Here is a 288,358-nt window from a genome sequence, read left to right as displayed (position 1 = left end):
GAACTGTTGTCCAGAATGCTGCCTTTTGGTGTGTTCTTGGCTTAAAGTACAGGCTCCCTTGGAGTTGAGCAACAGCCTACTTCCATCAGATCTTCCTTCACCGCATTGTGTATACAGAACCCCAAGCATTAGCACTACCTTGAAAATGTAAGCATTGCAGGCAGATTCTTTCCTCAGATAGTCTGCAAGTCTAGTGTACCTTTTTTACCATTTTTTGTGTCAAGACTAAAAATTAGAAGATTAAAGATAACATTATAAGTTTCCTGTAGTATTTCAAATCTCTCTCCAAAGACTGCCATTTCTATAGCATCCTAGACAGCTTTCCATTTCCAGTTAGAAACAGTTCTTTTACTTGACATTATTTGGCAGCTTGAATGTACACAAGGTTAAAAATGTTTCTTCTCTAATGGGGAGCTGGATTCCTGATGTTCAGAATATGCCGAGTGTTGAAAAGATAAATAGCACTGTTCTATTAACATCTTAATGAACTTACTGAAAAGACCATCTCATGTCTTAAATTCCCATTTCACATGTGCTGAACAGTTTTGTGTTTCTTTTATGTTCCTTTGAAGTCCTTACATGCAAAAAATCATCACAGAATTTTTTTTCTCTCAAATATTAAGAGCAGTTGCATGTCTGACTCAAGGCATGTTACTGACTGCTGATACATGGCATACCAGAAAGAAAACAAAGTACCAGGCCTTTATCATAAACACCACCTGTTTCAGAAACTGTCAGTCACCAGCTTTTTGAACTTCTCATTTCATTACAGATATGACATTGAGAAGAGGAAAGGGAGCTGGGGAAGGACAAAAGATTTCAAGGCAAAAGCTCCAAACACAAACTGCAGTTTCATTCCAGCCCAGTGAGTACACCAGAAACGTCCCTGCCTGAAACAAAGCAGAGAGTAGAAGGGTGAGGTTGAATTTTGTGTTTTAAAGTCTACCTCAATTCCACATGAATGTTTATTATAGAACAGGCCTGAAACATAGTTATTTCTGCATCAGCACAGATGAGACCAACTTGTTTCAGCATTTGCTTCATAAACTAGTTTCGCAGTTTCATAGGTACACCCTTAAATGGACCATTTCCACAGCCCATTTAATCTGTGAGACTTATGACAATTATGAAGGAACCCAATTTTCAGTCTAAGCCCCTTTGACAGGGATATTGGTAATACCTTAAAAGACTGAGTGGGAACTGAGTATTTAACTCAAATTTTTGAAAAGTCTGTCCTTACATTGTAATTTCAGGAACTGAATTCCAAACTCCGTAACTCCATCAGACTCACTGTTTAATAAAGTGAGATGAAGGCGTTTAATTTTTCATGGTCATTATTCAGAAGGGGTAATTATCTGTAAGATGATGTTAAAGAAATAGCTCCTCTGCGATGTCAGTGTTTACATCATGGTGTAGAAGGCTAAGAACATTTTATGGAAATTTTCTCATAACACCAAGTTATGGATCATGGAAATCTGTGGATTAATACTGTGGATTGACATTTTTGTTCCCAGAACCTCCCATGGGTCAAGCTTGAGAGTCATAAGCAATATTATTACTTACTCTTGATTTTTCCTGGAGCAACTTAAGTAGTGTATGTGGGTTGGAATACTTCTCAGATTTTTTTTTCCCTCCCATTCTGGTTATATGGATGGAGAGGCATTTACTGAACAGTTTTTTTAAAAACGGTCCTTATAAACTGAGAGCAATCTATGCACCTTCAGAAAGCTCAATGAACTGGGGTGCGAGGATTCTGGGACAAGAAATAGGATTGATTTAATTGCTTGCATTGCTGTTGTCAATGGGCAAACAAGCTTTCTGACTTGTCATATCAGTAAGCTGTTTAATAAAATAAGAAATAGTATCTTAAGGACACTTGTGCTGCTTAAGGGAAAGTAAGTGTTGTAGGGCACATTGGAGACCTTAAAAAGCAGCATTGGCTTGTTATGATTGTAATTCATATTTACATCACGTCAGTTGTTACAGACTCTGAAACCCAGACAAACTGAGTCATTCTGGATAATATCCAAAACCTCCCACATACAACCTGGAAAAAACTGTCCTTTATAAATATATATCTATATCTTAAATATCCTACCCATTTTCTGGAGTTACTGTTTGATATCCTGTTGTCTTCATGTCACAAGAGCCTGATTATGCATAGCAAATAATATACCATTTTCTACTGTTTTTCTAGTAAGAACTTAAAATCCTTAGAACAGGTGGGAGGCACCATCCTAATACCATATACATTACTAAGAAAACTAAGATATTCGTAGGAAATCACTGCTATTCTGGTACATGGTGCATTACTCACATGTTTCTGTAGATTGGAATTCAACTTCTGATATAAGCCCTAAGTGAATATGAATGAAATACTCTCAAAGCACTTAATACATCCCAGAACTGCCACTGAGCTACAACTGGACCTGCTTGGCAATTTCGCATCACTAACACCCCATGAAAAGTGGGGACAGTTACACAGAATCAAGCCGAACTCTGAGAATCTTACAGACATTCAGGGTTAAACCACGACAGCTCTGCTACATATTTACTGTGCTTGGGAAAGTTGCTTTAGCCGATTTTTGTAGAATCAGGAATAGATGCTTTATTTGTGTGTTTCCCTGTGCATACCATGGAAGATAAACCTTAACTTGAAATCATATGAGAGCTAGCTGATCTGTTGAGTGCCTAAGAGGGCAAGCTTTATAACCATACCACTTATTGCTCCCTCATTGGGTACTACTGACTGCCAGTCTAGCTTGTCACTAAGGGAATTTGAGTTGTTTAAATGTCACGATGTTTGGATTTGTTTTGTTGATAATCAGAGGGTATCGTGTGTTTAAATGAAATATTGGGCCTTGGTAAAATTGTCACATCTAACCTTATCACCACTGTACCAATTTTCACGTGTTGTTTCTGGTTCTGAAATCTGAATAAAATGTGCTTTTATGGCATCTAACAGACAATAGAGCCTCACAGCAGCTTATGAACTGCTAGATTCTTTTAAAAATTATGCTGGCAAATATTTAAGTGTGGAAAGTGCTCTTTTTAGAAACTTGTTTGCCCGCCTACTAGATTCTCATAAACTCTCTTTTAATTGCTGTATATTTATTGGATTCTGACAGAAAGTTGCAAAACATGCCTTTGATGATTGCATACATTCACACACATTTAGATAGCACTTGCCTTAAGCAATCAGTGCTGTGAAAGCAATCCTTATGTAAAAGAGGCAAAAACCTCCTGTAAATGAAGAAAGAGACAATGTTCTGTCATCTTCAGAAACACACAGTCAGTCAAACACTAATGCCAAGCATGCTAAAACAGTGGAAAAACCCCAAGCATTATACGTCAGCATTCCAGTGTCTTTCACAAATGGTTCTTGCAGCTTTGGACTCGTGCGACAAGAAGACACAAGACATCAATCTGCTCCGTAACTAACAATAAAATCATATGCCACTTGCAACATGTAATTTATTTTCTCTGTTTTATATGCAGGATAAATGCTTCCTTGTGCATTAAAATGCTCTGAAATATATGTGGAGCAGTGCTGTGTCAGTAAAAAACATTATTGGAATAGTATCATAATCATACTGGTCTAAAGATAAGTGAGAAGTAAGGTATGTAAGGGTAGGTTTCTCTTTTATATTTTATTTAGCCAGCTGGAAAAAAAGATTTGCACAAAATGTTCTATGATCTAAACAGTTGACTTGATTGGCTTAACAGGTCATTATTTCCTTTTTTCTAGAAGACAATCATCAGCATTCACATATCACCTTGCCATAACTATTAACATTGGCACCTGGTTCCTTCTTACTCTAACAGTAGAAGGCATGAAAGAGGTGACAGTTATGCCAAGAGGAAAAAAAAGAGAGGAAGGAGTGTAACACAAAGGACAACTTTAGGGAAAAGTCTGTCACTAATATGATTAAAAGGAGGAATTCCTTAACAAAAGAAAGTTCAGTGACCTATTTCTATCGTAAGTATTAATTATGACACTGGTGTGTCTCAAATGGAGCACTTCCAGTGCACGGCAGGTTCTGCTTGCAAAATCCGTAGGAGAAAGTGTGTGACTGGCTACCCAGTAATTCGAACATGTGTGCCTTCTCTCCACATGCTGGCACTGCCTCTTGGTAGGATTTAGTAATGCAGAACATTAAAGCTGTCAGTTACATATAAGGGTTAAGAACTCCAAAAGGATTTATGATCTCTGCGCAGTCTCCAGGGAGAATAAGCAGACTGTTCCCTGCCAAAACACTCCTAAGCTGCCCTGCAGTGAGGAGCATTATAGGAAAAGTACAAGAGTTAGACAGGGTGAGGGGGAATAGGGAAGGAATAGGGGAATGCAGCTGTCAGCACCTTACCTGCTATGTCTATTCTCCATTCTTACTTCCGTGTACTTCCTCTTTTCTTTCAAGAAATGTATTGTAAAATTGACTTAAATTTAATGTAAAGTTGACTTAATTAAGTTAGAGAGTATCACTATATCTTCTACTGCATATAGAAACTTACTTAGAATAATGAACTTGAAGAGCTTAGAAATAATGAACTACTAAGAATAGTGAACTACTAATGAAGATTGCTCCTCTCTCAATTTGCACGTTCATTGCCAGGAATCTAGCCTGAGCTAATACCCATAGCTTACAAGACCACTGATGGCTAAGACAATTTTTTGTCACTCTAGTGCTCTCCTGAGAAATAGTGCTTTTCAGACTGTAATTAAAGATTACAGTCTTTCAGTGTCTAAAAATCTAGGAATACGATCTGGTTTCAACTTCTATCATTTAGGTACTAAGTAAAGGAAAATCTGCAATTATCACAGTCCAGACTCTTGTCAAAATATAATTATACCATCTGCCTACCCCCTTTACCCCAGTAACTTTTGCACAAGTTTACCAGTTAGCAAAGGTCTTTCAGTCACTAATTTCTCAAAGGCTTTGCAAACGGGTTGTTGAGAGGACAGAAACCCCAGCTGAGGAAAAAACCTGTGATTTGACTACAGATCTGCAGTTGAGACAAACTGCTTATGTGTCCCAGCTGTGTGAAGCCTCCAGCTGGAAGAATAAGTATCTTTTTAAACATCAAAATCAAGCATCCACTGTAGTTCATTTATCCTATTGTTTGCTGAGCAGTCTGCTTTTCTACAGCTGCATTTAGATTGTGGCAAAGGTGAGGGTGATGATAAAGGTTTACAAGAGCTTAAGCTAACCCATATGCTTATTCACGTAATTCACATCATTTGGGTTATCTCTTTAAAAACTGTCCAGTCGGCATCAAATCTGCTGCATAATAGTACGTTCAGTAGGGGTCAACCCAACCTTGAACGTGAAGGGGGCATTGTTTTTCATTGCACAGCTCTTCCCCATTAGTGATGAAGAAGCAGTGTTTTGTCAGTCCCAGAAGGAGAGGAAAACAAGGGAAGGGCCATGACGACTTCACCTGAATAGCCTTTTCAAGCATAACGTTGCGTGTCCTCACTTGTGCAGCAATTTATATCTTGTTTGCATAAGGTGTGTGAATGAGATGCATCTTTCCTGTGAAATGGGAGCATTTCTGAACAGTTATGTAATAAAGGTATTAGTGCGCTTGTCTGCATGCATAATGCCGAAGGAAAAGGAGAATAGTGTCTGAAACTAAAAGAAACATGAGAAATCTTAAAACTCGTCTATAACTCCAAATAAAATCTCTGTGCGTCTTTGGTCAATGCCATTCCACACTATAAAGCACTGGCATCAGGAAATGCAGTCTGGTGCAACTTATGCACAAACTGTGACTTTGAATATACCATGTAGCCCCGAGTACTGCTAAAAGTGGGTAGCAGGGAAAGAATTTGGTACCTCTGTATATTAGCTTGGCTCCAAAACACACCTTAGTACATCTGTGAAGTAATTTTCTTATAATTTAATTGGGTGTTTAAGCAAATGAGCATCCATGTGTAACAATTCATAAACAAGGGGGAAAAAAACCAACCACAGATTTCCTAGAGATTCAGTTCTACCTGAACTCTGTAATTTGGCACAGTTTGGGTTAAAGTAGCTGTCCAAATGACTCGTTGAACCTGGATCATTACACTGGAAAAGAACAGTTCTGGAAGGAAATTAATGAGTTGAAGGTACAATCTAGCAACACCCAGGATGCTGATACCAGTTCCAAGCAAATAGGTGGTTTCTTTATGGAACACATGTATTTTTGGATAGCACTAAGACAGTGCCATAAGGAACTGTAGGAGGACAGCAGATTACAAGCCAGGATCTCAGAGAAAGTCAGAAGCAGGAAAAAAGGAGAAGAAGTCATGGGGAGTCTGTCTAGATCCAAAGGCCTCTTTGGAATGCCTCTGAAGTTAGATACAGAAGAAGAGAGACAAGCTAATATATTTTCAAATTATATGATGCTTTTATTGTTATCCGCATCCCTTCCGTGCCAGAGGTAACAGCTTCATAAATTTTACGACTGGTTTTGTCAGGAAATGAACTGAAGCAGTACTGCAGCATCCCCTTTTTCTTTTAGTTCTAGTGCTGAGGCTCGGTGTCAGTCCTATTGCCCTTCGACACCTGCCTTGGCTACTCTTCCAGCAATGCAGGAATTTTTAGCCTTGTCTGAATCCCTTTCCAGCATGGTGACTCCTCCATGTGGGCCAGAAGTCCAAGGCAGATGGCTGACAGCAGTTGACTGCATTGTGTCTCTAGACACTGACTGTATATGCATAAAATTCAAACTAAGAATAAATACATGAAATACAGTAAAGCAATCACAAAATTATAATGAATACAGTTCCTTCCAGCACTTCACTGTTAGACACTGAAATCAGGGTATTTATTAAAGAAAGCTGGAAAAGATTCTTAATATTTCTTCTTTCCTCAAGGATAGTCTCAGGATTTGTTTTTTAATTTATTACTTTAGTTTTGTAGTCTCATAATCAGGTGACAGTAATTTCCCTGTCTTCCTTGCCAAATTCTTCTACGGTTTTCCTGTTCTGGAGTATGTTGTTTCTTGGGATTTCTTTCAACTAATTTTACCTGTTTGAAAGTTAGATGTCTTGTATAAATTCATTGTCTAGGTGACTTCTCTAATGGAAAGACAGGCACTTCCCATCTACCTTAGATTTCTATCTTAAAGTGGCATGAATCATCCACTGCAGGTGCTTATCTCTCTCCATTAGTACAGTGTGAGAATAGACAAGCAATTTAAACTTGATGTTTAAATTTAGCTGGCTAAAGTTAGGGGTGATAAGTCCCACCCTTAAAGACTTTAACAGCAACTTAAAGTCACACTTCTCTCTCTCTTATTTCCAAATGAGGACAGTTTAGGAGTGTTTCCAATTGCTGATGCCATACACTTCTTGCAGATGATCCCAAAGCAATCAGATGTGAAACTAGTTTATAAATACTCCTTGAGAATAGAAAAAGCAAGCCAATTTTTTTTTGTTCCCTGGAAGATTTTAATGGCATTCATGGACAGAAGGGAAATTTGTTACTGATGTGGGGCAATTTCTTGTAACAGAGGAAGATATGTAAACTTCATTAGCATTGTTCTGCAGATTGAATCTCTTAACAAAATTTAGCACACCTGATTGCTGTGTTACAGAAGAGGCCATGGTCTCAAGCTGCAGATACTAATTGAATAGTAGCTTAGTGTTGAAGAAATATGTGGTTAGAGCTTTAGTTAGAACTCAGTTTTGCTGAAGTTAATTATGGGAGGGTGAGCCTAATTTATGAACATATTGTAATATTGTATTACCAGCAGTTCAAATAAATCAGTCTGTAAGTGAATAGCTTTTGTGATGTCTCAAAAAAACATTGTGGCCAAACACTGTTTCTTAAAGATATTTACCATTAATTACATTAATGTCCAGAAGATGTTCTGAACACACTAACTGACTTGACAATTTTTTTTCTGGACATTATTAGGACCATTCTGCCTATATTGGCAAGAGTTAGAAAGGGGAATACAACAATTTTTAATCAAAGCTCTGTTTAATGGTAGTGCTCAATTTTAGATACATGCCATTTAATTTTCCTATGTTGAGTTCTGATACTCCTATTGAAGTGCACAGGAGCCTTGATTATCACAGGAAAATCTGTTCCTAGATATCTATAATTGACTTTGCAGGATCAGGAGATGCTTTTGAAAGTTCTGATATGAATGATTATTCGAGGTTACCCTCAAAGACAGCAGCAAATCTAGAAACAAAGCTTACTTATTCTCAATCTGCTGTTTCAAATATTTTTTTTCTGGTTTCTAGGATTAGCTTTCTACCACTAAATTGGAGCGATTATAATTACAAAATACCAACATCTTATCCCTTAAATGCAGTGTGTATTCAAGGGAGTCCTGGATGCATAGATGAAATTCCCAGAGACATCCACAAATCAGTGTAATACTTGGTTTTGTTTACCTCCATAGTTCACACATTTTCTTTTTTTGTAAATCATTAACTGAAAGAATTAATTTCTTACCAATACTGAAAAAAAGCAAATATTATTTGATCATGACTTTGACTCATGACCTTGCTCAGGCAACAAAGCAAAAGCTGACAGCTATGTAACTAAAACATGTACATAGACTCAAAGAAAAGAAAGCCTCACAGAGCTATCATGTCTCTTTAGAAAGTGGCTGGCAGATAAATGAGTAAGGAAGAGCCTCAGCAGTGAGTTCTGCAGTATGGCCTTTCAGTCCATCAAAAAGCATGTGCTTTGACACAGGTTTCCCCACTTTCTATAAGGCAAGAGCAAGAGAAAGACTGATTCCTTGAGCTTAGATGCAGAGAGTACAGCAATGTTTTTCTTCTTGCAGTTGAGAGAATGCTACCATCAGTTGATCCCTAAAAGTGCACTAAGTGAGAAGCACTGTAACATTTAGGAAATGTCTTTTTTTACAAGTTTTTATTGTTTGTATTACTTTGGAGCTATCTGTCATCTTGCTCAAAAGTGACTTCATCTGAGAAATTTGCAACAAGTTACAGCCAACTGTCAAAGAATGCAAACAATAAGACAGAGAGTGTAGAAGTTTAATATTTACTTAGTGTTTTAAAACAGAACATCTATTCCAACTTACATAGGGTTTAGATGCCATGGAAAAGGCAAAGCACTTGTCTGAGAATCAGTGCACTACAGAGTTATTCTTACCTGGTAGCTCTCCCCCTTCTGCTTTCCAGCTTTCATGATGTTTCACAAGCAATTGTGTTTCCAGTTAATTTACACATTGCCTTACACTTGTCAGAGTAATTTTTTTGTCTGGAATGTTATTGAAAGGAGACATAAGTGGAGAATGTGTGTAACATCAAACACTTGAAGATTTGTTTAAAGTTAAATAGTTTCTTGTTTATGTTTCCCATGACTTACTTACAGAAGTTGGAAATGGGCCCAAATCAATACAGTTAAATATATGCATTGTGTAAATATGGCCACTACCCAAAGAGAAGCATTAAGTGGGAGGGCATTGGACACTAGACAGGTTTTTGCTGATGTTTTGTACATCAGTACCTCCTGTAAAAGGCAAAGATAATTATATATGTGGGCATTTTTATGGCCTGTTTTTCAGAAATTAGAACACTAACAGCTAGTAGGTTTCTAGTTAATCTGCTTGAGTACAGGTTTAGACCTTTGCTTTAGCCTTTTATTATTCAAAATCTTGGCCACAGATATTCAGATGCTGTTTTCGAAATTCATGCCTTTATGTTCCAGGCTGCAGTTCAGAGAAAGGATAGCTGAAACGTGCACCACAAACTCCAGGTGGTCCCACAGGCACAGGCGTTTCCATGTTCTGCTGAGGGCTGAGGTTCCTACATACTACTTGGGAGAGCTGGTTCTCAAAGGAATGGCCTTTCAGAAGATAAAGTGAGCACAGAGCTTGAAAGAAAAGCTTAGGAAGGGAGTTTATGACTAATCTGATTCAGCCAGCTGATAGGCATGTCTCTTTCCAAAGATAATCAGCCTTCAATCTTTTCCTGGTGGTAGTAATCATTCAAGAAGCTTAGTTTGGACCTGCTAAACCCCAGTACCTATCATTCACTCACGCTGGCTTCCTCCCATTTATTCCCTAAGTTCGAAGTGTTTTCAGTATGAATCCTCTACTATCTCTCACCTACTAGGGACCTGTCTTCTCTCATGATACGGTTAAGTAAAAGTTATGAGGCACTCATAGGACAGTCCTTGTAGGACTGTCAATGATAAGGAAAGGCTGCCTGAGGCTCACGTTGTGAATAGTTCAACTGTGGCACCCATAACAACCTATCTCACATGGACGTATATGCTAGACTAAAAGCTCCTGGATAGTCTTAATCCTCAACTGTGCCAGGAACTAGGTTACCGTGAGACCCAGCTGCACAGTCAGACATATCCAGTCCAGCCAACATCCAAATCCATTGGAAGTTCCTGTCATCTGCCTTTAAACTCCCAGAGCTCTTTCCTTTTGGCCCCTCCATGCGTTTTCTGAGGTCCAACTTTTGTGAACATTTTGATGGGTGGTTCATAACATCAGGAAGATCGGCTTAAGGAATTGTACATTTTCAGTCTAATGAAATAATCCACTTCAGGGGCCTTGGGACTTTCTGAGGTTGGGTTCTGCATAATGTTTTAGCCCTTGGGAGGCACACAGTGGTTTCTAAATATGAAAAGGTAGAAAAACAAATGGTAGCAGACAGTCATCTGAGTAATTCTGAGGTTTTGTGCTGGATCAAGATGGGAACAAAACCTAAAATTGCTATCATAACTTGCATGTCAGCCTCTCTTAACCTTTTTATTAATTGTGTTTGTTCCAGTAATGACTAAAGAGTAAACATGAACAAGGCCTCACTTATCATGGTACAAAGTTAAATATGCAGAAAGGTATATTGTTGCTTTTTTAGTGCTTTATATCTAAAGTACATTTGGAGGCTCTCTGAGGTATATGTTGTCCTGCTTGCAGCCAGTCAGTAAGACGAACAAGCATTCTGTGCTATGCAAAACTGCTATTCTGGTAACATTGCACCTTCTAAACATTAGGCTGAAAGCAATTTACTAGTGCACAAACACGCATATCCTCAAATATGAAAGATCTTGTTCATGTGGAAGCAAAATGGTATGAAGACTGGGACAAAATCTAAATGACTAGAATCATTCTACTCAACACAGGTCAGGGTAAATGAAGTTTAAAAATGCTCAGCAATACCTTGTGTGATGTGATTCTCCAGATCCACCTTGTTCATATGAACACTTAATTGATCCTCCTGGGAAGGGTCCCTGCAACAGGAAAAAAAAACCTGCTTAACTTCTGCTCAGGCAAATTTTCAGAGTATTTGCTCCTACTGCTGCTTCACCTATTAGTTTGTAGAGTTGTGGTAAGCATTTGAATGGCCCTGTCTGTGTGCACATGGTGGGAATGGACTCATGGTGCTTGACAAGCAAAAACAGTTGCACAGCTACAGAAATGTTGGTACTGGCAACCGGCTGCAAGGGAACCATCTGTCCAGGGGTGCAAGGCTCTAAGACCACTTTATTGTCAATATCACTATCAAAACATGAGTGTTGTTTCCAGCTACTCCACTATGGACATCTTCTGAATAGTTTAGTACTCTTGATATTACTACATATACAACTTCAAAAGATCTCAGCCTAAGGTACATTCTTTTGTCTCCCTCTGTAAATGTTTAATTACTGGTTCACAGCATAACATCCAGTTGACACAAGTATGCACACATCCTGGTGTCTACATTTCCATTACCTTATAGTCACACAATATTTAATGAATTCTGTTTTAGAAGACTTTTAAACATTTTGTATCACAGGAAAATCACTGTGCAGCATATTGGATATTTTCACAAAGGTATGCAAAAATCCACACAATTATCACAATCTTTTACTGTCTGATAATTAAAATGCAATGTATTGATACTATAAATACATTGATATACATAAGAAAAAATATATTAAAAAAATTAAACTCTCAAAATTCAGCGATCCACTTTACAGAAATTGGGCATACAGAAAAGATATTCCTGCATTATAAAAATAGAACAATGCATGGAAATATTTATACTGCATTTACCTTAGACAATGTAACTTTAAGATCTGCTGAAGTATATAAAATTCTATCAAGACATGTCAAGTAAATTGTTCATATTTGGATCACAGCAATACAGCAAATCTAACACAATATTCAGAACACAGCAGAATCCATATAAAATCTTAACAATTCTGCCTGACAGGTATTTTTAAGTGGTTTGTTTGGATGTGTGATAGCTTGTTCCATTTTTAACATTTTTAGTAGAAAACATGTAAACTCAGCACTCCAGAGGTGAAAAGAAATGTGAAAGTGCTTATCAGTTCATGAACATGTGGAAAAGATGGCACTGCCTCTGGCTTTGTTATTATTAAAATCAGTGTTTCAGTACAGAGCCACTTAGCCTCCTGTGCCACAAAGTGCTTTAGCATATGCCAACATTTTAGCACCAACTTATTCTATTCTTGCTCACAAAAATATCTAGTCAGTTTTAACAGAAATTAAATACACATGAAAATTATAAGTCTAAATGTTTTGCTCAAAACAAACGTGGAATTTTACGTCACCTGAATGGAAATGCCATAAATTAAACAGAAGCAGATTTCTTCTTTCACTCTGGGGATTTTTTTGATAGATCACTTTCAAATTAACTTTACTCGTACAGCACTTAGTTTGATGCTGCTCTACTGAAATGAATCAGTTTTGCTATCAATTACTCATAAGGGTTAGATTTATATTTTAAATTAAAAAAAGAATAAAAATCATATTTCAGTCCACAATGAGGGCTACATTAAAAAAAACAGGTTTTGTCTGATGCAGATTTCTAACTTTTAACAATGGAGATGATAACATTTTAATCTAATTTCCACCAAAACTTAATAAGCAGCACATTTCAAACTCCAAGGAAAATCTTGTATTCCCCAAAGTGCAAGTTGCTGAAGTATTTCATAGCCCTAACAATAGTCTCTGGCATTAACAACCTAAAACAGAAATGACATCCGCTGGCTATTTGTTAATTATGTTTTTGAATTGCTTATGCCTACACTAGAGGATATATTCCAGGCTCTGATTTCTATTAATAGATGCCTGCTTTGGAAAGCAAAAAAACCCCTCTGTCCTATCCAGCCTCTTTATACCTAAGACAGCAAGTCCCCTTCTTTTAGATCATCTACTTTCAATAAAATACAACAAACTGCTGCTCTCCCATAATATATATGGAATATCCATGTGAATGCACAATGCGTAGTCCTCTACGTTTTGTGAAACCATTTGTGAGCACTCAAGTAACCTGGAAAACTAATTAATTTGAGCAGCAGTTGTTTCTAATGCTTTTATAGACTTCAATGTTCTGTAATCCTTCAGGAAGAGGTTAGGTTCAGTTCAAAGGGATGTTTATCACAGCTATCTAAATGTCTTGAGATTAGACTAGACTGTAAATAACATAAAGTGAGCTTTCTTACTAGGCATCTATTAATTTCTCTTTTGATCACTCGGAAACAATTCAAGTGCAATCAGAGTCTGAGCCAAAACCTGGAACTGTGGAGCTATAATGTTTACACAATGTTTTGATAACGACTATTGAATTTCAGAAAGTTCTGACAAAAGCTCAGGTCTGTTTTTGTTTTATCTCTTCAGCTTTACTGAACTGGCTAAATCAAAAGGTATGCAAGTTTTCTCCTCAGTTTTAGGACCACTAAGAATGTAACAACTAGTCCATATTACAGGAGCTCAAATACTCTGTCCCACCATCACTGTTAAGTCCCCATCTACTCCTACACCCAGAAGGAGGAAAAAGACGATGAAGTACCTACTTCCCTATGATTGTTTCCAATAGAAAATGTAAGATATATTTTGAAAAGTAAGAAGACGTAAATGAAAGCAACAATGATTTAATCCTGAAAATGCTACAGAATGATCTCTTGAGGAGATGTAACATTGCTATGATAAACCCATATATTTTTAAAATTACAGTACTTATTCATAAACTATTACAATTATGGTGTAAGTAATACTATTAAATTAATTTCTCTTTCTGCGTAACCAGGAGATAGCCTCTTAAGAAGTCTTACCCTGTTTTTCCGAAAATGTCCTTGAAAAGTATATACTCACTGCAGGCACAAACATTTACATGTTGCAACTCGTGGTACCGATAAAAAAAATTCCACAAAAACATATTACGTATGTATTGACAAGTTGGATAAGAATGTAAAAACCGATCCAGGAACATGTATCTGCTACTTTTGGCACAGAATAAGCCTGACATTACACCTGCCCTGGCTAGGTGAAAGATTGTCTAGATATGAAAAGGCAGAACAAACACTAACAAAGAAGCTTTCATGTGAGGAGCTGGAGAACTATGTGGTGTGAGGGTAGGGCAGACAGAAATGTCTGCTCAGATGAGCTCTCCAAGGGCACAACATCAAAGCTAGTTAAACACCAGAAGAGAGAGAGCTGGTGGGAAGTCTACCATTGCAGGTTTTATTAGCAGGTTAGACAAATATGTATCATGAATGTAACGGATGCAGTTGATTTGTCTTACTCCAAAGCAACACTTACACACCTGCTCAAAATCTATCTTCTTTCCTCCCCACCCTGTCCGTTATTGTTCTCATGATCTTAGCCCAATGTGTTTTTTTCTTGGTCAAATTTGCCTCACTGGAACTCAGGGCTGTAATAGCTCTACTGCTTCCTTCCAAGAGAGGAAAAGAATCAAGAAGAAACTTGGACACACTGAATCCAGAGGCAAAGGTTTTATTTTCCAGTGGTAGCATCCTGTGTAAAACAGCTCTTTTCCCACAAACCGGGTGACAAAACTTGCCCTCTCCTATCCTTGCCTGACAGTCTGTGCAATCCCAGGTCTTGATGCAAGCACCAACACACCTCTTGGGTTTGTGTGCCAGCTACCTAATTTTACAAACTTTAAGAACTTAGCTGGCTTATCTGCTCTCCATAGCTAATAGAAGAAGTTATGACCCTCCAGGGGGTGGTTAGACCTTGGCTAGGACACTTGCCTTCCAGAAGTGCTCTCCCCACCAATTTCATGCTGACTCTAGGAAGACAAGGTGCCCCAGCTGAATGGATTCATTCATTTCATGTGAATTGAGGCTTCTGTGCAGTAAAATAAACAAATTTCCTCAGAGAACGGGATTGCAAAACTAAAGGACTCTTGGAGTTAACCCTTAACTTGAATGGCTAAACCAGTGTTTTGTATACCAAGGATAGGCAAGTTCCCAGTGCTCCTGTAAGAAGTGGAGGAGAAGGTGCTTTGGCACAGTCAGGGTGTTGGATGTTGGCACTGGGAGGCAGTTCGAATGGAAGCTCTGGAAGAGGCTGTTCTGCTGCTGTCTTTGGGCAATTCCCACTTGGACTAGTCCTGCAATGCACACTACCCACAAGGAGAAATGAATAAAAGCACTAAATTTATATACAGAGAATGGCTCTTTGCCTGCTAAAAGTTATGTTTATGCTGATATCTTTGTAAGCCCGGCAGTGGGGAGCAAAAGAAAGACCTGGCTCTAACTGACTGTGGGGAGGGAGAGAGAGGAAGCAATGGAAGAAAGGGAACAGCCTTATCCTAGCAAGAAAAGACTGGGGAGAGGAATGGGAAAGAGTTTTCCCTGCAGAAATACCACTGAGGAAGCGTCTATTTGATTTAGTTCTCTGAAGGTCGCTTGCACCCTAGAATCTTTGGCAATAATTTGACATACAAGGTAGTATGACCTCTATTTACCAGGCATGAAAAACCAAAGTACAGCATTTCTTCCATGAAATTAAGAAGATAACAAGTGACTGAGACCCAGTTAATCACATGGCTTATAATGTTTTGGGCAAATATATATGTGTACATATGTAATTTTCTAATACTGTACTGCCCAAATCAGAGTAACTGGTATAATTTATTCATATTTAACTGAAGAATCCCTACTTTCCTGCATAATAAATAAATAACAGGTTTTTTCAGTTTGCATTTCGAGCAAAGTTTTAATGCAGAAGTGCTGATATTTTATTTTCCTTACTTATCCATAGTGCCTGTGAGCTACTGGCATATGTTTCAGTTAGTGTATTGTTGTGATGAACCTCTACAGCTATCTCCGAAAAATCACTATTTTGAAGAAATGGCTGTTCATATTGAGAAAATAAATCTTAGGAAAATAAACCCTGGCATAAAGATATCAACTTACAGGCCCACTAACCAGATTCAGAACAAGGCAAAAGGGTATCTACTACCAAACCAGGCTCCAAACCTGACGAGAATTTGAAAAGAGGTGATAATATTTCACAGACAGGGCAGGACTGAAATAAACAGATCGATAATAAATTTTGACCTTGGGTTTTGTGTTGTTTTTTTTTTTAAATAATAAATTAGCCAAGGATTTCAGCATTATTCAATTTTTATCAATTAGGTTAAAAAAAGCAGCACAACGTAAATGTAAGTTAGAACTGAAACAATCTCACTACAGAATAATGGAAAAATCAGCCAGCAGAATCTATGTTTTATCTCAGTACTGTGTTTTTCACAGTATCTGCAGAATGACGGCACTCGTAAAAAATAGTTCTGAAATTTGACCTATGTCCAAGTCAGAATACAGGTGAAGAAATCAAGAGTGCCTTCAGTTGTGTGTCTGAAATGTTTAATGTTCAATATGACATTAGCCTGATTAAAACCATGAATTTTGGTACATCTGGATAGTACAGAAAGAGGAATGGAAACAGCTGCAAAAATTTAAAACATATTATGTACCGTAACTTTTCGTCCTGGATTTCTAAACTCTCTGCCTTTGGCCCTGACCTTTCCTTCCTGTGCATATTGGATAAACAAAGAACAAAATTTGTACTGCAGAACTCTCAGCGAATCATATTTGTATTTATAAGTCAGTTATCTTAAAGGAATTTTCATTCATCCACCAAAAGAATATTATTTATCAAAAGAGTATTTTTTTTCCAGAAAAGTAAAGACTACATTATGCAAAGTATTCACAGCTAACAACAGTCTTAATTAAAGTTGTTTTCTAATTTCATTGTCCTCAGTGGTAAAATCATTACAATATATGATGTTTTAAAGTCACCCTGGTTCCTTTGAGAAAAGTCATCCCTTTTCTTTGGGAATAAATTGATATATTGTGGTTTTTTTAATTGAAAAAGATTTAATGAAATAGCCTAAGAAATCTGGTTGAAGAGAAGATGTGAATGCATGCAAGATGATTCGACTATGAAATCAAAGTTGCAGTTTTCACAGAGCACTGCTAAGTATAAGTTTTCAGACAGTCTTATTAGGGAAGGCCTTTCTAGTGTCTTCTATATATTTAATAATGCCTACACTTTAGTACCAAAATACCATGGTAATCTTTCATAAATTGACAAGGCCATTTATTTGTATATAGTTGCCAGATGCCTGAGATGTCTACACTTGATCAACCTATTGACAGGGAATCAAGGAATGAGTGGAGTGACAAGCACTGCCTTCCAAAATGCCATATTCAGCATCTACCTATTTGATTTGCTAAAACAAGAAAACACCTGCTCTCCTGTTGGAACATGAAATTGGTACATTAATAGTCTAACTAAATAGATACAATTGTCAAATTAGCAAAGTAATGGTGGCATCCATGTTCTAAGAGAAGTAGGAATTTTGAAAAAAAAAAATATATTTTTTTGCCTAATATTATATTTATGAAGCTTATATTCCCCTTCACACAAAATATGCTGTGTTATTTCCCGCAATATCTGTAATTAGAATTTAAAATTTACCAAGATTTCCTCCCAAATAATATGCAGAATATTTCCTTATATTTAATACATGAACAAGCTACAATGCCTATGGATGGACAGTTCTGTTGCACATGACAGTGTATGTTCATCTGAGGAGGAGCTGTAGTGTCAAATAGAAAAACTTGTATGAATCTTAAAAGAATCTTTTACGGCCTTCACTGTCTGTGGCTCACAACTAGGCTCAGTTGCTAGAAAAATAAATCCAGGGAAATTCAATGTAGGTGTCATTACTTAATGCTATTTCCAGTTTCTATTAAATACACTTCCATACAAAAAAGAGCAACTAAATAAATAACCTCAGTGAAAATATTTAAACATGGCTGGTGAGAGGTAAAATATTTCAATCTGGAACTCTAAACCTCCTCGTTAGCTTCCTTTTTTTTTTTTTTTTTAACCATTTTTTTCTGTGTACCAAACTGCAAAATAATTTTTAATGAGGGATTTCTTTTAGCAATCTACCTCTGTTTGGCATGGCTTAAACAAACTGCTTGACCTTAGTGGATGTGGACAAGTTTAATGCTAAACACACTCTTCAGTGCCTTGCTGAATAGCAAAGGACATAAACACAGACTTACATAATTTGCTAAATTGGGTGTCTAGCTATGTATAAAATATAGCTATTCAATTAAAAAGCTATATTATATATCCATTTATTTCAATACCTTACAGGTCATTAAGCTGTTTTTAAAATTCAGTGGTCTAGAGGAATACTGACAACTATAATCTGGGATCTTCTACCTTTCAGCCTGCTAAGACCCAAGCTGTATTACTGGACAAAGACTAAGAAGAAAGACAGAAGCAAAACAAGGTAAGAAATATAAAACAGAATACTAGCAATAGCTTTAGGAGAAATAATCAGATAGGTATTCAAAATTTCACTTGTCAATGAGACAAGACAACAACAGAATGGAGGCAAATTCTCCTCTAAGGTGTGTCTTTGCTATGGGAGGTAGCTGGTTACACAAAGAACAGCCTTGTGAGGTTTGTCATTTTGGGGCCAACCAAGAGGACAAAAGTAATGAAGAATCAGTTTCTTTTCCATTACAAAACAAAAATAGTCTTTTAAGAGACCATACCATACAGGGATAGGAGGAAAAACTACTGCTTACTGCCAGACTAAAGAGATAACAAGAAATATTGAGGAATGAAAAGAGACAAATTTAGCTATTTTTGCATTTTGATATTCTAGTTGAGAAGGATAACCAGATCTCACAATTAGAGCATGTGCAGAGACAGCTGCAGGGAAGTATTTCTACTGCATTTCCTTCCAGCTCATTCTGAAAGATTAAGGAGTGCCTGTGATATTAATTCCCTTTGACATAAATGCGTGATGACAATAGACTGCAATGTGTAAGGGTGATGCTTGCCATATGTTTTCTGACAGGGTTGAAGTAGCTATTTTTGAAACTGGATAAAACAAATGTTACAATATGACAAGTGGGATAGAAATGAGCTATAGTTACAGTAGAAGTTCTCCTTCTTAGTCTAAATGAACTGTTTACAGGATGTTTTGAAAATATGAACTGGTTAACCAGTCAAGGCAGGAGCAAGTTGGTATCTCTTTTGCTGGAGTTTTATCTACCTTTCATCAAGGGGGAAGAAAATCAAAAGAGTAGATTCTGTTTTGAACATTGCTACCAGAATTGCATCAGGTTTTGCACCGCCAGTTTAGTTTTCCAGAATTTAGAAAGGTAGCTGATGACCACTTTTGCCACCAGCTGCCTTTGAATAGGGGTGTTTTCCCAGGAGCAAAAGCACTGTATAAATTGAGATAATGCAAACATCATCTGCAAACGTAGTCCCTAACAGTGACCAGTGCCAGGAGTGACATGAGGAAATTCAGAGCAGCAGTTAATACACTGATGTGCAGAGAAATTCTTTCTAATTCTTGTTAGAGTTCACTTATACTTTCACAGAAACAGATGAAGATCTTCAAAATTTTCTTCTACCTGAAAACTGCTGATGGTTTGTATTGGTCATTTGAATTGGTAATCTTTTCTTCCCACCTACCTGTCTATGACATCAGCATCAACGAGTTCATTATGCTGTGTGTCATTACTTTTTAACTTAATTGGTTGTCCAATTCTAGCAGAAAGGTAGACTGTAGCTCCCTATTTTCTCTCTTCCATTGCCTCCCAGCATTTTGCACACACATACTAAGACCTTTTCTATTTGACCTCTCTGAAGAACCACAGCCTTTTCAGTCTCCCATTTCCCCACTTCTGAGTACTTTTATTCCTCTAAAACTGGAAACCTTTGTCTATTGCTGTATTTTTGTATGCAGACTAATCAATCAGAACTGTGTGATTTCAAATGGAGATAAGTGACCGATTGACTATTATTATAACAATTTACTGTGGGTTTATTCCTTTTTTAACTTTTTTAACTGCTACTGCACCATGATAGGGTTTTTCATTAAGCTATGTTAACATAATTTAGATTTTTTTTCTTTTATTTATTCATGTTTACTTTGAAGTACCATGTACATGCTATCTTTTCCAGTGAATTTTCATCAGCATTAAATTTCCTTAGGTCTCCCAGGGACCATTTGTTCAGGCCACCCTGAACTTATCCCAGGAAAAAAGTTCAAAAATATTTTTAAGGATAAGAAGAAAAATGATTGGATTCTACCCAATATAAAGACATAGGGCTACATTTTTTTTTAGAACTTTGGTGTAATGATTTTCAGAGCTTAGTGACAAACTCTTTGAAAGGATGCAGGTGAGTCACTATCTAAGCATTTAAAGACTTCAAAAGCACATACAAAAATACCCCAAGAAAAAAGAACACTTGACCACAATATTTAGCATTGTTCAGGAATACAACAAATTATACAGCAATTTATCCTGTCAACATAACTTAAAAAGCTACACAAAGGACCTAAAACTAATATCTATAATGCAATCTGTAGTTCTAAGTTCTAAGACTGAAAGCAAGAGAAAAACAAGTGCATTACTACAAAGCTGCGTTTTCAGCTCCCACTACTTAGAAGATTATAATGGATTTGACTGCCTTTGGTATTAGTAATTTCCCCAATGAATCTGTGGGTGGAACAAAATGTGGAAATGAAAACTGAGAGGGTATTGTATGTTCAAAATAACCACCTCCACTCACACAGAGTAGATTTGATTCAAGCTGTCATCTTTCCATGCCTCAGTTTTCCCATTTATAAAATGGTTCAAGTCAGAATATGCTCTCTTACCACTATTAAACCACCTTAATCCCCTTGTGTTCCCACATTTATTTCCTCTTCTGAAGATGAAAGGAGAGAAATCATTATTAAAACTGCTTATGAGCAAGCTTACTTGATTCCCTCCCAGTGACTGCGCTCTTAGTTGCTATCACTCCAAAGGCTGTACACATGCTGGAACATGAGACCCCTATACAGCCATCCTCACAGATGCCATACAGGTCTATCATCCTTGAGCAGTCACCCAGCATCTTATCCTCTGATGCCTACCAAAAATCATAAGCATCACAATTATATACCATACCTCTTCAAGTATTTGAATATGAATAATGTTAAATGAGTAAGAGAGGATATTGGTGACATACAATAGAAGTAGTGTAATCTTCCTTTCCCATAACCTTAACTTCCTGAACAGGTGAACTCTTTAAACTCATAAAACATGAAAAAATGTATAATGAGAAGGTAAACCATATTTTATGCTGCTGGCATATGGGAGATGTTTCGTTTGTCATATCAGAGGAGGGTATAAAGAATTCCATTCAAACAATTAGACTTTTTCCTTCAGTCTGAACTACTCAGTTTTAAGCAGTTATTTTACTCTACTTTGTCAAATACCTTTATAGCACCTATCAGTGAGAGCCTGGAGCAAAATTCTGCTTAGATTTCTAACCATCTTGAATAGCATCCTAGAATTAATTAGTAACCATCTTCCTGGCATAAATTCGGTAGTAGAAACGAATGAAATAATCTTGCATTGCAGGAACATGTAGCACACATGAATCTCTTTGGCAGTGCCTACTCAGGTTCTCACTGTTGTTAAAATGCATGTTAGAACTTCTATTGATGAGTGGTAGATCTCAGATCTAACTCAATTTGACTTAACTTCTATAAGGACAGCATACAGGACTTGGCAAGTTTAAGCTGCTGGGGTGCTACATATAGAGTCTACTGATTCCACATGAATATAATGCAAAGCAAGTATTGAGATATGACTGGAATGAAGTAACAGCAAGCAGTAACAGTGAAAAACTCCTTAAGAAACACTCAAGCTAGTAGTGACACTTTACAAGCAAATCATGACAGTTTGGAACATGAGAGGTAGTAAAATTGTTAGAACAGCCATGGTCAAAAACCAGTAAAGTAAATCTACACAAACCTGTCAACATCACTCGGAGTACAGAGGCCGTGAATGCAAAATGTCCTGTTGATTTCTGTACTTTCCATTAGTTCTGGACTATTGTTTACTAGTATAACCTTACTTTGGAATACTAGGATTTTCTTGTTTTCCTTTTTTGGAGAAAACTGTCTTGTAATCATCCATATGTAAAACAGTTTATCAATGTTTAAATCATGTATTTCACTCATTTTTGATCTGACAAAATAAAAATCAAATCATTTTGGACTAAGGGGGGTTCCTGCCCAGGGCTGGGGGGCACGTTGTGGGTGCAGGGGAAGAGCAGCTTGGGTTCCCGCGGGATTTACTACGGGATGTTTGGGGGAGGAACCAAAGGTAGGAAAAGGGCGTTGAGGTGATCTGGGGAGGAACAGGAGTGGCAAAATGCGGGACAAGGGGGCAAAAAGGGCCCGTGGCAGCTAAGTAGTTGGCGGGTGGGTACGCTTGTCAGCCATGCCCTGCGCCCGGCCAGCGCAGCCTCTCCCGGCTGCTCACCACAGTCCTTCCTCACTCTGTCCTGGGTGATGGCTCCGTGTGTGTGCACGCTGTGGGTGCACGTGTGTGTGTGCGCACATACGGTGTCTAGGGCTCAGAGGATGGGTGGGAGCCCCGTGTCCGTGGTGCAGTGGCCACAGCAGGTGTGGGTGTGCGAGTGAGTGTGCAAGCACCAGTGAGGGTTGCGCTGAACAGGGCACTGGGCCAGTGAAGTGGCTGGGAGCCAGTGGGTGTGGGGGTCTCTGAGGGTGAGAGCACAAGGAGTTTGGCTATGGGGACAGGGCAGTCCCAGCCAGCTCTCCGTGCATGCATGTGTGCTTGTGTTTGCATGCTTGTGTGTGTGTGTGTGTGTGTGTGTGTGTGAGCACAATGGTCTGTCTCAGCAGCTGGCATGGGGTTGCAGTCTTGGGGGCTGTATGTCCCAGTGCCAGCAACTGGGGAGACCGTGATTCAGGGACAGCTGCTGGTCAGGCTGAGGGTCTGAGCCAGCCGCCCACCTCGTTCTCTCATGGACTTCCATCCTACTCCGCTGGAGAGGGGAGCAGGATGAGGCCCTTGGTGCTGACTGTGTCTGTGCGAGTGCTCCAGGTGCCTGTCTGCTCCGTGTGTCCGGACACGTGTATAGGTACGTATGTGGTATGTAACGTGTGCTCTGCGTGCGTCTGCCTGCTGGGAACGCACCTCCAGCCTCGCTGCTGGTTGGACCCGGGGACGTGGAGCTGAGCAGCCTCGCCTCTCCCAGGCTCTTGGAACTGGCAGGATATATTTGCTCTGGTTTCCAATACTCAGGACAAAAAAATTCTAAAATAATATATTATAAAAAGGCACAACAAAAACTAAGCGTTTTCCAAATGCTAAATGAAGTAGGCAAGGTGAAAAAAAACAAAAGGATGACTACAGCATAAATTATTGCTAACTTCCACTCAATTTTGATAATGAGGGTTTATAGAACATTAAAGAAAAAAAAACCCTAAAAATAATTTAATAGACTGACTGTCATAATACAAGGACAATGAAAAGAAAAGGACTGAAAATTAATTGTATGAGTAGAATGTGGTTAGCTGGCTTGAGCTTCTGGAAATATACACATCTTGTCTGTTGGCACTGGTGGGCTGCTGGCCAACCTACTTCATTAAGCTTCTTTCTATAGTGGATGTCTACTCCAAAGGACATCCACTTCAGAAGCTACTGAATGGGATACAAAGATGTGGAAGTTATTTCTTCTTCAAGAAACACGATTAAGTAACCAAACAAAAAAACAGCACTTTGAAAAGGAAAAAACGAGGAACAGAAATCACTTGGATACACCCCTGAAGTGTAAAGTGGTTCCTCATCCCTGTAATCTGGCTATCTCATGTCTGTGTATGGAGAATGATCTCCAGAAGTTTAATGTTTGAAATGACTTCTTGCACGTAGTTCTACAGAGCAAAGAGATGAACTAAGAAGGAATTGAATCATGCAAAATGGACTCAGTTAATGCAGAGAAGTCAGGAAGGAAGTATCAGAACAAGTTCCTAGCTCACAGAGAAATTAGGAGGATCTTGGGTGAGAGAGACACTGTGAGCTCTGTCCCGAGCTACTTGGCTGCAATCTGCATGCAAGGTTTGGAATCAGAATTAGTAGTCTGTGGTCTGGACTGAACAGTTACTGAGCATTCAGGCTGTCCACTTTACATTTGAGCAGCAACCTCAGTGCTACCCTGCAGCTTTGTCTCCTATAAAATTTCTCAGAGATTCAGACACATTTAGAAGTGACTAAAACTAGAAACATAACAAAATGAATTAATGAAGAGTATCATTTTCCTTTGAAGATACACTGGACTGCACAAAAGGCTGTTTGTTTGTTTGTTTGCTTATTTACATTTTCAGAATTGTTGCAATATGTTCATCTATATTCTCAAATTTTTCTTGATGTAACTGCCTATAACCACAGCAGTTTAAGATAACAAACTCCATCTCCCCTTTGAATGATTTCTTCTTCCTAATGCATGTACATACACACTGCAATTTTCAAATGCTGGGTAAAAAAAGGGATGAGTCAGACATTAAGTGCTTTGGTTGATATGTGATAATTAAAGTCCATAATTATAAGGTCTTCACATTTAATTTCGCTTTGTCACATGTAGACCTTGGCAATGGTTTCTAGAGCCTGTGGGGCTTCGCTGGTCTCAACTGGACTGATACGGGCACAGGATGAAAGGCAGTCTCTTTGATACTAAGACAACCAGAACTTTAAAGATAAACCAGCATCCTAAAACTAGACATGGAAACTCACAAACTCAGGGCAGGGAGCAGGTGCTGAATGTTCTTCCTCCATCTACCAAAAGAGCACAGCATCTTGTAAAAACTTTGATTTCTGGATGGACATGAGATATACCTTGACCTCCCTCCTAAGTAAATACATTGCTAAGAGAGTATTGAAAATTGAAGTCCTTTGAAGAAGCTATCAAAAACTTATCTTGCATGTCAGTCTTCAAATTGAGAATGTTAGAAATACTCAAATATTAGAAATAACTAGAGTCATTATGGAGGTACTCTCGTTACCACCAGGTCAGTAAAAACAAGACAGTGTTGTGTTAGGGCAGAGGAATATTGAAGACACACATGGACACATTAAAAGCATGGCTGGAACAAGAAAGGCCCCTGAAACAGATTGTTCCACCACGACATCCAGCTGCCAGCAAATGGGTTTCATTTCTAAGTGTCTTAATCATAGGATTTATCTGGCAGCCTTTCAGAAGTGTTGCTGCAATTACCTTTTTTTCTTGTAAGCTAGGATTAGTATAATACAAATACAGGTAAGTTGCCACATGACAATACAGCATTTGTTAGGACTTTATCCAGATTTCTGGGAAAAGGACAGTATTACTTAAACACTGATTTGGATTAACACCTGTAATAATTATAAAGGACGCAATAAACAGCACAATAGTAGAATACCAATATTAACTATGCCTCTATTTGTTATGGAACAAGAAGGAAAAAAGAAGCAAGAAAAGAATATAAAAGAAGAAACAAAGGAAGGAAAAGAAGGAAAGAAGAATCAGGCCGTGTGCTGACTGGGAAAATGTGACATGGGATGATGATGCAGAAACAACATTTTTAGACGCTAACAATGATTGTATCAAGGAGCAGCTAGGTAGGTGGTATACAGCAGCGGAAATAACCCTCATGGTTCAAGCAGTGCACACAGAGTACCTGTTCCAAAATTTTAGCACCAAAGAACCACATTGCAACAGTGATTATATCTTGCCTAGCAGAAACTAAAAGTATGTAAAACCCCCAAATCCACCAGATGTATGATCAACAGAAAAAAAAATACAAAATGAGGAAGTTGGTCAAAGACAAAGCTGGAGAGGAGACCAAGAAGAGTTAGGTTCTTACAGGTGCTGATCGCTGAAAAATACAATTTTGGAAAGACAGAGCGAATTTACTCCACCAATCAAGAATGACTTCAGAAAAGTTGAGAGGAAGCAGGTACAAATAAACAGCAGGAATAAGGCAAGGTACTAGAAGAAAGAAGTACTCCTTTGAAAAGCTGAAGTTGTGTCCAAATATGTTAAAACCAAACCAGAACAGATCATAAGCATGAGATGACTGCCCGAATAGAATATGCAGAAAAATTTGAAAAATGAATAAGAAATCATCCTTTACATGTATCTGGAATAGCAAATACGTCAAGAGTCTAAGGCCAATGGATGCCAAAGATAAAAAAAGAGCACTCAGAGAAGATAAGGCCCTATCAGGCAGGCAAAATGAGTTCTTGTCATCTGCCTGCACTGTGGAAGAGGCAGGAGATGTTCCTCTGCTGGAGCCCTTCTTTGCAAGGCATAAATAGGAGGGGTCTGCCCGAACAGTAACAAGGCAACAGGTCCAAATGGCACTCAGCCCTGAGCTGTAGAGGAACTCAAGGATGAAACTGCTGCATTATTAACTCTGATGCACAGCATCTTAAAGCCAGCTTTGTGCCTGAGGACATGAGCTTTGGAAATGAGATACCTATTTTTAATGATTTGAGGGGAGATCTGTCAATCTACAGGCTTGTAAATCTGGTGCCTGTCATCAGACAAATCATGAACAACTATAACAAAGCATAGAATCAGTGGACACATGGGCAAATATGATTTTGGGAGTGTCAGCACAGCTCTTGTACATTGGGAGTGCACCAGAGTTTTCTGAAGGCATTCACAACCAAGTAGGTAAGATTTAGTTGAAAATATTTACATGGTTTTCTGAAACACTTTTGACAAGATCTCTTGCCAAAGGCTCTTAAGGAAACTAAGGATCAATGAAATAAGAGGGAAGGTCCATGTTTTCATAAATAGCTGATTTAAACACATGAAAGAGAATAGGACTAAGGGGTCTGTTTACACACTGAAAGGAGATGCACAGAGCACTCACAAGCTGAACACTGTGTGAGCATCTCATAAAGGATCTGGTAGAACCAGAACCAGAGAGGAGCAAGGATGTGTGAAACGGTGTCCGCAGGAGCAAGGACTTAACTAGAGTTCTTCTGCTTGGAAAAGAGGCAAATGGGGGAGAGGCCTAGTCAAATGGTCTAAATGGCCACGATAGTCACAATTCATAAAGTGGCTGCATTTTTCAATATTTCATGTTACATATCAAATGAGCACTATGGAGCATCTGGTGAAGCTGGCGAACAGCAAGTTCACAACAGAAAAAGGAGGCAGCTCCTCACACCACATTTACCAGGAAGTTTTACCAGGAACCAGGAAGTCCCTGCCACAGGACGTTAGGGAAGTTGCATAATGTCAGGGGGAAAACAGACAAGTTCCTGAAAGAGAAAGCCCCTCTGGCTTGCTTAGCCATGCCCTAGCTGCAAAATGTTGGAGGCTGGGAAAGTACCTGTAAGACCTGTACTTGCCCCGCTCTTAGCCAGTCTTTAGCTTGGTGGCCACTGCTGCAGGCTGGTTACTGGACTAAACAAACTCCTTGTCTGACCCCAAACAGCTCTTCTAATCTTCTCATGTGGACGTTCGTACAAATGTTAAACTCCTCTTACCAATGCTGACAGCCATTCTTACAGACCCTTCTGATGCCCACAGTGCCAGGAGGGTATGTCTGGTGATGAAAGGTACCTCTGATAATGGTAAGTAAGCCATTGAGCCATCTGATATTTTCTCCAGTAAGTGTACATATTATACATGTATAAATAAATGCAGATCCAATGTTCCTAAGTTTTTAAACTACCAAAACCAAATCTGGGATTTTCAGTAGTGCTTTTGTGTCTTTGACAGGACGCCGAAACCACCCACAGCTCCTCCTGCCACACTTTGTAATGAAAAAAAAAATTTGTTGACATTCTGTGGTAAATAATCTTAGCTAGAATTGGAGTAATTTACCACTTACTTTCATTTAATGTGTTACGTTTTTGTACACCCAGACTCCACAGTGTTAATATTTTAAGTAGCAGTATGTCAGAAATCATGAAATTAACAGCTTAAAGTGAATATTATTCTGCCCCCCCCCCGTCTTCAAACTGTATTTTTTAGTATCAATGACATTTTACTTGGCAGTTATTCTTTTATTCTCCTTTACTGTTACAGATTCTCTCACCCTTCTCACAGGCCATGTGAAGTCCCAGGACCTTTATGAAGACTTGGTCCATTTTCCTCTTACTCTTGTCAGTTTCCGATACAGTGGTATTTCTTAACCTCCTTGAACTTTTTGGTTCTGAGGCCTGCATTTTCCTCATCCATCTTCTTATTCTTGGGGCCCCTATTTCCTTGTCTTTCATGGGGACTGTGGTAGTATCCGCAATTCTTTGCTTTCTTCAAAGCCAGTATTTAGCATTATCTCATGTTACATTAGATGGATGCACACCACAAAATTTATTTGCTATGAATGCAACAGCTTGTCTTTTTCTTTCATTTCTGTAAGGTTCTCCCTCGTGCAGAATCACCTGCCCCTGCCATCTTTCCACTAGGATAATGTACTCTTCTCCCTTCGGGCTTTTCTGTGCCCCATATTCTTCCTATTAGTATACTCTTCCCACCCAGTTCCCTCTTCCTTCTTCTAAGAAGGAACCTCTTCTTGAAGCCTGAAGTGCAAGGGCTCCATCTGGCACCTCTTTCGCTCAAAACAGTGCTTTGGCCTCCCTCAGTATGAGCGCAGCCAGGCTGATCACCGATTCTGGGGATGCAGAATTGCGGGACAGGTTGAATGTTTGAGCATTGCATTGCAATAATACAAACAAAGACGAAAGAGGAACTGACATCAGGCAGGCTGTGGGCCTTGCAGATGTAGCCAATACATGTCTAGCCGTACATACAGAATGCTCTTTGATTTAAAATAGCTAAACATCATAACACAATCCCAGCATCAACTGTATCATGAGTATGGGATTTCACAAACTGCTTCCCTCCTCCTTCCCATTATTACTTATTTATACAGGAAACTGACAGAAATAACCATTTCCAAATCTAAATTGCTTCCAAACACCTTACCATATGACATTCTATGCAGGTGTTGACCATGCAGTGTCTGCTTATGCAAAACGTACACTGGAAGATTTTATTTGTACATCATCTGCTGTTCTAGTGCTGTTTGCTTTCAATTCTGAACCAAAATCCTTTATTCTGACTTGTTCTCTTTACCATCCGCTGTTTTTCAAGTCCTTGCTCCCTGACAAAAGTAAAAATTTCACCATGGTTTAATCTTTTATTTTCCAGTTCACTCACAGATTTTTGTTTATTCTTTATACTCTGAAAATTTGCTGAAACCTGTCTTTTTTAATCTGTTACTCTTGGCAGTTTTGGAGTCCATCAAGGAATTTCCCAAACAATTTTGAAGTATGTGACTTTTGTTCTTTTTCTAGAACAGTGTTTGAACAGGAAATCATGATCAGCATACCCATCTTTTCAATCTACTGAAATATCCTCAGCTCTTTTATGCATGTACACATCCCCAAAATTGAAATACTTCTTCCTCTAAGTAACTGTTAAGAAAAAGCAAGCTTTGTTTTATAACTTCAGTCCTTTTCTGTTGGATTATGTTGCCAAGTTTGCTGTTAATTTAAATAAAACAGTCGAGATGTGTTGAGCTAGAAACTGGATGTTTTGGCACTCAGACATTGGTAGACAGAGGGGAAAAATATACAAAACTGCACATCATTAGGAAAAAAGATGTGGAACCCAGAAATACCAACAAAAATGTTTTGAAATAAAGAAATGCCATTGCTTGAGAGGACTAACTGAAGTGAACACTTGATGATTTTTAGCAACTAAGTAAGGTAAAATTGTTTTGGCAACTGTTGCCCACCTCTCCTGCTATTCTGTGAGCTACTACCTTCAAGTATAAAGACAATAAAAAAGCATGATGAAAAACTGTTGGTGGATCCCTTTCTAATTTCTCGCTATGGGAGCCGAAGGATTTTACCTGCATCTGAGGTTTCTTTTCTACAGCGTCAGGGCAAACCTCCCATGCTTTAATGCACTATCTAGGCATATTAGGCTCCACTAAGAGAGGGGAGGCAGAACGACTGCCTTTTTAAAAGAACTAACCACGTATACTTTTGGAGAAAGAGCACAATTTAAGAGAACAGGGGCGACGAGTTGCAACAGAGACACAGAAAAAGGCGCATGGCAGACATTAGATCTATTATGCGAGGAGACAATGATCTTTACAGCACACTCGGGAGAGATCTGGAGGCTTGAAGGTGAAACAGCGCTCAACCGACCACCTACTTCTGCTCTCCTCGTTTATTCCTCCTTCAAGGTATCGGTGGGCAGGCATTCCAGTGCATCCCCGGCATTTACTGGTCCACGCTTTCCCGCAGGCAGACATCTCATCTTTGCACTTGCTCATCCGAGCCGCGCATCCGGACCGTTTACACCCGGACACCGTCAAGGAGCAGCTAGGTGGCGTACGACAAAGACCAAGATGAGGCGGCTCACAGCGGGACTGGGGGTTTTGCAGGGTTGAGAGCAGGCCGAGGGGCCGGCGGGCGGCACGGAGCCAGCACCACCGGCCGTGGCCCCTGGCGGGCCCCAGAGCTACCCGGGCCTCGGAGCCCCGCGGCCGCCTACCCTCCATCCCGCGGACCGCCACCCCCGCCCCTGAAGCGCTTCGGGCAGCGACCGAGGGCGAGGAGGAGAGCGGGCAGCCGCCTCGCCCGCCACGTGCGGCGGGACGCTCCTCCTGCCGCGACGGCCCGAGCGGCCGGGGGGGGTGCTGGTGGCGGTGGCGGGGAGGGGGGGGGTCTGCTCGGCTGCTGCCGCGGCGGCGGCGCGGGGCGGGGGTGACCGGGAGCAGGGCGGGGGGCAGCGCAAGCGTACCCGCAGCCCGCGGAGCCGGCGCTCCTCTCGCGAGATGTGGCGGCGGCCGGCGGGCTAACAGGCTTTGACAGGCGGTCGAGCGCCGGAGCGCCGCGGCCCCCCGCCCCTCCCCGGGCCGCCGCGGGGCGGATGCGGCGGCGGCGGCCATAATCTGGGCCGGGAGGAGCCGCCGCCGCCGCCCTCCCCGCGAGCGCCGCCGGCGGGCCGGGGAGCCGCGAGCGTCGCCGCCGCCACCGCCGGGAGCGGGCGGAGCCTGGGGAGCGGGCGGCGCCGCCGGCCCCCCCCCCCCTGCATCTCGCCTCAGCCCGAGCGGGGGAAGCGAGCGGGCGCTGCGAGGCGACGCCGGCCGGTTCGCGTCCGAGTTCCTGCCTCCGCCGAGCGGGGATCAGGTGGAGCGGCCGGAGGGCGGGGGCGGGGAGGCGGGAGGCACCGGAGGCCCCTTCCTGCTCGGATCTGCCACCCCACGCCGGCCGCCGGCCCCGCGCCGCTCCCTCCTGCTGAAGCCCCGGTGGGCTCGCCCGGCGCGGCCGCTCCTCCTCGCGTGTCGCTGTCAGAGCGGCGGGCGGCGCCTTGGCGTAGCGGGCGCGCTCGGGGGAAGGCGAGCGGGGGCAGGAAGGCGGCGGGGGCGGCGGGAGCCAGCGGCCGTTGCGGGGCGAGAGGGCGGCGGCGGCGGCGGGGCCGGGTCCCCCCCCGAGGGGGCGCGCGGCGGGGCGGGGGCCCTGGTCAGGGGGCGGCGGCCGCACCGGAGGCATCATCACCTGGCGCTGCGGCGGGGGGGCGGGGCGGGGCGCGCGCGGCGCCTGGCGTTGTCTGCGGCGCGCTGCAGCCCCGGGCGCTGGTTGGCGGTTTAAAGCAGCGGAGCCGCCGCCGCGAGGCGCGTTCAGAGCAGCGGGGGCCGCCGCCGCGCGCAGTGCTCGTCCGGCGAGGAGCAGGCATGGAGGGCAAGCAGCAGCAGCTGCCGCCGCCTCCCGCCTCCGGCGCGCCGGGAGCCGCTGGCGAGGAGCGGCGCCCGGAGGAGGGCAAGGATGCGGCGGGCGGCGGTGCGCTGGGCAGACCGCTGGGTCCCACGCCGAGCCAGAGCCGCTTCCAGGTGGACCTGGTGGCCGAGGGCGCCGGCCGCCCGGCCGAGGAGCCCCGCAAGGCGAGCGGGGAAGGCGGTGCGGCGGGGAAGGGCAGCGAGGAAGCCAAGGGCAGGTTTCGGGTGAACTTCGTGGACCCGGCGGCCGGCGACGAGAGCCCCGGCGAGCCGGGGGGCGGCAGCTCGGAGGGCGGCAATGTCAGCTTCCAGAACGGCGGCGACACGGTGCTGAGCGAGGGCAGCCTCCACTCCGGCGGGCACCACCACTACTACTACGACACCCACACCAACACCTACTACCTGCGCACCTTCGGCCACAACACCATGGACGCCGTGCCCCGCATCGACCACTACCGCCACACGGCCGCCGACCTGGGCGAGAAGCTCCTCCGGCCCAGCCTGGCCGAGCTGCACGATGAACTGGACAAGGTGAGCGGCTGCCGCCTATCCCCCCCGTCCCCGTTCTCCCCCCACCCCGCCACCTCCCCGGCGGTCCCCGGGCCGGGCTGGGACCGGCCCCGGCTCTGGCCTTGCGCCCTCCCCCCGCCGCCTCCCTGGGGCTGCGTTCGGCGCTTGTGCGCCCCGGGGCGTGCGGGTGCTCGGTGCAGGTCGGCAGCGGCGGGAGGAAAAAAACCTGAAAGCTCGCGGAGCCTCGAGGAGGCGCAAACAGCGCGGATGCATCGCGTCGCTTGCGTCTTTTTGTTTTCATGACGCAGTGAGGTGTCGTGTCCATCCCCCCCCGCGCCCCACATGGTTTTGGGAGATGGTCCCCATGGTGAGAGGCAGTTACAGCTGGAGATCTGCGAGGCAAACATTTTGCTGTAACCGAGAGAAACAGATGCAGCGGTTTTCCGCTTCTGATCCGCACTGCCTTCAACAGATAGGGAATTCGGGGTCTGCAAGAAGTGCTAGTTTGGGAAAGGGAATGAAAATGTTTGGAAGGGGCGGGGGGGGGTAAAGAAGGATGCGCTCACTTTTGGTAGTGACAAGAGCTGGAAACGCATGCCTCTTCCCTGTGCACGCAGTGCCGAACCAAACCGCCTTCTGGCGATGCAGAAGGCTGCACAGATAAAGCCGAGGCTCCTTCTTCTTAAGGAGTCTTTTCAGTCGTGCTGAGTAGCCCTGCGTGTGAGGGCGTCATGGTCAAGGCTTCAAAAATTCTGAAGCTGTGCATGTCAAGCTTTTTCTATTTTGGACTATTCAGTATGTTACTGGAGACACGTTGCAGTGAAAGCTTATTTGCATTGCAGGCAGCCTTTATTAAAGGCAAGCTTTAGCTGAACTTGGAATTGATTTGATGTATATTTTAGATCATGATTAAGCTATTAAATTATCATGACTAAACTAAAGCCAGATCAAACCATTGCAATGCTGTTTTCTTGCAGTCTGAAAACTGCCTGTTGGTATTCAGCTGCGCTCTAAGAAGTCCATGTTCAATATAGATTTTTCTGCTGGGTTTAGGGAAAATAAAGGAACAGGTGGGCCACATCCTAATGAAGCGAAGAATATTCTGTTTCCAGAACTTTTTTCATCCCACCTTTTACTCCTTATAGGTGGAGTTCCATGAGAAAATATATGTTCTTTTAAGACTGTCTTGTTTTCACACCATTATTAGGCAGCTCAGTGCATCTGCACTGGTCTGTGGGGTTTCTTGGGCGATTCTTGAAGTGTGTTTTTTGAAACCGATTTTTCATCTGTTCTGGTAGAAATAACTGCTTGGTGCACTATAGAGATACTTCCTTGCAACATCTAAGATTAGATATCTAAATAATTACTAACTGTAACAGCAAATTACTTTTGCCTTTCAGGTCCACTCTGGATGGAGTTAAATGATGTTCTATACTCTGATTCTAAGTTAGTATGGAATGGAAGTTGGCAATTACTGTCTTGTGCATGGAGTTAGATATGCTATAAATAAGCCACATAACATATGTGAAAACATACTTGTTTTTTTCTTTTTTTGACACAACCACCCCCACCCCCAATTTCTGAGTACTGATCCATGATGGGATGACCGGGTCGTTAGATACTCTGTTCTGTAAGCAGAACATTACTTGAATTGCCAAGCTTAGCAGATAGTTTTTTGGTGTGTTTATATTGCAGCAGTCTAGAAGGCTCTTTATGACACCATTAAGACATTGCAGTGCAGAATCTAACTTATTCTGGAACTATAGTTTCTAAAAGTGTTAATTTCTTCATAAAGGATAAATGCATGGTAAGCAATTTTCTTGGTAGGTTGTGGCATAGAGGAGCTGTAGATGACCTAATTACAGTATCATTATCAGAACAGTTTCATTGTGAGCATTAATTTCTCAAATGTCATGAATTTGTTCTGCAGTGTAGATAGGTGTCTAATTGAAGATTTTTTTTTTTAGCCATGTCCTGTCTGCTGTGCCCCCCGCCACCCCCCCCACTCAACATTGGGGACGGAATATGCAATTTCAATTACATTTGATATTATACTTAAGTATTAATTTAAAAAACTGTCATAGTATAAACTTCAGAAGTTAAGTTGAAGTTCTGCATAGTAACTCAGCTGTTCTGTAGGAGGATGTTTCATTTCCGAAACAATTAGTGTGTTAGCATTTAGGCTTACATGAAGAAGGGAAGCAATTGTTTTCACTTCAGACCTTAGCAAAATAGTTTGCAAGATAAAGTCGAGAACACAAAAGCTTTTAATGAGGGTGTGTCCTGCATTCTAATAGCATCGGATACTTATATTTTTCCCAGTTTCTGGAGTATAAAATATACCACATCTGTGATTATGTACTTGATTTCTGGCCACAGAGTGCTGATAACTTTTAAATCATGATGGTGCCATACTTTTATATGAAAGATATTCACAAAGCGATTGTGCTTTTTCCATTGTGTTTCAGGGGGCTTACTGTCTCCATTCCCAAAATGACTTCAGTATCTGCTGACTAACAGTAATGGTCTCTAGTGTTGAATAATACTGTGCATTAAGGAGGATATTTCACTGACTTCTGAGAACTTGAAAAATTAACCTCCTCTTTAGCTGTGGTTTATGTACTAAATTATCTTGTACAGCATGTATGTCAAAGACTTATTAGGGCAGCTGGTATAAACAACCTACCCAGTACCTTTATATAAAATTTGCACTCTGTAAAGACCTATTGTTATGCCCCTGCTTCTTGGCCCAGTGCATCAAGGTTGGCAGTTATTTTGTGTTAAGACTGATCCAAAAATGTGTTCACCAGCCATGTGGTTCACTGCTTTGAATGTGGTAATTTCATCTTGCAGTTAGTTTGTGCTATTCTTTTTTCCTTTTAAAAGGTAAATAAATAGTGAGGCAGTGTTGTAGTAATGTTGATGCTAGTGCCAATTACAGAACAGATTCTTTTTTTCCTTAGTTTTATTTACAGGTTTCATCTGTCTTAACTCTTCTACTGATTCTGTTCACACAGAAAAGAAAACACTGTTGGAAGAAGATGCAGTGTTTGAGGAAGATGCGCATTCGCTTATAGACGGGGTGCCTTTTGATAAGGGTTTTTCTTGCTGTCCTGGTAGGATAGGTGTCTAACCACTTCAGGTTTCATGTGGCTGTTTCCAACAGTGGCTTTCCCAGTAGAAAAGAAAGGGATTGTTCTTGAAGCTGGTTGTGGAAACACAGCTGGGTAATGCTGCAGTACTCTGAAGTGGATGAATTGCATACTACTGATCTTGGTCTATCATGGTAAATTTCAAGTGAGAGGTCTTGTCTTAATATATCTTTGTAGATAGCCAAGGTGATCACTCTGTTGCTTACCCAGTGCTGTGCATTAGTTTTACTCTTCTTCAGAGAGATGTCAGAAGGAATTCGGTGATGCTGTTACAGTTGCCAATCTCATAGATAAAAGTGATGCTTTGCAGGAACATTAGTCTCCAGAGATGCAGAGGTGAGAGGATGGTTAGCAACAAAGAAGTGGGAGGGAAACAGCATACCACCATATGTAGGTTTTTGTTGCAGTTGCAGTGGTGTCCCCTGCCCTCTTGAGGGGATCTGCCTTCAGACAGTAGCAAGATCAAAAGTGTCCTAGCTTTTCTTATCTTTTTTTCTATCTCACAGTTTAGTAATATCTCTTTTGCCTAGGTCAGCTACCTCTGAGTAAAGCTATAGCCTGTAGAAGACATTCTGTCTGCCTTTGTCTTCTTCAATGTAAAAATTACCATGCTGTAATGTCATAGACCTTACGGTTCTGGAGGGCTAATACTTCTGAAGTATTCAGAATTGGACTGTGTTTTAGTAATCCACTGCTATGCATTAATTTATAATTTTTGTGTATAGCATTGCCTTAATTGGAAAGCTTATATTTTTTGAAGAATAATATTCACAGTACGTGAGTGATCCTGATTTGGTATGTCTCTTATGCAGTCATTTAAGCTGTGGTAAGCGGATATTATGTCAACTAAGCCCCCTGCTGGTAGCCTTGTTCTGTTGTTTGTTAAAACACTCACTGAAAGTACTAGTCGATTCCCTTGTCAGGCTAGATGGTAGTGATCTCAGAGGAAGATTTTTACACCACCCCCAGCCTGCCAGCCCAAATTAAAAAAACAAACAAACAAAGCCCCAAAGGCATTTAAAAACACAAGTGTGCTTTTCTTCCTCCCACACAGAAATTCATGCACCTGTCCTCTGAATTTGGAGACAGAAATAAGAAAGAACACATTACTGATAGTCTTGATGCAGAATTGAGGTTTTTTGTTTGTTTTTACTCAAGTTGGATGGCTATAATTCTTTTAAACTATCTTTCTGGCTTTGATTTGTATTTTCCTGAGCATTGCAGTTTTGTGATAACTTAAAATGTTTAACTTAATCACAGTGAAAAGGCTGTATATGGCACTCCTTTTTAACAAAGAATGTGTTCTCTCTTGAAAATGTTGAATGACTGCTGCACCTCTAACTTTTTTTTCCAGTTCTTGGTTTGTGTCTGCTTAGGCTGTAAAGAAAACAGAGCTCAGCTAAAGATGCATAAAAGGCTAAAAGATGATTCCAGATGATTCTGGGTTATCAAGTTAGCTGACCATGTTATATAAGGTCTATCTTTTAAAAACTACTTCCTCTCCTCTCCCTCTGCTGAAGACTGAGACCCTCTTGCAGATAGTTTTTATTGTACTACTTTGCTGAATCTTGCTTACAATCAGTAGGTCTCCTAGTTCTTGAGTCAGTGATTTAATTTGGATAGCTTCTTTTCCTTCTTGCTGTCCTTTATATTTGTAAGCAGAATTTAAAATTTTCTTTCTGAACTTCATTGTACTAAAATAAACAAAGAGAAACTCTTTTAGTCTCTGTGCTCTTGGATGTCATAGAAGCCTCTAATTTGTAACTGCTCTTGTTCATTGCTTTTGAAAAACAGTGAGCTCAATGCACCTGTGCTCAGATGAGGCTTTACTAGCATCATGCAAAGTGGTGTTTTTATGCTTTTTCAATCTGTGTGGAGAATTCTCACTTTGTTTATCATGATACTGTGCTTAATTACCACCATCTTCATCAAGGGAAAAAATTACTGTACGGCTCTGTTTGCAGCAGTAAATTGTTCATTAGTCCTTCAGGGTTTGTATTTTATAAGGACCATGTGTATTTTGTAATTTTACATCCTTTGATGCTTGAATCTCTTATCTGATCTTTGTGATAAGTCTTTAGTGCAAAACACCTATGGAATACTGAAACCCTTGAACTGTGTTCAGCAGACTGCTAGTATTGCTTTTACTGCTTTGTTTTTATCTTGTTCCAGAGAAGCTGGAAATAACTGTTAATGGGTTATAGTTTGACAGCAAAAGTGTGGGCTCCTGTTGAAAGGGGTAAGCTCTTGTGCTCTTTCTTTGTATTTTTGAGTTGGATCTGGGAACTGATGTGCTTTACAGAAAGCAAACACCCCCCTCAAACTGCAAAATCTTGCACTGGATGTGGTGAGTCAGTTCACTGATCCAGTACACCAGTGGCCTCCACGATCTTTTTGGCTGCACACTTGTATCTAAAAAAATTTTTCAGGATGCACACCTAATATACGTATATTTATTTACTTATCAATTATATATGTGTACTACTGTACTGATATTGTGTATGGTACAAAATAAAAACTAAAGGATGAGATAAAGATGAAATAAACATTTTCAGGAATCTTTTTGTACTTTAACATTACAAAAAATATTTTCTTCCCACACTCCCAGTGGACTGTCTTGTGCACCCCTTGGAGAGCACTGCAGTGTACTACAAACGCCTTGAGTGCTCATGTCAGAAGAAAAGGCTTTGTAATTTGCCAGAAGAGTACAACTAGGGAAGGAAGGAGGAAGTGCCTGTTTGGAGGTTTGGTTTTTTTTAATAAACTATTTTTGCTGACATGTTGTTAGTATCAATGACTAGTTCAAGACCAGAACCTGAAAGAAAGCAATAACTTCTCTCTAGCTGGGCAGCTTTTCTTTCAGCGTAAGCTATTTGAGAACTGGTTAAAGAGGACGGTGCTACAGAATTAATCTTCTTCTTAACTTTTTCCCTTTTGGTACTGCATTTGATTAGACCTTGGATGATTTTCATTCTTGAAGAACATTCTTGCAAAGGAGGAGGTTGGCAAGATCAATATCTTGGAGTAATTCAAACTAGTGTACTACATCTTCTCTTGTGTCCTTTAGATTTTTTCTTAAAGCTGCATATAATATTTGTACATGAACAACCACACAAACATTTTCCCCCTCTTTGTGGTATAGGTGTTGTGGTTTAAGCCCAGCCGGTAACAAAGCACCATGAAGCCATTCACTCCGTCCTCCCCCTGCCACCCCCTGGACCCAGTAGGATGAGGAGGAGAAGATATGAAGAAAAGCTTGTGGGTTGAGACAAGGACAGGGAGGGATCACTTGCCACTTATGGTCATGGGCAAGAGACAGGTTCAACTTGGGGAAGAAACAAAATCAATTTAATTTACTACCAATGAAATAAAAACAAGGGTAATGGGAAGTAAAACCAAATCTTAAAACACCTTCCCCCCACCCCTCCCTTCTTCCTGGGCTTAACTTTACTCCCGATTTTCTCTATCTCCTCCCCCCCCAGCAGCGCAGGGGGAAGGGGAATGGGGGTTGGGATCAGTTCATCACACATTATCTCTGCTGCTCCTTCCTCCTCAGGGGCAGGACTCCTCACTCTTCCCCTGCTCCAGCGTGGGGTCCTTCCCACTGGAGACAGTCCTCCATGAACTGCTGCAGCATGAGTCCTTCAGGCACAGGCTGCTCCGGTGTGGGCTTTCCCATGGTGTCATGGCCATCTTTGGGGACATCCATCTGGTCTGGCATGGGGTCCTCCCTAGGCTGCAGGTGGGCATCTGCTCCCCCGCTCCCCTCCATGGGCTGGGGGGGACAGCCTGCCGTCTCACCATGGGCTGCAGGGGCATCCCCTCCTCCAGAGCACCTCCTCCCCCTCCTTCTTCACTGACCTAGGTATCTGCAGAGATGTTCCTCTCGCATTCCAATCCCACTACTCACTGCATGTTCCCCTTCTTAAATCTGTTCTCCCAGAGGTGCTACCACTGTTGCTGATTGGGTTGGCTTGGGCCAGTGGTGGGTCTGTCTTGGAGCAGGGGAAGCTTCTAGCAGCTTCTCACAGGAGCCACCCCTGCAGCCCCTCCCCCGCTACTAAAACCCCGCCACACAAACCAAAACCAAAAGGTAATAGCAATCACAATATGGTCATTTTGTTCACTTCTGAGAATTTTTTTTTTAATAGTTGACTTAGAACTGTTTGCCTTTCAGTATTTTGGGAGCTATCCAGTTCTTGCAGCTTGAGTGTATGGAATGTCTCTGATTTATTTCTACACTTCAGCATGCTGATTAGGCCTGATCAACTTAATAAAATTTCTTTTTATGCATTAAAAACTAAGATGCGTTATCTGTGCCTGGTAAACTTAACTGACTTAAGGATGAGGTGTTTAAAAAAAAAAGTAAAAGATTCCTAAAATTCCATTTTGACAAGGAAGCTTATCTCTTGCATCTTCATTTTGCTGGTTAACTTTCCTTCAAATGAATTGCTTCTATTTCACATTATTCAGGGTTTTTTTAAGTCAAAGAAAACAGCAATGTCAGTTTCAGCTGTAAAGAAACTGTCATGCTAGGTTAGTGTTTCAACTTACCCTGAGGGTGTAGTGGTAGAGAGACTCCGAAGACTATTCCAAGTAACATTGCTCTTGAGCTGTAAGCAATTTGGCAGCTTTGGCTTGAACGTAGTGCTGTGCCAGTACAAGTAAGTGCTGTGCTACATGGATGTACCAGCCCTGCTCAGTGCTGGCTCTCGGGCTGTGCCTGTAGCTGTATCTATCACTTCGTGGCATGACATTAAAAATTCAATCAGTACTTAATTGTTATTTTTAAGATTATTTCAATGGGCTGTTTAGTCTATTGTAAGAAAATAGGTTAAATGTAATTTTTCATGAACTTACTACACTTAGAACTAGACTTCTAATTAAAATGGAAAGTTTTATTAAGGTTACTGATGCATAGTGTGGTACACTTGCTCCCCATCCTCCACCCCTTGACTGGAAATTCCATCATTCTCTTTTGCAGAAGTGGATGAAAACTGAAAGGTGTTACGAGCAAGAATGCTTCAAATTAACCTCTTTGGGGGGATGGAGTATAGAAGAGTTGGGAATTTGCTGTGCTGAAAACAAGTTCTTGAGAAAGACTGAAATGGATTCTCTTTTGTACTTATTTACAGAACATTGTATTTTTCGGACTATACTTGAATATGTAAACTGCTATGCAAGAGCCTTGCTAATAGGACTTGATTCAGCTCTTACGCAATCAAATGCTGCATCTGCTTCATTCTGGAGAACAAGAAAATTACATGAAACGCTTAAAAGGTCTCTAACCATTAGAGGTGTATCAGAGTTATGTTTTTAATATAATCAAGTGAAAACTACCTGTGTTCAGAGCCTTGGATCTGTTTTCCTGAGAAGTGTCGTTCCTCTTTTCACGCCAATGGATCTCAAAAGGAATATGATGGTCATTGCACAGTAATAAATAATTGCTTTGATAAGTATTACCTTGAGAATACTTTATAGTACAATGGTTCTTCTGGAAAGGACTGAATACATTGATGCAGTAGGGAAACTAATATCTTTGTTCTGGAGAGGGCAAGACAGGAGTGATCCATCAAAACCAGAACTGAGGTGTATTCTTGAGGTATGAAATAGATTACATGTATTTCTTCCTCTTAAGCTGGCTGGATTGGTTGCCCCTACACTTTTGCAGGAAGTCATGCCTCCTTTTTTGTGACTAGATGTTAATGGTGCAATTTCCTGCTAACTAGAAGAATTAGAGAGACTGGCAAAGGAAGTTTGTTCTTTTTTTTTTTTTTATGGTGGCAGACCATGTTGACTATTCCTTGACAGGAAGGCCTCACTTTGCCTACAGCGTTTCTGGGGGTGCAGAACATAAGCATTGTGGGCCTACCATGGGGTAGCTACACTGCATAGCTGCTGAACAGAGCTCTTTTCTCATTGGTCTCTAATTCTCATAATCAGCTTGCTGAGAGTATTCATATCATCCTGTACTTATGGAGGGATGTATAAATCAAGTTGTGAAGATGTAGAGAGTTTTCTTTATCTTGATGCTTTTGCAAAATGCTCTTGAAGTGCTGGTTTTGGTATGGAGGAAGAAAAATACTATTTCTATTTCAGATAGGATACTGCTCTTGCAGACTTGCATATGTCAACAAAATTTTGCTGCCATGTCATATGTAAAAGCCACTCGAAAGGATTCCATCTGGTCACACCATACTGGCTGCCGGCTTTCAAATCTCAGCCTTTGCATGGCTATCTAGACTTCAGTGCTTTCCTCTGGAACTTTTCTTCTGTAAATACAGTTAGTCCTTCTCTGTTAGGAATGCAAAGATTTGAATCTGAACTTCCTATGCTAATATTGTGACAACTAGATCAAATGGTGTTGACACTGTCACTGTTTCCAGAGGCACTGATTAGTAATCTACGTTGAGAGAGGCTTTATTTTGATGTGATGCTTAGGAAAGCATTACAACTTTTTTTTCCTTGTAAAGGGCTGATAACTCAAAATTCCTGGTGATGCAGTAGAGAAAGCAGGTAGAGGAGGGGATGAGATCACTGTTAGAATATTACACAATGTTCTAATGCCTGGATTACTTAAGTGACATGATAGAGTTAGTGGCTGTGGGATACTGCTGTGACAATCAAGTTCTTCAAGATCAGTCAAGGACCAGATTCTGTCTATTTTCACCAAAGTACTCCTGAGTGTGGGCAGATTTGCTGTTGCTTCATTTCTGAATTTGTTCCAGGCCTTTCCCTTCAAGCAAAAGTCTACCAGATTGCAGTTTGTACCCATCCTGTATTAGGAGGGGAGGTTCATAATCACCTCCTTAAAGAGAAAAGTCCATAGCCTTTGTGTGGTTAGTAAGCTGAGAGATCAGTCAAAAAAAATTGTATGCATGTAAGATGTTAAGTGGTGGTGAGCTTTATAAACAAGGTTCCTCTATCTGTCCTTTGTAAGTATACCACGTTGAAAAAAGATGATTTGCTCCAAAGCTGAAATCAAATACCTGAGTAAGTCTCTTGATTAACGGTCTTGCTAACCTGGTTAGTATATCATACTGCTTGTAAGATTTGAGAGGAAGTATGGATGATTCTCTATCCCTTTAAAAGAAGTAAAGTAAAAATAGCTTTTAAAATCAGAAAATACGCACACACAAATTGCTTAATGTTTCTCTCTTAAAAGCAGTGTTGAGTTGCAAGACACTGAAATACAAGCTGGTGGCAGAGACATGTACGTGGCTAATTCTTCAGTTGACATGCTCATTGTAACTATAAATTTCTTCTGTTTAAAATGGTTCTGCTGTAATCAAAGTACAACAGACTTTAATTTCAGCTTAAGATAACATTAATGTTTTGTGTTTGATGCAGTCTCTTTTAAAATCTCTGCAAGTGGATGCCAAAAGGATTTGCTGCTGTATTTTAAATTTGTAACTGTAGATAAGGTAATATAGTCAAAGCACTTAAGTTTTGGTCTCTTGATTGCAAACCTGAAAAGGATTTCCTTTGAGGTGAGTAACCAATGGTTGAAGCTGTTCATGTTTGATTCCAAGGTATCCTGAGTTTTAAGAACATATAATGTATTATCTGGGTAATTTGTCTCCTGTTGCTGTAGGTAACTGCTGGGTGACATTTAACGGGTTAGTAGGCTTTTTTTAGGTTATTACTGTAAAGATACTGGAGCCACAGTACAGTAGCAGCATTTTACATGTGCTTCAAACAAGGAGTGCGAATTATAAATTCTATTAGCAAATCTGCTATAATTCATTCCTGATTTAAAACCAAGCAGTGAAGTACCTAATATAACTGCTGACTTTTCTGAACTGCCATCAACAGCTAGTCATTGCACAATGACTAGCAATGTTCCCTGAAAGTGTGTCATTTTTGAGTTTGTTTTTTAAAGAAAATGCTAAGAAGGTGTTTAGGCAGACTGAGATGTCTTGAACATGTCCTCTGCCATGTTTTCTTTTGCATGTGCTACTTGACTGGGTTTTTCCTACTGGTAGCAATACTAATCACTCAGGCTTCCCATCTAACTCCTGAAAAACCTGAACACCTGAATCTGTTTTGCTAACTTGGCAAGTTTATTTTTAACTAACGAATTACTAGTGAATTGTAAACAGCTCTAGGTGTCCGTGGAAGCTACTCTTTTAATGAGTAGCAATCTTTAAGTGAAAGGCAACTGTGTTCACTTGGATTATCACCCTGTTTGAAGGACCAAAGATTCAGATTATTAAATCTGTTAGTAAGATGTATGTTAGTGATGTAATTAAGATGTAGAAAGTGAAAAACTACTTTCAGTTTTAGAATTTGCACTTTCACTGCTCTTTCATCAGAATGAGGGCTATTATGAAGAATTAATCAAGAGTTGGGCATGCTAGTTCTTAGTTTCCTACTAACTCATGATAACCCTATCGCCATCCTTATCCCAGCAGAGGACAGGTGATGAAGAACTAGAACTGCATGCAATATTTAAAATTACAGAATTGTTTTTCTGGTTTTATGATCATTTCTCTTAAATTGTTACTGTGTAACAAGGTGATAGTGTTCTGAAGATGTAGGGTAGGCCAGAAAAAGAGTTCTTTCAAGGGTAGTGAGAGATGTAGACAGCATACGGGTTTTTTCCTTATTTTGCTTTCATAGGGATTGAGTTTCCAGTTCCTAGGTCTAACAAGATTCTTCTGCATTGTTTGATAGGTCTAAGTAGCCAACTGTCTTTTTTAAGAAATAGCTGTTTCAGTCAGGTTTGGCTATGATACTTGCTGTCTGCTTCTGGGGTTTTAATGGAAGGGAGGCTTAGGTATATTCATTGTGGCATAAATGAAAGCAATGAGGCTATCTAACAAAAGTTTAAAGTTAGCACTTCTGAAACAGATCAGTATAGAGATGAAAATAGCTGTTTGTCAACAACAGTATTACTAGTGTTACTAGTTTACAAAATAGACTGTCCATGCCAATACTGACCGTCTTTAAGAGAGTGTCTCGTAGAGTAAGATGTTTTGAAAGTAATTACCTACAGTACTTATTCCCTCTTAGAGATGTTTGTTTCCCTTACAAAAAACACTTGAAAACTGTCAGATCTGGCAGAGATGTTTTTCAAACTTAGCTTTAAAAACTTGCTGTGATTTGTTGTTAGTCTACAGGGCAAAGTTAAGAAGAGTATCTCAGCCATTTTGAACAGCGGTTCATTGAAAAAAATGGTTACAAACAGTAGTCAGTGTCACCAGATCAAGTCAAAGACTGGTGAGAACTTAATTTTCCTCTCACATAGTTAAATACTGAAATACTTTGTATTCTCAGACAATCAAGTTTGAGACTTTTCTTGATAGAGTATTAATCACAGGACTCAATCTTGGGTCCCTGGACAACAATATGCTTAAAACCATTCCATAGAGATTTAGACATTTTGGAAAGGAAACTCAGTGCTCTTGGTTTCTTTCACCACTGGTTAGATAAAAGCATGAAAACATAAAAACAGCTTATCAAAGACTCTTAGGCACAAACTGGGAATTTTATGACTGCAAACATTAGCATGCTGCAAAACCAGTGTTTAAAGAACAGATATGTTTGATACAGTTTAGTGTTCTACAGACAACATTTAATAGCTTGCTTGTTCTTTGGTAGTACAGTATCACACTTAAATATATTTGTACCAGCACAGACTGTTTGCAGAAGTTGTCACTGTTGCATGAGAGGTAAACACCTATGTCAGCAGGATTATTCTATGCATACAGTACATATAGCACTTTCTAAACCTTTTATTCAGATCATTACAAGTCTCATAGGTGAGGTGGGAGGAAGAATCCAAAAGTTCATTCCAGAAGGCAAAGTGGAATGCTTGCTTATCCAAAAAAAGATTTGTAGTCTTTAAAAATCGTGGGAAGTGTTAGCATCTTCTGGGCAGAATGTTTAGTAATTCTGCTGCTGTTGATAACTTCCTTCAATCTGTCATTTTTATTTTATCTACACTCTGGGTAAAGTATGTTTGAATTAGAAAAGCAAAAACAAATGTTAATAAGCTTTTCTTCCATGTATGTTTTGAGCTGTGTTAACTCTGAAAATCTTCTGTACTGTCAAGTTTTGTACTTGAGTAGCCATAGTCTTGACTGTGTGCAGCTATGGAGTTGGGCTATTTAAGAGTATCATCTCTACAAGTAGTGATTTTTCCACTGTTGAGACAGCTGGCATGCTACATCTGGATCAATACATTTTACTGGTTGGTTCCTTCCACGAAAAGAAGTTCTTAAAAATGGTGATGCCTGTGGAGATAACCTTTGGGAGAAACAAGAAATTGTTATGGTAAGGTGTAGTGAACAGCTTGGTAGTAATGCTGGAAGCCGCAGTGAAGGAGTGCTGAAGATGTGTGCAGGTATTTTGTTCTTGTGAAGAACGGTTTCACTGTCCGTGATGATTGCTGCAAACATCCCTAACCACAGAGCTCCTAGCAGGTAAAAGCATGATCCTGTTGTTGAGGCTTCGACTGTAGCTGGTGAAGACATAGACCCATTGCTGAACAGAATTGTTCTGTTGGTACCTCTGTTGGTAAAATACGGTTTTCAGGCAGCTTCCCTTATTTCCTGTCCTCCGTAAGCGTGTTAAATGATGAGAGCACCATGCTCAGTGTCAGAATATGTAAGTACAAAGCAGTTTTAAATATAAGCAGCTGTTCTGTTGATAAGATATAGTGGAATGCCATTTTTATATTTCCTTGCAGCAACTAGAGCTTGAAAAGACTAGGTTCTTGATTTTCTTTAAGATTTTGATAGTATTAGCAATTTAAATCAGCTTCAGTACTATAGCCTACTAAGATAAGAAAAAGCTACTGTTTTGAAGCCTTTCTAAGGAATTTGTATGAGGAGAAGCCCATACTATATGCCTTGTGCTAAACCTGTAACTGATCACATTTGAGAGATGGAAAAAGAGCAGTTAAATAAATGCTCTACTCCTAGGTGCTTCTTTGGTCTCCCTTTGCACAAGAGTAATGGCAATAGGAAGGATTAGTTAAAGAAGTTACTACTTGGGACTTGCCAAATCAGGCAGACGGCAAAGTAAGCGGTCTGTCTGGAGAACCACATAGTCTTAGATACAAACTTGCTGACTGTCCTGTCCTTTACTTGCGGCTTCCATGTTGTGATACTTGAAAATAAGCAAGAGCAGAAGACTTCATGTGCATCTATCTATTCTGGTGTCATCTCATACCATTCAAGATAGCCTAACGATGTTGCCTTTAAGATGGGATCTAGATAAATTCACCACAGATAAACGTGCTGCATGACACAGACCACTATCAAGAACTCTCAGTAAAACTAAATAGCAGTTTTTACTGATGAGCAACTTTTCCATGCACCACTGTATTTTAAGCTGTGTGTGAAAAATCTTAGATGTCTTCTAGCTAACAAGTCTTTTCTCATTACTAATCCACTTCTAATAAATGTGGAGGCTATTCACAATTGGCACAAATAACTTATTGTTACGATCCAGTACTGGAGATGAAATAGTAGATTATCTGTACTTTTCAGTGCACTGTGATACAGCAATAGAAATATCTGTGTAGGAACAGAATTTAACTGTCTCTTGGCTGAATTCCTATCAGTGTATGATAGAATTGTCAACATGTAAATGTATCTTATTTTTCCTTTTAACAGTGCATTTGAACACCATAACTCAGTGTTCTTTGGACTGATTAAATAAAATACACTATTTTGATTAAAAAGTTGTGTTAGTAACAGCATTTTTGATCTGAAATGCTAAAACCTTCTCTTTTCTTTCCCCTTTTGTTACACCCCCTCCAAATCCACAGTGTGTTAGTGTTTTTTACTGTTGATGAAGATCTTATCGTACATGCATTGCTGTTCTAAAATAGTGCTAGTGCATTTTTTTCCATTCAGTATGTGACTTGAGAAGAAGCATTGTTTCCTCATGAGCACAAGCATGAAAAATACTACGCCTGCTTTATTTACAGCTGAGACCACAGTGGTGCTCTCTTAATCTCACATTAAAGCGCTGAACTTGGAGCCTTGTGTAGTGGAATTCTTTTGTGCCCACACTCTAATGTCTGTTCTGACTGGTGCTTTATTGGGCACCCACTAGCACTAATAACCAGCAATAACCTTTCAGTTATTACATTTTGCGTGTGCTTCAAAATACTTTCCTAAGAAATATTGCATAGTGTGGAGAGACAAGACACACAGAACAAAACTTTCTTGTTTTCATAGTGTGCGTATCTTGGAGCTGATCTGGTAACTGATAACTCAAGATATCAGTTGCGAGCCATTGTCTCCTTCCCAGAATACAACAGGCTGAGCTATGGGCTTGTTTGAGCACTATAGAAAATGTGTAGCTATCACATGGTGGTTGAGGTTGGAAGTGACCTCTGGAGGTCATCTTGTTGATGCATGCAGGTTTTACCAATACCTGGCCAGCCATGGTCATATGCTGAAGTATATAATTGTCTCTTACACTAGATATTAGGATATTCACCACCTTCTCTTAAAACCTAAACGTGCAGTAAATGAAAACTTTCAGCTTGTTTAAAAAAAAAAAGTGTCGTGACTCAGAATTACAGCATGACTGCTTTAGTAGCATATAATGTTTCAGTATTTTAGGACATTAAGATACAGGTTTCTACCAGCCCTTCCGTGATCCTCCCTGACCAGTCTTTTCAAAGAACAATTTTATTGTTTCTTAATAGAGACATGACGTGCCTTTTTATAATACCAGAAGATGTTATCAGATGTTGGCCGTTTTGTTGGCCAGAGCATAAAATCTGCTTGGATAATATAAATGTGACTCCCTTTATGCAACGCTTTAAAATTGTTGCAAGTACAATGTGATGCTTTTCTATGAGAAATAAGAATGGATTTTGTATGAAGGAATAATATATAGTTAGACCATTGCATGCTTGATTGGAGGTTTTGTTGCCATGGTTGTGAACATGTTTATTAATCTGTCCTTTGTTTTAATGTATCTTTTTTTTCTTTTTTCCTCCCCACTTCTGAAGGTGGGTGGGGGAGAAGCAGGGAGAAACTTCTAGTAAGTGCTGCTGGAAACAGCGGAATCTGATGAGGGAGACATTAATACCTAGAAATTTTTGAGATTTATTCCTGCCTTTCTAGAAAAGTCATCTGAAGGATGGATACTCAAGGGTATCAGAGCAGGGCAGTATGTAGGCTCATTCTTTTCTGTCATGAGCTTCAGATGTGTCTGAGTTGGGTGAGGAGCCTTGTTAGAGGGCTCTCTGTTTCCTCAATTCTGACTTAGGCAGGTCAGCATAGGCTCAGCAAATGAGTGGTAGCTGTATGTATTAAATTAAAACTAGTTAGTTACTATTCTACTGCTTGACATAGAGATGCTAGAGTTAATTCTGTGTAAAATCTTAAATGTAGCAGCATGGCAATTCTCTTTTTTGGTCCTCACCGTTCTTCTTACCACTCTAAATGGATCACGTACCACTTCTTGCTTGATTTGGTTTGAGTACCTGAATACAAATAATCAGCAAATCAATAGATTCTTATATATGTATATAACACATAGATGTCTATCTTCTTTTTTTTTATCCCTTCTGGAGACAAGAAAACCTACTATTTAAGAAAGCTGTCTGTTAAAGGTAATGATCTGCAAACTGATCATGATTCTGCTTACTGGTTGAAAGCTTATGCCATACAGGTTCTCCAGATGTGTTGCAGGTACAGCTGTTTTTATGAGAATTTCATAATGCAGAGTCAGTGAGAGAAGCACTGATATGAATCAGTGCTAATGACCTTCAGATAAGGCTGACATAATCTGTTTGGGTTTTTTTATTTGTTTGAATGTGTACTGCAATTGTAAGGGGATATGGATGACACCCTTCATAAGTGATAGTTCTATAAATATTTCCTCTGGACTCTGTGCTGATGGTGTATTTGGTATTAATGTATCAAGAGAAGGTATTTAATACAGTATCTCACAATAAACTTTTTTACTGTGTATCTTCACCATGGAACATACTTCTTGAAAGCATAATGTGGCTCCAGTCTATTTTGTGTCTTATTTAGCAAATGGGAGTTTTGCCCTTTACCTCGTTGGGACTGAACCTCTAATTGCTTAAATGTTTTCTAAGCCCCCTGGGATGCAGGCTGCTTCACAAATACTGCTTGAGCTGGTTTGCTGAATAGTATTCTCTGAATGGTATTCAGAGTCTTTCTGGTATATTCACTCTTTATACTTGTTGCCTTGGATAACTAACATGCTTTGCTTAGAGTGCTTTCTGCAGATTTCTTGCAGCAAGTGTAGGAAATATTTGAGTTTAAATGTTTAGGTGTTTTCCTGGTTTGGCAAAACAAAACTGCCTTTTGAAAAGCAAGCATGCAACAAGTATGTGTATATACACATATATTTTTAATATATAGCAAACAATTAAGATTTCTGCATTGTAAGGCTGAGAGTTGTAAAGAAAAGCCACAAGCTGGTCTTTGTTCGTGGGACTGATGTTTTTTGCATCTGTCATCCTTCCCTTCTTTTAAACAGGGAAGAGTGTTTGGGAAGAGACTTCTCTCCTTCTCTCTGAAATGCCACTCTCCCACCCTCCTTTCTAGCAGCATCGCCTTACAATGAATAGTAGAATAGTTTGCAGGGAAGTGAATAATTTATTTCCTGAAAAATTGATCAAATGACAGCTAAGTCTGAACTACAGGAAATGCTATAGCTGAGACCAGTAACTTGTGGTAGAACTATATAAACTTTCAGATTAAGAAGCAAAACTTGCTGTGCTGTAGAAGTAGCTGAATTTGAAATCTTGTAGCTCTTTTTCTAAAAGACCAGATGTTTATTTCTTAGGGGTGTAGAAGTGGTTCCTAAAAATATTTATTACTCTGACTGCTAACAGTTTGCTCTAACTGAAGCAGAATACCCAAGTCATCAGTGTAAGTTTGTTTTATATTCCTTGAAATCTGTGAGATGTGCCTCATGCAAGGAACATAAAGGAAAAGTTTAAACCTTGTGCTGTGTCATTCTTTAATTTTTCTGTTTGCACGAGCAGATGGATTTTTTAACAACATGAATATGAAATGCCCTCTCTACTCTGTTAATCACATAAAACATAAACTTTATTTCCCCCCCCAAGGAACCCTTTGAAGATGGCTATGCAAATGGTGAGGAAGGCACACCAGCTGGGGAAGCAGCTGCCACTTACACACCTGATAGCAAAGGGGTGGTCAAGTTTGGCTGGATAAAAGGTGTATTGGTAAGTTTGATGTATTGTGCCTCAGTTTCTTAGAGATACGATCTTTCTAATAACCTTTTTTGAGAGGGATTGTGATAGCGCTGTATAAAGAAAATATGTATGAGAGATGTGAAAAATGCCATAATTTTAGGAAGACTTGCTCTTACTTGTACTGAATTTTAAAGAAGTAGATACTTCAGGTTTTGAAGGGATCATGGTTTCTTAGCACAGGTTTTAAAGTTTTGAAGTTGCATGATTTCCAAGAAGGAAAAAGGTTATTTAAGTATTCATATGTAGTAGAAAAACTACGTATTAATCTTAAGTGACAAAGACAAATGCAAATGGAGAGAATACACTTAATGTGTGCTCACTTTGGATCTGTAAAGTTTTGGGCTGAAGTATTAGAAAAACATATATTTATTTATAGAGAAGCAAAAAAAAAAAAAAGTGTTGAGGAGAGTACCTACCTGTATATGGCAAAACTTGACCAGGATTAAGTATTTAAATTTTGTTGAACCTGTTACAAAAAGTCATCTTCTTCTAAGTTGTGGAAGTCTTAACGCTAAATATAATACAGTAATGGTGGAAAAAACTGAGTCTGTCCCCATTTGGAGTAGTGAAAAATTAAAGGTGACATGGGGGATTTTATTACAAGTACATTCTAATTTAATATTTTGGAAATGAGGTACCAGGATTAATATGTACTCTCCAAAGCTATAAGAATTTATAGTGGTGGCTGGAAATGCAATAATTGATTAAAACATGCTGAACTTGAGCATTCAAAATACCTAACTTTAGTTCAGCAAGCTTCCACTGTGTATTAGCAACTTACTTAGAAGTCTTGAAGTAGCCATATTCTCTACCTTGGGAGAAGGAGAGTGCCTGTGGTAGCTGTGAAGCAGCTGTTACAGACTTCTATTGATGTACCCCAACCAAGGACAGAGTTGTTAATTTTAAAGCAGGTATGAAGCTGACTTTGAATTTCTCCGAACTCAAATGCTGTATTGGACTATTTTTGTAAGCAACAATTCTAAGTATTAAAGAGTTACGGGGTAAATGTTGCTGACCATTTTCTTCAAGGAGGATGATCTCCTTTTCATTGGTTTGAAAGTTGCAGTTAGTAGTTCCTAGTTAGGCTGTCATGGTTTAACCCCAGCCAGCAATTAAGCCCCACACAGCCGCTCACTCAATCCTCCCCGGTGCGATGGGGGAGAGAATTGCAAGAGTAAAAGTGGGAAAAATCCTGAGTTGTGAGATGGTGACAGTTTAATAGGCAAAGCAAAAGCCGCGTGCTCAAGCAAAGCAAAACAAGGAATTCATTCACCACTTCCCATCAGCAGGCAGATGTTCAGCCATCTCCAGGAAAGCAGGGCTCCATCACAAGTAGCGGTTACTTGGGAAGACAAATGTCATCATTCTGAATGTCCTCCCCTCGCCCTCCCCTTCTTCTTCCCCCAGCTTTGTATGCTGAGCAATGACGTCATATGGTCTGGAATATCCCTGTGGTCCGTTGGGGTCAGCTGTCCCAGCTGTGTCCCCTCCCAAATTCTTGGTGCACCCCCAGCCCACTCACTGGTGGGGTGGGGTGAGAAGCAGAAAAGACCTTGACTGTGTGTATGCACTGCTCAGCAATAATGAAAACATCCCTGAATTATCAACACTGTTTGAGCACAAATCCAAACCATAGCCCCATACTAGCTACTATGAAGAAAATTAACTCCACCCTAGCCAACACCAGCACATAGACATAAGCTCCCTGGGTGAGTATTTCCAGCTCAGGTAATTTACATTTTTCAAAAGACTTTTTGAATCTCTGCCAGCTTCTTACTTTTGTGGTTTGGAGAAGGCCTTGTCTCCCTTCTAGTTCTAATGGCCAGCTGAACTTTTTGTAGGATTGATACCGTAGTCTTTAGGTAAGAGAGAAACCTAAGACCTACTGTTAGTCTTCTGTCTGAATTCTGTACAGTGCAAACTCTATTTTATTGAGGACTAAGAGTTTAAAATAGGATAAAAAACCAACCCAGCCACCCCCTGTCCTGTTAGTGCGCAGCTGTGTTGTAAGATGGAAAAGTTCTAGGATGGGAAGTTGTGGAGGTTGTTTGGTTTTTGAAAAAGAATAAATTATTTAGTAGGGTATTGCTTTAATGCATTTTTTGGGAGAAGATTTTTGGGAGATCTGAACTGGGCTTGTAGACCTCACAATCTTATTTTTAGTCATGTATTCTTTAGTATGAATTTTGGGTCCTAAAGGTTGGGGTCTAAATTATTTTTACTGTTTGGTCAAGACATACTGCAAGTGTCAGATACTGAAGTACTGTAACGTTATCTGTGTTCAAGGTAGTAACTTTTTAATCATATTTAGGTTCCCTTGATTATTTTTTTAATCAAACCTAAACTTGTCTAATTAAAAAATCTATTCTTGTGAAATAATTTGAAAAGTGGTGAAGAAAGATGGCAAGATAATTTTGCCAACATTAAAAACTGAAATGAAGAATTAGTGGAAATGACTGCACATGTAAGACCTAACCTGTGTAAAATTTCTGTTTTATCTTAGGTACGATGTATGTTAAATATTTGGGGTGTGATGCTCTTCATCAGACTATCATGGATTGTAGGACAAGCTGGGATAGGTATGTGTACTAATGCTATAATTATGTTTCAGTGACTTTTAAATGTGATCCAGAACCAGTGTGGTGATCCGGTGATACTGAGCTTACAGTTTAAACAGGGGCTTAAGATGACCGTAGTATTGCCAGTTTGATAAGGTTAAATTACCTTAAAAAACTTTAAGCCCTATGAAGTTACTTAGACCTTCTTCATTTAGCTATAAGGTATGTAATTTAAAATTGACATTTGTAAGTCTTCAGTGAATTGTAGAGATAAGCTTTTGATGTCTAGTTATTAAAATCTGCATAAAGAATCTGTAGTATATAAACAATTTCCTTCAAAGGCTTAACTAAGTATTGGACTGCAGAAGATCTGTCATCTACAAAAGGCATGTGTTTCCTTGAAGCTCTAGGATACAGCTTTTACCCTGCTGATTAAAGAGAACATTTATCTAGTTTTGTTTGTATCCTGGAAACTACTCTGTACAAAAAGGGAGTGAAGAAGCCTTTTGCTTGAATGTGCGGGACCACACACAGTAAATTTGTGTTTATTTGCAAGACTAATTCTTTAAACCAAGTTAAGTTGAAGATTTGTACATTTTAATACTGCTGGACCTTACATCTTTTTCCCCCCTCTTTTTCCAAAAGGTCTGTCTGTCTTGGTTATTGGAATGGCCACTGTTGTGACAACTATTACAGGACTGTCTACTTCAGCAATAGCCACAAATGGGTTTGTAAGAGGAGGTAAACATACTTCCATAAAACTTTTAAAGCTTTCATCACTCTGAAGCGTACACCTTAAGGATGAGACCTCTAATTTATTTTATATTTTCTTAGCATCAGGGAAAACAGCCTGGATAAAATACAGAGAAGAGTTAGTTTTCTGAGGAGCAGAGCCTACCCTGTGATCTCTATTTGACTAAGCAGTCATGTAATTAATGAAAAGTCAATAATTAGCCTGCTAATTTGATTTGACTAGTGGCTTGGTTTTCCACTGTGGTCGAAACTTCTATTCTTAATTTTTGAAATACAGATGTTTTTAGAGACACATATCCAGGAATGAATAGCGTCTTAATATTCTCCGGCATCTGGTTGGTTAAGGGTGTGCATGTGTGCTTGTATGTGTTCATGTCCTGAAATAAAACTTAGTAATGAAAAAATACATCCTATAAAAGGATAAGCTTTATGTATATGAGAGCATACAAAAGGACATGTTCTTGTTCTATCACGATTTTTTTTTGAAGACAAAAGAAATTCTCCAAACTCTTGATTATCTCCAGCTTCCTTGAGGGTGATGGTTTTCATTCTCTTTCACGGTTTGTGTGCTGTTGTCAGCAATTCGTATGAAGTAGTTTTGTAAGTGGCTGGTGCCTTTGACATGCTGAAACTGCTTCGTGACATTACAAGACTGCTACTAGTAGAAAATGTGGTGGAATTAAAATAGGAGCTTATAAAATTCTCTTGGTTAAGAATGAAGAGAAAAACCTCACTATCACAAAGTAAACAGACCCAATGGGAAGGATCACCTATGAATCTTAGCATTATGTCAAGCTTAGTTTCTAAATGCCCTTTCTGTTTTTAAATTGCACTATACATATCGGATTTTCCTGTTCGTATAAGAGCCTTTCTTTTTTTTTTTTTTTATTTTAAAGCCACTCTTGCAAAATAAGACTTCATTAGAAAATTTGATGTGCAGAATGGGAAGAACTGTAGCATAAAATGACAGTTGTTCCTATGAAAATCTTATATTACAGTAATGTTTTTCATATGTTAACGTTCTTATTTACAAATTATGTTAAAGCTGGATACCTACATATATTTTGCACAAGAACTGTAAAGCAGTGAAATTAAGGATTTCCTGTTGCAACTTTTTAATATGCACTCCATTACTTCAGTCTGGAGCTGGAGGATTTTGTTGCTTCTAGAAAGCTTAGCCTTAAATTGGAGGAATGTGCCTTTGCCACATTTTTAAAATTTTACTCTTCTCTAATGCTGTAGATACTCAGTTTTCTATTTGTCACATGTGGAGTTTGAGATGTTGTATTTGTCAAGCTCAAAAATACAAATAATAGGTTCTGAAAAATAGAGCAGCCTTGTGATTGTTTTGAGTCCTATTGGAGGGCAGAAAATTCCTTTAACAGAGCTTTAAGAAACAGGTCATGGAGGTTTGGAAATTGAGTGGGTTTATTAGTCTAATTTGCCAGTTTCTTGAGCTATAGCTAATGAAAATGTGTAATAGTAGAACTATGCACAAATACTTTAAGTAGTTTGAAATAAAAAGCCCAGGAACACCGCTGCTTGTGTTTCACAGTTTGTTTTTTAACCACAGAATTGGTTGCGTAGCTGAATAATATGGTGTGGTGCATGAGTCAGGTGATTATTTCCAAATGGTGTCTTTTAAAAACTTGAAATGTATTCCTGAAAATTCATCATGCCTGTTCCTAAAATACTGAGTTTTGGGTTATTTTCTAATACATCGGGGAAGATGAAAGAATAAATAGCATCTTGTTCGTGTAAACTTTAAATTGCTGGTGACTGTCTATTCTTGGGCTCTTTCACATAGTGTTTTTCTTGTCTTTTCCGTTTTTTCTTTCAGGAGGAGCATATTACTTAATTTCCAGAAGTCTGGGACCAGAGTTTGGTGGTGCCATAGGTCTGATTTTTGCATTTGCCAATGCTGTTGCAGTAGCAATGTATGTTGTTGGCTTTGCAGAGACAGTTGTGGAGCTGCTCAAGGTAAATGGATGATAGTAGTTCTATTGATTAGACTGTCCTTTATGCAAGTTTGAGCTGTCATCTAATCATAGAATCATAGAATGGTTTGGGTTGGAAGGGACCTTTAAAGGTCATCTAGTCCAACCCCCCTGCAAGAGACATCTTCAACTAAATGAGGTTGCTCAAAGCCCCGTCCAACCTGACCTTGAATGTTTCCAGGGATGGGGCATCTACAACCTCCCTGGCCAACCTGTTCCAGTGTTTCACCACCCTCGTCGTAAAAAAATTTCTTATATCTAGTCTGAATCTACCCTCTTTTATTTTAAAACCATTGCCTGTTGTCCTGTTGCTACAAGCCCTATTAAAAAGTCTGTACCCATCTTTCTTGTAAGTCCCCTTAAGTATTGAAAGGCTGCAACAAGATCTCCCTGGAGCCTTCTCTTCTCCAGGCTAAACAACCCCAATTCTCTCAGCGTTTCCTCATAGGAGAGGTGTTCCATCCCTGTGATCATTTTTGTGACCCTCCTCTGGACCCACTCAAACAGGTCCATGTCTTTCTTGTACTGAGGACTCCAGAGCTGAACACAGACTCCAGGTGGGGTCTCACGGGAGCAGAGTAGAGGGACAGAATCACCTCCGTTGACCTGCTGGTCACGTTTCTTTTCACGCAGCCCAGGATACGGTTGGCTTTGTGGGCTGTGAGTGCACATTGCCAGCTCATGTGCAGCTTTTCATCCACCAGTACCCCCAAGTCCTTCTGGGCAGGGCTGCTCTCAATCCCTTCATCCCCCAGCCTGTATTGATACCAGGGCTTGCCTTGACCAGCTCAAAGACATGGAATGAGGTACAAGGTTACTACTGATCTATCAGTAAAATACTACTGTAATTCAGTAGCTTTTTGGTAAAAAACAAATTACCGTTGGTGTCAAATGGAAACTTCCCATACTGTTTACCTCCCTGAAAAAATAAAATGTATAATTTGTGTTAAAGTCCAAGGTGGCTGTTGAGGAGAAGAGTGGCACTACAGGTACATGATGCAGAATCATCAAGTTTTTAATGCTGACTTTCTTACTAGTGAACTGTTCCTTGTAAATGATAGTCATTTATATTAAGCTCATTTTCAAAGGAGTTCTGCTTATTAAAAACAATTCCTTAAGTTAAACACAACCAAGTATTATTTTTCTGTTGGATTTTTTTATTAAGTGTAATATTTTGATTAAATGTAATACTGAGAAGAATTCAACCATACGTTTTGTAGATGGGAAGAAGTTTGGAATACCTTAAAAGAATTAATAGTGAACAACAGGTAAAATACATGTATTTTGGTGCAAGATGGTAGCATTTGCCTTGCTGATAAATCTGATTCCCTGGCAGTTGAAGACAAGCTGTTCTCTCTGGGTGTAGGCTATGAATAGGAACGATCATTTCCATTTGGAAGATTGAGTAATTTAAATCAAGGCAAAAACCAAATTACTTGTGTCCATACAGGGAATGTAAAATGGGTAAATTTGTGGTATAGAGGTTAACTCCATTAATAAATTACAGTCAATAAAATGCTGTTCTGTAGTGGGGAAGATAAGTACTTGATAAAGTATATGACTGTGTATTGTTTTGTTTGTTTTGTTAGGAAAATGGAACGTTGATGATTGATGAAATGAATGATATCAGAATCATAGGGGCTATCACAGTGGTTATATTGCTGGGTATTTCTGTTGCTGGAATGGAATGGGAAGCAAAAGTAAGGAACTATCACCTTTCCTTTTATTCTCTGCTTCATAATTTTGATTCCGTTTTCCACCTCAGCTGTTTGATTTATTTTTAAGATTTTTAGTGCACTCAGTATTGCATGCATGGTATGTTAAAAATCAGTCAGTGGGCAGTTTTTATGTAATAGCTCTGTCTAGCTGCATTTCAGACGTTATACCGCTTTGCTCTACTGGATGCTTAAGCATCTGTGAGAAACTAAAAACCAGCATAATCTACTCTTAACGACACTGTCAAGTAGGTTAGCGGTATTACCCTCTTCTGGCCAACTACAGCACAACAGGAGAACGTAAGAGCATTAGCATAGAAATTTTCCCTAACTGGGAACTTCACATGAGCTCTGTGGATAAAAAATACAGGGCTGGACCTGAAGCCAATCTAAAGTTATGTAGTTTCTGCTAACTCAAAACCAGTATTCTTATCTTCCCTTCCACTCTTTTCTGGTTTTGTTTTCACTTGGAAACAGCCAGACAGTGTGACGCAGTCACTAGGCCCAGCATTGAGGAGGGTTGTGAACATTGGTGGTAATGAACATGTAGAAGGGGGAACCTACTTTCCTCATCTTGCTGTGGCTGCAGTCTTAGGTCAACTGTGGTTGTGGAAACAAACATGTACAGATCATAGGATACCTTAATACAGAGGTTGCAGCATTAGTTTTCTGCTCTGCATCACTAGCAGTGTAGCTTGCTCACTGTTTTTCCTGTACCTGGTAGGCTTTTTCTGAATATGTGTCCATAGTATGCTCAAAAATAATTGAGAAGAGCCTCACTTGGTCTCCCTTCCCATTTGATATTTGGTTCACAGTAGCTCCTATTTTCTGCAGCGAGAGGCAGCTGAAGGAGCTTCTTCATGTAAGTGTTATAACAGTTTCTTAAGCTCCTGCATCAAGATGATGATGATATTCATAATCAAAACGAGAGAGGGTTTTTTCTCATTGTTGCTTCCAGCCCTAGAAATATAGTTTGTAGAAAAAGGAAGTGAAGATCAGTTGCATTACTTGGATCTACCACAGGGAGAAAAGAATCTACAGAAACTAATGTTGGCATGTACTTCTAAATCGAACAGCACACTTCTGTAAAAATTGTTTTACCTTTCTCAGGTAGTCGTTCACTGTCTGTAACTTCAATTTGTAGTGATAGCTTTATGCATCTGACTTTGAACAATACTGTCCTCAATCTCAACCGTTTAGTTTTTCCTTTGAATAAACTGTTACTAACCCTTTGGCCACTGTCACTTAAAGTCACAAGAAATACTTTGGTTTTGCTCTGTAGCGTGAGCAATTCTGTAACAATAGCTTGCATAGAAATATCCCTGTTGTTTAAAGTTTCTATATCAAACCTGAACTGTGGTATCACTGCAGCATTGTCCTTACTAGGAAATAGGTAGCTTTCAAAAATCCTGTGCTCAATGCAAAAATCAAGGCTTGTTGACTTGCTTTTTGCATCATGGAAGAAGGCAGGTAGGAGTGATAGTAAGCAACTGAACCTGTCAGACAAGCACTTCATGTGGGTTAACAGCTTAGCATAGCAAAACACTAATACTTCCCTCCTGATTAAAGTATCTACAATGTTCTCCTATTCCTTCCCCATGACTTAGAGAATGCCTTGGAAAATGGGACAAGGGGAATCTATAATAATGCCTCTGAAGTAGATCTAAAAGCTAAGAGAGACTGGGATACCTGGGAAGCCTGCTTAAAAAATGGGTTTTCAGAGTTTATGATCTCTTACGACTCAGCTCCTTGTGTTGAAGTCTTAGGAGCCCTTTCTTTGTCTGAGACTTTTGAATGTAAGGAAGATAGTAAGAAAATGCTCTTAGCTTCAGGGAGAAGCCTAGGTTTGTTACTGGATAAATCTGCTTGTGGCAATTGCTCTGTGGTAACTTCATGTTGAATTCTCTGGGCTTATTGAAGACTTTTGTAAGTACCCAGCTGCATCCTTACACCTCTTACCTATTCTCTAGGCTTGGCAAAGGGGAGATCTAAATATGATGCACAAACTGGTTTCTTCAGGTAGTCTTCTAACTCTGCTCTTGGCTGTCATGCTCTGTTTATTACTGTACTACCCTGTTTTCTTGCGAGGCTGTGTGAGCTGAAAACTGTTCTGTAACAATCAGCAATGCCACAGTGCTATTGCATATTAAGTTCTGATCCCAGGTCTGAAAAAAAGTCAAACTACTAACAGCTTTCCCTGAGCCACTGGCATATGCCTTTATAAGGAATCAAATAACACAAAAGATAACAGGACAGTGTCGTTGCTTATTTAAATGTGAAACCTGAACCATCTCTTCAATGCTTAGATTTATCTTTGCTCACACTTCTGAGGCATTGGATGGTTTAAAGTACTTCTTGTTCCAAGTGTAGGGCTTATAATAGTTCTATTGAACAGTGGCTAAAAATTTAGGTTGTAATGAAAGAAGTCTCCAGAAAACTGGAAATTAACAAGTAATTGTGGTAGTCTGCAATTTAATTTCATAAATAAGGGTTGAGAATGTAGTCTGTTGCATAAAATAGCAAACAAAAGCTCTTTGATTCCTGATGTAAACAAATTCTTAGTGAAGTAAATACCACATACTAAAGTATAAGGCAAAGTATTATGATCATGGTTAAGAAGGCAATACTCCTAGCATTTGTGTGCATTTAGCTTTTTTCTTGTGAATTTCTTCAATCTACTCAAATCCATTCCTCCTGGAAGGCTTGTAAAGAAGATAGTTCTTTTAAGTATTTTGTCTTTAGAAGTATAATTTTGAGAGTTACAGTAATAAATTCTCTTTTGAATGGAGGTTAAACTTACAAATTATTCTTATTTCTTTGTAAAATCCTGGTACATGTTCTCTCCAGCTTGCCTTATTTATTTGTGGAAAACAGAGAAGGCTAAACTGAATTTGGAATCAAGTAAATACTGACTTTTTAGAAAACAACTTTGAAGCTTGAAACTGAAAAAGAGCAAGTTCTTCTGTCTGACTGGAATCATTATGTTTCAGGCACAGATAGTCTTACTGGTGATCCTTATACTTGCTATTGGAGACTTTGTCATAGGAACATTTATTCCTTTGGACAGCAAGAAGCCTAAAGGTTTCTTTGGTTATAAAGGTATGTTGGAACAGTTAGAATTGTAAATAATATCTTCACAAAGAGGAGACATGCTGTCATAATTAAGTTAAACATCTAAAATAGCTCATAGTCCTATTTAACTATAGAGATTTTTTTCCTGATTCTTTCAAACTTCTGCAGTACTGTTTCTTAAAGCTATTGGGCCAAAACTTGGTCCTACCTGCTTAGTATCAATTATATTAAATTTTAAGAAAGCTGGATAATACTCTTAAGTACTTTTTCTGGTTTTAAAGGCTATTTATGTTTACTATGTTGACTTTTATTTTGAGTCGAAGTGATGAATTAGGACTTAAATGTTCTACGCCTAATTTTTAGAAGGTCATACAGCTGTGCCTTTGGCTTTTTCATGGAGCTAATAATGGCTAGAATGGGCTAATACTGTAGTTTCTATATGCGTATTGATAGACTTAAATCTTCTTCTACAGCTGAAATATTTATGGAGAATTTTGGACCGGATTTCCGACACGAGGAAACTTTCTTTTCTGTATTTGCTATTTTCTTCCCTGCTGCAACTGGCATACTTGCTGGTGCAAATATCTCAGGTGATCTTGCGGTGAGTAGTGAATTAGCAAATACTGTTCACAAACACTTGAGTGTACATTTATCACTGTCATCAATGTCTACTGCCATTTTTCTTTCAGGATCCTCAGTCAGCCATACCTAAAGGAACGCTGTTGGCCATCTTAATTACTACACTGGTTTACATAGGAATTGCAGTATCTGTAGGTAAATAGAGCATGTTTTTAACTTTATCCTTTCACACTCATTCTGAGGGTGTGTTTTGATACAGTTTGTGTAATTCATTATGTAAAGTCATTATGTAATTGACTTTCACGCATGGGAAAATAATAGCCAGAGGTTTCTAATTTTTATTGCTGGAGGTTCAATTTCAAGCTCATTTTATAATTTCCTAAAATGAGTGATATTTTTCCGAAGACTAGTGGCTGCTTCAGACTAAAGATGACAAAAGACTTAACATGGATGTTTCCTCATTTGTTGCAGTTATTTATACTGAAAGATTTACAATTTAGCAGTGGGATAATCCATGGATTAGAAAAGTGTGTTTTCAGAAAATACTCACTGAACAAACACCTGATGGTAGTCAGCTACTTATCTGAAGTGAACTGTGGGATGATCAAACAGCTCTTTGGTGAGGGTGCATAAGCAGTAATTCCCCAGTAGAGGGAGGAGAATGAGTGGTACCTTCATCTGGCCAGCCCACTTTCAGAAGTGTTACTGTGTTCAGAAACGTCGTCTGTAGTTTTATTTTCATGTGAAAAGAGGAAAAACAATCATAGACTGGTCTGAGTCTTGTATAAGCTCTTTTTCTGGTCTTCCTCACCGCACAGTGGCTTGAAATTCTCTAGAAGTTGCCTTGGGGTTTGTCGCTCTATCAATTTTGCTCTAGAGCACTAATCATCAACCAGATTTTTCCCTCCCATAACATAATTCTATTCTAGGAACCTTAAGAACATAAGATGTAATCATATCTTGCATATTTCTTGCCCATGATTGGAAATGTTTTTATTCATGTCACATAAATTAGTTTCTGGCAGCAGTAATCAGTTTTCTTGTTGGAAAAACCTTGCCTTATCTTAGCTGTGCTGCATTTTGAATGAAATTCTCATTTATAGGAGTACCAATGATCTTGCCACTAATGATACTTCCTTTCCAAAGATACAAATCTTGCTAGTCTGCCTCTGTTGGCTTACATTGTACTGTAGCTCTGCCAAATAGTTGCTCTGTAGTGATTGTGCTTTATGCAGCGTAATGACCTACACTTATTTCCTAATTAGATTGACCTCATAGACCTCTGCTACCAAATTTGAATACTTTAGAACTTGAACCTACATGAGAGCAAAATGCTCATTAATATTAATTTGTTAATGGAATACTTTGATCATCTTTCAAACATGAAAAACCTCATTTTTCATATTGCAAAAGGAACAGTTTGCAAAACCAACTGAACATGAAATTGTTTGATGCATCAGAAATGTCCTGCCTTAGTTGCCTCCTATAACTTACACTTAGAATTCTGCTAGTTAGAAAAGGCCGGTGCTATTGCAGAAGTCAGAAATTATGGCATGAGTGAAATTCAGCTTTTTTTGAGGCATTGGGTCAGGAATCAGACAAATACAAATACTTTTATTCTTTTCCCCACACACTATTCCCCACTGTAAGTCTTCAGACTAGTGATAAGGAAGTCATTAAAACTTTGAAGGGGCTGGTAAATGTCACTGAGTAATCATGTCTCAAGTGGGAGATGACATTCTGAATTTAGCTCAGTATTTGCATGCTCTGCAGTAAGTAAGAGGGTTAAGAAACTGAGTAGAGAAGGCTTAGAAGAGGAGAATAACTAGTCCTACTGCTAGAGCTAGGCAGCCTATTTCAAAAAGAAACAGCTGTGAGGAGAAAGTGTGCAGTTTCATATTTTAGCAAGGGACTAATGCAGATGTGCAGGTGGCAGGATGATGATTGCATAAGCAACTTTTATATCAAAATTCTTGAAAGATATTTCAAAGAATAACATTTATTGCTTTAAAACCAAGGGAAGCTTTAATAAAAACCCCAAACTTCAGAGTAGGGTTCAGGTGTGCTTTCTATACACCGGGAAGTAAAACAATTAATGAGAACCTAACTGTAGCTGCTTGTAGCACTGGACAAGTTAAGCACTCCCAACTGCAGTCTGAAGCACTCAGGGTAGTATCTCTAGAATTCTTGCTGGTTGTATGTAGCTAGGAGATAACTTGGTATAGATGGTCCGTTAACCTTCTCAGGCTTATAGCATGGCAAAACCTTATTTTACTTTGGCAGGAACATGCTTATAAATGCCTATGAAAAGGTGAAATCCTGTTTTTACAGGAAAGAAGACCTAAAGGTTCTTGGGGAAAATATTGCCAGAATCTTAGAAATAAATAAAACTTTTCTGAATGAGGGTTAAATAAAATGTCTGGACTTATATCTAAGTATCTTCTGCTGAGAATGGAGCTTGCCCAGCTCACTTCTGTTCTGCATTCTGTCATAGTAAGGCTCACATTAAGTTTGTTCATGGTGCCATTGTCCCTTTCTGTCATACTTTGATTCCATGTGTGAAAGACCTGCCAGCCAGTTGGATCTAAACTGTGAAAAAGGGAATGAGGAAGAGGAGGGATGTGATAGTGCACTGTAGCTATTTAATGGGTTGCTCAGCTTAATGGGTCTGCCACTGCCATCTATTACCAACAAAATGTTATCTACAAATAGTTCAACTAGTAAGTATATTGTCACATCCATTACATACTGCTTGAATGGCTGGGCTGAATACTTGTGTAGTGGAAGAGAAGAAACTTTTCCTCATACAGAACTTTTAATCCCATTTAAAACAAAACAACAGCAACAAAAAACCTCAGCCCTTCCATGCACCCGCAAGAAAAGCATAAGTCGGGTGATCAATATAGGAAGCTTTTACTGAAATTTAACCAATTGGGCCTAATAAGTAACTGAAAAATAAATCTGAAAAATGGAAGGATTAAATAATGTCTACCTACCAGGACCAGGTGTTATTGTGGATTGTTAATCAAGTTCTAGTGGCTTGGAAGCAATCTAAATATGGTATAGGTATTTAGGAATTCATTTCCCCAATGAGAAACAAATTACATAGGTAACAGGGACTGTTATTGGAGAAACTTAAGCTTGCAGCATATCTGTGCCCTCCTCCTTAGTTTGCAAGGAAGTTATTTAAATCCTCAGTAGTTACATGGTTCTGCTCCCAGGACCTCCGTGTCATTCAAGTTCGTAAAAGACCAAATTAAGGGAATTCTATTGGCTACCACTCTGTAGACTTCCCTTTCCTCTTCTCCACTCATTATTTAATTCCTGTTCCTGGAAATATTTGCTGGTGTCCAAACAATTTGACTACCTCAACTATTAAACCATAGAATGTTAAATAATATTTAGTGTGCTCTGGTTTGTTTTGTCCTTTATGAGACAAAAACCCTTGAAGTAGAAGATTTGCAGGCTTTTTCGTACTTTTCAGTTTTTCTTAGTACGTAAGGGCTGAAATGCTGTGTCTTCAGCATTTTCTTGACCAGTGAAATTACAAACAATCATAGATGAATTGAAGACAGCAGTTTAAGAGATAAACCTAATTATAAAAAAATGTGGTAGGAATGGGACTGTGTGGCTTTGTTTTTCACCAAGAAACCAACTTGAAATACCACAGTAGCATAGGAGGTGGCCTGTTTAAGCATTGGAAAATGGCTTGCAGCAGGCTTTCATGACAAACTACTTAGTTTTTTTGAATGCCTGGGTTGTATTGACTGGAAAACAAACAACTGCAACACTGTGCACATCTGTCTACATACATCTGTACATACACTACAAAAATGCACTCCTCTAAGAAAGCTGACAAAAAGAGAAACTATAAAGTCAAGTGATGGTGCATAATACTAACTTCAATTAAAGAGCTATGCGGAAACTCATGATTCAGAGAAATGATATGTTGAGCTAAAACTGTGCTGTTAAACTTCTGCAAGTCTGTTGACATTGTTTTCCTCTGTGCTAAAACTTTCCTTTTCTTATTAGACTCTTGATTTATTCAAAAACTGAAGGTCATCTCAGGCAAGAGAACAATTAGTTTACTTGTTTGTATTTGTTCTTCATAGTGAAGATGTGCTTAATACTGAAATTTGTTAAAAATGTAAATGCCATATTTTAATGTTGCTCTGTGAGAATATGCTTACATAAAAAGGGAATTGAGCTTGACATGTGTCCTTAAGTTCAGGTTCAATCTGTTAATGCCTGTTTTTTTGTGACTATGTCCATTCTAGGTTCCTGTGTTGTTCGAGATGCCACAGGGAACCTTAATAACACGATTGTTACTGAGCTGACAAATTGCACTACTGCAGCTTGCAAATTAAACTATGATTTCTCATCCTGTCAGACAGGGTGTCAGTATGGGCTGATGAACAATTTCCAGGTATAAAACTTTCTCCTAAAACTGTTTATTGGCTTTTGTGTTTGTTCTTTGTTTGAATTGCGTATTAAGAAAAATCATAGGCTAAAAATGCCCATCTCCATAAGTACAAGGTTTATCTGGAATAGTGAAGTGGTACACTCTAGCTAGTATGTAGAAGAATAAGGTAACTATGTTAAAAACTTTTGGGTGTTTATATACAGGTGGTATAAATATTTACTCTTCTTCTGAGTAAACTGCTTAGGTTTGGTGGTAGGACTGCTACTTTCTTTAGATGTCTGAATGTCATCATTCAGTGATGTGGATAGAAGTACTCATTGTTCAATAGTGATGCATAGTAATCATAGGTAGCCTCTGTCAATAACTCGTTCCTTAATTTCTTAAGTTGCTTAAAAAATATGCTGACTTTTAAAAAAATGTTTTACCTATTTGTCACAGTATCCTCTTTAATGTTAAGAATGTTGTGAATTTTCATAAAACCTGATGTTACTGTATTTAAAAATTCTCTAGAAGTCATGGGGTAATTCATAGTCTTAACTTACACTTCACAGGTAATTGAGATATCCATGAACCATTGGTAAGGGTTTGAAAGAAGTCAAGGGAAACATACTTATTGCCGATTGAATTTTTCTAATAGGCCTACAGAAAGTTGACTAGAGATTAAGCTGAAATCCACTAATGAAAAAGGTGTCTGGTTTGTGGGTTTTGATCAGAATTACATGTAGTACGTGTACTCCTTATATGTACTACTTACATGTTAGGCTGAGAGCCTTACCTGCAAAGCTGGGTGGAAAACCGATTTTGTACGTGCTGAAATAATGTTGCAGTGCAGACCATTCTATTAGAGTAAAATAGATTTTCATAGTGGAACAATTTGAGTATCTATGTGGTGTTTCTTTGTTCTGGTTTAGAAAAAGCCTGTATTTAGAAACATCAGAGTTGCTCTTGTGCAAATAATTATTCTGCAAAATTTGAAGACTTTCCTTATTTGTTCAAGCTCGAAAGAGCCCAGTGTATCATCAAATGTACAGCCGAGAATGGTGTAGTACTGGTTTCCTCTGATTATATCTTTTTCTTTAAGTCATAACTTTGGTAAGGTTGCTTAGCCATAGATGTTGATTGTACTTCTAGTAAGTTAGTCATTAATGTTCTAGTTTCTTAGCATTTGGTTGAAAGAGTACTTCAATTTCCCAAATTATTCTTGCTTCTCTCTGTAGAAAAACCAGTGGGTTCTGAATAGCAAAAGTCACTTTCAAGGCCAGGGGCTGCACAGAGAAAGCAGTGTCCCTTACGCCCCCCTTTTTGTTGGGGTTTTGAAACTTCATCATGGAGACTGCACAGCATCTCTGGGCAACCTGCTTCAGTGCTTAGCCACCTTCTCTGTGGAATTTTGTTCTTCTAATACCCAGTTGGACTTTCCCTTGCTGTTTGTTTTTTCTCTCATCCTCACAGCTTTTGCTGTGCATCTCTGGGAAGAGTCTGATTCTCAGAAGATGTCAGTAGGAAATCGTTTGCATGAGAGGCTGTCTGCCTGTAGGGAAACCGTTGTCCATTTTGTAACTGAACTGCCCTCAACTTAGTAGCTCTGAATAGTAGCTATAAGGAGATTTTTATTTTTTTTTACATATGCAAGTCACAGTGTGTTGGGGGGGCTGGGGGCGGCTCCAGGCTTATATACCTCAAGCTCTTCATACAAACATAACTTCTTTCTGTAGGTTGAATAACTGAGAATAAATACTTCACAAACATAAATTAATCCCTAAAGTGAGCAAAGATTGTTGTATTTGTCTTACAGCTTGTTAGCATGCAGGTTCTGAGGTTGAAAGTGCCAGCTTACTTGTGTGCACAGCCTGATGACTTCACCACTTTGGTACACTTTGTGCTGCATTCAGTTCTTACAGCAAAGAATTGATTTGAAGTTAGTGCTTAGGCAGCTCAGGTTTTGAATGTGTTTGGGCAGCAAATGAATGACTTGTAGTATGATTTACCTATGGAAAGCTTAGATGATGCTAAGTGAGAACATCAGTTAAAATGAGAACAGTTAGTGAGACAGGCTTAGTTAGACTTGCATGGAAAGACCATCTTTAGTTTCTGTTGTAGTCAATGCAAATGAATTACAGGTCCTCACAGGCTTCAGGCATTTCTCTGCTCAGTGTCAGTGACATTTCTGTGCTGTCACCTGGTGGAAGAGTAACTTCAGAAACTTGGTTTGGGCTCTGTAGCCTCAGCCTGGAACTTCCCTAGAATAAGTTACAGCTTTGGGTAATTTAAATGCAGTATTTGGTCAACTTTGGATGAAAGTTGAAAGTAGCATGAAACTCCATTCCAGAAACAGTGTAAAAGTTCTGCTGAAACATTCCTCTTACAAAGGAAGGCAGCTATAAAACATTTGAAAAAAGTTAGGGGAAGGGGGAGTTGAACAATGCTTTGTCCGTATTCATTATAAAAATCTAACTTTAAAGAAGCTGCTGCTTGGTTTCATGTGGCATTTTTTTCTGTTCCACAATGTCTGGACCAAAGAGCTGTGACTGTAGTCAAAATTTGATGTTTCATTATCCCAGGTGTTTGAAATTTAAGCAACTGTCTAAACAGTAAATGCCAAGCAAACATGAGTCCCTTATCAGCAGTAAATATTTATCTGTCTCACCACACCAGTGGTAACAGGGCAATTCTTACTAGATATCTGTCCTTCCAATTCTGCCTGTTCTTTCAGGGATGAAAATTTCAGTGCTATAGCTAACTGCATGTCTGGGCTCCTTGGTTTTGTGGTCAAGAGGTTTGGATTATGGTGTATATGTTGGGGGAGGGCGGCAGAGGGTTGTTTAACATCATGGTATACTGGTTCTGCTGGAACTGGTTCTCCTTTTGTTCCCCTAGCTTAGAAGAAGCTTCCTGATGTATCTGACATTAGTAACCTAACTTACTAGCTTTTAAAATGGACAGACATTATCTGCATGCATCTTACTCAGATTTCTCTCAAATTTATAAAATAGATGTAATATTCAAAAATAGTGTAAATAAATAGAGGCAATGAACAGAACCTAGAAAGAGAATGTAAAATCTGAGTAGATTTTAAGAACTAAATTGCAAGAAGTTGATGTGAGTGTAGTAAAGTGAAGGCCTTGAAGTAACAATGTTTTAAATTGTATGGGAAGAAAAGTGATGGAGGCCTGTACATAGATTTTGTCCATAAGAAGTCCTTCCAGGGAAGATTGATCAAGCCATCCTTGCAGGGAAGAAAATTTTCATACTGCTTCTACAAGGATTATTCTATACTTGTTTATTACCTTTCTATAGCAAAGGTTTCTTTCTAAAATATTTGTCAGTAAAGCATTTACACCCCTAACTTCTCTTCTAGAGATATAGTGTCGGGTTATTGCAAACTGGCATTTACAACTGTAACTTTTTCTGTTGATTATAAAACTGACTCAAACCTGGGCATAGGAGGGATAGCCTGATGTATGTGTCATTAGTTTTACTCATCTTTGAATAAAGAAAGGCCTGTCCTGCCTTTTTTTCTTGTCAAGTACAAATATGCTTTAGGAGATTCTCTCCTTCATTCGTTACACTACTATGACAGCTACTTCACTCTCATCTTACACACCTGCAATTATTTAATTTCTCTCTTTAGGCAAGGCATGCCTTGAACTGACGAATGAAACATGATGTAGCATAGAGATTCAGTTGACTGAGAGACCCAGCAGTCTTTGTCAGTCTGATCTGGAGAAAACCACTAAATTTTATCATTTGTTTAGCCCTAGAAATATGACTAAAACTTCATCAGTCTGTATATTGTTTCTGAGAGCGTGTCCTACCTAGTAGGATTGCTTTAGACATCTAAATTTTACAACTTCACGTGACAGTAACTTAAAAACTGGACACTTCTGCATGATCTTTCTTGCCTTTGTTCAGTCCCTTTCCTGATACTCTCAGTGAGGTTGCCAGGATGAAAGAGGCGAGTAGTAATCAGTGCAAATGATGGAGAATGTCATTCTGACACATGGTGCTTGAAAGACACTGTGCTGGGTTTGGTCCATTGACTAAAAACATCAGCTTTTTCAAGACTGTATCAAATTCTTAAACACTGGCTGTCTTCAAGGAGCTAGGCTTTTGTTTCTTAAAGAAAAGTACTCTATTAAACCATGATTGTTCTTAAAATACACAGTTCTGTATCTTAATTCACTTGACACATGAAAAGCTGGATGCAGCTATGGGTGGAAATAATTGGTAGAATGGTAGAAGAGGGTCTTTAGGCTGTATGGCAATTAGACAGAAACTGCTTTCATTCTAATTTGGGATTTATTTTTTTTTTAAATGTCTATCAACATTGTGCTTTTACACTTAGGTTACTGAGCATTTATCGTTTTGTTAGTCATCCAGTCTACCAGGAATTGCATATTGTATTTCACTCACTGGGGTTACAAAGATGTCCTAGGATGTGATCTTGGGGAGACAGAAAGCAAGTTTGTCCTATCATCGTGGTTTTGAATGGGAAACAAACCTAACTTAAAGTGATGGAGAAGTTGAGAAAGACAATCAGCTTTCCTAAGATGTTCCCCAATTTCAGTTGTTTTGTCACTTGGGCTTTCTGAGACCATATTACTCAGTGGTAGACTAGTCAAAATATGTAACAAATTCCAATGTATTTTTCTTCCATTGACATATTTCTAATCCTTTTATGAGCCCATGGAGACTTTTGCTGTTGATTGTTTTGACCTGAGAATTACATGGTTGGACTATATGTTGTGTGAAAAGCCATTTTCTGTTCTGAAATTAGGATCCATTTATATCCCCTGAGTTATGCCTAGTTCATTCATTAATATGAATGCATGATATTCAACCAGCTCTTAAGTGGAGGGTACATAGTATTTTATTTTTCTGTTTGTGTAGTTAATGTTGCCATCCATTTGTATAGTATACTTTTTCATATTCTTTTAAAAAAATAACTGTTTTGTTTTCAGGTGATGAGCATGGTATCGGGATTTGCACCACTGATTTCTGCAGGTATTTTTTCAGCCACTCTGTCTTCTGCATTAGCATCTCTTGTGAGTGCCCCTAAGATCTTCCAGGTAAGTATGGAAGGAAACCCATAATCTTTTAAAGAATAATTTCAATGAGTTTTTGAATCAGAATTTTTGGAAGGGTACTCTTGACTTACTGCCGTCATGATTCATACCAGTTGACAAGATCTAATATTTACCTATTGCTTAGAATGAGAAAACAGTTGTGTTACTGTTACTAAACGTAGCTAGACTATAACTTGTTCCGGATCTCTTGTGTTTCTGATTAGTTTAGAAACTAGTTGTGGTGTAACTAACATTATAGGAATCTACAAACTCCTCCTAGATATTTTTTGTTGTAAGTGACCATGGAGCATGTACAAAGAGAACAGATCAGTTCATTTTTCAAAGTAATCACAGAAGGAAACAGCATGAAGTAGAACCTGTAGCTGTGGAATCTTAATCCTCAGGGAATATATTACCAAAATTACCAAATCTTGCATAAATTATTTATATTGATTTTGTTGGTGTTCCTGAATGCATATTGCTTTACCTTCTTTTTAACCATTTAATCTCATTCTTTGTCTTACAAGTTCTCTTTAATTGGTTAAAACTTTAGTGTCTTCTAATGACCTTCTTTCCTAAAAGTTCAGTAGGGAGTCAAATGTAGAAGGGATTTTATTGCAGAATGCAAGCACAAGTATTGATTCAGAGAACTAGTGCATACATTGGGCAAACTCCACTTTCTGAGAAAACATGGTTTCTAAAGGAAGACTCTTTGTGATTCTAAGACACCAGTTAAGTAAAATAGTCAATTACTTACAGAAGAGCAAAGCTTGCTCTTATAGATGGAAATTACTGAAGGATATAATATGGGAAAAGCAAAATGTCAAGATGCAAAGACAATTGAAAATAGAATTAGTACATGGTGGCTATAAACCTTCTTTCAGGAAGATAATATGCAGTGGAAGACAGTATTAGTAAGCATTTGTAATGATACATTTTGAACAAGATGCATGCTGACTCTTGAATTTTATTTTTTCTTAGGCTTTGTGCAAGGACAATATTTATCCAGGATTTCAGATGTTTGCTAAAGGCTATGGGAAGAACAATGAACCACTGAGAGGATATCTTCTAACATTTTTAATTGCTCTTGGGTTCATACTAATTGGTTAGTTTAAAATTACAATAACTCTCAATATCCTTTTGTCATTTACGTCTATCCTATATCACGACCAATGACAGTGTCCTAGAGGTCTAATGTGCAGCTTAATTCTTAATTCTAAATTTGCATTGAACTGTAGCAATACTGCACTTTTCTTAATAACTGCAAGTATCTGCCTTTAGATAGATACTGTCAATCGATAAAAATACATATTTTGCTTGAGGTAGAGGTATGTTATATGTTGTAAATATGAAAGTTTATTTCAGGTTTTTAATAATTACACAGCTTCAGTAAATGGCAAACTTGCATGAACAATACTTTTTAAAGTATGTTTTTTTGTTAAGTTACAAACAGTAGAGATGAGTGCTGTAGAGATGAGTGCTGATGCTGTTGCTAAAGATAGTCTAGGTAGAATTGCATGTGTTCTGTGTATATGCCAAACTAATTGTGCTGCGTCCATCCATGAGTCTTGTACCAGTGCTTTTAAACTTTTTTCCCAGTTTGCTTTTTCATCCATCCCCCAAGACTGCTTAAGGCACAAGTGTACCCATGATGTCCCTACCACAGCATGCTGACTGGAAGCTTGAATACAAGTAGAAACTTGCAGGCTAACATTGTACATTCTGCATTTTGATCCCTTTTTTTTTTGACAGTGAAAGTACACATATAAATGATTTTTACCATGCTGCTGCAAGGAAAGCAGAGCATCAGGTTGTTCCATCTCTTTCACTAAAGAGGGTGTACTCATCACTGTTGTGATGGTATTGGTCTGTAATAATGCACTATACTAGTACCATTGTTGCAACTTTTCATTTAAAATGCAGGCAGATGAACATGTTTGTCACATTGCTCACACTAACTTTGTCTGCTATTGCTATTCACCATAGTTGATTGTGTATTAAACTTATTATCATCTTGTTCTTTGCTGTTTGAGAATTGAGCTAGAGACGTACTGCAGATTAATTAATGCTCTGTCTACTGTATCTGACATTCTTCAGAACCCAGTGTGTTGGTGCCCTGTTTTATCATGTCATGGTGAGAAAGAAATTTTCTCAATGAATTATTCTGAAAAAGTATGTAGTGCTTCAAAAGTGGCAGTCCTGGAACACCTGGTAGTATGGAAAAATGTTTATATTTTTAAAACTGAAAGTTACACTTCCTGACTATTAGGAGATAACTTAGTAAGTAAGACACCATTAAGATAATAGCTCTGTCTGTTGAACAGAAAGGACAAACTGCTTCTCCCTAGAGTACATGAGAAAATAAGGTTGTCTGTAGCAGATTTTTTTACTCTGGAATCTACAAAGCCATTGGATATCTTTCATAACAGTATCCTTTGTTTTTCGTTTTACAGCTGAACTGAACGTCATTGCTCCAATTATTTCTAACTTCTTCTTGGCCTCATATGCCTTGATTAACTTCTCTGTATTCCATGCTTCTCTTGCAAAATCTCCAGGTAGGAACTACATTTTGGGGGTGAGAGTTCAGCCTGAAATTTCTTTATGCATAAATACAGTTTAAAAGATATTAATATAATGAATGTTTAGTTTATTTTAGTTAATAAGTATCTATTTGAATCTCTTGGTGCATCTGAATTACAAGCATTATATGGTGTGTACTTGGGTCTTTTGAAATTTTGAGGACTGAGTGATCCAGTAGAGCTTGGGAGCTACTAATTTTTTCATCTTTGCTGAGGGAACATTAGATGATTCAGTGTTTATTCAGAAACTCTTGAAGAAAGCCTTCCTGCTAATTCAGTATCTGGCATTCAAGAACCACCCTTTTGTCTTCGTTGGATTTCTCTGTTGATATGTTTCATCTTCCAGTCCAGAGGAAACTGGAATTGCAAGTGGTATTGCCACATTTTTATAGCCTTTGGTGTGGGAGGCTAGTTAGATTGTAGGAATAAGCCAAAACCCAATACTTGCAGAACAGATGTGTATCATAGCCAGTCCACTGTGCATTTGTACTGAAATAATGCCCTTAAAAGCTTCTTAAGTTGCTGAACAGGTAGCTACCATTATTTTGCCAGAGCATTTGCATAACTCTGTTTACGCAACAGTGCTAGCTCGCATACACTTGTTAATCTTGGGTGTGTTAGTGGGGTTATGCATGTGTATTTACCTGATTTTGGATAAACTTGTGACAAATAAGGATGTAAAACAGTGACAGTCCAGTATTTTGACATGTTCAAGTTCTACTTGGGTATACCTGCCCTCTTCATGTGGTGGAAATTTCTGGCCATGTGAAAATAGTAAAAATACACAACTAGAAACAGTTAGTAGTATGTGAGATAGCAAGTCACGAGCTGATGATTCATGTTGCACTACCTTTAAAAGCAAAACCCAATTTTCAGGCAAGCTATTGCCAAAGGTTCCTGTAGCCTGATTCAATAGACATACTGGCACGAGCATCTTCAAACTTTCCTTTTGAGATAACACTTATAAAGGGCAAAATTAGGAATGTTTATATATCTGTGTAGGAAAGATGCAAACTAATTTGAAAGGTGTTAGAAAATTGAAATCATAAATGTGCCAAAGTCTTTATTTTGTACATTACTGAAACTGTCACACATTCACATGAAATGTAATGCAGAACACTAGGGAAGGAAAAGAGGAATAGCACCTTCCTTCTCTTGGAGTAGTGATTAAATTAATTCCCTCCTCTTTTCTATCCTCCAAATTATATTTTGACTAGGTTGGCGCCCTGCTTTCAAATACTACAATATGTGGATTTCTCTTGTTGGAGCTATTCTATGCTGCATTGTGATGTTTGTCATTAATTGGTGGGCAGCACTTTTAACATATGTCATAGTCCTTGGACTCTACATTTATGTCACTTACAAGAAACCAGGTATGTATACTGGCTTCTTTTCGTTGCGGTTTGGGGAAGAGGGATGTAGAAGAAGGGAACAAGTGATGGCCTTTAGGGAAAAAAAAGAGAACTTATTTCCATTTGGCCAACTAGTTCAAACTTCTGTTTCAGGCTTTTTAGTTGTATTGAAATGTAATTATGCCTGTATAGTCACTACTGTTTTTCGTTCTCCTCCCAAATTATGAAGGTGCATGCCTTGCCCTTAGACATGAATATTTGAATGAAAATTGGAGGAAAAGGTGCATATGGAAAGAGTTTGGGTTGCAACAACAAAGGCACTAGGAAAGCATGTTATGTCTTGATAGGAAGTGAAAGAGGATCCTCCCTTACCTTTCCAAATTGAAAAGGGATTTGAGTGGTGGGTTTTTTTTTCAATAAACCATTCTGATAGTTATAAACAACAATTTATACACATTCTTTCTTCTTCTAAGAGCACTGTATGATCATGTATGCAAGATGGAGCAGAACTGAACCAAAAAATGTTCCTGAAGTTGAAAATAAGGAAAGCCCTACATCCTGGGCTATGAAGATTATGAAGTACTAAATTTGTTGTAGCTATCAAAAGGTGTATATATGGGAACAAATAGAGAGGATACTGGGATCTTTCCTTTCACTTCCTTATAAAAATAATAATCTAAAAGGAATTGCTTAATCTAGCAGTTTTTCACAGAAAGTATTTAACTTTGTTTAGCCAATGTTTTGAGATTACTTTTTCCTTTGTTGTGATATAAAATAACTAAGCATGACATTTTTTCCTGAAGCGTTATTTTTTTGACTCTGAAGTTGTCACAATCTTTGAAATGTTGGGAAAAATACTCAATTCTTTCTTCCTATAATTGTAAAATATTGAAATCTAACTTGTTTGCTAAAACTTATACAGAAATGTTATCTTTAAATAGAATTGCCTGTTTAGCTCTAGGGCTTGTTGACTAGCATTGTGTAGAATGTAGCTTAAATATTCTATGTTTTCAGTTGGTATTCAACATTGATTTTGTGATCACGTAGTTTTACAATGAACAGCTTTAAATAAAATACTGGAACTCCAAATCTTCCAACAGATGTGAACTGGGGATCCTCAACGCAAGCTTTGACTTACTTGAATGCACTGCAGCATTCTATTCGGCTCTCAGGAGTGGAAGATCATGTGAAAAACTTCAGGTAACAGTTAATATTAAAGACATAGGAAATTACTTCTATGTATTCAGTAGGGTACTGTCATGATGTTTGCTATCACCGTTTCCATAAATGCCTCTTCATCTCCTGTGGGTTATAACAACTTTGAATTGCACCACCATGGAAATCCTCTGGACATACTTATATTAGCATTTTATTTCTGATTGAGTGCACTTTAGAAGCAAGTCTATTGATGATGCCTCCTTATTGTTATATGCCTCATGGTTTGCATCATGAACTGTGAATTGCGTTCCTCTGATGAAACTGAATTGGAAGGTATGCCTCAAACTGCAAACAGGCTACATGAGTGTTTTTCACACAACTGAAGAAGAGAACTGATTTGTTGTCTGCCATCATGGCTACCCAGGAAGGTCCTACTCAAGGAGGCAGTTATCTATCCTGTAGTATTTATGCTGCTTTTCTGGAATAAGCTATTGTAGAAGAAGGATGCTTCAAAATATTTTACCAAAAAGTAATGACTTAAACTAATTCCTCCAAATAACAGAATCATAGATTGAACATGACTTCACTATGTGGTCTTGACCAATCCCTGACTCAACGGACTCACCACAAATCTGGCTGCAAAGTTATATCCAACTTTGACATTACATCAGATTGCTCAGGACCATATCCAGTCAAGTTTTGAGTATTTCCAAGGATGGAGGTTCTGTTGACCTGTCTCTTTTCAGATAGAGCAGTTACCTCCTACATGCTGCCTATGCCCAGCACAGCAACTATAGTGTTGACACTTAGTCTAGCAAATCTCTATCATCCCTTGCAGCTGTAAGAAGAGTATTATTCTGTTGTGCTCAGTGTATTAGCAAGAAAATCTAGCTACTAGAATCTTCTGTTGTGTACGAAGGGAGACTTTGAGTGCTTAGCACAGAATTTAATACGGAGTGAGTTCAGGGAGAGATTCTTGATACAGATGCCATTCTCTGAGGTTAAGTCCGGAATGTAGAACCTGGCAGCAACACAATTTTTCAAAGAAAAGATCTATGGTATTTCCTGTCAGTTGGGAAAATACTCCAATTCTGACCCCTAGCCTCTCTTGGAGGTGACTAAATTTTCTTGAATAAGTACAGGAAAGGTACTTAAAATGTCTGTGTTGCATACATGCAGACAGTTGAAATTATGTGTGCCAACCAGTCGTTATAGGTACCAGCACAACCTCAAAAAATGTGACAGTAAAACTAAATCACAAATGTATTAATATGAGTATTAATGGGCTTTCGACTTTGAAACTGAAAAGAGTTGGCTGTTGTAGGTATAAACCAGAAAACTTGAAGTTTAATTATGAAACAGCTCTTCTTTCTGAAGTCGTAAGTCCTAAAGTGACATTAAAAATCCCTGATTTATTTACAAACTTTGTATTACCTATTACATCAAGCTGTGTTGTAAACAGCAAAAAACAGCCTACATTCAGAAACTTGCTTGTTGCTTAAGTATCAAGAGCAGCAATTTTCAAACTTTCCTTAATGCAAATCTAAAGGCTGGCATTAAATAATTTGCAATACCTAACTGTGATTAGTGTTGCAACCTCCCTTGCGTCTGCGGTGAGTCTATTTTGGGTTGCAAACTCCAATGTAGAAACAAGCTTTATAGGAAAATTCTTATCAAGTGAATGTAACTTTCTGCTTGTGCTGATATGGTAAATAAATGCTGTGCTGATTAGAATGTATGTATATAGCTTTCTGAGTTTTAAACTTTAATTGTTAACCTAAGGAGATACAGATCTTAATGTAAGCCATTTTTAAGCACAGTGGCTTTTGGAGAACTATTTTTGGCCTGATACTGGTTTCTAACCTATGGCAAAAAATGTTTTGATTTCTAGAGATACATTCTAAAGCACAGCAATTTAATATTTATTTATTTATAATATAAGTTTGCAGATGACACTAAGTTGGGTGGGAGTGTTGATCTGCTCGAGGGTAGGAAGGCTCCACAGAGGGACCTGGACAGGCTGGATCGATGGACCGAGGCCAACTGTATGAGGTTCAACAAGGCCAAGTGGCGGGTCTTGCACTTGGGTCACATCAGCCCCATGAAACGCTGCAGGCTTGGGGAAGAGTGGCTGGAAAGCTGCCTGGCAGAGAAAGACCTGGGGGTGCTGGTTGACAGCCGGCTGAATATGAGCCAGCAGTGTGCCCAGGTGGCCAAGAAGGCCAACGGCATCGTGGCCTGTATCAGAAATAGTGTGGCCAGCAGGAGCAGGGAGGTGGTTGTTCCCCTGTACTGAGCACTGGTGAGGCTGCACCTCGAGTACTGTGTTCAGTTTTGGGCCCCTCACTTACAGGAAAGACATTGAGGTGCTGGAGCGTGTCCAGAGAAGGACAACCAAGTTGGTGAGGGGCCTGGAGCACAAGTCTTATGAGGAATGGCTGAGTGAACTGGGGCTGTTCAGTTTGGAGAAAAGGAGGCTGAGTGGAGACCTTATCACTCTCTACAACTGCCTGAAAGGGGGGTGTAGCAAGGTGGGTGCTGGTCTCTTCTTGAGAGAAGAGACTGGAGATAGGAAGAGAGGAAATAGCCTCAAGTTGCACTAGGGGGTGTTTAGATTAGATATTAGGAAAAACTTCTTTAATGAAAGGGTTGTCAGGCATGGTAACAGGCTGCCCAGGGAAGTGGTTGAGTCACAGTCCCTGGAGGTATTTAAAAGACATGTAGATGTGGCCCCTGGGGACATTGTTTAGTGGTGGACTTGGCAGTGATAGGTTTACAGTTGGGCTTGATGATCTTAAAGGTCTTTTCCAACCTAAATGATTCTATGATTTTATTATATGATTCTAGTATGGAAAGTGAACTGGAGCTGCTCTAGAGACAGATGACTTTAGGTGACCCTTATGATATGAAAAATTATCTCCTGAAATGAATACTGAAGTCTCGATGCTTCATCTTTTAAAATTGCATAGAAAGTTGTCTGGAATAAGTTATTTGCAGTTTGGCTCTGCCTTCTGAATGATAGTAATTTTTAAAAAAGTGTATGATTCCAGTTTTTCGGTTGGGCACAGAAGAATCTAAGGTACAAAATGCAAAGGCAAGTGACTTACAAATGGGTGAAGAAATTCATCCCTCTGACCTAGCCATGTCTAAAATCTATTTCTAATCTTTTTAAATGTGTAAATTTTTAGGACAAGTGGGATTACTAAATTTGGAACCAATTAATCCTTGGTCTGCTGACAGTTGTGGAAAAATTGATCTTTACTTAATTTAACATAGTCTTGTAAAAGTAAATGGGGTTACTACCTCTCCAGTGAGGATTATGTTCTTATGGCCAATATTTGGAAGAAACTTCTCTCTGTTAATAAAAAAAATCCTCAACTCCAGATGAAATGAATTCCAACCTTCTCATCTATTCACTATTCTAGACCTCAGTGCTTAATTATGACAGGTGCTCCAAATGCACGTCCAGCTTTGCTTCACCTTGTCCATGCTTTCACTAAGAATGTGGGCTTGATGATCTGTGGCCATGTACATATGGTAAGTGTGCTTTACTTTAAAGTTACCTTGTTTGTTTGTTTGTTTTTTTAACCTGTTCTTGTTTGGGGGGTGGGGTGGTGGTGGTGGTGTTTGTTTGGTTTTATTTTTTTAAATGAAAGCATCATTAGACATTGAGAAGTGCAAAAAGACATTTACTGGTAGGATCCATTCCTGTATGGGTCATCAATATTCCAGCTTGGTATGCTACAGGGGAAACTTTGAAAAATTAGTACCTTTGATCATTTGATGCTTAAATGCTGAGGAATCTTTGTAGGAGTAAAGTGAACTTTGGATTACAGCCTGGGTCTCTTTCTGTCCTTGTGTCATGCAGTTTTGTGTACTCTCATGCTTTGGACAGAGCAGTCGATCAAAATGAGGCACAGTACACAGCTAGATTTCCTCTCAATGTTACTGTTTCAGGGAGATGTGTTACTGTTTCAGGGAGATGTATTCCTGTGTGTATTTCTTACAAAGCCTGGTCTAAAATAAGCCTTATTGAGCAGTAAATTCAGTATCAATTTAGCCAATAGTTAAAAATTGCTCTTAGATCTTTCAGGCAGTTTTTTATTCCTTCAGTTATCAGATTCTTTTCAGTGGTAGCTGAAACAGTAATGTGAGCAGGTATTTCCTTTCCTGTTCCCTTTCTACCCAGCCCCTAGTATTTCACTAACTTTCCCAGTTTTTTGTCGGGGTATGAGGTGTTGGGGGTGTATGAGGGTTATTCTGCAAGGACATAGTTTCAGCAGTTCTTACTACTTTAAAAAAAATAAAAAAATACTGTCCTCTGTGGCAGACCTGTAGAGGTTTTGGGGTGGGCAGAAGGAAGCAAGCTTGAAGCAACTGTTCTTCAAAATCACGCTTTTCAACTGTGATACAAGGTGGCTGTCATACTATGATGTTTACCAGAACTTGCGCATCTCTGATAAACTTTGGTAAATATGTTTTAGCATATTGGGATTGTGTACTTTAGCTTCATATCCTAAGGCCAAACTTTTTCTGTCACATCACTAAGAACATTTAAGCAAGTGTAACTTTAAATACAAAGATGGATTACTGTTAAATATGTTTCAATTTACCACACTTATTAAATAAGACTTGCTTCTGATCTAATGAACAGATAAGAGCGAATCAAGTTAATGCAATCCACAGAACATACGTTCTGCTAAGCAAATAGTAGCCAGTTTTGTTTTCAGAAAATTTAATTCTTTTAATTCCTATCTATGCAAACTTAAAATTGCAGTGAGTGCGAAGGACAGAAACTGAGTAATACTAGAGGTAAGATATCACAGATGGAATTACTGTCTTTCAGAAGTAGGGGTGTACTTTAAAGAATAACGTAGTGTCATCCTTCTTGTAGAAAAAGCAATTCTGAAGAGAGATTTTCTGGGAGCATGTCCTATCTATTTAAAATTGCTTTCCTGCAAGATGGATGACACTACTTTATTCTTCACTAACTGACCATTTGGTCAGAGTCTGTATCCTTTTGCAAACTGTATCCTTTTGCGAAAACTGGGCTACTGTGTTTTTGATTATACCTCATCCTGTATTCTGCATTTTGATGTCTAGGAGGAACACAATGATTCGTCCTGGTGGAAGTAATAAAAAAGAAAGTGTTTAAAGAGGAGATGACTTTGACTGCAACATAAAACTGCAGAAGTGATGCTACTGTGACAAAGGCTTTCTGATTAGGATTATGTACACAGAGAGACACACTTGTACAGCTTGAAACAAATATTCCCATAAAACCTAATATTAAGTCTTTCTATATCTGTGTATGTTTCATTACAAAGCCGTTTCAAAACTACTTTATGATTTGGAGGACGAGCTTGTGCCACCTGCCGGGGAAGTGGGTTGTGCTCTGCAGGAGCAAGATTGCTAAAGCTTGAAGCAACCTTCTTCCTAAAAATGAGAATCCGGTCCACTCTTTGCTTCTGAAAATGCCTGGTATTTTGGTGTTTTGGGTTTTTTTTTACAGTGTGGAAGCATGTTTTGAGGTTCTTCAAGTATGAGTTGGATTCTAGCAGTGAAATAAAAAAAAAGGGGGGGGGTATTGTATTGCTACTCCTAATTCTTGTTCCCTCTCTTTTTATTTTCTTATTTTGAAAGGGTCCTCGGAGGCAAGCCATGAAGGAACTGTCAACTGATTTGGCTAAATATCAGCGATGGCTAATTAAAAACAAGATGAAGGCTTTCTATGCGCCAGTGCATGCAGAGGACTTGAGGGATGGAGGACAATACTTAATGCAGGTACACTTCTCTCAAACTTTTTTTTTTAATGGAAGTGGTGAAGGTGAACATCAAAATTGGAAGTGGTTTTATACTTTGAAGTTTCATTTTGCAAAGTTATCTTAAAACTTTGATTAAAAATACTTTGTTTTCTGCTTAAGAAAATAATAGAACCCTTAGTTGTTTCAATAACATGGTTTTTAAAAAATACTTTTTGTTCTTCTTAGGCTGCTGGTCTGGGTAGAATGAGACCTAACACTCTTGTTGTTGGATTTAAGAAAAACTGGAGACAAGGTGACATGAGAGATGTTGAAACCTATATCAATTTATTCCAGTAAGTAGAAAATGTGGAGGTGTAGCTCTTGTGTTCCATTTCAATATGTCTGGTAATAAGTCAAGACGATATTAGCTGCCTGAAGTCTCTTTCAGGTAGACTCAGATTTTCCATATTACTGATCCAGCTGTCTTCAATACCTTTTTTTTTTTTCTGATATGGAAATTAATAAGCAAATCTTTATAGTTCAAGCAGATTAGATTTCAACATAATAACTCTTTCTGCATCTAGAAAGGGGTTTGGCAGTGGTCTGAGGTTTAAGTTACTTCTTTAGAGATGGAACTAGGGTCTTATGTGCCACTGCTTAATTCTTTAAAGCATAGTTTCTGTTGAAGGCAGGGTTTTTCCTACACTACTTCTGTACAGATAAGAGTGTAATAGAGAATGAATCAAATATTATGCTGAAGTTCTATCTTCATTAAACCTTGCTATCATATACAAGAAATATTTTACTTACAAGATACACAGCACTGACACACGAAGTAATAAAGTAGCCAAAAAGGAGATGGGAAAGGAAATCCCAGTGTAATTTGACAGTACTGAAAGGCAGACTAGTTCTGGCTGAAAAATTTTATAGTAACTTGTGCTACAAACACTTAAGAATACCAAAACTTGGTTCTTGCGCTTATACAGAGGGGTTTTTGTTTTCCTTATGTGCTGCTTAAGCTGCTTCATTTGTGCTTTACACTTCTCATTTACTGTGCATTTAAAAGAAAGAGAGGATGGGGGATTACAGGCAGAGATCAGAAAAGAAAAAATTCATACCCCCTCACTCTGCAAGTTCCTTAAGAGAAAAGCAGGAGCACCAAATGCAGTGAAAAATAAGGAAACATGTTGATTAGTTCTTGGTTTTTTCTTTTTTTCCTATTTTATTTTATTTTGGAATGGCTTGTGCTGGAAGATCTGTCAAGGCCAACAAGTCATGTGGTTCTCCACATCCCAAAAGAGAAACCTCAGGAGGTAATAACTCTAGGGCAAGTGTATCTCTGGAAAATCTCTGGAAAATTCAAAGTTTCTGAAGCACGCAATAGAAACACATCTAATCTGTACAGATTTAACAAATTAAATTATGGATTAAAAAAGTTCAGGAATGGACAAACCATTTTCTTCTTAAATTGACCTCAACTTTTCTTGCATTTATTATAGAATGTGTTGATACTTTGAACATTTCTAATCAAGTCTTACTACTTCTAAAGAGAAGTGTTTAATAGAGTGAAATCATGAGAAATTTCTGTCTGTGGAAATGACATGGGAGGGAGTTCTCTGATATATGGTTGTTTGTAATGAGGTATTTATATTTAAAGGACTGATGATTAATGGCTAATGCAAACTGTATGATATGGTTAAGTTCATATTTTTCTGTCTTATATCTTGGGGGTTTTTTTGTCCTTCATTTTATTCCACTTCTACTCAGCCATTTATTCAGGCTTTTTGCTTGTTTCTACAATAATGAAGTTTTCCCTCTTACTTTATTTTTTAAAGGATTGAGTTCCTTCCCCACCAGATATAATGGGAATAGGCACATTATAGCTAACATATAGCTAATTTGATTATAAATTACAACTTCATAGGTATTTTTAATACTCAAATGTTTGGGAAACACATCAGGATTTTTTAGTTCTCAGATTAAGGAGATTACTCAAATCCCCTCATTGATGGGGGGAGATAAAAATTTAGATTTCTCAGTGTATCTTATCTGTGCAGAACTTGACTGACCTGTTCATGTTGCTTTTATTTAATTGCTGTTTACATAGAGGAGAGAGGGAGAAGAGGGAATAGATCTCCTTTGTATGTGTTGCTTTTCAGGATACGGTGTTCAGTTCACTGATGCCGTTGATCATTTGGATTTCAAACTGAAATTGTAACAAATTTATGATTTGGGAGTTTCAATGGCAGTGTTTAATCACTGGAATTTGTTCAAAGACAGTGCGTAAAGTAGGTCCTTTGGGAAAGAAGAAGTTGTAGAATATTTTATTTTTGTTCCTTTTGTTTAGTGATGCCTTTGATATTCAGTATGGTGTAGTTGTCATCCGCCTGAAGGAGGGCCTGGACATTTCTCACCTTCAGGGCCAAGGTAAGATCTATTTTGTTTCATCCGGTGAATAGCTGTTCTAATTCCCTTTTCATATTGCTTTCTGAAAATAATAAATGAAGACAAGTTATTTAAAAAAACAACAAACCAAACCACCACTCTTCTTATAGAATAAAAATCGCTGAAATTAGCAAGTCTGAAATGTAAAATAAGAATAACTCATGTTCAGCAACAGAACTTGGCTTTCTGTGTGTTTCAACTTTCTATATTTGTAAGCTGTATACAGTTGGTTCCCAAGGATTTAATATTTTACTGAAACAAATGAAAAAGGCTGCCAAATTGGTATCAAGTAATTGGGACCTGAGTCTAGAAATCATGAAAATCACAACAAATATTGCATGATGCAGGAATGCTGTGGGTCTGGTGTGGGTTGCCAACCCCTACACACACTAGTTTAGAGACCTCAGCAGTAGTCTGTCTCAAGTTTGGAAAGGTTTTCTATTTTCCATGTAGAAGACTTGGTTATGCATTGTAGGTAGTAGTCTTAAGCCCAATGGTATAATTTTAGTTAAATTTCAAGAAGAATATTGAAGGAAGCCTGTGAGCTTTGGCGGCAACTGTCTACTGGATTGAAAATGTCGAATAATTTGTTTGTAGCCTGCTCCATACAACGTTGCTACAATGAGGAAGAATGCTTGTGACACAAAGCTCTCTAGGGGGGCATCCTCCTGCAAGAGGGGAGGGTTGTTCCTTCACTGGAAACATATGACTGTCTTAGGATTTGGAGAGAGGCAGAGAGCCTGTTAACTGTGTGCAAGAGGGCAGAGGAGTATGAGAAATGGCAAGGAGTGAACCTGCAGCGTGAAAACAAACATGGCTGAGAAGACTGGGAAATATAACACCAAGGTGTCAGAAGAGTCTTAGTATCCACAGGGGACTGTGAGTTTCTTTAACTCTGACAGCTACCAAGTAGCTCCACTGAAGCCAAACCTGAAAAAACACTTGCCTATGAGACATACTTGGTCTGGGCCTTGTCTAAGGCTCATCTTCTTCTTGGAGTTAGAGTGGAAATGAAAAATGTTTCACCAAGTAATTTTTTTTCCTCCTGGTTATACTTCCTCAGTATGAATGAGCTCTGTTTTATGTGTAGCCTGTGGTAATGCAATCAACACCCAAATTTGGGAAGGAAGTAGCAGGAAATTACAGCTTTGCTCAGAGGAGGAGCCTCTTTGTACTCTGAAGCAGTTCATATAAGATTTCGTTGTTGTCATTTTCTGCTTTTTTTCCCCTCTCTTTGCCATAGCGTAACAGTTGCACTAGAGTTTAACCAATTGTGAACCATCTCTGTATAGTCACATACCTTTCTTGATACCATTTGGAACAATTAAGTGATTTATAATATGTTTCTTTGCTTTCTCAAAGAAGAGTTACTGTCATCCCAAGAAAAATCTCCATGTACCAAGGATGTCATAGTAAAAGTGGATTATAGCAAGAAGGCCGAGACAGACACTTCCATAGCTTTTGCTCCATCATCTAGTGAAAGAACTCACGCTCTACATAAAGGTAACTTGCTAGTTAGCAATGAAATTTGGGTTCTCACTCTTTGTCTCTCTCATTCCCTCTTCAGTTCCCCTCTCCCCTCATCAAGTAATTATTTAAGGGATATTTGTGTCTGTGGAACACAAGCGTGTCATACTTTCCTATCCATTGATGTCCAGTCATTTAATACTTGGGTTTTAGAGCTTACCAGTATGTAAAATAAATCTTTCATGTGTAGTCCCCTAAATAAAAGAGGTGGTAGACAATGACCTACAATGGATTTTCTTTGTTAATGAGTTTGACAGGCATTAAAAATTGCTTGAGAATCCTGCCACACATCCATACATTAAGTGTGATTTGAAGGCTCCTAAATTTATGAAGTTTTTTCCACCCCAGACTAGAATATTATATGCATGTTAACAGGCACAAATCATTCAGGATTCTTTGACATGACAATAACTAATTTTCCTCTTCTTTTTAAAGTAAAAGCTTGGAGTGACTTAATAGTTAAGTAAGCAATGTGATTCCTTTTTATTTTTTTAAAGTACAAATAAATCTCAGGATCTGGTAGGCTGCATCTGTATGCTTTTCTTTCTATGAAAATCCATTTCATTCTACATCTTTATTTTCTAATTTGTTTTATATACACTAGTAGTGTTTTCATTAACATCACAAAGGAAATTAATCTTTTTATTTTGTATCTTTAAAAATCTTCCAGAGGAGGACGAGGATGGAAAGACTCCAACACAACCACTGTTGAAAAAAGGCAGGCATTTTCCACCTTTTTGTGTTAAATCATTCTTTCGCATTATTAATTTCAGTTTTCCTTTTGTACTTCTTTCTACACATATATATGAGAGAGAGGGAAATATCAACCATGCAATGTTAATTTGTTTCTTCATATCTGCTTTGGAATGTGCTTCACATTTAGGGATTAGGTTATGGAAAAATGCAACTTTGTGGAAATTCCCAGAACAAGTTGCTACTGAGAAGGGATTGTGTATGTGTCTAAGATATGAATGTTGGATATATTTTTGTTTTTGTTTTTTAAACTTTTGTTCTTAAGTAACATTTGAGATGTGTTCAGGAGCTTGCTTAGTTCTCTGTGTCTCAGGTATCTGTCTGGTTCTTACTTGATTTAGGAGTGAGGGGAAATATTATCTAATGGTGTAGTGGAAATGCTCCATCAGTCTATTCTGTAGATCTTTGAAAACCATAGTTGTTGCTCTGTTATTTGGAGTTGTCGAATAGCTTGCAAATTAAGGTATAATATAGCCACTCCATAAGATTAATACCTGAAATAATGTGAACTAGTCATTCAAATAAACAACATTTTGAGAGATTAATTGAGCAGTTGTCACTTCCTTGTTTGTTTCAGACTTCGAGTTAAGCAAGTACTTTTTCCTTAACTAAGATTCATCTAACTTTTTTGACATTTTCTTCTTAATTTCAACAGCTCGAAGCTGTTGTGTTTTAATAATGGAATGTGAGATTACATCTTGAAGCACAAGATGGCAGTTTGGAAGAAGTCCCAGTATGGAGTAAAGTAGTATATTAATGTAAATCAGTCACAGATATACTCTAAATTTAAAAATTCTTAATAAAATAAGAACTGAGATGAGTATCAAACTCTTGGCTCTTGTTTAAACTGAGGTTTTAGTTAAGGGAAAGGGGTTAGTTTTTTCTGTAGCTTTAAAAAAATATCTATTTTCCTATATTGATTTAATTGAAAGTGCCATTCTTGTTTTGTTCTCAGCAAATCCAGTAACTTTGTTACATAAAATAGTCTATTTTGTGCTTCAGAGCCTTGCACGTGCAAAACTACTTGTTGCAAAAGATAGAATTCTAATACGCAGAACTAGCTTTTATTTTCACCACATGCTTAAAGAAAAATGGATTTAAGGAAAGAAGGAAAGAGCTTAGGACGTGGTATTTACTTGTAAATTACTACCTACGTGTTTTTAGGGAAGTTTTGTCACTTGCAGGAGGTAGCAACAGTGCATGACCTAATGCTCTGAAGTATGTATGCATGGTTAGTTAAATTGCCCAGGCAAATGTCTGTATAAAGATCTTACAGATCCTTTATGTGTCAAATGTCTGCTAAATGACTTTTGAGATTTAAATCTTTAACTGCTGAAGTTAGGAGTTTGCAGACTCCCTAAATGTAGCTCAGTTTATATCCACTCAATCAAAATTTGGAGTTGGATTGGGGGGGGTAGAAACAATTTTTATTTAAACCTAGGGATATCAGAAAATACGAAGAAGTTGCATTTGATGAATTTCAGGTTGATTAAGCAAAACACTTCAAAAGTGAAATTTCATCTTACTTTTTTCCAGATTCAAAGAGCCCATCTTCTCCTTTAAACTTGGCTGACCAAAGGCTTCTTGATGCTAGTACTCAGTTTCAGAAGAAACAAGGCAAAAGCAATATTGATGTCTGGTGGCTCTTTGATGATGGAGGTAATGTGCTTTATACTTTAAAAACAAATGTTGAAAAAAACATTATTGAAGTGATTTTGACTTAATTGTTAATAGAAATCTTTCAGTCAGTTCATATATAGATTATAAATTTATACTATTAAACTTTAACATGATGCTGTGTTTTCTGAATCATTCCCAAATTCTGGTCAAAATGCAGGTTTGACACTGTTGATTCCGTATCTTCTTACAACCAAGAAGAAGTGGAAAGACTGTAAGATCAGAGTATTCATTGGTGGAAAAATAAACAGGATTGATCATGATAGAAGAGCGTAAGTTGAACTTCAAAAATTTCATTTCAAATGCTAATAGAGCATGTTACACAGTAGATTACTTTCTCTTCCTGGTAGCCTTCTTTCAGTTGTTCTTTGATTGAGGTGTATTCATATTCTATTCCTTTTCACCCCAGATTGTTTTGGATGAGATACCTCAGGTTTAACTTTTCTGCAGCATTGTCTAACACTACCATTTTCTTTTTCAAATATTTTCTGAGGTTTTCTTTAAGGGATAGCTCTTCTCTTAGTTTTACGGTTTTAAATTTTTTTTTTTTTTTCAAAGCATGTTGTTGACTTATAGTCATATGCCAGGTCAATTTGATTTTTTTTTTCCCCGTCACATTTAAGTTTCTTTTTTTTTTCCTTAAGCTAGTGTTTTTATTACCCAACACCGTTCTGTTTACCCTGTTTATCTGTGAAATAATTAAAAATCTGATCATGCATAAAGGCTTGTTTTTCTGACACAGGATGGCTACTTTGCTCAGCAAATTTCGGATAGACTTCTCGGACATTATGGTTCTTGGGGATATTAATACTAAGCCAAAGAAAGAAAAGTAAGTCTCAGAAAACCCCAACTTGTTTGTTAGTTGAATTCTTGATGTCTTTCATGAATGTGGAATACTTCATTCTTTCCTACATAACAGTTTTGATAGAGTAGTTCCTATGACATCCAGTGTTTCATGAAAATGCAGGAAATAAATTAAGCAATAACTCCCACATCCAAGAACATAGAATTTTGTATTTTTTAAATCTCTGGCCCTTAGACTGTAATATTAAATTTAGAAAAATACAGTTTTAAAAAATCCATTTGTCTGGATCAATCTTCTTTAAAAAGAGAAATGCTTAGAAAAACTTAAATGGTCTTTATCTTACTTGGAGTCTTAGTTTAGTGTAACAAAGCTTGGTCTTCAAATAGCCCAATCTAGTTTTTCTTTTTTTAAATTGCTTGGACTTTTAATTTACACAGGAATGAACATGCATCTGATATTTCTGATTTTCAAGTTTAAAAAAATATTAATTTTAGATGGCTTTCAGTACAAATTTATAACAGAATGTGCAAGATCTAAAAAAAACTACCCTCCTTTCCCTTCAAGTCTTCTTTAATATGTTAAGGTTGTAAAAATATCTTTTACATGGATATCCATGTATCTGAATAAATTGACCTGTCATGCAAATTAGAAAATACTGTTCTACCACTTATGTAAATGGTAAATGCTAATATGCATTCTTTTATGCCCTGCTTTTTAATCACTTTTTCTTAAATGTATAAACTATATCAAGCAACTAAAACAGTAGAGTACTTCTGGCACTGTGATGCTTTTGGACGTCTTTGCTCCTAGGAGCTTGCTACTGTAAATGTATAAACTTAGGGGTAGCATGCATTTATGCATAAAAAGTTGAGATTGTAGAATTACATGGAATGATTTTTATTTCATAGAAGTGATCCATGAGTTATTTCTTCTGAGAGCATTTTTTCTGTCTTTGTGGATACATTCCCCACAATATATCCAAAACCTTTGTAAGATACCAGTTGGCACTAAAAATAGCTGTAAACTAAGTGGAGGAAGATGATTTATTTTTAACAGTTTGTGCTGTATAACAGAATATTGTTAATACTTCTACTTTTTGTTCAGCGAAAAAAATAGCAGATCACATTTGAGTTTTCCCTTTTGGGTTTTCCCAAGTAACACCTCATATTTGAACAAGTGCAATAGGAAGACTAAACAAGATGGCTGTGGTTATTTGCATTTGAATGTGACTCTTGGTCTGTATTGGAAAGATCAAAAAGAAGCAAAATAAAAATACCAGAGCCAAAATCCCAAGGGGACTAGCATGAGACTTGATAGGTATTTTTTTTTAGTATGACATATTAACTCCTTCTCTTTCAAATTTAATTCTCAAGAAGCTACTGTTAGTTACTGTACATTTTCTAAGTTAGTACTCTTCAATTTTCAAACAACTGTAGTAAAACTCTAGCAAAAGTTGTTTGTTTGTTTGTTTTAAACGGGCAGAAACTTTATTTAGGTGTATGATGAACAGTGAAAGCTCCTACAAATGTCCCTAATTGTTTGTTGAATTATAATATCTCCGTATACAAATAGTTGATTTGATGTTCTAACCGCAATTGGCAGTGAAAAAATTTCAGTTCACTGTATTTTTACATGGTAATACTTTCTGATACCATGAAAGTCATTGCTGACATATAGACTCATATCTGTTCTAATATGGCTGTTCACTTAATCATTGCAGTATTGCAGCTTTTGAAGAAATGATAGAGCCCTTCCGACTTCATGAAGATGATAAAGAACAAGAAGTTGCAGATAAAATGAAGGAGGATGAACCATGGAGGATAACAGATAATGAACTTGAGCTTTACAAAACAAAGGTTCTGTATTCTTTATAGTGTTACGTTAAAAGTTGTTAAACTTTTTTCTTCTACTGCATTTGTGGATGTGTAATCAATGAGCTCATTCTTGTTACTCTGTCTCTTCCATAGCTGTTTTTGTGAAGAGCTGATGGAAAGCAGCATCTAAAACAATTTAGATGGTTCACCAAAAAAAAAAAAAAAAAGTTTCTGCATTCTTTGGGGGGGGCTAAACTGCTTTCCTACAATATTTCAGAAGTTAATTTAGAATAATATAGTCTATATTCAGGTGTTTGACTACTTTTTTGACCAAAGTAACATTTTTTGCTTCGTTATTAAAAACCCCCACACCTCATCTAATTGTGGTGTTAAGGAGCAATTAAAGGTTTCACACTTTTCCCAAGCAGTTCTGCACTGTAGAGACATCAGAGGTATTCCTTCTCAAGTGCTTGTATGGAAAAGACTCAGGTAGCATCCTATTAACAGGATGCAGATACAGACAAGTATCTAAAGAAAGACTGGGTAAAGTTTCTGTGATCTGAAGTTCTTCAGGATGGTCCTAAGTATATTCCACCCTTATCTTCTTTCTCCTGTCTGGGTTTTTACAACTTCTGTGAGGATTTGCAGTAGAGAAGAAATGGGAATGGTAGGTCATTCTGCATTGTAAGTGTTAAAAAAAAAAACAAAACAAAAACCAGGAATCTCTTTAACAGGTAGGTGCAGATTGACTGGCAGCTGCTGCTGAGATCTCTTAACTGCATATGACAAAGGGGCCAGAGGGGAGGTTTTTGTAAAGTACAGTTACTTTATAGTTAGTGAACTGCTTGATGCCTTGCTGTTCCTCATGCCTACAAACACTGCCAAAACTCATTTCAGTGAGATAATGGAAGCGATTTATTCTTTTGTCTGCTGATAGCCTGATTGTTTCTGCAGACACTAGCCCGCAGGCTAACTGGACTTCAACTCATCTGAGAACAACAGAACTGTAAGAAATGGTTAACTTAGAATGTTTACTGGAAAGTTAGTTGACATAAAAGAGAAATGACAATTACTGAGGAAGCTACTTCAGACTTTAAGACAGGTTAGGGTAATAAAAAAAGGGGGGGCCATTACGGAGACAGGCTTACCAAATGAAGATGGGGCTTCACTTCTGGAAGACCTGCTCACTGTGAGTTTATATAAGTTAAAAGAACCTTGAAGAGAGCATAAGGGGCTCTTGCTTCCAGGAGCTATGGTGGATGGTATCATTATTAGAGGAACTATCTTAAATTTAGCTTTCATAGTACTTCATAGTACTGCTTATTTGCACACTTTAAGCTTACTGCTTTCTTCTCTCCCAGCCTTGCACCCATAGGTATTTCAGAAAAAGTGAACAAGTTGCCAAACTGAGGTGGAACTACATGCTTTCTGTAGATGACTCATACCAATTGATCATAAATGTTTTTAATTTTTCTTGAATAATTGAACTTTTTGTAGTTTTATATAAAAGATCTTCCTAACAAGTTTCATTTTAATTGCAGACTTATCGCCAGATTAGGCTAAATGAGTTGCTGAAAGAACATTCAAGTACAGCTAACATAATTGTCATGTAAGTAAATGATTTGTACTGTTATCCTAATTGATATAGAACTGTAATTTGAAATATAAATATATGTAAATACAGGTTAGGAAAAAGCCTGTGCCTTGGCATTAAAGTGTAGAAATTATCAAGGAGGTTTCAGTGCTGAAAGTATTTCTGAGAAGTATGGAGCTACTATCCCGGTGACGAAAAATGGCCCATGTAGTTTTGTGCTTCTGATACGCTGCTTTAGGTGATTACCTCTATATTTGTAGTGCAGCTCAGGATTCTCACATTCCTTCCACTCCCGCATGCCAACTATTCCCCTCTCTTTCAGATCCTTCCTTTCAGTTCTTTTTCTAGGAAATCTCTCTAGATAAAGTTAGATCATCATCCTTTTGATGGATTTCCATGGAATTACATTTGGTGTCAACAAGCAGAATGTAGGTTTCTTCGCTGTGTTTTTCTTTAGGAGCCTGCTTCAGAGCTCCGTGAAGTAGTACTACAAGTGAAGTTTGAGTAGAGCAAATAGACTTACAGTAGTTTTTTCAAAAGAAGAGTATGGCATGTTTTGGAAGGATTGTGAGAAGGAATATTAGACTACACCAACCTGGCATCATAAGAAAAAGCTGTATTATAAAATCTTGAAGAGTCTTTCAAGAGACTCTCTTCAACTGAGAGCTCTCCATGAAACTACCTGAATACAAAATGGTGGTAAGAGGCCAAAAGTGCAGGGTAAATAGATGTAAAGTCCTGTGGTGCTCAAGATATGAACTTTCAACTCATTAACTGAATTCTGAGGAAAAAAAAAAACAAAACTAAAAAGGTTAGGAAATTTGACTTAATTTCTACCTCTTTGCAAAATCATACTTTTATATTTATATAATATGACTTGTACTCCACTGGGTTATTCTAATTGTTGAATGCTTTTTTTCCCTTGTGAATTGTAGGAGTTTGCCAGTTGCACGAAAAGGTGCGGTTTCTAGTGCACTATACATGTCCTGGTTAGAAGCTCTTTCTAAAGATCTGCCACCAATTCTCCTTGTTCGTGGGAATCATCAGAGTGTTCTTACCTTCTATTCCTAAGAGTACTGCACATGGGACAGCTATGATGAAATGGTACTTCAGTCCCCAGGGGAGAGTGGCTGACATGGTCTATAGTTTATTAACATCACAAAGGCAAAAAGTGACTCTTTCACTATTTCACTGACTCGAAAGCACACAAGGAAAGTCACTGTATTTCTAAAGTTGTGACATCTTCAGTTTTATTCTATATTTTCTGTAATTTAATCTTGCTTAATGGGGGAGGATTCCTTGTTAGACTGAAGAACAAGACAAGCTTTTTGTTTGCTATTTGAATAGCAGCAATAAAATTTTTATTTTTGATCAATGAAAGGATTATAGATTTATAAAAGCCTTTTAGCCTTGAGGTGCCTTCTGAAATTAACCAAATCTCATCCGTACATCCTATTTTGTAAATTTATATAGAATGTCAAAATCCGCCTTCAACTAAGAATTTAGATTAGACTTCCTTTAGTTTCTAGTCTCTTCCATATTACAATAAAAATGAATGCTGCTTTTCAGTCTTCCATTGAGCTATTAGTTCTTAGTACTGTATGTTTTCTATTGTCAGAAACTTTTTGGTTTTTTATTATTATATCTGTTAGATTTAAAGGTGAGAATTGGGGCAGGTCAGTTGAACTAAAACAAATTCCTGATGTTGTCAAGACTTCATGCTACTAAATTTTGTAACAGTTAAAAACTAATTCTGCTAGCAGAGAGGATTGTTTTCTCAAATTTGACAATGTGTACTATTTTGGCACTAATCTGAGATACACAGCTTACATTAGCTACCTTGGTGAAGGATACTGGTCAATCTTTGCTCTGTAGCTCTGATATGAAACTAAATTCATCTTACTGGCTAAGGCTTTCTATCTTACTAAAAATTAGAAGAAAAGAAAAAGACCTGTCCTAGTTCTTGACCTGTTGTGTTTTGGTGTCACTTTCAAATTATTTTTAGACAAAACTCAACTTAAGGCTTGAATGGGGATAATATAAGCAATGTGATGCTATCTAACAGAAAATAGTAAACACTATGTGGAATCTTGCTATCCAATATGAAATGTAAAAGCTACAGTTCTCTCGCATTTTTCAACAAATGGTTAAAAGGACCACTAGTTACTAGGGGAGATGTTTTTAGGTCAATTCATTGAGTTGTCAGAAAATACGTTTAGTCTTATTAAATAATACTCAGGTTTGATCGTCTAGCAATTTAGATCTATTCCATACATCCTACTTTATACATTTTCTATGTTCAATAAAGAAACTGCCAATCTTGTGTGCCCTTTCATTGTATATTTTGAAAACTTCATAATTTAGTCTACTATGAACACCTACACAAGCAATTTCACTTGAGCCTTTGTATAAAGGTTAGTAATGTGAACTGTTTTTTAAATTCCTAATATATTTTGGATAGGAAGGATTGCCTAAAAACATTTCACAAGCTTTTGATATTAGCATTGAACATGCTACTGGATTGGTTTACCAGTGGTTGAGTGACTTTCATTTAAGGATGCACAGAAAAGGTGTATTTTTATGCTAAATAGAAGATCAAATTGAAATGTAACTGTTCACTTTGAAGGACAAAGCATAATCATTGTGTGGCAAGGTAGAGCTTCAAGTTGTTGTGATTAAAGATAAAAATATTCTACACAGTGCAGTATACACTGTTGTCTAGTTCTTGGTAAACTGCAAAAAGTCTTTTTTTGCTGTTTCTGTCAATTGGATTTGAGACTATTGAATCATTTAAATTTAAAAAAAAAAAAAAAAAAAACAAAAAAACAAACATGCATGTTTTGCTGCTAAGTGTGAGATAACTGATGCCAGCATGAACCCAGCTTGTTATGATAAACATTATAAGACAAGACAGTTTGCAGTAAAAGTGCTGTTTCCTTCCAGGTAGAGGGGGTGGGGATCAAACTTACCAACATATCTATAACAGATTTTACAGTGTTTTTTAGGGTTAAGGATGTCACATTGTGAATATGGAATCATTGCCATGTTTCTTCTTGTTTTGTGGGTTACATTCTTTTGAACAGATGAACAGTAAGGCATGGACTTAGTGCTGCTATCTTAAAAAAAAAAAAAAAATGTGCACAGGTACACTTATTTAAAAGGTTTTTTGCCCATTCAGGAAACCATTGCTTGTGATCTGTAACACAGAAACCAAATGAAGTGTGTGTATACATGCATATATGTGTATAAAATTATATAAAATATATCTAAATATGCATATGGGGATAGTTAAGATAATGTCTGTGAAATAACGTAGGATGCTTTTCACATGCACTCTCAGAGGTCCACTAATGCTAGGCACAAGGTCAAGTTTCAAGATTATTTGCTACACTAAAATTTCAACAGTTAATGGTAATTGTTTGCGACAGATGCCAGTTAGTGGCAGTCACTCCAACTTCTGCTTTGATTTTGACGCCAAATTTAGTTATGTTCCAATCATTATTAATTACTTGAAAAATGAAATCACTTACACATGGCAATTCATACCTTCTGTAGATTAGGTTTCTCTTTGTATGGGTTTAGAAAGACAGTAGTAGCTGGAGAAAATCAGTTATTTATTTGTTCACTTATATTTGTATTAGGTTTCCTTTTACATACATTCTTTTTATATGCTTTTTCTGACATGACATATTTTAAAATAACTGAAGATAATTTAAAGATTTGAGCGTTCGTGGGTAATGGCCCACTTGGTTTGAAGATGTAAGATTTGATACTGTACTGTAACTGTCACACACAAATGCTTTTCTAATGTTTTAACGTAATTATTGCAGTTAATACTTTGTACCAGGGGGATGTCACTGCAATAAAAGGAAGTGAATTCAATACAACTGTCCTGCCTAGCAAAGCCTTTTTTTTATTGGGGGGGATAGGGAATAATGTTCATATTTTAACAGATTAATGCTGAAAATAGTTCCTGATACGCGAATATGTTTATTGCACGCATCTGATACTTACCTTTATTGTGAAATTTGCGCAGGACCATGAGTAGAACTTAAAGCCATTCAGGTGTCTGATATAAGGGGACAAGTGTTTCATTCTCAGGGTGAATGTTTGCTGCTACTGAGTTAGGAACAGCAGTGGTTGCATAAGAGAAATAAAACTTGTTTCACTCTAAAATTTGTCATGACTTGCCAGACAATGCTGACCAGTCTGCAATATGTGGTATGTTTTAAGCTGAAACATGAGTATCTGAAAATTTGTTCCTATTACAAATGCAATTTGTTTTGCCTCTGAATACAGTGAAGGACTGTTCAACTCCTCTTTCTTCCTCAGAATAGTAGTCCACTGGGATATGAGGAAGTATGTTGGAAAAATAACTTGCAAGACTCAGTTGCAAAGCCGCTTGTAAGCAAGACACATTTGGCCTTAACTCCAGTAATGTACATTCAACTAGAAACTAGTTGAAAAATCTAAGTTTGAAAGCATAAGAAGAAATAGCAACTTCTTTTCTCATATCAAGTGATACTTAGAACCACTGAAGAACTTTTTAACCTCATCAGTTTTGGTGTTTCCCAGTGTAGCTGGATGACTGAGAATTTTTATTTGAAAATTAATGTCTAATAAATTCAGACCTCTACTATATATATCTTTAATTTACTAAGTACTTGTTGATTAATTTTTCCATGCATTTAAATCTAGGTCTTATGAGTGAGGTTTGGAGGCCAGTGGAAAGGGAATGCTTGTTAAAAGTACGCTGTCATTTTCTACGGTTTTGGCTCTAACCTGTTTCAGTATGTAATGAGGTAGAGGGGAAGGTATGTAGCAGTTTTTCTTGATCCTCCTACTTGCTGCAGAAGTGGTTGATCTAAATAATTGACAGTACCATTAGCTGAGTTCCCAGATAAGTGACTTTACGTATGCTTTTGAAGCTAAAAATTGAAAATTGGATCACGGTTGATCGCATCACTTGGCTACGCAATCAAACAGTGAAGGTTCACGCTGCTTACTAACCTGTTATGGTTTTGTTTTGAAACAGGAAAGCAGGACTGCATTCACCTTGGTGAATGTTCTTCATTAGTCTAGTTACACTTCTTGTACAGCCTCTGTGGAATCCTGTAAATCTTGCCTCTACACCTAAAACCTGGTTTATGTTCAGCTGGAGTGGGAGCTAGGATTCCGGTCTGTGAGACTACAGAGGCATTGAATGGCGTTCTGTGTCAGTACCACTGCCTTGCTTCCCTTCGGTGCAGGCTGGAAACGTCTGGGCCCTTTACCAGTGCATCATCAATCTTGCTACTCTGCCTCTCAACAACATGGTGTGGAATAGGTGTTAAGAGTCTGGATTAGGTTGATGGAAGCCGATGCCTGCATCAAGCTGGTGGAAATCATCATTTCGTTAATTTTTTAACTAGAAGAGTAAAAGTTGAAGCAGTGGCATGCAGCTTCTCTGAACAGAAGCAGGGAAGACCTTTCTCTTGAAACGCTGAGGCGCCTCATGTGCCCAGAGGTCCATGTCACAATGACAAACTGTACTTTGTCCTTTGGGCTGTATACCTCAAACTTGATGACAAGGTGCACAACCAGGAAGTTATCTGTGTGACCAGGCGTAAGCCGAGCCCATGCTGACTGCTTACATTTCTGTTCTTACTGGCGTCCGTAGGCACAGAACTGCGAGTGGAAGAAGGAACCCGAGAACAGTTTCTTTGCTGGTCTCGCCCTCGGATCTGCTTGCTCTCCCCTCCAGGACAGGTTGGCTTTGTAGCTCCAGGAATCTGCTTGCCACCCCTGCCACTGTGCAGCCATGGTTCGCCTGCATGTCAGAGCATAACGGGGAGAGGAAAAATGGGATCGTTCAGGGTGTAAAATGCCAGGCAATGCCAAATTTAACTTTTTAACCACCCTCTCTCCGAAGGGCCCCCGTTCACGCCGCTGGCTGTGCGGGGCGCCGTGCATCCTCCGCGAGCGGTTGCCCTTGCTGGCTTGCCCTAAGCCTGCCCTTCTGTGAAGTGGTCTGATGTTTGCTGACGCGTGGCGGTGCCTGCGGCAAATGTGGTTTTATTACGCTTCAGTGAAATCTTGCAAAACCGGCTGTTAGCAGGAATCTCGCGGCAGTAGCACGTGGACGGGAGAGAAGGGCCTCACAGCCCTGCTGCCGCCCGGGGGGGATCTGGGCAAAACTGACCCTGACGAGCTGTGGCCGAGACGACTTCCAGTGCGAGGCGCCGGGTCTGGGTGCCTCGTCTTCCTAGTCCCTCAGTTCCCGCCCACAGCAATAATTACAAAACCCTGCTAATAAAACACGATTTTGAGCGAAAGAGCGCGGAAGCACTGCTGTCCGCGCGGTTTTCTAGGAATCCGAGCTGGAACAGTGACGCCAGGTGGCACTGCCGCCTTTCAACAGCTCGGGTTGCGCCCGGCACGGCACGGCACGGCCTGGCCCGGCCCGGTACGGCACGGCCGGCACGGCACGGTACGGCCCGGCCCGGTACGGCCCGGCACGGCGCGGCACGGCGCGGCCGGGGACGCTCCTCTCGCACCGCGCCCTCCGTTTCGTGGGCTACACGGCTTCGTGCTTCGACTAAACTTAACGCGTATCAGCACAACAGTACTCTTTTGCATTGAATGTTTCATCATTTTGACTGTGGATTGAAGAAAAGTTTAATGTTACACCCCAGCCCCCACCCCCCGCCGCGGGAAAAATACTCCGGTTTTGTTCTGAGGGATGCAGGAATCTCTATGTAGGTGTTGCCTCTTGAGTTCGAACAGCCTTTTTACCACCAAGTAACCGCCATTTCATAAAGCACTGGGTGTTGCTCGCTTTTCTCAGCGGCTATTTCCGGCTGTGTTAACCTTAGAGAGCTGAAGGAAAAATGCTGCCGGCAGAGAGAGAGAAGAGACGTTAGAAAACAAAACAGACCAACAGGTCCCATCCGTTTCAGAGCGATCCGTAACATTTCAACAAGGTATTTTTGCTTCATAAGTAACAAACAAGACAAGGTCCACCACCTTCTGCACGTACGGAGGTATGAGCAAGATGCTAAAAGCTTTATGTCATCCCAAAATATTCAGGTACTGGCTATTTAAAGTATTGCAGGACACAGAATAGTGTAGCACGAGGCACTTCCAAGCTTATTAAGCTTGAGAATAACTTTATCACTCTGTTGAAGTGTTTTACAACTAATAACTAAATCTTGGAACATGTCTGCAATTAAATTTGTCTCTGCAAAACAGATGGTAAAATAGAGTCATAAGCAAAGGATTTCCAAAGGCTCCGGCTGAAAGTTAGAGAGCTGAGATTAGCCTTGAAACATCCTCACTCCCAGCCCTGTATGGTCCTTCATTCTTTCAGACCAAGCTGCCTGGCTGGATGGTTTAACCACAGTGTTGCAAATTATAGGGACTCTTGAACAATTCCGTTGTACTACTGTTACCAATTACATAGATTAACATTTAGAACAGTATTAAAAAAAAATGATACACGAAGCAGGGGATGGAATACCTGTACAAAAGGATATGCCAGATAATCCCAATGTTAGCCTATGTGGTTTAGAAATATTTTCATCAATTTAGTGCAGCTCATCTCTGATGAGCAGTGGGGTAAAGAAAAAAAAAAGCAAGACATGTAAAGTGCACAAATGTAACCATAAAAGATAGGCATTGTTGCTTGTGGTAAAACATAGTACTTTAAGCACTGGTAACCTAGAAATCATAGCAGGTCAAAGCACAGTGCCTGCCAAGAGGAGCTTGCACCTCAAAGGAAATGACATTTTATGGAGTCAACCAACAACAGACATTCACAGTATTAACATATGAAATCAAGGCTAACCACAGAATAGTGTGGGCTTTCACATGGGATTTTGGCTAACTTCATATGGAATTTCATTTTACTTTTGATTGCACAGTTGAGTGTTGTTAATTTTAAGAGTCTTTATTCTCATTAAAATCTTTCTGTATCCTTCAACGAGCAACAGTAGTATTTCAGACATGGTAGGATTTATTGGGAAAACTCAAGCTTTGGCAAATACATGCCAAACCTTACTAAGCACTCTTTATCCATGATATTTTTATTTTAATTGTAGGGTTTGGGGGTGCTGTCTTGTTCTTGCCATGTTTGTAAGCTCCTAGAAGAACGAGGCTTAATTCTCAGCTGGGACCTTTGCATCTCACCATGATGCAAATAATTCCAACAGGTAAAAAAAAAAAGGGGGTTATGATTATTTGTCAACTCTAGGAAGTCATCATCGTCTCTAGCCAGAAAACAGATCTGACTTTTTCCATCCTGTGCTATTGGCCAACCCTGAAACTCTTAGGTAATTCTAGAAAACTTGTTCTGTCCCAGCTACAAAACATTTATGATTTGGAGTCTATCTTTGCAAATGTATCTGTGCACCATCACTCCAAATGCATCATAATCTAGAAATTTTCACGTTCCCACAATTAGGCAAGGTTAGTAATAAAAAGCACCTTCTCCGACAGTAGCTTTGACTCTAGGCAGTCAGCCTTTAAATATAAAGGGCAATAGGTTCTGAGTTTGTAGAAGTGCCCTTGTTCTGGCAGTAATTAACCATATTCTGTGGCAGCTTTTACACCAGGAAGTGACTTAGTGGCAGATTTGGAATTCAGATCAAATCCTGATTTCTAGCTTTTGCTGTGAATACTAGGAATATTCTCTCTTCCCTTAAATGGGAAACACCTTTAAGTTAATTCTTTGTAATTACTTCCAACTTTAAAACATTCCTGTGCTGTGGGATAATTAATTGTAAGTGGTAAAGAAAAATCAAATACATAACAGAACTTGTTCCTTCGGTCCATAAACATAAGGTAAGATCCAAGCTATCTACTTCCCAAATCTAACCAAAAGCATCAAAAGATGTCATGTAGTTTCACTGGCTTCACTACAGTATGTGGATGGATCTTTCAAATTAGTCTGTGGTATATGGAACTTGAAGGAATGATGAGGTTCTTCCTGAGACAAGATTTTCATGATGGCAGAAGTAATGGTAGGGCTGGTCAGGTTATGTTGTCTAACAGATTTTTGAAGTTTGTATCATTTGTCTCCCAGGTGAGCCACTAGTGAGCAGTTACTTATGGACAGGGTACAATTTCTTTTTCTTAACTTTAAAAAGCATTAGAGAAATTGTTTTACCTTTCCACCCACCCTCCTTGCCCTGCTTTAGTAAGAAAGCTGTCATTTTAAGAAATGGTATGTGCATTGTTTGTTCTTGCTGTTTTTTTAACAACAGTTTATAAAACAAAGCTCCAAGTCCTTTTCCATGACCAAGTAACACACAGAAGGTTTTAAGATATTGGGCTCTATTTTGGGGGAGTTTTCATACTTGTAAAATAAATCATTTTGGGAGAGATCTGTGGATGTTGTCTAGCCCAACCCCCTTCTCAAAGGATCTCCAGGTGTATCAGATCGCTCAGGGCCTTGTCAGGTTGAGTTTTTAGTACCTCCAAGCCTCTCTGGGTAACTATTCTAGTGTTTGAACAACAAGTTTTCATCATAAGGATGGTCAAATCAGACTTGCCCATGTTGCAACTTGCCTGTTGCCTCTCATCCTATTGTGCACCAGGAAGAATCTATTCTCATTAGGTTATTGAAGACATGAAAAAGATCTTCCTGCTGCCTTCTCAAGCTGAAAAAAATCAGTTTTCTGAGTCTCCTCTTACGTGTTGCATGCTCCAGCCCAGTCACCACTCATCTGGGTGACCATGCTGCACTTGCTTATTCCCTTAGTATTTTGCTGCAAGTGAACTGAAGCCCATTTTATTGTTCTTCGCATCTCTCACTAGTTTCAATTTCAACCGAGCTTTGGATTTCCGGACTTCATCCCTGTACACTTGGTCAATGTACTGGTATTCTTCACAGGTAGCCAGTCTGTGCATCTACCTTCTGGGTGCTTGTGTTTGATTGCATGTGGAAGTTGTTTTACCTGCACTCACCTTCTACCATGCTTGCTTAACTTCCTGCACATCTGATTGGAAGGTTCTTGTGCTTTTAAGAAGTTGTTGATGATGATCAGCTGGCTTTTCTGGGCCTCTTGGCCCTGCAGAGCACTCTCCTGTGGGAATCTGCTACAGAGATCTTCAAAGAAGGCAAAGTCTGCTCTCCTGAAGTCCAGGGCTGTAATTCTACCTTTTGTCTTGCTCACTTCTCTCAGGATTTTAAACTCCACTCTTTGTCATAGTCGCTGCAGCCGAGACTGATCTTGGCCTTCACTCCCCAGCCAATTCTTTCTTGTGAGAAAGCAGAAAGACAGAACTGCAGAGCTCGTCCTAGGTGACTTTTTGAGCAACTGCATCAAGAAATTATCACCAAGACACCTAAGAAATCTCCTGAATAGCTTTCCCAGCTGTATTGCCCCTCCAACAGATATTGCTGTGTTTAAAATACCCTGTAAGTACCAGAGCCTGTGATCAGGTGGCTTCTTCCAGTTGTCTATTTCAAGTATGTTCTGAGATGTTTATATAAATGCTCTTAGGAAAACAGAAAGGAATATAAAGTAACCTGCAAAAATGTTAGAGGCATCCCATGTCTTGACTTAGGAGCTGAGAGTCAAGAAAATTTAGATCAGTCTGCCACTACAGTAGCTGTGAAATAATGCTGAAGCCAACTGGCAGAAGATGAATGCCTGGGAATGAGATTGTATGATTCTGAGTTCTGTTTTGGAGAGGACATCGTAAGTGTTGTAAGGGAATTTTAAGATGGGAATTTAAATGGAAACCATTAACTGGCACATTCAATTCACCTGAGGGTGAAAGAAAGATAGAACATGGATTAGAGAGATTAGTGGAGTGCATGGTTTTGGTGTGAGGAGAAAATTGGGATGTCAAAAGATAAGGTCACAAGGGATAGACTGAGAAGATGCGTGAACCATGGAATAGAATTGGGGGTAAATAGATGAGTGCCGAGAAGAGGAGAAAGGCCACATCTTTGTCACCTGTTTTGCTCTCACTCTTCTGGAAAGAAATTAAGGTCCTGTGTGGAAAGGTAAGGTGACATAAAAAGGCATTGGAGAAGTGTTATAGGATACCTGGAAGTGCAGATGTGGGCTCTTACTCAAATGAGGGTGCATTTGAAGGAAAAACTTTGTAGTGGATGTAATCAGCTTAACATTTTGAATTATTCTTGTTATTTCCATTTTCTGTCAGAGCTTGTGTGGGGAGAGTATGAATGCCCTCTGTGCATACTAATTTTTTTTAAAAAAAGCACAGTGTACTATGGAAGTTCTTAAAGCATTTTACTATTTTTTTCTCAGTGTTTTTTATCTTTTTTTCTTCATAATTAACCATTTAATTATAGAATACTTGGTATTACTTGCATCATTGAAAATTTGGGGTTTTGACAGCTTATGTGGACCATATTCTGGACACTGCTTCCTCCTGCTTTTTAAAAAATCTTGCTTTTTGTCTTGGTCACTTCAGAATATTTATTCTTTGTTCCTTTCATAACTAGCTTTCATCCTTCTGTGCTTGTTTGATGTAGACTGTATTCTACATCTGAATGCATAGTTCTTTGATATGCTACTACAGTAGCATGACAGAGTCTCTGTGTATTTATGATTCATGATGGATGTACTGCTTTTGAAGATGAGACTTCTGAATGTTACAGAGAAAAATAAGGGAGAAATTGTGACACTAGGAAATTAAGAGGCAATTTTTTGTAAAAATTGGTGGCTGAAAGTGAAAAATTAAGACAATCAGAGTGGTTAATTAGGTAGCAACACTAAACAAAAGCAAAACTGAGCAGCTTTCCTAACTAGCTGATGGTTATTTCACAAAAAAATTATATAGTATTAACTGATGCTGTTGTTAGTCTGAAGAGAGATAAAAGACTGAGAGAATTAAGAGTGGTTCCTTCTCACGTCTAGAAAACATTTCTATTATATTCATTTTGGAAAGTATTGTCTGAGCAATAGAGAAGGTAAATCTGGCACTGTTACTGTAACATTTTTGCATGTGGATAAATAGGTATGACCCAATTTTCTGTGAATGTCAGTCTTTAAACTTCAGAAACATTAACAAAAAATACTTCTTTCCACAAAGGATTTTATTTTTATTTTTATTAACCGTACCAATTTAAATACATATTTGAGGCCCATTTCATGTTCTCTTTTACCGGCTTTTTGTCTCGCAAGCAGCGATGTTTTGGTGGGTTTTTAATGTAACTTTATGGGAACAAGAGCTTTTCAATTATTTGCTTTGCTGGTGCTCAATTCAAGTGTTGGTTACTGTAGTTTGTTTTTCTTGGCTATTTCCTCTGGCCTGTGCTTTCCTTAAGAACACATGTCCTGATGAAGGGTAGCTTAGTTTTCCTTTCACTGAAACAAGTTGGGAAACATATAGGAGTAGACAGGACATTAAATACAAACACAAATACACAAGACCCAGTTCAGTCCATTTAAAAAGGAGAGGACAGAGTGGGAAGAGACTGACGTGTATTACGGCATGTTGGAATCACATCAATAATGTGACTGAGTAATGCTATCATGTTCTGTTCAGTGTTGCGTGAAGAAAGTGTTGCTCCTCTTCTCAGGAGAGAAGGCTAGACTGAGGAAGTGGTGGATGTAACTCACTCCATTCAGAAGGAAACAAGAGTTATCTGTGGTTAGCTCCATATTCCACAAACTCTTGTATTTTGAAGTGGGTACATTTATAAAATTTACATCTGTGTTCTCAGCAGCTGAAAAATGACTTATAACTATCAAATTTCCTTTCAGTCGTCTTCTACTTTCATCTTGGCTTTAAAACTGGATTCCAGGACAGCTACCGTTTAGCCAAAAAACAGCTGTTTTGAGACTGAATGGATCATATTCTTCTGTGGGATATTTAGAAACAGTGTTTCTAAGCATCATATGGTAAGCAGGCAGAGGAATTTCAGTCCATTTAGTTAACAGCATGTCTGGTATACTCGGTATTTGCCATAGAATAATATTAATATGTGGGCTACATTAGGACCTATCCCAATGAAACTCAGCTCTGATTCAAGACCAGCTATTTAAGACCATCTCTGTATGCTTATCATTGTAACAACAATACAATACAAATTGTAAGGATTTCACTGAGTTTTAGGCATACTGAAAGCAAAGGCTTAAAAACTTGTGCATTATGTGTCCAAGAATTCAATGGATAATTCAGAAAAGTGCTTTCCTACAAAGTTCAGAGGCCTGTTGAGAAACACATCGCAGTTTCCAGAGATGGGGCTACTGTTGACTAAACTGTCTGGTGATGTTAATCTTACTGATCAGGAGCGAGAGACATAGAGCTGAGCTATCTCAGTAGTGAGTTTGGCCTTAAAAATACTGTAGTTGTTTTTGTGTTTTTAATTTGTCTTTTCTAAGCTCTGTGCACCAATTGATAAATTTAGTGACAGGCATTTCAAGCTGAATCTTGATGCTTAACTATGAGTTTTCAGTCTCTCAGCTAACAAATGTCAGGTCTTCTCAGGTTTTTATATTTAATTTGTGGTTTATGACTTAAAACTCCTGGAAGAGAAAAAGAACCCACCCTTGTTTTACATCTAATTGAATTCAGTTCTTTTAGATAAGTCCCTTAGTAGTATCATATGTTATTAACTTTACACATGTCTGGAAGATAATTTGGTAAAATGTTTGTTGATCCAGAAATAAACAATTTGTGGCCATTTAAAAATACTTTTTCTAAAACCTGTTTTAAAAAGAAGTTGAATCAACTGTGTTATCCATTTTGGGTTCTTTTAAATTGATTCATGTCTAAGTGCATTATTTGTAAGTAAACTAGTTTACTTTTGTTCATAAACACCAGACATTTGATGCAATTGTATAACTTTGGGAGTAAAAAAGGGACGAAGCACATACATTTCCACATCAAACTTACACCCTCACTTTGGAGCATTATTACAGCTGTGCAACAAGACTGAATATAGGATTTTACTTGGGAAATGCCAACAGGGGCTTCAATAATTGTGGTAGCAATGGCGCCGTCATGACCTGTTCTCATCAACACTTGTATAAAGATATGAAGGCAATAAAAGTTGATGCCAGGAATGATGCATATGAGCTGATAAATTCTAAAGTAATACCTTTTCTAACCCTCCCCTCCAAAGTGGGAATGACTGCATGAGTTTATGTAAGCATAGGTGATTGTGAGAGACCAAAGGAGTTAATGTCTCAAATATTGTGGTGGGGCAAGTGCTTAATGGTGCGCTCTGGGTAACAACAAACCCCACACAGCATAGAACCACAGGCCAGCGAGAAGATGGTCAGCAGCAGGGCTCGGAGGCTGTGCCGGAGGGTGCGCAGCTCCGTGTTCTGATCGGCTGAGCGGGGCAGCTCCCCGGGGATGGCCAAAGAGCACGGAACGGTCCTATCTGCAGGGAGGGAGAAGTGACTCCCCAAATGACCCTCAAGCCCACCGACCCGTTTCCCGAAGGTTCTGGAAGCACAAACAGTGCATGACACTTAAATAGCCCAATGAGTTCGAGTGCTCACCCAAAGGAGGGGCAAGGAGATGATACAAGGACACAAGCTGAAGCCCCATGTGCATGCACCCTCCGGAACTGGACCCTTCAGCCAACTGGACCAACGCTGGACCCAGGACTGGTGAGATCTTTCTCTTCTCTCTCTCTCTCTTCCGTAATCCCTACACCTCGTCCCTTTAAGACACAAAACCGCTGATCAAGCCTGGGGCTAGGAGCGGATCCAGCCGCCCCCAGGCTCCTCTCTGAGAGGGAGTCTAGAAAGTGGGGGGGTCCGCTCTGAACCTCGTGAGGCAACGGGAGGGATCTCCTTATTTTCCTCCCTGAACTGGTGTATGTGGTTACCACGGGTCACACAGTTTGACTGAGGTAGTTCCGTGGCAGTTCCCGTTGTGAGAAACCCCGCCACCTACTGTTACATCTCCCAAGTTCAGGCTGCTTCTGCCATGAGTAAAATGTTTAACTGGTCGTTTGGTGTCGTTTCACCTTAATTTAGCCCGAGGGAATTCCGAATTCAACACGACTCCCTGGTCTGTCCAGCCCGGGTCGTGACAATGATATAAACCCTAAGTATTATTTTCATTGTAAAGAAAACAGTAAGGGACAGGGACATGCATGGAAATTATACAGGGAACCAATTCAAAGCAGATGCCAGAAAGAGTGGTTCGTACAAAAAAAATAAATGTTGGGCAATTCAGCACACAAGGTTGATGATACTAATGTACCTAAAGTTATAGTAGAAACAATTAGCTGAAACACCTAGTATGGTGGGAGATGTGACCACCTGCTAAAATGCAAGTTCTGAGGGGAGGTGTTTTGTTTTGTTTTATTGATAACTTTCCCTTTCCTTTCTTCCACTCCTTGTGGGGAACTTCATAAAAGGTTTTTAGAATAGATGATAGGAATTGTGGGCCATAGGGTAGATTGTTTTGTTCAGATAATGTTGCAAAATGGACAAAAACGTGATTACAGTGGAAGGTGTTTAAATCCTGTTATTGGCTAGATCTTAGGTTCACCTTTTGAGCTGTTGAGAATTCTTCCTTTGAGTTGAAGATACAAAGCCCAACACTGAAACGGGACACATGGTGCTTGTCATACTGCAAGTTCGATGGAAGCTGAGACTTTGCCTCGCTTGTGTGCCTGCATGTTTTCTGAAGAAATGGAAATTTTATGGCTCTTGTAGGCTTACTGAAAAATGAGAAAAGTTTAACTGAAAGAAACTGAAAATTTAACTGAAGATATGTGAACATGTTTTTTTTTTTCATAAAAATGTCAGCATGATGCTATTAGTAGAGCTGGAATTTTCCTGCAGATTTCTTAGTCGATTTGCTATCATAGTTTGACTATCCAGGTGAACAAATTTTAATTTAGAGAAGTCTTTCTTGAAAGAAGTAATCTTAATATATGCAGTGACCTAGCTTATTGGAGGCCTTATCCAGAAGTTAGAAAGAGATTCAAGAAGGCTTACTGAGGGAAAATAAAGACTGCAGCAAACTCATGAATGAATATAGTAGGTTCTTCAGCTGTGTATTTGAATCAATGCCATGAAAAGAAGGCATGCAGCAACACTGTGCCAAATAATAGCAGTCATTTTAGAGTATAATGGCCTTCAAAAATGTGACACAGAAATTGTTAAGTTAGTGTTTGCATAATTTATGAGTAATTTAGATAGATGGAAAAATAAAGGAACTCTGTGACTGCCAGATGGTGTGGGACTGCAGAGTTTGCTCCAGTACTGAAGCTGAAGATTGTGGTTGCCCATAAAATGGGAAACAAGTGCATCTTGGATGTTGAGGATGCAGGCACAAGCTAGGGATATGTATTAGGTAGTGCTGAGTCAGTAACATTGAGAGGGACATTGGTGCTGGCAATTTAATCTTAGTTTTGAGAGCTTAAGCATATAATATGAAGGTTATATGATACTAAAAGCCAGTTTGGAAGAGAAAGGAATTGTTGGGTTTTGGCACAGTTCATCTCAAAATGCCCAAGTCTGATCACTTCATCACAGGTTAATTGTGCATACACCCAGATAAAAATGTGTGCACAAAATGGTGATGTAAACTTCCTACCTCATTATAGCATACCAGATGTGTTATATTTGTACTAAACAACTTTTCCTCATTGATGTTAAATGTTTATGGATGACTCAGTCCATATCTCATTCATGTCTGTCATTGAGCCGTACTGCTGAAATATCTTCATTGTTTCCTATCTCAGATGCTCATAATCACTTTTATTTCTGATTTTTAAGAATTTCTGGCTTTCAGAAATGTTATATGAATGGGGGAGAACAGTGCAATTACCTTTTAAGCTTTGGTGTGAACTAGTTTACAGGCTTTCTATTGCATTGGTAACTTTTTAATCAGTTATTTCTTGCCTACTTTCAGTGTTCTGCTAGATGATATTTCTGGAACAGGCAAACCAGCAATGAAACTTGTGCCTTTTGGTGATATGGTTGATTTGTGTGTTGATTTTTATCTTAAAACTGATGTTTTTCAAAAAATTTAAATGTGCATTTGAAGGTTATGGCCTGGGTGTTATTCAACACCCCTCTCCCCACCCCACCCCCTTTTTTTTTTCTTTCTCAGTGATGAATACAGGTCTGAAAGTGTAAGGTAGAGAGAAGAACAATGAACTTCCATAAACTACCTCCCCATGAAGAGCAGTAAGACCTAGAGATATGCCAATTATTTTACAGAATTCAGAGATCGAGTTTTAGGACCTTGTATTTGCATCACTTAGATATATAATGCTTATTTTTGCTACATCAATATACTGGGCCTGGGGTCCTGTCTTCTTGAATGCATATATTCTTTGGCATCAAAGCACAAAAGTCAGGCCTTGAGAACTCAGCTGTCAGTTTGGCGATCTGGCCTAAAATTAAAAAATCTTTCCAAATCTCTGGCGTAGCAGAGATAGTAACTAATCAGTTCTCTTCATTGCAGTGAAGAGGGAGTGTCTGTGTAGCTATGTGCATATGTATGGTCTTCGGGGTTCTTTGGGATTTTTTTTTTTTTTTGGCAGCTTTGCCCCAGGGCAAGTTTTAGTGCCAACTGACAGGATTCTGTTGAGTCTACATAGGGAAAGAAATGCTATAGGATGAAGTATAGAAATATCAGATATCTGCAATATAAGTATATATGCAACATAGAAATACCAGAATTGGTTAAAACTACAGTAATGTAATACTCCCAGCAGTAAAAAGATAGACAACATGTTATTGTTAATGGAAACTTAATAAAAGTATTTCAGACCTACTTTATGTAAGAACATCTTTAGACATAGGATTTTAAAATGTACTGTGCACCAAAAAAAAATGCTACAGTGCTGTTTGTTTGTTTTGTTTTGTTTTGTTCTGTTTTGTTTCTGGTTCAGATACAGTAGGAACCTAGTGGTCCAATCTAGCAATTTTCTTGTCTGGACTTTGACAGTCTTAGCTCTCCCTGTGCTTTAATATGCCTGCTGGTAAAACAGTGAGAATGGTTGTATTTTTAAATAAGTGGGTATTGTTTCCTTAAGTTACTATAGATCTACGTATGCTTCCCAGTTTTAGTGCCACCGCATATTCAATTACTATTCATATGACTGACTGGAATTCAGACTCTTGAGGAAGAGTCCTGTGTTTCTCATTCATTTCGGATAATGTCCACTCTGTCACTTTTTCAGAATTTCTTCATGGTGTCACTTGTAGCAGTGGTTTCTAAGGTTAGTTAGATTCGAGCTAGCTGTGGGTGCTTCTGTTTAGAATATACTGTAGTACAATGTAGACACACTTTGATGCATGAAGTACTGCTGAGCTCATGCTTTGGCCTTGGAGTTCAGAATTTTAAACCTCAAAATCCCTGTTTGGGTAACATCTACTTTTTGAGGGGTCAAAGTGAAGGCACACCACCAGCTGTTTTTGCTGGCGTTCCTCGTATCTCAAGATCTGGTTTTGGCCATGGGTAGAAATCCCTCATTCTTGACAAGCCCAAGCAGCGAGGAGGCCTCGCTTGTACTAAAATCATGTCCAAATAAATACACAGATTAAACATTGCTGTGACCACACATGCTGACATATGGTTGGCATTCTTGGAACAAGCTTCACAGGTCATGTGAGAAACCACCTCCTTCACCACTTCTGTAAGGCTATGGGAGCAAAGAACGTATTTCCTATCTCTGCTATAGCAATTTGGTGTCAAATACATAAGCAGTCACACTGGGCATTAGGATTTTATTTTAGATGTAAAATGTTGTACTTCTGCCCTCTCGTGTTTTCCTTCTCTCCTGCTTTAAGAAGTGTGAATGTATAGCTGCGAATCTTCATCTCCTCAGAGTAAAGTTCATAAATCCAGCCCTTTCCTTGGATTTAAGACACGTCTGGTTTGCAGCACTGATTAATTTAGGTGCTGAGGCTTCATTTATAACACATGGGAAGAATTCAGAGGCACACTTAGGGCAGTGAGATTTTTGCTGTATTTAGTTTTGCAGTGCATTGCCACTCCTGAATTCTTCTGCGGGTTTTGCACAAAGGCAGGTTCTCCAGCTGGTGATCTGCAGACCACATCCATTACACCAAAGTTTAACTGGTGATTCCAAGTCAGTCTAATAAAACCCCATAGAAAAACAGTCCTTTCTAGAATGCTGACTGAAGAGCCTGGCCTATGAAAAATTGTTACAGGCCCATCCTGTCTGAGAGGTAACTTGCAATAACAGGGTGTTTGAATTGCTGTAGCATTACTGCTGGCTAGGTTAAGAGGTCTGGCTATGAAGAAAGGACATGTTGTGCTCAGAAATACTGGGTTAGACTCAGCAATGCTCCCTTGTCTCTTGCATTGGAGCCATGCTTGAGGAAGAAGGATGAGCCCTAAAAAGCCTGTACACACTTATTAGACACTTTGACACATACATTGAAGTCAAACAGTCCAGAGCATTTGAGGATAGAAAAGGAGACATGCATTCTTTGATGGGCCTGCTAACATTGTGGGGTTATAGTAAATGATGCTGAACCTTCATGCTGGCATGCTGGGAAAGCAAATGTTTAGATTGAGGGCTGAGTCCTTGCAGTAGAGCTGGGAAGAACCAAAAGACTATCCTCAAAAAGAAATTTTAGGTTATCAATTATTTATACACATGTATTTTTAAATGGTTATAATGAGGAAGTATCATAGACTTGCTAGAATAGCTAGAGTGTACTGCTCAAGTCCCCACTGCCTAGGCCTAGCTTAGATGTTACCTTTACTCACTACAGTCTTGCTTCACGTTGCCAAGAGATTTATACTGCACCCTCTCTTAAATAGCAAGACAATTTTCACTTTACTGTTAGAAACAGATTTTGGGGTTTTGTAGCTTTCTAGAATGCTAGTCTTTCTATGCATGTGTAGCCAGCTTTCTCATTAAGTGTTTAGAAATTAAAAGGCCGGAGGCTATTAGTTTGGAGAACTGGTATATTTTAAGATGGTAGGGGATAATGCTGCCTTTCTAGTAAAGACATAAGGTTTTTTTTGTACTTTGTACTTACTGTATTATTAGTTAGCACAGGTGTTATCTGATGATAATTTCTTGTTTAGAAAAAAGGCTTTAAACCTATTCCATGTGCATAGCACATGCAAATAAACCCTGTCTACAGAAAAAAATCCTCCAGAATTTGTAGCCTCAGAGGAGTCATTAGTAAGAGTGTTACTACTATTTTCTCTCATTTTTTTTGAGAGTTGGCAACAAAGGATAATGCTCTACTGGGTTCAGTCTGTTGGCTTTTCTTGCAGTAAGTGTTTCCTGGAAAGCTTCCATTTTGGACAGAGAGTAGACTTGGAAACTAGCTGTTAGAGTTGTTAAGTCTTGAGTCAGTGCTGTACTGGATCTATTTATCAGACCTCTAGAGGTCTTTTTATTTCTGTAGACAGTCATTTTACCCAGAAGCAGCTCTGAATCATAATGAAAACTTGTGCAACCATATCTGAAGGTAATGTCAAATAAGTCTGGTTCCAGGCAATTTCATATTGTTTAAATTGATGCACTATTAAATGTCAGATAAATCTGAATATGTATGTAGGTCTCAAGGAATATCCAAGGCAAGTAACTCCCATCAAATAAATCAGTAATTATGAAAACAATTACAATGGCATAATTCCTGATTATTTTCTTTCTTGAGTGAAATTTAAGTGTATGATTCCTTTAAAAACTTCTATTTCTTTTATTACTTTACGAATATTTTAGAGAAGAGGAGAGGGACAGCAGGGTATCAGGAGAAATATGTTAGCCTAGATCTTTGAAAGCATGGGGAAGGCAATTTTATGTCAAAAAAAAGTTCTCAAACACTAAGGAAACTCATTGTTACTGCATCTAGTAATTAGAACCTTAGACCTGCAGCTTGGCTTTTAATACAATTAACTTGTGAAGTGCCACGCCTCCAGAAGAACAGCAATAGAATATGTAGGGCTAATTTCTGCTGGTGCAGACTATCTAAGTCTTATATTCAGAAACTAAAGAGTACATCTAAACCAAGCTCTTTGCATCTTAATTCAGTGCTTAACCCAATGCATCCAATTTCCCTTTCTCTGGCTATTACCGCTGTGACAAAAAACATACAGTCAGTATTGGCTATTACTTAAAAACAATCACCAGTTTAACTCTAAATGGAATAAAAAGACAGTGTAGTTTATGTAATGAGGTCTTTGTAGAAACCTTGCATACTTTTAAGAAAAAACTTTTTTTGCACTGCTGGGTTTGACAGTGTACCTCATGAAGGGCATTCAAGGAAAGGACTGCCAGCAAGCAAAAGTACCTTCATTGATGGTCTTATCAGATTTTTATTATTCAGGTAGATTGGAGGGTTTACATTCCTACTCTTAAATGTATGGGGAATTTTTTTTTAGAGCTGAATTACCAAACTTAAATTGTGATGGTCCTTCAGCCCTCATTACACAGATAAGCAAAACCTTCTGCAAGGGCAGAGTTTTAACTTTGTAAGGACAGTTTAATTCCCATGTTTCAGCTCTGTCATGATTGAGAAACTAAGTCAGCAAATGCTGTATAACCTTAAATGTGAGTGGAGAAGAGTTTGCACCACACCAGCTCCTTTTTCTGTTCTGAAATCCTTCAGATTTACAATTAGATGCTTATTTTGTGTAAAGAACACACACATTTCAAAGAAAAAAAATACCTCAAAATAAGCTTTATTGCAAGAAGTGTTGTCTTACAGATACAGACCTTCAAACAAAACTTTTTTTTCTTACAAACATTTGATTAAAAATGTACAAAGTTTCTTTTTCTTTTCAAAATCCCCAAAATCAACAAAAGAAAAGAAAAGAAAAATCACTGAGTATAACTTGATATAATCTTTGGTCAGCACTGATACGCAACTGAAACAATCCTGGAGTCAGCATGTGCTTTGGCTATTTTCACATATGAGATCCTGTTACATGATTAGTTACAGGCACCAGCTGTCAAAAAAAGCACCATTGAGACATACACTTAACACATAATGGTACAACATTTTAAAAAAATTACTAAAGTAAACTAAATGTCAACTGATTGTACAAACATCTTTCTTATAAAATAAGCTATGATAAAATGAGGCATACGGTGTATAACTACAGTATTAATGAAACTTCTAACAAATGGATTTCAAATACACATTTTCCTTGTCTGCGCTGCATAATTAGTTTGCACATATGGCAGTCCTGATACAGCTCTCAGTTTTTATTTAGTAAATGCACCATTATTTCAAGCCAGCACCAAACAGTATGAAACATCATGTATTCTCTTCAGAGAGACATTTTCTTCAGCTGCCTACAGTAATGCAAGTTTGTAGAGCACCCTTTCTGAGAATGAGGTGTAGTTGCATGTGTGGTTCCTTGAGGTTATTGGAAGGAAGTACAGTACAGTTTGGTTCTGCAATTCTAATGGTATTAAAAGCAGTCAAGGTATTTTGCTACAGTGGTTGTGCCTCTTCTTCCATTATTTGATGTGGCTGATTCAGAATACAGTCCTATTGAGCTGCTGTGAAATATGATCTCTGCAGAGACTGATATTGTAATTCTTGTCCTTTAAGACTTTTTTTTTTCTTTTTTTTGAATACTCAAGAGTTTTGCAGGAGCACGTTAGAATATCCAGAGATGTACTACAGTGCTCTTTCAGCTCTGATACATTTTAAAATTACTTATATACTATTTGGATGACTGGCCCAAATACAAAAGGAAACATCTTTCAAATCTATTTTTTTTTAATTAAGAAAGTACCTCTAAAATGTTATAGCTCAAATTTATAAATCTAAGGAAAAACAAGCAGGTTTCCCTTTTTGTTTACATAATTTGTTAATTTCTCCATATATTACTGCATTAAAAATAAATAAATTTCTATATTTTTTTTTAATTAGGAACTATAGCAAAATACCCAAAGTGTTACAGACTGCTAACAGGAAAAAAACAGCTCACATTTTTGTGCCATTTAGTGCCATATGATGACTTCTTGAACTTTAGCTTTTTAATATACTTTAAATTGAGGTTATATAAAAGATACAGTAACCATGATCGCCATTGTAATCAAAGTTTTGGCAGTGGCCAAAAGTTTAAGTTACCCTCCTGCAAGGGTGGTTCTGCAGTCTCGGCAGGATGGAAGGAAAGAGGTCTTCCCCTCTCTCTTCCTCCCCCCAAAGTCAGTGACTGTTTTAAAGCCTTGGAAAAGCAGATATGCTCAGGTGGGTAGACAGGTGAACAGAAGTGACTGAAGAACTGGACTCAGTCTGGAAGATGGCTAGTAGAGGTCTATCCACAGCCTCATTCTGAGAGCTTCCCCGAGCTCTCCTAAGAGGTAGTTGTCCTCATTGCTGTCTTCCAGTTTCTTCAGCTCCTTTTTCCTATATAGAGGAATGCTAGTGATTTCCAGTGTGTGAGTTCCAGGCACTGACTTTTTCTTAACTGTGTGCAAATAACTCAGTCCATCCCTCTCATGGATTTGAAAGATGCCATCATCATTGCCACGTGAGATGATGTAGCGGACGTGGTTGGTAAGGGGCTCAATGGCTGGCATGAGTTCTAGGATGTGCTCCTTGTTGTCAAGCCTGGAAATGTTGACTCTCATCTTCAAAGGACTATCCATGTCTAGACTTTCCAAGCTAATCTGCTCGATCTGAAGTAAAGGAGGAAAGATTGTTTAGACCAGGAGAGAAGCAGATATTTGCTTCCACTGGAAGAAGAATAATATGTGATTATTAACAGTTTCTGCATTTGTCAAAATCTAGCTGTGAAAGAAGCAATTGTAAATCATTTCCACCTGGGAGAACCGCTTGATTCCATATAACACACCCTGTAAATCTTGAAGGCTTCTCACACAGGCTTAACAGGATAATTTAAGTTACAGCATCAGGTCTACAGAGGGGGCTCAGGTTTCAGGTTCTTTTCACAATCTGTTTAACTTCATGCTTGCAAAATGTCCGTGTAAAGAAGAGACCTATGTTTACTACTGCAATAAGGACACTAATGTGAGGCACAGTCTTGTTCTTAGGATCAACTTCAGTGAGGAACATTACAGAAATACATACCACAACGCTGTATGGGAATTCCCTGAAATTTCTGGTGAAACTGTTTTAATGAAACCTGGCTTCTAAAAACAAGCAGTCTCAGCATTTGGTGAGGAGGAAGTACAGTGATTATAAAGGAAATTGAAGTAAGGAGAGAACTGCTGTATTGTTAGCCTTCCACAGAAAGGGGTAGTATGTCATGTTGTCCAATTACATCCTATCTGGACCACTGAAAGGAGTGTGGAAAAAAGTCCTAGCATTGTTTTTCTGACAAATCAGTTGTGTTCTTTTTTAATTTAAGCTTCAATATAGTTACACTGCAGGTGTGAATCTGTCCAGAGGTGTTAGTTGTGAACACACTCGGGAGTGGAGGGGGGGGGGGGGAATGAGTGCATTCCTAGGAAAACCACCTAGCTTTTGAAAACAACAGCTTTTGAAAGTGCTTCTACAAAAATATATAGGCTGTAGCCTTCTTTAGGAAACCTAAGTGAGGTACCTAGCCTACATGTCAAGATCCTTTCATGCTTGTAAATATAGCAAAGGATTTCTCTCTCTGAGGGAATTTCAATCATATGTGAGAACATATGTGTACTAATACGTAATGTAATTAAAAACATGTGGTGAAAACATGGAAAATTTGTGGACAGGAGCAAGTACTGTAGTGTTTTAAATATCGCACTCCATAGGTGTCATTAGTGATGAGATTGTTTCTTTTTTCACGTAGTTTTATGGGTATGAAACCCTTCACTTTTACTACTCAGGTAGTTCTAGTACTAGAAACTTAAAAGGTTAATGCTATTAAACGTAATAACAAGATTCAACAATTATTAACTAGATATGAAATTAACTGTGCAACAGAAAAAAAAGCTTCTCAAAACATCCATGTATTTCTGTGGTAGACTGACCACAGAATTCAGACTGAAACAGGTCCAATGGGAGTGGCGGTGGGAAGGGAAAATGGATGTTTGTGGGAAGTGTGGATGTGCGTGAGGAAATCAAACTTTTAGATTTTAAGTGCCAACACTATATTCTTCTAGCAGAAATTACAGGATTACTGGCTTCTTTAGAAACTTTGCCAATACAAGAACTGGCTCTGATGGCATCATGCAAAGTACTGTGTACTAAGGCTGGAGCTTCTGGGTTGTTTTATGTTCTTACCCTTTTAGAAAGGACACTTGTTGCCCTATTCTTTCAATGTAACTTGTGTGGCTAGCACACCTCATCATTTTAGTTGAGGGTTTGCATTTTGCCTGTTTGCATTACACAGCTCTTGTACTACTGAAGGAAAATCTGTGTGTGTTCCCACCTCTAAATTGAGTCAGTTTCCCATTACTGCAGATTTCAAGACCAGAGCTAATGCTAGAAGACAAAATCCTATCATACAGATAATGCAGATAACAGATATACAGGTATACTCTTCTAACTTTTCAAAAAAAGCACCTAAAAAGTGTAAACAGTAGGGCTATCCTTTCATGAGTATCCCATAACTTATTTTTATAAGCCCACAAAATGCAGCAAGAAAAAAATTAAGTCTGAAGTGTAATTCTCTAATACCCTCAGCAATTCTGCAAATACTGGACTTAAGTGTATCAGCTAGGTCATGGACTCCAGTCTCCCACAGTTATAAGCAACCATGGAATAGACATTTGGACTAAAATGATCTGCGAGAAGACCTACTTAGCTGTCCCAGACCATAAAATGCTGTCCAATTGCCTCCTGACAGCAGAACAGATTGCAGACATGACCAGTTTCCTAGCTCTCTGTAATTACAGCAAAATTGCAGACAGGACCAGTTTCCTAGCTCTCTGTAATTATAGCAAAATTATTTCCCTGAATATATTTTCAGGAACTAGACCACACCTTGCACTACAAAGGATTCTTTACAAGCTTTAAAAACTTCAGCCATTCATAGTTGTTCATACCTTTCTGATTGCCACATCATTCCTGCCAATAGGCAGGTGTAAAAAGCACTGGGGCAAGGCAAAAAAGATTTTCACCATTGAATGTGGCCTGTTAAAAAATTCCCTCCATTTACTGATACTGTTGAGTATCGTGCCTCTGAAAATACCTTGAAGTACACTATAGTGCTTATTTATCCTGGTACATACAGTGTCATTAGCGCTTCTCTTCTTCCTGTTGTCTTTTTTGGAATAGCCATTGATTTTGCACTCATAACATGCTTCAGGGGACAAAGCATTCTCTTCATCAGCATCTCCATCCAGTGGCAGGTACTGGCCTTTGTTAAATCCCATCCCTGAGACACAGTGGCTGTTGAAGAAAAACATCTGTTTTAGTTACTTCTTGCAGTTTCATGAACTGCCCTGTTAAATGGAAACTGAGTGTATGTAATCTGTACCACAGTGTCTGTATCCCCCTCCTTTCCCTTCCCTCAGCAGGAGGTCTGTGCATTAATTTTCTTCACACTAGTGTGGCATACTGAATGAAATACAACCATTGGCTGAAGGCCTGTAGGCTTTTCTAATTTTCATTTATAAGTTTTACAAAGAAACAGAACAAAACTAGCCTGCCCTGAACTTTGGAACTAGAGAATTTAGCCATTGTCATGTACCAGAACAATGTTATTAGAGTTTAATGTTCTGGGTTGATCAGCTTAAAACCCTTAATTAACTCAGTACAGAGGATACCTATCCTTATGCAGTAGCAGTCCTCATTGAGTGGGTTTGTGAAGTAGTTCTTGTGCAGATACTGGGGGAGAAAACAGAACTAATGGTTTAATGTTGCTTATATATTAGATTTAAAATGAGTATCATGCTGCATGCCTTTTTTTTTTTTTCCCTAGCTTATGGATGTTGTGTGCAAAGGTAGTAGAAAGGACGACTTAGTAGACTGTCCTTCATTTGCACCTCTGGTCTTCAGTCTGACTAAGGTTCAGCCTTTTTATAGCCTCCTGAATGTGTCTTTGATGAATGACTGTGTGGAGATACTCACCCTTGTCCAACTCTGTAATACCCAGGTGGACAACCACAAAGATAACCACCTTCAGTGTTGGAACAACCATAATTGCAGGGGTTCTTGGTAGAAGAGCACTCATTCACATCATGGCATGCACTGGAGAATTGGTCATAAGAAAATCCAGATGGGCAGGCACACTTGTAACTTCCAAGTGTGTTGTAGCAAGAAGCAGAGCCACATGTGTTAGGATTGGAGCATTCATTTTCATCTAGTAAGCAAACAAAAGTATATTGGTATCTTCTAATCTGAAAGACATCAGGCAAGCATGATGTAGCTAACAAATCAGAGTATCTGCAAGTCCTAGGGCTCTGCTACATCCTTGACCCATAGAGATTCGGTCTCTGAGAAAAAAGTACATTTGCAAAAGTCCCAAACACATATAGCTGGGCTCTAAAGGTATTTTAGGATACTGTTACTGTTAACCTTATATTGACTCAACACTCCCCCTTCCTTCAAGGTATGTCTTTCCTCTGTTTTGCTTCATGGTCGTCTCTCCCCTGGCCAGGTACACTCCTACCATATAAGGTCCACAGAGGAGAAATGAGCTGGAACTCCAGTCATACTCCAACCATGATAGTGTTCCTGGGCACCTAGTGATGGGGCAAAGTTATTCCATACTTGGTAGTGGAAACCTGCAGGCTCTGTGAGAGGAAAGACAATCTAAATAGCCAACCAAAATTAAAGAGAAAAGGAACTATTGTCTTCACCTGTGCGTGCTGAATTAAGATACAGAGAAGATGACTCTTCCAGTCAGTGTGACTGATTTGGTTCCAGGCTATATTGTGAAAAATGAGTAAGGAAAGTAGCTTGTTGTATAGAAAATCATGCTTTTGATAGTTGGCATGTGTTGCTTTTTTTATTTACCTTACCAAGGTACTGTTTCCCTGTAGGTGTTTTCCTCTCCCATACCATTAGCACATGCTTTACCATTCTTGTCTGCAGTTATTAGGAGACACATTCTTTTGAGGACTATCTCCAATATTCAGAGACTGTAGCTGGTTTGGAGTTTTGCGAGAGTTGTTTGTTGTGTGATCCTGTCAATCCCACCCCAGTCCTTTGCCTTCTTTGCTGTAGAGCAGTACTAAGTAAGGGGTGATGATGGTGGTTGGGACTTCAGAAAAACTGCCTGGTGTACTACTTAATGTAAAATGGGTATACTAATCTGATTTATATGTCTAGGATCAGGACAGCAAGATTAGCCTATAAGAAACGTATGGCAGTGCTCACAGATGTCCTCTAATTACGACACCATTGACAGAGAACCATGAAAGCAAACCTGAAAAGGTAAATAAGTTGTTATGGTGCCTTGTGAACAGTACAGGATGGGGTTGTTCGGGTGTGTGTTGGTTCTTATTTAAAAAAAAAATTCCCACATTTCATTTGGTGTGGCAGTTAGCTTAGTTCATGAAACACAGAAAAGAAATGATGGATTGAATGAGCTAAACCTACCATAAAACTGCTGAGCTGATTAATTTGTCCCTGATACCTGCCCAAAGAAGTAATGTACGCCTTAAGACTGTATTTTGGAAGTAGGAAACCCTTAATCGTTATGTTGATATTTTTTCTCCCCATCGACTATAGATGCTATTCTGTAGTATTCTCAAATTGCTAATAATGGTGAGTGATTCTTCCTGATGAAAGGTGGGATTTGTTTGTTTGTTTGTTTTTCCCCAGCAGAGGTATTTACATTGATGCTTTCAGGAATTCAATGAACATCTTCCCACCTTTCTAAGATGCGGATTTTTCCGAGGAGAAGGGATTCAGAATTTAGGCCTTACTAGGAAAACTCCTTGTCACACAGAGTTTCAACAGGATGAGTGTGTTTTCTTGTTACCTTATGTATTGATTTATGCTGGGAGTAATAAGTGTATGGAAGGAGGGGGAGAGAGGAAGAAAAGATTTGTGTCTGCATACTCTTTGTACTGCCCATTCTTGTCCTCGCCTGGCAGTTGTCACTATAAACATTATGACACCTTTGCTGTTTAAATATATCCTGTGCTGTTTGCTTCCTTACCAACACATTGATTCCACTGGTAATGCTGAATATATCCTTGTGGGCACCCACATCTGTATCCACCCAGGATGTTTTGACAGCCATGCTGGCACCTATGGTTTCCATCACATTCATCCACATCTTTGCAATCAGTAGAGAAGTAGAACATGAAAGAATACATGATTATACACGTTGCCAAATACATTACCCACTTTGATCATTTGAAATGATCACTGAAATTGAATGATCATTGAAACACCAGTACTTATGACAGAGGAGTACTGCTGTACTACAGAAGCACCATTCAGGTTGGTCTTTTGGAAAGTCTGAAAGTCAGTTAATGTAGTGTTCTTTCTATTATCAATAATCCTATTGGAGCATTTGAGCCTTTGTATTACTCTGATTTGGAGAAGAAACATTTTTCCTAGTAATCCTACATGATATTGCTTTAATGTAATGTTTAGAATCTGTATGTTTTTTTATTTCAGTTTTCAAACCAACTATGTAGGACTAAACTTTCAGTTTTCTGGAACATATCAAAGTGTTTGAATATGAGGAATAGACAGCAAATTTGGATGTAAGTGCTTACCTTTGCAATTAAAAAGAAAAAGCCATCTAAAGAGTCTCTGAGGTATGTGTAAATACAGAAGAAAGCAACAAAGAAAAAACAAAATGTAAAAACTCAGTCATCTGAAATAGTGTCTGCTATAAGAAGTAAGTAGATTATACACAGCCTGATGTGTCAGGTACAGTATGCAGTTGTAATAGAAAATAAAAAAATCATGTATGATATCACAGTTCTAAGTTACACTCTAGTTGTCCACAGTTTGAAACAAATTTAATGGAATTGTGATGTCACAAAGCCTGAGGTGCAGAAAACCATCATGCCAGGAACTGAAAGCTGTCATTTCATCAGTAATAGCTTATAGAGCAGTTCTGATGTGCTATTTATGTATGCATCTTGTGAATGCTTTGATATGTATAATATAGTGTTTTGTTTCGTAGGTGTTGAATGAAGTACACAACAAGATGTATCTACTTTATGAGAACAAAGTAATCTGACAGAAGATAATGCTTTCTAGAACTTCTGGCTGCATATATTCTGCACTGTTCCTCTAGAAATAGGCTCTAAATGTCAATTTCTGTTTTAAATGCTGTATCAAGGTAGCTGACATTTTGAGATGTCATAAATCTATGCATATATACCTCTGCATTTCTAATTCTCAGCAGCCAGATGGCCTAGTACTGCCTTTTATTTCTTCTTTGCTCAATATCTGAGGCCCAGTGGAGAATCTGGAGCTCTCAAATAGAGATTTCCTGACTGGGGCTCCCTTTTGGGCCAACAGAGAGAGATGAAGCTCAATGATATAATTTGTATTTTAACTGTAGTGAATTACCCTTCTGAATGTGTATCTCTCCAGTAGATGACTGAAAGTATGGAATTTAGAATCTAATCTTGGATACCCTCAGGTGGATTATTACAATTAGCTGAAACAAAAATTGTAGAGAGAATCTGTTTACGTTGTATGAAAATGAAAATTAAAAAGAAGAGAAAACTAGACTTTTAGATGCCTAAAGCTATGTGAAGTTGAAATGGCAGCCTGGAAACAGTAGTTCAAGAGTTCAGCTAAAAAGTCACTTTTTATTCTAATTTGTATTAAAATTACTCAGGCAGTATGTTGTTACATACAATTATGCTTAATATTACTCAAATACTTTCCTATTTCTTTTTGGTATTTACTTTTACTATGGCTGGTGCTCTGTTTTATGTGTCTTTGACATCACAAGATTCACTAGACACAGAAGTAAGGATTTGCACCGTTGAAAAAATTGACCTTCACTAGTTACCTTCGCAGTTTAATCCAGTAGAATCTAGAGAAAATCCCCTTTGACATTCACAGGTAAAACTACCAGGGGTGTTTTGGCAAATTCCTTTTGATCCACAAAGCGATGGCTGAGAACCACATTCATTGTTATCTTAAAAATGCAGAGGAGAGAGAAGAAGGTTGGTATACCTTGTGGCATGATTTTAAACATGTTCATGTAATATTTCTTAGGAGGCTGAAATCCACAGAAGGGCAACAATTTATTTTGAAAATGTAGCTTTTCATATTTAAATGTCAGATGACCTGACAACTCATGCAGAGCTATGGGTAATTAATAAATCAGAAGTGCAAGTTGTAATTCAGTTATGAGTGCGAAACACAAAGGTATGTAATTGCTGACAGTGAAAAAATGCTGCACTTCCGTATTAGCTGAACTAAAATAGTTTCAGTTGGCAAGATTCATACATATGCTTAAGATCTAAAGACATCTGTATCTATTAAAAAAGAAAATGCAGCCTGTTTTTGTTTAACGACATTTTAAATCAGATTTTAATACTTTACTCCTTTGTCTCCATGTGTTTATACTTAGAATATAATAACATGTATTAAATATGTACAACTGTTTACTAAGCAAAAAAATAACCAATGGTGGATAGACTGATTTTTCTTTAGCTATAATTGCTGCTTTTCAAAATCTGTTTTCTGGACTCCTGACATTATTGCTTTGTATTATTACTGTTTATACAGAGCAAAAGAAATGAATAAGAATTGAGAATGTTGTTCTTATAGAAAAACTGATGCAAGAAAATGAATGCTTTTCTTACCAATACAAGCTGTGTGATGTTGCGTAAAACCAGGTGGACATTTGCATGTGAAGCCTCCAAGGGTGTTGACACAGAGAAACTGACAATTGTGTTGTTTGCTTTGACATTCATCAAGATCTGAAAGTGAGAGATGTTGTTGTCTTAAGAAAAGTCACCAGAAAAAAGTCTTAACTTGATAAAAGTACCACACTTCAAAACTATTTCCTTTTAAGTCAAGGTGCAATAAAATTAAAAGTTGCTGTGTGTAACTTTCTTTACCTCTACATGTCTTTCCATCTTCCTGAAGGATGTAGCCCCGAGGACATGAGCACTGATAGCTCCCTTCTGAGTTCTTGCAGATAAAATTGCATGGTTTAGGAGACTGAGAGCACTCATCAAGATCTAAGGAGAGAAAATGTTAAGTACCTGTTGTACTGATTTCTTTATCTGTCTTTGAAGGGTGTTTTCTAAACAGCACTATATTTAAGAGAAAAATGTTTGTAGGAAAAGTTCCCAATTCACTTTGGTTCAGAGTTCCTGTTTCTTTCTCTATGGATGTGTTGTGGTGGAGTTGCCACTACAGGGACAAAGTGAGTGTCTCAGAAGAGTAATATACTAGAGTGACAGTGGCATTAATATTTTCATCTAAGACTAAGTATTTATTTTTGAGCATACTATGGTATACTTATATTTGTTAACCAACAGGAAAGTGGGAAAATGTAGACCACAAAATGATGACCTCATTTGTCAGTCAAAATGGTTATATAGCTGAAACATATTTCAGTGCTCATGCTACTGCAGGAATATTGCCAATACAGCTTGTTTCTTCATTTCCCCAAATGAAATACAAAAATAGAAGTGTGTATTAGGAAAAGAAAGATAGAAAGAAATAAAAGAGATTAAGAGGAAAACCTGCTTTGATACAAAGGCTTACAGAGGTTGATACATCATTATGTACCAATTAAAAAATAACTGATGATTAAAATGCTGAATCTTACCAATACAAGATGTGCCACTTATGTCAGTGGTATAGCCAACTTTGCAAAAGCATCGGAAGGAGCCCATAGTGTTAATACACTGTCCATTTCTACACAGCTTTGGCATGACCTTACATTCATCAATATCTGTACAGAAAATATTAAGTATGTCATCTTTCACTTTTAAATTTGACTTTTTTCTTTTCTTGCATTTTTCTTTCTATCATGTTTCTGATAGGAACTTTGCCCTTTCTCTCTCTTTAAAAATGGATTTGAATTCGAAGTCAAACATCCTTCAAACTTTCATGATTGTTTTTTATATCAAAACCTTCCTGCTATTTCATTGGGTACTCAGGTTCCAGTTTTGCTAACTCAAAATACAAAACCCATAGTAGTGGATTTTATTATGACCAGTCAGATGATACAAAAAATTTTTCACCACAATTTGAAAATGTATGTTAGCTTCTTCTTCCTGTGTGGAAAGAGTAACTGCAAAGCATTCAGTGAGACTGCTGTTAGAACCACTGTTGTTGCCTTTGCCATGTATGCAACTTTTCAGCATATGAAAGCTTTGGGATAATTTCTAGCTTTTAGTTACTGGTTGGTACCTCCTGTTTTAGATCCCAACCCTGAAAATTCTGCACAGCTGTGAGTATTCTGGTTGCAGCTACTGTTTAAAGGTGTTTTTAATTTCTGGTCTTTCAGCAGCATTTGAAAAATCAAACTCTGTTGCTTTGCAGAAAATTCTTTGAAGGATCTTCAAAGAGAATTCTGCATTTTCTTAAATATATGAGCATATTCTTTCCCCCTTTTCTGTCTCTTTTTATCCCTGCAAATACCTCTTCCATCTGTAGTATAGCCTGGTCCGTGTGGACAGAGTTTCTTATATTGGGTGGTTCCAGGAAGCGGACAGAGCTCACACTGGTTACCCCAGCCCCGGCCTCCATCACAGCAGCACTCAGATTTAGTGACAAGATTCCGGCTGCTTGAAGCCATCTGACACATTGTCTGTAAAACTTCAGCAAAGCAAAACCCTTGGCGATTATCTGTAAGGAAGAAGTAGAGGGATCAAAAAAGAGCACGAGATAAACATCTGATCCATTAAGCATATAATCTATTATTCTGGTTCTCTGTCAACACATGCAAGCACTAGAAGATTATTAGCAGCCAGTCTGTGAAGCCTCTTTTGACTTAGCCTTTCAGATTTGTTGTGTTTTCTGATAATCTGCTGCCATTTCAGGTGTATTCCAGATATCTCTAAAGTTCAGTACCTGCATGAGCTGGATACGAGTTTTACTTCTAGGAAAGTTGCACCCTGGGGCATATCTGGTGAGCTTGCTTGATAGTAAACCAGGCTGCGGGCCAAACTGAGCTTCCACTTAAGCTGCCTGTGTTTGGCTTGCATTTGAATGATTTACTTGGAGTGAGGTTAGAAGTTTGTTTTGTTTGTTTGTTTCACTGGCCAAAATAGCATGTCTATGATTTAGAATTATCCTGATGTGGTTTAAACGACTAAGTCCTTAGCATTTAAAATAGTCTATGCAACTCAGCACTTTTTCAGTAGCACTCCTAATTTTTGTTGGGGGGGTGTGTGGGGGGAGATTTATATGGCCATACTGTTGATTTGTCCCTTTCTAATTCTATTTTCCTTAATTTTTAAACCTTTTGGTTAATACCTGTCAATCATGAAAGAGGAGTGAAACTTCAGTCATTAAGCTCCTACAAGTTTCCTTCAAACAGGCAGCTGAGGAGAGCAGAGACCCCAGCTTCCAGTGCTAATGGAAACTCTAATTTTTGCAGAGATGATATCTTCCAAATAGGCTGTCACCTGTCTTATTTGTTAATTAAAATGGAGACATTGTCAACCATGGTCTGACAGACACTCATGTTCTTAAATAAAAGATTTTATTTTCTTTTCTTAAAGCTAAAAGTTAAAATCCTTCAGATCCCTCAGAATGTGTATATGTATCAACACCCAGCTGACCTTCTCTTGTACAACTATTAGGAGTAGAATGTATACATTTCTTACATGAATTCGGTAAAATGCGAACTTTGGCTATAGCTAAACTTAATTTGGGTGCCTGGTAACTTAACTGTTTACATCAAATAAAGCTGTCCTCCCTGAAAGTGTCAGTTGTGTGAGACAGCATGTTTGATGTAGTAATTTGCAAGACTTAGCAGATTTCTGTTCTCCTAGATAGACATATTGCACAAGTCTTTATGCACATCATGACTTGAAGAACATATAAGTGCTTTATCCCCAATTTGAGATGTGGGATAAATTTTAATGTGAACACAATATGAAGGTTTACACAATATATTTAAAATAATGTAAACTAAGACTTAATGTTTGTGTTTTAATTCCAAAGAAATACTTTGTTTCTGCCAGACTAATTTTTCATTTTAATTTCTGAACCAGAAAACCGTAAAGGAAAAGCAGCAATGAGCAAACTAACCCAAAGCATAGCTTTCAGAAAATAATAAGAAAATCATATATTAAATATTAGAAAGCAATAATGACCTCCAAGCAGGGTATTTCCTTGGCATTAATGATTGGCTGGGTTTAACAGACTGCAGCATCCTCTCCCCATCTGGTCTTAATCCTTTGGAAATACCCTGCACTTCCAGTGCTATTGCTTTGCCATGAAGTCAGCACACTACTGGTGACAATTTACAGGCAGCTGGTTTTATAGCACTTACAGAAGATAGTACACAAGTATTTTTGATGCAATAATACTAATAAATACTCATACAGTTTCAGTATTGTAAAATACTTTGCAGTATCTACACTTGAACACTGATCATGAAAAAGTAAGGTTTTGCAGTTCTGTTTGATTTCTAAAAAGGGAACACTTAATTTTATAGTGCAAATGACAAGTCTGAACATACTGAAAAGGAAATACAGGTTGATGAATGTAAAACCCTTCATCAGAATTTAATGTGCAGGCCTGCCTCAAAACAATTTAATATATCTTGCAAATTTGTGGTGAAATCCTAGTATTTTGTGTTCATAATCATTGTCTGAATTAAAGGTGCAGAAAATTCAGATACCTAGTTGCAGTACTGTGGCGCTTAAGATGTTGTTCTGAATATGGAAACAATTTTGCTCTGCATCCCAGGTATTGATCTATCTAAGGTAACTAATTCTGCTTCTTCTTTAAAAATACCTGTATTTTGTCCTGATAGTGTTGCTCAGCACCATATTTATGTCCTTTCGAATTTAGACACTTCTATGTGAGGCCCCTGATTGCTAGACTCAGCTGACATTCTCAAGGTGCTCCTCATACCTATCATTATTTAATATAATATTGTTTAATTAATAAGGGTGATTATTTAATTTTTGTATATACGAGAACTATTAGGTACTCAGAAGCCTAATTTACACTCTGCATCCCTTACACTTTAATGTAAGATGAAATGTATATGAAAGAGGCATTTACCAAGACACTCAATGCGTGATGGACTTGACAGGAATCCTTCATTACATTCACATCGGTAGCTCCCAATAACGTTCACGCAACGACCATTTTCACAGATACCTGGCTTGGTGCGGCATTCATTTTCATCTTTACAAAAATATAATAAAAAACATTAAATAAATTGTTACAAGAAAATATATTAGACTTCTAGAATGCATTAATTATTCTGCGTAATATTTACAAAATATTTGCAAGTGGAAAATCAACAACTGATTAAGCCTGGAAAGGACTTTCCTAATAATACTATCCTACTCCATTTCTTATGTATTGCATCCTAGGATGAAAGTTTTGATCCTTGTATGTTCTTTGCAACTTATAAGAAAAAAGCAGAAAACACACGCAGCAGAGCAAGTTCTAGTCATAACTTTTACCTGGCAAGTAACATCTAAGTAAAATTGGAATATGTGCATGATTTGAGTAAAAAATTTTCACTTTGTAATCGTCAAGAGTCTCTGAATATGTCTGACCTCTCCTGTAATCAGTCACATTTCAGTCCACACACCATTTCCCTGAAACAGTTTACAATCTTAGTGTGTTTTCTTCCATAGCTAATGGCACAGATACTGTAAGCAATTACACACCCTTATAGATTCTTAAAATAAAACCTCAGAAAAACCTCAGGGCAAAAATGGCAAAATTGTTGTTAATACATATTATTTCCCCTGAAAAATATCATAAAGATCTGTAAAGGAGAGTAGTCATTCTCCTGCTTTTCACTTAAAGCATTCACTGAGATGGATGTTTAATTTTTTTTTTTTTCTTCTGAGCCAATGACAACCTTAGCCACCTTTGTCCACAGAGAACTTTGGAATGCTCTCGGATTTTTTTATGTACCAGAAGAAAGTATCATTTGCCAAAATGTAGCTATTGTTTCCCCCTCAACTAACTGAGAAAATGATGGAGGAAAGCTGTTCACTTACCTGCAGGATGGAGAATTATTTTGAACTATGGAAGTTTCCACTTCTTATGCCCTTCATGGCTTTTATATGTTTTTTCAGAATCTTACAGTTTTAATTCTTTACGGAACTGCCACATTATTCATAAACAGTATTAATGCTAAAGGAAATGTAACTTTTTATTTATGACAATTCTGCTTCCTACTCATCAAATGAGGTCTCTTTTGTTTGGCAACTTAATTTTTTAAAACTAACAAGTGTCTGAAAAACTTTCTGATTTTTTGGTACAACAAAAGAAACAAAACCAGAGTTTTTCTTTTGAAATACTTATTAGTCATTTAGAACTCCTTTCAGATAAGGCTCAAACCTTGAAACAAAAAAGAAAGTTTAAAGTGTTGGGCATCATTAGCTATGTTAAGTGTCCTTTATGAACTGCTATTTTCTAGTTTACTATATACATATACAGAGAATTTTTCATTTGTTTGCTTGTTTGTATTTCAGTAGATGTCTTCTTCCCTTTCTAAGCTTCACCTGTGCAGCCTTCTCCATCGGGTCTCCGGGTCATTCCAGGAGGACAAATGCACATGAAAGTACCAATCAAATTTTTGCACATCATGCCTCTTGATTCGCAGTCATGGAGACCTTCTGCACACTCATCTAGATCTGGAAAAAAATAAGTATTTTGTGTTTGAACTTCCTTCCAGTAGCCTCAGTTGCTGAAGACAAGTAGCACTTTCTCAAGAAAAAGATCATACAGACTTCCCTAATTAACAAGCACTGAAGAAAAATCTGAGAGCTATGCTTAATTGTAGTTGTCTTAATGTTTGTGAACTGTAACAACCTGTCAAGTTAAAGATGAACTTCACCATTGTGACCTTCTTGGCTTTACAATCCCCATCAAGGGGTACACTTGATAACAAAACCCTAGATACTGGTCTTATATGAGTTCTGAAAGAGTAAATCATCATCTGCTGGGCTGTTGCTACATTCCACTGACAGGATGAATGCAAGATGCACAGAAACATTTGGATTATGCTTTGGCCAGTACAGGGTGATGGAAGTCAGTCAAAGTTTATATGTCAGTCATTACCTTTGCACATCTTTTGGTCTTCTCTTAGTTCATAGCCGACTGGACATGTGCATTCATAGAAACCGTAAGTGTTGATACAACGAAAAGCACACAGCAAGGGATTCTGAGCACACTCATTTATATCTGAACAGAAAGGAACAAAATAATCATTCTCCACTAAGTTTTAAAACAATCACCAAGAAGGTTTTCTTATACCTGTGCTTTTCTTGTCCACTAAAAACTATCAGAAATGTAGTAATTCAAACCAGAAAGTTGTGGATGTTTGGTTTTGAGTAGCCATCAAACAAAGCTCTACTTAAAAATAATGGCACAATAAATATGGAACTACTTGAGCTTAGAACAAGTTGGCACAGGCCTATTTCAGTTTTTTATTATATGATCTTTTTTAATGTATTTTTGTATAATGAGAGATGTCAGCTTTTTATCCAACTCTAAAAAAAAAAGTAATTCTTGCTTCAGAAAGCAAACTAATTGTGATTCATAAAATGCAAAACTTGTAAGAAGCATCCTGATCAGGATACAATGAGAGCTGAATGGTTGTACACAATTCCCACACTATGAAAAATAAGAGGTACTTAATGAAACTAATAGGGGATTAGTTCAAAACAGCTGAAAGAAAATACTTCTCTAAGTAGTGACAGTAGTGACATTCTGGATCTTGCTGCCAGAAGAGGCTGTGGAGGCAGATGGTATCAGCAGATTCAAGACTGTACTAGACATATTCTTGGACAACAGATCTGTAAGTGGATACTAAACCCACTGTGCGGGATGCTTCCCCCATTTTACATGCTATTTTTCCTATATCCTCAGCTCTTGTATTAGAGGAGTGAACTGCAGAGAGCTGTTAGTCATGCTGGTATGCTGAATTAGCATTTCAGCTGTGAGGGATGAAATAATGGACTAGATGGACCAGTGGTCTGACTTCAGTTATTACGTGCAGTATAACTCGTTACTGTAACTGTGATGAGTGGGTCCATTCATAACTGCTCTGCCTCAGTTATGAAAAATGCTCTGCAAATTCAGGCATTTTTGCCATGGTTAGCTATACAGTTTATAAGGATCTTCTGGGGGTTTAACAGCCACTTCCTGCCCCCCACCCCTTTCCAACAAACAGCTGAATAATGTAACATAACACAACATGCAGTCTGGGAAATCCTGTGATAAACTAAAAATACTGCTTAGATCAATTCAAGACTTGTTTTTCAAGGACATATTTCAAGCAGAGAAACTTTTTTTTCCTCCTAGTTATTATAGCACCAAATGCCTAGTTAATAAAGTAATTTGAATACTGAGGACTGGACAAAAACTAAAGAAAAAAAAAGGGTATAAGTTACCTTCACAATTCATCATTGGGCCTGGCTCAAATCCTTCATGACAGTTGCACTCAAAACTGCCAATCATGTTAGTGCACGTACCGTTTCCACATGGATTGCCAATTGAACATTCATCAGTATCTGTATGTAATGAATAAATGCAAACTGAAGAGAACTGGGAGACATTTCAAATTGTGTTTTAAATTCAATTGTTACAATTCTTTTCATTTATGAAATATGGACACACCGATGCAATGTACTCCAGTGTAATCTAAGTTGTATCCCATGGGGCACTCACAGCGGAACGATCCATCAGTATTGATGCAGTGACCGTTTGAGCAAATTCCTGGGCTTTCAAGGCATTCATTGACATCTAAAAAGCAGGAAGATATTAGCAACCACTTAGATGATGCATTTCTGTGTCAAGTCTTAAAACAGCATTTTAAAGAAACTAAGCGCCCTATTCTGTTTGTCTCTAGCCATGCAATTTCAGTGGTAATCTTTTAACTACCATTTCATAATGGTCCACATTTATTAAAGGTCAGCCTCTTGTCACCTGGGGCTGTGGGGAGTAAGCCATCACATACTACAATATCCAAGTCTAGTTTTAAGTATAAATAATTTTTTTTTAATTATCAGGAAAAAGAATACCTACCTTCACGTGTATCATCAATTCCAGGAATAGTTCCATGACCATATGGACACAGGTCCTGAAAAGCAACTGTAGAGGTATGGTTTTTAAAAAAAAAAAAGTGAGTGAGAAAAAGAACTATGACAGATAGTTAAAGCCATCCAAAAATCTTCTGTATCACATTTTTCAGAACTGTCAAATGTTTAAATCATGGTCATTACGCTGTCTTGCCAGATGCAAAAGTAACACTGTCTCTAGGTTGGGGAAGCAGCACTAGGACTCGTTGAGCTTGCATGTGTATGTGCTTGGTGCCTTCCCCTTTCTGTACTTGGAGAAAACCAAGAACTGTCAATTACTTCAGGGATTCTTGGCACTGTCCCATTTTGCTCTTCTCTTTTGCCTAAAGCAGGCTAGATCTACAGATGGAGGCTACAAGTTCATTTCTCTACAGAGCAAAAACAACAATTCAGTATTTCTCCTTTTCTGTGGTTTCTTCTATTTAATTTTATTCCTTCTGTTGACCTGAAAATGGTTCTAGAAAAGGCAGTTAAGAGTCAATGCCAAGAGATCTCTCCTTCTAATGATCAAAAAGGTACAACACAAGCGTGATTTTCCTTTTCTCCCACCTAAAAAGGCTTTATTTTAAATCTTGATGTGTACCTTCTTCTTCCTTTGGACAGAGCTCACAAGGATCACCCCATCCTTCTCCTGGCATTTTACTGCAGCAACACTTTGCCTTTGTGGTGTTGAAAGCCTTTGGCACTGAGCACTTCCCATTCTCAAAGTTAGTGAAACAGAAGCTCTGGCGAGTATCTAAAAAAGAAAACACAGTTACATTACCTGGTTAGATGATGACTGTCTAGCCCTGAAATGAATAATGTTAGGCCTATATTTTTCATACTGTTTTGAAAGCACTGTCCAATCCTCATAAGGGCATAGATTGGAAGGGACCTGCAGAGGTCCCTTCTTACTCATTCTACAGAGTATCTGTTATCTGTTAGAATAAGTTATTACATTCCTTAATCATTAACTTACCAAAACATCTCCGTCCATTATCAGACAGCACAAAACCTGTAGGACAGATGCACTGGAAACTTCCTGCAGTGTTTGTACAAGAGCCAAAGAGACAGATGTTGGGATCCTCGTTACATTCATTAATATCTATAAATTAAAGGAAAAAAGGTTCACCGTAACCCCATTGGCTGTGAATTCCTTGGTTAAGAAAGATTATTTATTTATTTATTTAACTTCAGCAGGAGATGCTCCTCCAGTAAAGCACCCAAGAGATAAAGCAGCCTGAAGGTTCCACTAACTTTTTCAAATTAGAGTGTTTCACTGGCATGCACTTTCCTCTCCAAATACCATTCTCTGTTCTTTCTCATATTTATAATATAAATATTAAATAAATGCTTTCAGACTGAAAGAGAGAAGAAATATTTCTAATAAGAAAAATATTCTTCTGTAAATGTAAAACATCCAAAGATGAATTTTTAGAAATCTGTATTTTGGGGGTTCTTTGTAATTAAAGGTGGGCTTTTTTTCATGCTGATTGACTGATTCTTGAACTGAAACTATAGCTAGCTATTAGTAGAGGGAAACCTATGATTATATTTACATATTCAAATATATAATAACCAGTCTTCCACAGCCACTCTTGATATGTTATTTAAATTTTTTTCCTGTTCAGTTGCATAATTTAGAATATATTGCTCTGACAATTTAAATGTAAGATCTATATTTTTTTAAAATAGAGATATTTTTATAATTATTAAAACCAAACCAAAATAAAAGAGCACTTAATATAAAAACCAAGTGCCTGTAAAATTGTGCAGCTTAAATGGTATCAGGCTGCATATCCTGCAGCTATATAGACAACAGGCAGAGTAAGAAAAATAATACCTTAATAGTTCTTTAATTTTTCATACCTATTATTTAAAACTGTATTTGAATTTATTCTGTTCTGCAAATACTGACAGAAGATATAAGCCTCCTTGCTAAAGTAACTGGTAAAGGTAATTATAATTTAATAAATTCTTAACTGTATTTTAATAATCTTCAAAGCTATACCTGCAGTTCAACCCCCCCGAATCTTTCAGTAAGGGATATTAAAAGAACCATCACAGAAACCTATGGCTGTAAAAGTGTTCTACATTAATATCCATGTTGATCTTAATCATACTGTATCAGGAATAGGTGTTCTCCATGAAAATAAGCTTCATGGATGTTAAGTCATGAATTTGTAGTGCTGTTTTTCCTGATATTTGTTGGACTCTCTACTATACTGAATCTTAGCATAATTTGGCATATGACCAAACTCTCCAGTAGCTTCCCATGGACAGGCTCTTATCATATGAAGCATTTTAAGTCAGCTTATTTCAGTGGGAAAAAAAGGTAATTAATTTCCCAGTTAGTGCGGCAGTTGCTAGTATACAGAGCTAAGCAATTTGGCTTCATTAATGGGATGGAAAAACTGCTCTTTTGAAGTATTGATTATTACTGTAATGAATGGTTTGGGACTAGTGGAAGAAACTCTTTTTGTGGCCATGATGAATAGGTGACTAGCCAGACTGTGGCAGTAAATGAGTCCTCTCCTCTTCATTCCCACAAAATGAAAGGAAATATATTAAATGGATAGGTGAAAACTAAGAATTTTTCTGTGGCTCCCATCCGTTTTGGTTTCTCCTGCATATAATCACCCTGACCTCAAAAAGTAATCTAGCCATTGCCAACCTTCACATTACAGACAGAAAAAATGAATTCTTATAAAGCTGTCTGCATATAAGATCAATAGAAAGTAATGGGGAATGTATGTTGCAAGACCTGTCATAATATTTATCAAAGTATTAGTACAATCACATGTGATTACCTAGGCATTTTCTAGAAACTTCAGCTGCAAATTTTCTGGACACATGGCAGAATGAAGAAAAAGAATGCAATTAAGTCCCTTTTAGTCAGTTCGGGCAAAAATCTCTTTGGCAGTCACTGATGCTGTCAAAAACATCGAGAGATTCTGTGAGGATACTAAAGTGGCTGTAAACAGTGATATTCCCAGAAAACCAAAAGTTTTCATTTTAAATTCATGATTTTGCAGCTGTAGGTGATTTGAATTCATCTCAAACATAATTGGTAATATGGAAACAGCAGCTGCCAAAAGAAGCCATGAAGTTGGCAGCAAACTGAATATGGTGCCATGATATAAAAGGATGAGAGCGCTCTGGGGCTTAGAAAATACATGCTATTGTTCAAGACAAAAATTCATAGAGGTTCCTGTGATCCAGTTCCTGAACCCATACAGATTAGGTGGCTATAGGCCAAATCTTTATGTCCTAGCCAGTGTTTTCTTCAGTCCATACAAGGACAAGCTGCTCATTTATTATTGGGAGTTATTTGGATGAAATTGTGTCTGGCGTGTCACACCAGCTATCTTCAGTCATTTAAGCTGAAAACCAGGTTTCTTAATATAGTCACAGTGGAGAGACACGTGCTTACTCTGTCCTCTGACCATGCAGAAACCTAAGGCTTCTAGGTTAGCTACCTCAACCTAGTTGTGTGCACCTTACTTGCCAGGTGCCCCACATAGTTAATTTAAATGCCCAATAAATTCACAGTAGTCCTGTGCTTTGTTCTGCTGAAAAAGGGAGTTGTAACTTAGATTTATTTCTCATTCTCTGCCACACCAAATCTTAATTCATTGTGTGACACTCAGCTCCTGAATAACATTCACAGCTTTAAATGAGACTTATATGAACAAACAAGAACATGTAAACTGGTGAAAGGTCTGCTGTACCCTTTTCTCCTCCTGTGAATCTCAGCACTTGAGAGATATACAAAACACAAAATCAGGAAATAGTTGTTAGAAGAAACCAATTTAACAATTGTTCCCATGAGCTCCATAATTTTCTCAAGAATTTTAAATTTCTGAAACCAGAAGCTTAGTTCATGCATTGAAATAATTAATTTTCTGTAAACATTATATAAATCTAGTACACAGGTTGGTTTGTTTTATGAATGATATTTAAAAAAAGTGAATGAAAGATAAAATACCATTTTTAAAAAAAGTAAATATTTTTGTTTGCATTAATGAAGAAGTTAATGTACAAACTATAGTACAATACAGTACAAAATATCTTGTTTTCCATTTTTGAAACCTCTTCCTGAAGACTCTTCCTACTTACTTATTCCCTGTCACCGTGATTTTGTCAGGCAAGGCAACATGCACAAACATTAAGGTGTACAACTACTTTCCACCAAATTAGAACCATATACTTTTTCTAATTTTTAAATTGTTCGGAAGCAACAATTAGAACTTGCCTTACCAATACAACTTTCACTTTTTACTTCATATCCTGGTGGACAGATGCATCTGAATGATCCTTCCAAATTTTGACAGGTACCAGGAGAGCATGAACCAGGTAGTGCCACACACTCATTAGTATCTTTGGAGAGTAGATGGAATTAAGAAAGGTTTAGAATCATGTAATTCTTATGGTAACAAAACAGGCTTTTCATGAAAAAGACTGTAGGATTCTTTTCTAATTTCTTTTTCTAAGGCATTTAAATGCTTGAAGATCAACAACTACTCCAAAACCCAGTTACTTCTACTGTGTTTTCACTAAAGTCATTGTCTTTTTTTTTTATACTTAGATATTCAGACTGTGGTGCTTTCATCTACCTGGGAGCTAATAGTTTGATTATTTCAGTTCATCAGTACTTTCACATCTCCATGTGGTATCATACATACCAATGCAATTCTTGCCATCTAGGGTAAGTTCATATCCTTCATTACATAAACATTTGAAGGAACCAATTTCATTGAAACACCGCCCGTTTCTGCACACCTGACCAAAGAAGGAACTGCACTCATCAATATCTGTAAAAAAACCAAAATAAATCCCCAGAAATGAGAGTTGAGTCCCAGCACAGTATATACAGTATATTATAAGCACAGTCAAGTTGCAATATATACTTCTGTGGAGAAGGCAAATCTTGTAGCAACAAGGGAACAGCTGACAACTAGTGGAAAGTAACTCTCACTCAAGTGCATTAGGGTATATGTTCTATTTAAACAACACTCTTTTTTTACAGGGTATTATAATTTTCAAACTTGCAGCATTACCTCAGCTACTGCATCTGGAGACATTCAGTTACTGCCAAGTGATTGTATGATGCTAACTCCAGACACAGAAAAGAAAATGTTACACTGAGTGTTCTGTATTTTATCGGGATTTATATGTGCTCGAGTTTCCTCCTAAAAACTGCCTTGTCATTTTCAAATTTGGGAATATGTAATTTGCTTTCCGCAAGATGATTTCCTCCTTGATAACAGTTCTGAAAATGAGGTTTGAAAATGCTTATTAGTTTGTAGAGTTACTTTAGTAATGCAGACTTAACAGAGAACTACATAAGGAAAAATACAGATGAGAAAGTGTCAGAATAAATGAAAAGGAATTTGGATAAGGACAATGATGTAAGAACAACTTACACTTCACTGTTTTACAATACTTTAATGTGAATGATGAAGACTAACGTCAGTTTTACTGAAGAGGTTGTAGTCTTCTTCAGAATCATTAAGTACAAGCTCCTGAAAAAGATGGACCTTTCTGCTTCAGCCAATACAGCTGTGCCTGTGTTACTGGTTTATTCCATAGTGCATTTATTCTGTGTTACAGTTCTGCAAGCAGAAATACCTGCAAAGTATTATATTGGGATGGGCTAAATTGCCTTTGAATGACTGGGACAGTTTGGAAGAAAGCCCTGAGGCTCTTCAAGGTGTCAAGAGGAGTGCTAACAAAAGGTCAAGTCTCTGAGTCAGCCTGGGCTCCCTGGCCTCCTTGAAGGCAAAGCCTGGAGTAGAGGTGCTGGATGGTCCTGGCAGTAGATTGGCAGCTATACTGCCAAGGGAAAGAACCGCCTTGGCAAACAGTGCCATTTTTTGGCAGCGGACTCTTCTTACTTGACCAAGTTTTTAAACTTCTCTTTCCTGGATAAGGAGAGGATTTAAAATACTTATTTAAGATGTTTTAGTTCTCTCCTGAACCAGAAAGGAACCAGTAGACTTCATTCTGTCTTCCTTCCGTAGCAGGAAGGAATGTAAAGCCTTCCTTCCTTTTGGCTTATGCTCTGCACAAGGGAGAGGATCTCCACAGACTTATGAGCCTGTTCTTCAGCCCATGCTGAAGCCCATGCTTTATCACAAGTATCCAGGAATTTAAATTGTCCAAAACCATCAGATATTCTGGTGTCCTGTGCTTTAGGGAATAGGAAATAGCAATGCCTGTATAAACTCTGTATAAGCAGAGTTCATCTTAGGAGACTAGATTTGGTAGATTAATTATACTGGCTTTCTTACTGCTTGTCTGCTTCCTCTTCCACACTGTGTGCAAATGCCCAGTAATATGGTGAAATAAAGAAATTATTTTAAAATCATGAGGCAACACTGGCACTGTGATATAATACTTGCTTATTGCAAGTGGTGCCTATGGACTGTGTCAGTAGTCAAGGATGTGTGCTGTAATTACCCAGGAAATCTAATGGAGGTGAGGGCTGCATTAAAATGTCAGTGAGCTGTAAGGTTGCCCCAGTGGTCCAGGGATTTAGGGTTTACATTTTCTCAAGCTGGCCAGTAAAAAATATTTTTAATTAGTTTAAAAAATAATAAAAATGATTAACCTCTAGGGCTGGTAACAGTATCAGTTACTGCACTCAATTAACTTTCTTAGCACCCTGACCTGTCTTCTCTTTGAGTTTTAACTATATACCATCCTCCTCAGCATACCAAGCCAGGGGCAATGAAAATAAAGTTTGGATTACATTACCTACCCATACAATCATTATTATGAGTTAACTCAAATCCTGGATAACACAGGCAGTTATATGATCCAACCGTGTTTTTACAAGTTCCGTTTCCACATGGATGGCGTTCACATTCATCAACATCTACAAAGAGAAACAAAACTGTATGTGGTAACTTATTTTCCCAGGTTATGTGTTAATGTGTTTTCTGTGCACAGTGACAATATTCTAAACCTCAGTCTCTCATCTGTCATGCTTTCTATTTATACTACTGATTTTTACATCTTCTGGGTACACATAGGAAAATGTTACTTGACGCATTTTTTATATATATTTTAAAATAAAAGATACTTTTACATGCAAAGATAAATGTTAAGTGCATGGGCAGTATCTCAAAGCATTCTGTCTTTTATTTTCCATACTAACACTTCTTAATGTATGCTAGTGATCAGAACTTAGTACAAAGGATTGAGCATCACAGCCCTGCAACTATCTCAAATTTTGTGTACCTATTTTAGTCTTAAGCGCATGAAAACCTGTTGAAAATGCTCTATAAAGGAGTCTTGCGTCATTGTTCACAAGTCAATTTACATGTGTTAACATTTTATGTCAAGACTAGATCCAGAATTGCAAAGACTCCTTACAAACTCTTGGAAACACCCATTTTTAAAAGGCACTAAAATTCGATGTTTCCTGCTGTGTGCTTCAGTAATTTCTGGAATTTCATGGGGATCTGGAAGGTATTTGGATCTTGTTCTCCTAGTTCATGTGGACTTTCTGAAACATTTTATTGACTTACATAAGGTAAACATTTTGTTGTATGGATCATTTCCATAACCTGTCATTGTCTAGATCTGTATTTCATCCTATGAAAATTTTAGAATTATTTTTAGAATTAAGTTACTGTTTTGAGTAACCAGGCTCTCAAAACTTTGTGTTGTTAACATAAGTCACTTTCCCAAATATCCTCCTCAGATAGTTTCACAAATGTGATTTAGTCCAAATATGAGAAGATTCAAGGTGTATAGGAATATGTAATACAATGTGAACAGGTTTTAGATGTCTGTTTAAAGTTGAAATTGGAACAAACCTATGTTATAGGAGACACTGAACTTCTGTATAGCTTAGAACTGACATTTAGATCATTATTTCAAAAATCAAAATAATTTTTTGGCTCTTTTTCTTGAAGAGAACTGAATTCACATAGGCATCACCTTTTCTTTTTAAAACACTGTAGAACTGATTATGAAACACTAAAAGAACAAGAAAAAACCTCTTATTTTGCAATTTTATTTTTTATATAATCTCTATCATGTAATCATTTTAATACAAAATGAGTACAGATTTAAGTTACATTAAACATGGGATTCTGTTTTTTAAATGAAACATGAACTCAATAAATTTCTAAATAATTGAAAAATCTGCCTTTTTTTAATCTCCAAATTCTACCACTCTGTGATATCTCCTAAACTTCTCTGTCAAATAGAATCATAGAATCATAGAATCATTTAGGTTGGAAAAGACTTTCAAGATCATCGAGTCCAACCACTAACCATGCCCACTAAACCATGTCCTGAAGTACCCTGTCCACTCACTTTTGTAATATCTCCAGGGATGGTGACTCAACCACTTCCCTGGGCAGCACATTCCAATGTTTGACAATCCTCTCAGTAAAATAAGCCACTATGATGTATTTTTGTGAAAATGGGGTTAATAAGTTCTTCGGTAACATGGACTTCTCTCTGATAATACTGTGATTTTTTTTCTCAAACCAATAGATCCACTCCAAGGACAACCTCACAGTCTTTTAATGTCACTATAATCTCCTAAAAAATTTAGACTCATCTCCTCTCGCTTTAAAAAAACCAAAAAACCCCAAACAAACCACATACAGAAGCATTTACTTTCCATACCCATGCACATAGTCTGGTCTTGGGATGCCTTAAAACCATTGTGACATATGCACTGGTAACTTCCTTGTATGTCCACACATAAACCATGACTGCAAACATTAGGAATTTCCAGACATTCATTGCGATCTATAACAAAAATATAAAACAGATGGTACACATTATTGACTTTTATTATTCATGCATTTTACACAAACATGTTTTTACAATCTGTTATTATTACTAAAACCAGACTCAAAATTATCCATACCTAAACCTGAATCATAGCAAAACTTCAGTTTATAGTAACTTGCCTATACACCTCGAGGTCAAAACTACTGTCAGGATTTGGTTGATACATCAAGAATGTTCTTTAAAAATTTTGCCCTGTCTTTTCTTCCCTTCTACAGAGAAATAGGGCTATAAAAAGTAAAAACTGTCGCATAAAACAGCAGAATATACAAGGTGACGGAAAATAAATGATACTTTTACCCTTCAAGAGAATCATGCATATACCATTGATTAGGTACAAACAGATTCAAACAGACGAGAAAAGTCAACTGATTTCTTACCGACACAGGCACCATTGGGTGAAAGTTTAAAACCAGCAGCACATTCACAGCGGTAACTACCAGGACTATTGATACAGTCTGCATTTCTCTGACAGAGATTGTCTCCATTGCTGCACTCATCAATATCTGAAATACCAAGAGTCATGGTTCAGACATCAGAAACCACGATATAGTTTCTTCTGCCTAGAATGTAGACTGTATTGTCCTCCTCATGAATATAAATCTTTTGTCTTCAACAAAGCATGAATATTCTGACCTTCAGCCTCCTGTGCCGTCAATGCAAATGAAAAGCAAAATCAATACAATTTCATCCATAACACACTTTTTGGATGAAGGAGGATCCTATGAATCCAACTTACTACACACTGAAGTGGCTTTGCAATTTTAAACGTCTGCCTAAAGAAATTAGTTTTTCTATTAAAAAATGTCGTTCTCTGCTTTGAACTGAAACAGAAAGTGGCACAGTGTTAGCTTTTTAAGGTGCACATGACAGCACAAGACCCGTGAATACCAATGACAAAACTCCTATTCACTTTAGGATACACAAAATTTCACTATTAACTTCTATGAATTTCTCTACCTATAAAACTGTAGAACAACAGACACAAGACAGAAAAAAGCAAGGAAACTTTTCTTTGAGAAGTTTTAAGAACAAGAATTAAATTTCATCCCTAAAATAAAATAAAATAAAAGCATTTCATTTACTTCCTATTTAGAAGTCAGTGAACTGCTTGACACAAAACTGTTACAAATCTCATTAAGTGCATGTGCATATGTATTGAAGACAAACATGTCACACACTGATTTATAGACTTGAGCCCTACAAAAAAGCTCACCATCTGTCTCTTAGATTTTGGAAAACATGAATTAAATGTTCCCCTTCCCTTTAAGATAAGCATGCTTATGAGGGCTAAGTAGAAAATAATGTCATTTCAAATCACCTTCACAGACCAAGAGCAGGTCATTGTAGCTGAATCCAGTGGGGCATTCACAGCGGAAGCTGCCAATCTGATTGATGCAAACACCATTTGCACAGATTCCTGGGATTTCCTTACATTCATCAATGTCTGAAAGTGAGATGAGCTAGTCAAACTACAGTACTTTATGGCTTTACACACTGCTTGCATTCTCAATTTCACTGTGCTTAAAACTGAGCTGAGAAGTTCCTTTTAATCTACAGAAATTGTATACAGGCTATAAAAGTAAACATATTCCCATTATGACAGAAAATAAACTATGTGAAATTCAGGAAGTGATCAAAACAGAGTAATGCTAAATATTAGACAAGGTGCAGAACTGTTACAAAAGTGCAGAGAAGTCCCACAACATCTTTGAAGCCAAAACCTTTTATCTTACCAATTAAAACTCAAACCCATGAACTAGGATGGAAAGTGAGCAAAAGATTATAACAAAATGTAGACATAAAAAAATATAAATCAGAAATATTTTACACAAAAATTGGTCTCAGAATTTTTATCACCATTGTAACTCCACAATGAAATTATGATTTTATTACATGGAACGTTCATTTTGGTACCATTATGCAGCTGCAACAACCTCATGCAAAACAATTTTTGGTTAAAATAAGTTTAGTGAAACTTACCAACAGCTTTTCCAGTATGAATGTCGAAAGTGAAGCCAGGAATATTTCCGCATATGTTCTTAAATTCAGCTACAGCAAAACAGAGAACAATGCATTTTTAGTGAATATTTATAAATCTCCCAAGAATTACTTGTAGTCTTCTCATCTTTTCAAGAGCTGATAAAAGCCAAATCTACCCAGAAGAGCCACTGCCTCCTGTAAAAAATGTATTGAAACTTCAGATTGCCAATAAATGAATGCAAAGAGAAACACTAATTCATATTTCTCTTTTCTCAGATCTTTGCAGACTTTCATACATGAGTAAATGTCTAATTTGAGAAGGCAGCACTTGAGTGTTTGTTTCAAATAGAACTCCTTAACTTACCTTTTAAGGTTTATTCCTGCTTTCTAGACATCTGTAGAGAGAATCTGCAGCAATAGTTTCATATAGGTGAAATAAATGTAACTTACCAGTACCTAGACTTCTTTGATGGTACTATCTCTGTTCTCTTCTGCAGAGATTACTGCAGCTTAGTTCCACTAAACTGTAGAGCAGAATGGACACTCTGCTCCAAAAAAAGGGCACTGTTTCAGTAAGCTTATTTTATATCCTCTTTTCCAGAGCATCTTGAGGATGGGAAATGCACAGTATAAAGTATAAAATCAATGAACCCATGGTTTTCCAGGTAAGGTATATGAAGTTGAGTGGATTTGCAACATATAGAGAAAAATTTCTAGCATGGAATCAATTAATTATTGCAAGATGTAAGAAATAATTACTTCTTTTAAAGAAGTATTTCTTATAAAGCATCTATACTGGCATGAGATTATACTGGTAAAACAGTGCTTTCCAGAAAAAAAAAGTATTACACATTTACAGTACATTGATAAATTTTCATCTATGTAGATATATGAAACACAGGCCTACAACTACAACTGTGTCAAATTTGTAAAATACTGACTACCAGTAGAATTGTGTACTGAAAGCCCACCTGTTTGAGGGGAGCAAAATGATTCCAATGTGAGGACATAACCAGTTTGAATGAACAGTTTTGTTTAAGTGTGTGTTTCCAAACAATAACCATGCAGCTGGTATTCAGCATCTTTTTAGATCATATCAGCATTCAAATTCTCCAGAAAAATAGTATCTTTCAATATTGAGTTTCCAAAGTATTGTTAAGGAAGAACTCCAAAGCATGCGGTAGATATTTGCACATTAATGGCATTAAGCTAACGTAAAATATCTTTCTAAAGAATGTAGGTAAAAGTTACAAAAATGTCACATTGACTTAAAACTCAAAGGGGTTCTGGAAGTGTAGTATCTGGAGACTTCCATGAGTGCTTGCTCCACTGTTTGTGCTGCTGAGGACCTACAGGAAGCCTATTTATCCAACGAGAGTAAGCGTATGGAGTGTACCTTTAACTCACCTCTAAACCTGAAATGCAGACAAATTAATAGGCATCTCTTCTAGCACCAGAAGAAGAGAAAAGAGACTCTTCTGTTTTCCTGTGAGTAATGATCTTTAATCTACAGCTGTGATAGTTTATTTCTCTACTGGCTGTAGTCTGAGCTTCTTGATCATCTACATATTAATGGCAGCTCTTCAGTAGCTTTTAATTTTGTAAAGTTTAACCACTGGGGTTTTAAATGGAATAATTCTTGTCTTCCTTACATCAAACATTCTTATTTATTAAAATTTCAGCAAATGTAGTTGATCATTGCTCAGAATAAGATTGGCAAAATATTTTTCTCACATTCAAATATTCTTTGTTATTCCATGTACAAGCCAAGTAGGATCCAGTATACCTGAACTTCAGCATTTTCTTCTTTCTTCTATCCTATTGTTTAATGACTGCTTAATGCCTACTGAGGTTATTCTTGCAGTACAGGATACTGGGCCACAGAGGTCCTCGCCACAGTGTTTTACCATCCAGAAATTTTGTGCTCTTTCATATTAACATGAATAACACTTGAGAGTTAGAAAACAGTTCTTTTCTGCAAGGAGCTTTATGTCATTTACTGCTGTCAGTAAACCTGTGAAACACACATATTAGATAAAAAGAGGGCCTTGTGTTCACTACCCTGTCTCCATGGGTGATGGTAACCTACTCCTGTGATAATGCCTAACACATCAGGTCTGGGAGGATGAAGAAGATGCTCTGAGGGTTGCAGGCCTTCCTTCATTCTGTGTTATGCTACCTACATGTTCCACGCATTCCGTTTAATTGAGTTTTTCCATTTTTTTTTCAGTTTGTACTGTGTAGAAAAAGAGCATATAATGAGGTAAGGACTGTATGATAATGCGTTTATACAGTAACAAATTATCCATACACAAACACATCAGACATTTACTTTCTGAAAGACTGACTTTGCATCAATGACTTAAAAAATATTTCAAAACCCCATATACCTATCACCGTATTATTTTTAGGACAAAACAATCTAACACATAACAGGAAAAAAACTCTCTGAGGTCAAGCACTCCCGAAATGGTAAAGCACTCCTGAAATGATCAAACCATGAAAGAGTTCTGTAAATACTTGGTTACCTCTTAGCAATAAAGCAGCTTTTTACACTTCTTTGGGTGAAAAAACAAACAAACAAGAGCGATTATTTCTGATTAAAGTCTGTACAGTAGTGGTTATGATCTGTATAGTGTGTAAAACCAAGCAATACAGTCTTTACTACCTAAAGCAATCAAACAGAGATTAATTGTTAAGCATAAATATATGAAAAAGAAGAAAGAGTTCTGTTCACAAAGGAAAAAAAATGCAAATGCATTGGCATGTGAAGTTCATTTAGAGGAACAATATAATTCTCACGGGAGCAGAATAATGCTCTTAATGAGCTATTGGGCTCAGTCTAGCAAACTGGTTAAGGTCAGCGTATCACAACCCCTGTCTGTGATGTGTAGCACCCACCCAGATTTCACAACAACTGATTATACCACATAAGTGCAGCTATTCGACCTTGGAATTTGTGTTTGATCCCTCACGCAATCTCTTTTCATGGTGAAAAAAGTTCAGTCATGTCTCCAAATACAGTAAAGGCATTTAGAAGAGCTAACAAGGCAATATTGAAATATTTCAGGAAATATTTTAACCCCATAACTGCTTGCAAACTAAGTGGAGTTGTCTTAACAAATCTTTAAAAACTGCAGAAGTTTCCGAGAACTTCAGTCTTACCAATTTAAAAGTACAATTCTTTCTTCCATCAAAGAATATTAATTGCATGAATCCCTGCTAGTACTTTGCTGTATTTTTCTCATCATGTTGTCACCATGGTGACAATTTTATGGCACTGAGATAAATGACTATGGGAAAGAATTTTATGAGCTCTCTGTGATAGCAAACACGTATTTCCTCTCTCAAGCTTATTTCCATCTCCCATTCCTGACTGCTAGGAACACTTCCTTCATTTTCCCGCCTCCTACTTAGGAAAGAAAAGGAAGAGGCTGTTTTTTTCTGTTCAGTCCCATTTTCCTCCTCTTTACTGCTTGTGGGGGAAAGTCTTTCCTAAATTATCTGCTCTTTCCCTTATGTCACCAGGATAAGCCACTTGGTGGCATTCTTCACACTAACATCACAAATGATGCAGCACCAGAGGTATGGGTTTAGTGGCAGTAAACTTGGGGCAAAGTCAATGAAACAATAAAACGTGTTTGTACTAAACAGGCACCTGAGTCTTTTAGTTTTATCTAGGCACCTTTGCTCTTTTTACAAATGTAAGAATCTTTTAACGAAGGCCAGGTGCTACTGTCAGGTTTCCAGTTGATGATTCTCCCACCAATGATTTTTCTGAGTTGAGCTTTCAAGGGTGTTTTGTTCCAGGCAAGGAACTCCATAAAGACTAACTGAAAAAGAACTGTACCTTATTATTTTCACCTCCCTTTATAGACAGCAATTTTTACTTCCCTTTACAATGCCCTCCTTATTAATCTTTTGCAAGTTTATCACCTTAAACAGAGAAAATGTAAAAGCAACTGAAAGGATCAGCTCAGATGTGAGACACAAGTGAAAAATCTAGAAAGGCAATAATCTAGAAACCCAGTCTTTTTGTTCTGACAGATTAGGACTACCAGAATAAATGTATCCCCAACTATGCAGTAATGAAATTATACTATCCTAAATCAATTATCCTGGAAGACAGACCAGGCAGTAGGCACCTCCTGTCAGCCAGTATCTTAAACCCCAGTATTATTGCCCGATGACTGCTTTTCCAGAAATCTCAAAGTGACAGATTTGGAGATGGGAGTTCTCTAATCACACATTCAGAAAACTTGCTTATACCTACTGCACCACCCTGGTGGGTCTTACCTACACAAACATAGATTTTTGATGTATATCTAAATAACTGAAAGTAATTCTATGTCCCTACAAGACCTCTGAAAGCCTTGGTATTTTTTAGAAAGAAAGAATATAACAACTATTCATTTTATAGATCCCCATCACCAAAAAAAGGTCTAAATAATTGTATCTACCTACAGATACCTGTCTTACAAACATCCTTTTAGCTACAGGGCTGACATACTTCTGCTGCTGATGGGCAAGTCAGTCTGTACTTTCCAGGCCTTTTTATTCATCTCAGCAACACCTGACAGTAGTTTGTTCCCTTGCCCTTGCCTTCAGAGGCAGCTAAGAGGGAATTTTTTTCATCCAGGGGGAATGATTGGGCCTTCAAAATATTCAAGCTCTGTCTTTCCACTCAATATGGAGTGATACTTCTTCCACTTAAAAAATATGGAAGAAATACCTATTCTTGTTTAGCACACCAAGACTTAATCCAGCCAGTGACAGGATGGCAAGGTGTTGTCACTCTTTGGGAGTACAGCAAAGGTTTTTTTGGGGTAAAATGTTAACTTTAGCTAATAGGTTAAAGGAGCATGTAAGCAAAGAAAGTAACAAAACGGGATGATTATAGTAGGCTTTACCTGTTCCTGGAGTTGGACATGGTTCACAAGGTTTGTTCCAGGCTTTCCCAACATTGTATGTGCAGCAACACATCCTTTTGGTCACATTGAAGGGCAGTTCATTCTCACAGGATGTTCCATTATAGCTTCTATAGCAAAAGCTCTTCCTCATGTCTAGATGTGAGAAAAAGAATCACTTATGAAGTAACCAACAAACTAACTGAATTAAATATCAACTCCCTACCAACCTAGACAGTGGTTCATTAACTCTGGCTTCAGAATGCAACCCAAGCATATGCATGGATGCATTTAAAAATCATTTAAGGACTGAAGTAATCTACAGCCTTTGTTTTCGACTTACCTGAAATTTGACATATTTTCAGTTTTCATTCAAAGACATAAAGGGGAAAAAGGAAAATTCCCAAGAAATAAAAAACACATCAGATCCCTTTGTATAGTAAACCCTACCATTTGGAAATGACTACTGAAAATGAAAAAAAGATTTCTGGGTTCTGTTAAGGGAGTAAGAGCACTTGAACACTGCACATCAGTCATTGCGATCTCTTTCCTGGCTACATGATGTAACTGTCTGGGAGTTAAAAGGCAGGAAAAAGCAATACAAGGCTTTAGAACTAGCCTCATCTAAAAGGAAATTTTAAGCAGAGAGGCTGGCCCTGAAACAGTCCGATATTCAGACAGTTCTAGTAAAGGTGACATTTTGCATACCCATGCAGTTATGTCCTCCGTTCACCTGCATATATTCAGGTGGGCAGATGCACGTGTAGTTCCCCAAGGTGTTGTAGCAGGTGCCAGGACCACAGACACCAGGATGTGCAACACACTCATCAATATCTAGAGACCAAGCGAAAACAACTACAATTAACAAGAGAAAAGAGGACCAAGTCGTAGCAAATGTTTCTGACCTCAAACTCACTTTGGTCAGTTTTCTTCACCCGAGCTTAGCAAAGCCTTAGGATTCACAGGCTCTGTTCTGAAAGGAATTGTTGTTTTCTCACAAAGTGAATGGAGAAGGGGAAGCTGACTTACAGTGCTCCAAACTAGGAGAAACCATTAAAGATTCTTTACATTTTTGGGTCTATTTACAATTTTTTGTTCTAACTTACAATTGGGTTTGAGTCCAGCCAGTGAAGTGCAAGAGAACACCCTAAATATATTCAAAGTTGTTGAATTTACCACTGAAACTGGAGCACCTTGTGCCCCATCAGCTCCACAAAAGACATTCACACCCTCTTCTCACAGGAATGTTACTGTCACTTTTCAGTTATGTTGATGTGTTCACTACTCCACTGAGAAATGACCTTTTAAGTACTCTATTTAGAAACAGGCAAGCTGAATATTCACATAGTCTTGCTGCTCTAACCTTGGATCTTCTTATTCAAGGTATTTGGGGTGTAAGCTTTTTTTGTCCATACAATTTTAATTTCACACCCAGTTTGATCAGTTTCCTTCACCCAAGCTTATTAGCAAAGCCTCAGGATTCACAGGCTCTGTTTTGAAAGAAGACAATTTTTTTTTTCTCACAAAGTGAATGAAGAAGGGGAAGCTGACTCACAACACTCCTAACTAGGAGAAACCACGAAGGATTCTTTACACTTTTGGGTCTATTTACAATTTTTGGTTCTAACACTTATGACAAATCTCAAACACAAAAGGAAAACCAATATTAACTTTACTTCACGTTGCATAAATTAAATCACTACTCTTAAATACTGTGAAGAGGACACCTTTTCTCACTTAACATACAGGGACCCTAGTGAAACTAGCAGGAGATACAAGGTGTTGAAGTGAGAAGCCAGAAATCATGAATAACCTCCTTAGTTTACTGAATACACATAGCTGAGATCTATCATGTAAAATAAGCATTAGTATATTCAAGTGTCACATTTCAAGTTTTACATTAATCATATCACTGGTGCCAAAGATAATGATTTTAGAGAAGATTTTAGGTAAGGGTGTGGGTAACCTATCCACTTATGCATTTAAGGCTAAAAATGACAGTGGTTTTCATAATAACTGCACTGTGATAGAGAAGAAGGTTTCAAGGGACTCAACCTTCACAGATTCTTGTCTCTTCACTGAGGTAGTAGCCTTTTGGACATTCACACTGGAAGCTGCCAAATGTATTGATGCAATTTCCACCTTGGCAGAGACCTGGCAGTTCCTGACATTCATCAATGTCTGAAAACAGAGAAAAAACCCCACCATATTTTCATTCCAGAATTAAAAGAAACAAGAGACTTTAAGTACTCCCCTGAAATTTTACCAACTAGTAGCTTTTAACTGTCACATGGATTTTTTTTTTTCCTTCTAAATTGCACTTCATGAAAGCATGGATGAGATGCTCATTCTCTTCCATTTAAATAGCTCTTCAGGAGCACGTTTCAGCTTGATGAGCCCATGGAGTTCAACTTCCATTACTGATTAAAGGAATCTGGCATCTAATTCCTCATTCCTGCACACTCATTGGAACCAGAGTTTCTTTGTCCAATGAAAATTTCCTGAAACTTATACCTTCCACTGATAAGCTGTAATTTTCATAAATGACTTATCCTTCAGGGGCCAATTTCAAAGGCCAATTCAAGTAAGGAGGCACACAAAAAGTATGCACCAGCTTATTTTCCTACTGAAATATTGCTGGACTTCTTCAATATTCTTTTACAGCATGCATTTTCATCACATTGTTGTCTAATTCATAATAGCAGAGGGGTTTGGTTTGCACTAAATGTAATGATTTTTGTAAAATATAGTTCCTGTATACATCTCTCCAAAGATGACCCCCTTTTTTGTATTATCAGCCATCAGCCATTTACAATAAACGCACCTTCTAAAATAATAGTGATGGGATTTGGTCTGAATCCTTCTCCCCCTGGACAGAGAGTATTATATTCCGCTAAAGTAAAGTACAACAAGAGAAAGCATGTCAGTCATGTGAAGAACAAAATGCTAACAACAGAAACATAAAATTTCACTTGTCTTTTTAATGAGCCTTCTTCCCTACAGTCATTGGTTTTCTACTCTTCTTGACCTATTCACAGTAAATAAAGCTAGTGCATTAGATTAGTAGAAAATCAAGGTAAGATTAAGAGTTCTGCTTAAAATATTACAATAACCATCGTTACTTAAGGCAGTATTAAGGCAGGCAAAGTTATTTTCTCTGTAGTGTCCCTTTACAAAGGCATGTATTTTCCATTTTGACTAGTTCTTTAATATGAAATGTCAGTATACCATCGATAAAGGTACATGTTAAAATTGGAATTCATACTATTGTGAGACTATTAAGAACAACATGCTTGACATTTCTGCTGCATTATTCATTCAAAGAACTTCAAAGCTCTACGAAATTGGTAAGTATCATCAGGTAACAATTTTGCAAGTACTCAAGAGTGACTTAGAAATAGTTACCCAACAATTACCAACACTCCTTTCAGAACTCCTGCAGCTCTCCAAATTAAAGGCATGATTTGAGTCCTAAGCATTATTAATTTCTTTATTTCCCTATCAACATGGAGTTGCTGAGTAAAAATTCCTAGTAGATGCATGCAATCCCTTCCATTAAGGCACATAAGCATATCTGCAACTACCTTGATTTTTTTTTAATGGGAGAAAAGTAAAAGCAAAATAAAAGAAAGTGCCCAAAACTACCCAAAGTACATGGGCCTGGTCCAGTGGGAAGTACCTTCTAAATTTCCACTGATTTATTACTGTGAGAATAGGCACCAAGTCAGTCACAGAATACTAAAGGTCAGGTCTTCTGATACTCAGGTCCATACCACTGCAGCACCCCTCTGACAGCACCAGGGAGATTTTCTTTTATAACTGTGCCAGAACACTGCCTCATGAAGAAAATCAGATTCTTAAAAGACAAATGTATAATAATACAGTAAAAGATTTCAAATACTTTCTTCATCCCTTGTTAGCAACTTCTATAATAAGAGAGCATGGGGAGAATAAGAGAACATTTCCTTACTGCTGTTTACAGGGGGACAAGTCTCACAGGGGTTTCCCCAAGCCTTTCCCAGAGAGCAGCAGCACGAGGAACGACTGACTCCAACCCCAATTTCAGTGTTGCAGGATAGGCTCCCATCCCCTCGTGGTCCATACTTCAGGTAGCAATTGCCAACACGGTTATCTACATATAAAACACATATGACTACAGCTGCACACAATGATCTGGACAAAGGACCAGCAGGCATTAATATTAACGTTCTGTATCTAGAAGCAGGAATTCAGATAACATTGTGGTTTTGAAGTCATTGGCAAGCTCAAAACACTTATGAACACTGATGGTTACTGATGTTGAAAGAGACAGCAGGGAAAATGTGTAGCTTCAGCTTCCTAAGTACCCAGACACGAGTTTAAAATGTCTGCATGTCTTCCAAAGTCACACCATAATCTAATGTAGCACGTACACTACTCCCAGTTTTTCACTCTAGAAAGCATTGGAAGCCTTGCTGCAGTTTGCTGTTAGTACTTCTCCATATTCTGATTGTGACTAGGCTATGACTCTTATGGAATTGGAAGAATTTATGTATTTTTCTATGGAATCACAGGACAAAGTCATGTCACTGGAAGAATTCTTCCACTGGCACAGAAATTCTCCAAAAATCATTAACACTGAAACAAATAATCTAAATGTGCAGTAGGTTTGAGGAGAATTAGTTTATCAGTTCACTCAAACTGTAACTTAATGATTTAGACAAGTGCTGGCCTCAGTGGAATGAGCAAGGAATCTAAGAGAAGTAAAGCTGTGAGTTTTCTTACTACTGCACATATTGTCTCCTTGTTCTTTATAAATGGGAAGTAACTAGCAGTGAGTCAAGGAATAAGAGCATATTAAATTATTATTTATTACAGTCAAATAAGATGAACATTAATTTCTTCCAGAGCAGTGTTGTAATTCTGAAGATCATTTCTATGAATTAACTTGTTATCAAAGGTTGCCTCTAAAGAAGCACAGGAACCCACTCAAAATTTTTTTGATAAATTCATTGTATAAAGGACCCATTATCTTTTCTGCATTTTTACTATTTCTGTTAATGGTATGACTAAGAAACTTATAAATGAATTTTTGAATAATTCCCCAAATGCATATTTTACTAAGAAATATCACATTTTTAATTTACTGCTTGCAGCAAGTGCCAGATGCTACAGCCTTTAGCAATTTACATGGAGTAAAATGAAAACAGTATGATAAATGTGGGTAGTTCATACTTTCAAAATTTCCAGAGTTTAACAAATGTCTTGACATGGGTTTTTAAATTATCCTGAGGTTTGGGATGTATCTATGAAAAAAACCTTGAAGGCAACTTTCTGAATTTTTAGGAGCTACTTGTTCTTAAGATCCTCAAGTTAGGTAAGTATGTATAATACAAAAACACAACTTCACATTAATTTTCAGACTGAGTATTTTTTTTAAAGGGTCTTAACATCAATCAAGAGAAAACCTTCAATCTTTCCAAACAATTTAAATTTATTCGAATTTAAGCATTAATAGATAAGTTTGGGTGAATCTTTCTGCACAGTATTAAGAGCATACCGTAGCAGAGATTGTAAAAAAGGAGGGGCCTGGGCCCCACATATTCTACAACAAATTTCAGTATCTCACCATAAATGCACACTGTCGTAAAGCTAAAATACTCAGCTAAGAATTGAGTGGCAGAGGCATATGTATTCTGTACCTCTACGCCTCTGATGGAAAGGGAAGAAACTTCAAGCAGGATATCTTTATCTCCCTGGAGGCAGGATTTACCTGAGATCACTGATCAGATATGTCAGAGTGGAAGTCCTTTTTTTTTTTTTAAGACAACGTTAGAAGTGAGTAAAGTGAACTGCCTTTTTAAAAGGGCATATCCTGAGGTTCTTGTAGTGGACTAGAGCTGAAACAACGCAAACATGGTTATTCTGAGAATACCTATCCCCTCATGTTCTCAGAGGAACTGCATGCTTCTCTCCATTTGTGATAGCACAAGACATCTGCCTTTTTAAGAAAGGCCAAGAGATTTGGCTTCATTCTTCTTGGGAAAAGTGAAAAACAATGACCATTTTGGAAGACAGCTTCAGCCCAAGACCTCAGGCCCATTAAGAACAATAGGAGATGATAGACCTTGGAAGAAAGGCAGAGCCTGGAATTCTCTAGCAGAATATTGATACCGAGTCCATCAAGAGTTTTAGGTTTCAGTTTACTCCTTACATGAACCGTCTTCACACAGCACTATGTTCTTCTTTGCCAAGGATAATATTTCTGTTTCTTCTGAAAGGAACTGGAATTTAAATTCCTCTGCCTTTTTTGCTCAAGCGTGCAAGAGAAAGTGCTGTTGAAGAGAACCAGAAGCTGCTGTCCTTTTGACAAGAAGTTTCTGGAACACTTTTCAGCACAACTTGTCCATTCCAGAAGCAATTCTTTTTCTTGGTGAGGTCCACTAGTCTCTGTGGTTTTTTTTTCCCAAATGACTACAAGCTTAGAGTGAAAACTGGATAATGTTTTACCATGTGCCAGTGACACAAACATCATTGCAAGTCAAGTTGCAGTTTGGAATTGCAGTCCTGAGACTACAAAGGATCACAAGCAAACTGAACTTCAATTCTTCCCTCTTTGGGCTGCATAAGTCACTAAAGTAGACATACCCAAAGTATACCAAATCTAGAACTAGAACTAGCATAGCTGCATTGGAATGGCAACTCTCTCTGTTTCCACTTCCCATGAAAAATCATTTAACCCTCCAGAAATATTACAAATGAGAACTGCTGGTGAAAGAAAAAAGTTCAAAACCTAACATGCCTATAATCACATAAAATAGTATAACTAATATGTTTTTGGTTGCACATGGTGCCCCATCTCTTCAAGGGCTTCTAAAAAATTGGGCACTAAAGTATCATTTCATTCATGGATTAGGGCTTTATTTCTATTATCTTACTTTGATGATATTTCATGGAAAGCAAAGGTTTTTCTTGCCCCTGTCAAAGGCAGAAGCTGAATGTTCACTGAATGTTTTTTGCACTTTGTCATAGAATCAGGCTGTAGAGAGATGGAAAGCGTACACCCAAGGCTTGCAGCTCCTCCCACAGACAGAGAAGTGGATTCCAGTTCTGCCACTGTCTGTACTTGAAAAAAACCCAAAACCCAACCAAAACCCCCTTGTTTGCTTAGGGGGCTAAGTCTTAGGAGTCTCTTTTCTGTGCAATCAGTCATTCAGAAACAAAAAATGCTTCTTACAAATGGGAAAGTAGAAGAGTCTTTGTACCAGAGAGAGGGACAGCCCTAGTAGTATTTCCTCAGCACAGAAATAAGGAACGGTCAAACAGTTTTCCTACCACTTTCTTATTCAACATTTTTTCTTCAGAAAGGGAGGGCTTGCTCTCTCATTTGGGACTCTAGCGCTGCTAGATTGACCCTTGAGTAGGTTCCCTTCCACTGTGGAGGCTTCCTTGAGGAAACATGGCACCTCTGCCAAAAATGTCATCGGGACAACTGGTCCCAAAGTAGAGTGCCAACTCAAACTCCCATTTTTTAGTGAAACACAAGTCAGCTAGCAGTAGGATAATTCATTCTTATAAGCTTCTTCAGACATCACTTAAATTCTTTGGTCATAATTCAGGGCTTGCAGGGCTAATCATACACAGCATCTGGTTGTAGGGAAGAATGAGGATCTTAGCAGTTATATGCTGCAGAAGGGTAGCCAAAAAGGCAGGATTTCATTGCTTCAACTGAATCTTCAGGTGAGACAAAGTTAAAAGCTTAGGTCAGACTGCAACTGCAGAAGAAAAGTATTAAGGCAGGAATTGTCAGTAGAGTCTATGGGAGACAGAAACACAGATAGAATAGATTACATAAATTCACTTTGTCTTTAAAAATCTCAGCTTAAAGTTTTATAATAAATTGGTCAAACCGTGGACATCTAAAGGTCTCAAACAGGACTTGTTTTGAGCATCCAGAGAAGCAAGAGAGAATATTCATAGGCAGAAAATGGAGAAACATGGAAAAGATGAGCAATAAAATTTGTTCTGAAGGAAATCTGTATTTCTTTAGAAATTATTTGTTTAGAATATATTTATTTGCCACTACACTGTAGTATTATTGTAAACATTTAGAAAATGGATAGAGTTCTAACTAGCCATTCAGGAGAATTTGAGTCTTCCCAAAGTAATAAAATAAAAAGGCTGTTTTTCAATTAAAATTTAGAAGGTTTTCCCAGGATCACAAACAAATCATTATGGATGAACCTTAGCCCCTCTCTCAACCCCCCTCTTCCCCAAAACTTCCCGAGACTGCTAGTATATACTCTAATCACACGACAGCCCTACATCATGTAGCAAGGGGGAAAAGTAATGAAAACTCACTTTAAGTCTGTGTAAGCCAGAGAGAATTATGTAGATTTACACAGATTACACAGTTTAGACTTAAGATAAACACATAAATCAGTCCCAAGACACATCTAGGATTAAAAATTTTTTTTTTAAATGAGAATTGTTGACTGTTAGGAGAATGGAAATGCAGATAATATACTTTTCGACAAATTTTAAAAAGATGTATTTTAAAGAAACTATAAACATCATTAATCAGTTAAAATAATTAACTCCATCTCTAGAAAACTGTACAACAGGATATGCAGCACGTTTAAGTATAATTTTTCTGTCTTGCTACCCTCATTTGCATCAGAACAGTCACCTTGGCTGTGATTTCTAAAGTAATACTTCAGATAGCTTTTACTTACCCACACAACCCACTCCAGTAGGATTCAGCTGGAAGTCTGGAGGGCAATTACACTCATACCTTCCAGGAGTATTTACACAAAGACCATTAACACAATTAATGGGATCGGCGCATTCATCGATATCTAAAATAGAAAGGTTACTTTATAAACCTGCTCACTGGACAGAACAGAAGAATAATTTTAGTTTTTAAGACAAAATGCACAAGAAAATTTCAAATACAAGTGAATTTTAGCTGTAATTGGAACAAAAGAACTACTAATAATTCATCAAACATTTAGAAATAACCTTTGTAGAGCTGCATATTTAAGAAGCCATTCTTTCTGTTCCATTCTTAAACCAACTCCAAAGCATATAATTCTACACATTGCTTATTTAGTGGGGAAAAAATGTACTCCTGTTGTAAAAGAATACAATGAACGTTTTGTGAACTCATCTTTAAATTAGCTTGGTGCAATCAAAAAAAATAATTAAGTCTTGACCTATTTCTGAACAGAAGAGATATACCTGTACAGTTTCCCCCGGTTCGATCTAGTTCATAGCCATCATCACAGATACAATGAAACATTCCTGGTAGATTGTTACAGGTACCAAATACACATATGTTCTGGAAGGAGCACTCATCAATATCTGAAAGAATATATTAAGAATAGAAAGTTACGTATCATTACCATATTAATATTACAATAGTGTGTTGTACTACTAAAAGCAAATGAAGACTTAACATATTTAACTTAACATATTTAAAAAAGCAAAACTGAGTAATCACTTTTGATTTTGTATAGAACGCTATAGCTAGGGATTTGTGAGGCATTCGCCATTAAGCTGCTTGTTACTTACTCCTGTCTTAGCTAGTGTGAAGTAAAAATAGCAAAACTGACTTCTCAGGACCCAAAAGGAAAGCTAAGTCAAAAAGCCAGTAAGTTCTTTTCAAAATGTGCATTAAACAGAATGAAGCATAACACCACACAAAGGTGTCAGTCATTTCCTAGCTCATAGTCTGCAACATTTCTTACTAATGGCAAGTAAGATTTTCAGAATACCATTCTCAGGGAAAAAAGTAGACTAAGAAGAAAGAGAGAGTCGGCATCAACAGTTACTTTTATCTCGGAGAAAGAATACAGGGAAAAGGAATATAGGAAGTAAGAATTCTCTATGATTTTCTCAAACCCACATTAAACCAGTTATATAGTAACTATGTAATAAGTGAGCTAAGATGCATGTAAGGGACTGCCTGTGTGCTCATGTAAACTGAAGATGAAATAAGGTTGAAAGACACTGACAGAAAATCAGACTACATTGTGGACTACAGTGCTAGAAAAGAAGTTAAATGTTAACAGCATAGAGTGCAAAGTAACAGTTTTAGAAACAAACTATAAAGGACTTCTGAGTTGAAGGTAACTAAGATAACAGGGGAAAAACCCCCTGCATATACTGTATGATAGCAAGACTTTTAAGTTGCCAAAATAAAACAGCTGTGCAAAAGGCTAATGCAACTCTAGCATGTACCAGTGAGCTATTTTTGGCAGAGACAGTAAGTGGAAAGCATTAATACCTTTTTACAATGCACAGCTAAATCTTCATTAGAAATTCTGTGTACAGTGATCTGTTGAAGAGTGCTGAACAAAAACTGGATGAGGTGTGAAAAAGGGATATTAAAATTACTAAAGTAATGAAATATCTGTTTTGAACTTGGCTTGCTTGCCTTAGCCAAAGCTTGCGAAGTGATATAATGCCTCTTTATAGGAACATATGACAAGGGGATACTTTTGAGGGGGAGAGAGATATAAATTTTTAAGGGAAAATGAAATCTAAGATAAATGCCTAATATCCAACAGTTCTCAGTAAACTAAACTGGAAATTAAAGGAAGGTTTCTAAGTAGCTTGGAGTACAGTCATGGAATAACCTCCAAATCAGGTCACGAACACAACTTGTGTTCAGATGAAGCTTTATAAAGTTATGGAAAAGACTGTATCATTAAGAAACTAATGTACTGACATCTCAGGATTTCTGAAGAAATTGGATGAATTATTTGTATGAAAATAATTGTACTAAATCCAGGCTTTGGATTTTGTCCTTTGAGTGCAGTAATCAGCCAGGAAGTCACCTTATCATAGGACAAATTAATATATCAACTTAAAAAAAAAAAAAGAAGATAACTTCTTTCAAATATTCAGCACCCAGATCTTTTAGTTCTCCAACAGCACAATTTAATCTATGGAATGCTTTCAGATCTCTGTTGGAATCACAGTAATATACCAATATACCAAGGATTTTTCCAAAATTCTACTATTTATCTTTCAGAGCATCCTTGTGGACCAATTAAAAAGCCAAATGTTGGTGACCCGCTGTCCCAAGAATGAGAATCGTACTGCTTTTCAAAACATTGATTGGCTGATATCTATTTGGGGATTTTTACTAGAACATTGGCATGTCTGTAATATGACTAACTAACTGAGCTGCACTGAGAAATTCAGTAAAGGTGATCGACAATACTTGGTGACTATTAACAGATCTGACCAAAACAGTTGCATAGCTAATTTTTCAGAAACATCTGCAATTTTTCTACAGCTGGAAATTTGATTCATACATGTACACCTGAATGTTTGAACATGCCAAGTTATGGATTGAATTTTAGAGACTACATTTTGGAATCTGTTTTTAAAGTCTCATCAAGAATTTTAATTTCCTAAGATGTTACGAGGTTTCCATAATTAAATATAGAATAAGCTAAAAAGCTTTGGAGCACCTGCTAAAAAGACTTTATCTAATATACAGTTCGCTTACATTAGACAAAAAAAAGACATAAGAACACAACAGGGAATAGAAGCTAAACTGGACTAGAAAGATAATAATCCCTTTTGCACTTCAGATGATCTGGTACAATATTGAGAGAGAAAGGGTGATGATAAAAAATCTCCAGTATGCATTTTAAGGAGTGTTAAAAACTTGTTAAATACAGCAGTGATTCAATTTTCCTGAAAACATTTATTTTAAAATGAGGTCACTTAATGCAGTTTGTGTCTCCCGTGTAAACATACTAAATAAAATAGTGATGAACACAGGGTTTTCCACACACTATTCACTAGTGACAAAAGGAAGAGAAATAATTAAAAAAATAAAATTACTGAACCAAACATCTACTCTGGAATTTCTGGACCAAGGCCAGGAAAACTTAATAAGATGAAAGCTAGCTTCAACATAATTCACACTGCAAAATAATCCTTGCTTGAAAAAATTACTTATACGTGAAGCACGTGCTGAATGTTCTGCTTCCAGGTTGAGGTCCTTCCAGCACTTCTTGTTTTTTATTTTATAGCAGTCAATCCAAACTCGGAAAACAAACCTGAAGTACCAGTGGCTTACCTTGGCACGACTTGCTGTCCGAGGCGGGAGTGAATCCCATCTCACATTCACAACGGTAGGCACCAGGGACATTCAGACACTGTCCATTTTCACACAGATTAACATTTTCTGCACATTCATCAACATCTGCAGGAGACAGAAAATTTCTTCAAAACCATGTTTTACTACCAAAATATAAATAATATCCTGACATTCAAAATAATAATGCTGTTGAGTATTGTTGATATAAACCAAAACATTTACACCTGAAGATGAAGTAAATTGAAAGAATGCAGAAAATCAAACATAACGCCACTCCAAAATTATTTTTTTTACCCTGCCATGATTCCTTACTCCTTGTTTTTTATTAACAGATTAAATTTTTTATTAATAATGCAGGATTTTCAGATTCAGTACTATTAGCTTTGACAAATAAGCTGAATATTTTGCTTACAAAGTCAAAACTTAAGTCTCCTGGTACATATTGCTATGTTACTTTGACATAAAACACATTCAGAAGGCAAACTTTCTTAAGTGAATCATACATAGAAAATTATTTTCATATGCATTTTAGAAAATATTCTTTGAGGATTATGAATTTTACAACTACCATTTGCACACTACTGGGGATTCTCCTACTATGTCCCAAAAGTGATTTTTTTTTTTAAGAGCTATAGAAGAGCAGAATGACAAAGGAAGGCATTCACCATTGCAGTCATCATAGGGACTCATAATTTTGTCAGATATGCTTATGATTGTCTGAAAAAATTTCCAATATAATGTCTTCATTTTATTAGTCAATCCCTAGTATTGCATCTGATTTTTAAAAAACAGAAAATCTGAAACATGGTGTGTTAGTAAAAGGGATGGACATTCTTGTTCATTAACCACAAACTTGAAACACATAAACAAATAGTATTTGAAGATCCTTATTCTGAAATAAAGAAACCTTACAATTCTAATCAAAAGACTGTCTTGTTAAGGTATAAATTAATTTTGATTTTAAATGAGCTAGTTAGCTAATAATGAATGCATTCACATTAGTTTCTAGGTATTTTACTATCATTAGTATGCATTCTTTCAATACTTCAAACTTTTTGACCACATAAAGGTCATGTTAGAATTCAAGACCAAAGATATTGTTGCATCTCCACTCTGTCAGTGATAAAAACCACAGTAACTCAATACTCGGCCATTAATGCTTAATATAAAATCTTTACACCTTATATAATCTTTTACATGTCATTTATTTTGAATCACTTGCTGTGTGTTAAACATTGTTCATTCTTAAAAGTGAACATTTACCAACAAATTTAAATGCAGAGATAATGGGCAATATTTTTCAACTGTAATTTGTTTTTCTTTTCAAAAAGTCCCGTGTTCATGATTAAATCCTGTTCAACTAACATAGTGAGGGAAAAACAGATGATGCCTTCCCTGCCAGAGACAGACATGGCCTACAAGACAGGAACCATAACAGAGAGCTGGTGTTTTGTATTCTTAACTAGAAAGACTGCTGCTGCAAGCAGCACATGCACATTCAAAAAAATTGGCATGAGGAGGAGGAGGAAAAAGAAGGAGCAGACAGGAACTTCACCCAACAAATGGGTCCAGTGGGTCCAATTTGGCACACAAATCAAAGGAACAAACAGTTGCCTTTGTTAGCACTTCTTCAGCAGATGGGAAGAATCCTGATCTTAAGACACTTTTACATTTGTTATCTTGCACTTTGCGCTTAGATCTAGTTTGCAAATCTTCCATACAAGAGAAACAACCAGGGACAAGTCAGCTTTCACAGAAACTTCGTACCAGAACAAGTAAATCCATCCCCAGTAAATCCTTCTGCACAGGCACAGCGGTATGACCCTGGGGTGTTCACACACTGAGCGTTCACGCTGCACTGGTGGGTCCCATTGGAGCACTCATCAAGATCTGCACATCATGGGCAAAAGAGTGCAAGCGGTAAATAAGCAGTTAGTATACCTGGCTTACAATTAACTGTCAAGCTAACAAGTGCAAAGATTATTTATGTCTCCATAAATACACAAAGTTGTCATTAGAAGATGCAGGGTTAATCTGCTGTGATTTCATTTTAATATTTCTTCCTTTAAATTAAAATGTCTGGGATTGGGCAAAATGTTTCCAAGCAACAGATGGAATTCAGCTGACTTGTTACTTGAACATTAATATCATGTTAAAGAACTTGAATTAAAAATTAGTTAAAAAAACAATAAACCAAAGAAATATAGTGAGGTGAAAATCTGCCGTACATTTAGAGAGACTTCTCAAGTAACAGAAGAATGTGAAAACAATGTAACCCCATGAAAGTTAATGCAAGCTTTCTTATTTACTTGGATGTCAACTTGGACTAAAAAAAAAAAAAAAAACAAACAAAAAAAAACACATAGAAAAAGAAAGAAGAAACTTCCCTTCCCCTCAAGGGCCCATTTGATGGGAACGGCCATATGGGTCCATGACAAATCAGTCACACTAGCTAGTGCTATGGGGTAGCCGACATTCCCTTCTCACCCATCTGCAGAGCGGTCTCCTGGAAGAATGCTATATCCAGGAGCTATTCTAACTATGAGGACGCTGCTGGAAAAACTTTTTAAAGTTTTCTCCTTCAAATGAAACTTTTTATTTACTTAGTAGAACCTCACATATTTTTAATTAAATGATAATAATAAAGACCAGGGGACCTTCCCCTTTTTGTCAGATATGGCTTAGAAAGCTTAGAAGATCTGGCCTGCAGTAAAATCTCGTAATATGGTATTTTTCTTTCACATTTTACACCAATAAAGCCTAATTCTTAAATGAAGCTCGCATTCCATACATCCCTAAATGTTCTGAAAAAAATCTTTTTTTACAATCTTTACATATCAACCTAAAAAATGAAGGCAAGGGGACACAATGCTACTCTAGCAGCCCAGCAAAAGCAGAATCAAGTTTCCCATACCTCAAGTCCAATCTGCTTCACATTAGGGGCTATAAACTAGATATACTACAGTACATTTACAAAAAATGATATTAAGTAACAGAAATAGTATCTTACTGGCAGGAAATCACAAAACAATTGCATTTTATTTTAGACCTTTTTTTTATTTTGCACATTCTAGCAGTTGTATGTAAACTTTCTAAAATACATTGTTAATTCCGTAAGACGTTACACAGACAGGCTTCTGAGACAAAACCTTTTTTTTTTCTCAGAAAACCAAACCCCTGAAACATAAGAAGCTTGCATACCCATCTATCCACAGAGTACAGCAGATAGAAGAGTAACACTTCATTTCTAATGGAGTAATCACACAGTCATATTACCTGCTTTCATTAAAAAAAGAAAAGAAAAAAAATGAAAAAAGGGAAAAGCGTTATTTTCTGTATACTTACCAATACATTTAATACCATTTCCAACCCATCCTTCTCTGCAACTACATTTAAAACTTCCTGGTACATTGACACATGAGGCATGCATGTCACAGTTATGAGCGCCAATTTCACACTCATCCACATCTACAAGCACAAAATAAACTATCAGTATTTACATCAAGAGCACCGGACTACTACAAATTATGTTCCTTTTACATGTTGCTTATTTCCACTGTGCAGGTTTGCAGTCCTTTAAAAAAACAAATGTTCAAGACTACAGAATAACTCAAGCAAGTTGCTTTGTATTATAAATTAATAAAAAATAGTGACAATTGTCTTTTCATTTTGTTCATTGTTTGTAAACACGACAGAATTAGTCTGCTTTCTTACAACTGCTTTTCAGTTTGAAATTAAAGCTGTTTTCCATACATTTTAAATATGCTGACCTTTATATGTCTAAAAATGGGATGAGACCTTTGGGTGCACAGGCACATTTCAGTTGCAAGAATGGTTAGTCCAAGATCTTAGTAATTACAGAACACATTGTTAAAGACCAAATTATAGGTGAAATTCTGTCAACTTTCCCAGGAGAATAATTTTGGATGAACTTAGCTTCCTGAATGCTGTGGACCCAGCTTGCACAAGAGAAGTTACTGCTTAACTATCACAGGAACTCATAGAGTTTGAAACTGACTGACTATGATTCTTTAAAACTTGTTAGCATGGGTTGAAGGACGGCATATACTTTTCCTCTTACATCATCACTGTTTTTTATTCTTTTCTTTTACTTTTTTTCCTTCTGTCTTGTTCTTAGACTACAGGGTCATTTCCTGCAGCTTCAGTTGACAGATGAGTTCATACTTTAAGTATGTATGACAAATGAGTACTGCTAAAAAACTTCTAATACAAATGCAGCTGTGCCCACCCAAGCTATGTTTCCCCAAACCTATACTGAAAAAAGCTTTGTCTTTACAATTACAGTTATGTAAGGGGTCTCTCGTATTATAACGATACTGGTAAAGGAAGGTACTTTTTCAAACTCTGGATACATGCTGACAAATGTAAAATATGTAGTCTCAAATTTACTGTTATGTATAAATACCAATCTCTCACTTGTGTGTGAACACTTGTGCATGTATTTTACCTGAAAGCCAATCAAGATATGTGCATACCATGACGTATATGCTGGAAATTTGCTTTACCTGTGCATCCTGTGGTTCCTTTCTTGACTGAATATCCTAGCTGACAGTGACAAATGAAGGAACCTTTAGTGTTTTCACACTCCCCAAACATGCAGATGTTGGAATTCAAATCACATTCATTCACATCTGTAAGTGCACATAAATTCAATATTAGTTGAACATTACTGCCATTTAACTGCATACTTTGTCTTTTGGAATACTTCCATTCAGGTGAAAATATCAGAAGCATGGTCCACTCCTGCAACATGTGGCATTTATTAATCTTCATCATAATATATTTCAGCTGTTCCATTCTGTATTCTTTTAAATCCCTAAAAACAAGTAAGGATGAATGTGTAGTCCAAATACCATAGTACAGAATGCTAATTATTGGGCTATGAAGTCAATTACTTCTTACAAGAACGGCTTTAAAGGATTTTAAAAAAACATATTCTTGATCGTAATATAGCTATAATTTTCTTCCAAAGAAGAATTTATACATTAAATTGGTTACTTTTCCTGGACTGACATTACCTACAGGTTTCAATTTGCACATTTTCATCACTACTTAAAATTAAATAATGATATATACAAGTGTGTCGATACCTCTGAATAGCATTTTTCAAAATTATAAAAAATAATAAAGTGAACTCAATTGTAGGGTTCGGCGTTCGGAAGATCTCACGATGTCACGGAAAGACGAAGGGTTAGTCGCAGCCTTATGACGTATCGGTAATCCTGCCTACCCTTGTTAGTATAAAAGGAATTAACTGCGCAATAAAAGGGGGAAGTTGGCGCTCACACTGTGTGTGTTATCTGTCTCTTTCCCTGGTCTGGGCCAACCAGTGATCTAATCGCGGCACCTTGATATGTGGCGAACGCTACACTCAATCAGTTTTTTTAATAAGAATTCAACTTAGGAAAGACGATGAATCTTATGAAACAATGAAACAGGTATAAGAACAAACTAGAATTGGGCACCTGTCAAGCAGATAACTGAGGAGTTTCATATGAGTGTTCTGAGTCATACTGTAGTGGGGCCATACTGCCCAAAAGCTTTTCAAATACCTTGTCCAGTATTTCCATTCGTCCCTTGAAATGATATTAACTAACAGTATTATACTATGACATTAAAGAAAGTTACTGCATTGTGGACAAAAAGGCATTTCTGGTACTTGCAATTGTCCTTTTGAGAAAAGTAAGATGTCATGTAATGCAGCCAAAGCAGACGCCCACATCACATATAAATTAAAAGTGTATTAATTGGCATATAATTAATATTAGCTTGCCTTAACCCCCAATATAAGCATGTTAAAACAGTGTAACTAGCAATAGCATGTAAGTATTGTGTAATACTGTGATGGCATAGCCACAGTTTTGCATAAGGATGTGAGCAGGGAGACTGCCAAAAGGACAAAGAAAAATGGGCATAGCTGCATGTAGGACACATCAAAGTCATAGAAATTGCCAGACAAAAGACAATATCGGCAGAAGGGACTTCAGATAGGCAGGAAAACCTCACAGGTACACCAGAAGAATGACTGGCAAGACAAGAAAACAAGATAAGCCATAAAAGGAGTAGAAGGGATCCTCCTTTTTGTGAGGGGGGCAATAGCATAAAAACATAAACATGGAAAATTGGAGAAGAAAGAAGACAGACCCACTTCAGTTCCAGCTTTTCTTGTAGACAAGTGCTCAAGCCTGATCACCTTGACCTTTGTGCCTAAGCAACACCAAGGTCTGGAAGCCAGTCAATGCAAACTACCCATAACAGCTCTGTGGTATTGTATACCTGCATATAATTTAGAATGTGATGGTTAAAAACTAAGTTTTGTATGTGCAATAGTAATAATCAATATTGTGTAAGAACTGACCATTGGCAAATGTGTTGTTATTAAATGAATTTAGTAAAATTTAGTTTTGTATTTTAAAACAGGGCTGATTTTCTCAGTCTTCTAAACACTCCCACTACAGCAACCTTTATTTCCCTAGTATATTCAGCTGTCACACTATGAGGCAAAGGAAAGCTGCCATGCTCTTAAGTCTCCCCAGTTGCAAAAGGTGCAGACTTACCTTTGTAGTTCTGCTTGCAGAGACACCCCTGGAACATAAGGATTGACCTATTTCTTCCAAAATCTCACTGGAAATGCCTGAACTATGAAGCATATTAAATAGGGAACTCTTAACACCTCAAGGGAACTTCAAACTCCTTTTCTTAGTAGCTTATGGCTATAAGTAGCTCTGGCACAGCCTTCTATTTAGGTTTCGGAGAATTCCTATGGATCACTGGCAGCTTTTAGTACAGACCTATATTTATTACTCTGCTATGCTATTAGAAAATGGGTAGCTAGGAAATAATTTTTAGTCAACGATCCCAAGTGTGTATGTTGTGTGTGGTGGGGCGAATTCCTTGCTGACAAGAAACAAAGTCCCTCTGATTGTGAAAGAAGCTGAAAGAAACTTCAAGACATTTCAAGAGAGGAAGAAAAATCAAAATGTCTATCAAAGCTGAGGTTAAGTAGGAATGAAAGAAGAGCTCAATAACCATTGTCCTAATGGTGTTGCTGAAAGGCATTTTGGGAAAGGATAAAGAGCAGAGACATTGAGATCATGCCCTCGAGAAGAAATGCTTCCAAAAGTTAGAGCTATCTTTGGCACATACAAAGACACAAAGCCACCAGAAAAGCAACATTCAACGAGAAGTCAGGCTGCAGGTGAACTGGGGAAAGACCCTTGCAGAAAGAACAAGTGATAAACCACAACTAGAAAAGTCTTCCCACAACCTCATATTAAAAAAAAATAGTCACAAGGTAAAACAGGGCATCAGGACTGTAGATGTGCTCTTGTGCCAGACTCCCTTCCCAGACACCTCAACAATGTGACTGCTCAGCACTTGCTGCCTTGATGTGACTGAAGTTTCAAGAGTGAGGTATGTTTGCTATTGATATCTCCCTGTTCTTTGCAATTTTACTGAGTGTTGCATATATGATGAAAACTTTCCATTAGGAACAAAACCTCTCCTAAAGAATAATGTAGTTTGTACCTGAACTGTGTTTTAGATTCTTATGCTGCATGCTAAATCTTCAGTATAGGCTTTCAGCTATAATACAAGGCTTTAACATTATTCCAGAATTTACCTCATTTGAAAGCTAAATAGCTTACAATTAAAGATCTGATTAAAAACTTGTAGTTAAAACATAGTCATCTTATTAGTTACACCTTTATCAACTTTTTGACTTTATTCAAATAGCTCCAATTTTACACTAGTTAAATGGCAAAGATCACCTAATTTCACACACTGTCAAACAAATACAAGATACTGCAAATATTTCTGCTGAAAAAAAATCAAGTACTTTGTTGAAAGTAGTGTTAGGTTCAGTAAGAAACTGTAGTTATCTCAAAGGCTTTTTGACAAACTGGATGATGCTGTTAGCAAGGAAAGCAATTACATATGTGGCAGAAATTCACATTTTCTCACTGTGGGTTTCTAACCATAATATCGGATACTGTTTTCCTAGAGAAGAACATTTAAGAGGAGTTGTGTATAAAATGAAAAAAAAGTATTCTGATTTTACAGCTACTAACATGGCTAATATGAAAGAATTATTGAAGAGATAAGTTCTAAACATTCAAGTTGGTTGCGTAAACATGGAGTATGTGTGCAAAATTGAAAACAAATACATGGAATAACATAAAAGTGAAGGTGAAAAGAAAATCTTAAAATTCAACTCTATGGAAAAAAGAACCAGCTCAGGACAGCTTTGCTCAGCACTACATATAACTGGTTTCTCCTCCGTATGTGTGTGCACACACCCTCCTGATATCTATAGTGACATGCAAGAAAGATTTACAGGTTATTTTTTTGTATAATATAGTTTCAATATCCACTTTCAAGGATTCAGCAGAACATCCTAAAACATTAGCTACAGAATTTTTAGACTTGCATTAAATTTGGTGCATACAGCAACTTACCAATACAAGTTTTCATGTCCATAGAAGCCATAAATCCATCAAAACAGAGACAGCGATATTCCCCTGGAATATTAGTACATTGTCCACCATCACAGATATCTGGACTGTTTTCACATTCATCAATATCTGAATTAAAAGAAAAAAAAGGAGATAATAATTCTGTCACCCTGGTACGGCTCAGCTAAAAGAACACTATGTTCATATTGGCTGAAAGATATGATGCTGGAACTTTTAAGGTACTCAAACCTACCTGCACATGTCCTGACATCGGGCATTAGAGCATAGCCATCACTGCAGCTACATTCATAGCTGCCTTCTGAGTTAGTGCAGTGGGTGTCACAGCCTCCATTCATTATCATACATTCATCAATATCTGGGGAAGCAACATAAGTAGTAGTAAGTCTACTTCTGTAAGTGTTGTGGTTTAACCCCCGTCAGCAACTAAGCACCATGCAGCCGCTCGCTCACTCCCTGCCCACCCAGTGGGATGGGGTAGAGAATCAGAAGGAAAAAGGTAAAACTTGTGGGCTGAGATAAGAACAGTTTAACAGAACAGAAAGGAAGAAACTAATAATGGTATTAATAACAATAATAAAATGACAATAATAATAAAAGGATTGGAATGTACAAGTGATGCACAATGCAATTGCTCACCACTTGCCGACCAATGCCCAGTTAGTTCCCAAACAGCAATACCCACCCCCAGCCAGCTCGCTCCAGTTTATATACTGGACATGATGTCACATGGTATGGAATACCCCTTTGGCCAGTTTAGGTCAGCTGTCCTGGCTGTGTCCCCTCCCAACTCCTTGTGCCCCTCCAGCCTTCTTGCTGGCTGGGCATGAGAAGCTAAAAAATCCTTGACTTACTATAAACACTACTTAGCAACGACTGAAAACATCAGCGTGTTACCAACATTATTCTCACACTAAATCCAAAACATAACACTATACCAGCTACTAGAAAGAAAATTAACTCAATTCCAGCCGAAACCAGGACAATAAGGAAAAGTCATCTTCTCTGCCATTTTACTTAGCAGATGAAACAGTTTATCAGTGACATGATTATGAATTTTTGTTCTCACTCTACTGTCTCTGATTTATATTTTGTTCAGCTTTCTCTCTTTCAACTGCATTTTCATCTGTGGGAGCAAGTGGCTACTTTTTGTTGTTGCTTTTGTTTATATGTATCACTACAGATGTAAAAAAAAAAGTGCAAAACACAACATGTGGGAAGTAATGAAGTAACTTACGTTTCATTAAAGCTTGAAAAGTAGCACAAATTTATGTTTTTGCAAAAAAATAAACAAAATCAACAAATAAAAAAATCTCAATACCTCTGTTCTCCTTACCAGTGTGATGACAACTACATAATTCAGTATTACTCCAGTTAAGGATTTAAGAGATGCATAAAATAAAGAGAAAAAGTGAAAGAGAAGCTATCAATGCATGGGGCTGTTCTTGCTTGATCAAAAAATTAAGCAGTATTTTCTGGTTGTTAGCTCAAGCCTTTGATTTTAATGGAATAGTACCATAAGAATATTTTTTCTCAACGTATTCTGCAGAGCTCAGTACAGCAACAACCTTTTTATACCTTCTCTATAATTCTAAGGTAAAAGAAGGGTCCATGACAGCTCATGACGTGCCTAACAGCAGATGAGATGGCCCTGCTCAGTTTCAAAAGCAAGGTATGAAATTATATAAAAACAAAGACAGATGAAACAATACATGCTGAAGCACAAATACACAGGAGAAGGTGTACGACACTTGCCTATGCAGCCTTGTCTGTCAGGAGTGGCCTGGTACCCAGAGTTACAGGAACACTGGTATGTTCCAAGCATGTTCACACACTTGCCATTTCTGCAGAGACTGTCACTTAATGAGCACTCATTTACATCTGGAAAAGAATCAGCCATATCAATTACTTGTTATTCAGAATGCAAACTCTAACTGCTCAAATGCCAGAGAAAGAGAGTGAGAGGTATTATTTTAAACTGGTGGCTTTCAGGCTTTTTCCATTTCTTTCTTGTTCTTAGGATGTTCCAGTTCAAGGTAAGGAGCTCTGAACATTATGTTTAAGCCAGTGTCCAAAGGTTTATCTCTTTTTGTTTCTGGTCTGTGAGCATTAACTGCACAGTGTGCTGATTTAAACCAACTCTTGAAGCAACTATGCATCAAACGAAAGAGATAATATGCATTATGTTTTTTGCATTTTTTTCACCATTTTGGTAAAATATGTGCAAAAAGGAGAGCTGCATTTCAATAAGAGACAATACTTTTTTGTGACTGTAGTAGGAACAAATTTCACTTTGTGCTTGTATGTATTTGACTTGAAAGTTGCCAGCATGACTGGTACAGTCCTTTGAGTTACTAAATAATCCCTAAGAGGCCTGGTAAAATAACCCCCTCTGAAGTCAATAGCATTAAGGGCACTAGGGGTTTTACAGGATCTGTTATAATGTTTTAATTTGAAGATACTCGTATAAAGGAGGAGCATGAATTTGTATAAAATATTCCTGAGACCCCATCCTTGCCAGAGACAGGAAGTTTTCATAGCACAAATGACCACTCTTCTCAGAAAGCTGAAGACTACTATTCTGAGTTGAAACTCACCTATGCATTCCTCACGTGATGGTGACAGCTCATGTCCCGAAGGACAGTCACACTGAAAACTCCCTTCGGTGTTCACACATGTGCCACCTCTACACAGCAGAGGGTTGCGCTCACATTCATCAATATCTGCAAAGAAACCATGACAAATATAAAATCATTACTAAGAAGCAACAAAGAGAAAAGCAATTCTCGGTGTCTGTAAGTAACAAAATCTGGAGGTCAGAAAATAAAAGGATTGTGTCATTGAAGCAGTGCTGCTCCTGTCCTCATACTGCATAACAGGGCAAACAAAAACCTATACATTATTAACTCTAAAGATGGCTGTTTTTCCCCTCAAGAAAACCAGAAATTCATAATTTAAAATTAAGTACTCTAGGAGACACAGGACACAAGAGAAGACAGCAACTGTGTGGATGGTTGGCATTTAGAACAATGTATTAATATGATGACATTTTCAAAAAAGTGATTCTTAATGCAACCAGACACCCATTTACGTATGCATTGAAATTGTTGTCTATGGATGCCATTAATGCGGATGTGTGTGTTAACTTTTAACTAAATGGCTATTCAGTTTGATAGGTCCTGCCTTATGTCACTGTGTGGCTGAGAAATATGCTTGCTACAGCTCGTAATGGCAAACTGAATATTTGACTCACAAACCTGATAAAAACAGCTAACACTGTAGATGTGGATGAAGAGAAAAATGACCGAAAGATGCTCAAGCTGCAGAATGCACTCACACTTTTGGACCGCCAGGAAGCATTATGGCTACCTATCCTTGAAACTAGGGAATTTTATTCAGAGAGGCAGACTAGTTTTATCTTTCATTAGCCTAAGTATTTAGCCAAGATTTCATTGGGGTTTGCAGGTTATTCCTATGAGGGGAGAAACTGCCTGATGATAGAATTCAACACTTCTTTTGCAATACTCCTACTTGGATAGTCCTCACAACTCCAAAATGTTTTCATTGAACATTACGCCCTCCTTTTCTTACTTCCTGCAAAAGGCCCTCAAAAAGTCACTTCTCTTCTTATCCCCTCACCCTCTGCTTATTTATGTGACATCTTGCTTCCCTGCCTTTGCCTTACAGATAACAAATCTCCACCATACAGAATTGATTCTCTGCATTTGCTCTCTCTCATGAAAGCTATTCAGCTTCCACAGTTTTGATTCTTTGTTATGTTCATCCGTGATTCAGGAAATGATTTTTTGCTGACTTTTGAAGTCTAAAAGCATCAGAATTTGCAGGAAATCAAGTAAAGGTGACAGGAGGCCTGCATGGCCTCCTGGTACACAGGAGCATAGGACCACTTGAGTTCAATTATGAGCACAAAAGTTCCTGGCAAAACTCAAACACAAAAAGGAAGCATAAAATAGGCAAAAGCAGGGACAGGTGATGCAGGAGAAATACAGAGGCACTGTCTGAGTCTGCAGGGATGGGGTTAGGAAAGCCAAAGCCACCAGGAGTTGACCCTGGCAAGGGGTGTGAGGGGTATACCAGCAGTAGCAAAAAGATGAGGGGAAATGAGGGAAAGGAACTGCTGACAAAGGACATGTAAAAGACCCATGAGTGCTGAGAGGGAGCTGGCCAATGTCATTTTGAAGCCACTCCTGACCATCCTTAAAGGTCATGGAAATTAGGCAAGGATATCCAGGGTGGGAGGAGAGGAGATGTCAATCCAATCTTCAAGAAGAGGAATAAGGAGGACCCATTCAGCCTCATCAAGATGAAAATCTCAGACTTTTCATTTCATTATATACTTCATGATGTACTTCATGAAGTACTCCACAATACTAACTCAAGATTTTTTAAGGTGGCTCGTAACTTTTGGTGTCTCCATATCTATTCTTACAACTTCAGACAGATTAAAGAGATCTGATTTTTCAGGAAACGCTCTCAGAATTTCTTGAGTCCTAGAATAATCAAGGAAAAGTGAATCACACTGCTTTTGAAACTCCAGCCTTCTACTCCTAACTTTACCAAATGTTTGGATACCTCATTAGTCACTTTTAAACTACATGAATGAACAGTTGCTGCCATTCTAAAATATCTATACAGAAGTGTGTAAAAGAACAAGCAAAGCTATAGGCATAGTTCAGTTACCTGTCCTAATTACTGTATATCTGTCTCATTTGTTCAAGTCACAATAATTATACTTATGAAGTGTTCAGTGGAGCAGACCTAGTATAGTAAAGAGTACAGTCAGTCAGGCTTTCTACATTAAATGGACAGACTCCAGGTCATACTGGCAACACTTACCCATACAGTTCTTCATCATCATAAATCCACTTTCATAACCATCAAAGCACTCACACTCAAAGCTTCCAGGAGTGTTGACACAAGTACCACTTCCACATAAGTCTGGGGAGATCCGGCACTCATCAATGTCTATTTTATAGTAATGGAGAGGTAGAAAAACCAAACAAGAGTTTAAGGTTATCCCACTTTTCACAGAAGAGCACACTTGGCCATTATAAATTAACTCTACTGAAATCATATATAGTGTATAGATCAACAGAGAAAAATGAAATTAATTTACTATTTACAGGAATATTGGATTATATGGAAGTTTGTGAAAGATTCATAATGCAATGTGTTCAGAGCTCTCAACTATAGACTATATTATGTAACAAGTAGGATTCCATTAAGTGTAATTTAAGATTACATTTCTAAGGAAATTACTAACTGTAACAAATTATGAGTTGGTATTATTACAGAGGGACCAACTGACTCGATGACTACAGTGCCACTGATATTAAATTGCTTATTATGAAGACATTTATCCAATAATAGCATTATAAGCTTACAGATACCCCTTCCATTAGGAACTAAAGTAGCTCCTTTGAAAGCTAGATTTACAGTTCACTGGTTGTCTTACTAGTTAAGTTTGAATGAAACTTACTGTGGAAAACTATAGCAGGTTTGTAGAAGGTAAAAAGAGAAGAGAAGCAAGACCTCTTTGTAAGACACACCAGTAGTGAGGCAGGAAGCTAGAGAGGAATTTGTAATATGGGTATGATCCAGTGAAACAGGTCAGTGTTGAAGGGGAGGACTGGAAAGAAGAACTGGATAGCCTGTTATTTACTATCTCCTCACATCTTTCCAGACTTCTCTCTTCCTTACTGTACTGCTCATCCAGTGTTTTGGGGGTGAACTAGGGTTCAATGCCTTTGTTTCATTTCTCCACTCTACCCTCTGCCTTCAGCTTCATTTACTACTGTGTCATTAATTTTTACATATTAAGAAATCATGAACTCTTTACAGGGAGTAAAAATAACAGAATATTTGAAACAATGAAGACATTAGTCCAGTACAGGGCAGAGGATTGGTTCTGTCATCCAAGAAATCCAGGGAGCAAGGAATCAAAGAAGAGCATCAACATGTTTGCAGTAAGTTGGTGGGCTGGGCTGGACAGTAGACTCATTTGTGTAAGTGGTTGAGGAAAACTAGGCAAGAATAAGCTTAGCTAAAGAAACTGCTAAAGATTTAAACCAGTTCTTTTTTCAACACATGCAAGAGTCTCTTTTGCCTCAGTGTCACTCCTCATGGCCAGGTTTCTGCCGGATGAAGATAGTTCAGTCCTCGCACACAGATGTGAGGAGGTGTTCGATGGTAACCCATGTGGTGGGCCTGGGATGTTAAGAGAGTATCTGGCCTCCTAGAGGCTTTATAAAACATTTTGTTGCTAATTTAAAAAAAAAAAAAGTCTTCCATTTAATAAAATGTGGTTCTCTACAGCTGCTCAGTGGAACATTTTCATCAGAAGAAACTTTCAATGAAAAACAGAACAAAAAATAGCTTTTGTAAGGTGACGTTTTCTGACCTATTCTTGTTCGTTTAGAAAGAAAGTTTGTTAAATGCATTTCTCATCAATGCAATCACTATAAAACCAAGGAAATCACCAGTTAGGGCAACATTAACATCCAGACCAACCTCAGTTAACATGCCTTACCGCCCACACTTCATATTACTCAGACTCACTCATAGACGCCTGTGTGGTATTAAAAAACCTCCTTCATTTTCAGCACAGAGCCACCCACAACGCAGGCATCCAGGTTCTCATAACCAGAAAACTATCAAGCTTATTTTCTGTTTCAGTTTTTCCAGGCAGTAAATAACAAAATATTAAACTTTTAAATTAAATGCACATCTGTTCTAGAGTTAATGTTGCACTGAAGTCAGAACTGCAAAGGTGCCTTTGTGTGTGCTTGGCTATCAAATCTAAATGAAAATTTGCAGTGGAGTCTCTGTTTGGTAATACAATGACCAGAGAGTAAGGAACATAAATTAAGTTAATCCGTATGTTAGAACATTGAACTTGGCTTCGCTGGTGATCCTTATTGATTTTTCAGGTTGTACTGATACAGCATGACCTGAGCATCTTTAACACTAATTTAAAAAAATTCCTAATTTACATGTACAAGAAGAATGTTACATTTATTAAAGAATCACTTTTTGAAAGGGAAACTGAAGACAGTTGGCCATTCTGTCTGAAGATTAAGCTCTTAGAAACTGAAGGAAATGAACCATGTTAAGTTTCCAGATCACCAAGTTATGCAACAAGGACAAACTCCTTTAAAATGCCCCAGGGAAGTGGTAAAGTCCCCATCACAGGATGTTTTCAAGATGGATAGAGTGCTGGATAATCTCACCCAGCCTCCCTTTCCCAGCAAAAGGTTGGAGCAGATGATCTTCTGAGGTCCCTTTCAACCTGGACTATTTTATGATGCTAGGAAAAACTGGGGAATATGCCAGACTTACCTGTGCAGTTTCTTTCCTCCATATCTAAAGTAAACCCACTGTTACATCTACATTTGAAACTTCCAATTGTGTTTCTGCATTTACCATTCATGCACATACCAGGGAACACTTTACATTCATTGATATCTGTGAAATAAAAACAAAAGAGCATTCTTAAGCACAAATATATATATATAATTAATGGCAATTTCCTGTTACTTCTTGCCAGCTGCAATGGTCGTAAGGCAGGGTTTGGGTTGCAGGGGACTGGAGGGATGACCTCCTCCTGCACAGGTTAGGAGAATGAAAACATGAAACCGAGGAGGCAAGCAGGAGGGGACATTGCTGGAGGCACGACTGGAGCTGCACTCTTGGAAGGCAGAATTCCATTACCTAGAAGGAACCCCTGGAGGACCTATGTCAGGGCAGAGACACCCCTGAGGCACCACAGCCTGTCAAAGACCCACACCAGGGCAGGGACACCCCTGAGGGACTGCAGCTGTGGGTGATTCATGCCAGGGCATGTGGCCCATAGGTGACACAAGCAGGGGCAGGAACACCCTGTGGGATGCTAGCCCATGGAGGACGCATACTGGGGCAGAGACACCTCTGAGGGACTGCACCACATGCAACCCCGGCTGGGGTAGGGAGATCCCTGAGGGACCATGACCTGTGGGTGATCCATGCAGGGGCAGCGACACTCCCCAGGGACTACAGTACATGAGCGACCCACACTGGGGCTGGGACATCCTGAAGGAGCATGGGCTGTGGACAACCCATAGTGGAGCAGAAACACCCCTGAGGGCCTCTGTCCCATGGAGAAGCCGCATGCCAGGGCACAGGAAATGAGTAAGAAGGAAGGAGCAGCGAAAGAAAAGACTAAGCCACAGGGGGTGACAAAGAGAAACCGTTGCAGTGTCCCCTGTGCTGCCAACTGCCTCATCCACGGGACTATGGGGGCCGGACACCTGGAAGGGTGGAGAAGAGGTGCTGGGCTGCAGACAGGTCTGCGGATAGGGGAAAAGAGATGTTTCCCTACTTGTTGAATTGCTTATGCTTGCTTTGCTTCTCCATACCCAAACCAGTAATTAAAAGTTGATGTTAATCAGCAGTCAACCAAATTCAGTGGAATACCTTGACTTGAGACTCTTTTGCCCATGATGCCAATATGTGAATTGTGTTCTATTTTGCCTTCTAACACAGTGAATATTCATGGTGTTCCTGAGCCAGCTTGTAAAAGATGTAACTATTAGCTGGTTGATTGTTTTTTTTTTAAATGGAGATTGCCAGAGTGATATCTGGAGATCAGTTCAGAAAAGCGTTTTTTTTGTTTTGTAGAATATCAAATGAAATGTTTCACCTCTTTTAAATGTGTTCTGCTGGACAGCTGGATAACACAGGCTGTTAAAGGCTCTTACACAGGACAAATGAAGGTTTTTTGTGTGTCAGCCTCTCTCGTATGCAACCCCCCAACAGCATTTACAAACTTGAATGAGCTTTTCTTACACTCTATGATTTGCTGGATGAATGTCCTTACCCAAGAATCATCTCTGATGAAACAAACTTCTCTTACGTATTGGCGTGAATGGAAGAAAAAGTGTGATCCAAATACAAAAGCAGAAACAAGAAGCAAAACCTTGCAAAAATCTTGGAGTGGACAAGATTTTATTATTATTAAATAATTAAGAATTTATTATTGCTAATTGAATAAATTTTAATAAAAATAATAAATTATGTCATTATTAAAATTCTTATTTGTTTAGTAAATCACCACTGAACATTGAGAGCTTTGCCTGAGAATAGTAACTACTGAAAATCAGAGCTTATTTATGGTGAAGCAGAGCTCCAATTTGTTAAACTTTTCTCAAGCAACTCAACATATTTCAAGACAAATGCTTCAGAATACATCCTTTTAAAAATAAATAAAATACCAAAACATTTCTGGAGTACTCCAGCTTCTGCACGCAGAAATTTACAGTTTTTCTTCTCAGACCTCAGTCACCTAAAACATCTCAGATCTGTTTTCTTAATAGTTTCCAGCCTCTTCAGTTTTGTTTTTGCTCTACAGGAGGTGAAGTAAAAACTGGACAAATGGCTTTTATTTACTTCTTTATCACTGCAGCTCCTTGTTATCATTGGCCTTGTAATTTTAATGCAACAGACACCTTTCCCTTTTAATCACTTATTAATTCTGCAAACCATAGAAAGAACCCATCCTTCTTCAGGCTCTCTTTCAGAGAACCTTGGCCAAATTTTAGTAATATTTAATGTTTACATCTTAACTCCCTGACTTTATATAACCTCTTCTGACCCTCAGTTTACTCTTTGCAAAGCACTACATTACAAAAGGTGCACATTTTCTGTTATTCTCATTGTTTAGAGCTCCCCTCCCTTCAGTCCTGTCATATTAATTTCCTTTTTCGCCTTACCAAATTGAAACTTTGCACCATTTCCTTCTAGGCTCCTGTAACACTCTTGAGCACCATGCAAGCATAGAGTTTCCCAGCTGTAAGGTCAGCTCTTTCAGGCAAACATCTTTATAACATCTCTTATCTCAAGTACATAACAAACATAGACACAAATCCTGGCATTTTCTTAGAATATTCACTCAGATGTGCCTATAATTCACTTTTAGATCCAAGAATGAACCCTTACCTTTATAAAATGGCCTGCCAGTTAGAATATCTCCTCTGTTGGAAAAGCCAGGACCTCTGGGGCAGAGAACCTCATATTCCTTGGTGCCAGGCTTAGGACACTCCTCACAGTCGGAGCCCCAGGCAGCCCCCACAGCACAGCAGCAAGCATCCATACGAAACTTGCCAGGCACAGGCTGAATGCACTCATCTTCATCCCATCTCAAGTAGCATTGTTCCATGCGAATATCTGCTCATTTTACAACAACATATAGGCATTTTACCTTTTGCTGAAGTTTTGTGTTTTTTCAGAAGCACCTATTTCTGAGGCATGAATACATGTGAGGCTCAGTTTCTGGGAGACAGATTTCTGCTCAAGACTCTACACCTCTGCACAATGTTCAAACATCTTAAGTCGCTAATACTGCACCATAGTTAAGTTTCTGGATCTCTGTTGTACCACATAAAAGTACAAGAATTTCTTCTGTTGTCTCTGAATACCAAGATATAGCAATACTCTGACATGATTGTACTTTTTAGGTTTCTATGTGTATTGGATTGATCAGAGACATGTATTTCTCTACTGTAACAGGTATTCTCATTTACAAATTGACCTGCATTCATGGTAAAAAACCCAAACTTTCCTATCTATGTTTATATTATTAAATTAATTTAATAATACAAGAAATACAGAAAAAAAATTTGCTGACCATTGTTAGGCTTATTTTAACTCCAGTTAGCAGGAGCAAACAATATGGTTTCCAGAAAAATTAATTATGGTTATACTCAAGGGTCCCATCTGCAGAAAAGCAGGTCAACCAAAAGATAGATCAACCAAGTATGCAGGCAAAACTTGCATACCCACCTGTCAGGAAAAGTACTACACGCTGGTCCATACACAGAAAAAAATCAGCTTTGCTCTATCTCACATACAGAAAAAATAACAATTATAACCCATTTGAAAGCATCAGTACATTCCACACTTTTCACCTATCTGTATTTCAGCGAACAAAAATAGTTGACAATTTTTAGAAAATTTTTTAGTATTTGTTAAAATATAAAATTGGTATAAAAAAAGGGTTGTTAAGTCTCTACATGCTGATTTCTACAACATAGGAGAATTTCTATGCCCCAATTCCAGAAATCTGGCAAATAATACGAATAATGGTAAATGGACAGTATCAATTACAGCAGTGCCAGAGAAGACATCTGTGATACTATACAGAAATTTATTGGTAGCTTAATGCTCTCCAGTAAAAAAGAGTTATTTTCAGTGTGTAAGAAAGATCACAAGGACATACCATGTCTGATAAATAGCTTCTGGGCATATTTTAGAACCTCCTGACATGACTGAAATGGACTGGAGGTCAAGCTGTATTTTCAGGATCCATATAAGCATTAATGTTTCATATGATACACTGGACTGGAAGTTAGGCTTTAGCAAACCTAACAGAACTCTTAAATGCTTAGCGCAAAAGCTTTGGAGAAGATGCAAGATCTAAAAATAACACAGATGAGCTGCTGAACTGTTTTCCATACAAGCCCTTCCAAGTTTTGCAGATTTATAACATAAATTTACCCTATGCACATCTGAAGTTAAAAATTTTAGAAGCAAGTATAACAAATGGAAATCATTCAAATACTCATGGTTTCCTGTAAACTATTCCACATCAAGATCACACTTATTTTCATTTCCAGAGATTCAGCAAACATACTGCTAATAAATATTTGTTTGCACTAAATTCATTGTAGTGCATCCTGCAGCAAATAACCATATTTCAGAAATACATGACATAGTGCACACTGCTTGCATAGCACAGGAGAAGGCACATATCTTGTAATACAAAAGGTCATTTTTTTAATTAAAATAAGAAAAGGCAACATGCCTTTGCGAGTAAAGGAACCCTGTGTCTCGCTTGAAAACAGCTCCTTTCCTCCAACTTTTCATTATATCTATCAACTGCAATTAAATTCACACATGTCCTTATCAAATTTCTCATTGAGAAATAATACCGGGTTGATGGCCACAGATGCCAGTGACTGGCAACAGAATTACCAAGTTTGGGAGGGTTGCAGTGGGGTGGAATATCAAGTGAAACTAACATGCAAAGCTGTGTATGATATGCACAAACATAACAGGTACATGCATGTGGGCAGACTTGGTTGTTAACTGTTTCTTTTTTCTGAGACATTTATACTGATTGTACACATCCACTTCTTTTAAAAATTCTGCTTATTTTAAAAAATATCTCTAGAACTACGTTCACATTGAAAAACCCCACAACCTGGTAACTGTTTGTATCAGCTACTAGTAAGGCATAGTGCAGTTAAAGCAAAAGTGTTCGCTTAAATTTGAATCTGCTTGAGGAAAGAGAACACTGTTGAAATAAAAAAATGAAGGATAGAGTAGGAAAATCCTTGACATAAGGCAAGGGCTAGATTTTTTTTTTCTTGTTTTACTGCACTGTTTTTTTAAAAGAAATCAATGCTGTCAGGAATCATATTTTTATGGTCCTTAGAAATGGTTAGAAAAATTAATATGGATTCCAAAATCCATTCTAAACATCCAGTACCCTGACTTTATCTTTTTTTCATCTTTGACCATTGATTTCTAAAGATGCAGATTAATAACGCTTACTACACTTGCTACAGAATACTTCTGTTTTCTTGAACTTACACAGGGGTTCAGTATTTTTTATACCTGAAGTCTTTCTTAGAGAAATGTATGTCTTCACAGACATCATGTTTTGTCAGTAGAAGACACTAATCTGTGCAAGAAAGATAAGTCTTATTTTTATCTACGCTCATTTTGATTATTCTCAGACAGACCAATTTGCATCAGCATATCCATGCTACAAGGTAGTATCTGAGTTTCACAAAATGACTAGATAGCAATAGAGAAGAGCACCATTCACATTGCATTACAAGCTGCTGGGTGGCCAGCTGATTGCTTATCATCTAGCTCCCAGCAAGTCAGACATTTCTGTTTGTGAATGGAGTCAAAGAAGGACAGCACTCTAGCAAAACCTATTGATTGCACTGTAGGCAAAACAAGTCTTAACACAAACTTTCATATTCCCCCAATGGATTAACAGCTCTTCCCTGAACTGGCACAGGCATTTGATATCTAAGCAGCCATAACCTAAAACACACGCTTAACAAACTGCTTTTGGAGGAATTCAGAAACAGACCAAACATCCTTTCACAGCCCTTTGAGAATAATTTTGGGCAACTGTTGGACACAGCTAAAAAGCTGGCAGAGTTGAGTGTGCTCTTACCTAAACACACTCGTCCTGTTCCATCCAGTGTCAGTCCTTCAGGGCACTCACAGTGAAATGAGCCTCTGCTGTTAACACAACGCCCATTGGGACAAACCCCCGGGAAAACATCACACTCATTTACATCTGTCGGGGAAACAAAGAGTTGAGTTATATGCTAACTCAAAGGAGACAACTACAGCTTTGTTGAGAATTTCAGCTACATGAAAGAAAGCAAGAGGCTTTCATTCATACTGTATTAGGGTCTGAACACTGTTCTGAACAAGCATGTGGCTCAGTCTCAAGGAATTCTTGCAAGATCTTCAAGTCATAGGGCACTAAGATGCCACATTCTCTTCTCTAAGAGAAGATGATGGATTATGGATGAGAGAAAGGAAAAACTGAAGGGATTAAACGTATTTTGAAGGAGCATTTTCATTCCATGCTCTTTGTATCATTTTGATATTCTCCAACAAACAGTGTAACATAACACTTAACAGTCAGTAACTGCGAAGGCATTCATCTAAGGTCAATATGATTATGCCTGACACAAACAACCGCATAATAATTCCTCTTTTATCTCATTTTCAAAGGAAAAAAACCCTGACATCTTGAGTAAGAAGCAAAAATTTCACCTTCACAGGTAACACCCTTCACTCTGGCAAATCCTCTTGAGCAAGCTGTGTCTGGAATCAAGCCAAAAAGATGTATCACTGATTTAGAATGACAGAAATACAGGACTAAATAATTTAAAAGTAAAATGTATCTTCAGAAGTCTCTAATAATTTGACTGTATGAGGTGGTGAGTGCTCTAGCCTCAATCAAGAAAAGTAATGGCTCATACATGTTACTTAAAACAAGTGAATAGTTGAGGAAATTAAATCTTAGGCAGTTACTCTTTCATGTGCTTTCCTTAATGGAGACCAGAATGCTCAGCATCTAATCATACCAGTCTCTGTACTCAGATGTAGCTGAAAGGTAAATTTCCTGTAAAGTTGCATGAAGATTTAAAGCTTTAGTGATGCCAGTTATCACTAAAAGCTTTTTTTGCACTGCAGCTTAATAAAGGATCTGAGCAATGACATCATTTTAGGATACGCATGTAAAATGTAGCATGATGTAGTGATATGAAAGCTTGCTGAAACATAACTAGTTAAAGAATAGGAAATTAAATGGCCAAATGTACCCAGTCTGAGCTCATTAGCTCTCTAGATTGATTAATATTTGATTAGCTTTACCAGTTTAACCTGACCGTGCCGCTTCCTGGATTCTAAAGTAGTATCTTTGCTTGATGCTGCATTACACAGTTAAGAGCTCTGTTGGATGTTGTTTGCACTGTGCTTGTTAGATGGGATACATGTACCACAGTTACTGTTCCAATTAAAAATAAAAGGCTAAATCATCCTGACACTGGTTCAGCTGCAAGTGGCATTATTCAAACCTTATGGGGAGAACGTGGCCCAGTTTTTTTTCCACAAACTAGAGCACACAGTTAGCATTCCTGCTTCCAACTTCTAGACCTAGCCCTGTAATCTAATAGTAGTATTATTCTGTAATCAATAATTGTACATAAGCTATGTGTTTGAAAACAGCTGGAAGAAGTGTTAACAGCCCACAACATAAAAAGCCCTCAAGACTTTCACCAGATATTTCACTTTATTACTGTAGTCCTTACTTCCCTACCCCAATGTGCAGTCCCTGTGGAGATGAAACATCTGTAATTATTACAAGATTTATTCACACGTTATTTCCTGGTGACTTCAAAGCTACTAGAATGATCTCTGATGGTGGAGATTACACATGATGCTAAATAAGACAACTTCATTTCATAGGCTTTTTGTGTTGTCTGTTTGTTTGTTTTCTATAAAGAAAATTATGAGAATCTATCTGGTGGTACTTCCTCTCTTCTCCGAAAAGAAGCAGGATATGAGAGCATACCTAATTCACATCGCTCACATGGGCTGCCCCAAGCTGCTCCTAAGGTGGCACAGCATTCAGATTTCAGTGTAGCGCCATTGATGTTGACTTCACAGCGACTGTCTTGGATGTTAAGCCAGCAAGTCCCCTTCAGGCTATCTGCAGCGGAATAGAAAACAATATGGAACTGTCACAGCAAAAGAGCTGACATGCCATGTTCATGCCATCAGTACACAGAGTACCAAGGGAGTGCAGGTTCTCTTTTAAAAGAACACCTTCCATCAGAGTCATTTTGTACACATCTTAGTTTAGAAGTGGTGGAAAGGAATAGCACTATCACTAAAAGTGAGCCACAGAGCACACTGCTTGAGGCATTTTATAGTCCAGGTCCCACAGCTAGCAGAAGTTCTCCAGATACTACAGTGGATTTATTTATTTATTTATTTAATCTAGTGACTGATCAGTCTAAAATACACAAGTTACAACAAAAACAGAGATCACAACCTGGGACTCCCCCTTCCAGCTGACTGCCTAAACCACTGGGTTATGAAATCCATGTGCTCTTGCCTCCCTTTCAGTCAGCGAACCTTCAAGGTTGTCAGGAAGGAAAAAAGATAAAAATGTGGAGGATAGGGGTGTGCTATATTCTTTTAGGGGTCTGGTTCTGCTGGTGCATTAGCTATGCTTTGAGCACGCTTGTTAGGTTACACTCCACTCTGCTCCTGAGGGCTCAGTCCCAGCACACCCAGCTCCTGAATCACAAATTGGCTTGCCAGGCTGGGAAACCAGACCAGCTCAGGGCAAACCAATTCCACTAAGTGCCCAGCCACGTCAGGCAGCACCCACTGACTGCTGCCCAGGCTAGATAGCCACTGAGCAGAGGGGAGATCTTCAGCGTTGCCTCTGCTGCCTGAAATCCTCTGAAATTCTCCTTTAGGTAGCCAAATCTTCAAGTCTTAAAAGTCAGTGCCCAAGCTGTTTTTTAAAATGTCAGTTAGATTCTAAATCACTTTTGTACTCTAGAGGATGTACCTACACCACCTTTGCTCAGTACCTTTACAATGTTACACTCAAAACGGTATAAAATTTCTTGAAGCAGAGAACAATCTTTGTGATCAGATAGCAAAAGCAGTCTGTAAAGACTTAGCCCAGGTTGTGAGGTCAGTCTGGGTAGAGTTTAAATGCATGTGCATACTCAGAGTTCAAAGCTATATAAGTGGCCCAGACAAATTTAATGAGATGACTAATGAAAGAAGATTTGGCTTTAAGACTTACATATATTATATTTATAAAAAGCCAGACCATCTATTAGGTGCTGTTGATCAGTATTGCTAATACCTCATGTTTAGGAGCAGTGTGCTTCAGATAGAATCATTCCATCTTACTTTTTTCATACAACTTCAACTTTACTACAGAATTGTCATGTTATAAAATTATGTAGACCACAGAGAGCACAACCCTTCTTTGGCTAAAGTAACAGGAAAAAAATAGGCCCAAGAATGTGAGTGGAATCAGCCCTAGAAACTGGGCAACATACTTCATTAACAGTTAAGTTTAAAAGAGTTGTATTACTTAGGTTAATGTTGGTCTCAAGCATGTGGGGCAGAACACCACACTTAAACAAGAGCACAAACCAACAAGGAGTATAGACAAGTGGAAAAGGCATCTTTTCCACACCTTGATCAGCCTTTAGCTAACAGTTAAGACTTAGGTTAACATAACAAGATCAAAGGCAAAACGTGGACAGTCATTAGCTGGGTCGGCTCTTAGCTAGTCATGGGATGGTTGGGCATGTCCATGGTCATCATACATCCCAAATTCAGGGACAAACATGAGAAGAGAATATAGGTTCTTTAGCTGCTCTTTTACGCCACATCCAGCTTGCCGCCCACATGTTGATGTCTCTGCTTTATGTTATCAAAATGCAAATGCTTCCGCTGCTTTATTCACTAGAAGTTTCTTGAGCTCAATATTATTTATTTTTAGTAGCCAACTTTACAGGATGGAAAAATCGAAGTACTATCTCAAAAATGATTTAAACTGTACTAATTAGCAGGTGACTTTCCTCACACCAGCTGCATCTACATTATCCTGCCAAAGTCTGCTTGTTTTATCTTTTTCAGGCCATGAGTTAATTTCTTTTATTCTACATTATCTTTCTTGTCCAGACGAAATCTACAATGGGCAGTAACTGACATTTGCTTTGGTGAAGAAGTTATTATCCAGCATCAAAGCATTCTTTCTGTTGCTTGCATCTCTTTGATTCTGACTTGAAGAAGAATATATGCATATTACAGGCAGATGGCAGCCTATTTATTGTACACTGTATGAATTCCACAAATCTTGACTAAAACACGCACAAAAAGCATATATTAAGTGCATATTTCAAAAAGTACAAATGGCAGTATCTCTACCGTATGAGCAATTCCCAAAATAGCAATGCAACACTTGTACATCCAACAGATGTATTTCAAAAACAATTCCACTTTTTTCTGCTAAGAGTACAGCCTCAATATTGCAAATGCTGTCAGTGGGCAAGCAAAATAAATGCAAAACATTTTTGCTGAATGCTTCTATTGTAACTGCTGAACTAACAGTCCTTATTTGCTAGAGATTTGAGCTTAAATTTGAGTGCAAATATTGTGACTTGAATTCTGACTGTAATTTGAACAAGTCATTTTTTCTCTACCCAGGAAAGGTCACAGAAAGAGGCAAACAGCTCGCACCTATGCTCAATTTCTACAGGAAATATGGATGCAAATGCTTCAAGCCACCTGGTTCTTCAGCCTTGAGGCTGAGCAGACTGAGCAAAGGAACCAGAGGAACTGACAGATTGAAGTCTTCTGTCCACAAACTCAGTAAAGAACACACATCAGCCATACAGCTTCTCCATATAAGATCAGTCTAACATGCTGTATAAGACCTGAGTCCACAAAACAGTGAAAATCAGCAATAAGGCCAAGTAGCAACAAACACATTGGAGCAATAAATTGTAAAAATAAAATTAAAAGTAATATTATGTTAATCCTTTCTTATTCTAATGTTTTTGTAAAAAAAAAAAGTGCCATTTTTAGAGCTCAGTAACTTTAATCATCATCATGAAAGAAATAAGGAAAAACTTACTCTTATAATGTAGGATTGATTCTGGTCCTGACATGAGAGCAAATTTGAAATTAAAGAAAAACTAGAGAGGGGTCAGAATCAGACATTACCTCACTTTGATCATTCTTATAAAGAATACAACACATTCCAAAACCACAACACTATTTTAGCCATACATTTATGTTTTGCCATATGCTTTTCATATCTGATGCTACAGGAATGCTCTACAGCAGCAATTAGGTAAAAAACATTAGGGCAAAAACATTCAAGATACAAGTCTTTCACTGCAGTGTTAATGGTAAAAAACAACTTGCTCTACCATCCAGATTTGAAATGCCATACATTCGACAAGAGCATCTCCAAGTTTTTCACACAGTAAACTACCTGTAACTTCCAACCCCTTACTCACTTTTCAACAGTCCAGTCTGCCCGCCTCTCATAACTACCAGTGATGAGAAAATTTTGGTCAACACAAAAAATGAATGATTAGGCTCACAGTATATAGGTGGCTCCTATCCTTCACTTTTTATCTGACTGTTCAGGGTGGGTTTTTTGTTTATGTTTTATGTTACTTATCACTAATATTGAGGCCAAGTGGCACCTCACACTGTAAATATTTCAATGGAAACCATTTGCAGAGTAAATCCAGAACATTGTTATAATTAGGCCCTTAGTGAACTTGTAGCACCTTTGGATGTGAGAACACAACATGATTAAAACAAGCAGTACAAAAAAGCATAGGTCAGTGTGGTCATATAAAGAAATTAGCACAATGTAAAGAAGAACAAAAACAATACTAAACTTTAATGGCCAGTGATGCTACAAGGAAATGTAAGAGAAGGCTTAGGCACACCTAAAAAACACTTTAAGGCATAGACAGACTCCATCATTAAATGGAAACTTGAACTTTGCATTCAATTTCCTATCTTAAGAAAATCTTGGCAAGACAAGAAAGTTGAACCAAGACCACCAGACAAATCCATCCTAAAATAAAAGGAACATTTAAAATTAGCATCTTCTAGTTATTAATGACACTCTAATTTATCCCACATATCCTACAATGACTTCAATTATGTTACACAAATAAGATGAAACAACGGCAGCTTGTGATCACCTGAGAAGTACAGATGTCTCCAATCCTTTGAGTTTTCTTGGAAAGGCAAGAAAAAAACCATTAATAAATGGCTTCCAAAGATAATGTCAGTGACATCTTGCAGACAACTGCTGCTGCTAGCTGCAATAAAATCTGTGCAGTGCTCTGCTTTTTTTCAATGCAACAGAATCCTCAAAGGATGCTAACATTATTTTTTTTTTATACATATATGTATTTTGTGTGTGTATATATATAAAAGCAAGACAATACTCATGTGTCTGCTCCAGGGACAAGGATCCTTACAAACTCCTATCTGCCTTACTCACCTTTACCAGCTTCCTACAAAAGAGATCAAGTATGAGATCGTGCTATAACGCAAAAGCCATTAACTCTTCCTTATAGCTAGGAAAGTCAGTCTTCACAGTTTATCAAGAATGGCCTGAACCCTAGTAGCCATGTGCTTTCCTATCACTATTTGAGTAGATGTTAATCCAGTTTTACTTGTTTTCTTGTCTCAGATTTAAAAGACGCCAAGGAACTGAGTAGGCATTTCTGCTTTACAGTTTCTCAACTACCAGACTAATCACTTATAGCTTTCGTCATATTCACATCTCCCAAAGGACAAGATAATTCCTATTAATAATAAAACATCCCCACTCTCTCCCACCAATCTATACCTCCATTTCATCGCTTTCATCATAGTTTGGACATCCTCATGAATTATGTTTCTCTCAGTTTGTTCCTGCTCCCATGGAAGCAATCAAATTAGTATGTGTTTGTTTGGTCTTACCTACAGAACTATACATACTGTCTGCTATCATGAGGAAATTACGCAAATACATTATTTCCTTGCTTAATTAATAAATATGATCAATGTTTTTCAAGTTAGTAAGAAAAAGGGCAAATAACAGGAGGAAATACCCACCAATACATATCAGTCCTGTAGAGTCCAACTTGCTGCCAGGTGAACATTCACAATTGAAAGATCCAAGATTGTTCCTGCAGGCACCATTGACACACGGGCTGCTTTCACATTCATTTATATCTATAATCCAGAAACAAAAGACACTGTTAGAACTATGATGTGCTTCTGGAAAATATTATACAGTACAAATGCTGCTGTGGACCATGATTTGCCAAGACTGCCTGGTATATTTGCCTGCCCTGCCCATGACATTCAAAAGACATAGGGACAGGCAGGTAGCATGTATGTGCATGTATATAGGAGCACATATTTTGAAAGTGTTAATTAAATGGCTCTTTTCTACAAAGATAGTAATTTCCAACAACTTGGACTATAAAGTTTTTCAGCATCAATTATAACTGTCCCGTGAGAAAACAAACCTCTTTTTTCAGAGAATGCAATGCATTCCCAGCCACAACATGCAGTGCACAAACAAAGGCCTTATTGTTTCTGTCACTTAGGGCTCGGTGAGGCTTTGGAATAATTAAGAAAGCCCTGTCAGAAGCAAAATATTACAATGCTGGCTGCGATTCTCTAGTTCAGAAAAGCATTCAAGAAATAGGAGTTGAAACTGGAATACCGTAAATGGTACTGCCCTCTAGCCCCTAACTCCTATTTATTACCCCTGTGAGTTTTTTAAGCCTGTTCACATGTAAGAATAGGACCCCTGCAGACAGTATTATTTGCTGATTTTTTTTTGAAGTGAAATCCATTTTAAGATTAAACCAATACTAGCAAATTCTTTCAAAGAACAACTGCAGATGCATATCCACCATTTCTCCCTGAACTCAACCAATTTCATTTTTTGATTTGGGTTCTGAATCAAACCATACGTTCTAATACAACCAGACTGTTCCTTTGGTGGGCCAGAAATAAAACTGTTTAGTGTTTGCTTATGTTTGCTAGTAGTGCTTGAGGAATAATGTCACATGCATAAACTAAAATAGCCTGATTTGGGCATTTTGGACACTAAAATACTTGCTTTGTTTTGGGTCAGAGGGATCTTTGATCAGTCTCTGCATTTATGTCTTTGCTTTTATGCAGATATGATTCTTTGTCCAGTTATTTGCAAGTGCTCTTCCCTGCTTTTAGGTACGATGAAACTTCAGAGAAGTTCCCATGAGAGGCCAGGCATAATCTGTGCCACGGAATCTTCAGGGCTTTTGGACACTAAAAATAGTCTCCACTGAGCACATGCAAAATGAGACTTACAACTTGGCCAAATCTAAGCACGTTTTCAGAGTAAAGAGGCACGATCCTGACACAAAAAGTACTCAAGAAATTTCAAGCTGCAACAGCATAGAGGAGCAAAAGCTTTCTAAAGGAAAGGTCACAAGGTTTGCATGTTTCTAAATACAGAAATCAACATTTTCCTGGAAATGAACAAGAAGTTTTGTCTGAATTTTTTAAAGGCAAAATTAAAGTCTAGTCTGACTCAGACACACAGTGAAGAAAATTACAGGTCAAGTGCTTGGAGTCTGCTGAAGGTATTTATAGCTGAAAACAGGTGATTTTCATGTAAGGAGTCACATGGGTTTAACAGCTGGCAACCCAACCACACACAGGTCTGCACATACACAACCAACATGCAAGACAAAATACTATAATAAGCAGATAGTTGCCACTATTCAAAACATCACTTCAATCATATTCAGAATATAAAAAAATGCATGAAACTTAAAATGCTTCACATTTATTGATGTAATATCAGGTAATCATGCCTATCTTTAATTCTCCCTGATACTTAGCAAGTTAGGTTTACAATCAATTTTCTTTTAGGAAAACACATCTTGTATTTTGGGTTTTCAGAGTTAACAAGAAACCCAAACCTAACAAAAAATAGTTGAGGCCACACCTGGAAGTCAGTGTCCCCAAAACTACAACCAAAGGTAAGTCAGTAAGTGGAGATGGAGAGGTGAAAGAATTGAAAGTTCAACACCTTATGAAGAGTGAAGCAGCTCTCTTGATTTCATGGGCTATGTGCTTCACTCTCTGCCCAGACAGTGAAAGGAGAGAAAAAGACTCAAATTGAACACACGGGTGAGCAAAAATGGGGAAGAACAGAAAGATGATACACCATTGTCAGACCTGACCACCTTCTAGACAGGGAGAACTGCCTGTTCATTTCAAGCCGAAGTTGGAAAACCTAGTCTAAACCCTCACTCAAATTTGCATCAAACATGTTCCCGGCAAAACAGCTGACTCAATCTGCCAGGTTGCTGCTGTCCACAGGGGACATTCCCCTTTCACCCTTCCTCCTCCTTTTTCTCCCAGTCTCAGTTTCTACCCTTCACAAGTGCCAGTGCCAGCTCCTCACTGATCCCACAGACAAATTGTCACTTTCCATCTTCTGGGATGAGAATGGCAGAGGTTGATTGCCAAGACCAGGGGTGAGGGAAGATGTATCACGGAACCTGACTCTTCCTCATTTTGCTTTGCCCTGGTGCAGGTGAAGGAATACTCATCCCATTTTCCTCTATGGATTAGAAAGAGGGACAGCAGCTTTTGCTGAGGATTAGGGTATGCATATCTGGAGGCATCAACTTCTTTTTGTTTCTAAAACAGTCTTGTGACTATGCTCTAGGCCTCTAACCCCGAGAAAACCAGTATGTTACCTTATGCATTTGACATATTTCAGCACTACACTAGGAAAAAAAGAAGAAAAAGAAACAAACAAAAAAAGAAACAAAACACAAACCCAATGCTTTTGAGTATCACAGGTTTGTGATATTGCATTGACAACTCCCCAAAACCACTGTTCAGTAAAAAAAAAAAAAATAAAGGATGAATGCACTTCAGCATTAGTGCTCTGCTGAATCAGGAGAAAAAGTATCATATACACAACCTAAACAAACTCCAAAAATTGTTGCCATACACTGTCGTACAATAATATTAAATGGTAATTTTAACAAGAGTGAGCAAGAAACCAAATTGATTTTAATAATGTTTTATATTTTAAAATAAAAGCCACTATGTATGAAAATATTTATCAGGTTTTTCTTTATAAAATGTTTTTTTCTTAAGTGAAGTGAGTATATATTGTAAATGTCAAGAGAAACAAAAATTGAAACAGTCCACTGCACATTCCTGGAAATGAACTTCAAAGCACATCTGGCTTACGTTTAACTAGTTATGTCACTGGAAACACAATCTAAACCACAGAGCTTGTTGTAAAAATCTCAACTTTCACAGACTCTGGTGCCTCAAACAACTCACCCACTCCCCAGAACAAATTGATAAAAAATTTCAATTGAACTATAAATGAAAATAATGAAGGGTTTTGTTGTTTCTTCACAGTTACTAATGAGAGTTACGCTAATTAAAAATATACTGGTGAGTAATAAGCATCAGAGCATTTTCAGAGCACAAAACAAAGCTTCTGGCTACAGAACTCTTTTTACAACTAGTGAACTTGTAACTCCAAACCGAATTACGTAGTGTTCCTTTGAAAACAGAATTTGGACAGAAAGAGATGGATTTATTCCTCTATGCCAACCCACTCAACATTAGAAAAAAAAATTTAATAGGTTTTATAAACATTTTTATGCCAACCCCCTCCTGAACAGCTTTTTTACCTGATCAGCTAAATTTAAATGTCTATCTAACTATGAGATTCAAGATTAAGATGAAGACTCATGACCTATGTAAGTTAATGTAGATAACAATATTCAAAGAAACTGAAAAACCCTTCCAATTATGCTGTACAGACAATAAAAAATTAGAAGTATTTTAGGGTGATTACACTAAACTATGTTCAGAAAGGAAATACCCTTAAAAATCTGCAGTTTTAGTTAATGATCAGTTTTTTGTTGGTTTTTTTTTTTCTAAATGAGAAAACGGGATTTTTTTCTTCCATTAACAAAAAGTTTTATTACTTTAAGTATTATTGCAGCATTCATGTCCAATCAAAAGCTGATTGCTCAGAGTTCATCAGACATACAGGATTATGAAATACAGTTAGGTGAAGCACAGCCACTGTATTTCTACAAAGACAGTAAAATTGCCTCCTTTTCAGTAATAAGCTGATGACCACCATGAAAGGGAGATGAGACAGGGACAGATCTATCCTTTTTTAGAATCTTTTGGAATATCAAATAATACTCTTTCCTTAGCCTTTGCAGGAGCCAAAGTACAAACATTGCAAGCATGTACAGATGCATGTTCTTTTACAAATATCTGAAAAAAAATGTTAAAAAACTGAGAGTAATGCATTAATTAAAATCTCACCAAACCCACCAGACAAAAACCCAAATGGCCTTACTTAATGAGCTAGAATGATCATCTCAGTAATTCACAATAGAATAGATTTTAATTTATATAATAACCTGCTTAAATAAGGTGTGTGTGCATTTTCTACCTCATGCTCGGGTTGGCTCGAGTTGTGAACTATCTCAGTTTCTGTATTACTAGATGACTGTCAGAGGCACTATAACATGTTAGTTTGAAAAAATCATGCTGGTTCTTTATTCATGTTTTTAGGATTGATTAATAAACTGATAATTTGGGGAAAGCAGCTAATTCCCTTGGACAAAATGTAAAAGTGGTCACATTCCTTAGAAAAATGCAGTAAGGTGCCATTAAGAGGGGACATGGTACCATTTGGATTTCTGCTAGTATCTTCTCTTCATATACTTTCCTGTAAATTCTATTTTACCTTAACTGTAACTTTTTTTTTGATACTATGGTTTTGCAGTCAATATCAGCTGGCAATGCTATCTAAAAAGTTACCCTCTCCTCAATGAACTATTAATTCAAATGAACTAGTAAATTCACTTCCACTGCAGAATAACTCTCCCTCATGCTCTTCTCCATTCACACCCCGCCTCAGAAAAATACTACGAGAAGGGACTCCCAGATTTGGTTCACTATATCATGATCCCCAAACTTCTTCTAGCACAAGAGAAAACACATTGCAATGATGATAAGGATGTCCAGAAGACAGAAAAGATCATTTTTTTCCTAAGGCTGTGGAACCACGAAACCACTTTTTCGTTGTTGTCAAATCCTTATTTTGAGCCTTTATATTAGTATTACTATATTATTACCATTGAAAAACAAATTTATGTTTTATATTTGAAAATCTAGATACACTTTAGTTCAATAATTATGGCTAGGTTGTTTGCATTCTGGAATCTTATTCGTCTACCTTTTGGTCAGTATTATGCTCCGAAGTTTATGGCCTTTTCATCTTGGTAATTAACATCTCTCTTTACCATACTATTCCTCTTTTTCTGTCTAGAAGATTCCTTAAGAAACATGCACATTAAGGGCACATGGTAAGCTATTTTCACCTGAAAATTATGGATACATACTAGGCATTGAGACAACTTAGCAGAGAAAGCACTATAAATCCATGGGGGTGTGATAGAAGAAAAGCCCTACTCTGAACAAGTGCTACTAATTTGTAACATACAGGGAGAACAGAAGTTTTAATATTTAAGTGACCTCTGAAAAACATATGTACTAAAACACAAAGGAACATAACTTCTTTTGAACAGAAGGGGTGAAGAGGTGAATGATTTGATACTGCCAGAATTTAAACCATTTCATGAGATGTTTTGAATGTAAACACATGTTCACTTTCCAAACAGTTGGAGACATTCAAAACACTATTGCCCCCTCCATGTTGCTTACTTCCACTCCTCTTCTGAACGCTGGCAAAGAGCACGTGAGTGCTCCTCACCTGCTTAAGTGCAAAGTTAGCCCATTCAGCATATGCTGCTAACAAAATGGTGTAAGTTACCCTGACTAACCCTACACAGCATGAATGGTTTATAGAGTGCTTCCACTTCCCTTTCCATATGTTTGTTTAACTGTATGGCAGTAACTTCTGTCTGATCAGTAATAACAAGCAGCTGAGGACAATGTCTTCTACTTCAGACAAATCTGGACAATGACATTGGTTCACATAATAGGTGTTCCATAACAAAGGATTATAGCTTCCCCATCGCCCACTCAAATGCAAGACTATTTACTATAAAAACTTTCTAATGATAACAAACATTGAGATTTACAGATCATGGAACCAAATAAAAAATAATGCAAAAGACCAGTAAAATTCTACTACTCTGAATACTAATTAAAAATTGAGACAAAAGCTAATGCTTCTATTTTGACTTTTTTTGTACAGCCTTAGGTTTTTTTAATAATTAAAACTTCTCATTAGTTTCTGCTATGTAACATTTTCATTGCTCTAACATCTGTGTTCATTAGTAATATAAGAAAGCGACTGTGATTATACTGTAAAAATACAGGACAATTTTAGTATCAACAGGCAGTAATATCCAGATCCTAGAATTCAAACATCACATAAAGCATCACAAATACCTGAATTTGATCTAGAATTAACTATGGCCACAGACTGAAGGGAGAAAAAGAAGAGACTCTGTGATCAAAATAGATACATTTCCCTAAATGACAGACTAGGTGTCCCTGCTACATGATCAAAGGCAAGCATATATTTGCCTTTATTCCAGCTTAAAAATGTTTTATCTAAGGAAAGTGAAATATTTTCATACAAAAATTAACTGATTTCTTTGAAAGAAATTCAATGGCAGGACCCAACACACTAAAAATAATTGCAGAGAAATTACAAGAGGAATGCAATGATTTATGCAATATCTTAGCTCTGTCCTTCCCTCTGGTATTTGTCACCACCCTGAATCTTTTGTGATCATTTAGCTTTAATGTTACATAGTAAGCAATAAAATTAACACAGCTTGCAGATTTTTCACCTTCACATGTGTCTGTCTCAGTGCTGAACACATAACCCTTTGGACAAGTGCAGCTGTAACTTCCAGGGGTGTTTCGACAGTGCCCATTATCACACAGCAGCCCGTTCATTGAACATTCATCAATGTCTGCAAAAAGATGAGTTAAACACACCAATGAGTGCAAATGCCATGAGATGCCTTCACCTCCACAAGTAGCCCCTGTTGCTTTCTACGGCAACCAGGATATCAAGCACACCGAATAGGAAAAACCCACAAATTAACACTACTCCCTGAACTCCTCTTACACTAACTGCAAATAATGCTAATAAAAAGCCATCAATCTTCCTCATTGCCCTATTGTTTATTTTTAAAAAGAATAAAAAATTACAATTTTAAGCTACTTTCCTCTAATGCCCATCATATATCACAAATACTTAAGCTTATAGAAGAATACTGACAGGATAGGCTGTAATAAACCTGACTCTTCATCCTGCTTCAGGGTGCCTCCTATATTTTGACTGCTTGATCTCCCAAACTTAACACTGCAACTGAAATCTTAAATCAACTAGATTTTTTAGAGAGTTTAAGTTTAAAAATAAAGAATAAACCCAAGAATGCATTATAATTACAATCTGGAGGCTTCTGGTTTCCCAACTACATTAGATTTTGCAAGCTATGCTTATAAATTCCTTTAGGATTCAGACAAAAAAGTCTAAATTTCCCTAGACTATTAATCGAGATTTAAGTTTGGCAGATGTAAAGAAGCTCTTCTAAACTAACCTGTCCTTAATCTAACCTCATCTGATTTTAATGAAGTAAAGGAGATTTGGAATTTGATGTTTTCAAAAGCAATAGAGTTTAATTTTGAGCTTGTTGTTACAATCCTTTAACTCAAACTAGAAGTGTTATGAAAGTATTATTTCCTTAGAATCTCACAGAATAACTTCAGATTTGGACTGTCATCTATTGTGATATGCACTGTAAAAACAGACTGATATAGCTCATGCTGTAAAAGCACTTAAAACTGACAAGAATACTGTCTGCATTTGTCCGATGACCACTTTTTATTTCCTAGCAGCTCATAATCTGTATCACTAATTAAAGCATTTCAACCCTTTGAATGTTCATAATTAAATTCTTTTGTGCAAAAATTCTCCTATCTATGAATAAATGCATCCTCACAGTCAGTATGCTGTATTTTTATTTAAATAATTAAACACACATATACCTATACTAGCATTTACATAATCCCAAGTGTAACTAGATAAATAAAATCCCTTGCCATAAAATCCATTTGGAAAACAAATATTATATGAAGTACCTTTAAAGAAACACCAATAGTTTTATGCAGCAGTGCCCTTCCTGCCAAAAGGTCATATTTAGGGCCTTTAGAAGGTAACTAGCTGTAAAATTCCTTAAGTCAAGCAGATGAAAAGAAACACTTTGTGTTTGCTTTGCATCACTAGGTAGGAATGTTTGGTATTAAAATTATACCACAGTTATACAGTCCAGGTTTTCCCTACCAAAAATGGTGGGGTTTTGTTGACCACAAATACCAATGATAGGTCAGTAAACCTTTAAGTACAGAGAGCAATAATTCCCCAAAATAAACACATCAGATGGTAAGACAATACTTAAGACTTTCTAATGCTTTCAGATAGCTTTCTATTAGCTTTTAATACAAACAAACTTCAGTTTTCTGTTTAAAATTACAGGACTATTAACATGACTATAAGCGATAATATTGCACAATGTACCTGTGGTATAATACACTTTTTTTGGATGTATGAATTCCCTAAAGAAAAAAAAATACTGAATTTCATGTATGACCATGAATAAATAAATAAATAAAATTAATTGGACTAAGTGTGAAACTTATAATACAGGTATCTTCTGTTGGGTATTCATAAACACTTGCAAAATGTATATCTAGACACTGCAACAACAGTCTGGTATAAACCCAAACCAAACTACAAATGACAATTAGAAGTTCCTGAAGTGAATCATTCCTGTATACTGGTGACCTGAAATTCTGGAGAATAAAAAACCAGCTGTTACACTTGAGCGCACTGTTCAGAGGTGATTTGTGAAATCCTAAGAGTGGGTCATTGCTTCCTTCACAAGCTGAAGCTTTCAGAAATTAGAGGACTAAGTGTGCAGCACTCCATTCTGCTGTACCTGTGTAACATGGGCACATCACAAATTACTGCATACTGCAGACACTGTGTACATAGGCCACCAGTTATCATTTCGTTGTAATGACAGCCTTCTGTTACATTTTATTATGCAAAATCGTGACCTTCAGCTCTTGACAAATTATCATCCAGCCTTGAAAGGGACACATTTTAGGTGGTCTTGACAAATGTTACACATTAAAGTATAACACAAACTGATCCATGCTTTTGAGAAAATTAATTCCTAACCTGCAATGGTATCTCCTGCTTACGCTTCCCAAACAGTAATACTCCCCCACCAAATAACAGATAAATACAGCAGTAAGAATATTAGCTATGCAGTGACTGAGAAAAGCAGTTTCATTAGAGATTTTTTTGCATTTTCATTGTAGCTTTAAGAAGTAGATGTCTTGCAACCTAAATTCTGTCAATGCAAATTAGCATCAATACAGGGATGAATTATTCAACAATAATAAAAAAATTGAGCAACTTACCCACACAATTCCTTCCAGAAGGATCAGGCTCATAGCCACTGTTACAGTTACAACGATAGCTGCCACGTAAGTTTTCACAAATTCCATCGGAGCAAATATCAGGATCCAATGCACACTCATTAATATCTGTATTAACACAACACAGAAGACAACCAGACACTGAAAGATATGAAAAAACAGATCCTGTGATAGACATGGACAACACCTGACTCACTGGATTTTGGGGCTGTCACTTAGATCTAGTATATAGCAAGGGTGCAGTCAGAAGGCTGAAAGAAGTGATTATTCCCCTCTATTTGACACCAGTGAGGCCAAACCTGGAATACTGTGTCCAGTTTTGGGCCACTTCATGAGGTTCACATGGGCCCACTCCTCAAGGCTGTCAATGTCCCTCTGGATGTTATCTTTTGCCTCTAGTGAATCAACTACACCACTCAGGTTGGTGTCATCTGTGAACTTGCTGAGGGTGCACTCAATCCCACTATCTGTGTCACTGATGAAGACATTCAACAGTATTGGTCCTAGTATGGACACTTAAGGGACACCACTTGTTGCTGGTTTCCCCTTGGACATTGAGTCATTGACCATAACTCTTTGCACATGGCCATCCAGCCAATTCCTTACCTATCTAACAGTCCATCCATCAAAGCCATCTATCTCCAATTTAGTGGAGAGAGAAGAATGTTGTGGGGGACTGTATCAAAGGCCTTACAGAAGTCAAGGTAGATGATATCTGTAGCTCTTCCCTTGTCCACTGGTGCAGTCCCTCCATCATAGAAGGCCACTAGATTAGTCAAGCATGATTTGCCCTTGGTGAAGCCATGTTGGCTGTCTCTAATCATGTCTGTCTTCCATGTTTTGACATAACTTCCAGGAGGACCTACTCCATCTTACCGTGCACCGAGGTGAAGCTGACTGGTCAGTAGTTCCCAGGGTCCTCCTTACTACCCTTTTAAAAATGGGTGTGATATTGCCTTTTCTGCACTCAGTGGGGACTTTGCCTGACTGCCATTTTTCAAATGATGGAGAGTGGCTTAGTAACTACATCTGCCATTTCCCTCAGGACCCTGGGATGCAGCTCATCAGGTCCCATGGACTTGTGTATGTTCAGGTTCCTCAGGTGGTCTTGAACCTTATTTCCTATGATGGGGGGGGACTTTGTTTCCCCAGTCCCTGCCTTGATGTTCGGAGACTTGAGAGATATGGGAAGAGTCATTACCAGTGAAAACTCAGGCAAAAAATTGTCAAGTACCTCAGCCTCCTCCATGTTGGTTGTCACTAGTTCTCCTGTCTTATTTATCGTGTTGGTGTGGGTCTGTGTACATTTTCTTGTAATCTTCCTCTTCTGACCAATGTACCTGTACAAGCCTGTCATATTCTTCACACTCCTTGCCAAACTCAGATCCAGCTGTTCCCTAGCTTTCTTGATCTCATGCCTACATATCTGGACAGCATCCATGTTTTCACTGCCTATGCATTTCCTTCTTACACTTTAGTTTGACCAGGAGGTCCTTACTCAGCCATGCTGGTCTCCTGCCTTCCTGCCTGACTTCTTCCACGTGGAAATCAAGAGCTCTTGTGATCTAAGGAAAATGTCCTTAAAAAGCTGCCAGCTCCGTTATTCTCCTTTATCCTTAAGGACAGTTTCCCAGGGGGTCCTATCCACTGATTTCTCAAACAACTGAAAGTTGCTCTTCTAAATTTCAGGGTCCTGGCTTTAGTCTTGACTTGGCCCATATCCCTCAAGACCATGAGTTCCACCAGGGCGCGATCACTCAGCCCAGGCTACCATCAGTCTTGACCTCACTAATTAGTTCATTTGTGTTGCTAAGCAACAGATCCAGTAATGCTTCTCCTCTGGTTAGGCTATGACCTGGATTAAGAAATTATCCTCGGTGCGCTCCAAGAGTCTCCTGGACTACATACGGCTTGCTGTGCTGCTTTTCCAGCAGATGTCAGGGTGACTGAAGTCCCCTAGCAGGATCGGTATGAAAAGAGGCTGAGGGAACTGGACTTGTTTAACCAGCAAGAGGGAAGATGAGAGGGACATCTAATAGCAGTTCTCTGATCTTAATAGGTGGTTACAGAGAAGATGGAACCAGACTCTTCTTTGAGGTACGCAATGACAGGGCAAGAGACAACAATTGCAAGTCACAACATGGGAAATTTTAACTGAACACCAGGAAAATAATTCTTCCTCATGAGAGTGGTTCAGCAGAGATGCTATGGGAACTCCATCCTTGGAGTTTTCCAAACTCCACTGGGCAAGGCCTTGAGAAACGTGATTCAACTTTGAAATTACCCCTGCTCTGAGCAGAAGGTTAGGTTGTATGACCTCCAGATATCCTTTCCAAATTAAATCAATAGGGAACTATGTTTTGGGTTTGTGTGACGAGGTTTTCGCAGCAGCAGGGGCAACAGGGGTGGCTTCTGTGAGAAGGTGCTAAAAGCTTCCCCTATGTCTGACAGAGCCAATGTCAGCCGGCGCCAGGATGGACCTGCTGCTGGTCAAGGCCAAGCCCATCAGCGATGGTGGTAGTGCCTCTGGGAGAACAGATTTAAGAAGGGGGAAAAAAAACCTGCTGTGGAACAGCAGCCAAAAGAGAGGAGTGAGAATACGTGAGAGAAACAGCCCTGCAGACAGCAAGGTCAGTGAAGAAGGAAGGGGAGGAGATGCTCCAGGTGCCGGAGCAGAGATTCCCCTGCAGCCCGTGGGGAAGACCATAGTGAGGCAGGCTGTCGCCCTGCAGTCCACAGAGGTCCATGGTGGAGCAGATCTCCACCTGCAGCCCGGGGAGGACACCACGCCAGAGCAGGTGGGTGCCTGAAGGAGGCTGGTACCCCATGGGAAGCCCACACTGGAGCAGGCTCCTGGCAGGACCTCCGGATCCATGGAGAGAGGAGCCCACAGAGCAGGTTTTCTGGCAGGACTTGTGACCCCACAGGTGACCCACGCTGGAGCAGCGTGCTCCTGAAGGACTGCACCCCATGGAAGGGACCCACGCTGGAGCAGCTCATGAAGAACTGCAGCCTGTGGGAAGGACTCATGTTGGAGAAGTTCATGGAGAATTGTCTCCCGTGGGAGGGACCCCACGCTGGAGCAGGGGAAGAGTGAGGAGTCCTGTCCCTGAAGACGAAGGAGCAGCAGACACAAAGCGTGATGAACCGACCATAACCCCCATTCCCCTGCACTGTTGGGGGGGGTAGGTAGAGAATTCAGCAGCAAAGCTGTGCCTGGGAAGAAGGGACGGGTGGGGGGAAGGTGTTTTAAGATTTGGGTTTATTTCTCATTACTCTACTCTGGTTTGATTGGCAATAAATTAAGTTAACTTTCCCCAAGCTGAGTCTCTTTTGCCCGTGACAGTAATTGGTTGAGTGATCTCTCCCTGTCCTTATCTCAACCCACAAGGCTTTTGTTGTATTTTCTCTCCCCTGTCCCGTTGAGGAGGGGAGTGATAGAGTGGCTGCATGGTGCTTAGCTGCTGGATGGGGTTAAACCACGACAGTAGGAATACCTTGATGCAAAATATCTAGCCTGTGCACTCAGTGCCTGTCGTTTAAGGATCTAGGTAAGAAGTCATATATTATTAGGTGACACAATTACTTTTCCTAATACAGAACTAATGCATAGGTGAATACCACAGCATTACAGGAATTATAGCATTTGTTGGAAATTTACAATTTTTCTCAGATTGACAGAACAGGATGATGAATTGAGATATACTCCCTGAATTTACAGTCCCATATAGAATTTCTACTGTAGTTGGAAAATTCAAAAATATTCATATGAACTACAAGAACAGGAACAGGCTAGTTTTAATATTTTTTGCCTCTGAGAAAAAGAGGGTTTTTCAATACTAATTATTTCTTCCCATACGGTAAGCCCATTACTTTAAATAGTTCCCTTTCCAAACCCTGGAAAGAACAGTAGGGGTGCTGGCCTAGCTGTGACTTCACAAAAACCTTGTTTTATACTTGTACTGCTCAACTTTTTATAAAGGACATTTCCTCTTTAACCATACTGCAGTTTAGATGATGATTTACATATACTCAGACATGCATTTGGAAAAATCATGCTAACCCTGGATTAAACTCAAAGCTATTAGACATCTGAAAATTTCATAAGAAAATATGAATTAGTGTAATATTTCAGCTTTATATTTTCTTTTGAGCAAAAAGTTTTCTGTAGCTTACTAAACTTTTTTGTGTCTTGGGGACAAGCCACACAATTTCATGACTCTCTCTCTCCTTATCAAATTAATGATTTCACAAGGTCCAGCCTTTCCTGTTACTTTGTATAATGAACCAGACGGCAAAATCTTTGTCCTCACCTATATCCAGATTTCTCCCACATGAAGACATGAAGGTTTTGTGCTTGTTAATCACAAGCTGAATGACAGAAGTAGGGATGTGATGATGGACTGCAGTCTAATTAACAATCTATACATCAACTAAAAGTCAGATAAAGTCTTTATGACAAAAGCTTCACTGATAAAGTGTATTCCCACTCTTGACAATGAGAATGCATGAGGAACACAACAATTTTTATTAGGGATTGAATGTGGCAGCAGTATTCCTCTCCTTTAGCAAATGAAATTAGTAAACAAAGTACCTTGGTATAAGCAAGAAAATTGTCTGCAAGGTCGCTGCACAAGATGTACAGAAAATACTATGGTTTTCTTTAGAAACCTAAACAAAAAGGGACTTTAGTTGAGACGTGAACCCCCAAGAGATTATAGTCTTTATCATGCAGTTGGTAGAGACCACAACTGGTTTTATGTTTTAGTGAGAAATTGTACTTTCCATGTATCCAAAAGGACATATAACCTCCCTATCAGACTACATGCAAATTCTCATGGTAGGATGCTGTATATACAACAACATTAGGGTACACTACCATTATTTCCCCATGAGATTTAGAGATTCTTCAAATGGACCTTGCATAATTCACTGAAAAGAAAACGGAGAGAATTTACAGACTATGGATTTCAAATTACTTGTAAGTTTGGTAACATGTTAAGCAATGAGCTCATAGAGAAGAAAAAGCTATGCATATACACTTACAGTACTGAACAGAACCATAATTTCTTTTATTATAGTACTACTTTAAAAAGTTATGTAGGCTGTTTCTAAGTATAATAATCAGAGGGTCTCACTCTGTTCCTGCTGAACTGAATAGAAGCTTTAATGCTGACAAGGATAAAAGCTATACAAATTAAATGCCTGTAAATACTAAATGTACAGTATCTGCTTTAATTTGGCTGCAACTTTATTAACTCATCAGGGAACTATCTAGCCATAAATCACAATAGTGTGTTCCACCATTCCTTCAACCCACTCTACTTATTTGGCAGCTGCAGCATGCGTTGCCCCTACTTCAGGCCTGGCTCAGCTATTACTTTTAAAATCCCTCTCTCTGTGGTACTAGAAAAAGCAGCTGGATCTTTACAGTTCCTTGTACTAAATGCAAGTGCTTACTTTCAGGACTTTTTTTAGGGGGGTCTTTTTTAGTAAGCTCTCTTCCAACTCTAACTCACCAGAGAAATGATCCCTCCATGGACACAGTCCATGTAGAGAACACTGGATCTGGAGTGAAAATCTGCTCTATTACTATCCCAGCTGACTGAAAATCAACTGCAAATGCAAGTGGTTGCTGTCATTCCCCAAATGAGGGAGAACTGTCTTATGCCTATTCTAAAAAAAAAAAAAAATTATAGGTCAGATCTTTAAAAAGGATGACTTTTTTTTCTTGTTAGGGTCAGGCAAAATCCAATGCTGTAGAGAATGAATTCTGGCCTTTTCTTTAGACAACATTTAATTATTGTACTTAGATAATGAAAATACTAAAATCAAGATATTAATCTTGAGGCAAAAAACTCCACCGTAGTATGTTAAAGAAAAATATAATTCTGAGTATATTTTTTTTAACCTTGAATCACATACATTAAAGAAAATGTGCAACATACCTCGTCCATCCACAGTAATACCTATTCCACTGCTACACAGGCCATGGAATTCAGCTACTCAATTGAAGCAAAGAGATATTGGGGAAAAAAGAAAATGTTATTTCCAGTGTTTTACCTTCTTTAATCCTCAATCAAATCCACCTGATCATTTTTCAAAACAATTTTTCTACAATGTAACTAATAAAATGCCAATGTTCACATGAAATAACTACTTATAGACAATATAGCTAAATATGGCTAGTAGTATTCCACCCTGAACTTTCACATATATATAAAAATGAAATATGATAACAAGAATTAAACATTCAAGTAATTTCATTATAGTCTTGACAGAACTGTCTCCTGAAGTTACTGCTTTCAGCCATAATGCCAGTTTTACTTCATTTCTTCTAAAGTTTTCTGCTATGTCAGAAAATGACACTGAATGGAAATACTGTCCAAGATAGATGATCTCAGCTGTATATTCAAGAGATTTTCTTTTAATCAATCCCCAGGTTTATTTGGAGAACTGATTCTTATAAAATGAAATACAGCTTTCTAAAATTAATATGGGCTGCTCTTTTAAACTGTATTGATTTGACTAGGAAACTTACAGAGTCATCAGAGAACTCTGCTTATTCTCTTTAAAGTATTATTCCTTATAGCTAACACTTAATTCAGGGACCCTACTTCATCCATAGCATACTCATGTCCTTTGTCTTGAATTTTGTCACAGTCTGGCCAGCTCCAGAACTAGGTTCACCTCAAATGTTACAATGCATAAAAACACACTCAACATAAAATACCATTTTTTCTTTAAAGGAGAAACCATTTCCAGAATCAGCATATGATTCCATTAAATACCCTATTCACTTCTCTTTAAGAAATTAAATACATGAATAACCTGATCTGAACAAGATTTTTTTAAGTCTGTATGTTCACTGTAGTATTCAAAGAAACACAAAATTTTACCTGAGTTTTTAGCAGGGCAGGGGTGACATGGCTCTCCAAAACCATAGTCTGGATTGGCACAGCAACATTCAGACTTTGTCACAGCACCAGGGAAAGGACGGACACACGCTCCTTTTTTGATGCTTCCATAGCATGTGCTACGCATGTGAGTATCTAAGAAAGGGCAAGCAAAGAAATAATTTATTTCCTTAGACTGAGAGTGAAATATATGCATACTATCCAACAAGAGCTAAAAAAAAAAATTTTGTTCAACAAAATGGTTACACTGACTACATCTGCATTGCGCTGCTACAGTAATCCTGATGGCATCAAGGCCAATTCTTAAAATGGTTAGCTCCTGGAGCTTTCTCCAGAGCACTTTGAAACCACCTAAAGTAGCATACTGTGAGCAAATTTAAAAGTATTCCAAAGGACTCAGCAAGATGACCCCCACACCAGAGCTGCTTTGAAAATCTGTCAACATATATCTCAATAAGAAACACAGAATGGCTTGAATCAGCATGTGGTGACAAATTTTTCCCTTTGAGAAGTATTACAACCATAACCTGGACACACAGATCTTCTATTTACTTCCAAAATTGTTCCTCGTGTAGGATAACTCACCAGCAGCCCAGGGCTGCTAATATGGGAGGTTACTTATTTCCGAAAGGAGGAGCATAGACTCCTACACTATTTACAAATTCTGATAAAAAATGGAATTTCAGCAGATTGTTCAGACCAGCATTTACATGACATGGCTATCTTAACAGGTTTACATATAAACTGGCACCAGTGCTGGATTAGCATTAAGATATCAAAGAGGTCCCAACACCTAGCTAGCAACAGCAATTTAGCAGTTCTTACACATGACTAGGTGGTGGGGAAAGCAGAATTACTGCCTAGAATACAAGAAATTTCTGGAGGTTTGTGATTAAAAAGCCACTATGGAAATGACAGTCCTGGGAGAGGACTAGAAATCATGGCCAGGACAAATTACCTTATTATACAGAGAAAACAGATAATACCTGGAAGGTCTCCAACCTCGAAAATCATGCCATAAAAGACAGCAGAAAAATTTACAGGACAACCACACAGCTGTAGGACTTACCATGTGCGTACTGCCAATCTTGCAGCTGATTTAGTCATATAAATCAATCTGACTGACATGACCAATAAGATGGGTCTCTGATCCAGAGCATAAAATAAGTTCTACAGTGTTCTGAAATTCATATCCAAAGGCTATTCAAACTATACATGGGGAGCAGTGCAGGTTCATCAGTAAGGTGCACTGTCATGACATGGGGAACCTGAGCTTGGTGAGCTGCCTGCAGCAACTAAGCCGTGGACAAAGCAGTGCCTGTCCTTCTCATCCTTGCTCTGGATCAGAGTTTAGCATTGGTGCTGGTGTAACTGTGTACCTCCTTATAGGAAACTTCACTGATTCCCAAAGAACAGCATTTCTAGAGGCTGTGGTGTAGCACTTCAAAATCCGCAACTGTTATCACCACCATACTTGTGGTCAAGGTCAGGTGGACCAGTGGTTGACCTATTCACAGTGAAAGTCACTGCACCAATCCAGGTGCCCTAGGTCAAACCATGCAATGCTCATGACAGGCACTTTGAGGTATGGTTCTGCAAAATAACCAGGGTGAAATAAAACTTAGCTGTTTTGTCCTCAAAGGCTATAGCTTTGGGCAGAGATGTGAACTGCAGACTGAATTATAATTAAAAGTGTCTCAACAGAGAACAAACAATATTGAGCAAAGCTATAGCCATAGCTCAGTGCAAGTTCTGAGGTGATACACAAATGCACACACACACAGAACCAGCTGAGATATCCCGAGCATGGAGCTGCTGTTAGAAGTATAGCCAAACCTGAAATGCCTGCAAATACTCATTTGGCTCTGAGTGTTTATCTAACTGTTCCTTCTCCAAGCATTTGTTCCCCCTTGCTGTAATTTTTTTTCCGAAGTGGTATAACATTTTGTGATTGACTCTGCCATACTTATTAATACTAAATAAAAAAGCAATTTATTCTATGAATAGTCCCACCAGAATCAATGGCACTATTCAGAAGTAAAATACAGTGCAAAGTAAGAGAGAATTGACTGTAGGCTCTTTGATTTTATGTTTTTGCTAATTGCCTAGCAAATTTGTGGGAATACTCTTAAAAGGCAGTAATTTTTCTAACCTTCAGACTACAAATACTCTTCTAGCAGCCACAATGTCTGAGAAGTATTATTTAGCTCATGTAATATATGGGACAGAACAGCCAGACAGAGAATTCCTGTAGTTAACACAGCATGTGTATGTATATATACACACACACACACATACATATACACATAATTCTGAGCAGCAGATTGGCTTGGAAATTCTATTCTAAAGGTCATGTATGAGGATATTTTTGTTATGCAATATTTGAAATTTCCTATATTACTTTATGCCTGGAATAATTACATCATCTTCTTAAAAAGAATTTTCCAAATAAATCATGATTCTGCCTTATGATTTTTGTCATATTAAGGATATTTCCTTTTGAAAATTTAAGCATTTATGGTAAACCTTAAACCTATGTGACACATGGAGCTGAACGTTTTCAAATAAAAAATAGTGTTCACAGCTGATGGCCAACTTGTGAAGCCTTTAGCTAGTTCTAGCATGCTAGAACTGTAGTTGCATTAGGTACATGAAAGCACAGAAAACTGAGCACTGCATTGATTCTTTGCAGCTGTGTCACTAACGGGGTAAAGATGAGGCAAACTTGGACCACAAAAAAGGTACTGAACAGCTTGTACTCAAATCTGCTGTGTTTTGCTGCTGCCACTAAGCAGTAAAATTCCTGTATTAAAAACAGTATACCAAGCCTTTTCAGATTGTTTTATCTTTTCCTTCCTTTTCTCCAAATGTTTAATAAACAACTTGGCTACTACATAGGAGAGAACAAACCTTGCTTTTTTTGGTTCAATCTTTAGTACAGTTTTGCTTACTAAAAAGTCTCATTTATTTAAAACAACAAATATTTGGGTTCCAACTGAGAGACTGAGAATGCTTTTTGGCTTTTATTAGCCTATTTTTTAAGCCATTCTGAGTTTTTATTGTGCATTTTTTAAACTGAAGTGGTAACAGAAAGGAGCAGCTTGTGCAGGCACTTGATAGAAATGCTTGCACTAGATTTTATTTTAAAGAATGATGAACTTCTGCACAATTTAAGAATTTATTTTAAATTAATTGATAATAGCAACACAAGGATGTAGTATCTCACATCCCTTTGGTGCAAGATAACCTCCAAACACTGTGATGAAGTCTGTCCTTCCTTTGTCTGGACACATGTAGATAAGACATAGCAGATAAGATGTATATGCATCCATCAGCACGACCAACCATAGTATTGATTCATATATACAACTACTGCAGAGCTAAGCTGATAGTTTCCTCTCTGCCTCTACTGCTTCATGATATAACCAGCTGGCCTGATCTAATACCAGCTCCAATGGCAGTCCAGTAACCAGCAGCCTCTAGCACACAAGGCCGTGTACCAAAAGTGAAGCAAATCTGCTGTGATGCTGCCAGAGGTGCGCTTTTCAGGCAAGGAGGCCCCATTCCAGGCATGTTTGCCTGCTGAAGCTTAATGCCATGCCTATCCATTAACTGAGCCTTGGGTCACCAATATGCATGATGATAGATACATTCATGAGCTAGGAGAGAAGAAACTTAGGGAATATAGAACTGATGTTCTGATATGCAGAAGAAGGGAAAGATTGTATCTCCAGTGGATTAAATTGGTTTAAGGAACTTTGCAGTATCACAGTCCCTAGTGCATGTAGTCCTACCACTCTCAGTAATTTTTATAAAATGTATATTATTCTCCACCCTTTTCATCAGCAATCAGTAGAAAACAAGGGACTGAATACCTCTTGTCCTCTACCCTTTTTTATTCTTCATCAGGTTGAAAATGCTTCATTTTTGTCCAGTGAGCTCCCTGAAACTATGCTAGAGATCCTGGTGGAGTTGGGTGAAGAATCTCTTAACTGTCAACCAGTAAGATTTGAGAGGATAAGATGCTGCAGTTCAGATTGTATGACAAAAGACTGTTTATCAGCAGACTAGAAAATGTATGCCTCAAAACCAAAAAGAGATGCCAGGAAGAGTAAATACTGTAAGTTTAATTTATAGGAATAACAGGTAAACAAGAGGTGGTGCCACTCTGATTCCACAGAGGAATTTAAGATTCCTGTCTTTTAACACTAGGTTTATGGGATAGGACAATGCAAGACTTCCTAATAATTCTTAATAATGATATTTGAGTTCACAGAAACAAATCTATCTAGTTTTCACTATTTCTCCTGCTAGAGCTTTTTCTTTTTTAACACTATGGTACAGGGAGAATAAAATGTTTTCAGATTAGAGAAAGAAATTAAAAGGGGAATGCAAAAATATCAGTGTCACAACCAAGATATATACGTGTTTTAGTGATGTGGAGTGGATGATGTGCAACTGAATATAAATATGTATATATATCTATACAAAAATGCACATACATGAACACAAACAAATAACAGAACAAAAGACAAATAATTTGATGCATTTCTTTAATTTGATAACCTGATAATTCCACTTGCTTTTCAATGAAAAATAAAATCTCACTTACCTACACACACACGACCATCAACTCCAACAGCCAAGCCAGGTGGACACTCGCACCGAAAGGATCCTTCAGTATTTATGCAATGACCATTCATGCAAATTCCTGATGTCTGACATTCATCAATATCTATAAGGAGGCGACACAATTCAACAATCTATTTGCTGTTTTCAAGCAAGATTAAAATTAATATTTTTAGAACATTACCAAAAGACTTTATGATAGCAGATGAACCATCAACATATCCTTGTTTTGTTTCTAATAAAAATCTCATCTTGGAATTACACTAAATAATCAAAATTCCAGCTGCATATTAAAAAAAAAAAAAGAAAACAGAAAAACTGTAGGATTAGAGGCACCTCAGATTCTACATTAAGCAAAATTAATGATAAATATTCCCCTTTGTTCACCCCATGTTACTGTAATTTTGCTTTGAGGTGTGGTTAAGGAAGCACTAATCACAGAAAATCCATATGATGGTAAATTTTAATTTTGAAGAACTTTTCAGTGATCATCAATTTCTATCTAAGTCTACAGCCCAGCTGCATGTACACTAAGAAAACCACAGTTAACAGAAATGGTTCAATTTCAAATCAGAAAACTAACAATTTAGATGATTTTGCACTTACTAGAAATTACTCAAGCCCAAACCTTGTTCTACTGGCAGCAACAGGTATCTTCCATTAGTTTACTTAAACTGAAGCCAAATCAGACGTATTCTTAAAATGTTTAATGTAAGTTTTCAATGACCTCACTTTAAAAAGTTTGTAATGTTATGTGGCACATATGATGTCTTAAGTGTTATGCACGCTGAATTGCCAGAATAATGATGTGGAAAACATATTTCTGTATGTTCATCAATGTAAAGTCTTTTAAACCTTTTAGACTTCCCCCCAAGAGTTTTCAAAAGCTAATTTATCATCTGTTGTAGCTTTCACAATTCTATTAAATAATTCAGTTATTTCTCTCTGCAAATTAAAGATCTATTTTTATTCTAGGCAGCTTGAGAAATCTACTGTAATAAGTTAGCAAGGTATTGGTATGATATTGAATCCACGTGATGAGATTGCCATTCTTGCATGAATGAGTGTACAGGAAAAGCCATTTTCAATCAAGATTTTCTTAATGTGTTACTCCTCAGCTCTACATACCAGTACAATAACGCCCATTGGGAGCCAGAACAAATCCTGGTTTGCAGATGCATTTAAAACTTCCATCTTCATTTATGCACATCCCATTTAAACACATGTTTTTAGTGGTACACTCATCATGGTCTGCAAAACATTGCAAAGAAAACTGCTTACAGTTCCACACCTTCCAGAAGATGACACAGTAAAAACAAACGATCAGGACTGATGAGACATGTTCCTTCACTTGCAGATTAAATTCTACTCATAACTCTGATGAAGCATCTGAAGAGTTTTCACTCTATAGACAAAGCAGCAAATTTTTTCCCATTATGATCAGTTACTTTGAGTGTTTCAGCAGACTGTGTATGGAAGAACAGGGTGCATCTGTCTTTCTTACACGAAACGATAAAAAGCTTCAATCACCTGATAGAATTAAGAGCTTGTTTATCTAGGAAGTTTTTTTTGACACAGTATAGTCAAAATTAAAACCAGTTATTTCTTCAGCAGTGCTGATATAAGGAGCACTTGCTATGAAGCTTTAGGGAAAAATGTTATTCTTGGCACTGAGTTACCTGGGACTCTTGAGGAGAGATGTAGCTTCAAAAACAAAAATTATCTCAAGTTTTCTTTGAAATCATGCAGTTCTGTACAATAACTATTTGAATGCAGTGGCTACAAGTTCATCTCAGGTCGTACCTTATTTCAAAAAAGGTAATCCTTAATGATCCTTAATTGTAGTATGAAGTACAATTTCTAGAATCACCAAGCTAATGCCTGCCCCATTATTTAGAAGAGTTCTTACCCACACAATTTTTTCCATCTGTAGTCAGTTCAAACCCAGCATTGCAAATACACTGGAAACTTCCATCAGTGTTTACACAGCGGCCATTTTTACAAAGAACGCCATTCTGGATGCACTCATCTATATCTAAGGAAAAAAAAACACAAAACAAAACCACACAATCAGAGAATTACTGTAAGATAAAAATGTATATAGTGACAAATATTGCCTTGAAAAATACTGGCATGTTATTTAAATATTACTTGGAAAAAACTTTCCAAAGATGGTGAAGAATTTATTCTCATTGCATCAGAGATAGGAAAAATATTATTTTACAGACCTGTAAAATAAATAATAAGTTTTGTGATGCTCAGCAATTACTTTATGAATACCTTTAAAAAGCTACTTACACATTCATCTGTGTACATACATAAATATACACCTGTCGTACTAATAGTCTATTTCCTGATTTTTTTGTAGAACTCCCAGCTGGGGAATTCCCTGGCCAAGTGACATATATTCCAGAGTAATGGATAAATACTAAAAGGCAAAACCAGAACAAACAGAATAGTAGCCCAGAACTAGAGCTCCAACTAATATAACAACTGTTGGGATTTACTGAAATTGCATTGCTAGGTATTTTTGGAACTCCAATGGGATCTGACATAAGGCATCAGAATATCTGCAGTGTCAATAGACGTGAAGCAAATTTTCTTACCAATGCAAGCTTGTTTGGTAGGAGTTCTCTGGAAACCTGTGTGGCACTTGCAGTAATAGGAACCAGGTGTGTTGACACAGTCTCCATTAGAGCATGGGTTTAACGTGCATTCATCGACATCTGTTGGCAGCACAGAGGAGCATTAGTGACTTCACAATATGTACAACAACATTTTTTTCAAGTCTGGGAGTTTCTAAGTGAAAAAGACAGTAACTAACAGTCAAATGCTAAATACTAAAACTTGTTCTTGGTGCAAAATCATTACTTTCCTAAGAACACAGAGCTGTTCTTAGTCCAACTAGGTAGACATTTTTAACATGTGAAATGCTACTACATAATTTATACGCATCTTGAAAGCAAAAAATATGTGTGAGGATTTTGAGACATGGGATCTGACAGCTGCCTAGTGCAAGTGAACAATGATTTATTCAATATAGTTTCATATAACAGAATGACCATTCATTCTTCCTTGAAATAAAACCAAAAGAAATCAAAATTGACATTTTAATATCAGAGCAAATCATGGCATCCACTCCCCCCACCCCCCCTTATATTACAGGTTTATTGTAGAAATGGGAGGAGAGGCCACACACCAGCAGGAGGGATTCTTAACGAGACCACAGTCTGTGCACAACATCTCAATTATTTATGCCCCACTGCATCCTCAACCCCAGTCTTTTCATTTGAGTAATGTCAGACTTAATCTAACCCTTCTTTATAATGTACCTTACTCCCCTTTCCAAATGTTTTGGTATTTAGGTGCAACCAAACACACTTTAAGCACTTTAAATCTCAGGTGACTGCTCAGAAATAACTCCCATTTGACACAAGCCTCTGAAAAGTTTTAACTCCTTTCAAGAACCCTTCCCAAGTTTGATCCTCAGTAGTTACCAATGAGTCAGCTGTGTCTTTGGCCTGAACCGGCTATTCCCAGCTCTAAAATAACACTCATTGTTCCTCCCAGTTATGCTCCTCTAAACCCTCCCAGGATCCTTGCCCTCGGTGATCTGGCGAGCAGAGTGAGTGCACCCCTCTGGTCTGGCAGGCAGGACTGCTGCCTCAGTCTCTCCTGCAGCTACCAGAGGATGATCTGAGCAGCTTGTCTCTGGTACAGCTAAATTCAGAAGTTACAAACTGAATGGATCCCTTGATGAAATCCCTTTCTTCATCAACCACCTTTGCTAATTTGACTTTTTTCCCTCCAGCTATGCCCTCCATTTCACTTACAGGTCTGAAATTATTCATCTCTTCATTTAGGTAGGCTTTAACACCACAAAGCCAATGGTGATTTGCGGAGTTTTTGGTATCTGGCTGTAAACTGCCATAGGAAGTTGGGGCTAAGTAAAGTCACTGCTGATCAGTTCTTAATAATGATGATTTTCCCATGTATTTTGCAGTGTATGCTACCAGAAATACCAGGAAAAAACCCAGGGTAATTATGTTGATCATTTGTACTCACCTTTATCAGGTCTACTTCTAAAACTTAGTTCATTACATCTTGGAAATAATGGGATGGAATGAGAAATTAAACTTATAAGAACATTTATATGTTGAATAAATGTGTACTTCTAGCAAGTGTTGTGCCATGAATGACTTGATTCTAAAAAATGGCCGAAGGTGCAGTTTTGTTCTAATTTAACTATAAACAAGACCATACATTTCACAGGATTTACTGTGTTAATGCATACACAGTTAAAACCAATAGCATCAATATACATATCAAAGAGATCTGGGTTTACCCAAATCACTGATTTAATGAGCTGACTTACAGCACTCCTGGTGCCTAGATACAATCAGATCGTTTTGGGTAAACAGTTAAATGAATAAAGGCAAAGCAAATGGAAGAATCAAATACCTCCTCTCACACATATTTAGCTCATCCACATTTGCATAGCAGCTGATATCACCACTCCAGTAAAACCACAAGAATGAAGCAAGATAAAGAAAAGAGAAATTCAGAGTGTTAAATACAATGAGAAAACAGTAATTGTATCTTTATACTGCAGTAGACTTCTATATAATTATAGTAGTTTCCTGCCCTCATGCTTCTCTACAGTGCCTGGCTATTGAGATGCTCTCTCTCATGAGTGCTAGATTGGGCATTTTTAACTCAGTGCTCAGCTGATATGCAAGGTCAAGGAGGATCACACATAATTCCTTCAGAACAAAGTCCTCAGCTACCAACAAAATGTCAAACTCTACATGATGTTTTCACATTAATGTTTTGTCAAACATCTTAATTCAAATGACTTTACTGTATGTTTATCTTGCTTTTGTATAGGGGAGGACAGGGGGAAGATAAAAATACTAGATGTGGCACTCATCTATTTTGCTCAGTTTTCCTACAGAGAATAACATTTATTACCTTATTATAGGCTACAACTTGCTTAACCTGTTAAAGAAAACATGTTCATGCTAGAAATGTATCTCACTGTAAATTAATTTATAAATTGTACAGCAGGAATGCAGTGTTCCTTCATGAAATAGCTGACTTAAGCTTAGAAAATCCCTCCAAAGCCATGTGCATCAGATGATTTCCATATAAAATATGCATCTTAAGATGCTCTTTTTTTTATAAGCTCTTGATGAAAGAGAAAAATGGCAAATATATGTTAATATAAAGGAGTTGTTGGCTTTGAGTTTGCATTGCAAGCATGCATATTCCAGCAGTATAAACAGGAAACATCTGAGACAGAGATATTTAACCCATTTATTCTATCTCTGAGCACACCCCTCTTCAGTGTGAAATACTTCTCTTTCACCACTTGCATCACACTTATCTCCACTTTTCAGTGTTTCACCTGTAAAACTTGTCAGAATTTCACTAGACACAGTATGGAACTTTCAAAACCCCCTTAAGACTTACTGCGATGAGTATGAAGATGTATTATGAAATTTAAAATACAGAGATTAGTATTCGCAAAACAACTAAAATTCAATGCAGCACAGCTACAGGCTTGCTGCCACTTTCAAAGTCTCTACAGTTCTATCCAAATTTTTTATAAACAGAATGAAATAAGGAAAGGTAATAATATTACAGCTGTCTATCAGTTTGGGGAAAGGGACTGACCATTCAGTGTCAGATCACTTAGGACACTTATGGTCCTTGACCCGTCAGGAATGTTCCATCATGAAAGCAGCATAATACAAGTTTAAGTCAGAGAGCAGCATGTAATGCCATTATTTTTTTATTTGGCAGGATAATTTTGAAATAAGACTTTTCTTTAACTCTATGCAAAAATATCTAATGATTTCCGGCTTAATTATTGCTTGGGGAGTAGGCAGCCAGAGGGAGAGAGCAGTAGGGAAGCAGTGTTCATTTATATACCATTAATATTACCCCATGCAGTGAAAAGTTACTGTTCCCAATGCCCTAAGACTGTTTTTTCAGTAATGAGAAGAGTATCCAAGTTAGATTCAAGAAAGCCTTTAATTTCATTTAATATGAATCAGTACACACAGAAATTCCATGAAGTTAAGTTCCTGCCAACTTTTTTTTCAAAGACAACTTTCTGTGTGATTTATAGCAACTACCATTCACAAATCACTGATTCAGTGTGGCACTTAAGATACTCTGCCTACTTTTTTATAATACAATTAGAAAACAACAGTGAAACAAAGCTGTGTTATCTAAGAAAAATATTCGTAGAGTACTCTCTCTTATAAAAAGTCTTCTGAATACAAGCAGCTACTCAAAAGGCAAACCACTGAAGAGTCAAAATAATTAGTAATGACTGATCTGTTTCACACAGAAAAAAATAGGCAAAATGACAACTTAAACTTGCTGGAAGCCATTATTGGGTTTTTTTTTTTCCATTCTTTCAATCTAGGACATTACTGTAGCTGGCACAGCATCTTCTGCTTTTATTAAACAAGCTGAAATTTTTGTTTTGATCCCAGTGCATCCAAAATTGCCTCAGTTTTCAGACTATTGTTTCATGCTGAGGTGTGCATTATGAAGTGGAGACTAAGTTCCCTAAGTGAATAGACCTTCTTCCTGGGCACATAACTGTGTGTTAGAGAATTACATAGGTCATCAATTTTTATTTTCCATGCACCCATCAATCTAGGTTCTCAGTCTTCTGGCACTTCAACATCAAAACGAAAATCAGATACAATTTCACTATTATCACAAGCCTGGAGCGGAAGGTGAACACAAGGCTGGTGGCCTACAGAGTGACCCCACAGAAGAGAAAGGAACAGAGTGCCAGCCAGCTGTTAAGAACACATTCTATCTCTCAACCAGTTTCAGAACCCAGACATGTAAATCGGGTGGGCCTTTTAAAACACAGATGATTGTCCTACTTCATTTTTTCATGCACAATTTCTTCAATAAGAATTGAAAAATAAAGAAGTTTAAAATAAATCCATATAGCTTTTTTTGCTGCAACCTAAGTAACAAGGGGCACAAAGATAGAGCAAATGAAGCATTTCACAACAGACTCAACCACAGAGTTTAAATTCTGTTCCAGGCTAATCCAGAAAGCCACTCTCAGATTAAATTAGTACATTAATACCTGGTCATTTAGGCTGGGAAGCCGAAACAGAGCCAAAGGCACTGAACCACTTCTTTTGTGCCAGTCGTTACTGAAATTGGTATTCACTAAAAGCAAGTCTAAAAGGTCACCCAAGCTCAGATGAGGCTTTTGGTTTACCTACTTACCTGAAATTTCCTAGTATTATTAGTTCCTAGTATTTAATCTGGAGTTACCTCTTATTTAGGAGTTAACCTTACCAACTGCATCAATATTTGCTTTAGTTTGACTTTATTTTCCACAATTCATTTTTTCGTTTACTCTTAACTTGCATATGCCGCATTATCAATATATGCATTTGATTAATAATCAAGTGTTTGTAATAGTATCAAAGCATACTAATTTTTATGTCAGCATTGCCATTTATTTTCCATGCTTCACAAATTAAAAAAAGCTCTTTGTGGGTTTAGCAGCATTCAGATCTCATATGCCACAGTGAACTGACAATCACATGCCACCTTTATGCTACTTTCTGATATGAAGCACAAAGCAGCTCAGTCAAATTTGTCTTACCTTAACATAAAATTATTTTATTGACAGGTGATACTGTGCCTTTCCATGGTATGAAGGCTTATTTTTACAGCTATGTGCTCTTTCAGTATATTTCTTCATGCAGAATAATTCTTTATAAGCATCAGCAAGCATTTATCATAATCATGCTCTACCACAATGTTATTTATCACTGCTTTTTAATGATTCAAACACAGGATGGTTGCCTCAAAAAGTACAGTTTAGAAAGGCCTTTCACTTTTCTCAGTTGCTAGCTTTGTAACAACCCTATATTCAGATTTTTATCATTAGTCATCTTAATTTCTTCATTTGAACTTAGAAAGCAAAAAGAATAAAAATTTAATAAATACATTGTGTGTTATCAAATAGATAACAAACATCTGTGTGCTTCAGATGATTATTTTCAACTTGCCCTGCAAGTAACAAAGAATACAAGCTGTGAACTAGATTTTATCAAGAAACATTAGTTGAATATGCCAGTTCAAAAGATGCTCAGCACATTTCAAGACAGTTTCTGAAGAGTCAAGGTCCACCATAGTTAAAAATATTATTGGTATCAGCGACGCAAAATTTAGTGCTGGGAGCAAAAGTGCCAGGGCTCTCCATACACTATAAAGAAAGAATATCCATGCAAGACAGATTTATACTAAAACTCCCACATCCCACTTACAATGCACTTATAGCTCCTGCGGCCCAAGGATGCAGCAAGAGACTAAGCCTTTTGAATCTCCCAGCCACAGATCAGAGGTACAGAAGACTCCCACCTAAACAAAAAAAGCTGAAAAAGTTTGGCTTGCTATATCATAGAGGACAACTTGGAAGAACTGTAACAGTCTTCAACTACACAAAAGTGCAAAGAGAAAGGTACTGAGCTGCTTTCCTTATATACTGTGGATAAGACAAGAAACAATGAGCTGAAATGTTTGCATAATAGTGTTTAAATTAGATTAGACGTTCTGAAAACTTTCTAGAAATGTGACTATTGGAGCACTGCAATTGCCTGGGGAAGTGACAGAATCTCCATCAGCTGAGATTTCTTAAGAAGAGGGCGTACAAACAGTTGTCAAGAACAATGTAGCTCTAACTGACCTGTCTGGTGTAAAAGAATGGCCTAGCTAAGGGGACTCACAAACTTTCAGGTGCAGAATATATCAAGTCGATTTGAGAAAGGAAAACAGAGGGGTTAAACAAGGTAAGAAACAGGGACATCAAAAGAAAAGTACTATTCAACAGTTGCCACATTTCACTTTTCCAGACAGCAGAGTGCCAAGCCAGGCAGGTCCTGATACTCACTTTGCATTCAGTGGGAGGTGGAAGAATTTGCAAGTCAGAGATGCAGTGTTCCCAGCTGAGCTTCTAGTTGATAATCTGCTCTGCTGCATGTATGTCAAAATCTGCCTGTACTATTCTCACTTGCATACTGTAAACTGCATAGTCTTGGATTAGAAGATTTTTTTAACGATTCATGTAGCTGCAATTTTCTGTGGTCCTTTGTTTCTATGTTTTCCTCTAATCCATTAGAGGAGATAAATAATCTCAGAAATTGATTCAAAAAGCACAATTTCAGTGAGAGAAGCCTATCACTAACAAGCTGTTATATAATATTTTTCACTCACAGTTCTCTAAGTTCTTTATAAAGAATCAGTAAGGAAATGTTCAATCAGAAATATAACCAGACCTTTCTATTTAGGTCTATATGTTTACTATGCTGTATCCTGCATACAAGATTCTTCTCCACACAACTACCCCACAAGAACCTGCAAATTTTGTATTTTCCCTGAAATACCTGATGAGCCTTTGACACTGCAAGAGTGAAGTCCACAGCAACTGAATAAACGTGCAGAATCTCACATTCAGCTCGTTATAAAAAGTTAGCATTCAATACTTTCATATGAAATGAAAATATAACCAAAAGTTAATTAATGCATTTTTTTAATGATTCGATGTCTTTCAAACTGTCATTCAACCTTATGAGTAGGTAAAACATAAATTCTACCCTTCATTATCTTGAACATAACTTGGCACTAACTCCTGTAGCAAAAATGGGAGAACATGGAACAGAACTTACTTTACTGAATGTGAAGACAAAAATGTACAATACCCATCAAGTACAGGAATAATCAATACCAATACTTGTGATTAAAGATTTCTTTTTTTTTTTTAAGGAAACAGATAACTCTCATGAAGATTTTAAATTATTCTAGTTTAAGTTAATATCATGGTCTTTGCACTCTCTTTCACAAGAGCAGTATCATTAAAATAAGTATGTGTGTGAGTGAGAAAAAATACGCTTTTTTTTTAAAAAACAGATTTAAAGCAGAAAAATATTAGCATTTTAAAAGTGAATAATGGATTTTAGAAATGTGCACTTACCAATACAATCCCCATTTGCATCCTGCTTATATCCCATGTTGCACTCACATCGGTAACTAGAAAGGGTTGGTATACAACGTCCATTTAAACAAAGGTTGGGATGGTGCTTACAGATGTCTATTGTCTGATTGAGTATTGCTAATAAAAAAAAACAGAACACGAGACAAGTATTCATATTTTCAAACTGAAGTATGAAGATTGTATTTGGCTTCAGAAAGTTATGTTATCAGGTGCGTAAATATATCCTCCAAATCAAGTATTTTTTGCAAGCACTATCTGTTGACACACCAGCAAACTAACAAAACCAAGCAGCTCTCAGAAACAAAAACCACACTAGACAAACAGTCTTAATTATGATTTACAGTCTATGCATATAGCCTGATAAAATTGTCTATGGCCTCATGAATATACAAACAATTTGGGTGAAAACTGAAGCAGTCTGTTCCTGTATGTTTACTAGTTTTGTTGTACCTGTCTTAATAATACTCCTTGCATTTTATTAACTTTATGGTTCTGATCCCAGAGATGAGCTTACACATGTCATAAGCAATTTTACATATATGAGACTTCCCTCTGAATTTTATTCATCTTGGGCTTTCAGTCAAGGCAATGTTCCTGCAGAGTAGGTAAGTTTTACATTTGGAAGAGCAAGTAAAGAGAACAGTTCATTTTAAACCCTCGTGCTTTTTTGAAAACACTTAGAAATTTGGGGTTCTACTACTGCTGACCAAGACAGGTCAGCAGGGACAGCACAGGCTCAAGGACTCTGTAATGGAAGTGAAGAAAAAAACCTCTACATCTGAACTCTTGTTAAAAACAGAGCTCCTTAAATTCCTAATGTATCAACTGAGGTCTCTTAAATGTGCTTGCATATAAAGGCATTTTTATGTGTTAGGAACACCATATCATTTCCAGACTGGAAACTAAGCAGAAAAAAAGGAAAAAATAGAAGGAATAAAAAAGAGAGAAACAAGTCACAACAATGCAAGTACTTACTTAGCCCTGTAATTATTGGGCCATTTCCAGTGGGACTTTGAGCACCTGTCCCTACCCCTGCTCCGCCTACACCTGGGGAGAAACCATTGCTCCCAGGGATGGGAATGAATCCTGCTCCCCCTGGACCATAGCCATTGCCATTGCCACCAGGAAGGATCCCGTTTCCTCCTGTCCCACCACCTCTGGAACCGCCTCCAGTAGGAGCACCATCCACACAAAGTCTGCGGTGTTCATCTATTAAACAGGAATGCACAGAGAAGCATAATGTAAATCAACCCTTCACAGTCAGCTTTTAAGGAAGATACAGATCTTCATACGCTACAATAAACAGAACACCAACTCCTTGTTTGTCTGATGTGTTATCTTTCCCACTCCCAGTCTCCAGCAGATCCCATGATTGTGACAGGAGTTATTTAAGGAAGAATACTAAAAATAATAAAAGGAAATATTGTAATTTACAACTATTTATTGAAATCTTTTCGTTGATGTGTTGCCAGCAGCACTGTAACTCCCTGGTCACTCAGACATCTTGATATAGATAAACTGAAAATACATTTCACTAGGGATGTAGACTATTGTTCTGTGAGCAGAGTGGAAAGAATAAATGAAATACTGATGCATTTCTAGTTCAAAGTAACCCAAAATTTAATGGAACAAGAGAGCAGCTGTTCCTTTAAATCAAAATGAACTATGGACCCTCGGAGTCATTTCCTCTTTGAGCCTGACCACAAAATCTTTCCCATTTCCCAAGAACTATTTCCAAAGTCAACAAAAGGACGTTAAAGAAACTAGTCCCAAACAATCATGGACCAGAAAAAAATGGTTCACAGATGGTAACACCAATATTAAAAACACAAGATTGAATAATAAGGTAATTCCTGACTTTCTTTTTCCATTTAGCCTACATTTTAAAGCAGTTTAAAATATTTCAGTGACCTCTACCCCAACTAGAATGGACAGCAAGGAGAAAACAAACCAACCAACCAACAAGCCACTCACCAGATCCTCTGACAGGACACATCTCTGGAACAGACCCGATGGCCCAGCACCGGCCAGACTCACAGCAGCACTGCCTTTTGGTGAACCTACCAGGAAGCTCCTGTGCACAGCGGCCATTCACTGTGTTGGAGAAACATGTACTTGCCCTCTGATCTGGAAGTTAATTTAAAACGAAAATAAAAAATAGCAACATGAACTCTCAAAATTACTTTCCCTTATTCAATTCATGTAAGGACTAAAATGTTTAAAAAGTTATATTAAAAAAAAAACAAACAAACAAAACAAAAACAAACCCCCAAATACCCCAAAACACACCTAATAATCATCTGAGGTGCTCAGCACCAATGCATTCCACATTTGGTTTACTACAGGATCACATATTTGCAGTGACAGTAGTCTTGCATAATCAACATGCAATCTTCAAGTCTGCTCACGCTAACAGGTAATATGGATTATATAAATATTACAAAGCAATAAAAATAGAAAATAGAAATATATAAAAAGCTTACTATGGCAAAATTAAGACATTTCACATAACAACAGCACAGCAACATCAGTAAATTCATTTAATGAATTTTTTCTTGGTGTAGATATAGCAGACTGAAGAACTGCTATCCAGTCTGCTCTGCTCAATAGACTGAATGTGCAACAGTATTTTTAGTAGTGCCATGTGAAAACTACTCTATATAAATATGCCAGTGTTTATTATATTCTAGTTCCTTCAAGAACACATCCTAGATCTTTTATTGTCACACTCCTGAACGCAGACTAGGAGAAAAGCTCAATGAATTTGGAAAGGCATGGTACTGATTAAATAACTGAGCACATCCTGATATTTTAGTTAAAAGCAAATGTTTATCTTAAAATGGGAAGAATAAAATAATTTGTATTAATAAGGATTACATTACTCACTTTTCTCCTAAGTAAAGGAGAAATTGTACTTCTAGAGTATACAAATTATACTCCAATACTATATACATCTGAGAGCACAAGAACTTTCAGACACATTTTCATTTAAGGGAAGGAGACTCTGTGACATAAGGGCCTGCCTTAGCGGACTAGGGCATGTGATTTGTTTGCAATTGGTTTGGGGAGCCGACTTTAGAAACTGGATTGTAAAACATGCCAAAATCCCTAGAAGTTTTGATCATACTGGAAATCATAGGTTCTCAGTAATTCTGAGGCCAGCCACAATATGTTTGAAGTTTGGCACTCCTCAGATGAGCCTGGATAACAAAAGCTGGCTACATTGTGCAAAAAGTTATCCATGGGAAATCACTTGTAGGTCTTGTGTTGCTACTGGCTTGAATCATTTATCTGTCGTTCAGAAATCCCTTCAGAATTCCCATCTGTTTCCCAACATGAGAACAAAGTACTTTGAGATGTCTGAAATAAGAAGAACCACATGAGAACTAGAAAAAACACTATTATTAGCAATCGTTAATGATTTTTACACATGGTATGCAGTATTTTTAGTTAATTCATCAGAATGGCTTACACTGTATATTTGACACGTGCAGCTGTATAAAAGAAATTACCATATGAGAAAATAAGGATACATCATTTTAATAATATAGAAACAGGTTTCAAATAAATTGTCCTGCAAAAGCTGCAATCTACTGAAATCTAATACGTGGTGTCTTTTATTACCTGTTCCAGCCAAATTGGTGGCACCTCAGTATACACTACTTAATGACTTCTGAGTTTATGTATGTGCCTTACATCAGTCTCTAAAGGTTAAATTAATCTATGTAAGATGAAACTTGAAATACCAGGTAAGGATAAATATTTGCCCTTTAGATCCAAAGAGAGCTTAGCTTTTGGTTTCATCAGATGCAGGTTAGAAAAACAAATATAATTAACATTTCCTATGTTTGCCTAAACAGAGAGATATTAATTACTTTTTTCATACAAAGAACCAGATCTCAGGCAGGAATTCTCAGGCTACAATACAGTCAACACAGAAGGATCTACTGCCTACATAAAGACGGTTGCAGTGGCAATCATCATCAGAGGAGGATGTTATGAATTTTAAGTAGCTGGTGAGTTAGCATATAGTGAGGTCCTGCGGTGGGGAGGAGTGCTAGATTGTTGGGACAGAAGTTCTGCTGCTGTGTGTAAATTGCCTTAATAACCTTGAGAGCTCTAAAAGCCTACAGGGTGGAATACCTACCAACACAGCGGGAGCCATCTGCAGATGTGCCATAACCCCGTGGGCAGATGCAGAAATAACTTCCCACGGTGTTAGAGCATTCACCACCTTCACAGATTCCCAGGATGATGCTGCATTCATCAATATCTATCCAAAAAGGAAAGGACATAGGATAATTAGCAGAGCACTTGAACATACTGTATTAAAAAGAGGGAAAGAGAGCTTTTCTGAAATGAAGTTTTATTCAACTCAGATTGAATAACATTGCTGGTGTTTGCATACTGCAAATAATTCTGTTTACCATCTAATGGAGGTTTTCTTTATACATTTTAGGGATGCACCACTTCAAGTTGTAGAGTATGTGAGAGCAGTCTGGGATTTCCTATAAATGACACATACTGAGTACCATCCTAAGGACACAACAGCTACAAGGCAATACTAAAATACACATCCCTGCTTTTGAGCTGAAGGAAGATGGTACAGCAGCCAAGCGTGACAGCTCTGCACTTCTGCAACCACAGAAATATTGCTCATGAGATCTGACTGCTTTCTGGCCTTCTAATACTTGAACAATAATCAAGAATTTTGGCCAAGCTCTTCATATATGACCACATGTTGCATTTTTACTTTTTTCAGATATTTTTAATCCATTCAAATCTTTCTGCTAACTAAAAGTAGTGGTCTCATCTGAACACTGAAACAATTTTGTATGTAAATACATATAAAGTGAGATGTCATCAAGCTGATGAATGAGCTGCTATATGTAACAAAGGGCTGCTAGGGCACTTGGCACCAGGACTGAGAGCACCATGTGCTATCCCAGCACAAACTGGAAGTAAAATGAGGAGCTGAGGCAATGAGAAGCAATAGGAGGAAGCAGTCTGACTGTATTGTTAGAGATGTGAAGCACAGCAGAGCAAACTGGAATGGAAGAAATACATGCGGGAAGAACAGCATGAGACTAAAGACTATGTCATGACCATTTATACAAACAAGCCATTTTAAGTAACCGCTTCATTCTACAACTGTGACAACCTTTAAGACATTTGAATATTTTTAGGGTCATTTTAGTAAACTAATTTTGCTTTTAAGTGACGTCTGTATATTAGCTTTTTGAGTGGCTTTCAAGGAATGTGAACTGTGGCCGAAGTTTAACATGGGAGGCATTCTGAGAAAACATGGGGAAATGTGAGCCAACTTTCTAACTAGCTTGAGGTGAGTTACGTTTTCCAGTTGGAATGATATGATACCACAGGTTTTGCATGGCATGATACCAAAGGTAGTCATAGGTACAAGACTTTGGCTTAACTTGTTTGTAAAAATATGGATGCAGTATTAATTTAAATTAGCTTTCATACTGCAAAACAAAACTCAAACCAAAAAAGTCAGACTGTTGAACCCAGACTGTCTCATGTCAAATAATGCAGGAGAAGCATCAGAAAGAGTGTATGACAGAAACTACCTTGTGGTGACACTGTGAAGGACTTCACATTCCTTGTAAGAAAGCCTTGGGACCCCACAGACCCTTCCTTGCACTTTTACACAGACCTATCATTTCCTTGCATATGTCACTCTAGAAATTCTCTTGAGATAATGACTGCTTGAGAAATAAACTTTAGCAGGTGTTCTTTCTTAGGAGGCTTTTATGTGATGAATACTTTGCTCCTTCCCTTACTACATTGTCCACAGTGAAAACTCTAAGAAAAGGAAGAGTGCCAAAAAGATCTGGCATGCACAGGGACTATATTAAAAAAGTAACTCCCCACTGTGGGAAGGTCCACACATGAAGAACTCCCTTTAGATATGAATCTACAGAGGATATTAAAGTACTGAAAGGAATTTTTTTTGCCACAAGGCCACTAAGAATGTGAAAACTGTTCTTTGTATAGTGAAGATATGAATAAAACACTCCTTCTCCCACTGGCATGTCATTTGGAGTGTCATTGTAGAAAAGACAATTTATCTTACAGGTAACGTCTTCAAACTTCCTACCTAGTCCATACATATAAGCACCCTGTGGCCTTTGTTGTTTGTTTTACACTATGAAGCAGAATCAGAGGAAGTGAAAATTTTGTCTTTTTAATAAGGTTATTTAAGCATTTCAGAGGACACAAAAAGTTTAAATTTTACATTAAAATAGTTACAAAATGATGACAACTATTCCCCACATTTTAGACATCTGCTCAAGTATGTACAAAAAAAAGTCTCATTTTTGCTAAATCAAAACACTTCTAAGAAATAATGCTTTCACTTAAGACTTCATAGTTACCCACTGCAGATATTCTGGAATTCCAAATTATGGTATAAATCAAAACCAAATAATTCCCTAGGAAATCTCTGAAATCTTGCATTAATTTACTATATTAAAGACAATATATATAATGTGGTGAACTGCTTACCATCTGATTTAATCCAATTAAATGAAAACATGTGTGTAAATCAAACCAGAACCAGCTGCATGCCTTGTTGAGATCTTTCATGCAGTATTGGTCTTTCACAACCCCTAAGTCTTTTAAACATGAATACTGCCTTCTGTATACACACACATTCTGAAACATCATGTCAGAAAGACAAGCAAGAAAATTGGACAAAATGAGGACTCTGCAGGAAGAGCACATTTTTTGCAGTAAGTGACACCTTCCTGATGGCAGAGTTACTGGATGCTCATGTAAGAAAACTCCCTTGTTTTACCATCTCTTGAAGCACACCTTCAATGTCAAGGAAATACTACACTACCCATTTTCATCACTACTGCAGTGGTTCAAAAAATAAATTCCAAGACTAATTCTAATGTTCAGAGGCACCAAAACTTTGATGAAGACATCACCAGCACGGTGATCACAATTTACCAGCATGGAAATACTGTCTGAAGATGCAAATGCTGTAAACACAAACAGGATGGCACAAAGCTGGTAGCAACTGCCACCAGTTATACATGACCAAGTTAAATTTAATAATCACTGTGCTAGGAACTAGTTACATAGCATTTTCAAAACATATGTTTCATTCAGTTGCTCTCTTAGAGAGTAGGTCTTAAATCTTGTAGGTTTCATAGCATTTTTTTGTTTGTTTTTTTTGGTAACTGAGGTACAACAGCAACTACTATATGTAAGAAAAAAAATACACAAGAAAAATTAATCTATAAGAATCTGACTACTAAAACCATCAGGCACTTGAAAACCGAAGTTTTCCCTTCATATTCACTCTGTTTGGCACAGGTACCTGCTACTTTAAAGGCAGTAATCTTAATTACAAGAACACAACACCTGGTCTTCTGCCAAAGGAAGCCAAATTCCAAAGTAGTTGCTTATATAGTACAAAGTCTATTGAGGTAATGAGTAGGTGGAGTTTGTAGTTCTGGCAAGTGAAAGACATAGGAAGGAAATAGTTAGCCACTTCTGCAAAGCTGCAGGACTGAGACCATCCTTCTCACCTGGCTACAGGCACACAAGTTTAACACTGTCTAGGGCTCTTGTCCAAGAATGACAGGGAGCTGGGACGGGAGGAGGTACCTTCCTGAAATCTGGGCAGTGACCAGAGTAGAAGAAGACTCCACAGTCTTCTCCATATGGAGAGAAAAACATATTTTTAACCAACTAACAGGGAGAATCCTTGTGGAAGATTAATTTTCTTGCTTACTGGAGCAGTACCAAGTCAGTGGATTCTTTTTTTCACTAGCTTTGAGCAAAATCTCTGTCTCCCCTTCCCCCTCCCTGGTTCTTTTATGTGCAATTCTTTCAACAAGATCTCCGTTACCTCTGACTGGAAATTCTGAGACTTTACCTCAGAAAGAGCTATTTTTAGGATGGCTGATTGAAAAAGTTACTCAATTTCCTCCCTTCCCCCCTCCAAAATACATAAATTAATGGTCTCTAGGAAAATGCTCCAAAGATAGTAAGAGGGGATGCTGTCTTAAGGGTGAAAAAGACTGGTGGTGTGAATGGCTGCGGTTCCAACGTTGCACAGGAGATGAGAAGGCCAGTCTCAATGTGAGAACCAATTTAAATGTGGGGCATAAACTTTGCAGGTGTGAGTATTAATAGGTGAACTTCTGCCAAAAAAACCCAGGCTGGCTACTTGTCATCCAGAATTCATGACTTTTACTGCTACGGTAAGCAGGATTTTATGAATAACTGAATTAAAAGTACCAGAAAAGGGGCTCTCAACTGCTGAGTTCTGAAAAAGGGTTCCTTGAAAATAGTTTTAGTCTACAGTAATATCTGGTAGTATCAAATCTGAATAACACACAGTGTAATGAAATTATACATTAAAGCAGGAAAACCAGAAATAGAACTGTTTCTTTTAAAAGGTGCTTTGCATTTTGGTGCCATTTTTAAAAAAAAAAAAAAAAGGAGTTAGTCTGTGTCATATAGTCCTAGCCCTTTGATGGCAATAGTACAGCAACATATCTTTTTGGAAGAGCATCTGAGGCATCCTACCTCCTAGAGTACCTTTCACTGTAAATGGTGTCATAACTACGTTTAGTCAAGGAGTATGATGTATTTTCAACTTGAGAAGAGTAAGTGGAACACATTTATTAGATCCTTGAAGTACTAATAAGTAGTCATTTGCCTCTTATGTAAATTAGCAAGCACAACTGAAAGCTTATTTCTCCTCTCACTTTATCTATATACAATCCATCTCTGAATAACCCATAGATGCAAGTTCCATTAATTCTGGAAGATAACATCCTAAAAATGAACAGAATTTCATTCCTAAAAAGACAATGAAAACTCAATATATCGTAGATCAAAACTTTTAGGCCAAAAAAAGAGAAGGGTTGGGGTTTTTCTTTTGTTTAGTCAAGACATCACATTAGTGCTCTGGGTGTCTGGAATTTGGTACAAGCCCTGTAATGGCCTTTTCCAAATTTTTTCTGCTCTGTGCCCATTCCTTGAATCCTTCCATAACTTGCCCAGTAGTGGAAGGAGTTGTCCTGACTACTGTGGAAAGTCTATAAATCAGTAATATAGAAAAGCATATAGATAAAACCAGTAACATTGAACCATGAGCTGGATTAATTTTTAAGGTAATATTTTCCCAAATAGCCTAAGCTACCTAGTTGCATTTCTACATGAGGGCATACAGACACAGTTATACATTCAAGTTGTTCTCAAGTGCTTTGGAAATGCTTTAAACCTTCTTTACTGATATACAATTGCCATTAATTTCTGAAAGGTCAGTGTCAGCAAACTGTAATCTGAGGCTCAAAATAAATCCAATAAGCTGAATATATGCCTTTTTACTAAATTTTTTTTAAAAAGAAACACAAGAATATAATGCAAGTAAATAGACTAGCAAAGCAATGTTTATTGCTTAGTACAGTTCTAGCAAAATCCATTATGCCACAAAAAGCACAACATGAACATTCCTACTCATTCTAACAATAGCTATTATTTCCAGGACAAATAACTGGAGGAAAAAACTCTAACCCACAAAATGCATCTGGATGTTTAAGGACAAAGGATATAGCAGGGGATCTCAAATTCCCCCTTCTTAAGTAGAAAACTTGCTGTTAAATAAAGAAGGTCTGAACAGTCAGTGTAAGATTCCAGCCTATGCCTCTGAACACTGGAGCCTTGCCTGGTTACTGACTCCAACTTGGATTTTGTTCTTTGTAGCCAGCAAGTAACATTTATTCTGTTTTTCCATACTTAAAGAAGGGAAAGGAGTGAGCAGAATACTCCATACTACATAATTTCTATATAATGTTTTAAATAAAAAAAATTCATTAAAACAATGCAGTTTCCATTAAGTAATTTCTCTGTACACAGGTTCTAACTCATAGGAGACTAATTCCTCATATCCTTCTCAATGGCCCAATCCATATATAAACACAATGTAACTTCACTCAGATGACCAGTCCCACTAACTGAAAGTGTAATTGTTTGAAGACCTGGCTATAGTTTTATCCTATAAATCTCACACTGAGAGATTATGAACTCTCAAAGCCTTTATTAAAAAAACAAAGTCTGAATAAAACCAGGGCTTGGCTTTCATTCTCTGCTCCATTCTTTCAATAATGCAAGCATGGTCCTACACTGGTATAATTTTGGCATTACCACCTTCGCTGTGAAGCATGGGGAAACGGACAAGTAACAGTTTCATTATGGGGTTTTTCCAGAAAAAATGGTACAAATTGGGCACTGCAGGCTGTTATTTGCATAATTCCCTGTAGGGAATTATGTAACTAGGGAAGCTAGTGGGGAAGCTGTGACCAGGGACTAATTAGTACCTAACTTCTGCCACAGACAGAAATGGCAGGGGCTTAGAAGAAACAAAGACGGAGCATATGACCTGTTCTGCAGTTGGCTGCCAACAAAGCAGGAAATGAAAACCCATTGATTACTGAACTATGAAATAACAGCAAATATTTCAGCCTGCAGATGATGTTTCACTTCTATTATGCATGGTCCCATAAGCATCACAAATTTTTAAGCAGATATGTGTTAAAAATATATTCACCTTTTCCTGTAGATACTAACAGGGAGAAATGCTTAATAATATTTTTAACAACTAAAGCAGAACTTTAGATAGGTTAAAGAAGTAGAATGCAAAGAATGCTTTAATTACTGTTTTCAGAAGGAAGGAAACCTGTCACTGAATAACTTCTCCTTTTGGCATCGAAGCTGGAGTGCAGATGTCAGGCAGAAACATAACATATACAAAATGACCTGTGTTTTTTGGATCTCTGTGAAAACATCTATTTGATATATTTTAACTGCATCCTTGCCTAAGAGGAGGTATCAGGTCTCCTTCACATGGATCTCTTCTAGAGTTAACAGCAGTAAAGCATGAGCACTGCCACGGGCAGATTACAGACATCGTCAGAACAGGGACTTCATTTATTGAACTGAGATGGTACTCCATCATATAACAGATATCCAAATGCTGTCTTTGCTCTGATGATATATTTATCACACTAGAAATGCCTTTTTTTTTTACTAACACCTCAACAGCTGGCTTGGGCAAAATCACTATTGTCCTACTCCTGCTGCACAAGTCTCATGGAATAATAATAAATACACCATGTTTGAGAGAATCAAAAAACCAAGTGCACATCTGAAGAACAAGGTTAAGTAACTATTCATCAAAAAATGTAAAAGTTACTCTCTAACATTAAAGTAATCATTGCATTTAACACTATAAAAAGTTCTAAACAGTCTCAAGCTGAAAGAGTCCTGCCAAAATACACAGGTGTAATACAAAGAAAACCAATTTGAATAAGAGCTTTCCAATGAAATGTCTCACAACTGACAACACAAATCCAGTACGAGGAACAACAAAGCATACATTTCTAATCTGTACATTGCCTACACCATCAAATACCACACATGTTTAACAATTACAGCTGGTTTTGCTTCAGCTTTGAAATGATGAGTTTCAAGTAAAGCATCACAGTCACATTTTGGAAAACATTCAACATTTGCAGGGTTTTTTTCTGGTAGTTGTTTATATTTAACAGCATAATTACAATAAAATGTTTCTGAATTTTGTGTACCTGAAAGATAAATTGTATTGCTAGAATTTTTCAAAATCATGGTAACTGTACTTATTGCTTGATATGCCACATAACAGAAAATGATGGTAAAAATAGCTAGTTATGCAAAGACAATTGCAAAGAGTAGATGTTTATTCACTTCCTAAATGTTGTGTAACCACTGCAGAAGTACATTGCTTAGAAGCTAATGATAGCATTAAGATACTAACAAAATTAATCATGTCAGGTATATGTCAGATTTAAGGTGGGTATAGGTAGCTGTTAAGTTCGCTGTGCCTGTGCTCTGAGCTGGTAGGATGCAAGTTAGCCTTGGTGCTTAAGCTATAGATCCACATTAGTACAGCACCATGTCTCTGACCTGATAGTACTGCTAGACATTGTTATAAACACTTAGTCATAAAGTAAGTTGCATGTAATTGTTAATGGTATCTGCCAATTTACCTTTTCAAATGATTAGAGTCCATTATCAGAAAAAAGCAAGTGGTGTTGGATTATTACTATATAAGTTCATAGTTTGTGTTCCGATTCATGTATTACTAATGCCCCCACACCCTTGACCACTACTACTCAATAAGGAAATAAAAAGGAAGTTATAATTTTAAGAGCCAGTGATCAAGCAGCAGGCAATTCCAAAATCAGCTGGGTTTTTTGCAGTTAGCAATGAATGGAAAGCGATGCTTCATCCTTTAGGCTTTTTTCCACATAGGTACGGAGGAGAAAGAAGCCAAGTAAAGGATCACAAGCTGATAAGCATGATGTCCTTTTCTAAAAACAGCAGGAGTAGTGGATACGTGGTCTCAGTCACCTCCTTTCCACTTTTTCTAACATGGGCAAGACCAAAGGAAGGCTCTTGGGAAAACAAAGCACCCTATCCTCTTCCTTTTCTTCTAATTCCAATTCTCCTTCCTATATGCTGATGCCTCACTTGAAGGCCTACAACTCTCTTGTATCCTACCCAGCCACTCCTTCCTATTTGCCTCCCTGGTAAGAAAAATCCCACTACCTCTTGCCTATGGTTACATTCCCATTCTGTGTCCCACAAAAAATTAAAGATTTTCTAGGTTGTGCTGCCCACTTTATGCTTAGCCCTGTTCCTCACAGGTTGCCATGCAGCACAGGGTAGATGAAATGCCTTGGATTTAATTCTCCCAAGGAAAGTGGCTCTGATTACAAATTTCGCTTTCAGTCATCTTCCTTTTGTAGGATTCCTCACTCCACTTGGTACCTTCTGGTTTCTCCCTGGATCCTGCAGAAGGCTGTGGAGATGGTGCCATTGTTGTTCTGTTGCTCTACAACTCTTCTACAGTTCTACTTCCTGTCTTCAAGGTATGGAGACATTCTTTTTCCCAGTGTCTCAGCAAAGCTCCTGGTGTTCACTTACTTTTAAAGTGGTTCAAATGGGCCTGCTTTCCCTGTGAACGTAATTGCTCCCTGCAGAGCCCTAAACCTCTGTGTGTACGCTGGGTACCTATCAGTGCACTCTTGTATATGGTTAGGTAGATACACACATGCACATGCACAGACACATTGACAAGCTGCTGCGGTTTCTTCTCAACCATGGTAAGAAAAGCTCTGTTTCTATGGTTGCAGCTCTATTTCTTGCAAACTGTTTCTTGGAAGGGTTTAACAAGATATAGCCAGGTTTCCCCTAGAAAAACTCAAGACAGGAATACTATTGGGTACTGAGCAGAAATTGAAACTAGTCAACATAAAAAACCTGAAGAAGGTGGAGGACAGGACCAGAGAAAAATATGTTTGGATATTTTTTTTTTTCCTTACTCTTCAGTATTACTTGCAACACCAAATGCAACACCTTCACTTACAAAATGTGATTTTCCAACTGATTGTATTACTTAATTTTTCTGAGAATTCTGTACTGTAGGCAAAACTAAGGAAAACTCTGAGCCAACTTCCAAAATTGGCTACAAACCATATATTTGTTTCTAACTTAATACTGAGTAAAATACTTAAATTGCCACCTAACCACAAGCCAAAGCCTCGAACAAGCTGTCGTCTTATCTGTGTAATTTAAATGTGAATGTACCCACTGGCTGGGATGAAGTTGAGAGTTCTGATTTCTTTCAAGGCAGGGCAAATTCACTCAAATCAGTGAAGTCTTCATCAAACCCACAAAAACTCAGCGATTTTCTACTGCATTACTTTAAACTATACAGAATTGTTGCTCTTAATTGTATCAACATGTTTATTGAATAAACATGGTCTATGTTTATTAAACTATGCTTATTAAACATGGTCTACTTGATTTTTTAATCTAAAAAAGGAAGGACAGTTCCTATATATTTTTTACTTACCCAGGCTCTTCAACAGAAACTATACACAGCAGTAATTTCTTACATGCATTACAAAAATGCCACATCTGCTTTTCACACTGTAGTCAGTAGGCTGAAAATACCTACCTGTACTAGAGTACTTTGGACATTTTTGAGAAAACAAACAAAATCCTAATACCTCAGTTGCAGTTATATGCTGCTCACAGATGCAGCCTTTATCAATAGTTCTAAATTTCGAAACAGGATAAAGACTGTCTTTACCCACATGAGACAGACAGAAAAAACCATCTAATGCAAAATATGAACAGCAAACTAGAAAAGGATGATGCCGTGAAGAAGAAACAAAAAGCACAGTACAATGATGTTATGTCTGTTCAGATCAGACACCAACTATTGAGAACCTTTTCTTTCATTACTAAAGTGCTCTAATGATTTACTTAACCACTTTTTGGGTGTGTTCTCTGACAATATCACTTACCATCACATTTTTGAGTTGCCTCATTCTGCTTGTGACCAGTAGGACACTTGCACTCATATGAACCTACTGTATTAATGCAATTTCCTCCTTGGCAGACTCCAGGGATAGCCTGGCATTCATCAACATCTACAAAGACAAAAAAGGATTACTTGACATAAAATACAGAATTTCATCATGGCTTTTGCTGATAGACAGAGAGCTCTGTCTCTTAAAAATAAACACAGCAAACCCTAGCACATTTCTCCACTTCAGCACCAATATAAGATATGTCAATAACAGCAGCAACATGATTCAGACCTTCATGTGTGTTGTATTTGATCACATATAAGCTAAAAATGTATTACATGTGTTGACTTATGACTTACATAGCTATAAATATTTAAGAAGTGTACTTAAGTCAAATATGTACAACTTACTGTTGGTATCCCATGACCTCAGATTGCTCCTCATATATGTCCATTACAAAACGCAGATTCTTATTTTGAAAGGATCTCTACCTGTACGTATGGACTACCCTCCTGTCCACCTTAAGTAGGTAAGATAATTCTTGCAGCATATTCTTTCTGGACAGAAGTCAAACTACTCCTGTCAATAGAAAATAGGTGCTATGCAGCCAGGGTAAGTTGTATGGCCAATGGTTTGCATAACTTTATTTACTGAAGTAATAAGTAGGACTAGTATTTCATAGATTTCTTTAGGCTGGAATGCCAATGTTAAATAAATGCTCTTAGAAAATATATTGACATTTTTGCTCTACATCTTACTTTGAGTAAATTCCTGTTGTATTTTATTATGTGCTATTTCCAGTTCAAATTGTGTTGGGTTTTTTGTTCCTCACCCTCATTTGTTTATACATAAACCATCCTGTATTTCTGTAGGTTTTTATACAAAACTATCACATGACTCAATGTGTAAGTACAAATGGGCAGTTAAAGTAATACCAAGGATCATAGAGGCCTCTCTGAAATAACCAGTGCTAAAGCAGATTGAAATTCTTTGCACACAAGGAAAGGGAGGACAGGCTCTAGACTAGTGCATGATATACATATTATATATGTGTATTTAGCTTCTCAGTAGCTCTTTTAAAAAGTTCAGTTAATCTTTAGCTATCAGAGAGTTCAGAAGTAAGCAACCATACTAATTCCTTCATAACAAAATTTCACATACATCCATATGTTCATAAAGGAGAGAAGGCTTGGAAGTTTTGTTTCAAAACCTGCAGAAGCTCTTCTGTGAGATTTCAGGTAGTATTTCTTGCCAAAGTTTGCCCTTTCACAGAAAAGGCAAAAATCAACCAATTTAGCTAGTTCTCCACACTCTGAAATAGAAATAAAGGAAAGTGTCCTTTGCACATTGTAGAAAAGGGAGCCACAAGGCTTCCAAAGAGCTTCTTCTGTGCAGAGGTCAATTCCATACTATTTTCTCCTCTTGGATTACAATTAAGTATAGAAATCAATTATAGGGTTAAAGCAATACACTGCCTATTTTAAAAAAAACCACAATTTTATTTCACTCCTTTCTCCATTATGATTAAAATACCTATTTACAGTTACTATATTTGTAAAGCATTTAGGAACAATATTTTTTATGTTTCTTTCTCCAGATTTTTCATTAGTGCCAAATAAACAAAGAATTTTAACGATTACCCTATTTTCCACTTTTAGTTCTTCTGTTAGCTTACATGAAGCAGCTGGTAAACTTTATTTAAGATGCAGAAGAAAGCATCTCTTTCTTCTTCACATTCATGGTCATTGTCTTTCCCTCTACCTTCTCCCTTCCACAACCAGCTCTTTACCTCTACGAATGTAGAGAACACCAAGATACAGAGTGGGTAGGACAAACATATTAATAGTAGAATACAGTACTCCTCTTCAGGAGGATGTTTATTATCTCTAAGCCCTTACAAGACACTTAAATTCCACCTGAGTATGTGGATTATAGTACTTCCTCAGTTTTTGTTACTCCTGGTGTTTGTGCTGTAGATAAAACCTATGATACATGCCTTGTCCATTCACCTGCTTTTTCATTTAAGCAGGTACAATTGCTCACAGTTAAGGAAGAAGGAAATTTTTTTTTTTATTTATTTATTTTTTTTTAACCACTGGACTTGGTTTTAAGTACATCTGCTGGAGAAGTTTGCATTTAGTTCCTGAATCAGTACTGATTTACTCAGCACAGTACTGTATCCAAATGCAACAGTTAAATTGTAAAGGGATTAAGGACTTTATCAGAGGTATAAACTTTCTGCAAGCATTTTTCTTCCAAATAATTAGTGCTTGGTGCTCTAGTTTACCTAGAAAGCAAACTTTTCACCTCTGAAGTATTTTAAGGAATTTGGACATGATTTAGCAACATCTAGGCAGAAGATGGGTTCCATCATTTATTCACACCCAGCTCACCCAGTAGCTCCCTTCTGAGTAAAACTAATATGGTATTTGTATTTTGACCCTTGGGCCTCAAAATGCATTCATCACATGGAGTATGCCTGTGCCTTGTGTCGTTTACTAATGCTTATTTAAATTAAGCCAACTGTGTCAGCAGATCAGTGGTTAAAAATAACCACTGAGTATCCTTCACAGTTTTGTAAGTCAATTATGTCAAGTAATAGTAAATAAATGGCAGTACCAGCAGGAAATTAATACTTTCCAGAAACAGAAAAGGTATCACTGGAGCCCTGAAGTGAACAAAATTTTAAGATCTATTGATTCCATTCATTTATTTCAAGTCCAATCCTATGGTTTTAAAAGGACAAATAAATCTGAAGCTCTGCTGAAGTCCGAAAAGTCGATCCCAATTATGCAACACAGTGCAGTGCTTGTCCAGTGAAGAAAACACAAATGGTATCACTATGAAAGGTGCAAATCTTTGAATCACATGCACTATCTTGCTTTTCTGTGCTAATACCAATCTTAATTTGTGAGGACTTACGTGTTAACTATTTTAAGTCATATTTAAATGTAAAGAGAAGAAGTATATCCAACTTCACTGTCAGCTTAAAAACATACACACACTAGAAGCCTGATGCTTTTTTTGGTCAGTATCACTCTGATGAAAACCCAAGTTTGTTTTAATATGTTGTTAGTGTTTTGGAATTGAGAAAAGTCAGAAAGGGCAAAAGTATTTTCTTAAAAAAGCGTATTTTATGAATTGTTTCCTAAATGCCATTTTAAGATATAAGATTTTTTTTTTTCTGAAAATACAACAAATTTGAAATGAAGCATATTTTTATTTACTTTCTTATATCTTTGACAGTCAGGCTAAGCCACACAGGAGTTTTGTCATTATTAATTATCCATTTACTCATGCTTTTAAACCCCAACCACATTAACACAATAAACTTTTTGCCATAAACAGAATATTAGATGAATAACTCTTTAGATACAGTTCTGTATAAAGAGGCTTAATGTGCTACATATGAGGTAGAATGTTTCCATGTGTTCATAGGCTTGATAATATCTGGCAAGTGAAGAAAGGTTCTTCGCTTTCGCAGAGTTTTCTCTGCAAAATGCCTGTAGGATTTGCACAGCTAGCTTTAAACAAGTACCTTTGAAAACACAGCCAAACTCAGCTTCCCTTTCTGATGAGTGGACTGTTTATCAAAAAACTCTGAAGAACCAGAAAGCTCAGGAAGAATAAATCCTCTCAGATTTTATACACAAATTTTGGAAAGTGCACTTTTTATTTACAATGACAGTAATAACAATTACCCAAATACAAATTTTCTCTTGAATTCTACCTATAATATATATGAGGAGTTTCTTTGCAATAGATTTGCCATGTGGGAACTAAAAAGTAAACTACTTGTGAATACAATGGAAAACTGTTGGTTCTTCCTCCACATCCTAGATAACAGAAATACAACAAAAACAAACATACAACAGAAATAATACTAAGCTTTTTTTTTTCTTTCTTTCTGTTTAAATACTTATTTTCATGACAGCAGGATGGGATCCTAGATGACTCTGTTAATACCATCAATAAACCAGACATTAATTCCAAACTCTAGATTATCTAAAAATTATAATCTATCACTCATTAAAGTCCGTATCAGTTCCTTTAATACTCAGTACAGCATATTCCTACTATAGAACAGATTTTTTTTATATTATCTTCTGTAATGGCTATATATACTTAAGAACGTCAGCAATGGTAGCAGGAAGAACCTTCATATTTTCAAAAGCTATTCATCCAGGACTATTTTTCTCTCCTTAGTACAAAAAATTAAGTGTCTGAAGGGAACGGGTGTAGCTGAGAAATGGAGTGTTGAGGAATGCAGGGAGTAACTGAGAGAAGTCCAACACAGGATTTCTGCCATTATGTTATTCCTAAGGCCAAGTAGCAATGGCAACAAAGTACTTTCAAGTGGAACATTTAAGTTCCTCCTGCCTGAATTCTTGGGAAGAGGGATGTCTGAACAGCTACAATTCCTGTTTAAGCAATGACTGAGTAGAAGCTGTTGGGGGGGGAAAACCAAAACAACACCCAAACAACAAAACCCATCAATTTGAATTTTGATTGGTTTTGACTCTCTTAATTTTTTAAAAGCTGTTCATGATAATAATGAAGTAACAATACTACCACAATGTTCTATACAAGCACATTACTCAGAGAACATAATTAATCCTGAAAAGGTGCTAAAGAGCCATTTAAGACACACTAAGATTGCAACATGCACATCCTGTGAAGAGTAGGAGCAAACTCATATTCAGCAGTTAAACCTTGTCACATTCTGACATCTAACACATACTGACATTATGACCTATTTTCCAACAGTAAGGCTTGCAAGTTCTACTGTTTTCGACTTGCTCGTTTCAACTACCTAACGAGGCTATCTGCTGATGTAAGCATTCACTTAAAAAATGCCAAGCATTCAAACTATGGACTGAGTCTGGTCTAATCAATATGTGACAAAGATACAGTTTTACTGAATACCAAGGGGTTTTGTGTTCCTCTAATAAAAGTCTATGTAAATCTGATGTCATCAGCAGAAAGAAAAGCATTGAAAAGCATTAGCCAGATTCCTGTATTTGTTTCTAAAACCCTCAGAGAAAATATTTAATGCCAGTCTCATCTGACTTTCCTATTTCACTAAATGAAGCCTCCTCAGATAGGAGTTACCAAACTTGGAGAACAACTGCTTCCTGAATTTCTGATACTCCTCTGCTGTTAAAATTTTTGTAGCATCTTCCACAGAGCTCCATCTTGAACCCTTTATTTTCTTCTTCACAGTTTACCTCTGTGTAATCATACCTGCTATCATTATTGCAGCTTCTGTCTTTGCACAAATCACAATCTACCACTTTTTACTCCTTCTATTTGGATTAAACTCTCCATTCACCTTTCTCCACCAGGATGAGTTTGGCACAGAAATTTTAAGAGTTGGTTATACTTCCTTGCCGTATTGCAGTGTAGTAGCAAGTCCCTCAGTCCCAGTTTGTCTGTTCAGCATACGCCTTGGCTTCCTCCTAGAGTTTCTACTTTAACTGACTGTTGGAGGGGGTTTTGACCCCCTGTGAACGACACTGCTGTATCGCTTTCTTCTAAAATCTTCATACCTAGCTGTAGCAAAATTCTGCAGCTTATTTCTACAGACTATGTACCCTAATATGGAGTTTGGAAAGGGTAAACAGTGTCTCCACAGTGTCAAGTGCTACATTCAGTCCCTTCCTCCAGTAGAGTGGTGAGATAATTCAGAACAACATGCTATTATCAACCTGGAAACACAACAGAACTGAGGTGAGGAGGAATCACCAGTACTCAGAGCTTAAAAAGGACTGCCTCAGCCATTGGAAGTAGAGACAATGATTTGTGGAATGAAGAATTTCTTTGTCTCTCCTTTTCCACACAGAAAATCTAACTTTTCTTCATCTGTTTGTGCCTTACTGTCATCTTGTAACATCACATGCTAACTCCTGCTGACATAAATACAATCAGATCTTCCTATATAGCAATAATATGCCAAAATGTAGCAAAAATGATGGCTGTTTAAACTTCCTTTCTTCATCCATCCCATTGTTTCTATGCTTCCCAGTGGAATTCAGCGATGATGTTAACTGCATTACTTAAAAATATTTGCCACACAGAATGAGCAGGCAGAAAAAGAAAACACAGTATTGTGGGCACAGATGCTAAAGAGCTCTACTGATCTCTCACATAATTTAAATGAAGCTCCAGAAGCTATGCCAGGATCAGTTTGGCAGAGAAGTTTTAAGAATTCATTATATCTGGCCAAGATCTTCGTCATACAAAGGAGTTTGACTTGGAGATTGTAACCAACGTGCATGCCTTCAGTACAGTTTCTTTTTATGACATTGTTAGGAAAAGAATGTCTAAGGCATACTAATCACTTCAAGATTAACAGTAAAACATAAGCTGTTATAGGCAGACAGAGGCCTATTTCTGACAGATGAGGAAAAGCACCATCAAATATTTCTCATCAGTATAATCTGGATGCTTTAAGCAGCATAAGCACAGAAAAACAGGAAACCAAATATTTGAAATTAAGAAAAATCAAGGGATTTATTATTGCTTAAAACTAATCTAAGTATTTTAAATAAAATAGATGCCTTTGCTAAGATAATGCTGTGAGGAGTTCCACAGGAGTTAATTTGAGCTAATAGCTTCAGGTGTAGTTTCAGGTAAACCATACCACTGTGTGAATGAAAACTGAAGGAAAAATCCAAAAAGATGTTTCATCAAGTTTTAATTTCTAAAAATTAAAAATCTTAGATCATCTTGATTTTCTCAATTTTTCAACTCATGTTCATGGAGGGCTCTTACCAAGAACTCTTACAGAGGAAACCTGAAGTAGAAATCCAGCCAAACAACTGCCTTTGTTAGATTTCTGCAATTTTAAGCCACTGAACTATGATGCAGTGTAGGGGAAAGCAGCCCTAAGAATAATGCTGAAATACGTGGGGCCACAGAGAAGACTGAAAGAGAAGGAATAGCAAAATAAAAGTGAGAAAGGGAGGACATTACGTAGCCTCTTCTGAAGCAGTAAAAGAGTAATTTTTATGAAATTTTTCATAATAACATGAGCAACAGAAGCTGCCTGAACCAGGATGCTTTTCAGAGTCACAGACTGGTTAAGGTTGGAAGGGACCTCTGGAGGTCATCTGGTCCAACCACCCTGCTCCAGCCCGGACACCTACAACAGGTTGCCAAGGATCATGGGAGATATTCAAAAGCTGTCTGGACAAGATGTAGACTCCGCAGCCTCTCTGGGCAACCTGTTGCCAGTGCTCGGCCACCCTCATGGTGAGAAATTGTTGCCTGATGTTTAGGAGGATGTTCTTTGTGTTTCAATTTGCACCCATTGCCTCTTGTCCTGTTCACTGGGCACCACTGACTGGCTCTGTCCTCTTTGCACCCTCCCATCAGGTACTTGTATACACTGATGAGATCCTCTTGAGCCTTCTCTCCTCCAGGCTAAAGAGTCGCAGCTCACTCAGCCTTTCCTCAGAGGAGAGATACTCCAGTCCCTTCATCATCTTTGTAGCCCTTTGTTGGACTCTCTCCAGTAGCTCCATCTCTCTCATGTTCTGGGGAGCCCAGAACTCAACACAGCACTCTCAAGTGTGGTCAGCCTCACCAGTGCTGAGGATAGGGGAAGGATCACCACCCTGGACCTGCTGGCAATACTCTTTTCCCACAGGCCAGGATACCATTAGCTCTCTTTGCTGCAGGGGCACGTTGCTGGCTCATGTTCAATCTGGTGTCCACCAGGACCCCCAGAACTTCTTCTGCGATGTTGCTTTCAAGATCATCAGCACCCAGCAATACTGGCACCTGGGGCTGTTCTTCCCCAGGTGCAGGACTTTGCACTTTGTTGAAGTTCATTAGGTTCCTGTCAGCCCATTTCTCCAGCCTGTCAAGGTCCTTCTGGATGACTGCATGACCCTCTGGCATATGACCCTCCCGTTTGATGCCATCTGCAAACTTGCTGAGGATACACTTTGCCCCCTCATCCAGCTCACTACTGAAGATGCTGAACAGGTCTGGACCCAGTATTGACCCCTGGGGTACAGTGCTAGTCACTGGCCTCCAGCTAGACTTTGCACTGCTGATCACCAGTCTCTGGCCCTGGCCATTCAGCCAGCTTTCCATCCACCTCACTGTCTGCTCATCCAGTCTGTACATCAACAGCTTGTGGGAGACAGTGTCAAAGCCCTTTTTCTGAATTACCTAGCAGAAATTCTTGCTAACACATACATACACACAAACAAATCCTGCTACTGCATGCTTTTTGTTATTCTGTAAACAGGGAATTAAAGTACAAAGTTCTCCAGCACTATAGGGAACCACCTATATAAAAATTAAGAGCAGGTCATTCCAGTCAGCTTTATCACTTTGCTAAGACAGAGATCCACTTGCGCATGCAACGCCTGCAGTATCCCAGGCATGCTGTCTTACACGGATTTTGGAAGCCATAAGGTACAGACAGAGAGACAGAACAGTACATAGACACTTTGTTGAATTCAGAAAACACACAAAACAAACAAACAAACAAACAAAATCTGTCACCCCAAGTTATTTGAACCTCTGTTTATCCCCAGATCGACTGGGGACTGGCAGATCAAAAAGATTTTACTCTCTTTGTCAATTCATTTAGTTACGTAGGTCATAGCCGGAACTCAAAGGACCACGTCGACCCGCCGCACCCGATTTTGGCCCGACCACCAGCCTCACCCGGCGCGGTTAGCAGATGTAACGCCCCGCGGGGAAGCGACCCCGACGGCGGGCCGGGGCTTCGGTCGGCGTCGCTCCTTCCCTTCGGCGGGGCCCGAGCCCGCCCGGCGGCGGCGCAGTGGCGCCGCCAGGCGGTGAGCAGAGGCAGCAGGAGGAAGGCTGCACGAATCGCTCCTCGAGAGTGATTTCAACCACCCCACCGAGGGGCTTAAGCGAGACCTTCTTCTGAGCATCCATAATAACACCTGGAGCATTCAGACTCCTGACAGCAAGACCCTAAAAATTCCCCACAAGTGGATCCAGGGGTAACCATCAAGCCCTTCCCCACTGAGACCCGTTTACTTTTCTGTTCTGCAGGAATGTCATGGATCAATTCATGACTCAGAACAGCATAACTTGGTTCACTTGTATGGTACACGATCCTTGTATTCCACTGAGGCCATTGCTACCACGGCAGGAATACTGGGTGGTGTTAGTTGACTTACTGGGGGGAGTGGAGAGGTTTCCCCTAATGACCAGGTCTGTATGGGTTCATGCAGGTCTTCTGAATTTTTGGTGCACCTGTTCAGCATGCAGCACCATACCTTTAAGGCCAAGGAAGCAAATGACACTACCCCCAGTGGCAGGCTAGACCAGGCTCTGTTCTGGAAGGGCTTGGTGTAGGGTTGCTGCTGGTAGCATGTGGCCAACCAGTTGCATTTTGAGCAGTGTTGCAGGTGCCTGAACCATGCCAATATGAAGTGGCTTGGTCTCTTTTTTCCTGATGGCCATTAACATCACCCCACAGACAGATGCTTCCCCTCAGGGAAGGCTTAGAAGTAATGTAGTCTTCCAAATGGTAATGCGTTTTGCGTGAGATGTGGGCATTAATGAAGGTCTGTTTTCTGCCTGTATTGCCACTCTGATATCAGCTGACAGCTCACCTTCACACCTTTCTGGCTCAGGCATTGACATATCAGAATTAATAGCAAACATTTCCAAAACAGCAGTTCCCCTCAATACCACTGAAGGTGTCCAGGTGTGTTGTATACCTCTAGCTTCAGGTCCCACGCACTTGAGCCTAAATGACAGCAAAAGCTGCCTGGAAGGGGTAGATGGCTGGACCGCCATCCCCCCACCCCACCCCCCCATACTTGGGACTGGGACTGGACCACCCCAAGCAGTGGATTTAATTTAACCCACTTTAATGCACCAAAGCCTATCGTCTCTGTTTCCTATACAATGCAAGATTCTGATATGACAGACCCAGGCGAAACATGCAACAGTGCTCTTGTGGGACACTGATTGGTTCAATTTAGAAATGGTAAAACAGTGACTCCCACGCACATTTCAAATTCCTTGATTTCAAATACAAGACATTTCCTGGTACATGCACTGAGGAGAAAAATGAAATCTAACTAAGTGGGCCCACACAGTGAATTACTCTAAGGTCCAAGAGTTTAAACTCACTGACCCACCTCAAGAGAAGTGGGAGTATGATTCCACCTCTGGAATCATACCATAGCTCAAAAGCTTTATTCATGTGGGAAAAGAATGCTTCCATGGTGGTACAGACACCCCAGGGTATGGTATGGCTGTGTAGTGATGAATATGCCTATCCCAGCTGTAGCTGGTGGAAAAAAGAAACCTGGGAAAATGCCTATCAGCCAGCCGCCTAGGTACCCTTCTGTTTTGCCCTAAGAAATGGATGCCCCATATGTTGCACCCCTTAACTAGGCATAACTATTGGGTAAAGCAAGAAACACCTACTTGGGAAGAAATAAGTATGGGTCAATGCCTGAAATCTATGATGAGATTGGTGGCTGACCGGTTGATTCCAGATAGGGATATTAAGACTAACATTATCATCGAAGATACCATTGTCCAACTGGGATGTCTGGCCAACAGGGCCAGAACATCCTTCATGTTGGTCAACACACAGTTGAAAGCCACTGCCAAGATGATACTACAAAATAGACTGGCACTAGATGCCCTCTTGCTCAAACAAGGTGGAGTGTGCACATCAATGCAACAACAGACTGTTGTGCCTCGCACTCTGAACCTTATTCCTTCACGGGGTAGGTAGTGGTGTAGGGTCTGACCACGGCACCTACTTGGTTTCCATTGCTTCTTGGGAAGGTTCTAAGACAACACAGCCTGCAAACTGACCATGTGTGCCAGCCTGTAACAGAAAAGTAGTACATTCTCCTTCGGGAGTTCTAGTATCCTCTGTTATTGCATTCTTTATGCAGTTTGCTCTAAAATTTAGCCAAGCAGCTACAAAAGAACAGATACCTGTCTTTCAGGATAGATGGACTGCAGTAACAACAGAAAGGAGGAGTAGCAAGTGTCTTACCATTGTGGAAAGAGATACTGGATAAGGCAAGAAGCCTTTGCCATTTCTCAAACATTTTATGAATCTAATCATAGAAGACTGCAGTCCTTCCTTACTCATGCATTTTTTTCTAGCCCCGTACAAATAATCCAAACAGAGCATTCAGAAGGTTCACTACGTGCTGCATCTAAATGATGAGAATTAAAAAAAAAAGGTCTATATAATAACCCCCAACCACTTCAGAAAGCAAACAACTCAGTAGCAAGAAATACTGAATTTTGCAGTAGAATGAATGAAGTACGTATTAGTTAAGGGCTACAGCAACACAAGCCAGTTGCCTGATTGGTGCTCTACTGCAGTATCTGACAGCTGTGCTCAACAGACATTCAGATGTTTTCATGCTCTATATTTACGGCTCCTTGACAGGCATTCATTTTTTCCAGGCAGTTGAGTTTTGTTCTATATGCACAATAGCTAAAACCTGGAAGCAGCAAAGCATATCCAAATTTTATCAAAAGTAAGACACAGAACACACAAGAAAAACAGTGATTTTAAGTGGACTGCAAGGTTTTCAAGATGCATATCAGCAACACAACAGTCATGCACAATTTAAACCAGAAAACTTACCTTGACATGCTCCGGTGCGGATATTAGGAATGAAGCCACGACGGCATGGCTGAGGCTGAGCAGGGCACATTTCACAGGGGTGACCCCATGCTCGCCCAATGGTTGCACAACAGAGGGTTTTTGTGCAAACAATTCCAGTTAGCTGGCCCTGACACATCTGGTTGTTAACTTGTGTGAAACACGGGCCTGTTCTGTAATCTGGAAAAAAAGAAAGATCACTGTATTACACAAGACTACTACCATACTAGTAACTATAGAAGAAATCAATTTTTAGTTCAGTAGATAAGTATATTAAGAAAATTCCAGGAGGACCTGGAAATTTCAGTTATGTTACTGCATGCAGAAGTAGCATGACACCTTCCAGAAGGTAATGATTTTCACAAGGTTCTCTTATCTTTCAATTTATTTCTTTTTGATAGATACAAGTTAGGAAAGGCAGCTGGACCCAAACCTGATCTGTGCATTGACAATGTATCCAGTAAAATCCATAATAAGTGAAAGAGTTTTACAAACAAACAAGCAATTAAGCAAAAGAGCAGACCAGATTAAGCAAACAACAACTGGGAACTGGCTTTCTTGTTCCTAAGTAACTTCATGGCGATTCATGAGAGGGAGCTACAGACCACAGCAGCCACATATTTGTTCACTCCATATTGATCGAGGTCCATGCCAGCAACCATCACAGAATCAACATTCCTGCTGGAATTCTTAGTGCAAAATAGTGCTACCTACAGAGGACTAATTGGTAAACCACTATCTATTTTCAGAGGAATAACATGAGATAATACAACCTATTCAAGCTATATTGAGTACACTGAATATAGCATACAAACTATATGAAGATACACTCCTAGTCAAATTCCTGTCAATACTTCTCATTAAGGTTCAACCTGTGTAAAGAGAAAGATTTTCTGACCTTATAACGCAACACAAACTGGGAACAACAATTAACTGAAATTCTCCTGGAACAAATGAGAAACAGATGGTTGCTGTCATGGTTTAACCCCAGCCAGCAACTAAGCACCACGCAGCCGCTCACTCACTCCCCCCCCACCCAGTGGGATGGGGGAGAAAATCGGGAAAAGAAGTAAAACTCCCGGGTTGAGATAAGAATGGTTTAATAGAACAGAAAAGAAGAAACTAATAATGATAACACTAATAAAATGACAGCAGTAGTAATAAAAGGATTGAAATGTACAAATGATGCACAGGGCAATTGCTCACCACCCGCCGACCGACACCCAGCCAGTCCCCGAGCGGCGAATCCCCCGCCCCCCCCTTCCCAGTTCCTAAACTAGATGGGACGTCACATGGTATGGAATACACCGTTGGCCAGTTTGGGTCGGGTGCCCTGGCTGGGCATGAGATGCTGAAAAATCCTTGACTATAGTCTAAACACTACTGAGCAACAAATGAAAACATCAGTGTGTTATCAACATTCTTCACATACTAAACTCAAAACATAGCACTGTACCAGCTACTAGGAAGACAGTTAACTCTATCCCAGCTGAAACCAGGACAGTTGCTCTGAGCCAGATTTCATATCCTTATGGAAAATTTAAGAGGGGGGAAAAAAAGGGAAGAAAATCCAAAGCTTCCACTCAAACTCAGTCATGTGAAAGAAGGCATAATAGTGGGGTTATGGCTGCTCTCCCTGCTATCCTGTCCTATTCTTGTTTTTCTCCTACTGAAACTCCAACACCGATGTGTGGGTCACTTGCTGCCTTCTGCACACTTTCATTACTGTGCAATTGGTCTCACAACCAAGCTACAAAAGGGACAATCAATGCCTTCTAGAATTCGGTACTTCCACCCTGAAGAAGCAAAATAAGAACTTTGACATGTCTGGAAAGGGAGAAAACGGTCTTCCCAGTGAGACCTCATATTAAGTTTTCTTTGCACTGTCCTGGTTTCAGCTGGGATAGAGTTAACTGTCTTCCTAGTAGCTGGTACAGTGCTGTGTTTTGAGTTCAGTATGTGAAGAAAGTTGATAACACTGATGTTTTCAGTTGTTGCTCAGTAGTGTTTAGACTATAGTCAAGGATTTTTCAGCTTCTCATGCCCAGCCAGGGCACCTGACCCAAACTGGCCAACAGTGTGTTCCATACCATGTGACGTCCCATCTAGTTTAGGAACTGGGAAAGGAGGGGCAGGGATTCGCCGCTCGGGGACTGGCTGGGTGTCGGTCGGCGGGTGGTGAGCAATTGCCCTGCGCATCATTTGTACATTTCAATCCTTTTATTACTACTGCTGTCATTTTATTAGTGTTATCATTATCATTATTAGTTTCTTCTTTTCTGTTCTATTAAACCGTTCTTATCTCAACCCAGGAGTTTTACTTCTTTTCCTGATTTTGTCCCCCATCCCACTGGGTGGGGGGGGAGTGAGTGAGCGGCTGCGTGGTGCTTAGTTGCTGGCTGGGGTTAAACCACGACAGCACTAAGACACAAGGCTCTTAAAAGTATAAGCTAGCTCAAATAGAAATACAGGTTCTGCTCCCAATCTTTGATAAGGTTCATTCAGCTATCAGTCTGGGAAAGACTTTTGCACACAGTTATTTATACACATTGGCAGTTAATTTCAACTGGGCTGTTCACTTTAAATAAAGTTAAGCAAGCACATAAGTATCCACAACAAAAATGCCTAACAATAAAAGCAGATTAAAAGATCTTAAATACTTGGTAAGGACTCTGAATTTTAATCTTTCTTGATTTTCATTAGAAAATAATCTTCAGAGTTACACCTTTGAGCTTCCACTGTATCCATCAAGCCACAAAGACAGTACTTTTAGTAAAATATGTACATTAGAAAAGGAAAATCCTGTCCATCAGAAAAAGGTTTCAGTGATCTTTCATCCAACATACTGGAAGACAAGCAGCTTTACAGTGGTCTCAGTTTAATTAAGCCCAAGGCACTAGTCAAATTGCAGAGAGCTGAATTTTTAACATAAAATACAGACCCTGGTGACTGATAGCAGAAGACTGATCTCATCAAGCTATAGCCTCATATGAGAATGATAAATATTTGAAACAAAAACTCCAACCATCAAAGATTTAAATGCCAGTAACTTACTGTAATCTGGTCTGGATTTTAGTTAAGGGGTAAGGGTAAGAAAAAGACTCCATCATAGATTATGACTGCATACTTCTTTCATATAAAGTTTACTCAGGTGTCACAAAGATTGAGGGGAATATGTGACAGATTGCCTTTAACTTGCAAATCATCAGCAATGGTCAGCCTGCTATCAGAACAAAACCAGAACCGCTCAGAATTTAAGGACTGAAAGAAATGGAATTAATTCCTGACACCCGTGAAAACAAATGGGAATTCAGCTATTGAATTCAATGACACTGTTTCATTCTTGGAAAACAGTATTGCACTCTTTAGCAAATAGCTGTATTATAATTTATTGCCTAATATAATCTGTAAAAGCATTCTCTATGTCACATAGCGAAAGTAATGAGCTTCATATGCACGGAAAAAGCTTTTACTACTGCTCAATGAGCAGACTCCCATTCTAACGTCAACTAAGTTATAGACACTGCTAATATAATAAATTATTAAAAAAAGTCCACTCATTTCATTTTCTCATTAATGACTGAAGTAAAAATAATAGGCAGATCCTGGGAAAGTCTGTGGTCTACTCTGTGTATTGAGAGCTGATTGTCTGACTGTAAGCCACACATTGCAGAATTTTTGCCCAAGTGATGACTACAGTCAGATCAACAAAGATTGAGTCTTTCCTGAAAATTAAGATTGATTTTAGACTCCTCATGAATGAGAGTCTTCAAAAACACGAAGCTGAAAAAGGCAAAAGGATGTGTGTGGGTAAACCTGAAAAGACCATTTACAAGCCACTAGCAACACTGAGAGTCCCATTATAAAATATAATCACTATCAGAAGAAACTAAGATTTCCAGTAGTGCAAGGGAACATGATCTCTGCATCCACACAGATCTGTATGGGAATACCAAATCCTGTCCTACTACTTAAGTTGTATTCTGCATCAGCCCAGGTAGGCATGGATCTATTCCTGGAGGGCTACTCAATGTGCAATTCCTCTGCAGAACTTAAGCATGATGGCTGGTCAAGCATTCCTTACCCCATGCACTCGAATAGAGTCCAGTTCTTCAGGGGGGAATGCACCCCTATAATGAAATCAAATAATCATTTATTATGCATCTCTAAAATTCCCAAAGCCTGCATTCACCATGACTGATAATCTTGGCATCCCAGCTCACTCTGGAAATCCTATTCAGAAAATAAGTAGTTCTGCTGGACAGTATTGAATTTTTATAGCATCTGTTCTCCAAGGTCCACTTTTTTGCAGGACCAGTCTTTGGATGACATGGAGCAATTACAGTAGAAGTACAAATTATATATTTTTCTGTTTAATGGTTGGTGATCCATAGGAATACTCTGGCCAAAGATCTTCCATGTTAAGAAGTTTGGGATTCAATCAGACGAGATTAAACCTGGAACTTAAACTTGAGTTGGGAATTATATTTGAGTTCTGTTACCTTCCTGTAAGACATAAGATGATTATGCGTATAGTCTGTCAACCCTAGTAATGAAAAGTTCGCTTCAGAAGGTGTGTTTGAAAGAAAGGTTAGAGAATATAAGCAGAGTACAGAGAGTGTTTGTGCAAGAGAATATGAATGAGTTAGATATAAGGAGTGATACCAATACACCCATTGCTTAATATATCCTATTAAGTAAGAAACATATGCTCTGGAAACCAATATATATGTGCCTACCTGTGCCTCAATAAAGAGAGAATGCATAAATCATAGCGTTCAGGTTCTATAACCAAGCAACTTCCATCAGTGTAAATCTGCAGGAGGGCATCTAAAACTCTGACTACTGCAACTTAAACAGTAGAAGAACAAATGAAACTACTATTAAACCTTCAGGCAGATTTACAAATAAAACTAAATTCAAGCCAAAATGCTGAGATCCTGAATGATACTTCAGAATAATGACATAGAAGCAACAGATCCTGAGCTCCTAACAGAATGTGTGGCTTATATAACTTTGGGCTACAGAAGCAGAAACCTAGCAGCAGACCATTTCCAGATAGCAACAGGAAGTAACCTGCTATCTGCACCCGCCAAGAGTGGTTCTTTGCACACCTACGGCAACTCCATTTCAAACTGGATGCTGGAAAACTGAAAAATTATGCAAAGAGTCATAAGAATAATTTAAGCTTTCAGAAACATGCGTTACAGTAATATGAATAGTTTAAAATAGTATTGTAATTAAAAATATTATCCGTAACAAATGTAGCCTTTTTAAAAATCTTTATCCATTCGGTTTATCCAAAATGAAGTCCAAAAGTACAGAGTGAGTAGCAGCTGGTCTCATATGCTAAGAGGAAAACGTAAGGTTTTACAATATAAAGTGAAGGCAGGCATGTCTGGGCTAATAGTAAAGTGCAGCTGTTTACATGAAGTACTCTAGTCACATAGTATATTTTTACTTATGGGAAGCAAACATACTAAAACTAGATGCCATTCTGAAGATACTTTGTAGTTTCAAATGAAGCTGTGGATTTGATTCAGAAATTACCATGTGAGATTCTATGGAGTTTTATACAGTCAGACTATATTATTATAATGGTTCATCTGACCTTAAAAACCCCGAGTTTATGAATCCATCATCTTTCCTAACTGGTTTTCTTGTCTTACTGTTAGGTGTTTCTCCATTTGCTCCTTTCACAGCACTGCTGTCGGAATAATGTTGCCAGAAAGAACATATGCTAGAACATATGTTATACATCATTTGTTGCTTAGAAAGGGTAACTGCTTTGGTGAAAGAAAGTGCTTTTCAGTACATATGTGTTTTGCATTTTTTTAACTTCAGAAAATTATATTCAATGTGCACCATGACTTGAGGAATGACAACCTTTATCAACAACCCAAGTTGTTAATATAATTAAATTCAATAAGAAGTACTTTTTTCTTGGCATCAACATGAAAAAACCCTGGAAATAGCATACTGGACCTCTAAATTTAACTATACTACAACATTTCTATTCTTTCATAGAAGTGTGTACTCTGTAGTCACAAATGGGACTATCCAACTACCATGGTTCTTGGGATCTTTTCATTAACTCCTTTCTAAAAAATTATAATTCTCCCTGTAATTTTAAAAAGGCTATTTGACAGGAAGCCTGCCACAAGGATTAGAAACGTCAGAATTCTAGTATTGGGTATGGTCCAATATCCATGTATTTTGTTTTTCTTCTTGTACCTCTGGCCAAAACCAGATGATTCAGATGAAAGTGTAAAGAGCCTGCTGTATGTAGACATGGGATAATCTGCCTGCCACATTAAGTTTCCTCCTGGTGCCTAACACCCACTAGCTCAAAACCTGAAACACCATGTTTAACATCCCAACTACTATTTGTTGTCATTCAGGACAAAACGTTAACATATTTTGGTACACATGTAAAGATCCAGTTCCTATCTGAATTTTGTCACAGTCTTAGCCTCCACAGTTTCATACTGTGTTAACTAACTACTCCTGCCCATGAAAATTTTACCTCTTCTCAGGTAACTAAAAAGAGAAAAAGCGAGACATAAAGAAAAAGAAAAGTAAAAAGGCAGCAGACATGTTGGAAGGTTCATTGCAAGTTATCTTATCTATGAAAACGTTAACTTTCTTTTCATTGGAAAGCACAGACTGACATTTTAACTCAAGTCTCCCAATACCAAAAAACTGTTTCTGTGTAAAGCCTAACAGTACTCCTGCACCTACATAAAGCCTATGCAAAAGCTCTGGAAGGGTAAAAGGACATAGACTGCAGTGCTGGAGCAGTGTATTACCACAAATCCTGTATTTCATGTCTATGAGTGCTAGAAAGATTAGCAGGAAGGAACTGTGAAGTCTATTCCATCATTTGACCTCAGTACTGGGAAAGATTATGGAGCGGTTCATCTTAAGTGCGCTCACATGGCGTATGCAGGACACCCAGGGGATCAGGCCCAGCCAGCACAGGTTAGGGAAAGGCATGTCCTGCTTGGCCAACCTGATCTCCTTCTATGACCAGGTGACCCCCCTAGCGGATGAGGGAAATGCTGTGGATGATGTCTACCTGGACTTCAGCAAGGCCTTTGACAGTGTCTCTCATGGCATACTCCTTGAGAAGCTGGCGTCTCATGGCTTGGACAAGTGTACTCTTCGCTGGGTGAAAAACTGGCTGGATGGCCGAGCCCAGAGGGTTGTGGTGAATGGGGTGAAATCCAGTTGGCGGCAGGTCACAAGTGGTGTTCCTCAGGGCTTGATGTTGGGCCCTGTTCTGTTTAACATCCTTATCAAAGATTTGGATGAGGGGATTGAGTGCACCCTCAGCAAGTTTGCAGATGACACCAAGCTGGGAGGCAGGGTTGATCTGCTTGAGGGTAGGGAGGCTCTACAGAGGGATCTGGACAGGCTGGATTGATGGGCTGAGGCCAACTGTATGAGGTTCAACAAGGCCAAGTGCTGGGTCCTGCACTTCAGTCATGGCAACCCCATGCAGCGCTACAGGCTTGGGGAAGAGTGGCTGGAAAGCTGCCCGGCGGAAAAAGACCTGGGGGTGCTGGTCAACAGCTGGTTGAATAGGAGCCAGCAGTGTGCCCAGGTGGCCAAGGAGGCCAACAGCATCCTGGCCTGTATCAGAACTAGTGTGGCCAGCAGGAGCAGGGAGGTGATTGTTTTGGGCCCCTCACTTACAGGAAAGACATTGAGGTGCTGGAGTGTGTTCAGAGGAGGGCAACCAAGTTGGTGAGGGGGCTGGAGCACAAGTCTTATGAGGAGTGGCTGAGGGAACTGGGGCTGTTCAGTCTGAAGAAAAGAAGGCTGAGGGGAGACCTTATCACTCTCTACAACTACCTGAAAGGGGGGTGTAGCAAGGTGGGTGCTGGTCTCTTCTGTCAGGTGGCTGGTGATAAGATGAGAGGAAATGGCTTCAAGTTGTGCCAGGGGAGGTTTAGATTGGATATTAGGAAAAAATTCTTCACCAAAAGGGTTGTCAAGCACTGGAACAGGCTGCCCAGGGAAGCGGTTGAGTCACCATCTCTGGAGGTGTTCAAAAAGCATGTAGACAAGGCACTTCAGGACATGGTTTAGTGGGCATGGTTGATGGTCGGACTCGATGATCTTAAAGGTCTTTTCCAACCTAAATGATTCTATGATTTTAATTTAAACAGAACTCCATAGAACCATAACTAAAGAAGGAAGCAGTGTGTCTGGAAGTAAATATTTTTAACTATAAGCTATTTGGAATATTAATGCATCTATTACTAAAAATAAAATACTGAAAATATTAAGCATGTTGATCAGTATGAATCACATGAGGAGTGAGTAAAGGAGAACAAAACCTCATACTTGATCAATCTGTTTCACTTCCTTACAAAGCAAATTTGCCTTTCAGAAGGACTTTTTACAGAACCTCTCTCCCATAACTACGATTTAGCAAATAGTAATGAAAGGATGAGAAAATAAGTCATTTCAACTTCTACCACCTCACTTGCAGGCTCAAGTATAGTAAACCACTTATTATTATTAGTGATACCTCAAAAATCCACTTCACAGATCAGTATTATTAGATAAATAACCTAATATATGGCACCTGAATGCTGGAAAGCAGTACAAGCTCTTAGGGTTACCAGGGACTTTATTTTATTCCGTTCCAAAAGAAAAATTAGCACAGTGGGTCAAAGTCCAAGAGACTGCACTCTGTGCCAAGGAACCTTCAGAGTGCAGACATTAAGTCTATATTGGCAAAGATCTCAAGTTAAATTCACCTTGCTAGAAGATGCTCCAACAGGAAACATGCTGGAGAAGCAACTGTCTTTATTACACCTCTGATAGGATGCTGTGGCAAATTTCCCCATAATTTCCAGTAACACTCAGAGGTCTCCAGAAACGTGAAACTTATTTTTGCTGCTTGTTGCAGCACCTGCTCCTTGATGACTGATGAGATTTTTCAAAGAAACTCTTATCTGAATTTTCCCCTTTGAAATGTGAAATCTAAATGTTTCAATAATTAAAAGTATAATTGAGCTCCATCTTCCTGCAATGGGAAATCCCACAATGTGTGACTCCTGCCAAAATATCAGCAGGCTTGGAAGAGCAAGACATACCCCATTCTCCCACTGATTCTGCATAAATTACAGTGTTGCCCAGACCTTGTGTTTCCAAAAGATGGGAGATCAGGGCTTTCCTTGATTACCTTTTCATCTGAGTATGAAAGGGCTGTTAATACTCATACTTGAGTTTAGACCACCAATCTGAAATGTATGCTTATGCAAATATTACTCTTCTTGTTCAACTCCCAACATCTGCAGATCATAAGTCACAGTATGCAAAAAGATAGTTAAACATTACAAAGGTACATATGTTTGCTTTACTAAAGATTATCTAAAATTGTTTCTCCTTCAATATTTTAATCATCCTAATAGGGAAAATTGTTCTTTTTGCAGTAATGCTTAGCTGCCAACACTGAGGGCTCACCATTAGGGAGGTTTCAAAGGTAATAAGAAGTTAGATGAATTATACTGATTCAGGCCCGATATAAATAAAAAGCATTTCTTTCAAAGGTGACATCCAACAAGTTACAGAAAAAAGACTGTTGGCTGAAAATGAGAGTTAGTCTTTTGGAAAATGAAAGAGACTTGGCAAAGCTATTAATTTCTCTTGGAAAAAATATTCTATGGGCAGTACAGCTATTTAGACTGAGAAGTTCACATAAACCAAAGCCTGTATTGTAAAGTCTGAGCCTCCTTCCCAACTTTTTTTTTTTTTTTAAGAAAACTTGTGTGGCAAGTCCTTAATTAAACATTTAATACAATTAAGTTTATGATTAACATAAACAATGAACACCGAAGTCTTTTAAACATTTTAAATTGTGGGTAACTCAAAGCTGAGATACATCCCCAGAAGGTTCTTTAGTCATTGTCTGAAGCAATGATTTTTATAAAATTTATTTTGATATGTAATATTGAAGAAGGGCAGTTTAGTTGAAAAAGGTTTTGATCATTTAGGTTAAATACATCATGAAGGCTTCAACATTTTTATACAGCTGACAGCTTCCATTTTCAGGTACTACTGTTCTACTGGTCCCACATGACCATTCCTGACCAGCTCCTGCAATGCAGTACTTTCCATCACACAAACTTCTGCGGTTGATTAGGCAACTTAATATACACATGACAATTAAAAAGGGAGTGGAGGGCAGCTCTAAATGAAAGGAAGAAAAGCATGTTTAACGCAGCAGTCTATGTGGGCTTTGTAGCTTTTAGCAAAATTCCAGTTTCCACCAGGACTGCTGTCATGTCCATTCTAAGCACATTCTCATTTTCGTCTTGCTGGAACAGCAAAAGCAGCTCTTTTCCAAAAACAACATTCCAGGGTTTGCACACCCAGTTTAATATAATTGACATGATGTCAGGCTTAAGCAGATAAAGTATTAGTAGAGTATAATCTGCAGATCTTAAAACTCTTTTTTTTTTTAATTAAAAATAACTCATTCTTACACACATTCTAAGCACATGGGAAAAGATGGCAAAGTACCAGATAATCAACAATATTTCTGAAATAAAATGCAATTTACTGTTATCAAATCTGAACATTGAAGAAAATGCTTCTAATATTTTAAGACACAAAACATCTTGAAAAATATACACACACAAAAAGCAGAGAAAGCTAGAAACATGGAAGTACTTTGCTTTTGCCATTTATGGAATTTAGTTGCTTTCAGAAGCGAAGTATTTTCCTATACTTACAAACTTATTGGAGGAAACTGTTGCCATGTGCAACTGCACTATCATACACTGACTGCTACAAAATTTCAAGTGTAGAATAAAAGCTGAGAAATAAAGATACCTGAATCTTGGTTCCAGCAAGGTCTCCAGTTTTGGTTTGTTTGGAGCTTCTTGTAAACGTGTATGTTTCCTTATACTTCCACAAGCCCTGCTACTATATAAAGTCTGCATCCGAGTTTGGATACTGGACTCTAATGAAATACCTCTATGAGCAAATACTCAACATGCAAACTGACACACAACAAAATATTAATCATCAGTTATTAAAAGACGTTACAGGCTGAATTACCCGTGTGCGAAGTGTACACAGAGATAAGAAATCACAAGAATAATTTTTGCAAGATTCAGCAGTTCGTCTACTACTATCCTAATATTGGCTTCTTACATCCTTACTTTGCTGAGGTGTCTACGAAATTCAAAGCAGAGAAGTAACTCTGTGTATCATGCCGCCTACTGCTCTCTCCTCCTAGGTTTCTCCTTTGAGTTAAAGGAATTCCCAGCACCCTGCCATTCTGGTGCACAACAAGGCTCCTTCAGAAATACAACACAACAAATAATACCTGTCCCCAAAGCCCCAAGTCCCAAACCTCAAAACCTTAATGGAAGCCAGAGATTTTTCTCTCCACCATATAGTCAAGGCTAAGACCTAAGTCCACCAAATACCAGAAGACCAGAGTGAAGTCAAGGCCACTTATATCCTTACTAGGAGAGCATGCTGCACTACCAACAAAGCTTTGTAGGTGGAAGAGGGGAGTGCAGAAAGGTTTTCTGTTACAGCCTGACAGCTGGATGTTTCATTTTCAGTGACAGAAAGTATTCTCCTTATCTCTGTTGAAACTCTGAACTCTGCACAAAACCTTGTATTCAGATTTCATTGACAGGACAAGATTTATGCATATGATGAAAAGACAAAGATATTACTTATTAAATAAAACTTGGACTCTGGAAAGCCACACAAAGGCACATTATATTCTTTAATTCCTCCATATCCCAACAATTAAGAAGTCAATACCTTGCTATATGCCTGCAAAGAAAATATACTACTTTTCTGGACCATAATATCAAACCTTCAATTACACCTTCCACAGGTTTTTGCTTCCTGGCCCCAGGAAATCAGTGCTATTCAGTTCAAATTCAAAGGAACAGAATCCCTTGTCAGCAAAGAGAAAATTTAAAGATTCAGGTCTGCGGTTGTGATAAACCTTTAAGAGTATTGAAGAACAGTGTAAAGAGCACAGTGTAGACCCCTCCACCCCACCCCCCTGCTTTGGAGTTCAGTGTCATTACTCATGCCAGAAACCAATCCCACTAATGAAAGTGAGGCATTTTATACAAGTTAAGACTCCCCACATGGAGAAGGGTTTGCAGAACAGGTCCACAGCGAATACTTAATTATTCTCAGAAACTCTCAGAAACTCTGATCTCTCTGAAATATGTTGGGATATATTTCAGTGAGCCAAGTGCAAAGAGCAGTCGGGACAATTTAAAGGTCAAGTGTACAGTTTTCTAGAGCTGCAAAACTTAAAAGCAGTTAAATGTGACTTAAACTGGAGAAGTGGTCTGATGTTTTTTCAGCCCTCTGGCAACCTGCATACTACTTCATGTATATGGAAGAAGGAAGACATAAAAGGAGATGATGTGTACATGTTAGTCCCCAGCTGGCCACAGCCCAGAGTCAGAACAGTTAGGTGCCATAACAGACGACGGAGCCTCTGCTGAGGTTAGGTAAAAGTGAATGACTGCAGCCGTGGAGTCTCACCCATTCATTGTATTTTTCCTAGCAGCCATTTTAGGAAGGCCTTCAGAATGCATCCATACTCACAAAAAGAGGAGGGAAAATATTTCATAACCAATGCCTGTGTAAATTAAGAAAAACACACTAAAAGCCTCAGCAGATCAGAAACCCTATAAAAAAACAGGGCCATGCAGTTGAATGCAATGTTGTTAATGGTTAATGCCGGAAAAACAACTGTTTCACACATTGCTTTTAGAAAAAAAAATCACATTTAGCCTGCAAGAAACATTTCCCCAGATGATCGTCTAGACTATCCTGATACTTTGTTTGAGTTGATAGTAAACGAAAATCCCAGCCAGTTACTATTTACTAGAGTTCTGTCTGTGGAGAGGCAGAAGCATAGTTTCCTCTTCTTCAGATCTCTGGGGTTTGTTCAGCAAAACAAAAGAGCTTTAGAGATTTATCTCTTTGGCTTATACAATGTTTTCAGTGGGACACTATAAAGCTGGGTATCTTTTAACAATCAAAATATAGGGCAGAAGTTAATTCAGAGGATTCATCTCTTCTCTCAATAAAGAAACAACTTACTGCTGTTTCTCATACACTCAGCTATTACTCTGAGGTGGAATAAACCAGCTTACTTTTGGCACTCCACTTTTTGCAAGCCTGGGTGCAACGTACTCTTGATTGGCTTCAGCAAACTCTAGTCCAGATAATACCTGAATGACACTCTTCCATACAGTTTTATTGGAGTAACTATAGCTTTTAAGACATTACATAGCTAATGCTTACAAAGATGGAGACAGTTGAAAATTTAAAGCAGATCAAAGCTAAAGAATTTTAAACCTTCCTCTTCAATTCATTTTAAATTAAACAATAGTTTAAAATTAAACATTTTCTTTGATACATATTTGCCATGCCACACTTCACTGTCAAAATCATTAAAACTTTAAAGTTCAATATGCTTTTCACCAGTTACATGAAGCTTAGTTTTTGACTGTTTCAAGCTGAGTAACAGGAACATCTTCTAGCCTCTATCTTTCAGTTTCCCCAGTTCTTATAGACGAGTTCAGTGCTACAGCGTTTAGGTAGCAAAACCCAAAGACCTATATTTAAATGCAAACAGTGGTCCTAAATCTTAATTCTGTTCTTAATCAAAACTCCCAGTAGCTTCACTGGGATTTCTGCCAGACTTAGTAGTGCAGGACTGAACCCAAAAAGTCTATTTTCATTGGCTTCAGCTGCTCCCTGGCAATGTGCAGAGACAGAAGACTCATCCCTCTGTCAGCAGAAGAGAGAGTGATGACTGCAGCATGCTGTCAGTCTTGTGAAGGGCACTCTGTACACAGGGAAAGACAAAAAAGTTGTGGCAAAGAAGAAAGGACATACACGCTACACATTTCACCCTCACCAGAAAGAAGTGGGAAAGATACTCCAAAGTCAATAATTCTGAGGACTAGATCTGCCAGTTGCTCAGAGCCCCTGCATTTTGTAAAATCTGATCTTGAACACAAAATTTGTCAGGGACCTGGTAGCAGAACAGACAAAGTGAAAAACATCAGGACATGCAAAAAACACAGGAGGAAAAAATAGAAGAAGAAAATTATTTCCTAATATCTGTCATCAGTCTAACCCCCAACCATACAGCCTCACAGTTTTGTGTTCTCCATGCTCATCCTCCTGGCTCAACATTTAGACAGTTTTATTCCTTTTTTATTCATCAAAACAAACATCAGGTTCCTTTAAGGGAAAAGTAAACAAACAAACAACCTTCCCATTTCTTATTTTTCAAACTCCCATTTCCATGAGAAGAATTGTTCAGGTGTTATTGAACAATGTATTATCTATACTTTCCCTCTTTACTTCTTGCTCAACCATTGAGCCCCAGTACAATATTACAAAAGAAAACATAAAGGAATATTCAAAGCCCTCTTTTCACTCTCTCTCAGCTCTAATTTGGTACCTCTGTGTACATAGAGCATGCATACACACACCCAAGGTAAAACAACAATTCAATAATTGTGTTGTATGATGACCCACTTCATGGGCTTCACAGGAAAAATTAGATCATTCTATGTGACAGCAGTGACATAAAAGATTAATTATTTGCATAAAAGTATGCAGAAATATAAACACAAAAATATACATTTATATTACTTATATTAAAAAATATAAAATACCCTCTTCACACATATGTGTGTATAAACCTATATAGTTGCACTTACACAACCTTGTCAACAGTACAGCAGGTTAGCATATCTTTACTATGCTTGCGTGCACACCCCTGTGTAAGAATCTGGGAATAATAATATATAATTATATATACTAAAATTTGGGGATAATTATATAGCTATCAAAACTACAACCACTAAAACTACCCAGAGCAATGACGTAACGAATGCTACCAATACACCCCACAAGCTTCAACAGTTTTACAACAGAATTCTCTTTAAGACTACTGACAACCTGTAAAAATGTTTTTTAATTTACATTTCCTGTTTCTCTTCCAGATGATAATTTCTTTTACTACTAGGCTGACAACAAACAGTGCAGATTACTGGAAACTTGCTACCAATACTGGGGCTAGGGGGAGTAAAGAGGGGGAGAGAGAGAGAGGAACCTCCAAAGCCTACTCAAAGTATGAAGTAATTTGGAATTTTAATTGCTTGTGTACTAATAATAAAGGCTTATGTTTGCTTTTTTCTTTTGATTCATTTTTTCATCTATGACACCTTCTGCTATGAATCAATTTTAGTTTGACAATTCATTAATGTAGCATGGTTCAAGATTTCCTGCCACTGTTTTAAATATTAAACTATGACTACAAAGTATCAATTCAGTCCTTACTTAGAGCTAAAAAATTCAAGGGACAAATGCTAATCCTTCACACCACTTTAATTATTATGAGATTTCCATCTCTTTTTGTTTCCAGCTTTTAAAAGTGAATTAGCACTGCTGATGAGGATACGGGTTGGCTCCTTGACTGTTTTGATCAGAAATCTATCTTGTAAGAATTTGTACTACTATAGCTTTTTTAGTTTAGATACATAGTTTTACCTAAAATGCATACAGAAATGGAAGCTTTTTTATTAGATAAAGCTGAAACAGCTGAAGAAAAAAAATGGAAAAGTAATTGGGATCTGTGTCCCCTTATCACATCTGAAAAGACTCAGTCTTTGTCTGGTTTGTTCAATTATGTAAGCCAGTCTAGTGAGAGGTATCTTTCCCTCCAGCCCTTCCTTCACAAAGCATCTCCGTAAGTGTGCTTCATTGGTGTCTGTACATCACTGTGTTTTCAGATGTTACTAGAAACCAACACAGAAGCAAAAGCATAACCCATGCATTCCAGGGCTTTTCCTTTCCTCCTTGGGAGGCCTTAGTTAACCCAACTGAAATGAATAGGAATCTTTCCACTAGATTTCAATCAAGCTGGATTTGTTACAAAGTTCTCTGTTAGGTTTCTTCTATTTCTTTTATAGGCGGTCCCCACCCCTTCCTCTCCTCATCCATTCTACACATCTTCCTGTATTTGTTTTCTTTCTTCTTAAAATGTGAAGTATGAGGAGAAGTAGAGTGAAAAACATCACACAGCTGTATTTTTAAAGTACACACAAAATCTGAACAACATATGAAAGCATTAAAAACATATTGCTTGTTATGGCATTATATTTTAGAAACGGGCATGTATCACAAGTAACTGTTACTTCTGGTTCAGGTCACTGTCATTTTGAACCTTCTATGTTTGATTTAGACAATAAGCAGCGTAACTTCAGGCAGAGGACTGGCAGTAGGGACAGAAGTGGATTGTAAAACCCTAATACTGCAAAGCAATAGAATTACACTGGAGACCAGAATTACACTGGAGACAAGTGGAGACCAGTGATAAGTGGAGTTCCTCAGCGGTCGGTATTGCAGCTGGCACTGTTTAACACCTTTGTCAGCAACATGGACAGCGGTATCAAGTGCACTGTCAGCAAGTTTGCCACGGACACCAAGCTGTGTGGCGCGGTCGACACACTGGAGAGAAGGGATGCTGTCCAGAGGGACCTTGACAGGCTTGAGAGGTGGGGCCATGAGAACTTCGTGAAGTTCATCAAGGCCAAGTGCAAGGTCCTGCACATGGGTCAGGGCAATCCCAAGCACAAATAACAGGGTGGGCAATGAGTGGATTGGGAGCAGCCCTGAGGAGAGGGACTTGGGGGTATTGGTTGACAAGAAGCTCAACATGACCTGACAACGCGCACACACAGCCCAGAAAGGCAACCATATCCTGGGCTGCCTCAAAAGAAGCATGACCAGCAGGTCAAGGGAGGTGACTCTCCCTCTCTGCTCTCATGAGACCCCACCTGGAGTACTGCATTCAGCTCTGGGGCCCCCAACACAAGAAAGACATGGACCTGTTGGAGCGAGTGCAGAGGAGGGCCATGAACATGATCAGAGGGCTGGAGCACCTCCCCTATGAAGACAGGCTAAGAAAGTTGGGGTTGTTCAGACTGGAGAAGAGAAGGCTCCAGGGAGACCTTATAGCAGCCTTCCAGTACCTAAAGAGGGTCTACAGGAAAGCTGGAGAGGGACTTTTTCCAAGGGCGTGTCATGGTAGGACAAGGGGTAGTGGCTTTCAACTGAAGAGGGTAGATTTAGATTAGAAGTAAGGAAGAAGTTCTTCACTGTGAGGGTGGTGAGGCACCGGAACAGGTTGCCCAGAGAGGCTGTGGATGCCCCATCCCTGGAAGTGTTCAAGGCCAGGTTGGATGGGGCTTTGAGCAACCTGGTCTAGTGGAAGGTGTCCCTGCCCAGAGGAGAGGGGGGTTGGAACTAGATGATCTTTGAAGTCCCTTCCAACCCAAACCATTCTATCATTCTATTATTCTGTGATACACCTTTGGAGTGTAACAGCATTAATAAAAAGGAAATTTACTGAAATACAGTTACACCACAAGAAAACTACTTTACTTCTTTAGAAGCTACTGTCTCAGAAAATGAAATAAAAGTTCTTTGGTTAGAAAGGGGTTTGCTTAACTAATGCCAAGATCTGCAGTTTAAATAACTTCTATATTGTTTTATATTGTAAGATACTCATCAAATTATAAAAGTTTTCATCATCTTAAGATATGCTAATAGAAATGAAATGAAATTATTCTCTAGGTAGAAAAGAACAAAGAACTCCAGTTATTCCTAGCGCCACACTCAAACTGTATTTTGGATACCTTGCCAAGGGGAGATAAAAAGATAGCTTTACTCTGCTCATGATGCTGGTCCATCTGTGAGCAACCTGATGTCTCACAAAGTTAAAACAGCATTAACCATCTTCCTTATACTGAGAATGATTGCTACAGCAACTGTCAGAAATCACAGGTATCACTTACTAAAGCCCCTTCTTCCCCCTCGATCAAAACATCTTTTCTATGGGCAAGAAGTAGGTTTACACAGAAGCAACATCAGTCACTTTACAGTAATAAAAAAGTAACTGCAGCTTGCAATGAAAATTCTTCCTCTGGCAGAATCCTGATGGCCTTGGGGAGCCTGAGAGCTCTGCAGTGGTACAAAGTGGCACAGCTCAGTCTGCATTTACAATAAGCAAATACAAGGCTCTGAAAAGGGGACTACAGCAGAAACATTAATTCCTCTTCTACAAAATCACAAGAAGAGTGAAAGTTTTATGTAATTACATTGAAATTAAATTTTTGCCAGTAAAGAACTTTGCGTTATACACCTAACATGGAGACAGAACATCTTTTCACATACATGCCTAAGTATGTATACAGCATACAGCAGTCAAATAACCAAAGGAATCCTTTACCTAATGAATGCAAGATTAGATTCTAAAATGTACCATCTGAGACTCAATTTTGTGACACCGATCTCCAACATTCAGACAGCCAGGGTTTAAAAAAAAAAAAAAAAAAAAATTGTTTCTCAGGAAAGAAAACATCTTACAGTTTCAAATGATATAATTTCTATACTGGAAAATGTCTCTCCCATTGTTACATTTTATTATTTTCAGATGGTTTTGGTTTAGCTGGGAGGCCTTGCTTAAAGTTTCCATTTACTGTAGATATTGCAGATTAAGCTTGCGTTCTACAAATATTCAGAAGCAATGAAAGTTTTTGGGCATCAGAGTGCTAATTGTGAGGTAGGCACCTGATGTCTCTGGTAGTACAACATCTACAAAGTCACATTACAGTATGATCCATCGGTTAAACTAGTTGAAATGAGGTAAAATATTAACAAGGATTCTCCCTTTGTCTCTCTCCTGTCATTTATGCTACAAGGCACAAAGGCTGAAAAGATCTGAAAATACTCTCTATATCTAGCATATAAACCAAGTTTTAAGGTCTAGACACAAAAAGGAGACACAGCTCAAGGTCTTCAAGTAGATGAAGAGCAAAATTTTAGCTCACATGCAAAGGTCACCGTCAGACCTAACAAGAAAACTGCAGATTCAGAGTACCACAGAGCCAGGGACTGAGGAACGATACACCCACTCTGGAAATACACACCTGTACTGAAAGTATAGGGAGGGTAATAGAAACAGCCTCCTGTGTCTCACCCCAGCATGACAGGATAATTAGGGAGGAAGTGAGAGCAGAGCAAAAAGGAGAAAGCAGGCTACAGGGCTGGATATCATGACAGTAGGGAAAGACAACAGAAGGATTCCTGCATGAGAAAAACTTTAATCTGACAGCTTTAAGGCATGAAGAGAAGGTCTGGACATCAACTATAAACAGTTTTCCTTGATGAGTTGCACTTACTGAAAGCACAATGGAGGTACTTTGCAAGCCTGTCAGTTACATTAGAGCCTGATTTCCAAGAAGCACCTGGAGCTCCTAATAAAGTCAGTGATAGAAATGCTGTTCATCACCTTTGGAAAATCAGGACACTTAATCTTACTTGATTCTTGCGGGCTAAGAATCAGTATAATGCGAGACAGATGTAAAATATCTTTTCTTGGTGGACAATGTTAGCTACTGTAATGCTATGCTCACATTAAAATGGTATTATGCATCTGCCTCCCAAGAGGAAAAAATCAGGCAGAGAAGAGACCATACATGGTTATCGGACTGCAAAATTTTCTATCCCTCCTCAGTCCTGATCAAGAATAGATGACCATGTTTATTAAGCCACTGACTGCAGTAGGAAATCTTTTGTCATCATACATTTATTTAGGACTCATAATGTATGCCATACCCTCCTTGAAAATCAGCTCAAAGCTGACATAAAATACAAAGATGTGCACATATGGGACAAGTCTGCCTTGCGTACTAAGCTGCAAAGGCAAAATACAATCCTCAGGAAATGTTTTCTTACATCTGAAGATGACAAAAGTATCCACAACAGTGATTTGCCCAATAACCTACCACATAAGTAGTCAACAGTTTCATTTTCAAAAAATAAACTTCATACCACAATGGCAAAACACACAAAGACACTAAAAACATAGCAAGATTGTCACAGTACCACCAAGCCACATGCGGAGGTGAGTGTCCTTACTGGGGCACACAGAGCAGCTGAAGATTCAGACAAGAGCAGGCAGACCTGTGCCCCTACTCTTCTAGTAATATTTTCTTTGTAAGGATTACTATTACCTCTTCTTTTTTTTTTTCCTCACTTTAAGATCAGTAAGAATCAATCCTAGTAACATCCGTCCTGCTGCTTCTGAAATTTATCCAAAATCCTTGTTGCATGGCTTTTAACACCTCAGTGAGTTTAGCAGCATGTCAAGAGTTCCAGCCCATACCTTACTACAGCTTTTACAAATGTGCTAATAGTGTCACACTGTGTATAGCTCTGCTGCTGTGAACTGAAAATCTGCTGAAACTTGGCTATGACCTGACCTTCAGCACTAATGTCTTCATTTTCCATGGGACTCATCCAAACACTTTTTGCCAACCCCTGTCTGATGCAGATTTTACCATTTACCCATGCTGCTTTTATTCTATTCAATTTCATTCCTGACTGTTTTCCTTCCACTGTTCTCAACAGCAAATTGCTTCGTAAGGAATGTTTCAACTCCTGCTTTATTTATTATTTCCATTGACTTTTCCCTTGCTGTTCTTTTGGGCTTTTCACGCTTTGAACACTTTGCACATCACTGGCTATTAGTCGGCTAATTTAAGGTAGTAATTAAATAATGAAAAAACTTCTCTATAAAGAGTCAGCTAAAAAAAGGTCAGCAACAAACCAGCGTTCCCGAGAAGATATTTGCCTGTAAACATCATCATTTTCTTCTACCTTTACTAGACCATGGAAAGTCAGAACTATACTAGAAACATATTTAATATTGATCCAGTAACACTTTATCTAAATATCAATTACAATAAATCATTTTTTATTGTTACCGACTTCATTAATCCCAGTAAATTAAGCTATTTTAGATTTCTGCTAGCATTTTGCTTTCTGTTAGATGACAGATACCTATCTTTCCATACATGTCTATCATTTACAAAATTTCAAGTCCTTAACTAAGAAACTTGAGCAAGTAACACCCTCCCTTCCTTGCATTTAGAACAACCAGAAAATCCAGACCACTAGAGCCTTCACTGGCTCTTTGGGAGGAATTACAGGGCAAACCAGCCTGAGCATGCAACTTCCAAAGGAGGAAAAAAATATCATCCTCCCAAAGGACACACGGCAAATCTCTTTCTTGTCAAACACTCCTTTTCAGAATTTTGGTATTTATCAGTTACATGCTTTGTGCAACATTTTTTGTTTCGGCCATGTTCTTGCTTCTTCCCAAACAACAAACACAATGCAGTTAATTCTCCTTTGACTGTTTTTCAAATTACGATCATAATTTCCACGACTGTATGAATGATTAACTACATCCGTTCAAAGATTTTTTTATCTTAGTATACATATACACACTGATTTGTTCTTGTTATGCTATGCAACTGGTTATTTGGTATTATTCCTGTTTTACAGGTGGATGACTCAAGCATTTTTGAATGGGAAAAAGAAAGAGGAAATGCAACTTTCTGGGTTAAAAAAATCATATTCTTTAAATGTCAGGAGTCATTTGCAAACACACACAAACCATGTCACAGCAGCCCCAATGAGTGTATAAGAAAAACATAAGTCAAAATCTGTTTTTACTCCAAAGAAAATACATCTGTTTCTATTGAAACAATTCTATTAAGTTATTCATACATTTCCTATATTGATATAAGGCCACATTGGCATGATAAGCACACATAAAAATGGTGACAAACATTCACTCACAGCAAAGAACATCACACCATTTTGGTATTACGATGCTTCAGGGCAGTTACTGATCAATATCGAAAGCCATAGATAAAATGTGTTGACACCATACTAGACAGGTCATAGAAAGTCAACTATTTAATTATGTAAATTGAGCAATCTACTCTCAGAACAGTTAAAAGTTCTCCAGTTAAAGACTTCTTTTCAAAACTTGATACTAAGAACAAAAAAATATGTCATATGTAAGAAATGGAGAAAGTGGAACATTCCCAAGATTATTTGTTTCTATACAAAGAATCCATGACTACAGTTTAAAACCAAGAAGATTACCATAAACCAATGAAGCAGATTAAGTCAGAGGGTTAAGAGAAGACATAGAGCCCACAGAGCCAGAGCATGACTTTATTACCAAGCTTACAGACATGCATGAAATCTTCACAGAAAACAAAAAAGCAAGAAATTGTGGAATTCCTGTAGTTTCCATTTCTAAACCTGTCCCCACACCAATGTGAATTTAAAAAACATTCAGAGTCAAGAAGTATGCCATAAGCCTCCTTTTTTCAACAGCTAGGTTTTAACTGATGTAGGAATACTGGTAAGTATAGCATTGTGGAAGAATCAACGTGGCTTTTGCAAAAGAAAATCAAACCCTATATACCTAGTGTAGTTCCTTAACGAATCAACCCACCTGTTAGACAGAAGCAGATACAGTCTAGCAGGATACCCAAAGGACCTCAACCGCAGGCTCTTCACGAAAACAAGGCAGGAAATAAGAGGGAAGTCCTTACATGGGTAAGAAACAAGGACGAGGAAATGGGGGGGTGGGGGGGTGGGCGGGGTACATGACTAATTTTCACACTGGAAGAAATGCTGGCACCCACACTGATTTACGTATTCCTAAGTGATCTCAGGAGTGAGGAAAGGGACAAACAAAGCTGGTCACAAGCACTGCAAAAAAAATGAATGACAAGGTGTTAAAAACAATTACAATGTCACTTGCTTAGAAAAATCCTGAGCCACAGAATTATCCGACCCTGGGAAAAAACTCAGGGAAACGCTGCTTTTCCTGTTAAATTGGCTACTGGCAGCGACGGGATCCTAGGCTAGACTGCCCCTCTGCTCTGATTTTGTACGACACCTCTCCCGCATGCTGCAATTTCCTCTGCAGGCATTTTCAAGAGCTTCTTTTCATTCGCCTCATGTTCTCAGATAATACAAACATCTAGGCAACATGAACAGTATTTCAAATTATACCTCAGCAGGATCTCTTTACGGGTAAAGTTTTTCAAGCTTTTTCCAGTTTTTCAAGTTTTACACAAGTACTTATACACAACACAGAAATCCAACACTACTTCAAACACCTGTAACCGCTATAGAAATAAACAACTTTCAAGGTTCCTGAACTCCCCAGAGGACCTCTTGTGCCTCCTCAACACAGTATTTGTAAATTTATCAGTAAATCTATTTGTCTAATTTGTCCTAATACATTCTACAGTCACAAAAGCATTTAATTCTTTCTTCATTTTTACAGTACTTCAGAACTGGGTTCTTTAATTTATTTCTGCTTTTTTCCAATTTCAAAATTTGCCTACAATGCCTAAATAAGCAATACAAAAATGTTCGCACTTGCTGAATTTGACAAAAGTTTTCCTATTCACTTGAATATTTCAGGGGGCTTTGCATTTTCTTGGTTAAAGACAATCCCTGTTGACAAGCGTCTCAATTTTATTGTGATGTCTAACTTACCTAGATATTCTGTAAATATCTCCAGATTTTTTTTTCTGGATGTATTACAAATTAATTAGTTTAATAAAATTAATAAATTTCCTCATCATTCTGAGGAAATTATTTTTTCTTCTGAAACTGTAACAAAGCCATCATTGCTTTGCTCAGCTCCTGTAGTGTGATCCCCCAACTACTTAAAAAAAAAAGAAGTCATATTCTAATGCATCTGACAGAGTAAAATTTTCACTGAGGAAGGAAAGAGATAAGACTAGACAGAATTTTCCAAAGACATCATCTTCCATCTCCTTTGCAACACATTCCCCACTCATGATTTTGGTCCATTGCTCTATATTATCTGACCCTTGCTTTAGTTTTCAGTGAACAATCTCTAGATGTGGAACATAACCCAGTCAAACTCCTACCTGACACATAAACCCCCAATATTTTATGCTCTCCCAGACTTGTTCCTCCTGTAGGTAATAGAAAACACTAGTTTTCAAATATAGGTTTTGAATAGATATATATGAAGAAAATATACTCTATACTTCTGGAAAACAGATATAACAACTCTGCTAGTTCTTTCTTCCATTGCACAGTTTGGAGCAGTGTAGCTACAGTGCTTCCCTTTTAAACCCTGACTTGAAGCAAAGCAGCTTTCCCTGTGCCTCAGTTGCAGGAGAGCTCCATTTTACTCTGGTGAAAATTCTCAAGTCCTTGGAAGGGTTATTCAAACCTACATTTTCATCTTCCTTTTGTAGATCTAGTTTAAAGGCATAGAATTTCTGCTTTTATTTCTAACACAAATAACCCCATATCTGTACCTGTCATATGCCTGAAAGAAACTGAAAGTATTAAAGATTTCAAGTGCTTCAAAAGTAAAAAGTAACAAGGCTGCTTCATTGAAGGATTTTTACATTTTTCTTTTGCTAGTACTGTTTGTGGATAGAAACACAGTGCTGTTCAAATTCTGGGGGGGGGGGTAAATTTTTTTTTGTTTTTTTTCCTCCCCAGTTTCAGCTCTGGAGGAACTTGTAACTGCTCTCTACTCCTCAAGGTAGTTTCTTAAGGCTTTTGAGAGGTGGGCAGAGGCCACTTCTGATAAATTGTGCTGTTTGGAAGTCACTCAGAGCTAAGGATGCCCACAGCTATCTGCTTCCTGTAAGATCTGATTTCTCCACAAAAGGAAAGGAAGGAACCAATTCTCCAGTCAACCAATTCTCCAGTCACACCATACCCTTTTAAAAGGTATGGTTCCCCACTACTGTTGGCTTCCTGTGAAGGCCCATATTCAGCTGAAGCATCCTTCCCTCTTCTCATTTGTAATAGCAGACCACAGGATCTCTCCAGACCAGAGATTGTCTTTGTTCAGTTGATTCATAAAATGGTGCTTTCATCCCTGACGTGGACTTTAGCTCTTATCAAAATGACTGTGCTGCCATTGCACCTATGAACTGTAGATTCATACTCACCAAGTTTGCTACAGTGATCATTTTCAGTCTGAAACTGCATAACCAGCTTTGTGTGGTCTTCTGCATTCAGAGACAACATGTACCACACCCACTGCAAGAATTATTCAAGTAACTTACGAGTATGTGCTATGTATTATTAGCATTCTAACATAAAGTGACTTTGTTTGCTCTACTCATTGCTAGATACTTCTCCACCAGATTGACTATGATAATGCAACCAGAGGACAAGTGGACAAGAGGGAGGGAATACGAATCATCACATCCCGAAGTACCTAAAGAAAGGAAAAGAGGGTAGCAAGAGAAAGATACTGACTGGGATTACACTACTTTCTTCACTGTTACTGCCATGGCACGTTCAGCATTACCCATGTCTCTCTCTCAGTTGCAAAATGTTAAGTCTTTTGCACAGCTAGAAGAGAGAAATTTTCAGATACCTGCTAACGACAAATAAATATATACTCTGTAGACATATTGGGTTTTTTTTTAATGCTTTAGATAGTTATGTGTCAGCTCGTGAAAGGCAAGGGAAGAAGTCTGAAAACCATGTTATTGGAGATAACAATGGATGGCAAAACCAGGTGAAATAGTGCCAGAGTCCTGTAATCCTAGTAGCTCCTGATATCTAAGAGCATGAAAGCAGCTTTCTGAATTTGCCCTTCAGAACTACTGTAATCCATCAAAGATTGATGTATGCAAATATCTACAGGTCTGAACCTGTATGAGGAAGAGGAGTTCTCTGAACAGGGACTGCACTTCAGCTGTATGCATTATAAACATCTAATGACACCTCTGGTCTCAAACAAACGATGAGAGTATCTATCAGGTTCTTCTAACATAGATAAGCTGACTTATTTTCCTGAATCAGGCACTTATCTGTCAAATAAAATTTTACCTCTTATTGCTGCAGGTAGTTCTGTCTTACTATCCCCAAGAGAAATTAGAGGTGTACTTTTTTATTTTAAACTGAAGCTTTTTTTTTAAATAATATCACCACTGTGGCATTTGTTTATAATCATCTTTCTACTATGTGTGGAAAAAGCTGACAGAAATCTTTTTTAAAAGAAAATTTAGAAAATGTAGGAAAGCATGGTGAAATTTGAAAATTTTAGGAAGATTCATATTTTGTAGAATGTTATACTACCACTAACTTATTTTTCATTAAATTGATTAAGCTTAATTGGTGTTAGTTAAATTAGACTTGAAGTTGATGATGTAACTCTTATGTTACATGACGAACACCCTGTGTCAGTTGGACTGTGTAGTTAAGAGTATGCTACACTCAACTAGTGTTTCTTTCCTTCACTCAACAGGCCCTGAATGACTCCTTTACAAACTTGCAGAAAATATCTCAAGACCACATGCTCCACTTCCGAATGGCTAAAAGCAGACTGAAAAGGAATTAAACTGAGTATTCAGCAGGGAAGTATTCCACTTACTGTGCACTGAATAAAAAAAAAAAGACATCCAGGACACATGGCCCTGTGGCAAGAAGAAAGGAAGAATGCTGACTGATATTTGAGAGCAGCATTTAGTAATTGTTTTTTATTTAATCCTACTGCCTTCCTTTCCTCCTGCCTTCCCTAACATGCTCTGCATTTTCATTTATTCTCACTCTCACTCCTAGAGCATGCAATACTCAACAGTCTTCCACCACCTTAATAAAACAGGCAGGATGACCCCCTTAGTTAAAACCTCAGACTGAAACTCAGGATATTTGATTGATTGCTAAGTCTGCTGAAGCTTCCCTGGTCAGCCTTCAACAAGTAACAGCCTCACGTGTCTCAGCCTGTCTTGGGGGCAGGGAAGAGAGCAAGAATACTTCCTTTGTCCGGTTAGCTCTTCAGAGCGGAGACCCGCTCGTGCATATACACACACATCCTACCCCACATAAAGAACCTCTATTTCAGTTCAGGCTAATAGTAGCCACTATAAAGCAAAATCCAGCAAAATCTAAAAGTTACATTCTCACAACTCCTACAAAGAGAGAAGAGCTTATTGATCAGAAGAGCATTTTTGCTGTTAAGCACCTGAATAAAGTTTATAGTCATTGGGGAACAGCTAAAATAAACCAAACAACTTGAGAAAAAGTGCAGGACCTTTTAGAACTGCTTGTGCAGCAGTATGCTGTGGCTGGCAGAAAGGAAACCTCTTGAACATAACTTGCCATAGCCTGCATGGCAAGAAGTTCTGGAGTTTACGAGACTACAAGGGTAAGACCAAATATACAAGATCTGAATATATCCCCCAAAAGTTTTCACTTCTCGTGGTACTGCTACCATCAACAGATACGGAAAAGTTGTGTAAAGTTACAAGATGTTTTGAATACCTGTCAGAGGAAAGAGTAGTTTCTGAAATAACTTCGTCCCCTCCTTGCTTCATTTATGCCTAATCACTGTCAGTTAAGCACACACAAGCATCTTCAGCACCACTAAAGACTAAACATGAATTGCATGTCTTCTTTATAATAAAAATGTATTTGAGAAGTATTGAGTCCTATATAAAATTGTGTCACTTTGCTATATGAGTGTAATTTTATTCATACATATTATCCCAAAATATTTTTATAACTTTTAAGTGCCAATCAGTTTCTTCAGCACAGCTCCACTGCTGTTTTCTTTGCTCTTTCCTTGTTTGCCTCAGTTACTACATACTGTTGACACTTTCACTGAGAATGCTTTTTGCTTCCTCCTACCCCTTTCTCTGTACTCTTGATTAGCTTCTTCATCCTCTTCCCAGCCCAGCTTGAAGAAAACCTTTGTTTTCTTTTTTGGTCTTTTTCCCCCTTTTTGTTCTAGTGTCCTTAGACATAGGATCATTACTGATTGTTTTCCTATCAGCAAGCATCAGATGAAGGTAACTGATTTCAAATATAATATTAGATGTATGCTCTCCTACCCCACAAAATGAACCTCTATTTCAGTTACACCCTCTGCCTCCAACCTTTTTCTCTATCCTCTGCAATATCCTGTTCTCCAACACCAGGGACACTCACTTACTCTCTTGCTGTCCCTCCTAGGACTCTTCAGTTGCATGGACCAAGATCTTGTAAGCATTGCAGAACTGGCATAAAAACTGCTGCCTTGCACAGAGGAGGGTTTCTACTGACTACCTGTCTGCATCTGGGCAGAGCCTTCCCTATTAACCCAGTAAGAACCCGCAGGGAGACAGCTACCCCCATCACTCATTTACTGCATCTGTCATGAGGTACAGGCTCTCAGCTCCTTTGGTAGACAGAAATTCCAAAATTCAGACAGTCAAAGAAAGTGTCCAGATGCTTGTACTGGGAATACCACGTGTAACCAACACATTGGGCTAAGACACATTAGCAGCAGTTTTCCTGAGAACAACCCAAAAGCTCCCCCCTTTCATAAGTTCTCACACTATATTCAACTATGACATTTCTTCATTTTTCCTCTTTTCTCATCTGCCCAAGCTTGACAGCTTCATCTGGAATCCTCCCCCTTCTTCAAAAAGATATTCTTCCCAAGCTATGCAGTTCTACACAGTCCAAACCATTTTGCTTCCCATTATAAGTCACAGGTACAGAGTAAGCGAGCACTGTTCTTTCTCATTCTACACGGGATGAAGGCAAACTTAGATCAGTGACAGGATTCTCCTTTCCCACTGCTTCTTCCTCCCTTTAACCCATGATTAAGAAGGAAGAAAACATCATTGCTCTTCCACAGCTTCATACCACTACAGATCATCAATTTAAAAAATGCACAGGCCATTACAAATACCATTTGCACAGACAGTCTTGAGAAACCAAAGGAACTGGTCATGCTAGAGAAAACCACTCTTATGTGTACAACTGAGCATGAGGCCTCTTAATCAATCCACTTTTTTTTTTTTCCAATTATTTTTCACTGGGAAGAATTCAACAGCAAAATTTCAACATCTATTTTTTTCTTAAAAAACACCAACCCAACGTGACAAAACAGACAAAATCAAATGCTTGAATCTTGTGTTTACAAATCAAAGACAAGAAACTGACAAAACCAACACACTTTGATAGAAAATGTAAAAGGTCATTGTATTTATCAGAAAGAATAAAGCACAAGGTCTCAAACAGGTTCTGCTTTCTTGTTAACCCAGCAGCAAGTCTCAAGTTAAATACTGTAATCATGCCAGTCATTAGTTACTGCTCAGCCTCCTGTCTCCAGCCCGGAAATTAGTCTGCTCAAAGCCCAGATAGCTGAACAAGCAGTCACGTTTTATCATATAACTGAGGCTGGGAGGCCAATCTGAAGGAAAGCTACATATGTTCTATATTAGGAAGAAAATACCTAATTTAAAAGAACTTAATTTACGGAACAATAAAAAGTACGCAATTAAAAGACAGCTATGTAAAAAAAATAACAAAACAAAATCTCTCATAACTCTGATGTGATTTGCAAGGGAAGTTCACAGAACCATAAACTATAAAATATTACTTAAAGAGTTATGAACCGTTGCTAAATTCAGTTTAAAATTAAACTATAGAGGCATTTCTTAGTATAAGGCAACTACTGCAACCAACAGATGAAGAAATCATTGCCTTTTGCATTTTGTTCGAAAGCATAAACTTATTAGGTTAAAAGTGTAAATTACAAATTGCTATTGAACTGAATAGGTATTTCAGGTATCTTTTACAGTTTTTTCATGTACTCCAGCTCATGTAAAGCATAAAAAAATTAACATTTACAGTTACTATACTAAAGACTTTTTATAGTCATGACCAAGGTATACTACAGGAGCCATCTTTCTTTAACTGAATAATAGTACAATAAATTAATAACTTCTTCTTTTTTTGAGAATGTCTAGGCTACACCAAGCTAAGAGACTAGGTGAAATTTTACTTAGCCCTGTCCACTGTTGTAAGAGTATATTGTGTTAGATTAGATATCCAGATTACATATGCAATTATAGGCACTACATATATGTTATATTTTTGTGACAATGACAGAAGCAAATTTGGCTTCCTACCTCCAGTTTCCAGTAAGGAAATGTAAACTTTCAATTATAACAACTCCATTTCCAAATAACCCTGTAATGTATCTTAAATCTTGTATAACAATAGCATTGTACACATAGAATTGAAAGGCTAAGACTTTCAAGGACAGCTAAGAAATACGGAAGCCAAAATACTGGTGTTCAATTCCTTGACGTGGCTTGAATTCTGCAGCTTTAAGTTTCACAATGAATTGTAAGAAAGCAAACTTCAATGCTTTCATCACCACAAAAGTTAAGTTACAATACCCATAGGTACTACAATCTTTTAAACAAGTCAACCTATTTCAAGTATAAGTGTTGTTATTAAAAACTTTGAGCCATCATCACAGCTGGAGCCTGTCATATCTATTAACATGATTCCACAGTCCTGAATCTAGTCAGACAATAGAAGCAAATAACCAGGAATGATTGCTTCTATCTGGGACAAAACCCCAGCTTACCAAGTTGTATGCCAAGAAATAAAAAAATATCTGAATGCAATCCATTTAAAAAAAAAAAATCAATTTGCAATATTACAATTCTATCCCGTTACAGTTCATCAGCTATAACTATCATTCATCTTGGATACATAGCTTAGTCTGCTGAATTTGGACAAACGTAAGCTCCATCTGAACTAAGGCTCAAACTATAAAGCAACCTAAAACATTGTCCAATCCCTTAAAAATCCATCCTAAACTGACAGACTTGGTAGTCTCTTATTTTAGCTCAAAGGCAGGTGTACATTCTACACAGACATATTTCTGAAAATGGCTGTAAATATTAACAGTTTTTAAGAGAATGTTGCTTTGTTGCTTGTGACATCTAGTGCGTATACAAAACAGCCTGGAAGAGCAAAGAGAAACTCCTGCTTTTTCAGTGTTTTGTTTAGTCATTGCCTTCATCTACATGGAAATATTTCCCTTTCACAGTCAACAAATGTAAAAAAAATAAAAGGTGCAAGATATTTTCACAATTTATATACAGCTTTGAGCGCTTCAGAGCTGAATCTGAAACAGAGAATTCCACAGGATTCCCTTCAGAAGCCATTGCTAAACACATGAATGACAAGATGGTGTTTGGGAGCATCCAGCATCAGTTTACCAAGGGCAAAGGGCATCACTGCTTTCAACCCTGAGGCCACCGATGCCGAGGATGAGGAGAGGGCAGGGGAAGTTGCTTGACTTGGGCAAGGCTTTTGAGACAGGCTCCTACAGAGAGACTGTGATTGCTGAGATACAGGCTGAATAAGTGAACAATAGATAAAGGGAGTGGAAAATTGGCTGGACTGCTGCCTCCAAGTGTTGTGATCAGCAACGTCCAGCTAGAGGCCAGGAAACCAGTGCAGTTCCTCTGGGGTGAGTACCAGGACAAATAACAATTTAATGTCTCCATTAACAACCTGGGTGGTGGTACAAGAGTGCACTCTCAGCAAGAATGCAGATGACACCAAATCTGGGGCACCAGTCAATATGCTGGCGGGCAAGGCTCCTACTCAGGGCGATCCAGACAGCTTAGAAAAAATGGGCAGACAGTTATCTCATGAAGTTCAGAAAAAACAAAGGAAGTCCCACCTCTTGGATGGAATAACCTGACGGAACAACATAGGCTGGAGGCTGACTGCCTGCAAAGCAGCTCTGAGAAAAGGATTAGGGGGGTCCCAGTAGACAACCACCTGAACACAAAGCAGCAGCGTACTCTTGCAGCAGAGAAGGCCAGCTGCACGGACTGTATCAGGACAAGCATGGCATCTAATCCACGGAAGTGGTCCTTCACCTCCATTTGGCACTTGTAAGACTGCCTGAGTACTGCGTCCAGTTTTGGATTCCCAATACAAGAAAGAAACAGACATACTGAAGAAAGTCCAGGGGAGGGCCACCAAATTGGTCAGGGAGCTAGGGAATGTGCCTTGTGTGCAGAAGCTGAGGGACCTGAGTTCATCCAGCCTTAAGAAGAGAAGGTTTCAAGGGGACTTTATTGCTGCCTGTAACTACCTGTTCAGAGGATACACAGAAATTGAAGCCAGACTCTTCTTGGAGGCTCGCAGCAAGCAGACAAGAGGTAACAAATAATATAAGCTGGAACATACAAAATTGCAATTAGATATTAGGGTTTGGGGTTTTTTTGTTTTTTTGTTTTTTTTTACCATGAGGGTGGTCAAATACTGGAACAGGTTGTCCAGAGATGTTGTGGAATCTCCATCCTTGAAGGTGTTCAAAACCTGACTGGCCATGGACCTGAGCAGGCTGATCTGATTAGACCTGCTTTGAGCAGGTATTGGACTAGGTGGCCTGTGGAGGTCCTTTCAGAGTCAAATTATTTTGTCAATCTAAGAAGTCTACTTCCGCCCTAAGTGGGCATCTCGTCCACTGCTAACGTGAATGAAGAATGTGATTGTCTATTTTCTATTAATGCAAATGATCCCATCCTCCTTTTTAGTATTGACAACCTTTTGAATATTTTAAAGGAGTAAGATAACAACGCATACTAGTAGCCAGCATTTCACACTACGGTTGCTCAGTTCTTCAGTACCCTTTTTGATGAGAACATGTATTCACAAACACACCAACTTGGATAAAGACAAGGAAGAATATTTATGCTAAGCTCTTCAGCATCGTCTTTGATTATTATTGAAACCTTCATGTTTAAGGATGTACAACATTACTGGTTTGATAAGCAATCCTCACTATATCCACTCATTAAAAATCCATTCTAAATAGAGAAGGATTTGCATTACACTTGTCAGTTTGATGCACAGAGTACGTTCTACAATTACATCTAATGTTGAGCTGTTCGACATGACTATATTTCCACAGTCTTGGCTTCAAAATACAAACAATGCTCTGATTCATTAGAAAGCAAGAAGTATAGATTTCTGAGAGTGGAAGCGGGTTTACTCTAAATCACTATATATGGACTTAGTGACTGAATCCTGCAAGTGTAGTTACACTCACACAATTCTAACACCATCAGCAATTTTGCTGTAATGTTATTTCACAATAACATTAGAGCAAAAGACAACTCAACTTTTAACTATTGTATGAACAAAATAAGCAGCCTAAATTAGCTCAAATTCCTACCAATTGTGACAGCTTTGTTACTTGCCAATCTGAAATGTGGCTACCAGACTTAAAAGGAAGATACTTTCTAAAATTACAAATAACAAATGGTTTACTGGAAGCTTGCTGGCTCAGCCGGAAAACACACAGCACAAAGTATGTACATACTGTATTGTTGTATACAACTGCTCACAATTTCCCTCCTTATTTATTTTTTTTACCTCTTTCACACTGAGGGCCAGTAAATCCGTAGACACATGCACAGCGATTAGGTCCAATACACCGTCCTCCGTTCTGGCAGCCATTTTCACAGACAGCTTCAATTAACAAAAAGAAGTTTTAAATGTTGTAGTAATGATATTTCAAAGATTACCACAGGTGGTATTCAAAAGTAGGTTTTTTCCTCTCAACTGCTTTAAGTCTTTCTGGACTTGAAGATCAAACTGATCTCCTTCCTATCCATCATCACCAACAATAATGATTGTTCAAGTAAAATTCCATTAACCCAAATTCCATTAGCACCTGTTTAATGCCAATTGCAAGCAGCTGTTTAATTAATCATGTTCAGCACTGATTCTTAGCACGTGTTTAACTGAAGTCTATTTTTAAACAGTTGTGCAGCTCTAGTCACTAATCGTAAGAACTTCAATTCATCACTGAAGCTAGCAGATAAACACTCAGCTATTTTGAGGGGGTTTTAAGCGTATGAAGTTGTGCTATTCAGTCACAACAGCAACAAACCTTTCAAGAAGGGAGACCTGGGGAATCCAAGAGACAGATAATTCAGCTCTCAGAGTTGATTCTGCTGGCAGAAGGATGTTTAGAGCAAGGGAAAAGACTTACCAATTTAACTCATCTTTAAGTACCTTCAAAAACTGTGTTTCCTAAAAGATCCCAACAAGAAATAAAATGGGTTTTGTGGGGTATAAATCCACAATATATATAGACGGAGAAGGTACTTTACAGCTGTGGGACTTGGGAGCACCCACTCATGCTATTTATCACCAATGTGAATCAAGAACAAAGCCTCCTGTCAAAGCACTGACATCTTCTCAATTTGAAAGGAAGACAGTTCTCCAGTGAGGCTGAAAAACACTGTTAAAAGAGTGCCTTAACTAACTAATTCCATCTGTTTTCAGGCTCACTGCTTCCAGGATATATACCCTTGTTCAGAATTGGCACATGTTCCAAATCAAAGTATTTCACCTTAAAGGACAGCCCCACCATTTTTAAGTGGCTCTGAACAACGGCAAAGAGATTTGGGTCTAGAATTCTCTAGGCTGCCTTCCTACGCAGGTCTCCCCAGTCAGAAGGTGGCATTTGTTACGTATTTGAGGATGCAGTGCAAAAGAACCTCAGCAACCTAGAGAAGGTAAATATTTCAAACTGGAAAAAACGTACATGTGCCTCCTATATCACAATGGGGAACATAAAATATACTGTTCTGTCGAAACATGATGAAGCCTTACTTCTTATCAAGAACTATAAAAATGAATTACTTTTTACTGCAAATGCATATCTTATGTATAAAATGAAGATACTTCTCTGCACGCGTTACATTAATGAATTAATGGACAATGCCACTTCAGTGAGATAATTAACTGGAGATTTATCCTGGAGATAAATAACAGGAGATTTAAGACACAATTACATTTTAGTAAAAAGAAATAAGGACTTATTTACATTTTTCAGACATTCATTCCATATTGTGTCTAGAAGACAAATACTCCACCTTACTTGACATCTTAACTGTCCTGTATGCTGAGACCAATCTCCACAATTTGTTCAGATTTTCTGGATTGCTTTAGAGTCACTGCTTGAAAATTCAATCCTCATTTATTCACTGGAAATATGGCCCATCGGAGAGCGTTCAGGTGTTGACCCAATATTTCAAAATTAGCAGGAAGGGGCCAGCAACTCTTAAAAGTGAATCTCACTGTGACTACGGTCACATTTTAGGATTACCATTATTACCTAAAATTTTAGAGAATTTTATACATGGAGAAATAATGCAAGAGCAAGACTGCTCTCCAGTATTTGCAAAAACGACTAAGACAAAGGGATGTTCTTCCACACTATTCAGTCTAACTGTTCTTTGCAGACCTGCCTTTTGTTTGTCTCTGGTTCCTTCAGACCACCTTCAGCAATTAATTTCTCAGCTCATTAGTAGCCAGCTGGCCTCAAAATACAGTTTGAGTCTTTCTTCATCCCCGCAGACTTTAGTGATATTTATTGTTTGTCAGATTTGTAGAGCTTGTAAACACTGTACTGTGATAGGCAGAGCTTTGCAAGTAACTGACTTTCTAGCTTGTCTGCCAAACCAAAAAGGTATCCAAATGCTTGAACCATATTTAGTCTTTTTCCTTAGTCAATTAGAACACAGAAAAACATGCTTTAACCTAGCATTTAGGCTATTCTTTTGAGATGGAGAAACTTTGTCAAAGAGAATGAAAAATTAGCGATCACCTGGTAAGAAAAGGAGAGTGGGGTGTATACTGACATTGCTCCCAAAGGATCTTCCAAAACTATTTGCTCAATTTGATCCCTAATTTGAATTTTAGAGAATACAAATGCACTTCATGCATGAACTGACTTTCAGCTAAACACTATACCCCGAAACAGCAATAAATTTCTCACAGACATTTCACTATATTTTGGCATATTGCCTTTTTTATCCTCCCACTCTACCTAAAGCACAAAGGCTACCTTGCAGGACTTAATGTGGATTTAATTTTAGATGCAACAGAGCAGTTACTTACGCTGCCCACAGTAAGTTCCAACGTAGCCTTTCTGGCAGTGGCACCGGTCGTCCATGCACGTGCCGCCGTTCAAGCACCTGATGCTGCACTGTTGTACTGCTGTGGAACCCAGGCAGAGAGATAACCGGTGTTAGGCAAAAATGCCACATTGGGAAGCAAATGTGGATAAAAACCAAGACAGGTAGACATGAGTTTCATACAATATATGCTACGTATTTAAGCGGACACTCAGGTATTCTTGCAATCAAAGCCATCCCAGCTGTAGCTATTAGCCAGCCATTAGTTTAAAAGCAACCACAAAGACTTTTTTTAGAGTTTTCCATGACTATATTTAGCAACTTAGAGCTTTTAGCTATCATGGAGGCTGTACACTCTTCATTTCTTAGGAAAATCGACTTGATGAAAATGTTAATAACACACACTTATTTATCTCTTTAAACACATATTTTTTTCAGTTTGTCACAGAGCGTGAACAGGCACACTTGGTAATCAAACTATCAAAAACTAGAGATATACCACAGTGTAAATTACATGCATGTATGCAGTAACAACAAGTTATTTTTAAAGAATTTACGCAGTAGTTATTTTTGAGTTGACAGTCAAAGAGAATTACTTAAAATGAGATCTCTAATGAAAATAAATACAGGAAGTCCTTACTAGATTTCGATCCACAAGTAGGCGATATTTGTCCACTTGCACAAGTGCACATATTAGGACGGGAACAAAATCCATCACCACAGCTATTTCTACAAATTGCTGAGGAAGAACACAATGAAAAAGACAGTGATTAACAGTAACCTTAGTCTTAAACTACAGGAAAAAAAAGCTAAAAGTATGTTAACAGCTTCTTTAAAAAATACAAAACAACATTTGAATGCTCACTTCATTGGGACAGTAAATATACATGCAAAAGTAATTTTAAGTTAAATAAAGCAAACTGAATTTTGGTATAATCAGTATCTCTGACAAATTTAAAGACAAACAGAATCGAATATGGCGTATTCAAACACTGGTCTGACCACTGAAACCAGATCATCAACTCTTTCCCTAATTAGAAATACCAGCCTATTACACAAGTAATGTAAAATTATTAAAATTATATCTTTTAGACCACAAGACCTATAGAAAACTTTACCACGAATCCAAGATTTGAATGAATATAAACAATAGAGATCATAAATGTCAATTTATGGTATGGCTTCTCTCTTACAATGGCTTTTTCAGAGGCATATTAGGGTCTCTCTTTTCTAAGATTACCCATTCTTTACACAAAGCTGTTTTGTGGGAAGTCAATGTCCAAATGCTGGGCTTTGCAGATTTCGTGTAGTCTCCCTAAACAGAGTTTTCTGCACTCAAGTATTTCCACAGTGTCATTTAGAAACCAACTTTATAAAAATCTCAGGGAAGCCTGTCCACACCATATCATGTGTGCATAACACACACATTGCTGTGCTATCCTCTGATGCATCAAAGTTGTGCCTTCCCTTCTCACTCACCAGCCAAGGGAGCTCCATTGCACAAAGGAATGACAGAACCAGGAAAGAGTTAAAGCCTAAATCCAGATTCTAAAGGACATCCACATGGATATGTCTAAATAATCCACTGGAGTAGCAAATGCACCAAAAGACAGCCTGAAACATTAAGAGCCAATATGGCACCGGAGGACCTCAAAAAACACATACCGTGCAAGAGACAGCTTGTAAAGCAAAAAAAACCCAACCAAGAATCACAGTTTCTTCGTAAACGACTGGGGGGGCATTGAGAGAATCAAACCATCTGGAAGCAGATCAGGACTACAAAAGGAACAAATACCCCTGGTAGATAATTTGCCAAGAATATACTGACAACCTAAAAAAAAAGGTCTATATACATTAAAAGGAAAGAAAAAAACCACGCACCTGGCCATATACATACAAAAGGAAGAAAGCAGAGGTAAGACCTTTCCCAGAATGCTCGTGCTCCATTTCTGATTTAGAAAAACTTGCGTTAATGAGCTGCAACTCCCATAAGGAAGCAAATTGTTTTCTTGTACCACTATAGAATTCAAATATGTCCCCTGCAGAATTTACACACTCCCTTTTGCCCTTTCTCTACCAAATCAGAAGCTCCGTACCGAGGCCAAACATGATCAAAACAGACCAGATTTTGTAAACCCGCACCCTCCTTGGCATACTCCAATAAAGGCCACATTTTCTTTACAAGAAAGGAGTAGAGAAAGCCACATTGGTGGTCCACTGATACCAGTCTTTGGGCATCAAAAAGATGCCATGTGGATCATCTACATTTATCGTTAAATTCCTCTGCAACTATGCCCTAAATATGAAGGCATGAGAGGGGAAAGAGTTTGTGGGATTTTGATATTCAGCTGAAATTAGAGACATACCACTGACTGATATGAAATACTTTTTCCATTAGCAGACATAAAAGTGAGAAACGGGACCCAGATTTAGAGCACTTGACAAACACAGGGAACAGGGCTGTTTTCCTTATGCCACTGGTCAGTCCGTCTTTACACAATGTAGCTCAATCTCCTGAGCAAGTGAGGTCTACATTTAGACAATTTCCTTAGTTTATTATCTGTTAGGGAATAATTTTTTGTCAACTGAAAGCCCTATAGCTGAAAGCACAGTCTAAATATGCTTTCATCAGTACAGTTTATTTTATCTAAAGAAAAAGGAACCCAACCGGACTTTTGTTTTCCAGATAAAAGATCCCTTTTAATCATAAATATGTCACAGACCACCACCAACCATCATCACGTTATCAACTGAAAACACTGTAAGGTCAGAATGGTTTCCTGTTGACCTACCACTAGCTCACAGACCTCTCTTCATGAAATAATACTGTAAAACCACCAGTTACAATCTGCACTAATTATAATCAACGGATTTCCAACAAGAAGTTTGCTAGCTTGTTGGTCATCCTGTGCAGGAGGCTTCATCTGGCTAAACAGCTCTAGCTAGAGGGACCATCATCTCAACAAATGTTTCATGGGAGCATAGAAATCTGTGCTTTCAAACCTTCGTTTCAAAAAACAAATAGAGAAGTGTCACAGCTAGTCTCACAGGTCGTCTGGCAAAATCATTCACCCTTCAAACATGTTAGAGAGCCACAATTAAGCTCCAGTGAGTAAAGAGGAGCTAAAAGATGTCCTTTGTGCACATGCATTAACAGTAACTCAAAGGTTATTGTGGATGTGAAGAGAGCTGAGACCGAGGTCTTTAAGAGGCACTGAGAGTCACAGTTTAAGGATAATTTATAAGGATTTCTGAAAGCACCTCGCTCCATCATTGTCTCTCCCTAATTTCATTTGAGCTAGATACCCAGCTGAATTTGAAGAACCTATCAACAGTATATTAGGCAGCCTAAATCCATTTTAAAAACTCCAGTTTACATTTATCAGTGACGCATGGCAGAGTCATAAGAAATATCAGCAAGGCAAATTTAGTCCTGTAAAATGAATAGATGTGAACAGGCTGATAGTCCTGAATGATAAGGCAAGGACCCAAAAGTCACCTTTAAGTTTGGCAGATCTTGGCTTACCACCTGTTCGTTTCCTACTTTAGTCCTGGAAGGCTGTAGTCTGTTAGATAGAGTATTACAAAGATGTCCATTGCTTACATAAAATTTAGGGCAGTACGTTCTTGAACCTGAATTCCGTAGCTGAGCATACTTATTAGCAAAAGAGATGGTGACAGGCTAGGATGAATGGGCTCAGACTCCCATTAAAATTCAAGGACTGTAAGAAGCACGTGTCTAATACCAGCTTTTATCTAACAGACAGAAAATTCAACTTAATTCTCCATTTCCTTTCCAGGTAGACAATGTTCCCTAACCAGAGTATTGAGCAGGTTTCCTCCCCCGCTTTTCTCTTTTTATTTGCCAAGCCAGGTCAACACCCACATCTGTCAGCACAGTACCTCTTATGACCAGGCAGTAAGCAGAAGCTACCTGCTTTACAGCTATTAAAACACAACTAAAAATGACAGGCATGAGAATAAGCACCCCAGATGTAAAAAAAGTTTTCCATTTGATTGTCATTCCAAGCCTAGCACAGAAGTTCCACAAAACGTCAGATCTGATTTGCTTTCTATCAAGACCTTTTGGCTTTTTTCGCCTGTTACTATAGTTGATTATTAGTTTTACGGAAGGTTTTTTCCTTTTTCCTTTTTCCTTCGTTGTCATGTTCTTTTCAGAAAACTAAGGGGAGACATGCCTCTCATGAACACACCAAGGAAAATACAGCAAGTAGCCAATCTTTTGATTACAACAAACACAGACCTGTAAATCTACCGTGGTTTTTTCCCCTTTTTCTTAAAAGTAAGGCACAAGACAGCTCTGAATTCTCTTTTCTCACAGTGGATGGAGCAGCAACTCACAGAAGAACATTTATTTTCATTATTACCCCAAGGGCAGTAGAAACTTGAAGTCAGACACTTACGAACAATGCACTGGTTTCCTCCAGGGAGCGTTTTCCACCCAGGGCAACAGTACGAATGGAATCTAGAGCCACACACATTTGGCCTGTCACACAGACAAACAAACAAACAAAGGTATATACAAAAATAGCAATCCGTGTAAACAGAGTCCAAAGTTTTATCTACACACAAGGGAAGAAACCAGCCACATGAAACAAAAAAAAGCCGCGTACAGCAAAGATGCCTAAAAAAATCCTCCCCAAAAGGCAAGAAACCCAGAAGTTCCAGGCCACTTTGTTTTGTATTGGTTCAACTGGTTAGCGTAAAGAGGAGAGGCAGACAACAGCAAGCCACGTTCATCCCCGGTGGAACTCCCGAGGCGATGCAAGGGGATGAGTTTGGCTCCACATTCCTACAGAGTCTTAGCAGTCTTGCTATGAAAACTGGCTTCATGCTGCTGTCTGACACCAGGCGGAAGGGACGACTGCTCATAAGGATCGCGAGGCTAATTCGCACGACCAAGAACTCCCCCAAACGTTAGAAAAAAACAGATTTTGCACAGCTTCCCAGCAGAAGCCAGAGCGAAGAGAACGTCGAAGCAGCTGAATACCGTGACATGCTCGACTACAAAGCCCAACGCGGTCCCTCTGTTAGCTGTAACGCAGCCCCGCACAACGCCTGCTTTTAATACAGCCGCACTAACGAGCAGCCGGTATTTCACAGCCGAGGACAAGACCCCAAGTCCAATTAACGGCAGGTTCCTCGGCCACACAGAGGAGCCGCGAGGGAGGCAAGGCGGGCCGAAGGCAAAACCGAAGACCAGGGCTTCGGCTTTGAGGCAGGCGGGGGGCGGCTGCCGGGAGGGGGCTGCTCGCTGGGGAGCGGGGCTGCGCGCCGCTGCCCGTAGGACCGCCCGCCGGGGCTGGGGCCGGCCGGCAGCGGGGAAGGGCTTTCAGGCTGCGGAAGGCGGAGGCCCGAGCGCGGCGCGGCGCGGCGCGTCCCTACCCGCGGAGCACGTCCTGCTGTCCTCGCCTGCGCACCCGGCCGGCGGCGGCGGCGCTGCCGGCCCCGTCCTCCCGGTACGCGGCGGCCGGGTGGATGCCGCCCGCTCCTCCCGCGGGGCGCACCGGCGGCGGCTTCTGTTGCCCGGCTGCTCCCTGCGCCCAGAGCGCCAGGCAGCCCAGCCACAGGAAGCAGGGCTGCACCCAGGGCCACCGCCGTCTCCCCATCCTGCGGCTGCCCCGGCGGGAAACGGCGGAGGCGGCGGGCGGGGAGCCGGGGAGAGGTGTGCCTGTCCCCCCCCGCCGTCAGCGGGCACGGCTCCGCTCCTCGTCGGGGGAAGGCTTCAGCCGCGGAAACTCTTTCTTCTCTCCTCCCCAGCCTGCCCTGCCGCCGCGGCCGTCAGCGGGACACGCCGATACCAACGGCGGGCTCCACGTTGCATCCCCCCCCTCCTCTCTCTCCGAAGAAAAAGAGGGGGAAGAGAGGCAGCAGCTGACTCGGCGGGGGGGGTTCTCTGCCCCCTCCGAAAAAGGAAATCCCTCGGAACCACGCTGGATTTCCCGAGAAAGAATACGAACAGGAGGGTATTTAACAGCCGCCGCGTCCGGAGAAACGTGCCGAGACGGAGCGAGAGGAGAGCAAAAACCCCTGCCAAGCACAAGGGGCGGTTTTACAGCTGGCGGGCGGTGCGGCAGAGGCCAGGAGGCGGAGGCGGGGCCGGTGCCTCCCGGCCGGTGCGGCGGCGGCGGCGGCCCCGGGGGGAGGGGGCGAGCGGCTCGGCGGCCGCGGGGCAAGGGATGCGGGATGATGCGGATGGCGCTGCCGGCACGGCCGGGCCGGGCCGAGGGGAGCGGAGCGGGCGCCGCTGCCGCCGCACGCGTGGGGCTGCGGCGGGGGCCGGGAAGAGGGGGCGGTGGGCGAGGGGAGGGGAGCCGGGGGACGGCTGCCGGAGAGCCGGGGGTGGACGGGGAACAGATGGAGGGAGAGGCGGCCCGAAAGGGAATTCTGCGCCTTCCCTCGGCGCCCCCCCCCCCCCCAAACCTACGGGAGCTGCACCATGGAATGTATCCGGTCCCGCCTTAGCGGAGAGACTCGTAGGTAAAAGCCCTCCCCGGGAAAGCAGCTGGGGCTCCAAAGAAAGGTCCAGGTGGACGGTGCAGGACGAGGCCCGGCCCGGCAGAGCGAAGCCTTGGGACGGACCCTCCACCCGGCCTCGCA

At 38.3% G+C, this 288,358-nt stretch overlaps 3 protein-coding genes across 4 annotated transcripts; 1 reads left to right on the top strand and 2 right to left on the bottom strand.

The window, feature by feature from the left end:
• Positions 1-27,961: 27,961 nt before the first annotated feature.
• Positions 27,962-32,690, bottom strand: LOC142027139 (uncharacterized). Its single transcript, XM_075020824.1, has 4 exons — positions 32,290-32,690; positions 30,904-32,163; positions 30,313-30,482; positions 27,962-28,759 (listed from the first exon to the last, which is right to left on the bottom strand). Exons 1-4 carry the CDS (start codon positions 32,688-32,690, stop codon positions 28,704-28,706), a joined length of 1,887 nt encoding a protein of 628 aa, XP_074876925.1. The 3' UTR covers positions 27,962-28,703.
• On the top strand, positions 31,692-95,211 carry SLC12A2 (solute carrier family 12 member 2). 2 transcript variants are annotated; one of them, XM_075020848.1, is made up of 27 exons: positions 31,692-32,410; positions 50,621-50,740; positions 53,274-53,349; positions 53,974-54,069; positions 55,922-56,061; positions 57,668-57,778; positions 60,784-60,892; positions 61,339-61,466; positions 61,555-61,639; positions 65,722-65,870; positions 70,829-70,936; positions 71,915-72,038; positions 73,387-73,488; positions 74,730-74,885; positions 75,965-76,064; positions 79,448-79,559; positions 81,666-81,806; positions 82,013-82,119; positions 84,114-84,193; positions 85,577-85,714; positions 86,409-86,456; positions 88,028-88,150; positions 88,329-88,440; positions 88,911-88,997; positions 90,694-90,829; positions 92,329-92,396; positions 93,317-95,211. In XM_075020848.1, exons 1-27 carry the CDS (start codon positions 31,838-31,840, stop codon positions 93,450-93,452), a joined length of 3,465 nt encoding a protein of 1,154 aa, XP_074876949.1. In that variant the 5' UTR covers positions 31,692-31,837; the 3' UTR covers positions 93,453-95,211. The 2 variants fall into 2 exon arrangements, with proteins under 2 accessions (XP_074876949.1, XP_074876950.1); XM_075020849.1 differs by having other exon boundaries at positions 85,574-85,714.
• Positions 95,212-113,983: 18,772 nt separating this feature from the next.
• FBN2 (fibrillin 2) lies at positions 113,984-287,791 on the bottom strand. The gene is made up of 65 exons (XM_075019653.1): positions 287,144-287,791; positions 286,162-286,244; positions 282,378-282,476; positions 281,721-281,819; positions 279,183-279,278; positions 245,997-246,194; positions 234,365-234,490; positions 224,116-224,241; positions 221,943-222,095; positions 220,944-221,177; positions 219,948-220,085; positions 212,530-212,649; positions 211,833-211,958; positions 211,052-211,174; positions 209,907-210,029; positions 205,277-205,429; positions 204,326-204,379; positions 198,360-198,485; positions 195,713-195,838; positions 188,940-189,059; positions 183,841-183,978; positions 182,538-182,588; positions 181,924-182,049; positions 178,668-178,895; positions 176,034-176,159; positions 173,532-173,660; positions 171,272-171,397; positions 170,430-170,555; positions 168,910-169,032; positions 168,660-168,785; positions 164,709-164,834; positions 163,528-163,650; positions 161,950-162,072; positions 160,162-160,287; positions 157,302-157,424; positions 156,797-156,919; positions 152,053-152,214; positions 150,907-150,975; positions 150,138-150,263; positions 148,791-148,916; positions 148,086-148,238; positions 143,176-143,244; positions 142,514-142,639; positions 141,573-141,698; positions 141,025-141,150; positions 139,139-139,255; positions 137,061-137,189; positions 136,636-136,755; positions 133,355-133,480; positions 132,980-133,132; positions 132,344-132,409; positions 131,936-132,061; positions 131,710-131,829; positions 130,376-130,498; positions 129,817-129,948; positions 128,351-128,476; positions 125,750-125,956; positions 124,932-125,057; positions 124,213-124,335; positions 123,955-124,071; positions 123,153-123,281; positions 121,326-121,445; positions 119,288-119,519; positions 118,447-118,606; positions 113,984-115,947 (listed from the first exon to the last, which is right to left on the bottom strand). The coding sequence occupies exons 1-65, from the start codon at positions 287,365-287,367 to the stop codon at positions 115,573-115,575; spliced, it is 8,700 nt and encodes a 2,899-aa protein (XP_074875754.1). The 5' UTR covers positions 287,368-287,791; the 3' UTR covers positions 113,984-115,572.
• Positions 287,792-288,358: the final 567 nt, after the last annotated feature.

This window comes from Buteo buteo, chromosome Z (genome assembly GCF_964188355.1).
Source record: "Buteo buteo chromosome Z, bButBut1.hap1.1, whole genome shotgun sequence".
NCBI lineage: Eukaryota > Metazoa > Chordata > Aves > Accipitriformes > Accipitridae > Buteo > Buteo buteo.
The sequence above is the reverse complement of the archived record's forward strand: the minus strand, read 5'-3'. Positions and strand labels throughout refer to the sequence as shown.

What these genes read in the sequence shown, in the direction of transcription:
- SLC12A2 (XM_075020849.1), top strand. Translation starts at nt 31,838, where the DNA reads ATGGAGGGCAAGCAGCAGCAGCTGCCGCCGCCTCCCGCCTCCGGCGCG. An exon ending in CAGTTGTGGAGCTGCTCAAG is followed by an intron (nt 56,062 to 57,667) that starts GTAAATGGATGA and finishes TTGTTTTGTTAG; the next exon opens with GAAAATGGAACGTTGATGAT. An exon ending in ATTGATCATGATAGAAGAGC is followed by an intron (nt 88,441 to 88,910) that starts GTAAGTTGAACT and finishes TTTCTGACACAG; the next exon opens with GATGGCTACTTTGCTCAGCA.
- LOC142027139 (XM_075020824.1), bottom strand. Translation starts at nt 32,690, where the DNA reads ATGAAAACAAAAAGACGCAAGCGACGCGATGCATCCGCGCTGTTTGCG. An exon ending in GCCGGCTCCGCGGGCTGCGG is followed by an intron (nt 30,483 to 30,903) that starts GTACGCTTGCGC and finishes TACGCCACCTAG; the next exon opens with CTGCTCCTTGACGGTGTCCG. An exon ending in AATAAACGAGGAGAGCAGAA is followed by an intron (nt 28,760 to 30,312) that starts GTAGGTGGTCGG and finishes CTGCATCCCCAG; the next exon opens with AATCGGTGATCAGCCTGGCT.
- FBN2 (XM_075019653.1), bottom strand. Translation starts at nt 287,367, where the DNA reads ATGGGGAGACGGCGGTGGCCCTGGGTGCAGCCCTGCTTCCTGTGGCTG. An exon ending in CTGTCCAAAGGAAGAAGAAG is followed by an intron (nt 132,410 to 132,979) that starts GTACACATCAAG and finishes ATACCTCTACAG; the next exon opens with TTGCTTTTCAGGACCTGTGT. An exon ending in AGACCAAAAGATGTGCAAAG is followed by an intron (nt 129,949 to 130,375) that starts GTAATGACTGAC and finishes ATTTTTTTCCAG; the next exon opens with ATCTAGATGAGTGTGCAGAA.